The sequence below is a fragment of the Rhinatrema bivittatum genome, chromosome 7 (assembly GCF_901001135.1).
Source record: "Rhinatrema bivittatum chromosome 7, aRhiBiv1.1, whole genome shotgun sequence".
Classification (NCBI taxonomy): Eukaryota; Metazoa; Chordata; class Amphibia; order Gymnophiona; family Rhinatrematidae; genus Rhinatrema; species Rhinatrema bivittatum.
In genome coordinates this window covers 182058958-182347315 of record NC_042621.1, presented here as the reverse complement: position 1 = coordinate 182347315, position 288358 = coordinate 182058958, and the positions used below count along the sequence as shown (strand labels likewise).

General features: G+C 43.7%; 1 protein-coding gene and 1 long non-coding RNA gene across 2 annotated transcripts; one reads left to right on the top strand and one right to left on the bottom strand.

Moving 5' to 3' along the window:
* The first annotated feature begins 55692 nt into the window (after window positions 1–55692).
* CALY (calcyon neuron specific vesicular protein) lies at window positions 55693–235820 on the top strand. The gene is made up of 5 exons (XM_029609595.1): window positions 55693–55758; window positions 168122–168265; window positions 184566–184685; window positions 198757–198870; window positions 235358–235820. The coding sequence occupies exons 2-5, from the start codon at window positions 168137–168139 to the stop codon at window positions 235559–235561; spliced, it is 567 nt and encodes a 188-aa protein (XP_029465455.1). The 5' UTR covers window positions 55693–55758; window positions 168122–168136; the 3' UTR covers window positions 235562–235820.
* Window positions 235821–253141: 17321 nt separating this feature from the next.
* On the bottom strand, window positions 253142–253742 carry LOC115095616. Its single transcript, XR_003857828.1, has 3 exons — window positions 253584–253742; window positions 253405–253485; window positions 253142–253245 (listed from the first exon to the last, which is right to left on the bottom strand). It is a non-coding gene; the product is annotated as an uncharacterized LOC115095616 (long non-coding RNA).
* Window positions 253743–288358: the final 34616 nt, after the last annotated feature.

Here is a 288358-nt window from a genome sequence, read left to right as displayed (position 1 = left end):
GGTCATCCATATCCTCCATTTAATGTAAGATAACAACATCTGAGCCTCAGATGCAGAATTGTTGGTTTATTGATTATTTTATATTTTCTGCTCCATATAGGGGTTTACTAATTCTTCTTTGATAATAGCAGCATTTAAGACTTGAAAAGCCTGGATCTTTTTCTCATTATCCAAAATTTTATTTGAGGCAACACTAACCATTTCTTGAACCTCCAAAATTTTTTGATGGAAATTAAATGAAAGAGAGTTGGAGATCACGTGATGCCCTAGCAGGGTGAGGACGTGCTCCCTTCCCTCTCTGCTCTCTGGCTCTTCATCTTGGCATAATTAAGGCCCCCAACTGGAAACTAAAATTTCTCATGCAGAGCTAAATTCCTCCAAGGACCTGCGGGTGTTTATTCAGCGCATTTCCACTGTGTGCGATGGCAGCCCGCGGTGCGAAACGGGAGAGAGAGAAGGAGAAGGCAATGCCGTTGGATGCCGGGATGGGGGAGGAGGAGCAGGGACCGGCTGACTTACCACCACTCGCTGCACTTGCGGACATCAAGGCAGCTGTTCAAGACACTCTGCGGCCCGGCTTGCAGTCCATCCTGGCACAACTTTCAGATCTCTCCACTAAGCTGGAAGGCTTTGAGCTGCGATTTGCAGCCCTGGAACAACTGGTGTCAGACCAACAAGATGGTCACCGCACCCTCGAGGCAGAGATTGCTGGCTTAAAGACACAGCTCACTAAGCAGGAGGAACGCATTGAGGACCTGGAAAATAGGTCCCGGCGATCGAATCTTCGCTTCGTTGGCCTCCCGGAATCCATTTCAGGCTGGGACCTGGAACCCTTTTTGGAAACATGGCTCACCAAGGAGCTTCAGCTACCCACAGACCTGGGCCTGTTGTGTGTGGAGTGAGCGCACCGCTTGGGGGCCCGGCGGGAGGACGGCAGCAGGCCATGGGTGGCTATTGCAAAAATTCTCAACTTTTCCCATAAAAGTGAAATCATGCGAGTGTTGCTGTCTGGCAAGTCCCTCCTGCATGACAACAGAAAGTTTTAGTGTTCCAGGACTTTTCCACCGCCATTTCTGCTAAGCGTCGGGCTTTTGCCCCCATCTGTTCACAGCTCTATGTGCTGGGCCTCAAACCTGCACTGATGTACCCAGCATGCTTGCAAGTGACCACATCTCAGGGAATCCAGTGGCTGACCACGGTGGAGGCTGCTCAGCAATTCTTACAGCACTACGAAAATCAGCGACCGGAGCGTGCACTGATACAGCGTTGACACCTCCCATGCGCTGGTACAGTACAGAGGTCTGGTAATCTGGTGACCACTAATTCCATTTCAAAGCTGGTGGTATGGCCAAACTTCAGCACCCTGGCAGGTGGGTGATGCCAGACTGTTTGTTCTTTTTATTCTTTACAAACACTCTTGGCGGTCCTGCACAGATATGTTACTTGATCTGATCAGAGCCAGCTGAGGCTGGTGAAATCTAAATAGTTGCAGAGTTTCCTTGTTGGTTCAAAAGCTGGTGCACTATGTAGCACCTATGTTTGGGGGTCACGCATATTTTTTCTCTATTTTTCTGTCATGCCCTGTTCACTCCCTTTCTAGTTGAGATTTATACTCATGAGATGGAGATGGAAGGAGGGTGGGGTGGGGGGGGGGAGCAATTGGCATACATGGTCTTCATTTTTGCTCCTATGTTTGGAGAAGATGGGGAAGGGGTGGAGGGATGGCTTAGTGGGTGGAGATGGGGGGGTGGAGGGACAGTTCTCCGAGCTATGCACCAAAACCAAACCTTTACATTACTTTGTATGGTTATGGTTTTGGGTTTTTACTCTTACTCTTCAGGCGGAGTCGGACTGTTTAGAATGATGGGTACCCTAGCTGGGGAGGGGCTCCCACTGAGATTTTCTTCCTTTTGTTTTATTTCATAATCAAGATAGTGCATTCATGATGTTAAATGGCTAACAAAGGTCTGACATTATACACACCTGGAATGTCTGTGGTATAAACTCCCCAATCAAAAATCCAAAATCCTGACTGCATTGCAAAGAAAAAATACTGATATTGCATTTCTACAGGAAACGCACTTAGATGATAGAGAGCACATGAAATTATGCAGAACCTGGGTAGGGGAGGTCCACTATGCTTCGGCAACGACAAAGTCTGCTCGTGTGGTGAAACATCGATAAGCATACTCCTGTCATTGTTAAACATGAGATCAAGGACCCAGAGGAGCAATACCTTATCCTAATTACAGAAGTCCGACAACAAATGTTTATATATTCTGCAATATATTGCTCCCAATAACCCTGGTCTGAACTTCTTCTTCTATTAGCAGCTTATACAGACCAGGCCATCATTCTGGGAGGCGACCTTAATACCCTTTGAGATGGTCATCATGAAAGAGAACAGCACCCCGGGGGCCGCTTGCCGTCAGATAATGGGGTTCTTTTCCTTGAAAGGTCTATGTTCTTAACCATTGCCTGGCGCACGTTACACCCCACCGAATGGGAATATACCCATATTTCCCGGGCTCATACTACGCAAACATGCTTAGATTATCTTCTAGTCAGTAGGCACCGTTTCTTTGAGTTCCTAGAAGTGCATATATATGACCTCATTATATTGGACCATGCGCCGGTTGGGATGACTCTTTCCGGCTTTTATACTTGCCCTTCCACAGCTATATGGCGGTTCCCTTACTTCCTGGCCGATAATTGCCATTTCAAAGATTATCTCCGTGAGCAATGGGCGGACTATTCCATCTTTAATAGTGTGCATAGGGAGGACCCTGAACTATTCTGGTATACTGCTAAAGCTGTTATCAGAGTGGACATCATTTCCTATCTGGCTCGACGTAGGAAACTGAGAGATAAACAAATTCTGGCTTTCCAGTCTCAGCTCTGCCGAGCGAGAAACACCCTCTCACGTGTCAACTCCCAAGTTAATCGTGATACTTTCAGGTTCTTACAGGGTGCCCTTAACACTTTGCTTCACCAACGTGCGAAAAAAAGCCTAGCACCCTACCAACATAAGCTGTTTAACTATGGTAATAAGCCGGCTAACCTTATGGCTAATCTTATCAAGACCCATCAGAGATCACACTGCATACCAACGATACGGAATGGGGCAGGTCAGCCTACCTCGGATGCCGCCGAAATTCAATGAACCTTTTAAACTTTTTACACCGATCTTTACAAAGCTGGGCATTGGGATTCTGAGGGCTGTGACCAGTTCCTTTCTACACTTCCATTGTCCAGCTTAATGAGGGACCAGGTCAAAGGGCTAAATAGACCCATTACAGAAGATGAAGTACGGCAGACCATACGGGCACTCAAGCGCTTTAAAGCCCCCGGCCCGGATGGCTATATGGCCGAGTTTTACAAATCCCTAATTGACTTAGTAGTTATGCCATTAACCAAGACGTTCAATGCCCTCATTGTGAAAGGCTCTTACCCCCCACACTCTAATATGGCACACATCAACCTTCTCCCAAAACCTGGGAAGGACCCCATGGAAGCCACATCTTATAGGCCCATCTCCCTTTTGAATCAGGATTAAAAATTATTAGCTAAAATACTGGCTGAATGCTTGGCCCCTTTACTCCCCACTTTGATACAGCCTGGACAAGTGGGGTTTGTCTGGCGATTTGCACTTACCAATATCCGGAAAACCCTGGTTGCAATGGCACTATGCATCAGACAGATACGCCCTATCTACCTATCAGCTTCAATACGGAAAAGGCTTTTGATAGGGTGGACTGGGCATATCTGTCCTGTATACTTGAACATATGGGGCTTGATGGTTATTTTCACGCTGCCATAAAACTTCTATATACAGACCCTGTAGCGAAAATTGTGGCTAATGGCGGAACATCAGAGGCATTTTCGGTGGGCAGAGGCACTAGGCTAATCGACATTACTCTGAACGTTTTTGGACTCTTGGAGAGAAGTGGGTGGGATGGGAGGGGGAAGCACTGGGGGGGAGGGGAGATGCTAGTACCCTATGCTTGTAATTTGTGTGTCTTTTGCCCGGTGGGCACAGCAGAATCCCTGTGCCCATTGTGGAAGTTGTACATGTGTTATTTGAAACCAATAAAAAACACTTCTACTAAATGAGAGAGAGTCCATTTTTTGCTCCAAATGCTTTAGAGAAGACCCAAAGCCTGCGACCAGGTCCCAAATTGCTTCTAAAGTGACCTCCTCCGGATGTGATAACACAACCAGGGACTCATCCTCTACGCTGGCTGGATTTTCCCCATGCTGACCAAAGGGGAGATTCTCTGTCGGCAGTCCTGATGGCAACACTATGGCCCGAGCCACCTCCAAGCTTCCAGTTCTCGAGCTCGTCTCCGTTTCGGGGCCAGACGGCATTCCTGCATTCAGCGTCGGGCGAGGAAACATCCCCTCCTCCTCGGGCGCTCTAGTCGCATCATTGGTGAGCACCTGAGAGGAACCTCACTGGGGTCACACTGTGCTGGAGGAGGGCGAAGATCTGGGCTGAGGGATGCCTCACTTGCTGGAGAACACAGCTCTCCCCGACCATGTCTCACATCAACTTCCTCGGCAACCTGCTCAGCTGGCTGGCTCATAAAGCGTACAATGTCCAGCTGCCCCGAAGAAGGTAAGGATTCAGGAGGGAGAACTCTCATCTTCCCCTTATGCTTAGAGACATGGTAGATCCAGGAATCAAACAAAGAGAAAGAAAATATGGCTAGCAAATGCTCAGCAGCCTGGCTCTGCCGCCATCTTGCTTCCCCCTCCCTCCTTGTTAGTTTTAATTATTGGGTGTAATTTAATGTTTCAACTGTTTTGAAATATGTTATTTTTTTGGGAAAAATTAGAACATTTTTTAATTATTGGATTTTTAAAAAATAATTTATTGGTATTTGTTAACTGGTTTGAAATATTTATTCTTTTTATGACTATGATTTTACTTTTATGATTGATGTTTTATATTTCTTGATTTTATTATTTAATGTTTTATGAAGAATGGTAATGTTTCTGTTTTTCCATTGTTGCTCTGCATATAGAGGCTGGCTTGTTGAGGGTTCCAGTTCAGTTCTTCTCAGCATGTTTCTATTTATACTTTCTGGTCTCTGTATCTGGTCTGGGTCTGTCTGTGTTCTCCATGTGTGACCGAGGTGAGGCATTGTCGGATTTACAGTCTAAAAAGACCACAGCTGGTTAATAGCAGCTGTCAGAGGACCCTGGATTTATTTCTTATCTCCTTTGAGCAACTAGTTGTGGCTAACTTATTTAGCAATAAAAGTAATTCTACTTAAAAGAAAACAACACTTCAACTTAATGGATTTTATTCAAAGAAAAATTAAGCAAGCTAAAGGGCGATGGCAAGTTGTTCTCTCTCTCGCTCTCCATTTTTTGTTTTTCTTTTTAGACAGGGGCTAATATATTTCTAATTTCTCATTAAAGGATTATACAACCAATCAAATGCATTATTATTTGATGACAAGCTTCTTTTCATCACGTCCTTATTTTTTCTATCATATAATTTGTTCATTCACAGACCTAATCCAAGATCTGCACCCAATCACTTATTGCCCCTAGCACCTAAGTCCAAAAATACTGAAATACCTTTCTTCCATTCTAGATTTCATCACTCAATTCATACCGGGTATCTGTTGCAATACTGATGCAATACTTTGTAATACTTTATCATGTTTTTCACAATAAAAAACAGCTTACACTGTGTTTTACTATGTGTCTAGGAGCAGATCTAAAAATAAGCTTACTTCTAAGATAACAGTAACTTAGTAAATAGCAGACTTGTTAAGTTTTGCAAAAAATATAAAATGTAAGGAAGTTCCACTATTTTGCTCTAAATAGCTGACCTATAAAATGGAGACCTCAAGACATACAAATAAAAGGGGTTTCCTACTTTACATTCTACAGTTCCTCCCTTTTCTTAGGTCTCCATAACTTAGGACAGCTATATCCCACAATGAGCATAAGGATCATATCAGATATTGGCATACCACAATTTGAACAATGTTCCTCTTCATTTTACTTTTCCCCATGTTCTCTGATTTCGCCCATGATGGGAGATACAGAGGTCAAAGTATTTCTACATATTGGCAGAACACAATGGCAATCCACACAGATCAACAGGACTCCAACTAATCCCACCACAATAATCAATATCCGCCATTATCTTCTGGAATCATCAGTGTGCCAGCTACTATCCTGGGCAGGAGAGCCAGAGCAAACAGGAAGAACATTCACATTTTCCCTTCCCTTCTTTGAAACAGCCACAAATATAGACCTTACTTAATTTCAGATAAATTAAAATCTGGAAGACACTTCACTCTTCTAAGTTTCTGACGAAATAGCACCTGACTCCAGGGGACACAAGTGAGGACTAGACTATGCACTAGCTTGTTTAACTCTCAGCAAAGCCGGGTGTGCCTCACTGTCATTGATAATGTTCTTTAATGACTCTGCTGGGCTACAAACAGTGCACAGGTCTTACTTGTTTTACACAAGAGTGTCTAGGACAAGCACTGTCCCAAAAGCATATCTCTCTACCAATCCACTGGTCTGTGGCCTATACGGTGTATGAAAATGTAATTTTATACCCAGGGCAGTCCCCAAATCTTACATTATCTGTCCAATGAAATGGGGGCCTTTGTCAATTTCAATCATCTTTGGAATTTCAAAACTTGGAATTAATTCTTTTAACATTTTTTTTTTTTTTTTGCTACAGTCTGAGTCCACCTTAGCAGTAGGAAACTCTTCTAGTCATCCACTAAAAGACAGACTACTATTAAAATGTACCTTAAATTCCATTTATTCATGGCTTTTTGAGGGCCAAGCCCACACTCAGTACATATTAAAAAAATATAATTCTATAGGAGTTCCAAGTGTCTTTTTTGCAGGATTTTCTGATTGGTACCACAGCAGTGCATACAAATATAATGGGCCGGATTTTAAAAGGGTTACGCGTGCCGGACCTATTTTAAAAAGGCCTGGTGGCGCGCATAAAGTCCTAGGACACGTGAAAGTCACCCAGGGCTGAAGTAAGTTTTTAAACAACAATGAAAAAAAGGAAAAGGTGGGGGGAAAGGGTGGGGGAGGTAGGGGAAGAGAAGGGAAGGTGAGGTGGGGGGGTAGGGAATGGGGAAGGCAGTGCGGCTCAGACCGGGCTCGGCGCACACAAGGTGCACAATTGTGCACCCCCTTGCATGCGCCAACCCCGGATTTTATAACATGCGCGTGCATGTAGAGCCTTGCAATAGTCTAACTGAGATAAAATTAATGATTATGTCACCTTTTTCAAGGCATTTATAGCTTGTATCAATTTCAATTGTCTTTTTAACTTAAAATTCAAATACACTTTTTTTTTTTTTACCACTGTAGCTACCTGCTTTCCATATTCATCATCGAATCCAGGGATCTTACACCCAGGGACCTTACTTCTTCTGATACTGTCAATAGATGACTATCAGTTCATGGAGCTAGTTAGGGAAAGCCCAATCCAATCTGTAATCACTTTCATGCCAATTCAGTAAAGTCCACGGGAGAGCGGGCGAACGCCCACTCTCCCGGCGTGCGCACAGGCCACTCGTCTGTACGCGCGATACAGTATTCTAATGAGGCCCGGCAGTAGAAACGGGCAAAAGGAGCGGCGGCTGTCAGCGGGTTTGACAGCCGATGCTCAATTTTGCCGGCATCGGTTCTTAAGCCCGCTGACAGCCACGGGCTCGGAAACCAGACGCCGTCAAAATTGAGCGTCCGGTTTTCGACCCAACAGCCGCCGGCCGACTTCAGATTTGTTTTTTCTTTTGTTTTAAACTTTTTTTACTCTTTGGGACCTCTGACTTAATATCGCCATGATATTAAGTCGGAGGGTGCACAGAAAAGCAGTTTTTTACTGCTTTTCTGTGCACTTTCCCGGTGCCGGTAGAAATTAGCGCCTACCTTTGGGTAGGCGCTAATTTCTGAAAGTAAAATGTGTGGCTTGGCTGCACATTTTATTTTCTGAATCGTGCACGAATACCTAATAGGGCCATCAACATGCATTTGCATGTTGAGGGCCCTATTAGGTTCGGCGGGTTGGACGTGCGTTTTCCGCCCCTTACTGAATAAGGGATAAGGGAAATGCGTGTCCAATGACAGGTTAACAGTGCACTCCGTCGGAGTGCAATGTAGTGTATCGGCCTGTTTGTTTTCTTAGAATTCAAAATGAAACCATTTTTCTTCAACCAACTTCCTACTGCTGCCAAACACTCATTAACCTGGCTAACAATTTTTATGGGGTCCTTCCTCAGACGTACCATCAATTGTATGTCATCTGCATAAATATAGTGGGAAAACCCAAAAGACCAAATAAACCTTTCCAAAAGCACCAAAAAGATGTTAAAAAGGAAACAGCGATACTAAGGAACCTTGAGGAACACCTAAATTCACAAAACAAACCGTGATTTTGGAAAGGATTAGGTCTTTTCTGAGTGAGAGAAGACAATTTATAAGCCTTCAATTGTCTTCTCTCACAGAAAAAAATACCTAATCCTATCCTACACTTGACCTCCCAAACCTAATTCTCCACAATGTGAAATCAGAATAGAATGCTCTACTAGATCAAATGCATTGGAAAGATCTAATAAAAACAAATACAGTTTCCCCAACTATTTTATCCTAGGGATCACCTTCTCTAACAAAGCAACCAACACAGTCTCTGTCGTACATCCACTCTGAAAGTCCACTTGGGCTATATCCAAAATCACATTATTATCAGAAAAATCCAATATCTATATAGTCACCATTTTCTTAATTTATTTTGCTACCAATGGTAGATTAGAGACTGGTCTATAATTATTACAATTGGCTAATCCAAACTAATACACTTCAAAATAGGAGTTACCATTGCCTTCTTCAAAATAGCTGGTATTACCCCCTCTACTAGAGATAAATTAATTATCTCCAACAACCAAAATAACATATTGTCAGGCAATTCCCTAACAGCATATAGGAAGCACTAAAATAGCACACAGTGCGGTAAGTCCAAAATTATCCTAACCACACCCTTTTTCCGTATCGCGGGCGTTATCCATGCAAAATGTATAGCATTTTGATGAATCTAGACCAAAGATAGCACAAGTTTAAACATCTTGTGGATTATTATCAGACTTTCTAATTATTTCTGAATAATGTTTTCTTCATCTCCATAATCTTCTAAAATAATCATTTGGCACATTGTGCCAAAGCATTCTATCCTTTACTTTTCCTGCTTTTCTTCAACATCTCTCAAGAAGACAGAACATACATTTACAATCTGCAAGTTCCAGTGTAAACCATGTCGAAATTAATTTCTTTTTATTACCCTTCCCCCCTCAACTCACACAGTCCATAGGCGTTAGATAGCATACTATATCAACTCCAAAAATAAACTCCTGAGGGACCATTAAGGCTTGCAACTTTTCCTGAAATAGTTCTTCAGCAATTTTCTTACCAGATGCCTTTTTATTCTCCAGAACTCGCCATACATAGTCCTTATCTTCTTTCAATATGTTATGATTTAACTGTTTAGTGGACCCTTGGGCCGGCCTGCTGGAGACTAGGGTAAGGTGGACTATTGTCTCCGTATGAGAGGGAGCAGGCCGGGAGGCGGACACCAGGCCGGGTGAAGGAGCTGGCCTTCACACAGGGAAGTACTCCCCAGGAGGAGCCTGTGGGAGTCGAGGGATTAGGGCTAGGAGAACAGAAGAGGTGTCTTCACCCTGGAAGCCAAGACTCCCCGGGAGGAGCCCGGCCGCTGGGACTTAGGAGATCGGTGGTGATGTCTTCACCCTGGAAGCCGAGACTCCCCCAGGAGGAGCCTGTAGGAGCCCGGCCGCTGGGACTTAGGCGAGTGAGGACGCTGTGAAGATGAACCAGGATCAAGCAGGTATCTTGGCTGGAACTGAGGCAAGGCACAGAAGCAGGAACCAGGCTGGGACTGAAGCAGGGTACTGAGGCAGGAACCTGGCTGGAACTGAAGCAAGACACAGAAGCAGGAACCAGGCTGGGAGTGAAGCAGGTTACTGAGGCAGGAACCTAGCTGGAACTGAAGCAAGACACAGAAGCAGGAACCAGGCTGGAACTGAAGCAAGACACAGAAGCAGGAACCAGGCTGGAACTGAAGCAGGCTACAAGCGAGAAGTAGCGAACTCTGAGGCACCCAGCAACTAGGAACCGCAAGGTAACCTCGTTGCAAGGCATCTGATAGAGGCAGGCGCCGACCTTACATACTCGCTGGCGTCTGACGTCATGGGAGCGGGTGGAGCATTGAGTGGCGGGAAAGGGCCTATATCTTCGGCCTCTTTGCGTGCGCACGCGCCTAGGAGGAGGGCGTCTGGCTTGGGCGTCTGGATGGCGTCGCCCCCGCGGGGACGCCTCCGAACAGGCCCGGAACCCAGCGAAGCCCTCCAGCGAGACTGGACCTGATGCCAGGAGCCAAGAGGTAAGGCCCTGGTCGCGAGTGCCGTGACCGGGACCGCAACACAATATTAATACAATTACTCTTAACAATTTTTCCTTTTCTGTTCAGAACCACATCAGAATTCTCGGGTTAATCTAAGACAGTATTCTTTCCTTTCACCCTCAAATCAAATATATCATTTCTCAGGGTTTCTATAGGCTGCGTGCCCTTGCTGGTCTCAAAAAGCTTCTCCAGTTACCTGAATTTCATACTGTCTTACAGGCCTCTATTTTTCCTGTTGTAGACTACTGTAATTTTTTGTATACGGGGTTATCCAATACTTCTTTACGTCCACTACAGTTACTATTAAACTCAGCTGCACATTTGCTCTCTGGCTTAAGACGAATCAACCACATTACATTTACATTAATTGATCTACATTGGCTTCAGATTCATAAATGAATTTAATACAAGCTTGGCATGTTAATTTTTAAATTGCTACATGATCAAACATGCCACTGGGTCAATACTGTTCTGAGATTCTATCAACCCACGAGATAGTTGCGCTCTTCCCAACATGGTCTCCTTGAGATTCCATCTCCGAGAGTTGCTAGACTCAGCGAGAGTGTGCCTTTTCTGTTGTGGGGCCCACCCTCTGGAACTCTTTTCCCATTGACATTTGGCAGTGTGATTCTGTTAAGAGTTTCAGAAAACTAGTTAAAACTTTTCTGTTTAACCTTGCATATTTTTAAGTCTATGTTATATTACTGATGTTTATCATATATTTTTTGTAGTTATTAGTTTTTAAGTTGTTTATTGCTTATTTTTTTATTCTTTGTTCTTTGTTGTATAATTTTAATATTATGATTGTTCTCTTGTTCCTTACCTAGTACTTTTAGTGTTAGGTGATACATAAATAAAAATAAATGTATATGTAAAGAACCCGGGTACCCTCCCATGAATTAAAAAACATAAAACTAAAATATACCAATAAATGATGAGACCAGGAGGAAAAGGTCTGTCCCTAAAAATGTCAATTTTCCCCTCTTCCTAGCCTCCTTAGAACCAAATATTAAATCAAGGGTATGTCCCTTCTCATGCAATGGTCCTTGAACAATTTGTACTAAATCACTATCTACCAACACAGAAGTGAAATGTTTAGCCTTTAAATTGCAATCCCAATCCACCCAAAAGTTAAAATCATCCAAATAAAAATATTAAAATTATCCATAATATCAGCTGATCTGTCTAGAAGGTAGTACCACAATAATATAACCATAGGGCACATCACATCTAATTTGACTAAAACTGTTACGATTCTTCCCATAGCTGTGCCACGGGAGGCCTCTCTGGAGGCCGCTCCGAAGCCAGGGCCTCACCTGAGTAATCCTTCGGATCTTGCTCCACAGCCTGGGAGGCCTTCGTTGTCAGCAGGGCCTACCAAAGGCCTACTCCACTGCAGCCTGGATGCTCTGGTGTAGGCCACGCCCTTCTACTAAGGGGCGGGCCCACGGCTCCTCTCCACTCTTGTAGGGCCAGAGAGGTGTGGCCCATCTGGACTCCTCCCAGGCAGTTGCCTGTTCCTGGGGTATAAAAGCTCTTCTCCAGCACTCATGGATTGCCTTGCATTGGAGTTACTCATCTCTGGATGTCTCCTCTTCCAGTGCTCCGTCAGACCTTCAGTTCTTTGTTCCAGCTGGGTTTCCGGTGTCTTGCATGTTCCCGATGTTTCCTGATGTTCCTTGATGTTGGTTCCTGTTCTGGTCCCAGTCCTCGCTTCTGACTGCCGGTGTGCAGTACCTTTCTCCTGACTGCCGGAGTGCAGTACCTTGTTTTGGACTGCTGGTGTGCGGCATTTTGTTCCTGATTCCTTGTCTTTAGTACCTCGTTCCCTTCCTGCGCTGGTCCCACTCCCGCGGATGTAGGACAGGGTGGTCCGTGACCAGACCAGTGGTACTGACTGTGTAGGGTGCCCTGAGGGACCGTGCCAATGTCTGAACCTTCCAAGTTCCCGAGTCTACGTCTACAGTCTACAGTTCCCGAGTCTTCGTCTTCCGTGCCTGAATCTCCGTCTGCCCATGCCCTGTGTCCGGCCTGCTGCCTTTTGCCATCCGAGCGGCAGGTCCGAAAGGGCCGGGAACGGTCGGAGGAATGTTCATTACCAACATTCCATAGTTGGTTCCAGAGGCATGCAGGTCCGGCTGGGGGTCGGACCGTATCTCGCCACCCACGCTGACACACGCTACACCTACCCTTGGCGCAGTCCTGATCCATCTGGGATTGTGCCAGGGGCCCAAGGGCAAACTCCCTCTAAGGGGGACTGCTCTCCCAGCACTCCCCATAACAAAAACACATTTACAGCCCTTCACATATTCTAAAAATAATCTCTTAAAAGAAAGGGTCTCTCTTAAAATAAATGCTACCCCACCCCCCCGCTTACACACTCTATTCTGCAGCATAATCTTATATTTGAGAGGGCAAACTTGTGAAATACATAATGCCCAAGTATTGTTTAACCAAGTTTTTTGTAATGCAGCCACAATTCATATTACCCTCTAAAATTACATCATATGTATGCAAACAGTGTTTTTGCAATAAGAGCACCTTAATCAGTAAGCATTTCAACTCCCTAATTACCTGCTTTATATCCCCCAGTCATCTTCCCTCCCCTAACACATTCTGATATTATTTATTTTTATATACCGACATTCAATCTGAGATATCACATTGGCTTACATTCAGGTACTGTAGGTATTTCTCTATCCCCAGAGGGCTTACAATCTAAGTTTGTACCTGAGGCAATGTAGGGTAAAGTGACTTGCCCAAGGTCACAAGGAGCAACTGCAGGACTTGAACCCTGGTCTCTAGCCCATGGCTCTAACCACTAGGCTATTTCTCCTATATTACCACCTAGCCACTAGGCTAATTACCAACTAACCACTAGGCTATTTCTCCTATATTACCACCTAGCCACTAGGCTAGTTACCAACTAACCACTAGGCTATTTCTCCTATATTACCAACTAGCACCCCTCCCGTTTAACCCTGCTATCCATAATCTTTCTATATACATACGCATATCTCCCATAACCCACCACTGGTAAAATCGATGAGATCATACACACCATAAACCCAATAAGAATTATTAAAACCTTCAACATAATCTCCACAAGATCTTCTAAAGAGGCTCCCTAAGAGGCAACCCTCTTAGGCTTACCATTTTGGCTCAGCTCAGCAGAGGCTCAGCAGCACATTGGTTATCAGAAGCCTGGGTGATGATATTCCAGGTAGCAGGTCACAGTTCAGCACTACCAAATGAGGGGGGGGGGGGGGGGCAAGGCTGCAAAGCTTGATGGACGCAGGGCACACCAGGCACACTGAAATGGCTCAGGAGATTAGTCTCAGCCCTGACATCACTTCCCTACAAAGCAGCAGATATTAACACAACAACCACTCATAGGTTGATTTAGATTATCAGACCCCTGGGTGATGATATTTCAGGTTGGCAGATCACAGTTCACCCTATACAAATTAGGAGTGCAGGGATGCAAAGCCTGATGGATCAGGGCTCATCTGACATGCTAAAAGAGCATGATGTTTCTCCAATGGTTAATCTATGATTTTAATTTGTGTACCTATGATTTCTAATAGACCAATTTTTTTTATTTTTGGTCAAAGTTAATTTTGAACTTATTTGTCTAAGGTCACTAACAGAGACTATTATATACAATTATTATCCCAAAACCTCTTTTAGTTTATAAAATGTGTTTTTGTATTTATCTGGTATGTACTCTAGTAAAACAAATCCTATAACCTTGGCTACTAAAGATCAGACCAATTAAACATAATTACCTGAAGGATTTACAATTATATTACTAATTGAGCTCTCCGTGAACTTTACCTATGCGCGTAGTTTTAGTTGGAAAGGCGTGGGTACTTTTTCATGGGCAATTTTCAAACTAAGGGGGTCATTTATCAAAATGCGCTAAGGCGTTTTTGCATGCGTTAAGGGCTTATCGCATGCAAAAAACCCCGTTAATGCATGTGATAAGCCCTTAACGCATGCGAAAATGCCTTTAACACGTGTGATAGCACCATATCGTATAGTGCGATGCAAATCTGAAAAAGAGGAAGAGTGGGCTGGGTTTGCGAAGTCCTATTGCATGGACGTAATGCCAATTTTACCTAAAACTTTGGAGAGATAGAGAGAGAGAGAGAGAGTGAGCACCTAGCCATAATGCCCTCTCCCTAGATAGGTATTTATATCCCTATGGGAGGCCCAGCTAGTAACTCGAGGTGAGGTTTAGGTATTAGTGTAGGGGGTTAGGGGCCACTTTGACATTCAACGTGAGATGTACGAATAGAACAGTGGTCTCTTGTAGAGATGTGAATCGTGTGCCCGATCGTCTTAACGATCGGGTTCGGCTGGAGGGAGAAAAAAATGTGATCGCTGGAGATGTGAATCGGAATCGGTTCCGATTCACATCGTAAATTTTTTTTTAGTGAGGCCCGACCCTTTAAAATTGACCCCTTACCTTCCCCCACCCCCCAAACCCCCCCAAAACTTTATACGAGTACCTGGTGGTCCAGTGGGGGCGCGAGGACAAAATGGCACCGATGGCCCGATTAAAAAAAAAACCACCTGACCATTTAAAGATGATCCCTTAACTTCTCCCACCCTCCCGATCCCCCCAAAACATTTTTAAATTACCTGGTGCTCTAGTGGTGGTCCCGGGAGCGATCTCCCGTTCTCGGGCCGTCGGCTGCCAATCATAAAGATGGTGCCGATGGCCCTTTGCCCTTACCGTGTGACAGGGTATCCGTGCCATTGGCCGGCCCCTGTCACATGGTAGGAGCACTGGCTGGCCAGCGCCATCTTTAAAGATGGCCGCTGCCATCGGTCTCGGTCCGGGGGTGGGACCGAGGCGGTCCCACCCCCGGACCGGCACCACGCCCCCGCCCCTTTTTCAAAGCCCCGAGACATACGTGTGTCCCGGGGCTTGCGCGCGCCGCCAAACCTATGCAAAATAGGCTCGGCGCACACAGGAGCAGGTTTTCAGGGTTACGTGCATAACCCTTTGAAAATCTACCCCACAGCTTGAAAGTTAACCCCTAGGTTGATGTTAGCTTTCATTTGTTGGTTTTCTTTTTTAAAATGTAGATAATAAAGAATGAAATTGTATTTTACAGTATTTTTCAGAAAAAAATTCTAAATGATCTGAGAGTACAGAGATCAATACTTTTGTAGGCAGCAGAAATGTAATTTGTGCTAATAAAATATATAGGAAAAGAGTAATAGACACCAAATCAAATGACATTTACAGCGTAATCTCAGTTTCAACCTTAATATACTGAAGCAGTGGTATTGACATTTTTTTTTAAAATAATTCAGTGATCCAGAGAAATAAGACTTTTTGAAAGCTCTGCCTTTTGGCCATGTCTATCATTGTAGATCTAAGTAAATCAGGAAACTAGTATGCTAATCAGAAACTCTTTCTGATAGATCTAATTTATGACTAGATTAGAAATTGCAAAGCATGGTACCAAGGGATGAAATATTTAAAACATGGTTTTAGCAGTAACAAAGGATATATACCTTTTGTTAAAAGTATGTGAAATAATGTAAGAAATAATGTGAATAAAAAAAGGAGACCTTGGAACAGGATCAACTGATAAGAGTAATAGAAACAACTTTCCTTGGTCCCCATCCCACATCAACCTATCCCCTTTGAAGGAAGGAATCCACCAGCACTCATCAGAATCACATCCACCTGTTGGACCTTGTACTGCTAAAAGGTTCCCAATACATTCAATTCAACTTATAGTTGGGTCTAAGCTGCCATATACATGCATACATTTTTATTTTAATGGGTGTAATTTTATATCCATCCACATATATTTTTAGGCTGTTATGCACCCTAGTTACACTAATTTTCATAGTAAACTTATGCATGTAAGTTGCTTTGAAAATGACACCTGCTTTTTGGTGTGTAGTACAAGTCCCTTGAAACACCTCTCCCCTATGCATATTAAAATCTATGTATTTATAGAAACATAGGCATAGAAACATAGACATAGAAACATAGAAATGACGGCAGAAGACCAAACGGCCCATCCTGTCTGCCCAGCAAGCTTTCACACTTATTTTTTTTTCTCATACTTATCTGTTACTCTTGGCCCTTATTAGTAACTTTTTGGTTTGTTACCTTCCATCCCTGCCATTGATGTAGAGAGCAGTGCTGGAGCTGCATCTAAGTGAAGTATCTAGCATAATTGGTTAGGGGTAGTAACTGCCGCAATAAGCAAGCTACGCCCATGCTTATTTGTTTACCCAGCCTGTGCAATTCAGTCCTTGTTGGTTGTTGTCTGAATATAAATCCTCTTTTCTTTATTCCCCCTGCCGTTGAAGCAGTGAGCTGCGCTGGATATGTATTCCAAGTGAAGTATCAGGCTTAATTGATTTGGGATAGTAACCCCCATAACAAGCAAGCTACACCCATGCTTATTTGTTTACCCAGACTATGTAATTCAGTCCTTGTTGGTTGTTGACTGAATATAAATCCTCTTTTCTCCCCCCCCCACTGCTGAAACAGAGCTATGCTGGATATGCATTGAAAGTGAAGTATCAGTCTTTCCCCCCTGCCATTGAAGCAGAGAGCTATGCTGGATATGTATTGAAAATGAAGAATCAGTCTTATTTGGTTTGGGGTAGTAACAGCCGCAACAAGCAAGCTACTCCCCTGCTTTTTTGTGAATGCAAATCCTTTTTTCCATATTTTCTCTTGCTGTTGAAGCATAGAGCAATGTTGGAGTCGCATTAACAGTGAGTATGTTTATTGAATAAGGGTATTAATCTCCAGGTAGTAGCTGTCATTCCCGCAAGCCACCACCATACCTCTTCTCTTCATTCACATCCTCTAGACTTTATGGATCCATAGTATTTATCCCACGCCCCTTTGAAATCCTTCACAGTTTTGGTCTTTACCACTTCCTCCGGAAGGGCGTTCCAGGCATACCTTTGCATGGATATTGATCATGGATATTTGGATGGATACTGATATTGGAAAAAGCCATTTTTGCAGGTAAAGCCTTACTTATCCACAGACATCCCTTTGAAAATGATCTTAAATTGATATGTGCATAACTTCTCTCTGAAAAAATACATGCACCAAATAGCAGGTATAATTGCTTGCGCATGGTTTTGTGACTAAGTCCACTTTGAAAACTGGTGTAAATTATGTGCATATTTGCTGGCTAATTTATGTGTTATGTTACAAAATTACCATCTTGATCCTGCTTGTGGGCTTATTATAGTGTGGCTGTTTAGATACCCTGTAAATATAGGGACGAAAAGTAATCATATGTTTTACAGGAACCTTATGGTATAGTGCCATAAAAAAAGCACTAATGTTTGATTTTAACCTTATTAGGGTAAATGTGTCTGTTTCAAATGGCTTCTTGCCTTTGAAGTTGCAGTGAATTCTGAGCTCATAGCACAAACACCTCTGAGGTATGATCTCTTCGCTTGGAATGTATACACTAATAGTATACAGTATGTTATTGGGTCACAGTACACATGAGCATGTATTTTGGAGAATTTCAAGAGGGCATGGGGATGATATGTAATTGGTATGACTTTTTAAAATGCATATACTTACTATAATGTCTATGGCAACATTACTGAATATGATTTTGCTATCTGGAAAACTTACTCATGTTGTGGTTGAGGACCCAGCCAGGCAGGGCCAGTGCTAGCTTTTTTGCTGCCCTGTGCGAACAATTACTGTGCTGCACTCTCCCCCCCCGCCATTCATTCATTCTCTGTCCTGAGCCCACCAAAAAGACACCCAGCTCCCTTCAGTGATACCAGCTTTAAAAACTGACACCATCTCCCTCTCCCTGAATGCATGTATGGTGCAAGGGTATTAGGTGCTCTAGGCGAACCTTATAGCCTTGTACAGTGCCCCTACCCCATTCCACACACAGAGTTAAGTTATGCATTTATATTTTACGTGAAAAATATCAAAGTACAGCATTCTGAAGTAAAAATATCACTTATATTATATTTACATGCACTGCTGTGATGCCAACCAGAAATCCTTGCAAAAAAAGACATCTGGAACCTATATGGTATTAGGTCTATTATGACGTGTGTTGGGTATAGGCTTGACCCTCTGAAAGCCCGAATACACTAATATACTTTCTATTAGGAAAATGCCTCACCTCAGTCAGTAAGGCAGTGAATAAACAAGTTAGACTGTATTCTTAAATAGTCAGTCAATAAGGCAGCTAGTAAGCAGTAGGTAATGTGTTTATTTTTAAAAGTCTGTAAGGCAGCTAGTAAGCAGAACTGAGTGTTTGTATTTAAAAAACAAAAAAACAAAAACAAAAACAAACCCCCCCCCCAAAAAGTAGCCAGAAGATAGAAATAAGCTAAGACCAGTGTATACCTACATAAAAAGGTTGAAAAGTTCAGTTCAGTTACTCACCTTGGAAAGGTGTTGAGGTAGTGTGATTTGGTTTGAATAGGTACCAACATTTGTTAATCAAGAGAGCAGTGAGTCACTCTGGCTGACTAACTGAAGTTAGACTGTATTTTTCAGCCCACCCACCCATAGCTCATCCTTTAATTTATAGGCAGGTGGCACTTTCACAAAAAAAACAAAAAACAACAAAAACTTTATTGAGAGTTTGATCAGACCCCTGTAGGCCACTACCAGACATATAGTGAATTCACTAATACATTTAAGGACGTTAATTGGACACGTTCCTACTCCCATAGCAACCTAAAACTTAACTAGGAACTAATAAAAAATTGAGATGAAGGCAGCAGTCCAGCAGCAAGAGGGGGGCTTCCCAGTCTTTTGCATAGAGTGTCACATGTATGATTTTTTACCCACCAGTGAGAAGTTGTACATGTGCATGCGATGCAAACAGCTCCTGGCTCTCAGAGAACGAGTCCGATCTCTGGAGGCTAGAGGGTAGACCTGGAGGAGCTGAGGCAGACAGAGAGGTATATAGATGAGACCTTCAGGGACATAGTAGCCAAGCCAACTTCAAACTGGCAGCCCTGGTGCTGCCTTGGAGGAAGAAGACATCATGATTGGAGAGCATCAACCTGGTATAGCAGGAAAGGATCCGTAGCAAGGACCTGCTCTCCAGGTGATGCACTGCCCTTTCATACCGAGGATATCTTCCCAAGGCCTACTGCCCAGGAGGGAAGAGTTAGGTTGGCCGTCATAGTTGGTGATTCGATTATTAGGATTGTAGACAGCTGGGTGGCTGGTGGTCATGAGGATCGCCTGGTAACATGCCTACCTGGTGCGAAGGTGGCGGACCTTACGCGTCACCTAGATAGGATTTTAGACAGTGCTGGGGAGGAGCCGGCTGTCATGATACATGTGGGCACCAACGACATAGGAAAATGTGGGAGGGAGGTTCTGGAAGCCAAATTTAGGCTCTTAGGTAGAAAACTTAAATCCAGAACCTCCAGGGTAGCATTCTCTGAAATGCTCCCTGTTCCACGCGCAGGTCAGCAGAGGCAGGCAGAGCTCCGGAGTCTCAATGCGTGGATGAGACGATGGTGCAAGGAAGAGGGATTCAGTTTTGTTAGGAACTGGGGAACCTTTTGGGGAAGGGGGAGTCTCTTCTGAAGGGATGGGCTCCACCTTAACCAGAGTGGAACCAGACTGCTGGTGCTAACCTTTAAAAAGGAAATAGAGCAGCTTTTAAACTAGAACAAAAGGGAAAGCCGACAGTCGCTCAGCAGCACATGGTTCGGAGAGAGGTATCTTCAAAGGATACTAATGATGCATTAGAATTAGGGCATCCTGACAGTGAGGTTCCAATAATAAGAAAAGTAGTCCAAGTGCCTATAACTAAAAACTCACCTTAGATAACAAATTCTAACTTATCCCTATCAATTAAAAAGCAGAAGGAGAGAGGCGGAGAAGGCAAGCAGAGACTAACAACCTGAGGCTGGCCCGAGTTATCCGGAGGGAGCGGGAGCACCTGCAGACCCGACCCGACCATCAGCGCGACTGCCGACGTCAGGGGGCGGACCCGGCGAGAGGAAGCAGGAAGCAGTGAAAAGCTGGCTGCGGTGAGAGAACGCTGAGAGAGCCGGAGAAGGCAAGCAGAGACTAACAACCTGAGGCTGGCCCGAGTTATCCGGAGGGAGCGGGAGCACCTGCAGACCCGACCCGACCATCAGCGCGACTGCCGACGTCAGGGGGCGGACCCGGCGAGAGGAAGCAGGAAGCAGTGAAAAGCTGGCTGCGGTGAGAGAACGCTGAGAGAGCCGGAGAAGGCAAGCAGAGACTAACAACCTGAGGCTGGCCCGAGTTATCCGGAGGGAGCGGGAGCACCTGCAGACCCGACCCGACCATCAGCGCGACTGCCGACGTCAGGGGGCGGACCCGGCGAGAGGAAGCAGGAAGCAGTGAAAAGCTGGCTGCGGTGAGAGAACGCTGAGAGAGCCGGAGAAGGCAAGCAGAGACTAACAACCTGAGGCTGGCCCGAGTTATCCGGAGGGAGCGGGAGCACCTGCAGACCCGACCCGACCATCAGCGCGACTGCCGACGTCAGGGGGCGGACCCGGCGAGAGGAAGCAGGAAGCAGTGAAAAGCTAACTGCGTACGGCGCGCAGCAGAGCCGGCGCGCTGCCCAAGCCGCGCGTGCCTAAGGGGCGCGCGTAAGATCGGCTTTGCCCGGCTTCGCCCGGATTGCCTGGACGCCTGGGACTTTCTGTAATTGAAGCTGAGGTAAAAAGTTTCTTTTTCTCTCCTAAATTCTCCTACGGAACATCTGCTGGGAAATATAGGCAATATAAATTGCAGAAACGACTAAAAATATTTCCTTTACTACTTTTGTTTAGTAATGCCTCCGAAAAGGAAAGGGAGGGTGAGAGTCTTTCCATCTCTCCCCTTACCCTCTCCAATTCAATTGGACATTAGTCGCTTCATGCTTACTACTGGGTTAAATAGGTCAGGTAGCGAAGAATCTGGTGTGCCTGCTAATCAGGGAGGATTAGCAGTGCCTGCAGAGGAGGCCTCCCTCAGTCCAAATGCTGGACTGCCACCGGCACGGAGAGAAGGGAACGGGACATTTGGAGAAGCCCTTGAAGGAGCTGTGGGTGTTGAGATGAATGTAGAGAGTAAATCAAATTCCTCCCCCCAAGTTGAGGGAGGTGTAGAGCTGACCAACAGGACACCCCCTGTCCTAGTGACCCGCCCTCCGGTGGTTACTTTAGATATGCTCTGGGACATGATGGCTGGAACTTTAAATAATATCCAAAGGTTGGAAAACAAAGTTGATGCAATGAATGCAGGATATCAAACAGATCTCCTTCAAATCCACAAACAGCTAAAAGATTCAACAGAAAAAATAAAGTCATTGGAGACAGATGGAAAGAAAAATGCAGACTTTCAAATAGCGGTGGTCAAAGACCGAGAAAATATATCTAAAAGACTGGAGAATCTTGAAAATAACGCCAAACGGCTAAATTTAAGATTCTTAAACTTCCCCAGGGTGGTGGGGGAAGTACTATTAATTTCCTTAAAAAAATTTTTGATTGAAGGTTTGGGGTTTTTATTAGAGAATTCTCCAGTGATTATTAACTGCTTTTTCCTACCAAAATCTAGAAACCAGATTCCTATAGAAGATCAAATGTTTCAAGGAGACCTTACACATTTTTTAGAAGACTCTTTGGCTCAGGTAATTGATAGGGGAACATTAATGGCAACATTCTCATCTATAGAAGACGTAAATTTAATTATGAAAAAATTTTTCATTAAATTCCCAATCAATTACCTTGGCAAAGAAATGAAAGTGTTTCCTGACTTAGCTGCAACAACCCAACAAAGGCGTAAAGCCTTTCTTGCTTTTCGAACAGAAGTCATTGCTTTAGGTTATAAATTTGTTTTAAGATTTCCATGCAAGTGTTTAATTTCAAAGCAAGACGAAGCGTTTATTTTCTTTTTACCCGACCAATTGAAGATTTTCATAGAACAGCGAAAATTAACAACCTCATCCCCACTGCCATAACTTAAGTAATAGAAAACAGGTATACCCAGTTAATATTGCCCTTTTTGTTAACTGTAGTGGAAATAATTATTCTCCCTTAATTTCTATTTCCCATGTTGCTCTCTCAACTTTGATCTATATAGAGACTGGTTTATGGACATGATGGAAATCATATTTGTTAATTGTTTGTTTATATAATTACTGTTATTAAGTAATTATTTGCTTTTGTCCAACCAATAGTTTGAAAAATTCGACATATGTTTAATATTGAAGTTATATTATGTTAACTTTAAATTGATAAATAAAGTATTAAAAAAAAAAAAAAAAAAAGCAGAATGAAAATACAAACAAAAAACAAACTTTGAAATGTTTGTATGCTAATGCCAGAAGTCTAAGAAGTAAGATGGGAGAATTAGAATGTATAGCAGTGAATGATGACATAGACTTAATTGGCATCTCAGAGACATGATGGAAGGAGGACAACCAATGGGACAGTGCTATACCGGGGTACAAACTATATCGCAATGACAGAGAGGAGCACCCGGGAGGCGGTGTGGTGCTTTATGTCCGGGATGGCATAGAGTCCAACAGGATAAACATCCTACAAGAGACTAAATGCACAATTGAATCTTTATGGGTAGAAATCCCTTGTGTGTCGGGGAAGACTATAGTGATAGGAGTATACTACCATCCACCTGGTCAAGATGGTGAGACTGACAGTGAAATGCTAAGAGAAATTAAGGAAGCTAACCAAATTGGTAGTGCGGTAATAATGGGAGACTTCAATTACCGGAAATATACAGAAGCAACCTTGCACATAAGCAAATCCACAAAGTCAATAGTGCAAGTAAGAGAGTGAAGTCCCATTCACTGATATACGAATTTTATTAAACAGAAGTTCATGCTTCATAAATCATTCATGCAATACGGCAACTCCATGCGGGTAACAGCAGAAAATTTAAAGTCCCCCGACATGGTCCCATGTTTCGTGGAGGCTGCATCGGGAGGGACCAGAGAACCGTGTTATTCACATCTGCAATACAATGTACAGTAGTAAGGAGTGGAACAAGCACTGCCATAAGATTTATACAAGTAGAGTACACATACCTAGATGTGAATCGGTTATTTACTCTTTCGGATAGTAGAAAGACTAGGGGACACTCCATGAAGTTAGCATGGGGCACATTTAAAACTAATCGGAGAAAATTCTTTTTCACTCAATGCACAATAAAGCTCTGGAATTTGTTGCCAGAGATGTGATTAGTGCAGTTAGGGTAGCTGGGTTCATAAGAACATAAGAAAATGCCATACTGGGTCAGACCAAGGGTCCATCAAGCCCAGCATCCTGTTTCCAACAGTGGCCAATCCAGGCCATAAGAACATGGCAAGTACCCAAAAACTAAGTCTATTCCATGTAACCATTGCTAATGGCAGTGGCTATTCTCTAAGGGGTAGATTTTAAAAGAAGCGCGATCAGCCTACTTTTGCTTGCGCATCAGACTCAAGCAAAAGTATGCTGGATTTTAGTAGATACGCGCGGAGCCGCGCGTATCCACTAAAATCCTGGATCGGCGCGCGCAAGGCTATCGATTTTGTATAGCCTGCGCGCGCCGAGCCGCGCTGCCTCCCCCCGTTCCCTCCAAGGCCGCTCCGAAATCGGAGCAGCCTCGGAGGGAACTTTCCTTTGCCCTCCCCTCACCTTACCCTCCCTTCCCCTACCTAACCCACCCACCCGGCCCTGTCTACACCCCCCCCTTACCTTTGTCGGGGGATTTACGCCTCCCGGAGGGAGACGTAAATCCCCGCGTGCCAGCGGGCCTGCTGCGCGCCGGGCCGTGACCTGGGGGCGGGTACGGAGGGCGCGGCCACGCCCCCGGGCCGTAGCCACGCCCCCGTACCCGCCCCCAAAACGCTGCCGACACGCCCCGGAACACCGCGACGACCGGGCCCGCCCCCCCGACGCGCCCCCGACACGCCCCCCTCCGAGAACCCCGGGACTTACGCGAGTCCCGGGGCTCTGCGCGCGCCGGGAGGCCTATGTAAAATAGGCTTCCCGGCGCGCAGGGCCCTGCTCGCGTAAATCCGCCCGGTTTTGGGCGGATTTACGCGAGCAGGGCTCTGAAAATCCGCCCCTAAGTGAACTTAATAGCAGGTAATGGACTTCTCCTCCAAGAACTTATCCAATCCTTTTTTAAACACAGCTATACTAACTGCACGAACCACATTCTCTGGCAACAAATTCCAGAGTTTAATTGTGCGTTGAGTAAAAAAGAACTTTCTCCGATTAGTTTTAAATGTGCCCCATGCTAACTTCATGGAGTGTCCCCTAGTCTTTCTACTATCCGAAAGAGTAAATAACCGATTCACATCCACCCGTTCTAGACCTCTCATGAATTTAAACACCTCTATCATATCCCCCCCTCAGTCGTCTCTTCTCCAAGCTGAAAAGTCCTAACCTCTTTAGTCTTTCCTCATAGGGGAGTTGTTCCATTCCCCTTATCATTTTGGTAGCCCTTCTCTGTACCTTCTCCATCGCAATTATATCTTTTTTGAGATGCGGCGACCAGAATTGTACACAGTATTCAAGGTGCGGTCTCACCATGGAGCGATACAGAGGCATTATGACATTTTCCGTTTTATTCATCATTTCTTTTCTAATAATTCCCAACATTCTGTTTGCTTTTTTGACTGCCGCAGCACACTGAACCGACGATTTCAATGTGTTATCCACTGTGACACCTAGATCTCTTTCTTGGGTTGTAGCACCTAATATGGAACCCAACATCGTGTAATTATAGCATGGGTTATTTTTCCCTATATGCATCACCTTGCACTTATCCACATTAAATTTCATCTGCCATTTGGATGCCCAATTTTCCAGTCTCACAAGGTCTTCCTGCAATTTATCACAATCTGCTTGTGATTTAACTACTCTGAACAATTTTGTGTCATCTGCAAATTTGATTATCTCACTCGTCGTATTTCTTTCCAGATCATTTATAAATATATTGAACAGTAAGGGTCCCAATACAGATCCCTGAGGCACTCCACTGTCCACTCCCTTCCCTTCCCTTCAAAAAAGGATTGGATAAGATCTTGGAGGAGAAGTCCATTAATGGCTATTAATCAATTATACTTAGGGGCAGATTTTAAAAAGAGGCGCGAACAAAAGTATGCCTGATTTTATAAGATACGCACGTAGCCGTGCGTATCTTATAAAATCTGGGGTCGGCGCGCGCAAGGCTGCGCAAAATCGGCAGCCTGCGCACGCCGAGCCGCGCAACCTGCCTCCGTTCCCTCCAAGGCTGCTCCGATTTCGGAGCGGCCTCGGAGGGAACTTTCCTTCGCCCTCCCCGCACCTTCCCCTCCCTTCCCCTACCTAACCCACCCCCCGGCCCTATCTAACCCCCCCCTTACCTTTGTCGGCAAAGTTACGCCTGCTGGAAGCAGGCGTAACTTTGCGCGCGTTGGCCGGCAGCCCCGCTCCGTCCTCCGGTCCCGGGGGCTGGTCCGGAGGCCTCGACCACGCCCCCGGGCCCACCCCCGAAACGCCACGGCCTGCCCCCGAAACACCGCGTCAGTAGGCCCCGCCCCTGACACGCCCCCAACACGCCCCCTTACAAAAACCCCGGGACTTACGCGCGTCCCGGGGCTTTACGCGCGCCGGCGGCCTATGCAAAATAGGCGCGCCTTTGAAAATCTGCCCCTTAGGGAATAGCCACTGCTATTAATTGCATCAGTGGCATGGGATCTTCTTAGTGTTTGGGTAATAGCCAGGTTCTTGTGGCCTGGTTTTGGCCTCTGTTGGAAACAGGATGCTGGGCTTGATGGACCCTTGGTCTGACCCAGCATGGCAATTTCTTATGTTCTTATGGTTGAAGACAGTGTTCTAGGAACTGGGGTCTGTGGGAGAGCTGGTATTTTAACAGAACCAGATTTAGACATAGGACATCTAAAACAAGTCTCTTGATACATAGCATTCAGAAATTTGCACCTCTTGCACTCCCATATGCCAGAACTGACAGATTTACCTGTGTAGGAGTTAGGAAAGCCTGTGGGTTCTAACAAGTCAGAAAAATTTTCTCTGGACTTATCAGATAGACCATGGGGGCATTATGGCTTTGTCATCCTGTTGTGGTTGAGGACCCAGCCAAGCTGGAGAACCCCCATGGAAATAGTCCAGGGCTATATGGAAAGATAGAACTGAGCTAGGGAATCTTCGGCCTATACCAGCCACCTCCCCCGCAGGTTGAGCCCTTGTGTTCTAGCAGCTGGCAGGACTTAGACTGGGGCTGGGGTTGAGAGTAGTGCTGGACTAGAACCCAGACTGGACTGGAACTGGTTCTGGTGAAGCTGAGCAAGACTGGAGGTGCAGGCTGCAGGGCTGGAGTGGATACTAAGGCTGGGCAGAACTTGAGATGTAGGCTGCAGGACTGGAGGCTGAGGCCAGACAGAGCTGAAAGTTGTAACAATGCCGACATTGAGACAATGGCTAGGTATAGGAACAAGACAGGACCAGATAGAAAAATACACAGACAAGATAGAGACTAGACCAGACAGATAACAGTGAAGGCCCAGAGGCCATACACAGAAGAGGCGAGGGTCACTTAGGCAAAAGTCCTGAGAAGGCCACTAAGCTAGGCTGAAAGCCAAAGAGGCTTCAGGGCAGGTCTACAGCAGAAGGCTTGGGAAGCCACAGAACAAAACTAGAGAGGAAGGCTTGGGAAAGCCACAGAGCAAAACAGGAGCAGAAGACTTGGGAAAGCCCCAGAGCAGTCAGAGATATGGGGCCAAGCAGGGAGCCCAGTAGACTTGATGACAAAGCCCTGAGCATAATCAGGGACAGGGTTAAATAGTCTGGACCCTGCTGAGTCATCATATCACAGTGGCTATGACTGGAGAGAGGGTAAGGGTAGCTCCCCAAGGGCATCTGGTGGTTTGGAGGCTGCATAACAGGCAGAATCACAACAACTTAGTTGGGGTATCTTTGCTTACCATTAAAGACATATATATATATATAATCATTATATAACATTATTAGTGGGAAAACTTCTATCTTTATGTCAGAATAATATCTCATGATGATTTTGGAAAGCTTTTTAGTTTTAAGTTTGGAGGCTATACTAACAGAGGTCATAAAGGGAAGATCCCTATTTTTTAAAATCTAGTTTCTTTCATCCCATTCTTTTTGATATTTTAGATTTCTACACCTTTCAGAAATATTTAATTTCCAAATGAAATTACTGTAGCTGAAGCCCTGAAATGCTGCTCCTAGAAATGCTGCCTCTTCAGCCTAAAGAGATAAGTATAACAAATAGATCTGCTTATTTTCAAATATTTACGCCTTTTGACTTGTACAGATGTGGCATCTGGCTGGCTGAAAAACAGTCTTGATGACAGGCGTTAATTACATTAAAATGCAGAGCACATGGTTCTACAGAAAACCATGTTTTCTAAAAATGGCCTGCTTAATCCAGGTTTGCTATAGGGTCAAACCATTGGAAACTGGCAAACTGCCCAACCTCATTGCCTATAACTATGACAGGTAATAAAAGCATAAAATATCTCAGCATGCTGTAAGTGATTAGGGAAATGAAACCATTTCTGCATGATGCTTTTTAACCTTTCCTAGAGTTAGGCAGTATGACATTAGGAGATGGGTTGGAGTGAAAATATTTATTTAAAGAAGCAAATTCTCTGCAGCATAGCGCTCTTTTGAACAATTGGCCTGACCAATTTGGTTGCTTTTACAATCAAATTTGGAAATGTGTGTTTAAATTGTTGTATTATATTATCTATGATATTTCAGTACCTGAACCTGTTGCTTAGAGCTTTGTCTATGAGAAACTGTTCAATTTTTTCCAGACAACAGGAATTCTACCTCTTATTTGATTTCATATAGATAGATGCTTAATTATCTGATTCTCTGATCTGAGAGACAAAAGAAGCATCTGCAAGAAGTATCTCTTGTACTCCTACTTCATTCATGTAAACTGATGGAAATGGATGACAACTATCTTCCCGCACTTCCTAAAGATGTGAGATACTTGCAAAGTGTTAGAATGGAATCATTAGAGATTGATTTTATTGGTCGATCTAAAGCAAGAGTTCAGAGTGTGAAGCTGAAAGGGAACATAAAGAAATACTTCTTCACAGAAAGTGTGGTGGATGCAAGTGTAAAGGGATATACAGGAGTAAAGTAAATAAATAAATAAAATAATAGTTAGAAGACTTACCTGTCCTGTAGTTCCACAAGTTGAGTCCAGAAGGTTCAGATTTTCTGGTAGCCAAAGTTGTGACAGTAGCAGGACAGAGGCTGAATACAGCGCCCAGTCCTGCTATGAGGGATTGCCAGAGGCAAAGGCCAGATGGAACTGAAGAAAGAAAAAGAACCCGTGAGAGAAGACAAGGACTACCCAGAAGCAGGTTGTGTTGCAGGTGATCAGCTGCTGTTAGTGCTTGTGGCAATGAGCAGGAAGTGCACCCAGAACGCAAAGGCCTCCGGACCAAGGTGGGTCACAGCTAATGATAGAAAACATTTCAGGAGTGACAACAAGCACTGGAGAGAACAAGGCAGAGGATCGTAGGAAAGGAATAAACAGATGAAAAGATAAACCGGGAGTTACCATCAATGGCCAGCTTAAATAATTAAGAAAGATTGACACTGCTGACAGAGATGAAAGCTGCATAAAAAAAGAAGAAATTGCTGACCTCCTGCTGCTGTCACTGTTGAGGCTGATGAAGACATCGTTTGGTAAGTGTCTTAAGGTGATTTAGGTGTTTTTATTTTTGAGTTTGTTGTGGAAACTGAGGTGGAGCTGCTGGATAAGGGAAAGCATGTTAAAAAAGATAGTGCAGGAACTTCAGTGACATCATCACTGAAACCAATATTGCAAGTAGTGTTAGGGGGGGAAGGTTAGCAAGTTTAAGTAAAAGTGAGAAAAATAGAAGCTAATAAGCACAAACAGGAAATAATATTCAGGATAAAAAAAAGGATACCTATATAATTAAATCCAATGAAACTTCTCAGGAAGGAATTTTAGGTTCCTCATTAAAAAATACTATTTTAAAACATAAGAAAATTGATTGGAATCACCCATCGCATCATCAACAAGGGTGCATGAGCACTGGATAATCAGGTTAGACAGAGATATCCTAGGAGATGCATCACTGGCTTCCCTGGTTACCAGTGAATAGGCTAGCAAAAGTGTACAGAAGTTAAGCAAAGCACAGTGTAGAAATTTAAATTTCACAGAGATTTAAAAGACATTAAGATGACACAAAAATCAGTTGAAGTCAGATACTACAGGGAAAAATAAAAAGAGAAAGAATAAGCATAGTATAAGGACAAAAATAATCAGCTCTGAGGATTATCTGGCGCTATGATGTCATCAAGTATTGAGACAAAGCAGACAGAAAAGAAAAAGTTACGGAATCAGAGCACTTGGTGCCTGATCATTGATGGGGAAGGACCTGTTAAATCAGTCCACTCAAATCAAGGCCTAACTAATACAGATAAGTGCAGTTACACTGAAGAACAGTGAATATATGACTGAAGAATGATAGTAAGATATGTGTGAGCTAATTTCCTTGGTAATTAAAAAAAAATGTATGCATGTTTGATTAAGTGACTCCGCATTCTAATGTCACATATCAAAGAGTGTAAAGGTGTGTATGATATGCATTGGCTGTTCTGAAACAGTAGTGCTAGGGTTATGAGTTTTATTTGTTTTTATTAGTTAGAATATATGAAGTTGCAGTTAAACAAGTGACACACTTGTTGTAGTATGCGGAATCCTGGAGCAGTGAAGGGAGTTTTATTTCCTTTTGAGATGTTTAAGATTAAGTTTAGGAGGAAGATTTCAAGATTAAAAAAAAAACAAAAAACTGGTCAGCAACAAAAAAGCAGAGACAAAGATAAAAGAAAAGCAGGAAGAAAGACAGATGAGTGACTGTTGCATTGATGAACTCTCAAATTTAATTTCATACTTGAGTTAATTAAAAGAACTATATAAGTAAAGTGATAAATATATATATATAGAGAGAGTAACAATAAGACAATTCTCATTTATGATTGTATTTCAATAATTTGTTTTTACTTGAAATTATTTCATTGAATTTTAATATTATAAGAAAAGGGAACAGTGATGAGAGACAGAGTCCCGATCGGAAGCCCTGCCCCCTTGACATCACCAAGGGCGGCACCGACCGTTGAAAGGCACCTTGCCACCGGCGCCCTCGAATTGAGTGCCCCCCCCCCCCCCCCACCATCTTTGGGCACCTGGCAGCACCTCTCCACCGCCATGAGAAAGAAACGAGAAAAACATCAAGAAAAGGGAACAGTGATGAGAGACAGAGTCCCGATCGGAAGCCCTGCCCCCCTGACATCACCAAGGGCGGCACCGACCGTTGAAAGGCACCTTGCCACCGGCGCCCTCGAATTGAGTGCCCCCCCCCCCCCACCATTTTTGGGCACCTGGCAGCACCTCTCCACCGCCATGAGAAAGAAACGAGAAAAACATCAAGAAAAGGGAACAGTGATGAGAGACAGAGTCCCGATCGGAAGTCCCGCCCCCCTGATGTCACCAAGGGCGGCACCAACTGTTGAAAGGCACCTTGCCACCAGGCGTCACGTGCTGAAGAGGCGCGACAAAGGGGCACTCCCCTTTGTGCACCCCTTCGTGCAATCCGTAGTGCAAGTTCCAGTTAATATCTTTGGAATTGATTGTCTCTCTTTCTTATTTAGTATGCTTCCTGTTATAGCTTTTGTTCAATTGTTAAAATTCTTGCATTTTGAACTTTTGTAAACCGTTATGATGGCTTTACCGAATGATGGTATATAAAACTCAAAAATAGATAAATAAATAAATAAATAAGGAGTAACATATATTAATAGAAATATAAATAAAAATGAGAGTTTGAATTGATTTGAATTGGTTATTCCAATGATTTTTAAGTGGTAAATAGTATTTCTGTTTTTAACATCTGACTACCTTGCTGCCACATGACTACACTACTCGGCCACAGGAGTCTTCTAACAGAAGTACATTTACCCAGCTTACACTTGGACCAGCCTGCCAACCAAAGTAAACAGAGGCTAAAACAGTACCACAGTTCTAAAAAGCAAGAACAGATGACCCCCTAGAGCAGTGATTCTCAACAGGTGTGTTGGGACACACTAGTGTGTTGCGAAGTCCCAGAAAATGTGTCCTAGAGCCAGCAGAAGACCAATCGTTTCTCATCAGTCTGGGCAGAAATTGGCTGACTTCTCTCTTCTTGGGTATGACAGGAAGCGGCTCTTGCTTCCTTATCCTCTTCCTGGCCAGTGGGAAGTTGTTCCCTCCTCCTTCATCCAGATCAGAGCGCGATATCACTAACTCCTGTTAATATGGGCCTGGCAGGACACCAACTTTATCTTCCTCTGCCTGGCCTAGCAGTGAGGCTGCTGATGCTCTCTTCACCCCATGAAGCCTGGATGTGAAAGCAAGAGCATAAGGGGCATGACCTGTAGATCTGCTGCCTCCTCATCTTTCTCTCCTCAATACTTCTTGCCCTCATCTACTGCTGATAAAGATGGAATGAGACTCTTTAATGGACTAAAGGCTTTTCTGCTGGCTGGGAGCTAGGAGGAGGGGGAAATGTACTGGGCATGAAGGTGTGAGAAGTTAGGAATTCAAGAGTCTGCTGGGCAGGAAGGCATGGGGAGGTAGGAAATCATGGATGGGGGAAAGGAGGGTTGCTGGGTAGGGAGAGGTGGGGGAGGGAGGGGTTGGGGTTGCTGGGCAGGGAAGAGAGATGGAAGTGGAGAGATGGAGTGTGGGGCTGCTGGGTTGGGGAGAGGGGAGCAGGGAGTGGGGGATGTTGAGCAGAATGGGGTAGGAAAGAGGTAGTTGGAGGTATTCTGGGTAGGGGAGGAGAAAGAGAATAAAGTTGAACAGGGGAGAGAGGGAGCACGTGTTACACTTGCCAACCTCAGAGGGCCATGGTCGGCTTCACTGACCCCCTGACGCTGGCTCACTTAAGCAGCCCCGGGCTCCCTGGTCACAGTGGAAAGCAACCACTATAGTTGTACTGCCCCGTGCTCCAGCGCTCCTGTTGATGCGGCCATATCCCCGGGGCGGAGCTCTCCCCTGCACGATGCCACACTGCTGATGCCACCACCTCCGTCCCTCCTGCCTGGGTGTTCCCCTAGGCATGCACGCGGCTCTCTCCCAGCTTTAAAGGGCCAGTGGTGGGAAACCTCCTGCGGCCACTCCTGATGATGTCTCTCTCCTTCCTATATAAGGCAAGCTCTAACAGTCAGAGCTTGCCCTGGCAACAGGTCTCCTCGCTCTACCTGAGCTGCTTTCCTGTTCTGCAGCATTCCTGTTCTCCAGCACCTTTGCCTGCCTCATTCCTGCCTCCCTGCTCAACTCTTCCTTGGATGGACTCCTGGCTTCTGACCTTCAGCTTGAACCTGCCTACAAGTATCGCTGCCTGCCTCTGACCCTCTGATTGGACCTGACTATGAGTATCGCCGCCTGCCTCTGAGCCTCCACTTGGACCTGACAATGAGTTTCCACCTGGCTGCCTTCCCACAGGATCATCCATGCAGAGGCCCACTTAAGACCAGCCAGCCCTGGTATGCAGGAGCTCAACCTGCGGGGAACGTGGGCTGGTATTGGCGAATCTCCAGCTGGCCTCTGCTTCCCATCCAGCCTCGCCTGCCAATGGTGTGGGCCCTTCGGCTTATACAATGCCCTGGTGTTTTTCAGTGAATGATGAAAAGATCTTCCACGATCTTACCTGGATGACATCCTTATCTTCTCAAAGGATTCACCTACTTACCGCCTGTATGTCCGTCAGGTTCGCCAACGCCTGAGAGAAAACCAGCTGTACGCTAAGTTGGATAAATGCTTATTTGAGCAAGAGAGTCTTCTCTTCTTGGGATACATTGTTTCCAAACATGGCTTCACCATGGACCCGAGCAAGCTCCAAAGCATCCCTGATTTGCCCCAGTCATCTGGCCTCCTTGCCCTCCAAACATTTCTAGGGTTCACAAATTATTATTGCCACTTTATTATGAATTACTCTTTATTTGTGACCCCTCTCACTGAGCTTACGCAGAAAGGGGACGAGTGCGGAATTGGAGTCCTGCAGCGATAACAACCTTCAACACCTTAAAAGATGCCTTTCTTCAAGCACACTGCCTGCAACACCCAGATCCGAACCATCCATTCATCCTGGAGGTGGCCGAATCCCCCATTGAAGTCAGGGCCGTCCTGATCCAGCACTCTCCCAATGGCACCTTACATCCTTGTTCATTCTTCTCTTGAAAATTTTCCCTGGAGGAATGTAATTACAGTATTGGGGACCAGGAACTCCTCGCCATGAAATTAGAACTGGAAGAATGAGGGACTCAGCATAAATTCACCACCTCAGGCATGCACAACACCTTAACGCTTGGCAAGCCCCTTGGTCTCTCTTCTTTGCCCGTTTTAACTTCAAGGAAATACCGTTCAGCTGATAAGAACACCTGAGCTGACGCCCTGTTATGCTCATTCCAGCCTGAGGACACCATCGAAGAACCACAGCACATTATTGATCCAGTGTGCATTCATCTGTTGATGGTCATGACCATTCCTGCCGGGAAAACGATGGTTCCCCGCAGGTCACGAAGAGAGTACTAACTTGGGCACATGACTCCAGGATTGCTGGTCATCCCAGCCACGCTCGTACTCTGGTACTTTTCCAGTGCAACTACTGGTGGCCTAACATGCCACAGGACATCTGTGCATACGTGGATTCCTATCCTACCTGCCCACAAAAAAAAGCCATTGGTGGGATGCCCCTGGGGGCTTTTACAGCCATTGCCAGCCCCCAGGGAGCTCTGGACTCACCTGTCCACTGACTTCATGGTAGATCTTCCCAGTTCCAATGGCAACACCTTAATCTGGGTAATCATCGACAGATTCTCCAAGATGGCCCACTTTGTGCCACTACCCTGGCTTCACTCAGCTTCAGATTTAGCCAGGCTATTCATTTTACATGTACTCCGCCTCCATGGCCTCCCCAAACACGTCATCTCTGATAGAGGACGAAAATTCACTGCCTGGTATTGGCAATCACTTTGCAAGAAATTCAACATAAAGTTGGATCTGACCACCGCCTACCACCCACAAGCCAGTGGGCAAGCTGAGTGAACAAACCGGTCACTAAAGACCTTCCTTCAGGCCTACATTAATGAACAACAGAACAATTGGTCCCAACACCTACAGTGGGGTGGAATTTTCCCACAACTCCCACATCAGCACTTCCATCGGTTCATCACCGTTCCTTTTCATCTACAGGAGACAACCCTTACCCCCGTTGCCCATACCTGTCTGTTCCATCTCCAGCTGCTCAGGCGACAGCAGATGAGTTATGCAACATCTGTTCCCGTACCACTGCACTGTTACAGAAAGTGGCTGAAAAAATCCGTGGATGCCCATCGGAGGCCTGCACCCCAATTCAAGCCTGGCATCAAGGTGTGGCTCAGTACCCGCCACATCCAGCTCAGACTTCCTTCCCAGCACCTGGCACCTGGCACCTCGGTACATCGGCCCATTCTCTATCATCAGACAGATAGGACTAGTGACATATCAACTTTGCCTTCCCCTATCACTGGGAATCCATAACGTATTCCACATGGTCCTCCTCAAGCCTCTGATCCTTTCCTAGCCCTCCCTTGGCAACAGGTCTCCTCGCTCTACCTGAGCTGCATTCCTGTTCTCCAGTGTTTGTGTTCTCCAGCACCCTCGTCTGCCTCGCTCCTGCCTCCCTGCTCGCCTCTTCCTTAGATGGACTTCCAGCTTTTGACCTTTGGCTTGAACCTGACTACGAGTATCGCTGCCTGCCTCTGACCCTCCACCCGGACCTGACTATATCACTGCCTGCCTCTGACCCTTGGCCCATACCTGACTCCGAGTATCACCACTTGCCTCTGACCTTCCACTCGGACTTGATTACGAGTTTCCACCTGGCTGCCTTCCCACGGGATCATCCACACAGAGGTCCACCTAAGATCAGCTGGCCCTGATACTCAAGGGCTCAACCTGTGGAGAATGTGGGCTGGTATTGGCCTAGTTCCAGCTGGCCTCTGCTTCCCATCCGGCCTTGCTTGCCAATGGTGGGGGTCTGAAGAGTTTTCCCCCTCAAGCATCGTCAATTCCCCCTCGGTCCAAGGGTCCAGTCCTCCAACAGCATGGAGAAGGGGATGTGAGGTATGGGGTGTCGAAAATGTTGAAAAGGGATATGCGGATATGAAGGGATTGTTGTCAATCTCCTCCAGGAGAGGGAGGAGTTAGCAATCTGTTATCAATCTGCTGCTAGGAGTTAGCAATCTGTAATAAATCACCCCACCAAGGGAAGGAGTTGGCAATCTGTTATAAGTCCGCTAGAGAGTTGGCATCCAGTTATGGATCACTCCGCCAAAGGAGAGGAGCTTACAATTGTAATATTCCGAAGGTGGAGTTAATGATCTGTGGTGGGTTGGCCTCCCACAGAGTGGCAGTCTGTATAATACTGCTCTAGTAGTGTAAGGATGACAGCGCCCCCAGGAGGATGTCCTGAGAGGGACCACCAGCTAGGCTGGAGTATGGAGACAAACACAGATAGTTCTTTATTAGACAGGAAGTAGAACCACCAGAGGTGGCAGTAGTGAGCTGATGTGCCCAGCATGGCTGAAGTGCCTCAGATACTGGAATTGCGGTCTCTGGGTTGCAGAGCTGTAGAGAGAGACTATAGGTAGTGAGTAGACAGGGTATGCTGGATACATAACCAGTAATAGATGATACACTCACAATTGTAGATATCTGTCATAGCTTCTATGCAACAGAGTCTTCAGTATATTCAGGAACAGGAGCCGTAGGCGTGTACTGGTTCCTATATGCAGTCTGGAATGAGAACTCACAATATCTGTGTATGAGATGGCTTCTGGAATAGAAAAGATTCTTTGGAGAGTTTTAGGAACATAGGCCCACGTGGAGCTAGTACCGGTTCCTATCTTCAATCTGAAATAGTAGTGTACCAGATATAGGTATGTGATAGCTTCTGAAATAGAAGAGAGTTGAGAAGGGTTTTAGAAACATGGGCCCTCGTGGAGCGAGTACTTGTTCCTATCTGCAATCTGCAATAATGATCTCGGTACCTGCGATAACGTCTTAGACAGAAGGGAGTCTTTGGAGATTAGGAACATAGGCCCTCGTGGAGAGAGTACCGGCTCCTATCTGTAATAGAACTCACAGTGTTCACATCTGCGATCACTTCCAGGTAGTAAGGAGTCTTCTGAGCATTCAGGTACATAGGCCCTCGACGAGCGAGTACCGGATCTCATCTTAGCAATCTGAAATCAAGAAGAGAGAGCGGTGCCCCCGAGGAGCGGGTACCCCTTGGTAAGTTTGTGGAGGCAGAGCAGCAGAGAAAGAATTTCCCTTGCTAACTCGATTCGTAGTTGCAAGCAAAGACCTTTTAAGTTGGAAGCGGATGACGTCACTACGGGGGGACGCCCCCGAGGTTCGCGCCCTTGCCGGTACAAACTCTGGAGCGCACGCGCATGCCCTTACGTCATCAGGAACATGGCGGATCCACAGCATCAGGCCAGCCCGGGGATTCCAGGAAGAATGGCGAGGAGAAACAGAGACAGCATCTGCCCTTCAGACCCAAAGGGAGTCACCACTAAGGTAGAGAGGGTGGAGCGAGGGCAAGAACAGGCATGGGGGGTGAGTGACTGGGTATAAGTGCCATACTATGTCAGTTTTGAGAATATGCATTTCTTCTCTCTTTGAACTTTGCTTAGTGTAGGAGGAAATATATTTTTGTTTTTAGTCTCCAGTTTTGCACTGCGTGCAGAAGGTGGTCTCGGTGTTTCCATTCCAGGTTTTGTTTCCACATTTGTAATTTGTGGTCTTTTATTCTATATTTGGTGAAGACAGGTCTGTCTGTGTTCTGTGTGGGTATGTGACTGAGATGAGGTACTTTACCAGAGGTTTGTATCAGCCTTATTTGCTGTATTTTCTCAATATTATATTGCACTGGTGGGCACTGGGTAGGGCTATTCCTGTTTCATTTCTTGGAGTTAGTGCTGCTGAGGAATGGCAGGTTTGATAGACATGTACAGAGTGGGGTTTGTTTGTATTATTTTACAATGCATCTCATAGTAGAGGGAGTTTGCGATGCTCTTATTAAGATGACACCAGAATCAGAATATCTTTTTTGTATGGTGAGTTGTACAGGGAAATGTCTTAGTTTTGTTCTGCATCCATTGTTAAGGAAGTGGGAGACTCCCGTGGATGCAGAGCATATGCTTATATTTAGTCCCATGATGGTCATGTGTTCAGTGTGTCATGCATGTGAGCATCATCTCTCAGGTGTGTCCCGACAGAAAAAAGGTTGAGAACCACTGCCCTAGAGTTGCAGTGATCAAGCAGTAGCTTCAATATTACAACAAAAAGGGAAAATAGCCAGATGAGCTGTGCTTTGAAGTCATTATCTGCTATGTTTCCATGTTCTTCTTAGAGGTGCTAGTTTGAACAGAATTTTCAGTCAGTAAAATTATTTATATCTCTTCTTCTGTAGCCTGCTCTAAGGACATCTCTTCACAATTAATTTTAAGACATCCTGCCAGAAGGGTATGCGGAAGAGCCCAGTCCAAAAAGTTAGTAAGAAATGAAATGATCTTGCTCTGACAGGCAGGGATCTGCTAAATTTTTAATATCTTTATGGCAGGAGATAGCAGGTAATTAAAATATGCATTTTTTCTTATTAAGTGGTGAATTGGGAGTGCTTAGAAAGAACTGCATGATGCTAAGTGATTAGTTTGTGCTGCATTTTTAATTTTTTGTTTTGCATAAGGATATTATTTTTACTTTTCAGCATCAAGAAGCTAGACATTTTGAGACTGTGTTAGTGTAACCTGCTCTTGAGTTCACTGGTTTTAATGCAGGGGTTACAGCAAAGTCCGTGGGCCTAAGTTATCCATCCCGGATCACTTATCTTTATCTCACTCATCAGACTTCCATCCCTGGGTGCTGGGAGGAAGTCTTACTTTCAAGGCCCCTGGGTGCCATGCGGAGATTCAGAATATTGTCATTCACTCCCAAATCCCCTTTTAATCTCAGTTCGGTAGGTACTCACATAAGAGAAGGGTTTCAGTGAGTTGAATCACTTGGAAAAACACAGCAAACAGTCTAACAGTGTGGTTCAACAAAAATAATTCTACTTCAACTTGAAGAACAGAATCTATGCCACAATGGAAAAAAAATCACTAACAAAAAAATAAAGACTCCTAGGACTGTGCTTCCTATTAACTCTTCTTCTCTGATCTGAATCGATGTCCAATATGTGCTCCCCTTGAAGGGTGAGAAAATTCTCCTTTCTCAAACTCATATAAGCAGGAGGCTAGAATGGGAAAAAAAACCCCCCTCCTTTGCAATTGGATACTATAACTTCTTCTAAGCCAGTAATCTCTGTTCCCACTTAACTGGTTGCAGAGGTGATATATCATATTTTTTAATTTTTGAGTCGCTGCTCAGTATAGTTCGCATTTGTCAAAAAATGGCAAAAATCTTGTAAAGTTAATAAATAAGTTGCTGCTTACTATGCGTCACACTTCAGCCATGAGCACACAAACCCAATATCATTAATGAAAAAACATTTATCAGCCTCGCTTCCCCGATACCACCAAAGATTTATGAGCCTCGATCCCCTGATACTGCCAAACTATTGTAAACACCCTTGGGAACCAAACTATCCTGAGCACTGTCACGTGTGTAGCCAGATGTTAAGGCTATTGGGGGTTTCAGCTTTTAAAGATGGTATGGAATTAAGGGGGTCATTTATCAAAATGTGATAAGGCGTTTTTGCATGTGTTAAGGGCTTATCGCATGCGAAAAGCCCTGTTTCATTGCCCTTTGCGATGTCTCCCGTAAGGCCTATTTCAGGTGAATTGACAGGTAGGTTAGTTGAGAGAGAGAGAGAGAGAGAGAGAGAGAGAGAGAGAGAGAGAGAGAGAGAGAGAGAGAGAGAGAGAGAGAGACTGGCCATAATATCATGGCCCATAGGTAGGTATTTGTATCCCTATGGTAGGCCCACCTAGTAACTCGAGGTGGGGTTTAGGTAAGAGTGTAGGGGGTTAGGGGCCACTTTGACATTCTACGTGACACCTACGAACAGAACAGTGGTCTCATGAAGTTTTGATGACCTTTGGAGTGAGGAAACTCACTCCAAGTTGAGATTTGGGCAATGTTCTCTCTCAATGGGGGGGTCGGGAGGGTGGGGTCGATTTAAAGGGTCGGGTGGTTTGTTTTTTTTAGCGGCGCGGGCCTCCCTAAAAAAAAAAATTAGCGATGTGAATTGGAATCGGAAACAATTCCAATTCACATATCTTAACGATCAGATTCCCCCCCCCCCCCCCCAGCCGAATCTGATCGTTAAGACGATCTGGCACACGATTCACATCTCTAATGTTTATCCCAGGACAAGCAGGATGCTAGTCCTCACATATGGGTGACATCGGTAATGGAGCCCTATCACGGAAAACTTTCTGTCAAAGTTTCTAAAAAGCTTTGACTGACACCGGCACACTGAGTGCACTGAGCATGCTCAGCATGCATTGATCCCTGCGTCCACAGGGGTCTCCATTCAGTCTTCTTTTTTCCGCTCTGCTGTAAGCATAGGGGCGGATTTTCAGAGCCCTGCTCGCGTAAATCCACCCAAAACTGGGCGGATTTACGCGAGCAGGGCCCTGCGCGCCGGTAAGCCTATTTTACATAGGCCTACCGGCGCGCGCAGAGCCCCGGGACTCGCGTAAGTCCCGGGGTTTTCGGAGGGGGCGTGTCGGGGGGCGGGCCCGAACGCGCGGCGTTTTCGGGGCGTTCCGGGGGCGGGCCCGGGGGCGTGGCTACGGCCTGGGGCGGCCCGGGGGCGTGGCCGCGCCCTCCGGACCCACCCCCAGGTCGCGTCCCGGCGCGCAGGAGGCCCGCTGACGCGCTGGGATTTAAGCCTCCCTCTGGGAGGCGAAATCCCCCGACAAAGGTAAGGGGGGGTTTAGACAGGGCCGGGCGGGTGGGTTAGGTAGGGGAAGGGAGGGGAAGGTGAGGGGAGGGCAAAGGAAAGTTCCCTCCGAGGCCGCTCCGATTTCGGAGCGGCCTTGGAGGGAACGGGGGTAGGCTGCGCGGCTCGGCGTGCGCCGGCTATACAAAATCCATAGCCTTGCGCGCGCCGATCCAGAATTTTAGTGGATACGCGCGGCTCCGCACGTATCTACTAAAATCCTGCCTGGAGCGCAAACAAATCCTGCCTGGAGCGCAAACAAAAGTAGGCTATTCGCGCTCCTTTTAAAATCCGCCCCATAGTGGTTAGGAGCTCTGTGAGAAATTCTAACACTTTTTTCCTCACGGAAAGATTTACATTTTTACTTCACAAACACTTTTCCCTGCACGGGTCTCCCTCCGTGTTGGTTTAATCGACGTTCGGTGAGTACTAAACATATTTTTTCGGTCGGTTCCTGTCACCTTTCTGGCTGCCAACCGACTGCGGCCTTCCCTCTCCCTATTTTGTCAGTCACACACAGCCTGCAAGTGTCCCTCTGTGACACTCTGCTTGGCTATTAGCGCTAGTGGGACAGGGACTTCCACGATTACCGGTGCCGCCACTGCCCCGGTAGATTCAGGTCCTTTATTTTCCTCAGTACCTTCACGCAGTAGATACCCCATCACTACCATCGGTACCCCCCTTCAGACCACCCTGCATTTTTAGATGCCACAGGTACCCCTCCCCCTGCGGTACCCTGATGCCATCCTCTCTACATAATTTCTATCAGTGCCATCTATGTTTTATCCATGGCACTGATTTATTTCCTTAACTTTTATCGGTGCTATTGTTGCCCAGGTGGATGCCATCGACGGACACCTTGTCTCGTCGCTGACATCCATAATCTGGTCGATGCCACCGCTACCCAAGACACTTCCATCGCTGTTGGGGTCATTTCCATCAATGCCATCCTTTTGTTATGGATGCCATCGATGCCAGGCTGTTTTCCGTCGATGGCCATCGATGCCAGGCTGTTTCCATCGATGCCAGGCTGTTTTCCATGCATGGCATCGATGCCAGGCTGTTTCCATCGATGCCAAGCTGTTTTCCATGCATGGCATCGATGGCAGACTGTTTCCATCGATGCCAGGCTGTTTTCCATCGATGGGCATCGATGCCAATTCCATTTCCATGCACGGCATCGATGCCAATGCCAATTCCATCGATGAAATCCATGTCAACATTGACTCCATCGCTGCCCATGTTGTGGCGTAAATGCCATGGACGTCATTGTTGCCCGAGTCGATCCACTCGATACCGTTGATACCCATGGCCATACCACAGATATTGTTGGCGCCCGCCTCCATACATCGATGATCTCAACACCCACGTCATTCCCATTGGCATCTTCTACATTTTTATGGATGCGGTCATTGACTCCGTCAATGCCCATATCATTTTTTCTGAAATCAGCGATGTTTTCGATTACCGTCAATGCTGACATAACACCGCCACATAATGCCCTCACCTGAACACAGTGCTCCATGCTTTGGGTCCTTATTAAAGCCCTGTATCAGGAGCAGAGCAGGCATGCTGACAGTCCATCATTGATCACCATCCAGGACAGCGAGGGCTTCCATCTGGGCACTGGGGAATGACCAGGTCGAGCACCGTGGCATTCATTGTCACCGACACGATGACCGTCTGCCACCGACGCCATCCAACACATTGCTGCTATCCTTCTCGATGCTGGACGATGCTCGGGCCGAGCAACATCACCACTGCCATCGGCACTGTTCTGCACAGTTTGGCAGTCCTTCCTGCTCCAGAAACACCGGATCGAGATCCGCAGAATTCTGCACTGGCGTCAAGAGACATCGAGCCGCTGCGACAATGATTGGGTTCATGAGTTCGTTAATCGGCTCCCCTGTTCCCAGGCGTGCCCCACCGACATCGGTGTGGAATTCTGGCCCTCTGCTCATTCCGGTCTAAACGCCAGCCATGCCCAGCCTTGTGTCCTCTATACCTGTGCCACCATACCAGGTATCAGAGTTGAGATGGACATTGACGTCCACAGGCTACCCCTCGAGGACTCTGGAAATCCATGGAGCCAGCAATCTTCACCGGCTCGTCCTTCGGCGGTTTACGTCGGATGGTAAGTACCCGCTTCTGCGGTATTCCCATTGAGATGTGTTCTCTAATTCTGGCCACATGGTTAGAAAAGTTCTAGGTCATGTACTTTCCAAGAACTGTATTAGTGTCACATATCGCTAGGCCAGCTATGTCAGCCACAATACCAGGAGAACCTCTCTTGCTTTTCTTTGGGATTGCATCAGGGCTTCCTACCTTTTCAGCAACGTGGCTCTGTACTGATTAATGCTCTAGCTTTTGGTTCCTGTTTCAGTACCAAAGTTCCAGGTGCATTCGCTGTTCTGCTAAACACGAGCTCCAGAACATGCTGCCTCAACTACAAGTCCATCTCGAAGCCTGATACAGGTCTCGATGTCTCCTTGTACAGCACTCAGAAATGCGGGTAAGACTTTACCACTCTCACTCCGTGGGAGGTTACCTGATATCCAAATTACATCAACCCCTCCAGTTGGACACCTCCCAGTTTTCCAACTGGCCGGATATCAGAGCAGCCACCCCCACCTTGTACCAAGGTTCCCAGTACACTCCCCTACACGCTTCAAAGAGCACAGGGGGGAAGAGGGGGGGTTGGGGAGTTTTAATTACATTATTCTTTCTTTCAACAGAAAGTAGTTACTCTCCGCCCATCCTGGACCTCATAAATACCAACTTTCTTTAGAAGGCACAGGTAAAATGGTATCTCTCGTTACCATGTTTCCAAAATGCAGTAAGTACATTACCTCTATTCTTTCTATGTGCGTCATGGCGAGTCAACTATATTACAATTCCAAGCTCTGCCGGTGGCACCAGCTTTGACAACTGGGGTACTTCATTGAATCAATATCAGTGACTGCTGTTTCTCTACAGAGTCCAACATCATTCATGCTTTCCTTGCATGGACAGCTGCATAACCACAGGCAGTCCACTATCTGGGATTACTGTCACTGCTATAATTCCTCTATACACTTCTGGACACCATAGTCACAATGACCTTCCTGTCCAGCATCCGCGCAGACATTTTAATACATTCCTACATGTCCCTGTGCGCATATTCCATAACCTTAGCCCCCAAAACATTTTACATTATTGGGCTCTGAGGTTTTTTCACTATGCACTTTCCTCATAGACCAAAACTGCTATGAGTTAGATTCAGTGAAATTCCATTATCAGTGGGTCTAAGCTATTCAACAGCTTTTGTCTCTCTCTTTATCATGGATTTAGAACCAAAATCCTAGTCTGATCCTGCTCATGCTTGCATTTACTTCAGGTTGTAAGTTTGACCACAAATCTTCCCAACCCAATATGCGTCTATTCCACTCCAAGCAGTCCCACATAAACTTCCTGGATCTTGTACCATGAGTTATACCCTTATGCCTTCTGATACTGCCTCTGCAACAATTCCTTGTGCATACAGAGAGACAGCATAGGGACAATGTGCTTTCCAACATACAAGCATGCACAACATCTTAGCTGCTCTGCAATGAAGCTGCACAGCTTTATCCTTAGCCCTTGCTCACTTTATGTATCCTCGGGCCACTGATCCCAGACACTTACTGAATGCACTAGCAGACCATCTCCAGATAGGTCCATCCTCTCAAATGGTCTTGGACATGTGTAGCGAGAGAAATCTTCTAGCGCGGAGGTCAACCAAACTTGCCCTCTGCTTCCGAATTGAACCATACGGTGCACAGATTCTACTACCTACACTTGGTTCCACTGCATTCCCATAGTCACCTTTCTTCCATCAAGGGCCTCCTAAATGTGTATCTTCCGCTACTTCTCATAGCCAGCACTCTTATAATGCTCAACCGGGACGGAGTTCACTGTTCCTCAGGCCCAAGTCCTGCCCGAGACCAGTATGCTTCCCATACTTCATACCCAAAACTCTCGTGAACCTACAACAGGACAGAGGAACAATAGTCCTCTTAGCCCTATACTGGTCTCGACAAGTATGCTTTCCCATATTCTTCGACCTCTCAATCCGAGACCAATTCGCCTGGGCACAGTGCCCACTCTCGTAACTCGGAATCAGGACAAGTTGCGTCATCCCAACCTAACAACTCTTGCCCTGACAGCTTGAATGTTGCAATTCTCCAACCACTTAATCTTTCAACACAAGTCTCTAAAGTTCTCATAGCTTCATGAAAGACTTCCACGCGTAAACCTTACCACTTTTAGTGGACTAGATTTACCAAGTGGTGCACTCAAACAGGTTTTCACCTTTTTTCTTGCCACACTCCTTCAGGACTAGATTACCTATATCACCTTTCGGATTCTGGTCTCTAGTCATCCTCTGTAAGGGTACACTTAAATGCCATAGCGGCATATCACAAGGAAAAAGGGTATACACCAATAACAGCGTAACCCCTAGTATGTCGGATTATCAGAGGCTTACTTCACCTTAAGGCTCCCTTTCGACCATTGATCATTAAATGGGACCTAATTGTAATACATTCCTGTGACAAGAAATTTCTTACATAACAAGTATTTTTCTTAGTAACCATTACATCGGCTAGGAGGGTCAGTGAGTTGCAACCTCTCGTCACATACTCACCCTACATAAGGTTCCTGCATGACAGAGTAGTCCTTTGCACTCACCCCAAATTCCTACCAAAAGTAGTAACATATTTTCACTTAATCAGTCAATACTCTTGCCTACTTTCTTTTCAAGACCTCTCTCTATCCAAGGAGAGAGAGTCTTACACACCTTAGACTGGGAGCGTGCACTAGCTTTTTACCTGAACCGCCCAGCGGTCCATAGGACATCCAACCAACTCTTTGTTTCTTTTCACAAAAAATGAACCAAGAGTTGTGGTATTAAAATGGGCTCTCTCCGACTGACTAACAGACTGTATCGAAATCTGTTGTGAAAAAGCAAAAGTTCCTCTCCAAGGGCAAGTAACAGCACACGAAGTAACCGCTATGTCTACATCAGTAGCACACTATCGTTCAGTGCCCATTATTACCATATGTAAAGCTGCAACATGGAGTTCCCTTCACATCTTTGCAGCTCATTATTGCTTGGGCAAAGAAAACGACAAGATTCGGCCTTTAGACAATCTGTCTTACAGAACTTGTTTCCAATATATTCCCAACTCCTGTTATGAAGAGAGTAAACAGTGAACCCTTGGGCCGGCTGAATAGAGGCAAAGTCTATTGGTTGTTAAAGAGCCGGGAGGCGGACTCAAGCTGCAGCGAGTCGGATAAGCCTTCACCCTGGAAACCCGAGATCCCCCCAGGAGGAGCCCATAGGGATCCGGGTCGCTGGGACTTAGGAGATCTAGTGGTGTCCGTAGGTCGAGGCTGCAGAAGGTAGAAGAATGGTGAAGAAGTCCGTTGGTCGTGGCTGGCTGAAGACAAGGAGAATCGTGAGGAAGTCCGTAGGTCGTGGCTGGCTGAAGAGAAGGAGAATCGTGAGGAAGTCCGTAGGTCGTGGCTGGCTGAAGACAAGGAAAACCTGGAACCTGTACTGGAGTCAAGGCACAGCTGAAACTAGCAGGAGCCAGAGCTGGAAGCAAGGTACGGTTGGAACAAGCAGGAACCGGAGCTGGAAACAAGGCACGGCTGGGACTAGCAGGATCCAGAGCTGGAAACAAGGCACGGCTGGGACTAGCAGGAACCAGAGCTGGAAGCAAGGCACAGCTGGAACAAGTTGGAACCAAAGCTGGAAGCAAGGCACGGCTGGAACAAGCTGGAACCAAAGCTGGAAGCAACTAAGCACTCAGGAGAGCGACCTCGTTGCAAAGGCAAAGCAGGAGAGTCAGACGCCGGTTTAAATAGGCCGCCGGCATCTGACGTCAGGAACGGGGCGGTTCAGCACTTCCGGGTGCTAGACCTTTAAGAGGCATCACCTCGCGCGCGCGCGTTCCCTGGCAGGGGGAGGAGTCTGATTCAGCCTTCGGCGGCGTCTCCACGTGGGGAGAGCTGCTGCCATGCGGCCGGGTAGGCCTCAGGACTGGCGGCTCGCGGCGGTCCCGAAGGAGCCGGTGGAGAGGTAAGGACCCGGTCGCTAGCCTAGCGACCGGGACCGCAACAACTCCTTCTCCATCCAACCTGCTATGATTTTGGCTTCCTCATTTTTACTAACAATACTGCAATGTTGATTCACTACAAAATGACTCAGCCTCTAGCTTGCTAATCACCCATATGTGAGGACTAGCATCCTGCTTGTCCTGGGATAAAGCAAAATTGCTTACCTTGTAATAGGTTTTATCCCAGGATAGCAGGATGTAGTCCTCACAGAACCCACCCACCACCTCGTGGAGTTGGGTCTGATACGTTTTATTATTTTCTTTTATATTTTTGCTTACGCATAATGCTACAAACGAGACTGAAGGGAGACCCCTGTGGATATAGAAATGAAATGAAACATATAGAAATGACGGCAGAAGAAGACCGAATGGCCCATCCAGTCTGCCCAGCAAGCCTCACACATTTTTTCTCTCATTCTTATCTGTTACTCTTAGCTCCTTGTTCTATTCCCCTTCCACCCCCACCATTAATGTAGAGAGCAGTGATGGAGCTGCATGCAAGTGAAATATCTAGCTTGATTAGTTAGGGGTAGTAGGGGCAGTAACCGCCGCGATAAGCAAGCTACACCCATGCTTATTTGTTTTACCTAGACTATGTTGTACAGCTCTTGTTGGTTTTTTTTTTTTTTTTTTTTTCTTCTCCCCTGCTGTAGAAGCAGAGAGCCATGCTGGATATGCATTGAAAGTGAAGTATCAGGCACATTTGGTTGGGGTAGTAACCGCCGTAACAAGCCAGCTACTCCTCGCTTTGTGATTGCGAATCCTTTTTTTTCTTCACCCCTGTCGTTGAAGCTATGCAGGATATGCGTGAAGCATCAGGTTTTTTGTTTTTTTTTTTCCCCCTGCCCTTGAAGCAGAGAGCTATGCTGGAAATGCGTGATGTATCAGTCTTTCTCCCATGCCGATGCAGGAGAGAACCATGCTGGATATGCATGGAAAGTGAAGTATCAGGCACATTTGGTTTGGGGTAGTAACCGCCGTAACAAGCCAGCTACTCCCCGCGTTTTGAGTGCGAACCCTTTTTCTTCTCCTTTGCCGTTGTAGCAGAGAGCTTTTTCTTCTCCTTTGCCGTTGTAGCAGAGAGCTCTGCTGGATGTGTGAAGTATCAGTTATTCTTCTCCCCTGTCATTGAAGCAGAGAGCTATGCTGTATATGCATTGAAAGTGAAGTATCAGGCATATTTGGTTTGGGGTAGTAACCGCCGTAACAAGCCAGCTACTCCCCTCTTTATGAGTGCAAATCCTTTTTTCCATTACCTCTTGCTGTTGAAGCTTAGAGCGATGTAGGAGTCACAGTAAGCATGTGTATGTTTATTTAGTAAGGGTATTGTGTCAATAGCCATCATTCTGGCAGGGATCATAGCATGCTGAGCATGCTCAGTGCACTCAGTGTGCCGGTGTCAGTCAAAGCTTTTTAGAAACTTTGACAGAAAGTTTTCCGTGATAGGGCTCCATTACCGATGTCACCCATATGTGAGGACTACATCCTGCTGTCCTGGGATAACACCTTATTACAAGGTAAGCAATTTTGCTTACTATGATGGTAGTGGGAGGTTGAGAGAGAGAGAGAGACAAAGAGAAAAAGATTGGTGGAGACAAGATGGTGGTTTGAGAGAGAGACTGGTACGGATGTGATGTGTGTGGGAGAGGCTACAGAGGATGAGGTTGGTGTGTTGAGAGAGAGTTATTCTGGGAGAGTCTTAGAGTGAGAGACAGATTAGGGCTAGATTGATTGAAAGAGAGAATAGGGGGATGAGAAAGGGTTTGAGAGAGAGAGAGACTGATAGGGACCTGATGTTTAGATGGGGATGGGTTAGTTGAGAGAGAGTGCCTGGTGGGAGAGAGAGAGAGAGAGAGAGAGAGTGAGAGAGAGATTGACATGCTTAGAGAGAAAGAAATTGGAGGGAATGAAATTTCTGGTGAATGACCAACTTATGGAGTCAGGTTCAGTTCTAGGGCAAATGGCACCTTGGATGAAAATTGTCAATGGTTCCTCCCCCCCCCCTCCCCCTCTCCATGAAACATTCACTCCTTCTTCTCAAACCTTCTTCCAGGTATTCTTTCTCTTCTCCCTATTCCTTTCATGGCATTGTCCCCCTTTCTTCTCCATCCCTCTATTCTCTCCCCACTCTCCCCACTCTTCCTCTCTGTAGACACTCTATCCCCCTTTTCCTTCTCCTTCTAGATATTCTCTTTCTTCTTTCCCTCTTTTCAGACATGACCTCACTCTTCTCCCCCCCTCCATCCAGACATTCCATCCTCTACTCTCTCACTTCTCCATCTCCCGGAATTCTCTCCCCCCTGTCTCCAGGCATTCTCTCCCTCTCCTTCTTTCCCTGGCTACCCCCTTTCCTCCTCATTTGCAGCCAGTGATCCTCCTGTCCTGGATCCAGACCAGAGCGGTTTTAACCACTTATGGGGCTTTGGGCAAACTTTTGTGGATGGACACTCTTTTTATTTTTCCAGATTGACCTCTCCTGTTGCCCCATCTCACATCACTCACTCAAACTCCCAGCCAATCTAACACTCCCCATCTAATTGCTCAGTCCCTCTCAATCCCTGCTCATTAACTGCTGTACCCCAAAATTCTGAATCTCCACCCTCTCCTTATTCCCCCACAATCCAAGTGCTATTCTCCCTGTCACCCAGTCTCCCACACCCTGCTGCCCCTTAGCATCATCTCCATGCTCTTCTTCCCTCCCCTCTCCGTGAATTTCAAGTAAAAACAAAAACAACAAAAAAAGTCTCTCCAAAAATATCCCCACAACAGTATGTTAACAGGTTTTTCACTTAAATGTGGAGATTGTTTAAAGAAATTATCTCACTTGGAAAATCTGAATTACTCTAAGGTCATTATTTAAATAATTTGTCCACTTAACTTTAGAAAGCCTGAAAAAATGTGTTCCCCTGCTTCCTGGCTACATTTTGTCCAGGCAGGGAGACATAGGGCCTCATTTTCTAAAGTATCGCAGGCCTGCGATACTTTAGGTAATGAGGGGCGGGGGGCCGAAACAGGGGGCGGGCCTGCGCTAGCCGGCAGCGATCGCACCGTCGCGGTGCGATCGCTGCCGGTTTCACACCCAATAGCGCCACCATAGAAGGTGTAGCTATTGGGCGCGAACTCGGATGCGAAAAGGGCCTTACCTTTTTGTCGTCTGCGGCATCTTCGCGGAGTCGGCCCCAGTGACGCACCGACTCCTCCTCTTCCGGGGCCGACTTCGCCCCCGATTAGAAAATGAGGGCCATAGACCTGCAATGATTTCAAATCTGGTCACCCAGAAACAACTGTGCCTCTAAGGGAGCAGATTCTCTGCAGCTAGCTCTTGCCTGAGTTGCATTTCCTGTACCAGGTCCAGCCAGCATTGCCCCTGCCCAGCCAGCCCAACACTTGGCTTCAGGCTCTAAGGAACAGCTGAACCAGTACAGGTTTTTCAAGGTCTGTTTCAATGCAATCTGTGCAAAACTCAGAAAGTGGAGTCAATAGGGCAGAGCTCATTGTTAAGGATCTGGAGCCACAAGTTTAGACCAGTTCTGTTTTTTGAACTTGCATCTTAATGCATTCTGGTATTTACTTCTACTATTTGAAATCAGCGCTGCCGGTATCAGAATGCATCAGGATGGAGTTTATCAAAACCAGGGCTAACCTTGAAAGTTCCTCTGAAAATTGGGGTGACTTAGAAGCTATGAACATTTTCTTTTTTGTGCATACATTATCCAACTGTAAATAGATCTGGAAGTACTAATCCTAAGTGATAGAATTTGAATGACAGGTACTATGCAAATTCATTTTTTTTTGGAGTAGCACAGTGAATGATATAAAGTAGTATGGCTGCCATGTTAGTACACTTGAATAAACAGAAATAAAGATTATCAAATTAAAAAAATATATAAGGTGATAACTTTTTATTGGACTAACAATACATTTCCTGATTAGCTTTCAGAAGCTAATACACTCTTCCTTGATATAGAATGGAATCTATAAAAAGGTATCACCTCACATTTTTTATTTGTTTATTCCAATATAGTAAATTATGGCAGGTACTGTAAAAGTCAATTGTCCCATCCAGTCTTCCCAGGGAGGCAGAATCAGTAAAGTACCGGTAAGAATTAACTTTTACTTGCACCTCAGATGTTGTGTCATATCAGATTTGCAATGAGTCTTTGCATTTAACTTTCAGATTTTTTTTTTTTAATGTTCTGTATTGACTCTTGAGACTGCCTCTGGGATAATTGTAACATTATCAGCTCAGTGCATATAATAAACTGTTCAAGAATTCAGTTGATCAGTTGTGGTAGCTTCATACCAGTTACATTCTTTGGTTACAAGAATCTCACAGATCACGGAAATATAAACATTCTTACATGCGTACTTGGCAGAATCAATATTTCTAGCTCCTTAGGTAGAGCGGATATCTTATTGTGGTTCTTTTCCCTGCATACTTCCACTATATTTTTTTCAGGCAATGATGAATTTTTTTTCTTTGAAAAATAGCTCCTGAATATCTGTTCTTACAATAGTTTCTATTTAGATTTTCTTCCACTATTTACACTCCAGAAACCAAAAGAATTTTGGTGAATAAAAATCCAGTATGAATATGATTTTTGTATTCATTCCAAACAACAACAAACCCCCCCCCCCCCAACCTATTTGGGTCTTGATTTTTGATCATGAAGAAGTTGAATCAGATTACCTCTGTTATGATTAATTAATCAATTACTGTTTGTTAATATAAAAGTAGAAGTAGTCTCGTTGTTGGAGCATAGTTAGGATCCAGAGTGAATGCGGATTCTATAATGCTGGTTCTAGCACTGGTTTTCTCCCTGTCCTAGTGAAGATCTCCCTACCTTCATGTGCCTCAGTTTATTAGAGAAGTGTTTCTCAGCCTTTTTATTTTCCAGAGACCAGCTAGCTGCCTTTCTTAAATTACATAGAGGCTGATGCAATACAGTATGCAATAAGGGGATTAGCACCTCTACAATGCACATCCAGTGTGGAGTGAATCTAATGGCGCTCATCACTGGGGGAGGGCCGACACACTCGGGCTCTCCTTAGCAAGGAGGTGCTAGGGGCGCGCAAGCGACCCTAGCTACTGCTTGCTAACGTGACCCCCTAATTTAAAATATTGCATGGCACCCCCGGGTGCCTGGGGGCAAGTTAAGAAAGTGGGCGCTGACTGTTCAGCACCCGCTTTCTGAGCCAAAATATTGCATCAACCCCATAGACTGGTTACAGTGCTGATGAATGGGGGACGGAGATAGACATACTCCCTCCCCTGCCCAAACTTCAATCTCATGTGTCGGCCCTGCAGTTGTCATTTTAAGAAGGTAACTAGCCAGATTAAGAAAACTTTTCAAAAAAAAAAAAGTTGATCTTATTAAAAAAAGCCATTTTCCTCCTCTTTTCCCTCTCCCAGCCAGCCAGTCACCAGTTAAGATCATTGAAAAAAAAATCCTTCCCTTTTTCATTCTCTTCCCATCGAGTCAGTAATCAATTGGTCATTAAAAAAAAAAAAGATATGAAATCCTTCTCCCCCTGCCCCACAAGCCAGCAACACTACTATAATTAAAACCCTTGCCCCATGGACTTTTCTCCAGTTGGGGCTGGTCCTAAGGCCCAGTCTCTGTGAGGGGAGCAACTGCAGCTGGATGGTAATGAGCCTGCATGAGTCTGAGTCAGCATTTGCTCAGCTCTCGGGCCCCACAGTGGCCCTGTCTTCTGTTAATGGGAGGCGGGGCTTGACAGCAGAGCAGACTCTGCCTCGTCTCAGACTGGCTCATTAAAATTCAACTGCAGCTGCTTTCCTCACAGAGATGGGGCCTTAGGGAAAATAGAAGCAGTGGGTAGGAGGGCTAGGAAAGGTCTTTGCTGGCTGTCGAGCAGGGTGCAGTGCACCATATGTGGATACAGAGCAGATCCTGCTTCCTCTTCATCCTCCTGAAATCAGTGTTGCTCTGCAGACCATCAGAAACCATTGCCAGTTTTTGACCAGTGGCTGAGAAACATTGTACTTGGGTACAATTTAGTAGTTTAGCAAATTAGGGAGACCAGTCCAGTAATGGCCATTGCAGTCTGTTCTGAATGTGCTCTAAGTTAGGTCATTCAAAGGCCAGATGACTCGAACATTCAGGAAATGTTTTAGTAGTGGCCTAAACTACTGTAATAAATATGACAAAAACAGCCGAAATCAATCATATTGCAACTGTGTACAGAATATATCTGATGCAGTGTAGTAGTAATAACAATCCTCTGTTTATTATTTCCTGTTGGAATTTGTTACACAAAAGGTTTAAATCAAAATATATATATCTACCTCAGAGGCAGCTACAGTTTGCTTCTGAAGAGTCATAAATGTAGTGGGTTCCTCAGCTGGCAGTTTTGCTGGAACAAGGGAGCTACATAAAAGACGGAGGGACAGATAACCTCCTGGTCCCTAGGTGCTCTTAAAGGGATATCTTGCTTCTCTCTACTCACGCAACATACTGGTAGCATTGGTCACGCTGGCACTTAGGTTCACTAGGGGATTCCAAGTACCAGAAAGAACCACAGACTCTGAGGATGGTGTTCAAATTAAAAGTTTACTTAAAGTTTGAAAAGGCAAGAACCAAACCCATGCAGAAAAATCAAAACAGCATCAGAAAAATCATAATCAGACAAACCAAAATCTCTTTGACATGGTACATCCCCTGGGTGTTCTTTTCCCAACTGAACTAATGTCCATTCAAATAGTCTTTCCCTGTGAAGGATAGGGTAACTCTTCAAGCGCCAACATAAAGTAAGGGCTGGAGAGGTGAAAATCCTTTTGTCCAAAAGAATTTTCCCAAAACAGTTAACTCCAACAGTCTTTGCAAAAATTCTCAAAGTCCAAAACGTTCAATAATTCTCAGAAAATCTCTAGCCTCTGTTATTAACTGGTCTCAAAGGCAATCCAGCATTTAGCCTGGTCCACCTTAAATCCCAAAGAAGGCGAGACTTCAAAGGGTGGGACCCTGCTGGGCAGGAAGAACTCTGTGGGCAGGACCCAGCTGGGATCTGGAGGCCCGCAATTCTAGGAGCACCTCTACGTCCTGCCTGAACATCTGCCTCCCGGCCTGCGGTGTACCAGAGACATTGAACCCCTTTCCCAGACTTCAGCAGGTCGGCCCAAGGGTCCACTAAACTGAGACTCCATAACAGCTAGCTATATGAGGTTCCAAATGTTTGCAACTACATCTTGCCCTGTACAGTAATTTCATGTTAGAGTGTTCTAAATAAGGATTCAGGGATGATAACTTTCAAACGGGTGCATGGGTGCACATATACACTTCTGCATATTATAAAATAGCCTAGGTGCGCGTATTTGTGTGCCTGATTTTAAGCTTGTGCATGCCCAGCAGTGTAAGTTGGCTTACAGATGCACAACTGCTTGTATTTTAAAACAGATACGCGTCTAGCCGAGGACTAGTTTCACTAGTTCATCCACCAGTTCACCAAGTGTTCTCCTAGATCCTCCCAAACCCTCTGGTTGTTTAGCCTGCATTCCTCCCAGTTACCTCAAACCATTTAAACCCCTCAGAGATTCCTATATTTTTTTAACTTACACCTCCGCAGCAGCAGAAATTAACTTATGTGGCACTGGACCTGGGTATGCACCCAGGCATGTAGGTACTTGTGCGCATTTGGCCATGCCCTAGAACACCCATGCCCCACCTACACAATGCTCAAACCATGCCCCTTTTTTCTCCGATGTGAGATGTTTTCTCATTGGCCTTGTGTGCGCAACTGTCCGCTTCATAAAATCAAGTGAAACGCTTGCATGTGCTAGATGTGCATCCATCTCCCTATTTTGGCATGTGTTCAGCTTTTAAACTTCACCTCTATATGTCTTTGATAGAAATTCCGTGAAAGAAATGGAATAGAATAGTCTGATGAGGATGGGCTGTGGAGATGAGGAGGTGGGGAGCAAGTCATGGGCATAGTCTGAGGATCCCTGAAATTTCTGGAAGTTGATAAAGGGTCCACACACCCAAAAAGGTTGTGAGCCCTTGGTGTAACTAATCCTGGAAATGAAGGTATTGTTTATGAAAACAGTGTGAATGAAATAAGGTCTTACATACTGTACAATATGATGAAGGGATCTGACTGACCTTTGACTTCATCATGATCAATAACATTTTATTGGAAACTTGTTGGGAACCACACAGCTCCCTGATTGGTTGCAGTAAATGCCATTAATGGCTACTTCTGCTTTCCTTATAATTCCAAGGTGCCAAAAACACATTTGAATGTGTATTCTTTATCTTTTTATTTAGTTAGACTCATTAAAGTAACTCTTCAGATTGGATATTTCTCTGTTAGGGGCCAGAAAATGCTGCCTGTGTCAGTTAAGCAGTGCCATTGGCTGTTTAATGAGTACACTGTGGATTTGGCTTAGAAGAAGATATCTTGAAAAAACATGAGTGTGATTGCAGACTTGCAGCATATTTCTTCCTATGTGCTTTATATCAACGATTGGAACCTCAATCAAAGAAAATAATAGGAAGTCCAAGCTATCATCTTTGTAAAGCACAGAAACATGACTTTAAATGATAAAAACAGTTGAGAAATGAATTATAACTCCTCTTTCAGGTGATGCTGTATATCAGTAACATTTTACTTATGCATCAAAACCTTACAGACATCCGGTACTTGATAATCCCACAAACAGTTTGCACCTCAAATGACAGTACGATGGACTTGAAAATAAATATGCAAATAGAGGTAGATATAACAGGAAAATAATTCTGTAATCTCAAAGCTTCAAATACTTCAAATGCATATGTAAAGGATCTGCATTCATTAGCACATCCTTGTAATTGAGAACACATCGAAGGTTATAATTTATAGCCAGAAATTGAGCGGGACTCTTCAATGGCTTCTGCCTTCAGGTTGTGAATGGGCTGCGAGCCAGTCGCTGTGAGTGGCTCTCTTTGAAAGGGATAGGCTCTTTCTGACTCCCAGCTTCCTAATTCTTCTCACAGCACAGAAATACATTGCCTAGGTAACCAGTCTCAACCAGCCTGCTCCTCTTCACACAGCTACCGCATCCCAAGTGAGCATCCCTGCACGCAGGATACCAGGAGCTTATTTCTTGAAGACAGTAAGTTATTTCACATTTTTGCTTGTGTGTGGGGTCTGTGATAACATAAAAAAAAAAAAAATACTGCAAAATCCCATTGTGTCTGTGAAATGTGTTGCATGGTCATTTATAATAAAATGGAGCGAGAGGGCAAATTCTGAAATTTAAATGCAGGGCTTTGTGTGAGGCTTCTGCATCCTTCCTCAGACTGGAGCATTTTTTTTTTACCATCACTCGAATTTACATTTAACATGAGAAATTTGACCTAGAATTGAAATATAGCTGCAGTTGTTTAAAGGGATTATTTGTTTGACTTCATATCTGGATTTCAGTAGCATGAACCGTATTATAGGAATAGAGTTTACGATATGGGGTAGGAATAGGAAGACATGCAGCAAAGCCATGGTTTCTAAGGGTGAAGTTTGCATAAACTATGTCACTATAAATGTATAAGAACATCATTTAGTATTTTATCATACGAAACAACAGGCAACATGATGTTATAAAAAAAAGAACAGTTAGAATGAATATTTGTTTTCGCAAGGGGCTTGTTATATAATAATGTACAGGTTATTAATGTTAATTATTCTTAGGGTTGCTATTGGATTTATTTGCTGTTTTATCTGTGAACTAAAAAAGTTGTTAAGGCTCCGTATAAACCCTTTCATTAAGAAATGTATCAATCAAACTTGTAGATGCATGTGTGCCCTGCTCCTAGCCTCCGCCCATGCAGATCTCACTGAGACAAAGAGCTGGGAATGGGGATCGTGGAGACTGAGGAAAATGGTTCTTGCTTACTTTACCAACATAATCATTTCTATTAGATGCATACACATTACAATTGTTGCAGGAATGACAAATATTGAGTTCCTTGTTAGCATCAGATCTGGTTCATAAAATATAATATATCATTCCCCTCCCCCCTCCCTTTTTTTGCTTAAAGCCTTTCTTTTTTTATAGTTTGGTGCCTAGCATTGTAAACTGAAGTTGAATACCGATTTTCTTCTGTATCTGTACATATGTAATATAAAATGGAGACATGTCAGTTGTAGCTAAGATATATTTCTATTACCTATGCTTGGAAAAACAGAAATATTTTGATTTGTTTCATCTAATGCCCAGGACATAGAACATGTACTTGTTCACAGTGGTAAATATTTTTGTATACTATTGCACTGCAGTATATGAATATTATTGTCGTAAACTGTGCATTCAAAATGTGCACAAATCTTCCCCTCCCCCAATAAATATACTTCTGTTGGAAAACAGCCAATTGGAGCCAGGGAGTGTGGGAGAAGTGATGAGAAATGGAAAGAGAAATAATTTTATAATATATTGGAAGTATTTTCTTTCATTTCTTTTTGCCGAAAGTAATTTTATTTAAAACATTTCTAATGCATCATTCTGGTCACTACAGATTGCTCAAGGTCATATACAAAAGATAAAAAACTGACCACTCAAAATGGTATACAATACAATAATCCTAAAACAATGAAACATAAACCAAATTCATAATATAAAATCACACAAAATAAAACAGCCAACTTAACACATGACAAAAAAAAGCAAAGGTCTGCAAATACCCAAATACCATTTTAAGGGAATAGCCAGGCTTTCACCTTATGAAATCTCAAATAATTCAGTTTGCGCCTGGTATTCTGTGTAAGTTTATTCTAACATCGATGCCATCACAGAAAAAGCCCTAGCTGTTAACTTCATCACAATAATTCCAGCTTGTGATTGTCTTCTAAATGATACAGGTACTAGTAGGTGTTTCTTTTCTTTAACTGAGGGTGCAAGATGACTCACTAAATGCAGTGGTTGGTAATTGTCTAAGTGATGGAGTTAGGGTAGCTGAAAATGGTCTTTAAGTGATTGACTATCTCTTTAGTTCTTTGTTAATGGCTCTTTCACTAATGAATTATGCTTGGATGTTTCTCTAAAAGACATGTCCAATCTATGTAACTTTCCTACCAGCTCATATTAGTTCCATCACTGTGCTTTTTTCTCTGCATAGCCAAGATAGTTCACTAGAGACATAAGGGTGGCTTGGCATGGAGACAAAACCAGGTTATTAAGGAAAAAATAAACATGTGACAAGAGTTTAACAACTGAATTATGGTTTGACAGAAGGGACAAATTCCAGGCTGATTGATTAGGTGAACTGGACTGGCATTTCAGGTAAATGCAATGATGAAGGCTGGATCTTGCATAGAGTATATGCAGTGTTCTGAAGTGAAGGTCCTCATTGATCTGTCAAAGACGTATACACAAAGATATGTAAGGCAACAGTCTCACCTAGTGGTTAGAGCAGTGGACTATGAACCAAGAAAGCCAAGGTTCAAATCCTACTTCTGCTCCTTGCGACCTTGGACAGACCACTTTACTCTCCATTGCCTCTTGTACAAACTTAAAGGTGAATTTTCAAAATGTTATACATGTATAAATTAGCATATATGTGCACAAGTAGCCTATACTTGCATGTTCCATATTTTCTAAAAGTCCAAAATACTTGCTTAATTTCAGTTGTGTGCACAGATATATGCATGTAAAAAAGGGGCGGTCTAGATGATTCCCAGGTGGGGCCAACAGTTGTGCATGTAAGTTGCTATTTTAAAAGGCACTTACATACCTGCAGTTTCCAGCTTACTTGCAGAGTTTTACATCTGCTAATTATCTGGCATAAGTGATATTAAATGTGTTTACTGTGAGGTACGGTCTAGGTGGGAGGTCTGGGTGAATGAGGGGAATGTCAAGCTGAAGAACCAGGAGGGACTTGATGAGCTGCCAAAGGACTGGGTGAACTGGTGGACTAATTGGTAAAAGTGGTAATTTCATCAATGCGCACATTTTATAAAATACACCAAGTTACGTGCATAAATCGGGACTTACGTGGGTGACGCCTACTTTATTTTCACATGTAAAATATATGCCTTGTTACATGTAAACCGATTTGATATGAATTTATTCATGAATGTCGGTATAGAAAAGTGTCAAATAAATAAATAAATAAATAAGCACATATATTTTTTAAATAGGTGGGTAATGTATGTATATACATTCAAAGCATCGATATATGTGGTTTCACCACTGTATGCATTCACGCATAAGTCCATATACACACATATGTTACAGGGTAGAGATACACAAAGGGGTAGATTTTCTAAAATTGCGCGATTGCATACTTTTGTTTGCGCACCACGCGCGAACAAAAGTATGCTGGATTTTATAAGATACGCGCGGCTCTTATAAAATCCGGGGTCGGTGCGCGCAAGGGGGTGCACATTTGTGCAACCTGCGCGCGCCGAGCCCAGCGCGCGCTGCCTGTTCCCTCCGAGGCCGCTCCGATTTCGGAGCGGCCTCGGAGGGAACTATCCTTCGCCCTCCCCCCACCTTCCCCTCCCTTCCCCTACCTAACCCACCCCCCCGGCCCTATCTAAACCCCCCCCTTACCTTTGTTTCATGATTTATGCCTGCTAAAAGCAGATGTAAATCTGCGCGCGCCGGCCGGCTGCCCCGCTCTGTGTTCCGGTCCCGGGGGCTGGTCCGGAGGCCGCAGCCACGCCTCCGGGCCGAAACCACGCCCGCGTCGCTGCCCCCAAAACGCCGTGTCACGCTCCCAAAATGCCGCGTCATGCCCCGAAACGCCGCGTCATTCTGCCACGCCCCGACACGCCCCCTCCCGCCCCTTTTAAAAAACCCGGGGACATATGCACGTCCTGGGGCTCTGCGCGCGCCGGCGGCCTATGCAAAATAGGCGCGTCGGTGCGCAAGGGCCCTGCGGGCGTAAATCCGGCTGGATTTACGCGCGCAGGGCATTTAAAATCCGCCCCATATTTTATAATACATGCTTGCATATATCATACGCACGCGCTATAAAATATTATAGTAAATCTTCACACAGCCACAGATGCCTGCTAATGGACTCGCACAATTGAAATCAGATTTAGCTTTTGTCTGTAGATTTTGGGTGGGAGGTCTGGGTAAACTGATATAGATTCAATATGAATTGCTAGAGACTCTAGGGTAAACTAGAGAAGGATTGGGTGAACAGGTGCAGGTATCAGCAAACTGGTGTGTCCAAGTATGTAGGCAAGTATGTTCAGAATGGCCTAGAGGTAATTTTCAAAGTAGTTATGTATGTATCATGCAGCAATTTTCAAAAGCCCATTTACATACATAATATGCATTTACACATGTAAACCCTTTTGACAGTTTAACCCTATAGAGTTGAATTTTCAAAGTAGCAATTTTCAAAAGTCCATTTACAGGCAAAAAATTACCTCCATTACACTAATACTTTATAAAATACTCGTCTCCATGCTTAAATCAGGGTTATTAGGTAAACGTTGCATATTTTAACACAACTAGAAATGTATGTTTATTAAATAGATAAAGTAAGGGGCAGATTTTAAAAGACCTATGCACGAATTTTGCATAGGCCCGGCGCATTTTGCATAGGCCCGGAGACGCGAGCAAGCCCCGGGAAGCGCGTATGTCCCGGGGCTTTGTGAAAGGGGCGGGGGCGGGACCGAGGTCTCCAGCACAGGCGCAACTTATGAATTAGGGGAGTTTAGGTAGGGCTGGGGGGCGGAAGGAAAGTTCCCTCTGAGGCCGCTTTGATTTCGGAGCGGCCTCGGAGGGAACAGGGAAAGCCACCAGGGCTGTGCGCGCATGTTATAAAATCAGACGTACCTCTTAAAATCTGGCCCTTTTATGTTTTCTGGCATTGGAAATATTCATGTTTACTACAACATACTTGTGTTGTGGTAGAAATACACAGTATTTAAAAACTGCAGCACTAACCGCATGGTTTATAAAATATTTGTATAAATCTCTGCTCATTCATTTACATGTACAAATTGTGTATTACGAACAGTTTTGAAAGTTGGGTTCCTCATGGACGCATGTTTAGCACTATTTTCTAAGCTAGCAGTCCAAAATCGGAACTGAAATCCGAACCGATTCTGGTTCCGATTCACATCTATAGAGATGTGTATCGGAACTGAAATCCGAACCAATTCTGGTTCCGATTCACATCTCTAGCAGTGACTATTTTCCATTATTTTGAATTTTTCTGTTTTGTTATTGTATGGTTGTTCTACTTTTTATTGAATTATTGTGTAGTTGTCATGTATTTGTTTAATTTATTAAAATTATACAAATTTTATTTATTTTTAATATTGTTATATGAATTGTATTTATTTGTTTGGGCCTTCTGGAAGAGGTGATATATTTAAAATAAGAATAAATATAGGGTAAAAAAAAACTGCAATGTGAACAAATAGTTTGGGCACAGAAAAAAAATCTTTTTTTCCCCATGATTTTACAGAATAATTTATCAGATTTCCTTTACATGGCCTGAAAACAAATGAAACACAGCTCATCTTGTGCCTCATTCAAATACAAGAAAAGGTGTTTTGTTTTTTTTAATCAACATATTCTTACAAAGCCAATGTTTAGCATTAAAAATAAAATTGATTATAAAGAGATAATGCACATAGGCATGGGGCAAATTTGCATGCCAACTTTTTAGCCTATACAAATCCAGCCACTATTCAAACACAAGGTATCCGTATACATTGTCTTTGACTATTGATTTGTTTTGTGATTAATAATATGCATGTACATTTGCATCATCTAAAATGGTATAAAATATACACATTAGCCTACCTACCCGCATATAGGGGTAGATTTTCAAAAAGTGCGCCTTCGCATACTTTTGTTGGCGCATCAGGCGCAAACAAAAGTATGCTGGATTTTAGTAGATACGCGCGTAGCCGTGCAAATCCTGGATCGGCGCGTGCAAGGCTGCCGATTTCGTGTAGCCAGCGCACGCCGAGCCGCGCAGCCTGCCGCCGTTCCCTCCGAGGCCGCTCCGAAATCGGAGCGGCCTCGGAGGGAACTCGCTTTCGCCCTCCCCTCACCTTCCCCTCCCTTCCTCTATCTAACCCACCCCCCCGGCCCTATCTAGACCCCCCCCCTACCTTTGTCGGGGGATTTACGCCTCCTGGAGGGAGAAGTAAATCCCCGCGCGCCAGCGGGCCGCTAGCGCGCCGAGACACGACCTGGGGGCGGTTCTGGAGGGCGCGGCCACGCCCCCGGACCGCCCTGGGCCGAAAACATGCCCCCGGCCCGCCCCCGAAATGCCGCGTCCCGCCCCCAAAACGCCGCACCGATCCGACACGCCCCCGACACGCCCCCCTCGAAAAACCCCGGGACTTACGCGAGTCCCGGGGCTCTGCGCGCGCCGGTAGGCCTATGGAACATAGGCGCACCGGCGCGCAAGGCCCTGCTCACGTAAATCCGGGCGGATTTACGTGAGCAGGGCTCTTAAAATCCGCCCCATATTTTTTAAAATTTGTGTGTGGTTTTTAATTATGCCTCTGAAATACTTCACTAAAAATGCATCTTTTCTATGTGGCTAAAAGTATGCTTATTCTGAAAGTACAGTATGTGTGTACTTTCTGCTGGCTAAAGATCCACTTCGCCACATAGGACTGATTTAGGCCAGGTCTGGATTTAAGATTTTGTCGCTCATAGGCAGAGTACCATGGCAGCGCTCCTTGAAGCACATGGCCCTAAAACAAGCAGAAGCAAGATCCTCTTTGGCCCAGATATTTGGTGCTCTGGGCAGTTGTCTATTCCTAGATCTGGGCCTGATTTAGTTGAGTTAACCTTTGTTGTATGTGCATAACAGGCATAAAATTTTTTGAAAATTCACCCTGTAATGATTACATTTCAGTGCTTAAAAATAGGCCTTAGACATAGGCACAGCCTCTCAAAAAATTTTGAGGAACTATGTGCTAGGAAATTTAGCTCCTTTTAGTCTATTTTTTTGTAACAAAAAATGTATGAAAATCACTCCCATGGGAAATAATTTGAGCTCTATAGATAAAGTTATGTTCCATCCTTGTCTTATGCCAGCCTTGAATATAAATAAACATTTGTGTCAGAGAACTGCTGGAAGCAAATAAAAGGCTCATTTAATTTGAATGAATGAATGAATGAATGAATGGATGTTTGTGGACTGAGTTAAAGCAGGGCCATCCTTGAGGATGGGCTAGGTGACTGGGAGTGACAGCCCCGTGCCACGTGCTGCTACTGTACCTCCATCTTTGGTTCCATAATTTCCAGTCAGCTTGGGGGTGGAGCCTCACACCTCATCATTCAGAGCCCCACTGTGGCTGACTTGTTCTGGGCCTTGCAGCTCCCTTAGGTCATCCCTGGTTGAAGGTGTTAATCTATTGTGGCTCCTCCTCCTGCAAGCTCCAAATATTTTTCAAGTCATGACAACTATTTCATTTTGTTTCTGAAAATGTTTAAATATTTATTTTTACAACAGTTGCTATTTAGTTTGCTTTTTTATATCAATATTTCAGTGTAAGCAATTACAAAAGCTCCCTGGTTTTCAAAGGAGAACTTTTCAGAAAAGCTGATTTAGCAAGCTTTAGGGATTTGTATTTCCAAATTAGTTAAATGATTCCTTTTATTGTTGGAAAAAACTTAGCCTCTGTTCTTAAACTCAGGCTTATTTCTTGGTTCTTTGAATGCCAACCACCGTATCATAAAATTAATATATTTCTCTACATTACAGATGAAGAATCGGTGAACCTTATGAAATCACTGAATACACTGACTTCAGCACAGTCACTGTATTCAGCATTGTACAAAATATAGTCTTAATTTACATATATGAAAGGCTTTTAGCCAAAGTGTTTTTCAGGACATTAATTATGTGGATAAAAGCATACATTCTGAGGACATAGAGGTTAGGGGCATTGAAGGTTGCCAACCGAATAGTGAATGAAGGAATGGCTTTTGGTCTTTAGTTTTCAGAGCTCCGTGCCCTAAGCTACATTGCCTATTCACAAACAAGTGGGGTATTCTACTGGTTCGATATACCCTTCATTGCTATTTAATGACTGCTTTGCTTAGTTAGAATACTTCCTAGCAGAAAATATGCTTAACTGACTAACTGGAAAAGGTAAATGATGTGAATGTGTTTGAATGTTAACCATGGTTAAACAATGGTCCCCCATCTCTACCCCAGGCAATTTGTTTTAGGATTCAATTTATTTATTTATTTATTTATTTATTTACTTACTTATTTATTTGTTGAGTTTTATATACCGTCATTCGGTAGAGCCATCATAATGGTTTACAAAAATATACATTTTTCTTAGCAGTTGTGTAACAGAAAAAACAATGTGAACGTTATACATTTTCTTAACAGTATTAATAGGAACTAGGGTTGTGAATCGGGTGATCGATCATCTTAACGATCGATTTTGGCTGGGGGAGAGGGAAATCTGATCGTCATGGTTTTTGTTTTTTTTAAATCGTTAAAAATCGTAAATCGGGGGAGGGCGGGAAAACCGGCACCCTAAAACCCACCCCGACCCTTTAAAATAAATCCCCCACCCTCCCGAAGCCCCCCAAAATGTTTTAAATTACCTGGGGTCCAGTGGGGGGGTCCCAGCGCGATCTCCCGCTCTCGGGAAACCCGACAGCTACGGGATAAGTAACCCCGATAACTCAGAAACAAGGGAAGTTGCCTTTTTTAATATATATAGCAAAAAATTCATAAAAAGTACACAAAATTGAACTTTGATGCCTTCCATCTGGACCAATTGATTTAATGTGACCCCGGGAAGGTGCATGAGATGCAAGTCTGACTTGTGAGCACTGTGGGTGGTATGATGGTCCTTAAACATATAAGATAAAATTTCATAGCGTTGTGATTGTTTAATTTCTCAATACCACGTGTTTCTATATAGCTCATTTTAATCGTGGGATTTTTCATTAAGAGAATTTGTGTGTTTGGCAACCCTATGTTCCCCAGCGGCTTGATGGGACCGGTGTTCCAAAGGTGGTGTACAAAAGGGGTACAGAATATCTATCAGCTCTTTGCGCCTGGCACAGGGATTATGTGGTCCTTTCAGGAGTTGCAGGCCGCGTATGAGCTCCCGAAACAAGACTTCTTTGCTTTTTTGCAAGTTAGGCATTATGTGCATGCACTTCTGGGAGCTTACAAGCTGGACGCCAGGTGGGATACTTTGAGAGCTTTCTTTGGGCCGAGAGCCAAGACAAGACATTCCTGCTCTTCGCTATCCCACGCCTTACGGGAAATTCCGGTTCTGACGGCCAAATTGGAGATACAAAATAAATGGGTGAGAATGGCGAATGTGTATCTGGCTCTCAAAGACATAGGGGAAATTTTAGAAAAAAGTGCTAAGGTGTCAGAAAATGTTCTTCTTCAAGAGATTGGTTTTAAGGTCCTGCACGGCATGTATGTATCACAGGCTCAAAGATATGCCGCAAGATTATGTGACTCTGCTGTATGTATTAAATGCCAGGGGGAACGGAGCACCTTTGTACATGGTATGTGGGAATGCCCTCAAATTATGATGTTTTGGAAGGAAGTGCTGCAGAATCTAGAGATGATTCTTCACATTTCCATTCCTAGGGATATTAGGGTATGTCTGTTTCGTCTTCCTAACACACTTACCTTACAGGACTTGCCGGATGGGGATTGGACATTCGTGGAAAAAGCCCTACTAATTGCAATCCAGACCATTCTTTCACAGTGGATTTCGCCGGATCGACCCACATGGGGACATTGGCATTCGCGCCTGATAGCGTTACTGCAACACAAATTCTGGACAGCGCAGTATCAATCACCTGCTAAGCAAGCTAACTGTATGGCAATTTGGAACAGACTGTGGTGGACTCTCACAGATGCCAGACGTGACCTTATCCTAACCGTCACGGGCTATAAGTACAGGAGTTCCGGAGAGGGTCGAAAGCCGCAGGCTGTGAATCTAGGGATGAACTAATGTTTAGGATACTGGATGTGATTTTGTGCTATTGGGGAGCCGTATGAGCTTATTGACAGAGAGAAATTGGACAGCGACATGCCTATGTTTATGTACGGCTATTTCCATGCCTACTGGACACACTATATCAGTTGTCTCGCGTATGATGTGTCTGGGATTGGGGAGTGAGTGGGGGGGGGGGGCTGGGGGGTAAGGGGGGTGGATATGGTTTCAGTGTGAAGTGTTAGGTACGATGAAGTATTGTTAAGTTGGAAACTGTTTAAAAAATTTAATAAAGAAAGTTTCAAAAAAAAAATAAAATATCGGACGATAATTTAAATTGTTAAAAAACGATTCACATCCCTAGTATGCAGTGCATGACATGTTGCCTCAGCATTCCCATCTCCATGCCCTGCCTTGTCATTTCCAGACTGCCTTGCTTCATCTGTCCAGCATGCCCTGTCTCTTCTCTCTAGCCTGTCTCATCTCATCCAAACTCCCTTGTCTCATCAGTCCTTCTTTCCTTTTCCTATCTTTACTTCAGACTGACTACCTGGATCTGACCTCTGCCTGAACTATGACTATGTTCTGCTTGCTGCTTCCCACTGACCCTTGCCTGGACCTCAACTACTCTTGCTTGCCACCTGCCACTGACCCTTGCCTAGACCTGGACTCTCCCTCTCCTGATACCCTGCGGGACTTTTGCCTAAGTCCTTCCGGGCCCTGGATCCTAAGAGCTCAACCTGCAGGGAAAGGGGCTGGTAAAGGTGAAGCTCCTGATCAGCTTCATTCCAGGTTACATCCACCAGCTGTGAGTGTGGGGCTAGGGGGCTTGCTCTCTAGGCTGAGCCAACCACACCACAGCACCAAGGGTCCACTTCCATTACATATCACACATTAGACTGCGGTAGTGGTGATGGACTGCAGCTCTCCCCCTCCTGTAAGTTTTAAATCCTTCTTCTATCTCAATTCCACTCTTTCTTTCTTTGAATCCCAATTCATCTGCCTATTCATCTCACTACCTCTTCGGGTAACTGTCATTGATCAATACCCTGATAAATCCCTCTTTTCTTTTCTCACCAACTTTGATTTCAGGCTTTCTTTCTTCTTTGAACCATTTTCTTCTTCCTTTCTTCTTGGTGATTTTAACTTCCATGTCGATGATCCCTCTCAATCTTATGCCTCAAAACTGCTTTCCTTAACTTCCTTATTTGATCTCCAACTCTGATCTCCAACCCTTACACACATGCATGGCCACTGCCTTGACCTAGTCCTGTCCTCCATCTACTGTTTCTCAGATTTCTCCATCTCAGTTCTCTCAGACCATCATCTGATAACTTTCACACTACACCACCCTACCTCACAGCTTCATCCAGTCACCACCTACACCTTGTAGCCTCTCCATTACTGTTTGATCTCTCCTTTCCTCTATTACATTGTTTGTGCCAATTGATGAAGCAATTTCTTCTTATAAAACTATGCTATTTTCTGCTTTAGACCCTTTGCCCCTTCCCTTATTCATCCTGCAAGGCATACCAACTTCCAACCTTGGCTCAACCCTAGAATTTGCTTCCTGCATTTCTGTACCCACTCTGCAGAATGCATCTGGCTAAAATCCTGTGCCCTTGCTGTTTTCATATTCAGTGTGCTATTGCACTTGCCAAGTAAGATTACTGCTTCCATCTGACAAACTCTCTTGCATTCAACCCTTGCCATCTCTTTGCCACACTCAATTCCCTCCTTAAACTTCCCTTCCCATCCTTCACTCTCTGCCCTGTCTGTCTACTTCCATGACAAGCTTTACAAAATTAGTCTTAAGTTCTCAACCAAGCCACCTCTACCTCCCTCTCCCCCACTTCATTCATCTACTCTTTCCCTGGCCTCTGCCACTCTCTCTTCCTTTTCTGAGGGCACAATGGAGGAAAATGGCTCCTCCTCCCAACTCACTGCTTGTTCCTCTGATCCCATTCCCACTCAGTTCCTCAGCTCTGTTTCCACTGCAGTCTTCCCTTCAATCGGTCACATCCTCAATCTATCACTTTCCATGTCTACTTTTCACACCTCTTTCAAACATACTGTTATCACACCACTCCTCAAAAAAACTCTGATGACTTCATCTGCTCTACCAACTATTGTACTATTTCCTTCCTCCCCTTTGCTTCCAAACTACTTAAATGTGCTGTTCACTGCTGCTGACTTGACTTTCTTTCATCTCAGGTCATTCTTGATCCACTCCAGTTTGGTTTTCACCCTCTACATTTCACAGAAACAACCTTTGACAAAGTCTCCAATGACCTGTTTATAGCTAAAACCAAAGGCCTTTGCTCTTAGAAACATAGAATCATGACAGCAGAAAAAGACTGTATGGCCCATCCAGTCTGCCTATCCATATTATTAATTTAGTATTATAAATCTCATCACTTTCTTAGACATCCCCTGTATTTTCCTCATGATTTCTTGAATTCATATACTATTTTTGTCTCCACAAATTTCACTGGGAGGCTGTTCCACACATCCACCACCCTCTCTGTAAAGAAATAGTTCCTAAGATTACTCCTTTCAGCCTCATCTCATGACCCCTCATTCTAGATCCTTCTTTCCATTTAAAAAGGCTCATCTCCTGTGCATGGAAACCTTTGAGATATTTGAATGTCTCAATTTTATCTCCTCTGTCTCACTTTTCCTCAAGGGTATGCATGTTTAGATCTTTAAGTCTAATTGCATATACTTTAGGACAAAGATTACTGACCATTTTAGTAGCCAAACTCTGGACCAGCTCCATCCTATTTATATCCTTTTGAAGGTGCAGTCTCTAGAATTGCACAGATTATTCCAATTGAGGTTTTACCGGGGACCTATACAGGGGCATTATTACCTCCCTTTTTCTGCTGACCATTCCTCTCCCTATACAGCCAAGCATTTTTCTGGCTTTTACTACCATTTTAACCACCTGTTTGGCCACCTTAAAATCATCAGATACAATTATCTTCAGCTCCTGCTTTTCCTTTTGCTTAGAAGAATTTTACCTCCAATACTATACCTTTTTCTTTTGATTTTGCATCCTAAATGCATTACACTGCACTTTTTATTTTATCAAATCTATTTTTATTATCCCCAATAAGAATTTCCAACAACACTCCAACAAAGCAGAAATAACAAATAGCAATCATGAGATCCCCATCCCTATAACTCCCCCCCAACCCTTCTGCCTTACACAGTAACATTTACAAACAGGGATTCAAATATACCGGCCTACCGAGTGCATTTGTTCCTGATGCACTCCGCAAGCCGGAAAATAACAAAAAAATTTTTAGAAAAAAAAGCATCCCAGCTTTCAAACCCAGAGTCCTGCCCCATCCCTATATACCCCAGAATATCCACCAAAAGGAATAGCTAGAACAATATCATTGAGCAGATGACAATAAATCCAGGACAGTAGAAAAAGGAAAAGAAGAGAAAAAAGTCAATTAGAGCTGTTGACTACTAAACTCCTTGCTCTAGGAGATAAAGATTGGATGCAGTAGTCCCAGATCATAAAAAAATGCTGTCGATGTTTAAATGTCGATGCTCTGCTGTCCATTTGTAACAGTCATGCAGAAGATTGTGCCACTGCTAATAGGTAGGGCCACCAGCATCTCTCCAGGTTGCTAAGAAAGTTTTCTTGCCCAGCAACTGCAATTAGCTGCCAGACCTTAGACCATTCCTTGAGCTTTGCTAGATCCCTCCTCATGTTTTCCACTCCTTCCTGGCTGTCCACCCTGTTACAGATTTTGGTATCATCGGCAAAAAGAGAAATCTTTCCCGACATCCCTTCCTTTGAAAACGTTGAAAAGAACCAGTCCAAGGACCGATCCCTGAGGCACACCGCAAGTAACAACCCCCTCCTCAGAGAAAACTCCATTTACCACTATCCTTTGTCACCTTCCACTCAGTCAGTTTCCAACCCAGTTGGTCATGCTAGGATCCATACCAAGGGTGCATAATTTTTTATAAGTCTTTTGTATGGAATTGTGTCAAAGGCCTTGCTGAGATCCAAGTACACTACATTTAGCGCTCTCCCTTGATCCAACTCTCTGGTCACCCAATCAAAGAAATTGATCAGATTCGTCTGACAGCAGAGTTGCTTACCTGTAACAGGTGTTCTCCCAGGACAGCAGGATGTAGTCCTCACATACGGAACACGTTGGTCAAAGTTTCTTGACTGGCATACTGAGCACACTGAGCACGCCCAGCATGCCATGATCCCTCTGTCCACTGGGGTCTCTCTTCAGTCTCGTTTGTAGCAAAAAGCGTGAGCGAAAAAATAAAATAATAAACGTAGCGGACCCAACTCTGAGGGGTAGCGGGTGGGTTTCGTGAGGACTACATCCTGTTGTCCTGGGAGAACATCTGTTACAGGTAAGCACCTCTGTTTTTTCCCAGGACAAGCAGGATGGTAGTCCTCACATATGGGTGATTAGCAAGCTACAGGCTGACTCATATTACAACAGGTCAATAGTAGACAACTCGTGCGACAGGAACAATAATTGGGGTGCTATTGGCAATGATGATGAGGCAGCCTAAAATCACAGCAGGTGGTTGTGGAAGGAGTTGGGCATTATAATGGAAAAACAAATTTCAAGACAGATTGCCCAAGGCAGAGTCTTGACGGCCTTCCTTATTTAAGCAGTAGTGGGCTGCGAATGTGGGAAGAGAGCTCCATGTCACAGCCTAGCAGGTGTCAGCAATTGGTACTGAATGATAGTGTGCTACCGATGTTGCCATGGCCCTTACAAAATGTGCCTGCACTCACCCCTGCAGGAGAAGGCCTGCTTTCTCATAGCAGAATTTGATTATAGTCTGCTAGCTAGTTGGAGAGAGTTTGTTTGCCAACTGGAACTCGCAGCTTGTCTTTGTCAAAGAAGCAAAGAGTTGGGTGGATTTCCTATGGAGTGCAGTGCGGACTAGATAGAACGCAAGTGCATGCTCACAGTTCAAGGTGTGCAAAACCTTCTCGCCCTGGTGAAAGTGAGGCCTTGGGAAGAGTGGGCAGACTATAGACGGAGAAAGGTGAGAGGCTGTATCCACCTTAAGAAGAAATTTAGGGTGAGTACGGAGGACAAGTCAGTCACGGAAGAACCTAGTGTTGGGTGAATATGCAACAAAGGCTTGTAACTCATTGACCCTTTTAGCAGAGGTGATGGCTTCGAGGAAAATAATTTTCCATGTTAGAATTTTAATGTTATAGGAATGCAAAGACTTGAACGGGGAATGTATGAGCCTTGTAAGCACTACATTTAGGCCCCATTCCGTAACCAGTGATCATAGAGGAGGCTTAATTTGTAGAAAAGCCATGATAAGCCGACTCATAAGGGGTTGAGCCGTTAACAGGGCATCCCCTACTCCCTGGTGGTACTCTGAGATGGAACTGAGATGTACCCATGTGGAGGATGTCTGGGGACCAGAATCCGAAAGGTATCCTAGATAGCCTAATAGAGATGGAGTGGGGCAAGAAAAAGGGGCCAATACCTTTTTGTGCACGCCATTTGGTAAATCTTGCCAATTTTGAATGGTAAGATTTACGTGTGGAAGGTTTTCATGAAGCTACAAGTAGCTGAGAATATCAGTGAGTCTGTGTTATGAGGTTGACCTGTGGGCAGGCAAATTGGAGTGATAGGTTGAGAAGTATGGGGAAGCATACTTGTCAAGGCCAGTATGGGGTTATGAGAATCATTGAAAACCTGTCCTGCTGTAGGTTCACGAGAGTTTTGGCTATGAGTGGTATCAGAAGAGACGCATATAGGAGGCCTTTGTTGCAGGGGTGAGCAAAGGTGTCCATGGCTAATGCATTTCAAAGCCTGTGTAGGGAGCAGAATCTGTCTACTCTGTGGTTCGATTCGGATGCAAGAGGTCGATAGTTGGTTGACCTCAGCACCAGAAGATTTTACTCGCTACACATGGATTCAGAGACCACTTGTGGGGATAGAGACATCGATTGAGATGGACTGCTAGTATGTTCGGTATGCCTGTTAGATAAGTGGCCCAGAGATGCATGGAGTGTGCAAAGGCCCAGGCCCAGAACAGCGCGGCTTCCTGGCAGAGCAGAGCGTCCCTGTTTGTTCGAGTGCCACATTGCCACTATGTTGTGTCTATATCCACAAACGTTTGTGTGAGAGGCAGTATTTGAAGGCATAAAGGGCATAATGCATGGCTCAAAGCTCCAGGAAGTTGAACTGAGACTTTTCATGGAGCGACGTCGACGCATTTTGGGTTTTTAGGGTGTTGATACGAGCTCTCCAACCCAAGTTGAATGCGACCGTGGCCAAGATCATCTGGTTACTGGATCGGTGGTATGAATCAGGGATGAAAGTGGTTGAATGGTGTAGAGTCACTGAAATCTTAAAATCCACTGAGTTTTTCTCATGGCTAGTCTAGCCATAGGAGTGATCTGGATTATGGAAACCATGTGGCTCAGCAATGGAAGAATTTATGGGCTGAGGCTATGTTTCTTGCGCACAGAGTTGTGGACAATTTGATAGGATGTCTACACGGTTGTTGGACAGGAAGGCTGTTGCGACTGTAGTGCCCAAATCTGCTCCATATGGGATTTATGGTAGTTGATCAGAATTCCCAGCCAAATGTATTAGATTTATAGTGAGAGAATTTAGAGCTCCTTGTTTGGATTGACTCCTTGTTGGGCAGTCGTCCAAGTAAGGAAAACACGTGAAAGCTGTTGTTCTTTGTAGATGAGCGGCAGTCACTGCTAGGCATTTGGTGAAATACACACGTTGTCGAAGCTAGTTCGAATAGCAGAACTTGGTATTGAAAATGTTGACTCACTATGAAGCGTATAGAAAGTCCAGAGAATATAGGCAACCCACTTGTTGTAGTAAGGAAAGCATGGTGCCAAGAGACACCATTTTGAACTATTTTTTCTGAAGAAATTTGTTGAGTTTTCTGAGGTCCAGGATGGGCGGAGGTCGCCTGATTTCTTTGAAAGTAGGAAATAGCGGGATTAAAATCCTCTGCCTTGCTGCGTCCGGGGAATGGTATCCCAAGCCCTGGTCCTCAGTGGGATGGACCGTTCTGTTCTCTGGCAAGGTTGAAAAATCCAGGAGCCTGCCCGACTGGCGGAGCTGGTGTGATCTGGATATCAGTTGGTCTTATGCGTGAGCGGTAAAAAGTCCTTCTAGCATCCCTCTTTGCTGTGCAAAAAACGTAGAGCGCTGTCGCAGGGTCTCGCGGTGGTCTTGCAATTGAGCCACTGTCTGCTGGACCTTGTGCACGAAGAGATTATCTGCGGTGCATGGCAGATCAGCTAGTTTATCTTGGACTTCGGGCCATAAATCAGGGGCCGTAAGCCATGTTCACATTCTAGCACTGAGTCCTGTTTCTGGCAATGGGAGGACATTTTGAAGCAATCACATGTTGCTTGAATTTCATGTGCAGGGCAGAGAGATTCCCTTGGTGTTGTGTCAAATATAGCTGATAAATAGCAATATATTACACCAATATAATTCTTGGAAGAAGTTACGACCTAGACCCTCCTGAAAACTTCTGGTCCTTTTTAGTGACCAGGTCAAAAGGGATGGTTTCAGACACGTCCTTTACTTAGGTCTTGATGGGATCAGTGCCGAAGCAGAATTAGAGTGCCCATCGCCCTTTGAGGATCCCGGGATAGGTATAGGGGCCCGTGGAGGCTCAGAAGGATGAGTCGGCGTCAATGACTTAGGCTGTCATTGGTAGGTGCCACAATGAGGCGGAGCCACAATGGTGCAACTATCGATGGCTCCGGTGTTAGTAGATTCCAGAAAGCATCGAGGACAGTCTGACGGATGAGGACATCCAGCTGCTCCTTGGAAGTTGGTATCGGTAGTTCAGCTACAGTGGGAGACAGGCTAGATGTTACTGGCACTTCCACATGAATCTGTGGTGGCTCAGTACCCAGCACCAGTGTTGGTGGGGAACGCTTTGGTGCCTCGGGTGCAGAGGAGCATGAAGACTCTTGTGGCTGGGCTCACTTCGCAACCAGCTCAATGGACATTGATGCTGGTGTGGTATCAGTGTCAGCACTGAATGTGGAACCGCATCGGTGCTGGCAACGATGTTTCCCTCGGTGCTTGGCCCAGTCATTCTCCAGCCACGAGGAAACTGCCACCAATGTCCAGAATGGCATCGGCGACGGATGGCTACCATAGCAGTAACAAAGTTTCCCTCAGTGCTCGGCCTGGTCATTCGCCAGCACCGAGGAAGATGCCACCGATGTCATGGATGGTGTAGATGACGGACGGTCACCGTGCCGGTGACGATGATTCCCACAGGGCTCAGCCCGGTCATTCTCCAGCATCAAGGAAGATGCCCTCGCTGTCCCGGATGGCATTGGTGACGGATAGTCATCGTGCCTGAACTGCTCCTGGCATTGTTTCTCACCCAAGGATTACATGGGGGCTCTGGTTTAGAACCCGAAGTATGAAAGATTTTCTTTAGTCAAGGGCATTGATGGAGGTATCGATGGCAGCCCTGGCAGCAACGGGAACCGTGGACGTCCCAATCCCTTTAGCCCCGATGGACCCGGTGGAAGATCGCAGGAAGGACACTTGCGGGCATCGTGGGGCGGACCGAGGGTGATAGACATAGGGAGAAAAGAGGGCTGCAATTTGGTTGGTAACCCGGAGGAACCAATAGTGAGATGACAGGAACTGACCGGAAAACAGGGCATAGTACTCCCCGAACGTCGATGAAATGTACGCGAAGGGAGACCTGTGTAGGAAATTATTTGTGAAGTAAAACTTCAAGTGTTTCCGTGCGAAAAATCTCACAGAGCTCCTAAATGCAAGGCAAACTGCAGCGCAGAAAAAAAGAGACTGAAGTGAGACCCCTGTGGACACAGGGATCATGGCATGCTGGACATGCTCAGTGTGCTCAGTGTGCCAGTAATAGTGTGCCGTAATAGGGCTCCGCCTGATGATGTCACCCATATGTGAGGACTACCATCCTGCTTGTCTTGGGAGAAAAGATTTACCTCTGGTAAAACCATGTTGTCTCGGATCTTGCAATCCATTGGATTCATGGATTGAAATTGTAGTAACCTTCTGTTTTAGCAGCAATTCCATTAGTTTGCTCACTACAGAGGTCAAACTATCTGGCCTGTAGTTTCCAGCCTCCTCCTTATTTCCACTTTTATGAATAGGAACCACATCTGCCCTTTTCCAGTCCTCTGGAACTACTCCAGACTCTAAAGAAGCTTCCAGACCGTCTCTAAGTACCCTCAGATGTATCCCATCTGGCCCCATTGCCTTATCTATTTTAAGTTTAGTTAGCTCCTCACAAACACACTGTTCTGAAAATCAGTTGAGGTTTATCTCACTTCCAATTGTATTTGTGTTTGTTTTATGTGGTCCTGCTCCAGGCCCTTCCACAATGAACACCGGACAGAAATATTTGTTAAGCAATTTTGCTTTTTCCTCATCAGCCTCTACATATTTCTCCCCTTCACTTTGAGTCTAACAATGCCAGTTTTGCATTTTCTTCTATCACAAACATATCTAAAAATGTGTTCTCATTTGGATTTCAGGATTCTGTCCTGTTTTGGTTCTCTTCCCATCACACTTTGTGTTTCCTCTGGTTGATCCTCCCCTACTGCCCTTCCGCTATCAGTTGGTGTGCCTCAGGGTTCTGTCTTGGGCTCTCTTCTTTTCTCGCTGTTTACTAATTCCTTTGGTGCTCAATTTTCATTCATGGCTTTCAATATCATCTTTATACTGATGATTCCTTCTCTACACCAGAAATGTCTTCGGGAATCCAGTCCCAGATCTCAGTCTGCTTGTTGGAAATTGTTGCCTGGATGTCCCACTGCCACCTTAAACTCAACATGGCCAAGACAGAACTCCTTATCATTCCCCACAAGCCCACTTCCTACTTTCTCCATTTCTGTGGATAACACTTTAATCCTCCCAGCCTGTAACTTTGGAGTTATTTTTGACTCATCTCTGCCATTCTCTACACACATCCAAAACACTGCTAAAATGTGCCGTTCTTTCTCTATAACATTGCCAAAATCCACCCCTTCCTTTCTGAACATACTACCAGAACCCTTATCTACTCTCTCATCATCTCCCACTTAGACTATTGCAATCTGCTCTTTACAGGTCTAGTGAATAATCTCTCTCCACTACAATCCATCCAAAATTCAGCTGCATGATTTATCTTTCACCAAAGTTGCTGCACCCATATTACCCTTCTTTTCAAATCACTACATTGGCTCCCTCTCCGTTCCAGAATACAATTCAAGCTTTTCTTACTCATCCACGAGAGCTTTCTCTCTGCAGCTCCTCACTATCTCTCATCTCTCTACACCCCTGCTTGTGTGCTCCACTTATCAGGCAAGTGATTCCTACCTATGCTCTTCTCCTCTTCCTCAAATTCCAGACTTGGTACTTTCCAGCTGGCTGCACCATATGCTTGGAATAGACTTCCTGATCTGGTCTGTCATGCTCCCTCTCTTGCCTTATTTAAATCCCACCTTTTTGAGCCAATTTTTAAATCTTAATCCCTTATTAATTTTCAACCATTTTTTTTTAAATAAATAAAATTCCCAAAGTTTCTTTTGCAATATATGTTCCTCTTGATTAGATTGTAAGTTCTACGGAGCAGGGACTGTCTCTTATATATTTTTGCACAGCGCTGTTGTAGAAGTATTCAGTAGTAGTAATAGCATTAGTAAGAACAGTATTACTGGGCATATGGATAGGCATGGCATAATGGGAAAAAGCTAACATTTTTAGCAAAGGTTTGCCTTAATCTATTATCATTCTTTGAAGATGTAAATAAACATGTGGGTAAGGGTGAACCAGTCAATAGTGTACCTAGATTTTCAGAAGGCGTTTGATATAATCCAACATATGACTCCTCAAGAAATTACAAAGTCATAGGATAGAAGGCAATGTCCGTCCTATTGTGGATTGGTAACTGATTGAAAGATAGGAAACTGAAAAGGTCTGAATGATTATTTTTTCCAATAGAGAGAAATCAATAGTGGAGTGCTCCAGGGATCTGTACTGGGACTAATGTTTAAAATATTCATAAATGATCTAGAAAAAGAAGAAATGAGCAAGAAGATCACATTTGCAGATGACACAAAATTATTCAAAGTGGTTAAAATGTAAGCTGATTCTAAGGAATTGCAGGAGTACAGTATATGACCGGGGAACATCTAAATGGCACATGAAATGTAATGCGGACAAGTGCAAAATGATGCACATAGGGAATATTAATTCTAGCTATGTGTAAGAACCTTGTGTTAATTGTGAACAACACATTGAAAGTTTTCAGTGCATTGTGTGTTGGTAGCCAGAAAAGCAAATAGAATGTTAGGAATCTTTTTTTTTTTTTTTTAGAAAGGAATAGAAAACAAAACTGGAAATATAATATGTTTGAATAGGTCCATGATGCAACCGCACCTGGAGTACTGTGTATAATACAATTTTGGTCATCATACTTCAAAAAAGATATTGGAGAAATAGATTAAATCTGCTAGCCCTTCTCAACCCAACTATAGGCTTCAGTCTATTTAATGTTTGGGTACTTGCCAGGTACTTGCCCTTTTGGAAACAGGATGCTGGGCTTGATGGACCCTCAGTCTGACCCAGAATGGCATTTCTTATGTTCTTAATCAAGCTGCAGTTAGAGAAGAAGATTTATCAGAAAAGACTGCAATAGATGCTGCAAAAAATGATCTGTTAGATTAAAGGGAACAGTATTAGCAATAATGATCCAAAGCTGTTATTTTTGTTGCAAAAGTAGTTGTGATTTGTAGCAGAAACCCATCACCTCAGAAACCAAGTGCAAATTAATCCATCAAATTACTGGACTCATTTTCAAGGCCATTTATACACCATGTACTCTTAAAAAAGGATAAAATAAGCTCAGACAAAGGAGTTACTCTTGCCCTCTCATGGTTAATTCTCTATTGGCTCCGTGACCAAGCCATCTGCTGCAGAGGGAGGAAAATAAAAATGCCTGACTGCTTTTATCCTTTACAGAATGATTTTCTGACTATTTTTATCACTACGTTGAGGTGACCTGCTTAAAGATGATGTAGAAATTAGGGATGAGTAAATCTTAAATTTGGTTTGGTGTAATACCTTTGGATTTTTTAAAAGCCTTGAAAAATCTGCCAGAATTAAAAAAAAGGTCTGAAAATCTGATGGCATTCTTATTCAGCTGTGTTTGCTGGTCATGGTGTGGAAAAGAGCTGGAAGGTAGGGTCTGTGTGGAAGAAAGCCAGTGGGTGGTGACAGAGGTGAAGAGAGAGCCAGAGATGGTGTTGATGTTTGGGTGGCGCAGAGATGGTGCTAGACGATAATTTTGAGAGCCAGACGTGGTGATGGGGGGAAGAAAGCCAGATGGGGGGGGAAGAAAGTGTGATGAGGTAGGAGGCAAGAAATCCAGATCCAGAGATTAGGAGGAGGAAGGGTTTGAGAGCGAGAGAGAGAGAGAGAGAGACAGAGGGATGATGGGGTGGGAGCTGGTGTGTGAGAGCCAAAAGAGAACATACAGGGGTGGTCCTATCATGAGGCAGGGTAAGGCGGTGGCCTCACGCAGTAGAATTTTGGAACGGCAAAAAATGCCCCTCCAAAACACCTTACCGCAGTCGCTGCCTCACCCTGCCTCCAAAGGTAAACATCGGATAAGGCAGGGATAAATCAAACCCCTGCCCTATCCATTCATTGGCAACACACGTCCATAACCCTAGGCAGCAGGAGATGATGTCGGGATAAACGTGACTCCTGCTGCTGTCCACCTCTCAACTGGAGACCTAAGAGAGGAGGAGAACACGGTGACTGACAGTGGACTCCATTCAAGGCCCTATGGGTGTGGGTGTGTGTACATGTATGCCTGTCTGTATGTGCGCATGTGTGACTGCCTGCTGAGTAGATGGCTGACTGCTTGTGTGTGTGTTTGAGGGGGGTGAGAGCCCGTGTGTGTAGGTGAGAGGCTATGTGGGTGTGGGAGACCTTGTGTGTGTGTCGGTGGGAGGGTGAGAGCCTGTTTGTGTTGGTGGGGGGGGGGGTGGTGGTGGTGAAAGCCTGTGTGTGGGTGTGTATGTATATCTGCTTTGGTGTGGGTGGGTGAGATCCTGTGTATGTGTGGGTGAAAGGCTCTTTGGGGGTGGGTGTGAGAAACTCTGTGTATGGGGGTGGGTGGGTAGCAGCCAGTGTGTGTGTGTGTATATGGGTGGGTGGCTGAGGCAGAGCCTGAGTATCGGTGTGTGTATGTGTGTGTGGTGGGGGAGGGTGTGTGTGTGTGTGTGTGTATATGACTCCATGGGTAGGTGGGTGAGATCCTTTGTATGTTTTGGTGTATGTGTGTGAGAGAGACTCTGTGGGGGGTGGAGAGAGGCTGTTTGCATGGTTGGGAGAGGGCTGAGAGTCTTTGTGTGCACGGGTGGGTGGGTAAGAGTCTGTGTGTGAGGAGGTCTGTGTATGTGACAGCCAGTGTGGATAGGTGGGTGAGAGCCAATAGGTGGTGTGGAGGAGAACATGTGTGTGAGGGAGTGAGAGCTTGTGTGTGTATGAGAGATAGAGGATAAAGTTTTTATAGCTCCCCCCCCCCCCCCACCCCAATCAACAACAATCTCAGAGCGGCTGGAAATAGAAACATCCCAAGAATGAAGAGCGGGAGATTAAAAAAATCCTTATTAGCTTTATTATTGGATATGTCTGCTGTTTTGAAATATATTTTGGGAGATTTTATAAACATTTTTTGAGGTTTTAATTATTGGGTTTTCTACTCAGTTTTTAAATATTTATTCTTTTTATTAGTATGGTTTTTACTTTTATGATTGATGTATTATATTTCTTTTTTTGGTGTTTGTTGGTCTCTTATTTTGCCTTTGGTAAGGGTCTGTGTTCTGTATGTGTGATCAAGGTGAGGGATTTTGCTGTGTATAGTTTGTGTAAGTCTATAGCATTCTGTCTTGTTCTGTTTTCAATAGGAGGTGTATTGGTCTTCTAAGGCCTGATGTAATATTTGCAGTGTTGCACTCGGGAGTGGACCCTTGTCTTGGGACAATGAAGGAACGCCTCGTGAATGGGAACAGGAGGTAACTGCCCCAGGGGGCGGAGCACTCAAGGAGACAGAGGCTGTGAAGAGCTTCACCACTGGAAGCCCGAGGTCCCCCAGGGAGGAGCCCGTAGGGACCCGGGCCGCTTGGGCTTAGGTGGGCCTCGCAGGGTCTCCTGGGAGAGTGGAAGTCCGGCATGCCCACAGACAAAAGATGAGCTTGATCAGGTTCGAGACCGGGGGTCAGATGAAGAACGAAGGACCAGAACAGCGTAGGCGTTGACAAGGCTAGGAACAGGGCCAGAATCTGAAGACATGGCCAGGCAGGCAGAGGTCCAAATCCAGGAGTCAGGCTGAGGAGTGGTCAACAAAGTAGAAGTCTGGTTCCAGAGGTCAGACAAGGTCAACGACAAGCCTAGGTCATAAGACAGGCAGCAGGCAGACGAGTCCAGGATCAGGCTGAAGTCAGATACGAGAACCAAGAGAGCACCTACGGAAAAAGAGAGCAGGCAAACCTTGTTGCAAAGGCAAGCTCTGATTGCCAGAGCTTGCCTTAAATAGGCCTGTCGTGATGATGCCATCCAAGGGGACCGGCAGACCTTGAGTGCCGCGGCCCTTTAAAAATGAGAGGAACGTGCGCCAGTGCGCCTGGGAAACCCCAGGCAGGAGGAGATCTTGGCGGCAGCGTCTTCGCCACAAGGAAGACCCATGAGTAGGGTGACGGCGGCTCTCCTGCGCCGCGGAGTCCCCGGACACCGGCAGGCCCACGGGGGAAGAGGGAGTGCTGGCCGCCCTCCCTTCGCACCGTGGCGGTGGAAGGTAGGAGGGGCTGAGTTGTGGGCCCTGGGGTGGCCAAGGCTCGCAACATGCAAAGCTGCTCTTTCCTGAGTAGGGTTGTTGCTGTTTGAATTCTGGGAGTTAGTATTGTTTTGATATGGCAGATTTGTTTTTTGGGGTAAACTGTATGCTTGACAGGCTGTGATATTTTATTGATTATGTAAGTATTATCCAAAACTACTGTGCATGAGTTATTGAGAGAGTATAGAATTCGTCTTTAGATATGATTGTCTCTGATCTGACATCTGTAGAAGGGACTTATGTAGTTTAATGTAGTTTTTGTACAGTATTTTTTAGGTACATGAATTTTTTTATTTTACAGATATTTTAGGCAGCCCGGCTTGTTCTGTTTTCTAAATAGGAGGTATGTTGGTGTTAGCGTGAGGTAATATTTGCAGTGTTACCTTTTCATAGGTAGGGTTGTAGTTTGAGTGCTGGCAGTTAGTGCTGTTTTTGGTATGGGAAGTTTACTAAATTGTAATTGTTTATTCACGGCTTTCTGAGGGCCAAGCCCACACCCATTACAAATTACAGCAGGCCTAATTCCATATGGGTTCCATGTGTCTTTTGTCTCTAGGAGAGAGAGAGGGTTAAGGGAGAGAGACTGCTGTAGACTGGAGAGGGCGGGCAGGTAGTACATGTGGGAGGGGGAGAGGGGACTGAGGGAGCGATACTGAATCCCCTGCTATAAATGTCACTGCATGTTGAGAAGGAACGTGGCGGTGGTGTTTGTGGCCTGCCCATGGAGTTTTCACCCCTGACAGGCTGAAGAGAAAAAAGGAGGCGGCGGTATTTATGGCCTGCCCACAGGGTTCCCCCCCTCCCCCCATCACAATTAGGCAGGAAAAAGCAGTAAGGTCAGGCATTAAAAGAGCAAGGTGAGCAAGAGATAATGTTTTCCCTCTTCCATTAATCCACTTCTCTCCCTTTTTACTGAGAAGAGAAGGGAAGAGGAGAGTGAGTGAGTGAGAACTTATCTATCCCCTAGGTCAGCCCTCTTCCCTTCCTAGAGGGAAGGGGTGGCTGAGCTGACTGATGGGGAAGTTCTCACTCAGCCTCATCTTCACTCTCCTTCATATAGCTCTGCTCCCCTTCCCTTCTCTTCTCACTATGAATGAAGGGAATGAATGGTAAGCAGGAGGAGAAGGGAGTGAAGTAGGGAGAGAGAGAGGGAAGGGGAAGGGAGGAGTTGTGAGTGAGGAGAGAGAAGAAGAAGGGTGAAAGTGTGGGGAGATGGAGGGGAAAGGAAATGGAAGGGAGGAAGTGTGGGAGAGGGAAGAAAAAGGGAGGGGGTGTGGGGGATATGAAGGGGAAAGGAAGACGTGTGGGGGAGAAAGGGCGGGAGGAGAAGGAGATGTGAGGGGAAGGAAGGGGTTGCATTAGAAGGAAGTGGGTGAGTCAGCTGTTTTGAAATTTTTTTTAGCATGTTTTTACTATTATAATTGATATTTTATATTTCTTGATTGTATTGTTTGTTTTATGAGGAATGGTGATATTTCCATTTTTCCACTGTTGCACTGCATACAGAGCTGGCTTCTTGCGGTTTCCAGTACAGATTTTGTCTGCATTCTATTTGTATTTTATGGTCTTTTTATTCTATATTTGTTGAGGGTCTGTGTGTTCTGCATGTGTGACCAAGATGAGGTATTCCGCTACTTTGTAATTTCGGTGAAGGGGTCTATAGCAGCCTGGCTTGTTCTGTTTTCCTAATATTAGTGTATGGGTGTTTAGGGCCTGATGTAATAGTTACAGTATTGCTTTTTCATAGGCAGGGTTGTTACTGTTTTGAGTGCTGGCAGTTAGAGCTGTTTTGGTATGGGAGGTTTACTATATTGTAATTCAATTTACTCATGGCTTTCTGAGGGCCAACTTCGCACCTAACTCACTTCACAATAGGCCTACCACATAGATTCCAAGTGTCTTTTTTTGCAGGGTTTTCTGGTTGGCACCACGACAGTGCATGTAAATATGTATATGTTATAAGTAATGTTTTTATTTATTTATTTATTTATTTATTTATTTGTTTGTTTTTATATACCGACATTCGTTGGGGTACATCACATCGGTTCACATTATAACAGGATAATAGCATGATGGGAGTCGTACCATTTTTACATTGTAACATTAAAAAAAGCGTAGGAACAGTATAACAGTGGAACACAGGTTAACAATTTAACAGTGAAACATAGTGGAGCGCAAGGACAGTATTTGTACATAGTAACAATTGGGGAGAACTTTATACAAGGTGGGTTGTTTTTTTTTTTTTTATGTCTTACTTATTATTACAGCGAGGCTTTCTTGAGGGTTAGGGAGGACAGAGGAGGGGGGAGGGAGGAGAGGGGGGGTTAGGTCGCTAGTTTTTACCTCAGAGATAGTATTTTGTCCTGTTTCATGTAAAGTCTGTTCTTATAAATGCATAATTTTTAATTGTGTATAGGGAGGGCCGGGGACAGGGGTTCTGTGCAAGGCTGTAAAGTTCACTTAGGGCACCTAATACCCTTGTACTAGCCCTGAGAGTTACATATACAGAGCCACATCTTTCAGTCACCTCCAACTTCCTTAGGGGTCAAATGCTGGGGAAGGTTGGGAGGGCAGGGTTCCTGCCAACTTCCTAGAAATATCACTAGCACTCTATCTACCACTCCTTTGGGAATCCTGACCCCGCATCCTCCCTTTCCCTAGCATTTCAAATAGCCAAAAGAACCATATGCCAAGGGGGATCCCTCCTTTTTTGCTCTCTCGCTGATTTGACCTGTGCTGGGTTGCACCGGTCGGGGGCGCACTCTCCTTCCTTGCCTCAGGCAGCAGATCATCTTGAACCACCCCTGAGAACATGTATGATAGAGGGGAGGGGAGGATATTGTGGGGGAGGGGAAGGAGAGAACATGCAAAGGGATAACTGGGAGTGAGAATAAATCATAAACAGAGTGACAGAGAAAAGAATGAGAGGGAAACATTGGGGGTGAAGATCTCAGAATGGGATATTAGGGTGAGAGAGACAAACTGGATGGGATGGAAGAATGTAAGAGGAGGTGAGTAAAATGGTGAGAAATTCAATGTGGGTATGATGGGGCGTATATGTGCATGTGTGTCGGGTGGGGGTGGCTGTTGGGAGAGAAGGGCACCAGACAGAAGATTGATGGGGGGAACAGGCCAATGCAGGAGATATATATATGGGGTAAGAGGGAGCAATGGAGAGTTGGGGGAGTGAAATGTTGGAACAGGGAGAACTGAAGGGTGAGAATTGAAGGATAGGAGTGAGGGAGAAGGAGGGACGAGATTCAGGTGTGAGAGGATAGAGAGAGAGGTGATGCTGATGTAAAGAAAATATGTAGAAGCAGAGGAGAGGGGTGTTACTAGTGGTGGGCGAAGAAGATTGGTCCTTGGACTGGTTCTTTTCAACATTTTCTGCAGTGATATTACAGAAGGAATGTCGGGAAAGGTTGGTCTTCTATTAATCAAGCAATCAATTAATTAATTTCAATTTAGATTCCGCCTTTCAGCCATTTCAAACCTGCTACAGGATAGACAGCCAGGAGAGTATGGAAAATATGAGGAGGGATCTACAGTCTGACAGTTACAATTTAATGCTAAAAAATGCAGAGTCATGCATTTGGACTGAAAAAATCCAAGGGAGCAGTACAGTATAGGGAGTGAAATCTTTTCTAGGCATGAAACAAGAGTGGGATTTGGGGGTGATCTTATCTGATCTAAGGTGGCCAAAGAGGTGAATAAGGCAATGGTTAAAGCCAGAAGGATGCTTGGCTGCATAGGGAGAGACCTTGGTGAGACCTCACTTGGAATCCTGTGTACAGTTCTGGACACCGCACTTTCAAAAGGATATAAACCGGTTGGAGTCAGTCCAGAGACTGGCCACTAAAATGGTTAGTTGTCTTCTTTCTAATACATATGAGGCAAACTTAAAGATCAAAACATGTATACCCTAGAGAAAAGGCAGGATAAGAGAGATATGATAGAGACATTTAAATATCTCCAAGGTTTCCATGCACAGGAGACAGGCTTCTTTCAATGGAAAGGAAGCTCTAGAATGAGGGGTCATGGGAAGAGGGTGACAAGGGGTTTACTGAGGAGTAATCTAAGGAAATATTTCTTTACAGAGCAGGTGGTAAATGCATGGGACAGCTACCCCATGGAGGTGGAGGAGACAAGGACAGTATAAGAATTCAAGAAAGCATAGGATAAGCACAGAGGATCTCTAATGGGGGTGATAGGGACTGTGGAAGCTCATTAGTTGGTGTGGATAGGCAGATTAGAGATTCCATATAATCTATTCCTGCCATCATGTTTGCTTCTATAAAAAAAAATTAGATGATAGGAAAAAATGTCAAGGGTAGGGAGGAAGTGATGAAAACAGGATAATGAAAAAAAGTGAAATGGAAAGGAGATCCTGGAAAAGGAGTTAGAAGACAGATAAGGAAATCAGGAAAAACATACAGAGGCCAATGGAAAGAAACCCCACCCAGATAAAGGCAAAACCCCACATTTTGTTATCAGTTTAGTGACTGGAATATGTAACATAGTGATCTGGTAGCTCAATGGCTACTAGTGTAAACTGGATTCTCTGCAGGCTGTGATAGTTTTTATTGGATCAAGATAAGTATTATCCAAAAATGTTACACATGAGCTACTGAGACCACAGAGGTCCCTTCTTCAGATGTGAATGCCATCTCCATGTGACATTTGAAGAAGGGATATCTGTGGTTTCAAAAACTCATGTATAATTTTAAATAATTAGTATGCTGATTCAGTACACAGTTTCAGAATCTGCCCAGATCTTCAGAGGGATAGCTGTGTTAGTCTGATGTAGCAAAAATGTCAAGAAGAGGGTGGCATCTTATAAACTAACCAATTTATTGAGGAATGAGCTTTTGAGGACAAAGTCCTCGAATATGTCATTCCAATCCCATGACTGGAATGCAATTTTCAATTTTAAGTTATTGTACATTCTATGTACATTATTTTGTTTATATGAGAGGGATGATGGAGGATTAAATAATTTTGTGAAAAGGAGTGCCTCACCAAGTAGAACAGAACTGGTGAAAGACCTTGATAAGAAACTAGCAGCATATTGCTGATTATGTAAGAATCAGTCAGTGCACTGTATCCCCTTGGCTCCTCCAGTTTCGTGCTGATTTCTTAAATCATCAGCATTAGGCCAGCAGGATTTCAGTAACTCTAGTATTTGTGTTTTTACAAGATCATTCTGGGGGACGAAAACAGGGGGACAAGGTTGATTGTGATTATTGAGTTTAATTTTCAACATCTCAGGGGGAGATCATATGGGCCTGCATGAAATATTTTAAGTAGCTAGCAATGCCTCTGATGTGTGAGTTCATATATGATGTGCTTTTATATTTTGGAATTGTATTTATTTTTACATTTTTTATTAGAAAGATGAGCAGGGTTAAAGGATGAAATAGTACCAGTGGTGGTGAGAAGCAAGTAGGCTGAGGGTAATTTTTCTCCAATCACTGTGGCTTTGTTACCACCCAATAAGCACCACCACCACCATTACATGTGGACACTGCGGCTGCTGCTGTTGCGTCTGCTAAGGAGGAAGTAGATATTGGTAGGGTAGCTGGTGGACAAAATGGTGCAACGGGCAAAGGTTGTATTCAGTACCTCCCTTTCCTTTTGAGCTCATGTGATCACAGCCTCACAGAATGACTCACAAGAGCAGCGTGGAGTCCCTACCCCCAGCTTGGTGACCTGGATAGTCTTCCTGTTGATCCACCCCTTGTGACAGCCCTGATCACTGGGTCAAGTTTGCATGCCCAACCAGTTGATCTGGAGAAGGTAGCAGAGGGATGAGGAGGCAGAGCATGCAACAGAGGAGGAGAGGGAAAAGGATACAGATGGAAGGAGTTGAAAGAACTGTGAACTGATGAAAGACCCCTGCATGGGACTATTTTAAGCTGTGTCTAGACCCCTGTTGCATTTTGTGGCAGAGAGTGATGTGTCCATTAGGAGGAAGGTAGACATGAGCCTAAGGACATTCATGTTGATTTTCCACATTAGGTAGCATTACCTTAAGTTTCTGTAACCCCCTTCTCTGGTTTAGAGACCAGGAAGGCAGGGGCACACCAGAGCTGAAGGGCAAATTCTCAGCTTTCTCTGCTCTGAAACAATCTGGGGCCCCGGGACAGGGTTCTTTAGGGGGAGGACTAAAACCTCCAAGGTCCAAGATGGCAAGGGTGAAGCTTTAGTTGTTGCCCTGAGGGGAGGGGTGCAACAGTTCTCTTTCAAATTTAAAGAATGTGAGTGCCGACAAAATACATTGGAGGCTCAGGATGAGTGTCCAAATTAAATCTTTACTGTGAAAGTTGTTGAAGAGCAAATTAGCCCTGTTTAATATCAGTTCTTGGCAAAATGATGGAAATTACAGGCCCCACATTCTATCTGTGCAAGTGTCCCTCAGCCCTGGGCAGGAAAACTCCCACACTCCAGAGCTTGGAAGAGCAAGGTTCCTAGCTGGGCAGGATATTCTTAGGTGAGTGGAAAAGCCTTCTAAAAATAATGATGAACAAAAGGATTGCAGGCTTTGCATAGTCTCACCAGAGAATCGTTTTCCCAGGGTGAAGATGCCAGATGGGTGTCCTCAAGGTAGAATTTTAGTTCTTACTCATAGCTCTCCTCTTCAGTTGTCAAAATCAGGTCTTTCTTAGGAAAAGTCCAGTAACAGGGAAGACAGCATCTCTCTTCAGGAAGGAAGGGTGGCCACAAACTTAAACTAGGAACTGAAGAACGTTCTTCACAAAAATGGCAAAAGTCTCAGGAATCCTCCTGCAGTGAATCACCTATGGTCCAGCCCCTTCTATGAGAACTGGAAAGCAGTGGAGTCTAACTCACCCCCTAATCTAATCTAACTGCTGGACTCCCCGAAATCCTCCAGCCAGGGGTATGAGGCCTCTCACAAGAAGGAAATCCTAAAAAAGGGCAAAAACATCCAAAAGTCTCCAACCAAAATATGAAACTAGTACCAAGAAAGGCACAAAACCCCTTCCCACTAGGGTATTGGCCTAGGCTGTGAAGCCCAATACCCAAGCAGGGAAACAACTCAAGAAGCCTATTCCTAGACTCTCTAATTCCTAACCAAAATACCATACTTAGCTATACTGCAACCTTCTTTTATAAGCACCAGGGGGCTGACCATCCCAGCAACACAAATGGAGTAGCTGTTCAAAAATGGAGCCCCCATCCCTCTGCTACCTAACTCTGTCCTAGCTGCCAAAGAGTTAGAACTAAGGCCAAGTCTCGTAATGAATCCCAGAGAGTCATTACACTTCTGTCAGGCCTACAAGTAGCAGCTCAAGTTTTGGGTTAGATACCAGTGGAGACAGAGTTAGTGGCACTGACTGCTCCACTCTCCTTACTACAGCATCCTCCTCCTCTGCTGTACCAAGAGTTAGAACCAATGGGAGTGGCAAGCAGCAACACTACAACATGCAACAGCAAATGTAGCTGAAATCTGGCGTGCTCTGCAATTTGTACAGTGTGGTGAATAGAGACAGGGGGTAGAAGAATGCCTTTTAGGTTGGAGGGGGCCAAACCAGTTAATTTCTATCTCCTTCTTCTGTCTTCATGCCCCTCCACTGGTCTCTCTCTCTCTCTTTTCCCTGCCCCCATATCCCCTCCTTCTCTCCCACCCGTCTCTCTCTTCTCCTGTCCCCCCCCCCCAATCACTGTCTTCTCTTATCCTCTCCCTCTTGCTCTCTTTTTCTCTCCCCTCTTAAGATCCCCTTCCCCGCTGATCAATAGTAGTAGGAGGAGAAGGGTGGTGCCTCTGCCATATCCTTCTCCTCTGCCACTTGGTCCAGCTTCTGTTTTTAACTATGTATCTGTACAGAGTCCCATGCGATTCAAAGCAGCATTCAGGCCCACGGCTGCAGAGGTGGAGGATACAGCTGATGCATAGCTGGTCTGCTTCTCCTGCAGCAGAATAGCTGCTTCTGCCTGACCTGGCCCCTGATCTCCATCAGTGACTCTTAAGGAAAGGCTTTGTCTCCAGCCCAGTCAGTACCTGGTTCCAGCTTACCATTTCCTGAACCCAACTCCTAGCCTGTACCGGGACTCAGCTCTCAGCCTTTGCCTGACTCCAGCTATGATGTTCATCAAATCTTAAAGCCCCAGAACCCAAGGGCTCCACCTGTGGGGGAGGAGGCTGGTTAGGCAGAAGACCAGTTCCAGTCCTGCCCTGCAGTCCTGTATCACTTCTGCAGGGGTTTTCCCTAACTCCAGCCTGCCAGCCTGTGACAACAGTGGGTCTGCAATTTTATTTTTAAGTTCTTTGAACATTCTGGGATATATACCATCTGGTTCTGATAATTTGCTACTCTTTACTTTGTGAATTTGTCTTTTTATTATTTATTGTTTTTGTTATACCGAGTTTCATGATAGGCATCACATCAACCCGGTTTACAAATAACAAGGAGTGTAAAGCATAATGTTACGTAAAAAACAATATTTTCAATAAGAACCTTGAACTTTAAATAAAGAGAATCAGATAAAGGGAGAGAGAAAGTTACAATAAAACAAGGAAAATAAACTTGGAACTGGATGGGGATAAATTGAACAGCATAATATTTACATTTCAGCCTATTGATACATTAGAATAGCAAGTGAAAAAATAAGACTATGAAACGGTACATAGGTAACCAAATGAATAAATATGACACAGATGTGAATGGTAATGGTATGATATATATTCAGCAGGAATTAATGAGAGGGTGTTTGAGGTTGGTTGATTCGTGTTTAAATTCAGTTATTGCATACGAGTTAGTGCTATTGAAAGGAGGTTTTATTCAAAGCTTGGAAATGCTTTTTTGAAAAGCCAAGTTTTTAGTCTTTTCCTAAATGTTAAAGCGCATGGCTCTTGTCTCAAATCAGGTGGGACAGAGTTCCAAAGAGCTGGACCTGCTGATGAGAAGGCTCTGAGACTCAAGGATTTATGTTGGTAGGTTTTGGCCTTTGGTATTTGGAGTGACTCTTTGTAGTATTCCCTGATAGGCCTGGCGGAAGTGAATTTTTTAAGTGGTATTTGTAGCGACCCCCCCGCTGAACGACCTCCTGCAGTCGATCTCCTGCCGGCGCCATTTTCCGTATGGAAAACGATTCGCGGCAGGAAATCGCTCCCAGACCCCCGCTGGACCCCCAGGAACTTTTGGCCAGCTTGGGGGGGCCTCCTGACCCCCACAAGACTTGCCAAAAGTCCAGCGGGGGTCCGGAACGACCTCCTGCGTCGAATCATTTTGGTCTATGGCCGCCGCCATTTTGCGGCGGCCATTTTGCAAAATGGCGCCGGCTGAAGACTACACGATTTAGTGTGCCGCTTTTCCTGCTCTCCCCCTTTCCCCGATTTAGCTACGGACCGCCGCTACGGAGGAAATTTAAGGCTACGGACTCCCAGGTAATTTAAGGCATTTGGGGGGGGGGGATTTAATTTAAAGAGTCGGGGTGGGGGGTTTTAGTGTGCCGTGTTTTAGTGTGCCGCTGGACCCCCAGGTAATTTAAGGCATTTGGGGGGGGGTTCGGGAGGGTGGGGGATTTAATTTAAAGGGTCGGGGGTGGGTTTTAGGGTGTTTTAGTGTGCCGGTTTTCCTGCCCTCCCCCTTCCCCCGATTTACGATTTTTTGACGATAAATCGGGGGAATTGGTATTGTATCGTGGCCCTAACGATTTTTGACGATTTAAAATATATCGGACAATATTTTAAATCGTCAAAAAACGATTCACATCCCTAAAATATACTATAATGGACAGGGATATGTTGGAAGATTGACAAGGGCTGTAGTTGTGGATCACAAAAAGTATGCCAGATGTTGCTGTCCATCAGATAAAGATGCAGCCATTGACTGACTTGTTTACAAATACTGCAAATGGACATTTGCTGCAGAGTGGTACAAAATAGCCTTGCTTATAGCCATGACCATTGCTTGTAGCTTGGCTATTCATATGAGTAAAGGACTGAAATATACATCCAATCAGGAAAAGACACTTGTTCCCAATTACGTTTTCAATGGGGTGAGAACATTAAAAAAGAGTGCTATTTATAAGGCAATCCTTAAGGAGAAGAAGAAGATCAAAGAGAAGACATTGTTGCTGCATTGTGTCTCCCCGCTTACTGCATTGTGTCTCCCTGCTTACTGACTTGGCCCATCAGTTTGATTTGGAGTAAGTGTCAATGCAGAAATGAAAGACAGGAATTTAAAATTACACCATATTATTAATATTAATACACCCTGTTATAGTTTTTTTTCCCAGTTGCAGTCCAACATTTACAGCAGGAGGGAGTGACTCGAGGAGTGAGGGCGCGCTGCCCGATTGGCCGGTGCTGGGCAAAAGGGGCTTGCTTTGGCAAGCCCCTTTTGCCCAGCACCGGCCAATTGGGGAGCGAGGGAGCACAGAATGAACTTTTTTACTGCATCCGGTGAGGGGAGAGAGTGACTCGAGGAGCGACAAAAAACCCATATTTCCGATGGTTTCTTCTTAGGCGACCCCTAGCAAATCGTCATTCGACCCCCAAAGGGGTCGCGACCCACAGGTTGAGAACCTCTGCTCTAGAGGGTGGAGTTGTAAGGGCAATGTCAGTAATCAGATTTCGGGCCTGTTTCTGGCAGGTTTCTGGAGGGAATCCTAGGGCACGGCCCTTGACCCTGTACTATCAGTACAATGTCCAGGGTAGGTATGCAGAGAGGATATAAAACAGAGGAAAAAATCCCCAGGTAGTTGTGAATGAAGACTCATGGTACCAGGTACCAGCTCTGGTTCCAATAGAGCTGGAGGTCCAAGCAGCTGGAGAAGGAAGCTGCTGGGTCAAAACACTCATGATATGGGGAGAATTGGATTGTTAGATATAATATCACACAATGAACTTGAGAAAATCACTTAATGCAGCTAATTGGTCAGGGATTTCTTAGAAAAAATAGAGCCTAACATTTACAAAATTAGGCTTTTCAATCACAAAAAAATACAAAACTAAAAAAAACCAAACTATTTTTATAGACTTTTAAAAAAATAGTTCTATAATTGTATTTATTTCCATACAGGTAGATTTTAAAAGCGTCGCTCGTGCAAAAACTGCCCCATACGCATGTATGTGGTCTGTACGCGAGCAATGCGAAATTTAAGAAGCCAGGAAATAACGCATGTACATAAGGGGCAGGGAAAATGCTGATCATGACGTGCGTTGGCATGTTACCCGCGTAACCTTATTGCTGGTCCTGATGAGGAGCAAGTCTGAGCCACAGGGGTCCTGAACATGGGGGGGAGGACAATCCGACGCTCTATATCTCTCCCACTGTAAGAATGACATTCTCAGCTCAGTGGGGGCGGGGGGGGGGGGTGTTACATTGGTCTGCCTAGGGGGCAAGGGTCTGTAGACCCTTGTAACACTGCCCCTCCCTCCCAAAACCCACTCTGAGTTGAAAGTGCCCCTCTTACATTGGGAGATATATTGAGGGTCAGATTGTCTCTCTCTCTCTCTGACTTTCTCCCCGGTCACTTGTGTGAACATGTTATTTAAAATATGCACAGAAAGGATGCACTAAGGCGCGCGGCAGTGATAGTTTAAATGATATGTGTTTGTATTTGCAAGATATAAAATGAAGCATATCTCTGCTCATGTGTCAATACGCATGTTCCTTTTCAAATTTGCCTGAAAGTTTCTAAAACATAAACTAGACATAGACACAGAATGGGAAAAACACCTTAGTGAATGAGGTCTATTGTTTCAATTATTTAAATAGCTTTGGGTGTAGGGATATATTAACAACAAAATGAATATCTGAAACATTCAGAAGAGAGCCACACACCAAGACCATAAATCTAAATAAACAATGTAAAGGGAACAAATCCTTTTGCAATGAATTTATGTATTGTTAACTTTTGGGCAGAGGCATACCAGGCTCGTCGCAACTGGGTGTACATACCGTGCATTTGCACGGGGTGGCACACCCAGCGGGCGGCAGTCCTACAGCAGCGGGAGAGGCCACTGGGCTTCTCACTCCTCCCCACACCTCTCTGGAACAATCATCCCTTTCCTTCCCCCCCACCATGGCAGCATCAGTCCCTTACCAGATGAGAGATTTCAGCAGCTAAAGCAGTAGCAGTAATAGAAAAGAAATCCAGCCCGAGGCCAGAACTGGTGTGTGCTGTTCCAGCAGGCCCTGCAGCGCCCTTCCCCCTTTTCCTGCACCAAAGTGTAGAGAACCCTATGAGTTCCTCCCCTTGTAGGAGGGGGAATAAAAGTAGTATTATTGTGGGTTTTAGTTTCCCCCTGTGGGAGACTATCTGGTAGTACACTGTCTATAAACCCCATGCCACCATTTAGGGTGTGGACTCTTTGTTTATCCTTGGTAGGGGCCGCATGTCCTTATGCTGGCTTTTGATTGGTTTTTCTTCTTTTAGGAGAGGACGTGCGAGCCTGTAAGAATGAGGTCTGGGTATGGAAAAGTAGAAAGGGTGCCTTAGCCCCCCCCCCCCCTTTTTTTTTTGTGAGAAGTCCCTTTTTTTGTCCTTTTGCTTTGGGGTAAAAGAAGTGTTATCCCCTTTTCTCTCTTCCCTTTTGAAATTATTTTTCTTTTAAGATTTGCCTGAGTTCCCTAGGACCCAGGAAATTAGGGAGGAGCATATCATGGGAGAAATCTAGTGGAAGTCCTGCAGGGGAATGAATCTCTACTCATTCCTGGGGCGAAGAAGAAATAAGGAATACAGAGGAGACTAATGGCACCCATCCGGTGTTAACCTTGAGCAGATCATCAGGATGTTGAAGCAAGGAGTTGTAAGTAACTTTAGGGGTGCAGGGACCTGGCTGAAATAGGACATTTTTCCAGTTTCCCTCCCACTTCACTTCATGATCCTAAGTTCAGGAAAAGACATGTTCTCTTCAGAATTAGACCTTTATTTATCAGATTTGGCAGGATTTAGCATTTAGAAGGTAACAACAATTCCTATCTCTAACACCCTGGCATCTAGGCACCAGGTTACCCTAAAGAAAGTTCTGTACCATGGGTAATTTCAAATATGCCATAAACCTTAGCCTGCCTAATATATTAATACTTATGGATAACTTACTTACCCCTGGTCCCAACGTCAGGCGATTTCACTGTTTACCTCTGAAGCAGGCTCTGGCTGGAGGTCTGGAGAATGTGGACAGGGTAAGAGGCTTGCTTCCAGGTCTGATACTGGCAGAACTGCAGGGTGGTCTGGGAAAGAGGCTTGCTTCGGGTCTGGTACTGGCGAGCTGCTGGCTGCTCTCAGATCCTCACCCATCTCAGACTGCATGCCACCATCTGACCCTAGGCAGGGTTTCTCCTCTTTCTGGTCTCCTGACCAGACCTAGTCTTCTCCCTCCTTGATAGTAGGGGGTACTGGGCACCTTCGGGTACTGGGCACCTTCGGGTCTGTTTTTCTCTCTTTCTTTGACATCCCCGTCTTATACTTTCCAGCATAAGCTCGTTCATAAGCATGTAATGTAGTGGGTGGAGGGTCTTTGCTGCATTGCAGGTCTTTTCCCCCTCCCCTTTTCTTCAGGGGGTCCTACCACGTCTGTATGCCAAGCTGTTTGCCAGTGTCAGTGTTTTCTCAGTTTCAGAATGTTCCCCCTTCATCCAAGGGTGGGGGGTCCCTCTGATCTCTCAACTTCCCTTGGCTGCTCCATGACTTCTGCTTATGAGCTTAAGTTGCTGCATTGTCCCTCTACCTTGGTTTTATTTATGCAGTTGCTGCATTGTCCCTCTATCTTGGTTTTATTTACGCAGGAGCTTACAAACAGGTAGATCTTGATAAATCGCTTTACCTTCTCCCCTATACAACCAATGTTCCATTATCTCTCTGTTCTATGTAACTTTCCTTTTCTTCCCAATGTTAATTTTATACCCATTCTATGTAAACCGATGTGATGTGCAAACAAATGTCGGCATAGAAAAGTTTTAAAATAAATAAATAAATAAATAAATAAATACATACATACATAATTCTTCAGGTCTGGTTTAAAGTTCTCATCTGGACAAAGTTTTTTTCTTTAGCTGTGACAGTGTTTTTGGGCCTGTCAGCATATTTGTCTGCAACCCTCTTTGGCTATTATGATTCATATTTGGTGCTTTCAGTGGTTAAACATGGGATATCTCCCTACAGAGTATGAACTTACCCTCCAGGTACCAATAAAGAGAAAGAAAGGAATCAGAATTTTGTGCTTAACAACTGCACTAAAGGTGTGAGATATGGGACTTTATTGTAGTGCATCTAAATTGGGAGAACTCATCCACCAGATTCTAGGATGAAGCTTCAAAACTGCCCCTTAATTGGACAGGATCAGGAGCAAGAGAAATCAGTTGGCTTCAGTAATAACATATATTAATTGGAAGTGTAAAGTCACAGACTTATTGAAAGAACTAAAGCTGTAAATGAACCTTTTTATCAACTTTCCATCTTTAATTAGTAAAAGTTAAGTTGGAAGCCATCAGTTGCTTCCAGCGTTATTACTAATGCTAAATTATATTCAGAGTCCAAGAAGCAATCTTCCCCCCTCCCACCCCCACCCCCCTTAGAGGGAATCTTGGACTTTCAGAGAGATTTAACATCAAAAGAGGAACATTACACATCTAAGCCCATAACGTTGGGGTACTGTTAAGGGATACTAGCCCTGTTAAGGGCCTGCTGGAGCATACAACACCAATGTTTGCCCTGCACTGCATATCTTTTCTATTAAAACAATGCTGTCAGCCTGTCTTACCTAAATCCTTTTTGTTCCGGGGCTGGGTTGCCCAGTACCTCCATAGTTCTTTCCTGGGGGCTTTGGCCCTCCCTGCCCATTCCTTTTGATATGCCACTGCTTTCTGACCCCTCTAGTTACTGGTGCCACAACAGTCTCTTTTGTGCAAACTCCTGCAAATTTGACCAAATCACCTCAATCCTAAAAACCCTATACTTGCTCTCAACATTCCATCGCTCCATTTCCAAAATCCTTGTCTAAGCTTTCAAGGCACTCGAGGGCTTTGCACCACCCTATCTTAATAACCACCTCAGCCTGTGTACATCCTTTCAACCATTGTGATTATTGCCTTACTCTTACCTGATAGTGCCAGTCCCCAAGGAAATGTGGATCTCCAGCACAACAAAAAGAAGCTTTTCAGGATCAGTCCCTCTCTGGAACTCTTTACCTTTGGACCTCAGGCTCACACCTGACCTCCTCACTTTTTGAAAGACTCACCTATCCCTCATTAGAACTGATCTGATATTTAATTTATTGATACACTACACCTATTTAGATATGCTAGATATTATTATTGATATTCTCTTTGCTTATTGCAACCCCCACATTATATGGCTCCCTATTACTGATGCACACAATGACTTGACTATTGTAAACCTTGTTTCATGTTGTAACGCACTCCGAACTCTTCTGCAGGAATAGCATAAGATATATAAATGGTGATGGTGATGAGAATAGGTGTGGCATGAAGGTGAATTTTTAAAGCTTCTATGCGCATAAAATGCAAAAAAAAAGCATTTACTCGAGTAAAAACCAGGTTTACTGGAGTAAATTCACTTTACTTGAGTAAGTGGGTTTTTGAAAATTGCTACAATATATGCCATTGACTTGTCTATAGGATTTACTCACATAAGTGCACTTTACTTGAGTAAATGGCTTTTGAAAATTGCTACAATAGTAGCTACATTTACGCATGTAACTCCTTTTGAAAATTACCCCCTATGTGAATAAGTAGCTTGCACTTGTGTAATCCCTATTTTATAAACATCGAAAGTACCCGTACTTTAGGTTTCGCACGCACATATATAGGAGAAAAAAAAGAGATGTCTAGGGGCGTTCTGGGTTGGGGCCAATAGTTCTGTGCATGTTGCTATTTTATAAGAGACTTGTGCACATACATTTGGCAGCTTACTCATGTATCTTTACATCTGCTAATTATCTTACATAATTGATATCAAACTTTTATATTGCATACTGTTAGCTGGGTGGGAGGTCTAGGTGAACTGGGAGGGGGGGGGGGGGGGGGTTTCAATGACCTGGAAAAGGTGGAGGAATCGGAAAATTGGTAATTCAATTACATGTGCATATTTTAAAATATACTGACTTACGTGCCTAAATCAGGTTTAATGCGAGCAAGTCCTACTTTATTTTCATGCGTAAAATATGTTTTCATTTTGAATGTTTTACTATTTGTACAACGCTTAGGCCGAATGTGTTAAGCGATAAATACATTTTTATACATGAAATGAAATAAGCGAGTATTTTTTTTAATTTTATTGCATTGAAATACTCGCTTTCAATGCATTGCATGTATTCACGTATAAACATACACATGCACATATGTTGTGGGGTTGACATAAGTGCATTTTATAATATGTGTGTATCTGATATGCATGGGCTATAAAATACTATCATAGGTCTCTGTGTGGCCATTTACGAGTATATATGCAGCCGTGCAAAGCTGTTTGAAAGTTACCCTCATAGGATGTTAGTGTGGGTTGGATGCTGGGGGAAAAGAGAGTTTGCCTGAGATCCCCCTTTACTGTTTTTTTATCCTGTTTTCTTGTACAAAATGATAAAATGTAGTTAATGCAGCGTTGGACTATTATTCCAAGGAAAGAAATATTGGAGAGGGCATTTCCGCTTTCTTTTGAATTTCAGAATGTGCTAAGAGACCGCCAGATCTCCAGCAGTGTTTAAACCCTTTCTGGACTTTGAACTCTTTCTTACCCACAGAGAACCAGAATGAAAAAGACAAGATTAGTTTTATGTTCTGTGTATGGCCTGGAGGCTTCAGCTGGGAAATTAGTGCAGCTTCTGTTGTCTGACATTAAGCACTTACTGTTGTGCATGTTAGTCAATTGCAAGCAGATAAAAATGAACTGAAGGAACTGAGTAATTGAATGAATGAATGAATATTTTGCTCCATTTTACTGTACTGAGTATAATTATGACTGTTCAATAAATATGGTAGTATGCTAATATTCTCTTTGCATTTTTCCTAGCACTGACTTAAAACTGAATTATTGTTTAATTGACCTATGGTTCATAAATTATTTTTTTTTTTTGAGAATGTTATTACTCAGGAAGGCAAAGGCCCAAACTCTGTCAGGTAGCCACTAATGGGTTTCCTCACCATGGTCAGTTAGTCATTCCAGGCTTGTAACACTTATAATACATTAATGAGGCCCACACAGCTGTTCCTCATGCCCAACATGCAATATCCCTTCAAGTTTTAGTAATGGGGCTTCAGACAGCTCTGCAAATCCATTTCAATCCCAGATATTTCAGTTCTGACTTTTTCCTGGAGAGCGATGGCAAGATGTGAAATGTTTATAGGCAGGGCTGGCTCTAACCAGAGACCTATATTAAAACTGAAATTGGTGCCCACTCCCAGGCCTGGATTTTTCAATAGGCACAGTAGGCCTGTGCCTATTGACAACAGGTGAGCCTGTAGCAGACAGAACAAAAAGGGATCATTCTGGGGAGATAAGGAGGGGCTAAGCAGAGATCATTGGAGGGTGGGATCAGAGGGATACCAGCTGGGAGTGTGGGGCATATATCTGTGTGTGTGAAAGAGAGGGGATCAAGGGTAGGAGGACAGTGATGTGTGTGTGAGAGAGAGAGGAACAAGGGTAGAAGGACAGTGTTTGTGTGTGTGTGAGAGAGAGGATTGGAGCCAAATGTGTGTGTATGCCATATTGGGTGGGATGTGAGAGAGGGGAGGCAAGGAGGAGCAGGACACGAGCATGGTAGGGACTAGGGATGTGAATCGGGCTTTGGACGATTGAAAATATCGGACGATATTTTCAAAATCGTCAGAAATCGGGGACTCCCCATAAGATAACCCCACGATTTTGTTCCTGGGGTTCTCTTATCGTTTTGGGGGAGGGCGGGAAAAACGGCACACCAAAACAATCCCTAAACCCACCCGACCCTTTAAAACTGTTCCCTTAGCTTCCCCCACCCTCCTGAACCCCCCCCAAAACTTTTTACAAGTACCTGGTGGTCCAGTGGGAGTCCCGGAAGCCATCTCCCGCTCTCGAGCCGTCGGCTGCCACTAATCAAAATGGCGCCGATGGCCCTTTGCCCTTACCATGTGACAGGGTATCCATGCCATTGGCCGGCCCCTGTCACATGGTAGGAGCACTGGATGGCCCGCACCATTTTTAAAGATGGCGCCAGCCGTCCATTACTCCTACCATGTGACAGGGCCTGGCCAATGGCACGGATACCCTGTCACATGGTAAGGGCAAAGGGCCATCGGCGCCATTTTTATTAATGGCAGCCGATGGCCCCGAGAGCGGGAGATCGCTCCCGGGACTTCCACTGGACCACCAGGTACTTGTAAAAAGTTTTGGGGGGGTTCGGGAGGGTGGGGAAAGCTAAGGGAACAGTTTTAAAGGGTAGGGTGAGATTTTTGTTTATCGGCTCAGGCGCAGCCGATAAACAAAACCGCGATCGGGCCGCACAAAAAAAAATTAACGATGTGAATTGGAACCGGAATCGGAACCGATTCCGGTTCCGATTCACATCTCTAGTTATCAGAGATAATAAAATGTCCTGACTCTCCTGAGGCAGGGGCTGCTTCAGACTTACAATGAAAGGAATTGGTTGGCGCCGTGATCCTCTCTCAGGATTGACAGAAGGGAGCAGTCAGGAGAGAGGCAAGGCACCCCGAGACTGGGAAAGTGGCCCCCGTGCAAGGAGGGGTTACATCCCCATCCCTGGTTCTTTCTCTCTCATACTTTCTCTTCACCCCATTCCTAATCCTCCTCCCTTCCTCTCCCCGTCCCTGAGATCTCCTCCCTGTACTGAAAGCTGAGATCACTTTTCTTCACCTAATAAAAATAAAATAAATGATACTAGTAATTATAGCGTAAAATGACTGATTTTTATAATGCAATATAAAAGATGGAAATGTTTCCAATTTCCTTCAGAATTTTTAAATTTTTGCCACAGGATCTAGCCCTGAGCTGCCATGGGAAACTTGGGGACTTGGACCTTCTGCTCCCTGTTGTCCAACTTTGGTGAGTGGGGGGAGGGAGGGAAGTAGAAAAGGAGGAAACAGGGGGGTGAGAGCACCAACATTGCCTAGGGGTGCCAAAATCCTAAATCTGTCACTTCCCCGCCCCCCCCCCCCCCAGCAGCAGTTCTAACCCAGTGCTCCCTCCTTTGGTGATTGGTGGTTGTGGCAGAGCATCATCCCTCTTCCTCCCACCTGCTCAGCTTCATGCATCTCTCTCTCTCTCTGTTTCTCTTCAACCCTCTGTCCAACACCATTATCCCCAGACCACTCCTTTTCTTCCCTCTGGCCACATCACCTTGCATCCCTCGTCTCCCTGTTGAGTAGCGTGCCCCTTTTCTGTCTCTCACCCCCTCCCTCTTCCTCTGCCCAGCAAGGTGATCTTTTACCCATCAATAGAGACAGAAGCCTCCCTCCTTCCACCGGTGGCAGTTCAGCAGAGCACTCCTGATTCACCCTTCTTTGGTGGTGGTTTAGAACAGTGATTAGGCTCAGGCATGGCACTTTTCCTTCTTCAGTTGTGGTATATTCCTTGGTGGCTTGGTACCTGCGCAGCTCCACTTCCTGAATACGTGTGTCTCCTGCATTCTTCAGCAGGGGCCATGTTCTGCCATCTGCACCTCTCAACGGTGTTCCTGATGCATGGCATTCTGTGCAGTCTCATAGGTCACACATCCCAAAAGCTGGGGCTGATCGTAGGGATTTCTGATGTGAAAGAGGATATAATAGAGGTCTGATGTGAAAGAGGATCTGATGTGAAAGAGGATATAATAGAGGTCTGATGTGAAAGAGGTCTGATGTGAAAGAGGATATAATAGAGGTCTTTAAGATCATGAGAGGTCTTGAACGAGTAGATGTGACTCGGATTTTTACACTTTCGAATAATATGTATGGCTTCTCAGTATGGCTTCCGCAAGTCTTCCAGCACCGAAACCCTCCTCATCTCACTAACAGACCTCATCCTCTTGGGCCTAGACAAAGGGATTTCATTCCTGCTAGTTCTCTTAGACATCTCCGCGGCGTTTGATACCGTGAACCATAGCATCCTCCTCAATCGTCTCTCAGACATTGGTTTATCTGGACACACCCTCCAATGGTTCAGCTCATTCCTCAAAAACAGATGCTCCAAGATCACCATCAACAATAAAGAATCTCCCATCTTCAAATCTACCCTAGGTGTTCCCCAAGGCTCCTCTCTATCCCCCACTCTCTTTAATATCTACCTACTACCTCTCTGCCAGCTACTCACAAACCTCAACCTAACTCACTATTTATATGCTGACGACGTTCAGATCCTGATCCCTATAAAAGAATCCCTTCCAAAGACGCTCTCCTTCTGGGAAAACTGCCTCAAGTCCATCAACCACCTACTCACCAGCCTGAACCTGGTCCTCAATGCAACCAAAACAGAAATTCTGCTCATCTCCCCCGACCATTCTACCAGCCACGATCAGTCAACCTCTATTCCTCAGACCACTCAAGTTAGAGATTTAGGAGTCACCATTGACAACCATTTAAACCTAAAAAAATCAATCAACAATATTACGAAGGATTGTTTCTTTAAGCTACAAGTTATGAAAAGACTCAAACCCCTCCTCCACCTCCAGGATTTCAGAACAGTACTTCAGTCAACGATATTCTCCAAAACCGACTACTGTAATACCCTCCTTCTAGGACTCCCGATCTCTGCCATTAGACCACTACAGATGCTCCAGAACTCAGCAGCCAGGATATTAGCCAACACTAACCGGAGAACTCACATCACCCCGATACTTAGAAACCTACACTGGTTACCTATTAAATACAGAATCTTGCACAAAGCACTCACTATCATCCACAAATCCATACACAACCAACTTCCTTTAGACCTTCAGTTACCACTCAAATTATACACTTCTGCAAGACCCATCAGATCGGCACACAAAGGAACCCTTCAAGCTCCCCCAACTAAATCCACTCGTCTAACCTCCACGAGAGAACGGGCACTTTCCACAGCTGGCCCCTTCATCTGGAACAACCTGCCGACTGATCTAAGACTGGAACCCTGCCTGATTACCTTCCGGAAAAAACTCAAGACTTGGCTTTTTGTCCAAGCCTTCCCTCAAGCATAACATCGCAACAGTGCTTTGATTTAGCTCAACAGACTAATGAACAAATTCAGTAATTGCTAATTCTTCCATGTTCATTCTCCAGTTTTATTCTGTCCTTTATTTCCTGGCTACTCTAGCCTCCAAGTTCATTCTCCCTGTTATTTGTATCTGCGCTTCGGCCTTCTTGTTATACGTTTTTTTTGACTAAGTTAACCCCTAAGTTTGATGTAAACCGGCCTGATATGACGCCTGTCATGAAGCTCGGTATAGAAAAATGTTAAATAAATAAAATAAATAAATAGAAGGACTAGGGGGCATTCCATGAAGTTAGCAAGTAGCACATTTAAGACTAATCGGAGAAAATTTTTTTTCACTCAACGCACAATAAATCTCTGGATTTTGTTGCCAGAGGATGTGGTTAGAGCAGTTAGTGTAGCTGGGTTCAAAAAAGGTTTGGATAAGTTCTTGGAAGAGAAGTCCATTAACTGCTATTAATCAAGTTTACTTAGGGAATAGCCACTGCTATTAATTGCATCAGTGCATCAGTAGCATGGGATCTTCTAGGTGTTTGGGTAATTGCCAGGTTCTTGTGGCCTGGTTTGGCCTCTGTTGGAAACAGGATGCTGGGCTTGATGGACCCTTGGTCTGACCCAGCATGGCAATTTCTTATGTTCTTATGTTCTTAAGAGTGCCCAGTTAAATCTTGTAATGAGACCTTTAAACTCCCCATGTGGATTTTGAAAAGGAGAAATTACTTATCTGATAATTTCCTTTTCCTTAGTGTAGACATATGGACTCAGGATTAGTGGGTTTATGCTCCCTTGCCAGCAGATGGAGACAGAGCAAGCTGACATCACAGTTTATATAGCCATGCAGTGACCCCAGCCTGCCAGTATTCACTTCAAAAGCAACTGTGGACAGACTAGCAAAAAACTTGATTAAAAAAGATGTTTAATAAGGTAACCAGAACTGTACTCAACCAACCATAAACACTGAACTCACACATATTTCTAAGTACCCCAAGTTAGGGACTGGATGAACACTTACTAGTAATCCCGTGGGACCCAGAGCCCCATAGGAGAACTACTGACACACTCATGTGGCAACTGAGGACGGAAAGCTAAGTCTATCTATCTACACTAAGGAAAACAAAATTATCAGTTAAGTAATTTCTCCATTTCTTAGTGTGTAGACAGATGGACTCAGAATCAGTGAAATGTACTAAAGCTACTCCCCCAACAGGATGGGAGGCTACCCACAGTCCAGTTAACACTGCATGTAGAAAAGGCTGCATCCTCCCGAGCCTGCACATCCAGATGATAAAACTTGGAAAGGTATGTAAGGAGGACCACATCACAGCTCCGCAGATATTGTTGGGAGATAACAATCTAACCTTCGCCCATGACACTGCCTGAGCCTTAGTGGAATGAGTCCGAACCTGAGTATGCAAGGGCTTTTCAGCCTCCACATACGCGGCCATTACTACCTCCTTAATCCAGCGAGCTATGGTAGTCTGCGAAGCCGGATTGCCCTGCTTACTCCCGCCATGTAGAACAAACAGGCGATCCATCTTTCAGAAAGGTTCAGAGACCTCCGGATACCACATGGCAAGTCACTTGACATCCAAGGAGCGCAAAAGTCGATACTTCTCCACATCCCTGACCTTATCCAGGAATGGCAAGGAGATGGACTGATTCAAATGAAAGTTCGAGACTACATTGGGCAAGAAGGATGGAACAGTACACATCTGTAACACCCCCAGCATCAACCGAAGGAATGGATCCTGGTAAGACAAGGCCTGCAGCTCAGAAATACGACGCATAGAACATATAGCCACCAGGAACACAGTCTTCAAGGTCAACAACCGTAAGGAAAGGCTTCCCAGTGGTCGGAACGTAGGGCCAGCCAAAAAAATCCAGCACCAAATTAAGACTCCACAATGGAACCAGTAACCTCAAAGGAGCCCTAAGATGCTTCACTCCCTCCAAAAAAAGTACCACATCAGGATGAGACGATAATGAAACACCATTCACCAGGTCTCTGAAACAAGCAAGAGCCACAACCTGCACCTTTAAGGAATTAAGGGCCAGTCCTTTATTCAACCCATCCTGAAAAAAATCCAGAATAAGAGGGATCTTAACTGAATGAGGAAGAACACCCCGCTCCTCATCCCAGGCCTCAAAAACACTCCAAACCCACACATAAGCCATTATCCAAATGTTCGAAAGCATCATTTAAATGTCTTAAAAAAGAACTTGTTCCCTTCTTGCAAGATCTTTTCAGGAAGGCTGTATTTCTAGAATTCTAAAAAAACCCAATTATTAAACCTATGTTAAAGAAACCGACACGGGATCCAAATATCCTTATAGGGTAAATAGAGTATAGACCTAATAGTAAGCTCTTAGAAATAGAGGTATTAAAGCAACTTCAAGAATTTTTAGATACTCATCACATTTTAGATGACCATCAATACGGCTTTCAATCAAATTTTAATACTGAAACTTTACTAATGTCACTTTTTGATATTTTCAGATGAGGTGTCGACAACGGTGCAAGAATTTTCTTGGTCCTTTTGGATTTAAGCGCAGCTTTCGACACCATTGATCATGCCATATTACTTAACCATTTATCAAACTTTGGAATTGGAAATACTGTTTTAAAATGATTTTCTTCTTTCTTACATGAAAGATCACAATCTGTTTACTTTGCTGGGCAATATGCTGAAGATTTCAAACTCACTATGGGCATACCACAGGGGTAGGCTCTCTCTGCTTGAGAGCATTTGAATTTTTTAGGCACGATTTCCAGGTAGATTGTTATTGTTTATATATTATTATATCATAAATGTTGTCTTAATATTGTTTTCTGTATTATGTTTGTATTAATTGGATTTTTAAGTATGTTTTCTGTAAAATGCCTAAAAATGTTTGATATGCGGTATATACATTTTTTAAAAATAAATTAAAAAAAAACAAAACACTTTAACAGGCGTGAAGAACTGGTCCCTGCTAAAAGAGGTCCCATGTGCAATGGAAGACGAAGGGGGGCCTCTACCTGGAGTCATTGCAAATCTGCATACCACAGATGCCTGGGCCAATCTGGTGCCGCCAGGAGCTCTAGCCCCCTGTGGCCTTTGGTCTTGCAAATTATCCTGCCTAGCAAGGGCCACGGAGGAAAGGCATAAAGCAATCTGTCTTCCAGCCAGAGCTGTACGAGAGCATCTATTCCCAGGGTCCACGGATCTCTCCTACGAATGTAGAATAAAGGAACCTCCACATTTTGAGAAGTCGCTAGCAGGTCTAGGAACAGAAGGCCCCAGCAATCCACAATCAGTTGAAACATCTCAGCTGACAATACCACTCTCCTGGGTCCAGACACTCCCTGCTGAGAAAGTGCGCTCTTACGTTGTTTTCCTGCAATGTGAGAGGCCATCTGCAGATGACCTTCAACCCATTCCATAAGCTGATCTATTTCTTGTGACACTTGCTGGCTCTTGGTTCCTCCCTGGTGATTGATATAGGCCACCGTTACTGCGTTGTCCGACATTATACAAAATGCTTGATCCTGCAGCCTATGGTTGAACTGCAAGCATGCCAGCCATACCGCCAGGGCCTCCAGGTGATTAATGTTCTAGTGGGGCTCTTTGGCATTCCAACGCCCTTGGGCCATTAACTCCAGACAGTGAGTCCCCCCAATCCTGCAGACTCATATCTGTCAGTACCAACCAGGTCGGAGAGGACAAGAGAATTCCCTTTCTCGGATGATCATTCTGAAAACACCACAGGAGGTGGGAGCAGATTTTCATTGGCAAGTGAAGACAAACTGCATAGTCCTGAGACTACGGGTTCCAACAAGATAGCAGAGAGCGCAGAAGAGGACACATATGTGCCCTTGCCCACGCACCACTTCCAGGGTAGCTGCTATCACGCCGAGCACCTGTAGGTAGGACCACACCGTCAGGCATACAGTGTTCATCAACTGACGCACTTGAAACATTAATTTCTGGATCCAGGCTTCTAGTAGGAAAACTGTCTTGTCCTGTGTCGTACTGGACCCCCAGATATTACAATGACTGGAATGGCTGAAGATGGTCCTTGAGCAGGTTCACCACCTAACCAAGCTCCTGCAATAAGGAGATCATCTTGTGTGTCACCAGGCAGCTTTCTTCCTGAGACTTGGCTCGAATCAGCCAGTTGTCCAAATACAGGTGCACCAGGATTCCTTCTTTTGGCAAGGCCATCGCTACTACCACCATAACCTTGGAAAATGTTCTGGGAGCGGTAGCTAGACCAAAAGGCAGTGCCCAAAACTGATAATGGTGCCCCAACACTCCTAAGCGTAGAAAGCGTTTGGTATTCCAATCAGATGGGAATATGAAGGTAAGCCTCTGACAGAAGCAAGAAGGTCAGAAATTCCCCTGACTGCACCACCATTATCACAGAGCATAAGGTTTCCATATGAAAATGAGTCACCTTCAAATGATGGTTGACCCTCTTGAGATCCAGGATGGGAGAAAAGGAGCACTCCTTCTTAGACACAACAAAATAAATGGAATATTACCCCATACTTTCTTGAGACATGGGCACCAGAACTACAGCCCTCAGTCTGAGGAGCCTTTGAAGAGTAATCTCCACTGCCTGCTTCTTCTGTGGGGAGTGGCAAAGGGACACCATGAACACCATATCCCGAGGAATACTGTGAAATTCCAGTGCATTCCCTTCTCGTATCATCTCCAGGACCCACTGGTCCGACGTGATCTCGACCCACCTCCGATAAAAGAGAGAGAGAGTTGTTCCCCTATTTCCTGTTGCGGAAGGTGGGTCAGCAAATCTTCATTGGGAAGCTCAGGAAGGTCCACCACCCAAGCCTGCTCTTCTCTTGGGCTGTCGGGGACAAAAGGACTGAGACCTACTGAAAAGCTAAGTCTGCTGAAAGGTCGTCCCTCTGTAGGGACGAAAATGCCTGCAAACCTGGAGATGACCCCTCATACCAAAGGGGCACTGTAACTGCTTCTTATCCTCTGACAACCAAAGCACTGGAGACTCACCCCACTTACTGGCCAGTTTCTCCAACTCGCTCCCAAACAAGTGCAAGCCTTTAAAGGGAACTTGGTAAGACTGGCTTTGGAGGCTTTATCAGCCAACCAACTTTGCAACCAGAGTTGATGCCTGGCCACTATCATCAAAGCCACTCCTCTGGCCGAGGTCCAGACCAAATCACAGCCTGCATCTGCTAAAAAGGTGGCAGCAGGTTCCATAACTGCTCTGGAATTCCCTACGGAGTCATCAACCTCCTGTGAGAGAAGTAGACAAGATCTTGCCACTAGAGTGCAACAGGAGGCAATCTGTAAATTTACTGCCACCGCCTCAAAAATTTGCTTAAGAATAGTCTCAATCCTTCTATCATTTACATCCTTCAAGGCCGCTCCTCCCTCTAGGGGACTAGTCGTCTGCTTAGAAACTGCACATATCAGAGCATCCACTTTGGGAAAATGTAAATGTTCTCTTACAGCTGGATACAGGGGGTATAGGTCTTCCAGTATCTGACCTTCAAAATTTGCCTCTGGGGTGTTCCATGCCAGATGAATCCATTCCTGAATGGCATCCATCACATGGAAAAAACAAAAGGCTTTACATAAGGAAACCAAAATGGGATTCTTCTTTGGCTCTGACATAGCATCCGAACCAGGGATACCCAGCTGTTTCAAGGTCTTGGAAATTGGGGCCAGCAGTTCATCTCTATGATAGAACCACAACATGGTTTCATATGGTTCCAGCCCTGGAGGAATTTCCCCATCTTCCAGAGAATCAGGATCAACCTCATCATCAGTGCCATACGTGTTCCTGTTGGGAAGACCCGCAGGGAGCCAAGGCGAGTCATGGAGCTTAAGCATAGGACTGGGCTTGATCTAATATTAGTTGGGTTCCAAGTGTCTTTTTTGTAGGATTTTCTGGTTGATACCACAGCAATGCACTTTTATCTTTCCTAGAAAAGTCTTTCTCACTTTTTATTCCTTACATCTTTGAGTACATCTAACTAGCCATACTTTCTCACATTATTACTGCCTCTCTCCTCCTCCACTGTCTGGATTCACTGGATAGATAGCTGACATTACTGAACATTGACAAGCAGCCAATTCTAAAGAAGGCCGCAAGGCAAATCAAGAGGCCAAATTATATCCTGCTATGTGCTGGGATGAATGGGAAAATAAACTCTAACTGTGGAAAACAGTGGTATAAAAAGCAACCAGTCAAAAAGTAGGAAGATCCTGGCACCAACATTTTCACTTTCATAATATAAAGTAAAAAAGAGGACAGCTTGTTATTTTTTATGCCACTGAGTTGTTTTTTTATGTGGGGTTTTTTGCTGCTCGGCCAATTTGGGGCTAGATTTTTTGAGACTTTTTCCCATTCTGTGGCTATGAGAAAAAAATCTTAGTAAATTATGCTTTCCATCATGTCCTAGAAAGTTTCAGCTAGGACTCTGCTATTCTCAGCAGACAAATAGCAAATCGCTTTTTTGCATTCTTTCTTCCTTACAGAGAAACTCTTTAAAAGACTTTTCTGTAGCAGCCAGGGCTTGCACATATCTTTTTTGACTTTTGGCAGAAAAGGAATAATCAGAACGTTTATGTGCCTAAGAATTTTTAGATCAGTAAGTCATTTAAATTATTGATTGATTGATTGATTCATTTTGGAAATGCCACTGCTAACTAAAGTGACTAGAGAAAGGTACAGTCCAAAAACCTGGCTTTATTAAGTAGTTTACTGAGTGTGGGGAGATGCTTATTTCTTTTCATAAATAACTATTTCAAAGTATTCAGTTTAAATCTGATTAGTCAAATATTAAAAAAACTTAAACACTATTCCTCTGGAATAAATTGTTTGTAGGAATTCTTTTTTCTTCTATGCTTAAGAAAATGCATATTAAAGGATTAAGACTGCTTTAATGAAAACTAATTTCATGGGAAAAGCTGATATTATAGCTTTGCAGATCTGGAGATCACTTTATATCTACCGTAGTGTAGATAAAAAATGGAATGAGTTTAAAGTCATATTTCCTAGTGTGTAGACAGATGGACTCAGCACCAGTGGGTTTATGCTCCCCTGCCAGCAGATGGAGATGGAGTAAGCTGACGTCACAGCATATATAGCTCTTCAGTGACCCCAGCATTCCAGTATTCTCCGTCTCTAGCAGATGGCGGATGTGCATCTCCCTATGGTGATTGCTTCGAGCTTTTTGGAAGGAGAAATTTGGAATTCTAAATTAAGGAAAAGAAAGCCCTGCTCTCCGGCGGTGAAACCTAAAGGTCCCTCTCTCAGTTGAGAATTCTTGAGGTGATTTCTGGGGTCCCTAAGAGGTGTGCCTTGGTCCAGTAGCTGGGTTTCCCGGGCCTGGCATGGACTTAGCTGCTAGTTCAGCTGAAAGGCAGCGGGTGCAGGAGGCAGAGTATGGTGCTGACAGCAGATGCCCTTCCCCCCGCAGCCGGAGACCATCTCTGTACTCAGCCAGTAAGTGCTGAGCTCAGGTACAATTTAAAAAAACGAGAAAGTATTAACCTGATCAGAGACACTTAGAGGGGTTTCAGGACTTCCTCCGGTCTCTGTTCTCAGCACGCCATACCGACATTCGTTCCCACTCCCATTGGGGTTGGGGAACTGGGCAGCCAGGTGGGTTGAGCGGCCCCCAATGGGCTAGGCCCCACACTTAGGCTTTGTTCTTGCACGCTGCGTGGTAGGCCATGGCAGTCATTTTCACGCACTCATGTGCATGTGCTGCTGCTCTCTATAGGCCATTGGTGTGTACAGTGTGTCAGCTCCTCCACTGGTGACGGCAGTTCTGTGGGACCTGCTCCATTTCCTTCTAGGTTTGGTCTAGATCTGGCTGCTTTTTCTTGGGTGGAATTTTTTCAAGGCTTACAAGCCTTTCTTCAGGTATAGTCCTCTGCTTCCCCCATTTCTGTCTAGTCAGACCCTCAACTTTATAAAAAGGCAACACTGCAAAATTTATACCAGACCTTAAAACATCAATATACTTATTTGGAAAAAGAACAAGCCAGTCTGCTATTAGATCCCATATAAGCTACACACTAGCGGAATATTTCACCTCAGTCACAGGAGCAGAATACAAAAAGACTCTCATCAAATACAGAGTAAAGGACCATAAAATATAAATAGAAATGTGCAGAAATGTGCAGAAAAAAACTGAACTAGAAACTGCAAGAAGCCAGACTTTGTATTTAGTGCAACAATAGAAAACCAGAAACATCACCATTCCTCATAAATCAAACAACAAAATCAAGAAATATAAAACAATTATAAAACAATAAAACAATTATTATAGTAAAATCATACTAATAAAGAATGAATATTTCAAAACAGCTGAGAAATAGAATACAAATTTGAAAAGCTCCCAAACACCAATAAAATATTTCAAAATGCAGCAGACACATCAAATAAAAACCAACAATTAAAATTAATATGGAATACAAAATCTCCCACTTTCCATATTTGGGAGCTTTTGATTCCAGACATCCTGAAATTGTCATGGATTAGTCAAGGGAGGGGGATACACACAGATATTCTCCCCTCTCTCTCATATACATACATTTGTGCATGCTCGTTGATACATACACATACTCACATGCACTCTTGCTGACACATGCGCACACTCTCACACATATACATATGCTCACTGACTCACTCACATAAGTTACTAAAAATATATTTACTTACCTTGGTAATTAGGTGAGATCCAGGCAGGGCCCCAGGAGAATAGGGTCTAAGGCGGCTGTTTATGCTCTGGGAGGATGAGGTGTTTCTAGATTTATTTATTTATTTGTTTTTTATATACCGACATTCAACTTAAGTTGATGTGGTAAGGGGAGAAATACAAGGCCCTGTTACTGGTTATTTTCTTTCCTTTTTTTGTCACAGTATGAGGATGAGGAGCTGGTGGTATAGAACAGTGGAAGGCTTCAAGGTAGCAGCAGGAAATCTGTTGGCTGTCTCCTGCCCAGAGAGGTAGTGCAAGTGTGAGGGGAAGCGGCTGCAGGAGTATTATATACCGCTGAGGTTGAAGGGTGTGGAGGGTTCAGAGAGCAGCAGAAACAGGCCGAGGGAGCTGTTACCATGGAGACTAAACATAGTCAGAGCGTCTGAGAGAGGAACAGGACTAGTAAGCCACAACCACCACTTGGCGACTGAATATAATGAGGGGGGGGTCGGGGGACGGGACCGTGAGAAGAGCAGGCCAGAGAGCCACTACTATGGGAAAAGGAGTCTCCTGCTCTATAAGAAGAGATGTTGTGGAGCCTCGTGTTGGTCACAGCATGTCTGCAGACATGGGGCCACCGTGATCAACACAAGACGTGACTGACCCGACCAGCACACTGGAGCAAACCTGAAGCCCTGGTAAGCCAATCCACTCCTGGTGATATGGATCTTAAAGAAATAAATTATACATATATAACTGCTATTATAGATTTTAAGCATACTTAATATCAACAGATCCTAATACTCAAAAAGTGCCGGGTAAGAAAGTAAACAGATAAAAATCGGTCTCCATCCTAAAGCTCATACAATCATTTCAGCAAGTGAAAGGAAAGAGTAAGAATATGCGAGCACATGATGGGAAAGAGGAAATGGAATTTACAAGCGAGATGAAAAAAACTTCAGAGAATCTGACCAACAGACAAGGAAAATCAATTGGCAAAAGCATAAATAGAGTGGGAAATACAGGGAGTTGCTTTGGAAACCCCATGTGGATCAAAATCGGACTCAGGAATAGCTAAGAAGAGATGAGCTCAGACCTGAAGATGAGAGATTGATAATTGCAGCATAGGATAGTGGATTACGGACAAGTTAGTTCACAGCCGGCACAGAAAACTGGTAAAACAGATAAATGCGGATTCTGTAAAACAGAACTAGAAACAGCCACTTCATTGCAGGATGTCAAATATTAACGTCAGAAGGCCTGTATACACACATGCGTAATAAGATGGCATTGCTCATTCACTGGAAATTGTGTAAACATAACATCACTGTACAGAAAATCACTGGGATCACAATCCTGAGGGAACTGAAGAGAATTAAGAAGTTGTCATCATCTGGGGCATTCCCATTCCAACAGATAGAAAGGTTGATGTGAAAACCAGATATTGTGGTAAAGGAGAAAAGTACAAGAACAGCATTGCTGATGGAAGTGTTAGTATCAAGCAACTCTCTGAGGATCATACAGAGAGAGAGGGAAGATCTTTAAGTTTCAAATGATGCAGTCTATTCTGTATGCATGTTTTTTGGTTATAGTATCATCTAGTGAGTGAACTGTGGTTGTATTGATTAACTTGGTTACACTAGAAGGGATGTAACTCTTGATTCAGCAGGTAAGGAATGTTACATTATGGGGGATTCCTCACTGGACATTACCTGCTTTCCATTTCTTGACTCAGAATGTAATCTTTTTTCCAATTGGTCACCCCTCTAGACCCCAGGAAACCCTGGAGAAACTGTTTTTCATGGAGAAAAAATAAATCTCCATTTTAGAACAAAAGCACTGTAAGCCGAGCTTGTAATCAACCTCTGTCTCAAATCTCAAAACACATTTCCTTTTCACCTCTTGAATTCAACTAAAGTATTCCAGAAAAAATTCATACCAGCTGAGGCAATTCAATAAATCTACACAGTTATTCCTGATTTAATTTCATCTTACAGTAATGTGCCCCCACCGCCAGCCAGGACTATGAATTACTCCTGTGCTTGGGGTGGGGAGTACCCCATGAGAAATTATATTTACTAATATGAATTATCTTTGGGTTCGTAGGCTGAGTGGGGGATAAGACAGGGTCCTGGTCATCCTAATACTACAATTCTGTGCCCTTCCCAAATAGACCAGATAAAATCATCACATAGAATAAAACAGTAATTAACCCTTTTACCAGTATTGTGTAAGCAGACAGTAAATCCAACCAGAACATTAAATGGGGAAAGTGCAGTAGTGAAGTATAATATAAGAACATAAGAACATAAGAAAATGCCATACTGGGTCAGACCAAGGGTCCATCAAGCCCAGCATCCTGTTTCCAACAGTGGCCAATCCAGGCCATAAGAACCTGGCAAGTACCCAAAAACTAAGTCTATTCCATGTAACCATTGCTAATGGCAGTGGCTATTCTCTAAGTGAACTTAATAGCAGGTAATGGACTTCTCCTCCAAGAACTTATCCAATCCTTTTTTAAACTCAGCTATATTAACTGCACTAACCACATCCTCTGGCAACAAATTCCAGAGTTTAATTGTGCATTGAGTAAAAAAGAACTTTCTCCGATTAGTTTTAAATGTGCCCCATGCTAACTTCATGGAGTGCCCCCTAGTCTTTCTACTATCCGAAAGAGTAAATAACCGATTCTAGACCTCTCATGATTTTAAACACCTCTATCATATCCCCCCTCAGCCGTCTCTTCTCCAAGCTGAAAAGTCCTAACCTCTTTAGTCTTTCCTCATAGGGGAGTTGTTCCATTCCCCTTATCATTTTGGTAGCCCTTCTCTGTACCTTCTCCATCGCAATTATATCTTTTTTGAGATGCGGCGACTCAAATTTGATTATCTCAGATTTGATTATCTCAAATTTGATGTTCTCACATAAGAACATAAGAAATTGCCATGCTGGGTCAGACCAAGGGTCCATCAAGCCCAGCATCCTGTTTCCAACAGAGGCCAAACCAGGCCACAAGAACCTGGAAATTACCCAAACACCTAGAAGATCCCATGCTACTGATGCACTGATGCAATTAATAGCAGTGGCTATTCCCTAAGTAAACTTGATTAATAGCAGTTAATGGACTTCTCTTCCAAGAACTTATCCAAACCTTTTTTGAACCCAGCTACACTAACTGCACTAACCACATCCTCTGGCAACAAATTCCAGAGATTTATTGTGCGTTGAGTGAAAGAATTTTCTCCGATTAGTCTTAAATGTGCTACTTGTAACTTCATGGAATGCCCCCTAGTCCTTCTATTATTCGAAAGTGTAAATAATCGAGTCACATCTACTCATTCAAGACCTCTCATGATCTTAAAGACCTCTATTATATCCCCCCTCAGCCGTCTCTTCTCCAAGCTGAAAAGCCCTAACCTCTTCAGCCTTTCCTCATAGGGGAGCTGTTCCATCCCCTTTATCATTTTGGTTGCCCTTCTCTGTACCTTCTCCATTGCAACTATATCTTTTTTGAGATACGGCGACCAGAATTGTACACAGTATTCAAGGTGTGGTCTCACCACGGAGCGATATAGAGGCATTATGACATTTTCCGTTTTATTAACCATTCCCTTCCTAATAATTCCTAACATTCTATTTGCTTTTTTGACTGTTGCAGCACACTGAGCCGACGATTTCAATGTATTATCTACTATGATGCCTAGATCTCTTTCTTGGGTGGTAGCTCCTAATATGGAACCTAACATCATGTAACTACAGCAAGGGTTATTTTTCCCTATATGCAACACCTTGCACTTGTCCACATTAAATTTCATCTGCCATTTGGATACCCAATCTTCCAGTCTTGCAAGGTCCTCCTGTAATGTATCAGTCTGCTTGTGATTTATCTACTCTGAATAATTTTGTATCATCCGCAAATTTGATAACGTCACTCGTCGTATTCCTTTCCAGATCATTGATATATATATTGAAAAGCACCGGTCCAAATACAGATCCCTGAGGCACTCCACTGTTTACCCTTTTCCACTGAGAAAATTGACCATTTAGTCCTACTCTCTGTTTCCTGTCTTTTAACCAGTTTGTAATCCACGAAAGGACATTGCCTCCTATCCCATGGCTTTTTAGTTTTCGTAGAAGCCTCTCATGAAGGACTTTGTCAAAAGCCTTCTCAAAATTCAAATACACTACATCTACCGGTTCACCTTTATCCACATGTTTATTAACCCCTTCAAAAAAATGAAGCAGGTTTGTTAGGCAAGACTTCCCTTGGGTAAATCCATGTTGACTGTGTCCCATTAAATCATGTCTTTCTATATGCTCTACAATTTTGATCTTGAGGATAGTTTCCACTATTTTTCCCGGCACTGAAGTTAGGCTCACTGGTCTATAGTTACCCGGATCACCCCTGGAGCCTTTTTTAAATATTGGGGTTACATTGGCCACCCTCCAGTCTTCAGGTACAATGGATGATTTTAATGATAGGTTACAAATTTTAACTAATAGGTTAACCTGCAGTTTTTTTAATTTTAAATCAAGCAATGGAAAATTAACACTGGGTAGAGCCTGTTAACCAGGACAACCAATGTACCTAAATGGTTAGTAAAAAAAAAAAAAAAGGAACTCTAATAGAGAAAGATTGGGGGGAACAGCAGTGAAATACACAATTTCAAAAATTATCTTTACCCCTGAGTACTCAAAAAAGCAGGAGGGTGGGGGGAACAGATCCGCCCCAATGTCACCAGTCTGTAAAGGGTGCTCCCTGTTCCAAACACAAAATTGTGTGGAAAAAAAAAAAACAATCAGGAAAACGAAGAAGTCCCTCTTGATGGTGGAGCTGGCTAGATGACAAACCAAATAGATGAGCTTTGCAGTGTGTGGAAGGTTTCTCTGTCCTGGGGAGATTCCCCAAATGGTTTACTTGGTACTAACCAGAAAGTGGGCCTAATTTCAATCACTCACAGAAAGACCTCGGACCATCAGCTTCTCTGTCCCATTCCTATCTCATGTGGATGGACTGTACTTGCCAGCAAAATTCTGTGCTTGACTTTGGCTAAAAAGCTGAAACAATTAAGATGAGCTATTGAATGTGTGACAAAAGGCAAGGAAATAAACTTTCTCCCTCCTCTGCTAAGATACTCTTTGTTCAAAGTTTAGATTATTTAACTCAGTCTGTAAGGAGAGTGATCCAGCCATGTGCTCAGGCCTGGATATCTCCGGAAAGGAAGTTTCTCAGTCTCTCAGCTCCTGGCTCCTCTGTCCCTTGTTGGTATTTTACATGTAGCTTGGCTATGAAGCAAGAACAGCTGTCTGTTTCCTCAGAGCACAAAGTTTTGTCTCTTCCTGTCGATAATTAGCTCTTCAGAAGAAGAACTGATTGCAGGGCTGCCAGATGCACTCCTCTTCCTGGCTCCAATTCCTGGCTATCCCCTCCCCCCCCCACACACACAGACACAGCCAGACAAATTGTGCCTTTTCTATGTTAAATGCTCTCCCAGCAATTCTTTGGCTTCCTCCTCTGTTGGCAATGTAGTGCTGTTCTCTGGACAGGCTAAACAGTACAGTCCTTTTCCCAACTTGTTAATACTATAAGTGTTGGATGCTGTTTCTTGCTGAACATTTGTCATTCACATGAGAGCACACAGGGGTTTTTGATGTATTTTTATTTTCGTTCACCTTGTCTGCAGCAGCTTGAAAACCCCCCCTTTTGATTTCCAGTCACCCTGAGATTGTCATGGATTAGGGGGAAAGGGATGAACAAACGTTTTCCTTTCTCTCGGGATGAACAAATGTTTTCCTTTCTCTCTCATAGATATATATCTATACATATACACACATGCTCCTTCTCCCTCACACACACACACACACACACACACACATAGTGTTATGATTCATGGCTTGTGGGCAAGTCCTGTGAAATCGGCACTCACCCTCAATGCCATATGGCATGAGCAGGCCCTGGCTCAGTTGCTCTCTTTTCCAATGCTCCTCCATGCCATGCTCCAGCCCCTCCCGACAACCTTCCTAGGCATGTGCACACAGCACGTGTCACACCTTAAGGGCCAAAGGACAAAGGCCTCTAATGACATCACCCATTCTATGTATAAAAGACAACCTCAGACTACCAGCAGACACCTCAGCAATGGGTCATTCTGCTTATTAGGAGTGTGTGTTGCTCTTCTTGCCTTGACCAACCCTTGTCGAAGCTTGCCTTCCAGCTTTCCCTTGTCCAACCTTGCCTTATCTAACCTCACTTTGCCCCATCCAGCTTTGCCCAAATCCTGTTTTTGCTCTGTCTCTGTTGCCTCTCCCTTTCTTCCTGGCTTGTCCTTGTCTTCTTGTCTTGTTTGTTTGTTCCTTCATCTCTTGTCTGTCTTGGCCTGTCTCTCCAGTTCTGACCTTAACTATGGGCTTAGACTTATGCCTTGCTTGCCGCTTAGATCTGACCTTAGCCTTGAACCTTGACTGCCACCAACCCTGACTCTGGATTTTGTCTACTCTTTGAATCACCTGGCTGCCGCTGGAACCCAAGGAATCAACCCACAGGGGAGGCAGCTGGTACAGGTGAAGCTGTAGCCTGGCCCGTGTCAAAGCATGTTCTCCAGATGCCAGCATAGGCCTCACAACATGGCCCCAAGGCACATCAACTGCACTGCAGCACGAAGGGCTCATGCTCACTCTGCTCCTTACATATACATATTATTTTCTCTCATATACACACTTACATGCTCCCTTTCTCACACACACACACTCCCTCTTACATACACATGCTCAGAAACACACACATACTCACATATACTCCCTCCTCCATACACATGTTCACACATTCACATACGTTCCCTCTTACATATACATACTCACACAATAACCCTCTCTCTCTCTCACACATACATGCTTAGACACACACACATGCTCCTTCTCTCACATGGACATGCTCAGACACACACACACTCACAAACACACATAAATGCTCAGACTCATACACATACTGAGATATACAGAGAAGATCAAATGTATCAGTACTACTAACTTTCCTGATACTAACTGCAGCATTTACTGCTCAGAAAGAACTTACTACTATTTAGACCTCTTACTCCATCATCCCTAGAGGTTGGTCTCTGCATTTGTCTCAGTGCTCCCTCTCACACACACATGCTCAGACATATACACACATGCTCCCTCTCAACATACACACACACACACACACACACACACAAGCTCCCTCTCACAGACACAAACATGCTCAGACACACACAAACAGGCTCCCTCTCTTGCACACACCAAGGCCTCTCGTGCCAGCATTGGCTCTCCATTTCTGTTGCGGGGCAGATAAAGAACTGTCTCACAGCTTTTTTTTCTTCTGGCTGCTTTGTGGGTTGGGATCCACTGGGCAGTTCTGTAGCTCCCTCATCTGAGCTGTGCAGCAGATTGAGAACCACTGTGTGGTCCAACAGCTCCCTCAAATCGGGCATGAGGCGCCAGCAGCACCCTCATTTAAGCTCTGTGTGGATTGGAAACCTCCAGGCAGCAGTGCTAGCAGCTCTCTCATCTCGGCCGTGACCCTGCAGGCTTTGCTTGAGTTAGGCCCCCAGGCCACAACACCCTCCAGACCACTGCCCTGTGCAAGTGCACAGCTTGCACAGTGGGTTGCACCAGCCCTGACGTGATGGGGCCCTAAGCTTGGCCATTTGTTACCTGAGTATTACTCTTGGAGAAGTTTGGGGGGGATGGGGAAGCCCTTTAACTTCTATTTGGGGTTTGATGATGGTGCTCAGACAGACTAAGAAATGTTTATTGTCTCATGGAAACCTTGAAACAATCAAAGTAATCCCAAATAATTGGAAACTGAACTAGACATGTTTAATGGATAGCATTCAAAGTAACTTCAAATGTCTTGGTGTATGAAACCATATTGTTTGGAAGGTCGCTAAACATTTGCTTTATGTTAATCAATAGGAAGGTCATATTTGGAATGAGTGTTGTGTGTCATGTTTTGTGTCCCATTTAATTGGAAATAGGAATTGTATCCACTGGAGGGAGTATATCTGAAGTTCTTATAAATCCATGCTCAAGCTTTTGGTGGATTGGAAATCCAGGGTAGCAACCAGCAGACTACGGTGCCCAGAGGACTCTGTAGTGGCTTTTTTCTGTAAGGTAAAAGGCCTACATAAGAACATAAGATATGCCATACTGGGTCAGACCAAGGATCCATCAAGTCGAGCATCCTGTGTCTAACAGGGGCCAATCCAAGTCACAAGCACCTGGCAAGTCCCCAAACATTAAATAGATCCCAAGCTACTATTCCTTATTGATTAATATAAGTTTATGGACTTCTCCTTTAGGAACTTATCCAAACCTTTTCTAAATCCAATTACACTAAAACTGCTGTAACCATATCCTCTGGCAATGAATTTCAGAACTTAACTATGTACTGAGTGAAAGACTTTTCTCTGATTCATTTTAAATGAGCTACTTGCTAACTTCATGGAGAACCCCCAGTCCATCTATTATCTGAGAGAGTAAATAACTGATTTACATTAACCTGTTCAAGTCCTTTCATGATTTTGTAGACCTCTATCATATCCCCCTCAGTCATCTTTTCTCCAAGCTGAACAGTCCTAACCTCTCTAGCCTTTCCTCATAAAGGAGCTGTTCCATGACCCTTATCATTTTGGTTGCCCTTCTCTGCACTTTCTGCAGTGCAACTTTATCTTTTTTGAGATGCGGTGACCAGAATTGTATACAGTATTTAAGGTGTGGTCTCACCATGGAGTGATAGAGAGGCATTATGACATTCTTCATTTTATTTGCCATTCCCTTCCTAATAATTCCTAACATTCTGTTTGCTTTTTAGACTGCCACAGCCCATTGAGCTGACAATTTCAATGATTTATCCACTATGACACCTAGATCTCTTTCCTGGGTGGTATTGCCGAAGATGGAATCTACATCGTGTTAAATACAGCAAGGGTTATTTTTCCCTGTATGCATCACCTTGCACTTGTACACATGAAATTTCATCTGCCATTTGGAAGCCTAATCTTCCAGGCTCAAAAGGTCCTCCTGCAATTTATCACAATCCACTTGAGATTTAACTACTTAGAATAATTTTGTGTCATCCTCAATTTGATCACCTCACTCATCTTACCTCTTTCCAGATCATTTATAAATATGTTTAAAAGCACCGGCCCATACACATCCCTGAAGCACTCCACTGTTTACAGTTTTCAACTGTGAAAACAGACCATGCAATCCTATTCTCTGTTTCCTGTCTTTTAACCAGTTTGCAATCCACAAAAGGACACCGCCTCCTATGCAATGAATTTTTAGTTTCCTTAGAAGCCTCTCATGAGGTCTTTCTCGAAAGCCTTTTGAAAATCCAAATATAATACATGTACTGGTTCACCTTTATCCACATGTTGATTTACCCATTCAAAAAAATGTAGGAGGTATGTGAGGCAAGACTTCCCTTGGGTAAATCCATGCTGGCTATGTCCCATTAAACCATGTCTATCTAAATGTTTTGTGATTTTATTCTTTATAATAGTTTCCACAATTTTTCTCAGCACTGAAGTCAGGCTCAACGGTCTATAATTTCCTGAATCACCCTGGAGCCCTTTTTAAATATTGGGTTTACATTGGCCACCTTCCAGTCTTCCGGTACAATGGATTATTTTAATAATAGGTTACAAATTAATTGTAATAGGCTAAAATTTCATTTTTGAGTTCTTTCAGAACCCTGGGATGTATACTATCTGGTCCAGGTGATTTATTACTCTTCAGTTTGTCAATCTGGCCTACTACATCTTCCAGGTTCACTGTGATTTGGTTTAGTTCATCTGAATCGTCACCATTGAAAACTGTCTCTGGAACGGGTATCTCCCCAACATCCTCTTTAGTAAACACCAAAGCAAAGAATTTGTTTAGTCTTTCTGTGATGGCCTTATCTTCCATAACTACCCCTTTAACCCCTCATTCATCTAAAGTCCAACTGACTCCCTCAGATATATTTTAAAAGGTTTTTATTATGAGTTTTTGCCTCTATGGCCAACTTCTTTTCAAATTCTTTCTTAGCCTGTCTTATCAATGTCTTACATTTAACTTGCCAATGTTTATGCTTTATCCTATTTTCTTCTGGTGGATCCTTCTTCGTATTTTTGAATGAAGATCTTTTGGCTAAAATAGCCAGCCTGAGGCTGGAATGAAGATTTCTAGGAGACCAGGAAGTGAATTGGGTTTCCATACTCCAAAGAGGGCCCCAAAGAGTTGCAATCCAGAAAGGCTGAAATTTGGGAAGTTGGAGAAGTCCCTTGCTTATGGTCTCAAAGAATTCCTGAGACATCTCTTGATGATACTGAGTAGCTTCAGAGAAGTAAGAGGAGATATGCTGTATTTAAGAGAGAGGTAATGATGTGGCTATGTGCTTCAATCTATTTCATGGAAGAAAGGAGATAGGGGAAGTAAATTTAGTATTTTCCTTAGAGATTTCTTAATGTATAAATTTGGAAGAAAGTATTTGTTTTGCTGTTGCTGATGCTCTTACAAATATGCTGTGAGATCCTGTGAACTCTGATCAAATCAATGCCTTTTAGTGGTTATTTCTTATGGCTGTAAATTCTGACTTCTGGAACCCCAGAAATAAAAGTTCTGTTGGTTGAAGATATCTTTGGTATGACTCCCTTCCTTTACTTTAAGGTGTGGGTTAAAAGTGTGTGTGTGTGTGTGGGGGGGGGGGGGGGGGGGGGAGAATCACAGAGGGGAAAGAGGCAGGGCCGGTGCTTCCATTAGGTAAACTAGGCAGTCGCCTAGAGCACCAAAGTTTTTAGGGCAGCAAAATCCAGTCAGCATGAGATCCAGAGGTTTCAGACAAGTTCCAGGAGGAAAACTCCACAAACCATTATTAGCCATGAAGACATGGGGAAAGCCACTGCTTATCACCCTGGTTATGAGCAAGAAGGACTGGATTTATTCTTTGGGATCCTGCTGGGTACTTGTAAGAGAAAGGATGCTGGGCTTGATGGACCTTTCATCTGACCCAGTAAGGCATTTCTGTTTTTTATCATTCATATTAAAATATTCTATAATACTTTATTGTTAAAATCACAGATAATATAAAATAAAACTTTATTTTGGGGAACTGGGAGAAGAGAGAAAAATAAAAATGGGAGGAGAAGGGTACCTTAAATACCATCAGAAAGCATCAGTGGTAATCAGCTAATCAAATTGCTGAATTGCCGTTACATCCTCTACCTCGAATCACTGTACTATTCTCACTATGGGTAATGAAATTGCAGTTGAATCACCTTATTTTACAAGGAAGCTTTTTGTAATACCCTCCCCCAAAATCAAATATAAAACATTCTTGACTGTGAAAGTCATTGATGCTTTATAATAAGTTATTGTCCTTTAAGGGAGGTACTCTTTCTTGACATAAAACTGCTACCTCTTGCAGGTTTGGGCTGACAGAACCATTTACTCTCCATGCTGTTCTCATATTCTGATCCTTTCACTACGACTTGCACAAAGTAGCACACGTGAATGTGGAGAACTGAATCACAGGTGCACGGGTTGGCGTGTGTAAGGGAGTATGCCTCCAGGGACAGGCTGAGTCAGTTTTGGTTTTAGCCCCATTCCATTCCATGGGGGTAAAACCAGGACTGACTCAGCCTGTTTCTGATCACCGGGAGCATTCTAGAAACCCTAACATGATTTGAAGTGCCTTGTGCTGTGTGGTTTATAGCAGTAATCCTCCACCAGGGTGTCATAAGAAGACTGTGAAAATGGAGGGTGGACCACGTGTTGCGGTGAGCAGGAGAGGACATGCTCAGGAGGGCTCTAGGTGCTGTGCTCCGATTTTTACAATTGTTTTCCCTGATTCTGCCTAATTTTACCTGGAAATTGTGAGGGAATCTGAGAGTATATGTCGATCACCTCTTATATGCAGCGCTCACCCACCGGAATGCCCATAAGGACCGGCAAAAAAGAGAAGGAAAAAACTAAGGCGGCTGAGCCCAAGATGGTGGCTACTCCGGATCCGCAAAGTGCTCAAGATATTTCCTTTGCCATGATGGAACAATTTAAAACAATCTTAGTGGATGCTTTGGATGTCAAACTAGCGACTACATCGGCGCAGATTACCGAGGTTCATACGGCCCTCACAGAGATTAACCTACGCTTCGAGCAGATCGAGGGGAGGGTCAGGGTCCTCGAAGATGACAATCTGGCCATCACCACCAAACTCCAGGTGCTGGAAAAGACAGTGGAGGCGCAATCCTCAAAGCTGGAGGACCGGGGGTAGATGCATATGGCCTAAACTTTATTCAAAGAGTTAGCCTTGCGGGGAAAAAGGTCATACTCGCCTGTTGGGTTTCGGAGTTGGTACCCCACCATGATTTCTGGTTCAGGCTCTTAATCAAGTTATACACTGTGGAATATCTCAGTGCACGGTCAGTATCAGTGAAGTGCTGATCAGAAATGAAAAAAGTCTGGAAACCCCTAGATGACTACTTGAAACCCACAATGTATTAGTCGGTTGTACAGATACAAGGAGGTACTGACACACAGGGAGGGGGATATGGGGATAGGGTAGGGGAGGAAAAGGAGGGGAGGGGAGGGGAGAGGGATGGGGAGGGGAGGGGGTAACACATGAAAGACTGACCCCGACTGGTACTGGTTTTGTATAAGTTGCATTTCAGAGAGACAGTCGGCTTGCATGTACTGTTGTGCTTTCATTGGCAATTGGACCTGCACATAATGTGACAGTCATCAAGATGTCTTGGTTGTTTATCCCACTGTTTGTAATGTTTCAGTATTTGAAAACTAATAAACATAAGTTACAAAAAAAAAAAATGGCACTTAAACAGAAGGCCAGAACTGCTCTTCAGATGATGCTTGTAGGGGAAAGACAGTTGTTGTGGCCTCATCCTGACCTATGATGTCTGAATCAGTTCCTGTTATAAACTGTTAGATTGGGATCCTCATTCACATACCTGGGATCTCATGAATTCTGGCACCCAGACACTGGTGTAGATTAGCAAGGAAGAAAGAAGGAGGTGCATGGACACTATGTCCCGCACCCAGACTCAGAGTGGCATAGATTAGGGAAGGATATATTTTCTATCCTTTTCCCTCCCCATGCATGCATGCACATACACTTATTCCCTGAGTCCCTGCTCTATCACCCACAGGCATCTCTTTCTCTCCCCATCCATCTCTCCTTCCCAATTCCCTCAGTCCCTGCTCTCCCCTCCCCACTCAGGACTGCTCTCTCACTTCCACCCATTCTCCAAGTTCCCTCTTTCCTATTCTTTCTTTCTCCCAATCACGTCTTATCCTCCAGCTAGTCTAAGTCCCCATGCTCCCCTCTCTACCTGGAGCAGCTCCCCCCCCCCCAACCCCAAGTTCCTATTCTCTCACTCAATCCACCCCACCACTCAGACCCTGAGTTTCAGTTTTCTTCTCCCTAGGCTTCTTATTTTATCCCCTCTCCCACCCAAATTCCCACTCAGTTCACTAGATAATACTGTCCCCACCCTTGGTGGTCTTGCATCTAGTCAAGAGAAGAGAAGTATTTCTTTTTTGCACTTTGTGATTAATACAGCAGGGTATGGAGACTGGGGTCTTACCTGTGGCTAGGGCTGCCTCTGAGTCCACCTGATCCTGATCCTGATCCAGAAAACACGATGTAGGACAGGAGACCAGCCATGCTGCAGCTATGCTTCGACAGACTCTGGACCCAGTAGCTGAGCTGATGCCGTTCCATAATGGAGCCAGTCAATGAGAGTACCTTTGTTCGATGCAGCAGTCAGGGAAGGGAGGGCCAGATGCCACTGGCTTCTCTGCAGCTGCCGGGGAAGAACTAAAGTAGCAACAGAGTAGAAGCACCAGTTCAAGTACAGATCACTAAGGCACTCCTCTGATTACCTTTCTCCACTGAGAAAACTGACCTACTCGCTGTTTCTAATCTTTTAGTAAGTTTGCAATCCAGAAAAGGACATTGCCTCTTATCTCATGGCTTTTTAATTTTCCTAGGAGTTTCTCATAGGGAACTTTATCAAATGCATTCTGAAAATCTATATACACTAAATCTACTGGCTCACTTTTATCCACATTATAAATAGGGTACAGAAGAATATATATAAAAATTAGATTACCTGATATGGGACCGTCTCTGTTGTTACCCTGAGTGATGAGTGGAAGAGGGATGTGGGCCACAGGAGAGAAGGGGGATGCCTGAGACAGGTATGGGGCTGCATTGGTGAGGCCCGATACGAGGTTTCCCTTTTGTGTCAATGGCATGCCTGTTGGAGCGCAGTGAGACTGTGGAAACAGGAGGGGCCCGAATCAGTACTGCGACATTGGATTGCTGTTGCTGCTGGGTCCTCCCACTGCTCACTGCGCCACAAAGAACAGAGGAGGGACAGCGTGGTGAGGGGAAATGCAGCAACAGCTGAATGCGTGGTTGAGAGGAGGCCGCATAGAGGTGCCAAAGCAAGAATCAGCTGACCAGCAGTGTTCAGCTGTGAGTGTGATCACTGCCACGGCCGACTGCCTCCTCCTGCTTTTGACCCAGACTGAGAGGTTGAGTGCTGGGATTAGCACTGACATGGAAAATTAAAAAATTGGTAGCAATTGGTGTTATGGCCTTGAGGAAGCCCTCTACACAGTGAGCACGGCTAGACTGAGACCGCTGACATTGTTGGTGATGTCAGTGGGACTCACGGAGCCCAGGGGGCCTCCAAAAACATAGAAAATAAAGAAAAATAGGACAAATTTAAATTAAACAAAAGTAATGGCCAGGTAACTAGACCCCAGCTCCTGACTGACCCCACCTCCTGGCCTCTGGAGACATATTTATAAATGGAATTTGCCTCATTAGAGCCATGCAGGATATGGGGGTTAAAATCTCCCAAAATAAATAAAAAATCTGAGGAATCAGGTCATGGGCGCCAGTAAGGGAGCTGAGGACCCCTGCCCAGACATTGCTTACCCCATAAAAATAACAGTACAAAAGAAATAAATGTTAGCATGAATAGAAAGAAGGGAGAGGATATTTAAAGATATGAGGTGACAGCAATGAACATAAATATGACAGAGAAAAGTTTCTGATGGCAAAAACAATTATTTCAGAGACAGGTTTAAAAAGCACAATTTAAATGATTAGGATAATGGTAGCATCCAAACACCCCTAAATGCAATAATCAGCCCCAAGGCTAATAGGTGAAACTAGTACCATCACGGCAACCATCTCAGAGACCAAAACTGTAACCTGGCAATGGCGTAGCAACAGTAAGCCTAGTCAAAGCACAGATCTGATTAAAATTATTAAACATTGTAAAGAAAACAAAAATGCATTGAAAATTTTCCAAAGACCTGAGTAGTTGTCCCAAGGGGTCGGGAAGGCTGTCATTTGTCTAACAAGGGAATGTCATCTCTAGAAAAACCGAGACCCGATGACATCACCAAGTAGGGATATGGAGAAGCTAGGAAAGACAGACAGTGTAGAATTTGGGGAAGAGCTGAGCTGAAGTGTCATGGAGCAGGAGCGCTGCACTAGTACTCCTTCGCAGAAGTGTAAATGTTGCTCAAAACATTGTAAAATCCTGCAGGAAGAATCGTAAATACTCTGGAATGAGTGAGAGTGTGAATGAGACGTGTGTAATTATATAAAAAGCTACCAATGTAAGGCTTAGGTTAGTTAAATGTAATTGTAAAGACAGTTGACTGCGGTTGAGTAATGCCAGCTTTGATAACCAGAGTGAGTGATAAGAAAAATTATTGCTAATCCAAAACTATTTGAGACAGTGAGTGAGGCAAAGACACAAAACCCCCTGAGGCTTCCCAAAGAGGAGAAAGTACAAAGCTGAAGTTAATATTCTGAGTCTTGCGTATGTAAGTTTGGAAATACTTCCCGCTGGTTGTAGAAAAGAAAAAAAAAACAAAAAGGGAAACTTTTCTGGAACAGGGTTCAGAAAAGGAAATTGCTAGCTTAGCATTGCCTTGAAAATTCCAAATCTCAGAACCAAGGAAGAATAATCGTAGTCTGGGAAAAATACAACCTTCACTTTCCTCAACAAGCAAAATGGAAGAAAACTCCAAAGAAAAAGAAAGAAGGAAGTTTGTAAGGGAAGATATTAGCAAGAATAAATGTACTAATCATCCCTATTGTTCCTGACCAGCATAGTTATCCTTTGTTGTTTGTAGTTAGCGCCAAAGTTCAAAAAGCCATTGAAGACACAAAACCTTAGGAAATACGTTTAGTTTTCAGAAGATCTGTGGGTACAGGGAGATTGTCTTCCTTACAGATATTGTTAAGATAGGCTAGTAGGGAACTACAAAGCTACATGTCAAGAATTCCAGCCAGCACACTCTAGCTGTGTCCTCAAGGAACAGCTGCTAAACATACAGACCTGTTCATTAAAGACAACAAAGAACACAACAGGAAAGCAAGGACAGAGAAAGAAAAGTAGAAGGAATAGCAAGATAAAAGTCACAAGAGACAGACAACAGAAAAATGTATAAAAGAAACATATTCTTACCTAGGAATGCTCCTGAAGACAAAAATACGCACTCCCTTGTAACCTAGCAAGACATAAGTGAGACACAAAGAATCAGTTCCTAGAGTTACGTTAATGAGGCAGATATAACTGAAACAAATTACTACTGCAAAAATGTATACTTACTGTATCTGATTGAATTGCTTGATAGAATCATGAAACTCCGGAGTCCATTGCCGTGTGTTCTTGGAATATTACGTTCTGAAACAGATAAAGGAAAAGTTAAGGGGTAGATTTGAAACAGGTGCGTGCGGGCGTACATGTGCACGCGCTACCCGGTGCGTGCACATGTACACCTAATTTTATAACTTGCATGCACAGGCGTGCGCAAGTTATAAAATCAGGGGTCGGCGAGCGCAAGGGGATGCACAATTGTGCACCTTGCGTGAGCCGAGCCACGCTGCCTTCCACCGTTCCCCCTAACCTGACCTTCCCACCCCTTCTCCTAACCTTTCCTCCCCCTAGCCCTACTCTAAACCCCCCCCCCCCCAAATTTTTATTTTACCTTTTGCGCCTGCCTCTGGGCAGGCACAAGTTGCGCGTGCCAGCAGGCTGCCGGCACGTGATCCTTTGACACGGCGGCAATGGCCGCTGTGTTGCAGGCTTCTGGCCCTGCCCCCACCCCATACCACCCCGCCCCATCCCTGCCCCACCTCGGACCACCCCTTTAGTAAAGCCCCAGGACTTACACGCATCCTGGGGCTTTACGTGCGTCCCTGGGTCTTTTTAAAATAGGCCCGGCGTGCAAAAGACTGGTTACACGCGTAAATCCTCTGGATTTACATGTGTAACCTTTTTAAAATCCGGCCCTTAGTGTAGAAATTAGTCTAAGCTGCACAATAAAAATGTTTATTGCTTGACAGAATATCTGGTATTAGAAATATGTTTGGGTTTTGCAAGTGACACCCATAAATCCCTTCCCTTTCTTTATCCCTGTTCTCCCTCCCTACCATTGAAAGACTTGATCTGCTGGATTTCAGGCCCCTTTTTATATAAATCTGATAGGAGAGTGGACTTCTGGCAGTGGCCCCTTTTAGGATAACACCAATCTCCTACATTTCACTCTCGGCCAAGGACACCATAGCAGGAGGAGGTCCTGCTTAAGAGGGCAATTTATACCCATGTTTATTAACTCCCTTCAAAAAAATGTAGCAGATATGTAAAGGAAGACTTCCCTTAGGTAAATCCATGATGGCTGCATCTCATTAAACCATATTTATTAATATGTTTCATGATTTTATTCTTTAGAATATTTTCCATGATTTTTCCCGGCACTGAAGTCAGGCTCACTAGTTTAAAGTTTCCCGGCTCACCCTTGGAGCCCTTTTTAAATATCAGGGATTTTACTGATAGGTTACAAATTACTAGTAATAGATCTGAAATTTCATTTTTGAGTTCTATCAGAATGCTGGAGTGTATACCATCTGGTCCAGGCAATTTGCTAATCTTGTTTGTCAATCTGGCCTACTGTATCTTCCAGGTTCACTATGATTTGGTTCAATACTTCACCCATGAAAACCATTTCCAGAATGGGTATCTCCCCAACATTTTCATTAGTAAATACCAAAGGAAAGAATTTGTTAAGTCTTCTGCAATAGCTTTATCTTTCCTAAGTGTCCCTTTAATCCCTCAGTCATCTAACGATCCAACTGTCTCCCTCGCAGGCTTCCTGCTTCAGATGTAATAAAACTTTTATAAATATAAGTTTTTGCCTCTATGGCCAGCTTCTTTTCAAATTCTCTCTTAGCCTGTCTTATCAATGTGTCACACTTAATTTGCCAATGCTTTTGTTTTTTCCTATTTTCTTCAGATGGATCCTTCTTCCAGTTTTTGAAGAAAGTTCTTTTAGCTGTAATAGCTTCTTTAACTCACCTTTTAACCATGCCTGCAGTCATTTGTCCTTCCTTATAACTTTTTTAAAGTGAGGAATACATCTGGACTGCGCTTCTTGTATGGTATTTTTAAAAATGGCCACATCTGTTGTACATTCTTAACTTTGTAGGTGCATCACCTTTCAATTTTTTTCTGTTTTCCTCATTTTATCAAAGTCTCCCTTTTGAAAGTTTAGTGCTAGAACTTATTGCCCCCCCCCTTTCAGTCATTAAGTCTAATTTGATCATGATATGATCACTATTGCCAAGTGGCTTCACCACTGTTACCTCTTGCATCAAATCCTGAGTTCCACTAAAAATTAGATTTAAAATTGTTCCCTTTCTTGGCAGTTCCTAAACCAGTTGTTCCTTAAAGCAGCTAAGCTATCTATTCCATCCAGGAATTTTACCTCTCTAGCATGTCCTGATGTTACATTTACCCAGGCAATACTGGGCTAATTGAAATCTCCCATTATTACTGTTCTGCCAAATTTGTTAGCTTCCTTAATTTCTTTTAGTATTTCATTAACTGTCTTATCATTTTGGCCAGGTGGATGGTAGTATGCCCTACACACATTGGATTTCTACCCATAAAGATTTTACTGTGTGTTTAGTGTCTGTAAAATCTTTATCCTGTTGGATTCTATGCAATTCTGAACACAAAGTGCCATCTCCTCACCAACTTGATCCACCCTATTATTGTGATATAATTTTTACCCTGGTATATAGCACTGTCCCATTAATTATCCTTCTTCTATCAGGTCTCTGCGATGCCAATTATATCTGCCTCTTCATTCAGAGTCGATTTTAAAAGGAGCGCGCGCATGTCCATGTGAACGCAGTTCCCAGTGACGCATGTTATAAAATCCAATGGCCACGCGTAAATGCATGCTGGATATTAAAATCCGCGTGCATATGTGCGGGTGGCCCATGACTCACATGCGAGGGGGGAATGTTCAAATTATGCACGGTGATGCGATCAGCCTTTATTCTAGTTCCCTATTCCCCCACCTAAGTTTTCTCCCTTTTCCCCTCTCCACCCCGACCCCTAACCGCTACCTACCTGCCCTATTTTTTTTTGTTCTTTAAATTACCTGCTCTGATGAGCAGAAGTAAGTTATGCATGCCGGCCTGCTGCCAGCGTGCATTCTTCCCCGGGACAGTGTTGAATGGCGCCCCCCTGGCCCGCCCCCCTGGCCTGTCCCTTTGGAGAGGCCCAGCACTACGGCACGTAACAGGGGTTACACACGTGGCTGGGCCATGTGTGCAGCATGCACAAGGCCCAGCCACGTGTGTAACCCCCATTATTTACGCATGTGGCCCTTTTAAAGTCGGGCCCTCTATCTCTGCCATCTTACTACTTAGACATCTGGCATTGGCACACAGACATTTCAAAGTATTTCATGCATAGTTTTATTTTGTGCTAATATTTAAGGATCTGCTTTACATAATTTTGTATCAATCACTTATTAACTATTTAAATACAATTTCACAACTACATGCAAAATTTTACTATTTATGAAGACAGAAAATTTTGTCTTTTTTTATGTGCTAAAATGGCAAATAGTGTGTACTATTTGCCATTTTTTACTTGCAAATTGTATTTTGCAAAATTTTCCACAATTTAGTACATCGGCCTCTCAGATTGTAAACCCTCTGTGACAGGGAAACCTTTATTGTATCTGAGCACACATTCACCTTGAGCTCAGATTTGGAAAGGCAATTAATGAAATGCAAATTCCAAATACAAAAAAGGTTTCAACATGAATTCCTTATCAGATCAGATCCTCTAGAAGCATGTTTGCCCCAACAGTGATCTAACTGCATTGTTTTATAACTGGGATTGGTTCCATTGTTTCTTAAATTTATTATAATTTTTACTTTGTTGGTTTTGGCACTCTGACTAGGGTGCCTTACAGTAATGAGTACAAAGTGCAAGGTTCTTGCCCAATTGTACCTTCAGACCTGTAAACTGCAAACTATTGTTGATATTCTCATAAGTTGTTTTTTAATTTCCTGCTGGGCTACAATTGCAAAACCTTTTAATATATGCTGTATTTTATATTTGCAGCCAAGCATATAATGCTTGGCTGCAAATATAAAATTGCTGTAAACTGCTATCCATGGAAAAAATGGTCAATAAACAACTAAATAAAAATGCGATACTGCACATTATATGATGCTATCAGCAGGTCACTATAGAATGAACAGGGGGAGTTCTGCTCTCTGTGCCAAGTGGAAGAAAATCAATGTTAATGCCCAATAGAACAATATTAAACACGATTAATTGCATTATAGCATAAATGTCTAGATGTTAAATGTCAATAATATAGGCTTTGATTTGGGTAAGAGTTTTGAACTGTTTGGAATACAATATGAAATAAATTCAGGAGGCATTATTTCTATTTACAGGCTAAACTAGTTAAGAAACAGATTGCCCATGCACCTACTAAACACACACTTACATCCAGTGCAATATTTGGTATTCCACTTGTGCTCATAAGTTTCTGGAGGGAAGGGTGACCTTCTGCCTGTATACTATGTAAAATGAAGCACTGGAGAGAGAGTACTTCCAAGAATTTCAGATTCCTGTGATCTGTAAACTCTGCTCTTCTTTAACAAAACAAAGAGGGTTAATTTATTCATAATACCTCCTCAATATGTTTTGCAAACCATGATGTTCATGGGCTCCATAAATTGATCACTTCTTCTTGTGGTCAAGCAGGATTTTAGCTGTGCTTTTCAACTTCAAAATAAAGGCATATACCATGGGGAAAATGGCATCAATTTAAATGTATCAGTTAAACATAAGGCATGTGAAGCAAACAAGCTCTGCTATGAGCTTCAGTTATAATTTGTGGGGTGTGCAAGAGATACTGCAAAACTTCCAGTAGTACATGCAAACCTCAGAATGCAATAACTTATATTACAACTTCTAATGCTCTATACATTACAATGGTTCACAGTCAAAAATGTCAACATGTAGACCAGGGGAAAGCAACCTTGGTCCTCATGTGTTGCAAACTGGTTGGGTTTTTAGGATATCCATAATGAATATCTATGAGATGCATTTGCATGCACTCATGTATATTCAGTATGGATACCTTGAAAACCCAACTGGCTTGCAGCATTTGAGGAACGGAGTTGCCTACCCCTGATGTCATCAATTGCATTGATAATTAGCACATAAAATATCTGTATATTTATTACATTATTTATTACAAAGTTTAAAACTTGGTGTGCGCAATACAAATTATGTCCTATAAAATCAACTATAATCTGACAACATTTTAATCACATTAGAAATATACATTATTCACTTTACAAAACATATTAAGACAACATACTAATTACAAAAACATATGCTTAAGCTTGATATCTATCCAATAATTGTTAACTGCAATTCTGTTCCTACTTATAAGTTTTTACTGCAATGTCCGAATCTACTTAAGCTTCTACCTATAATTAGCTGCAAGTCTACTTCTACCCATAACTATCAACTGCAAGCTTTGAATCTACCTAAGCCTGATACCTAAGCTTGATACCTATTCAAATAATTGTTAGCCGCATTTCTGTTTCTATTTATAACTATTAACTGCAATATCTGAATTTGCTTAAGTTTCAAATCTATCTTGCAATTAATAACAGCAATTTTTTTTTTTTTATTTAGAGAGTTTTATATACCGTTATTCGAAATGTCAGAATAACACCATCATAATGGTTTACAAAATAAGGTTACAGGGATAAAAGGTTAAAACAAGGGTTGCAAAGTACAACTGTTATTAAACATTAGAGATGTGAATCGTTTTCCATATCGTCTTAACGATAGAAATCGTGTGGCAGGAGAAGAAAATCGTGTTTGGCACGATTATTTCGTTGAAAAATCGTTAAAAATCGTTTTTTCCGATTAGTGCGCACTAACTCGAGTTAGTGCGCACTAACTCCCCGTTAGTGCGCACTAACTCGAGTTAGTGCGCACTAACTCAAAATGATACAAATAGACACTTTCCAGGTCACTGAAGGTCAGTTAGGAATGAATATGTGTTCCTATTGGCTGGCAGCCCTCTTATCTATTGATGTTACCAAGGTTTCCACTGAGGTGATGGTTGGGGGGATGGGAAATGGAACTGGAAACTCATGAACACCAACAGAAAATGAAACAAAGTGTTCACACTTCCCAGGTCAGTAAAGGTCACTTAGGAATGAATATGTATTCCTATTGGCTGGCTGTGCTCTTATCTATTGATGTTACCAAGGTTACCACTGAGGTAATGGTTGGGGGGATGTGAAATGGAAACAGTTGGAAGCTTGACATGTGATGATCAGCACTCACGTGACTAGAACTTCTTTGTTTATTATTTTTGTTAGCAGACACGTGCATGTTGAATTTGCCAATCACTGTGCATTTTAGAAAGGTGGTCCTGGCTAGAACTGTACACAGTTCAAATATATGTAATTGATTGTTGGTAAGTGTATTTTTTAAGTAACCACACTGGCACAAGTATGTTTACTTTTCCTCCTACTTAACTCACTAGCTCAGCTTTGTAAGAAGGGCTTCTCTGCTTGAGTGAGGGTCAGGCAGCTCCCCCCTGTCTGTGAAGCCAGCCTCTCACTAGTAATGCAGGGAGGGAGCTGTCTCAGACTTCACCATCCTCCCCCCCCCCCATCACCCACACACCATTCACTAGCTGGGACATGGGGGAAGTCAGGAGTGAGGGTCAGGCAGCTCCCCCCTGTCTGCGAAGCCAGCCTCTCACTAGTAATGCAGGGAGGGAGCTGTCTCAGACCTCACCATCCTCCCCCCCCCCCTCACCCACACACCATTCACTAGCTGGGACATGGGGGAAGTCAGGAGTGAGGGTCAGGCAGCTCTCCCCTGTCTGTGAAGCCAGCCTCTCACTAGTAATGCAGGGAGGGAGCTGTCTCAGACTTCACCATCCTCCCCCCCCCCCTCACCCACACAACATTCACTAGCTGGGACATGGGGGAAGTCAGGAGTGAGGGTCAGGCAGCTCCCCCCTGTGAAGCCAGCCTCTCACTAGTAATGCAGGGAGGGAGCTGTCTCAGACTTCACCATCCTCCCCCCCCCCCCTCACCCACACACCATTCACTAGCTGGGACATGGGGGAAGTCAGGAGTGAGGGTCAGGCAGCTCCCCCCTGTCTGTGAAGCCAGCCTCTCACTAGTAATGCAGGGAGGGAGCTGTCTCAGACTTCACCATCCTCCCCCCCCCCCTCACCCACACACCATTCACTAGCTGGGACATGGGGGAAGTCAGGAGTGAGGGTCAGGCAGCTCCCCCCTGTCTGTGAAGCCAGCCTCTCACTAGTAATGCAGGGAGGGAGCTGTCTCAGACTTCACCATCCTCCCCCCCTCCCTCACCCACACACCATTCACTAGCTGGGACATGGGGGAAGTCAGGAGTGAGGGTCAGGCAGCTCCCCCCTGTCTGTGAAGCCAGCCTCTCACTAGTAATGCAGGGAGGAAGCTGTCTCAGACTTCACCATCCTCCCCCCCCCCTCACCCACACACCATTCACTAGCTGGGACATAGGGGAAGTCAGGAGTGAGGGTCAGGCAGCTCCCCCCTGTCTGTGAAGCCAGCCTCTCACTAGTAATGCAGGGAGGGAGCTGTCTCAGACTTCACCATCCTCCTCCCCCCCCCCTCACCCACACACCATTCACTAGCTGGGACATGGGGGAAGTCAGGAGTGAGGGTCAGGCAGCTCCCCCCTGTCTGTGAAGCCAGCCTCTCACTAGTAATGCAGGGAGGAAGCTGTCTCAGACTTCACCATCCTCCACCCCCCCTCACCCACACACCATTCACTAGCTGGGACATGGGGGAAGTCAGGAGTGAGGGTCAGGCAGCTCCCCCCTGTCTGTGAAGCCAGCCTCTCACTAGTAATGCAGGGAGGGAGCTGTCTCAGACTTCACCATCCTCCCCCCCCCCCCCCTCACCCACACACCATTCACTAGCTGGGACATGGGGGAAGTCAGGAGTGAGGGTCAGGCAGCTCCCCCCTGTCTGTGAAGCCAGCCTCTCACTAGTAATGCAGGGAGGGAGCTGTCTCAGACTTCACCATCCTCCCCCCCTCCCTCACCCACACACCATTCACTAGCTGGGACATGGGGGAAGTCAGGAGTGAGGGTCAGGCATCTCCCCCCTGTCTGTGAAGCCAGCCTCTCACTAGTAATGCAGGGAGGAAGCTGTCTCAGACTTCACCATCCTCCCCCCCCCCCTCACCCACACACCATTCACTAGCTGGGACATGGGGGAAGTCAGGAGTGAGGGTCAGGCAGCTCCCCCCTGTCTGTGAAGCCAGCCTCTCACTAGTAATGCAGGGAGGGAGCTGTCTCAGACTTCACCATCCTCCTCCCCCCCCCCCTCACCCACACACCATTCACTAGCTGGGACATGGGGGAAGTCAGGAGTGAGGGTCAGGCAGCTCCCCCTGTCTGTGAAGCCAGCCTCTCACTAGTAATGCAGGGAGGGAGCTGTCTCAGACTGGTATCAGGGTTAGGGCACTGTGTGCAGGAAGATCACAACACTCCTGGTATTAATAGGGATAGGGCACTGTAAGAGATGACTGTAGTAGATTGAATAAAGATCTGATGTTTCTGCTCTCCTCACACCAAACAAAAACAACACACAAGCAGAGAAGCCCTTCTTACAAAGCTGAGCTAGTGAGTTAAGTAGGAGGAAAAGTAAACATACTTGTGCCAGTGTGGCTACTTAAAAAATACACTTACCAACAATCAATTACATATATTTGAACTGTGTACAGTTCCAGCCAGGACCACCTTTCTAAAATGCACAGTGATTGGCAAATTCAACATGCACTAGCATTTCAGGTGCCTGCTAACAAAAATAATAAACAAACAAGTTCTAGTCACGTGAGTGCTGATCATTACATTACTTTTTTTGTCAAGCTTCCAACTGTTTCCATTTCACATCCCCCCAACCATTACCTCAGTGTTAGCCTTGGTAACATCAATAGATAAGAGCACAGCCAGCCAATAGGAATACATACATACATATTCATTCCTAAGTGACCTTTACTGACCTGGGAAGTGTGAACACTTTGTTTCATTTTCTGTTGGTGTTCGTTAGTTTCCAGTTCCATTTCCCATCCCCCCAACCATCACCTCAGTGGTAACCTTGGTAACATCAATAGATAAGAGGGCAGCCAGCCAATAGGAACACATATTCTTTCCTAACTGACCTTCAGTGACCTGGAAAGTGTTTATTTGTATCATTTTCAGTTAGTGCGCACTAAATCGAGTTAGTGCGCACTAACGGGGAGTTAGTGCGCACTAACTCCCGTTAGTGCGCACTAACACGATTTAACGATTTTTAACGATAAATCGTTAGAATTTCTATTGTATCGTGTTCTATAACGATTTAAGACGATATAAACATTATCGGACGATAATTTTAATCGTTGAAAAACGATTCACATCCCTATTAAACATGAGAGATAACATGAGTGATGATAGGATCAGTTTATGTATTATTTCTTATATATGAAAGCATAGATGTGTTGAGGTTGGATTGGAGGGCGAAGATGAATTTGTTGTTCATTGAGAGAGTTGGTATACTTTGCTGAACAACCAAGTTTTTAATTCCTTTTTGAAGGTTTTAGGTTTTCTTGAATTCTGAACTTCGTTGGAAGGGAGTTCCAAAGTTTTTGGCTACCAAGAGAGATTGCTCTTTTTTGGGTTGAGTTGATTTGAGTGCGTTGGTGATGTTTTTAGGTGTCCCTTATTTGCTGATCTAAGGTTTCTGCTTGGGGTATGTAGTTGTATGTAGGGGCTTAGCCAATTTTTTTGTTCTTCATATATAATGTTTGAATCTACCTAAGACTGATATCTTTCCTCTATATACACCTTCGAGTTCAGTCCACCCGTGTTATAATGTAATTTCCTGTCCTGTTATAATTTACTTGTAAACCGATATGATGTTACGACAAATACCGGTATATAAAAACATTAAATAAATAAATAAATGTATCAAAACAATGTTTCATTCAGGAGACATTGGCCTGGATTCTCTAAGGTCACAGACCTTAGAGAAACCGGCGGTAACGGGGGGCAGGGGGGTGAAGTGGGGGGGCGGTCCTGCGATAACCGGCAGCGATCGCACCTCCTCGGTGCGATCGCTGCCGGCTTTCGTGCCGAATAACTAACCATAAAAGGTGTAGTTATTCGGCGCGAAACTGGCGGCGATAAGGAATCTTACCTTTCGCCGCCAGCGATGTGTCCGCAGCATCGGCCCCCGGTGCCACCCCGACTCTTCCTCTTCTGGTGCCGACTCTGCCCCAACTCCATCCCTTTTTGCGTGCAATAGCATTAGAGAATGACCCCCATTGTTTCCCTCAAATAATCATGTGTCATTCAGGAAACCACAAACATATTTGAAATAATATATTAATTAATAATTATAAGGGTATATTGAAACAATACCACAATCCCAAAATGATGATATTCTTCCCCTATCTTCTTCCTTCTTCTATAATGGCTTCATCAGGGGATATCAATTCACTGTCCAGAGGTTCACTACACTTTTACTCCAAACCTTATAACTTCGTTGCGCTTTACTATAATACCTGTTTTACCCTTATTGTTGTATATGAATAATTGCATTGAACCAAAATGAACATTCTCACTGTCACGTCACCAATATTACAAAACTGACCTAACAACTTAGTTAACTTTCAGTAGTAGAGTGCTTTGAAAGTAGCTGCCTTTATGAATGCTACCATTCATTGAACATGATATGTGTGATTTTAGATAGTTTAAAACAGTGGTTGACACTGTTCAGGTTTTCAGGAAAGCCACAATGAGTATGCATGAGAGATATTTGCGTGCACTGCCTCCATTGCATGCAAATTAATCTCTTGCATATTCATTGTGGATATTCTGAAAATCAGACTGGCTGGGGGGGGGGGGGGGGGGGGTCCTCCAGATCAGGTTTGGGAATCACTGGTTTAAAGTGGATGAAAACATTCCCAGAGTGAAAGGTGACTGCTGTGACCATCATTTTGCTTTTCTGATCTGTGATAATATTTTCTAAACTCTTAATTTTCTACCACAGGGAAGGCAGGAAAGATAATTACATTCAGGTGAGAGAAAGCTGTGAGGATTATTCTTGAGGCTACTAGAAGGCACAAGATGCTTCACAACTCCACTTGTATAATTTAAAATACACTGAAAGAAATCTTTAAGTGTACATAAGAGAGCTTAAGGATGGCAATGAGTGTAATAAATAGTACACCATCTCCCAAATTGTATTGCTACTTGAGCTGATTACATATATCAAATAAGATTCCCACACTGAGATTACTTTGCCATAAGAGATGGCTCAGCATGGCTTGAACATCTGGATTATACAGTAATGTAAAGGGGAGTCAAATATCTTCTTATCCTGAGCAGTCTGAAAAAGAGTCTCATATTTTATCCTGCTGGGCTGTATACATTCACATTAATTTAAAACAGATCAAAGTCAAGAGATTATATTTGTGCTATTTTCTTGCTCCACTTTCTTTCATTTTCTCGATTTTAGGTTATACTTCCATACAAAGTATTACCCAGTGGATGTAAGACACGGAATCTCCAGTAATCATCAAATCTTTTTTTTTTTTTAGAATTATTTTTGCTGAAGAGCAGTAATTTTATTTCTCCCAGCCAATAATAAATAGTCCTCATTTGACAATAAGACTGAATTGAAACTGGTAAAACAGCTGTGAAATACACAGGATCACAGTGCTAATCCTCTCAAATATCTAGTCCAGGTCCTCTCAAATATCTAGTCCAGGGGTAGCCAACTACTATCCTCAAAAGTTACAACAGGTCTGATGGTCAGGATATCCACCATGAATAGGCATGATATTGATTTGCATGCACTGCCTCCATTGTATGAAAATCTATCTCATGCCTATTCATGGTGGATATCCGGAAAAGCTGGCCTGGTTTGTGGCTCTTGAGGAGCCGAGTTGCTATCCCGAAATAGTCCTTCTATATGCTTTATCTCACCTCTATATTTATTCCTCAGTACTTAGAGCCTAACACAAGGGGTGATGTAATAAGGTGCGTTCAGCAGAGGCAAAATCTAATCTGCAGCTGTAAGCATATTATTTGTGCGCAAACTTTACTGCCAATGCAGCAAAGAGTTTTGCACACAATAATTGTGCACACAAAAATGTGCATACAGATTAGTGTTCTCTCATGGCATTAGGTATGAGCCAGCAATACAGAGAGGTGCATTGACTTAAAAGACTTTCTCATTCTCTGTAATTAGCAATTTCTATTTTTGGAAACAGAACCCTATATCTAAAAGGTAATTTAGTAAATTTATAACACTGGAACTGCGAACTTGTATTTGTATTTATTAAAATTTATTAATCACTTATGTCTAGGGCCCAAGCAATGTACATAGTAACATACACAATAATTACAAAACTTCAAACTAAGAGGGACATTTATCATATCATGTTAGGGCATTACTGCGGGTGTTAGGGACCTAACGCCTGCGATAAATACCGCATTGCAAATTGTATATGCAAATTTGTTATTTGTATTCAAGTGGGATTTGTACAATGTTCTCTGAACCTAGCTTGATGGCCTCTCTACCTGGGTAACATCACGCTAGGTTCAGAGAACATTGTACAAATCTCATTTTTGTGTGAGTTTTCTCACTCCGAAGGACATCAAATCTTCACAAGAATGTACTGTTCTGTTCTTAAGTCTATCTCCTTGCATCAAACTGTGACCCCTAATTCTTCAGCTTTCGTACCATAGGAAAAGGTTTGTGCATTAATGTCTTTTAGGTATTTACATCTCTGATCATGTCTCCTTCTTTCTCCTCTACCCTAGGGTATACATGTTCAGGTCCTCAAATATCATCTCATATGTCTTTTGGTGCAGATGCCACACCATTTTGGTTGCCTTTTTCTAGATTACTGTAGCCTATCTCTATCCTTTCTGAAACAAATTATTCTCCAGAATTAAACACAGTATTCAAAGTGAGCCTCACCAATGACCTGTACAGGGGTATTAGCACCTCCTTTCTCCTCTGGTTATGCCTCTCTCTATGCAGCTTAGAATGTTTCTGGTCCGGCCACTGCCTTATCATACCAGATTATCAGACAGTATCGGATCAGGTTTTTATTTTTGTGATCAGTACACATCAACATCTCCTGTCCCCTTCTCCCATCATGTACAAATCCTTTGGATTTCTGTACCCCAAATGCATGAATCTGTACTTTTTTTGTATTTAATCTTAACTGTCAAGCAATTGACCACTCCTCAAGCTTTCTTAGGTCACTTCACATTCTGTCTATTCCCTCAGGCATGTTCATTCAGGGCCGTATTTTAAGACGTACGTGCGGGTGTACATTTGTGTGCGCAACCCGGCGCGCACAAATGGAAGCCCGATTTTATAACATGTGTTCGCAGCCGCGCGCATGCTATACAATCCAGGGTCGGCGCGCGCAAGGGGGTGCACACTAGTGCACCTTGCGCGCGCCGAGCCCTAGGGGAGCCCCGATGGCTTTCTCTGTTCCCTCCGAGGCCGCTCTGAAATCGGAGTGGCCTCAGAGGGAACTTTCCTTCCATCTCCCACCTTCCCCTCCCATCCCCTACCTAACCCGCCCCCCAGCCCTACCTAAAACCCCCTAACCTTTGTTTTACAAGTTGTGTGCACTGGCCTAGCGGCACTACGGAGGCCTCTGGCCCCGCCCCCACCCCACCCCGGACCGTCCCGCCCCTTTTTTCAAGCCCCGGGACATACGCATGCCCCGGGGCTTTGCGCTTGTCACCTGACCTATGCAAAATAGGCTTGGCGCGCGTAGGGCTTTTAAAATCTGCCCCTCAGTTGCAGATCTTTGTGTCATCAGTAAAAAGACAAACTTTTCCTTCTAACCCGTCTGCAATATTGCTCACAAAATTATTGAACAGAACAAGCCCCAGGATCGATTCTTGAGGCACTCTATTAATCACTACTCTCTCTTCAGAGTGAATTCCACGTACTACCACCCTTTGTTGTTTATCACTCAATGAATTCAAATCTAGCTCACCACCTTGAAACCTACCCAAAGCTGCTCGGTTTATTCATGAGCCTCCTTTGTTGGACATTATCAAAAGCTTACCCTTCTCTCTCCATCCTCCCTTCTGAAGCTAACCCTTCACCCTTCTCCAATCCCATGGAACCACTCCCATCTCCAATGATCAACTGAAGAAGTCCTTCATCAGTTCTGCCAAAACCTCCCTTAGGGGCCAATGCAATATAGTGCGCTGAGCCCAGCGCACTGTATAACCCGCAGTTGGACGCGGTTATAGAGGCACTAACTACAACACACGTCCAACGTGGGGTGAAACTAATAGCGCTCACCACATGCAAATGCACATGAATGAGGCTATTAGTTATTTACTCCCTATGCAAAAAAAAAAGTGCGTCTAGGGTGCATTTTTTAGCGATCAGAAATTAATGCCTGCCCGGAGCAGACGTTAATTGCTGAACGCTACTAAAACTAGTACAGAAAAGCGAAAATAACTGCTTTTCTATACTGCCTCCCACTTAATATCTTTGGGATATTAACTGGGAGGAACAACTCTTTAAAAAAATAATGAAAAAAAAAGTTTAAAAAAAGCAGTGGCAGGGATTTGGAAAATGGATACTGGTTAATTCATCAATTGGCCCCTACATTGTCACATGTCAGTGAAAGGACCAATCCCCTTTCAGGACAGCCTTCTGAAAGGAGATTGTTACTTTCACAGACATGTGACAGTAAAGGGACCAATCCGCAATAAGTGACGGAGTGAATAAATTAATATTAAGTGCCCGATACTTTAATATTGATTTTATACATTCCTGGTGCCGGTAGTCAGGTTGGGAGAATGGATGCTGAATTTATCAGCGTCCATTTTCCTAATCCCTGCATGTGTGCTGGTTTGGAAAATGGGAAGCTGATAAATTCAGCGTCCGTTTTCTTAACCGGCAGACAGCCACCGACAGCGGACCTCTCTCCGGCTTGCGCTGTCAAGGAGGCACTAGGGGCGCACAATCACCCCTAGCGCCTCCTCGACAACGCAATCCCTAATTTAAATATTGCATCGCGCCCCTAGGAGAGGTGCCTGGGGACGCGTTATGAAAGCGGGCGCTGAATACACAGCGCCCGCTTTCAGCGCAAGTTTTTTGCATCGGCCCCTTAGTATCCTTGGATGTACCTCTTCCAGCACTATGGCTTTGTCCACCTTCAGTTTCACAAGTTCCATACAAACACCCTGTTTGTACCCCACTCTTATCTGTACCCTGGGCAACCATCAGCAGTGCTTCTCCAAGTTTGTCTTCAGTGAATACCGAACAGAGGTATTTGTTAAGCGTTTCTGTTTTCTTATTGTCTCTTTCCACACATTGTTCCCCGTCACCTTTTAATCTTACAATTCCACCGCTGGCTTTCCTCCTTTGTCTGATATACTGTACCTTACTTTGTCTCTTTAGCAATGTTTTCTTCCGCTCGTGCTTTTGCCATCCTGATTTCTTTCTTCATCTCTTTCAGTTTTGCCATATATTCTTCCCTGTGTTCCTTTTTTGAGATCTTTTGTATTCTTTGAATGTTAATTTATTGGCCTATATTTTTCATTTAGTTCATTGGAGAACCATATTGGTTTCCTTTTCTTCTTGCTTTTATTTACCTTCTTTGCATAAAGATGTGTTGCCCTTATAACTCCCTTCAGTTTAACTCACTGTTCTTCCATTTCACTTACATCCTTTCCCATTTAACCCAAAGTCAGTATTTTTTTTAAATCAGGACATTGAAATTTCTGTGACTCCTCTCTTCCTTAACCACTATATCAAAATTGTACTGTCTGATCACTTGGATATTAGAGACATTATCGCTGTTTATGAGTACCAAGTTCAATATCAACCCTTCCCTTATGGGCTTAATTTATGTATTTAAAAGCTCTTCTATACCACCTTCCTCGCTAAAATCAATCCAAGCTGTGTACAACCAATAAGAAAATAAAAATAAGAAAATAAAATATCAACTTAAAATACAGCAATAAAATAAACTTACCCATCCTCAAAAAATTAAAAAAAGATAACTAATCACAAAAAAACAGTATTAAACCTGTCAAGCCAAGCCTTCAGCCCCCACACCAGAGTTTCCAGACTTAAGAAGTTTTCACCTCAGGAAAAAGCCAGGTTTTTAACTTTTTCTGAAATGCAAGACAATTCTTTTCCTGCCTGATTTCCACTGGAAGCTTATTCCACCAGGATGACATGACAGAAAAAGCCCTTGCCCCAGCCTGAGCACCTCGCCTCTATCTAAAATGAAGAAACTTTAAATAATGCCACCTGACTGGATCACAAACTCCAGATAAATAGAGCAGACCATTAGCTTTCAACAGTTTAAATACCAGTGGCAAAATTTTAAATTGGGCCGCAATTGAAAGCCAGTGTAATACATTAGGCATCTTCTTTGTAAATATTCACTTTAATATCTCAACACCACCCTGTTCATGAGCTACTGGGTTCCATCACCAATTGTTTGAGTAAAGCCACTTGATGAGAATCTACAATCTCTCTACTTCTAACTAGGGATGTGAATCGGGCTTCGGACGATTGAAAATATCGGACGATATTTTCAAAATCGTCAGAAATTGGGGGCTCCCCCAAAACAATAGGAAAACCCCACAATATTGATCATGGGGGTTCTCTTATCGTTTTGGGGGAGGGCGAGAAAAATGGCACACAAAAATAACCCCTAAACCCACCCCGACTCTTTAAAAATAATCCCTTAGCTTCCCCCACCCTCCCGACCCCCCCCAAAAAACGTTTTACAGGTACCTGGTGGTCCAGTGGGGGTCCCTGGAGTGATCTCCCGCTCCCGGGCCGTCGGCTGCCACTAATCAAAATGGCGCCGATGGCCCTTTGCCCTTACCATGTGACAGGGTATCTGTGCCATTGGCCGGACCCTGTCACATGGTAGGAGCACTGGATGGCCGGCGCCATCTTGTGCTCCTACCATGTGACAGAGGCTGACCCAATGGCACTGGTAGCCCCTGTGACATAGTAAGGGCAAAGTCTATCGGCGCCATTTTGAATACTGGCAGCCGACGGTCCGCGTGCAGGAGGTTGCTCCTGGACCCCCGCAGGACTTTTGGTCCCCCAAGACTTGCCAAAAGCCCCTGGTGGTCCAGCAGGGGTCCAGCGGGCCATCCTGTGCTCCTACCATGTGACAGGGTCCGGCCAATGGCACGGATACCCTGTCACATGGTAAGGGCAAAGGGCCATCGGCGCCATTTTGATTAGTGGCAGCCGACGGCCCGGGAGCAGGAGATCGATCCAGGGACTCCCACTGGACCACAAGGTACCTTTAAAAAGTTTTTGGGGGGGTCGGGAGGGTGGGGGAAGCTAAGGTATTAGTTTTAAAGGGTCGGGGTGGGTTTTTTGTTTATCGGCTCGGGTGCAGCCGATAAACAAAACTGCTATCAGGCCCGATGAAAAAAACCCCACATGTGAATCGGAACTGATTCCGGTTCCGATTCACATCTCTAAAAACTGCTGCCGTGGGGTGAGAGAAGGAGTATGTTTTCTTTGCCTACAGTCTATCTTCCTTTTCCTGCCCTCTGTTGGACTCAGGCATGAAAACGGCCAGTATGATGTTCTAGCAGATACCATCCCAGCTTAAGTCCTGTGCATTGAACAATGCATTGAATAATGGGCAAAGCAGTTTTTAAAAAGTGAGTACCATGCCTCCTACTGGGAAAAAAAATGATATCGACCCTTGAAAAGCAACTTTCACAGGTCAAACCTTTGCCAATATTAACAGTAGGGTAAGGTTGTTAAATCTTTTTTATGGGTGCTATCTGAAAGAATAAAAGAGGGTTAAATGAAACTAGATTTCTAATTTTGAACAATTTGTAAAAAAAAATGTGTTTAAAAGTGTAATGGGAGCTGTGCATCTGTGGCATAGCCCAAGTCCAAATGAATTCTTTCCTCAGGCAAGAGTGGGGCTTGAGAGGTTCTGGAGGTGAATGAAGGTGCATATGCTTCGGATGAATCATATTTATAGGTAAGTCTGTGGGTGGTGCAGAAGGGTAATGCAGCAGCTATGTTATTTCTTCTTCATTCATTCTCTCAATACGATGTCATCAAACTGTGGTGATTCTTTTCAAGGTTTGCTCTTGCGAACATTGCTGTTTTGATTTATGACTCTAACCTTTAGAGGCCATAATACATTGGGTGAATTGGGCCCTTAGTGGGTAGGGCTTCAGTTCATTAATTTATTTCGTACATACCTAATGTAACTTTGGCCTTAGCCAGAAGGGAAAAGCAAACCAGGAGAAATTGAATCCAGCCCAGTAATACCTTGGGAGACAGCTGATGATATTAACCCTTTGTTTTCCTGGAGGATTATACAATCAAACTGTAAAGCCTCAGGTCAATGAACTGCCATGATAGGGATGAAAGGACTTACTAATTAGAATTAATGGAAGTGAAAGAATCCTGGAGTGCTGGGATTTGTCATGGTAACTCTGGAATTGACTATAAGCAAATGCATGATAAAAGCACTTGATTTTCTACATGTGCACCCTGTTGCTTTTATATGAGCCTTTTATCAGCAGCAAATACCCTCTTTAATCTTTGGAATCCTCGAGTTCAGCAAAAATCCTACAGCCCATAATTTAAGAATTAAAATAGGTATAGCAGGAAGACATTTTGAAGTATTTAAAATCCACGGATTCCATTAACATGGTCTATTGTAGGTTAGGATGGAAATATGTTTTGCAATTTTTTAAATGTTTCATATTGGGGACTAGGAATGGGGGCATTAACATCAGAGAGATATTGTATATAAATTAAATCCAGGCTCGACAAATAGGGCAAACCCTGAGTAGAAACAGCAAAAGAGGTCGGAGATCAAATATGAAAAATGGAATTATTTTCAGTAGGTCTACCTTTTCCCCTCAGGTTTATACCTTTGCACAACTCCATAATTGAACACAGAGCTCAGATGAATGTTGGAAATTTATGTGTCCAGTTTGTAAGTGTCAAAAAGGCACCAACATATCATTTGAAATGCAAAAAAAAAAAAAAGTTGTGTATAAAGTCACCGTGTGCTCCTTGACACAGGTTTGTGTAAGGATTTGTGGTGCTGAGAGCTTCTTATATCTGAGAGAAAGAGTTTGAATGACAGTTCATTGCTGATATTTCCTCCTTCATGTAGCCAAATTATTAAAATATGGGTTGACCAGGTTACGGCATGGGAATGAAAGGGATCAACAGAGGTGGCTGGAAGATTTGCAAGTGAAGGTTTTGGTTTGTTAGGTTTCCTTTTACATGAAAACTTAGAATACGCTTTTTTTTTTTTAATTATGACTGCTCCGTGGGCTTAAACCATTATTGAGCTTTTCAAACTTTCACTCAGTGGTCCAGCCTATGCTCCTTCCTTTCCTTGACTATTTTAATTCCATCTACATCGGGCTGCCCATTTGATTATGGGGAAAAAGATGAGAGATCCTAAATGGAACATATTTGACATAGTCACTAAAGTGGAAATAAATCAAATCATTGTGAAAATTAAGCCAGCTACCCTAATCCAGTGAGTTCCCTGAGAACAGTAAACAACGTAATCACTCCAACAATCGCAACCATAATCAACCACTCACTCTCAGAAGGATTGGTCCCTTATAGGGCGAAACAAGCTGTGATCAAACCAACCCTAAAAAATAAAACTGGTAGAATAGACGACTGGGACAACTACAGACCAATATCCAACCTACCTTTTATTGCAAAAGTTCTAGAATAAACAGTGTTATATCAATTGGAAAACCAGCTAGAAGACAATGATATTCTATACCCAAATCAATTTGGATTTAGAAAATATTGCTCAACAGAAACTCTACTCATGTCTTTAATAGACCCTGTACTACAGGAGTTTGACAATGATGAATCTTATATTCTGGTTCTAATAGACTTAAAAGCAGCCTTTGACATTGTGGACCATACCCTGCTATGCCATCAGATGAGAAAAATTGGAATAGAAAGAAGTATTCTCAAATGGTTCTCTTCTTTCCTAGAAGACAGGACATTCCAAGTAAAAGTAGGCAATCACATCTCTGACACATTCCCGATCGATACAGGGGTCTCTCAGGGTTCAGCACTTTCGGCAATACTTTTCAACATGTACATGTTTCCTCCTGTGTCACTACTGGCAAAACTAGGAATCAACTTCTTCTTATACGCAGATGACATACAGTTCTACATTCCTTTCACCAAAACAATTGAAAATACAGCGTCAACACTCTCAACATACATGAAGGCAATACAGCAAGAACTGATGCAGCTTAAACTAACACTAAACACAGATAAAACTGAAATCGTATGGCTAAAGAGAAACCCTCAACAGTTAAACCACCACCCCTAGTACCTGTGTAATTTTCAGATTACACCCTCTGAATAAGTACGAGACCTAGGAATACAGATCAATGAGAACATCACAATGAAAAGGCACATAAACTAATTAAAACTGGATACTCCAAGCTGAGAATATTACATCAGTTGAAACCATTACTAACATTCTAGGACTTCCACACTGTTTTACAAACACTAATTTTCTAAAATTTAGATTACTGCAACTCCCTATTACTGGGCCTTTCTTCAGGACTTCAAAAACCAGTACAGTTACAACAAAATGCCTCTGCAAGGCTTCTGTTAGGTGCAAGGATATTCGATCATACCAGCTACCAGTTCAAACCAGAATCCATTATAAAGTACCAACACTAATTTTTAATATCATCAATGATGGAAACCCCTGCTTAATAGGTGTGAAGCTCCAACCATGCACCCCATAGTGAACACTAACATTGCAATATAAAGGTCTGTTATCTGTGCCTACAATGCAAATAAGAGACATAATGTTTTCAATAGCAGGCTCCAAGCTGTGAAGTTCTCTGCTATAGACGCTACGTCTGCTAACAGAAAGAAAGAGGTTCAGATGTGAGCTGAAAACCTGGCTCTTCATAAATTCATACCATTTAACATAATATATCAATATGCAGAGAAGTACAATATCAAAAAACATAGGGGCTGTATTGATGTCTTAGGTCTGGTGTAATATATGCAGTGTTAACTTTCATATGTAGAGTTATTGCTGCTTGAGTGCTGGCAATTAGTGTTGTTTTGATATAGAAAGTTTATTTCATTGTAATTCTGTTTTCTTGTCATTCTCTGAGGATCATGCCCATGCCGAAGATGCATTATAGTAGGCCTAATACTATATGAGTTCCAAGTGTCTCTTGCTTCTTTGTGCAAAGGCAGGATGTTTTTGTTGGCACCACAGCAGTGTATATAAATATAATATACATATTGTAAATTATATCTTTACCTGAGAGGACTATGCTTTGAATGCCATTTTTCATGTAAAATCTGTGTTATGGTTTTGAGGTGTTTTGTGGATTCTTAGGTGCTGCAGTGATGGCCACTCCCATGGGGAGGAGCCCCGCGGGGAACTGCAGTACCGAGCTAGACACAGATGCACAAACACAGAGATAGTCTTTATTGTACAGCTTGTAGAGTTCACCAGAGGTGGCAGTAGTGAGTAGATTCCTGCAGCAGTCTTGGGTTCTCGGCTAAGGAGGCCCGTCCCACAATGGTGGTATAGGGAGCCCCGATGCAGGTTTCCAATGAGGAGCTGTAGGTGAGACAGATTGGTAGATGTTAGATTACTCACACTCTTGTAGCTGTAATGGTGGAGTTCCCAGCAGGTAGAAGTAATAGTAGCAGGCACCATGATAGACACCTCAGGCCTTCGAGGATCGAGTACCTGGATACTGGATAGGCATCTGGAAAGAAGCATAGGGCCCCCGAGGAGCTGGTACCCAAGTTAGTAGAACCCCAGAGGGTAGAGAGAGCTTCCTGTAGCAGCAAGAAGCGGCAGAGCAGCTTAGACCGGATGAATGCAATCCTTGCTAACTCAAAGTCAGTCAGCAAATGGGCAACCTAAATACCCAGATGTTGTGACTTCACTCGAGGGGGCCGCCCCCGAGGTTCGCGCCAATGTCAGAATAAAGACACGGGTAGCACACACGCGCGCATCCTAGGAGGCCCTCAGGTGAATCATGGCGGAATGCCTTGCCATAGCTGCTCCAGGGACGCCGGGGAGAACGGCAAGCAGATGTTGTCATGAGCTGTTTTTCACTTGGTCCATAGGTGCCACATTGCCTGGCTTCGGCTCTGTGAATGTGATTTGATTATAACAAATGGGTAAAATGCAATGAATGAGTAAAACAAATGGGTAAAATGCAATAAATAAATACCAGATGGTTTTAAAAAAATACTTTTGTGAAATTTACATATAACTGGATGATCACACAAAATGTTGAGAGGGTCTAACCCCTGTATAGGTTGCGTGCCAGTCTCTTATATATAGGGTTCAGCAATATGAGTCAATTTTTGTTTGAACCCTCAAAACAAATTTAAATGAAAATGTTTGTCTCATTAGTTTGTTACTCATTCAGATCTATGGCCCATTGAAGTCTATGGCTATGCTGAGAGCAGTGAGCACTAAACAAGCAGACGTGCAGGTATCTTAGCAACCAACTCTTGCCGGTGTGACATCATAGTCTCTTGAGAGCTGAGGCAGGGCAAGTTGGTAAGAAGACCAGGCAGAAGACAAATCAATGAAGCATCATTTTAACTAACTATACCTCTATCTGGTGACACTGATGTCCTCCCACTGAAAGATCTGAGCATGTCTAAGAAACTCTATTTCCTCTCTAGCAGTTGGCAAAGAAGAATCTCTTGTGAAAAGCTCTCTCACAGTTAAAAAAAAAAAAAAAAAAGCTTTGAAAAAATTAACTTTGGCACTGGTAAAGGGGCTTTTTCTGATCTTCCCTGCAGCAGTGGTCTCATTGTGACAAATAGAAAAATAAAGGCAATGGCACTGCCTTTTTGTTAAGGGTTCACTGAAGGAGGGGAGAGGAGTGTTACTAGAGACTGAAGCATAGTACTAGTAGTTTGTTTTGTCTCTGTCTGGGCATCTGAAGCACAGTGAGGTTAGCACACTGTCAGATTGACGTGAAGAAAAGTTTTGGTCTTGCCAGGCTGTCAGCTTTCACATTCTTGGTTCAGTTTAACTTTGGTACTTTTTAACAGGTTTTTGTGTGTAGAAAGGAGTCAGTCAGTCAGCACTCAGGAGTGCACAGCTATATGTGTTATGTGTGTGTATATGACAGACATTTTTCCACACAGTGGAGTGGTAATGTGTGTGGTACAGTATCAATATTAAATTATTTTGTGATATCAAGACTAGAGATGAGCTTCGTTTTTCTGGCTCGGGTCAGGTTTCGGTTCGGGCACTTCGTGGGAAAACTCGTTTCCCACAGATCGTTTTTCACCAAAAATGAAACTGGAACCCGAACCCGAAACCGGAAAAACGAATAAAAAAAAACACGAATCGGAAAAAACCCCCACACCAACCCTTCACATTTACTTTCTTATAACCGCCCCCCCCCCCACCATCCCGATCCCTCCCCAAGACTTACTAAAAGTCCCTGGTGGTCTAGCGGGGTCCCGCGAGCGATCTCTCTCTCCATGCCGTCAGGCTGTCGGGCCTGCTATGACTCAAAATGGGGCCGATAGCCTTGCCCTTACGATGTCACAGGGGCTACTGATGCCATTGGTCAGCTCCTGTCACATGCTCCTACCATGCTCCTACCATGTGACAGGGGCTGACCTGTCACATGGTAGGAGTACGATATTTCAATTCGTTAGAAAAACGATTCACATCCCTAGACTTCCATATGTTTCATTAAAACTGATGAGAAAAGCCTAATTTTGAAGCCCAAGATAGTTTGCAGTTCTTTCCCCATTGACTTTAATGATAAAAAAATGAAAGAATAAAAATGAATAAACAATTTTTTTTAAATATACCAAATGAATGGAGGTGACCTAGAAAATGTATTAATGAATGAAACAAATATTTTGCCTCTGCACATTTCTGTATTACCGTATTTCTGCATTATTTCACTAAAATCCCAAATGGACAACATCTTACCCTTAAACTATAGCACACCTCAACTTCCTCGTATTTCTTTAGAATTAGCTTCCAGTTTAGTCAAGTACTCACATCATGGCATGAGGGCACCCCATACTTTGACTTCCCAACTGTGTTCCAGGACATCACCAGCATCCTTAGCACACTCAATTACCTATGTGCCTCTCCTTCCCTTGGTCCTCCATTGACTATGGGGCAAAAAGGTTTCTCCAAATTCATCCTTACAACCCAGAGTGATTTCTTGTGAAAGGAAACAGCCCGTATGCCTCAAGCCTTTCCCCTTGAGAGGGAAAGTCCCTGCATGGCCCTGTCCTAGAGGAGAGGGTCTCCAGGCTCACCAGCCTTGCTGGCAGGTCTCTCCAACCAAGTCCTAAACCATTTTGGAATCTTCTCCCATCAGACCTTGAACAAAGGTTATGTAATCTCTTAAACACTTTCCCCAGAGGATCTTCTTTACAGCCCTCTTAAAAGAACCAACATACTACACAGCCCACCATTAACTTCATATAGAAACTTTGCATTGAGCAATATACCACAAAATCTGTTACTATTTCTTTGCCACTAGTGGTGATTTACTGGCACTGCACATATAACATTTTTTTTCCAACTTTCTCCTGTTAGTAACTTTGGGGCTCCTCCACCTAAAATCTCATCCAGGGCCACACTCCAAGATGTGGACCCAACCTGAGAGCTCTGTTTCATAAAAAAAACTGTTTGACCAGCAGAAATCAACTTTTTTTTGTTGTTAGTTTATATGTTTGGATTTAAACTGCCTTATCCATTTATCAATATTTATTTATCAATATTTTATCTGTCTATCTTTGGGAGAACTAAAGCTCATGCGGTGATGATTATCATTTTATGTCTACCATACCAAGTACCAACAGACACCACTGTAGCTGGTGAAGTATCATCTGCTTTTTGTTATAAATGCAATCTAGGTTCTGGGCTGGCTAAGATACCTTCACTTTTGGAGATTCGTTCTGTAGCAGTCAATAACTATATAGAGCTGGTTTAACCATTACCAGTTTGCCTGTGGTCCTTCTGACTCTGATGAAAGTGTGTGCATCATTTTCAGTCTCATCAGCTGCTGATATTTGCTTATATGCAGGTCGATGCAGTAAAGCGCGGCCGCAGTTACCCCGTTTCTAACCCGCTGTGTTCTCACAATTTGGCCGCGTAAGTCTAACCCGCGATTCACTATCTGTTTTTACCGATCCTTACTGCTTCTTTTACTCGACGCGTATCCCTTTCCGCCCGCGGCATCTATATGTATGTAAACAATCTGATTAGCTATTCCCTCCCATACAGTAACGTGCGCCCCGACTATCTCCTTTTTAACCTGCTATCTTGCCGCATCTTTTACCTGCTAATTTACCGCCTACCCTGACCATGAGATGAAATTTCACAGTCCCGGGCAAACTTTCCCCCAGCCCCCGCTCACCTGCCCTGACCGCGGCCACATAAGCCCCCAGTAGCAGCAGTAGAAGGGCGGCGAGAGAGAGCGGCTTCAGCGGATCGGGCGCTCCCCATGCGAGGCGGCTTCCAGCAGCCCCGCCGGCAAAGGTGAATACGTGCACGCTGTGACCTCCGACGTCCAGCCGGGTGCTCAGGTCACGGCATGTGCACATGCACCTACGCTGCCTTGAGCGCCCATATTGGACGTACAGGCGTGCACGTATTCACCTTCGCCGGCAGGGCTGCTGGAAGCCGCCTCACATGGGGAGCGCCCGATCTGCCCCGGGCTGCTGAAGCCGCTTTCTCTCGACGCCCTTCTACTGCTGCTGCTGGGGGCTTGCGTGGCCGCGGCCAGGGCAGGTGAGTGAGGGCTGGGGGAAAGTTTGCCCGGGACTGTGAAATTTCATCTCTCTCTGCTGGGGCTTGGATTGGGTTGGTTTGGTTTGGTTTGGGACTGTGAAATTTCGTCTCTCTTGCCCGTCCGAAGGAGGGTGCTTTGTTGCACTCCCTGCCTCCGATCGCTGGCTGCTGGGGCTTGCTGGCGCTGGGCGCTCAAGGCAGCGGAGTCTGTAGGAGAGCCATCCACTTCCTGGTACCTGTCATTTCAAACGTCATTTGAAATGACATTTGAAATGACAGGTTCCAGCGCACCCAGGATACTGTATAGGCGCTGTATAGCGCCTATACAGTAAAATGGATTGCGCTTCATGGATGCTTCTTGGATGCGCTTTGGACGCGGCTTGCATTTGCATGCCATTTAAATACTGTATCGAGCGGTATGTGATCCGGACTGTGCGCGCTGCAAACGAGCGGACGCCCGGCACTGCCGCACTTTTTCTACCGCGTCCTTACTGTATCGGCCTGATTGTGTGATCTCCAGCAAAGAGCTAAGTAGTTCTATAGTGGTAATAAAAGTCATACGGGATTTGATTAGGCTGATATCAGGTATATGCCTTGGAACTGCACAGCGGCCATTGTTCTGATGCCCTGGAGTATGATGTTGGCCTAAATGTAGAGACTGTCTACATTAGTTGGTTTAAGATAGCGAGTGAGAATAACTTTATTTATACTTTATTTATTTCCCCTGTTCATTGTATTTTCCATGCTATTGTTCCACTGTAAACCGATATGATGTTTCGACTAATACCGGTATAAAAAAATTCTTAAATACATTTATTTATTTATTTATTTATTTATTTATTTAAAAGAATATATATAGTCTGCCAATCCAAAAATTAGTTCTAGGCAGTGTAATAAAAACAGTAATGCATAGATAATCAAACAATTAACATACAAGTAATAATGCAAGCTGTAATAAATTAAAAAAAAAAAGTGTGATGAGAAAACAGACAGAACAGTCTCAGGAAATTCCCATTCAACAATATTAGGAAAAGCCTAGCCTCACAAAACTTTACAGTTTTAAAATGAACTCTTCAAAATACAGGAAGCCACTGTAAGGCCTCTAGGCTGAACTCTCGTAATTAACCAAGTGGCTGCATCCTATACAAATTCCAGCATCTAAAGATGTGACGATGGAAGGTCCATATAAATAGAATTGCAATACTCCAGATGGGAAAGTACTAAAGCCTGCACAAATGTTCTAAAATCATCAATAAAAAAGAAGGATTTAAACCACTGGACCAATTTACATTTATGGAAAGCAGTCTTGGCTATTGCTTTTATTTGAGCTTTCATAGACAAATTAGAATAAAGAATAACACCCAGATAAAGAGTTTAGAATATACTGGGAGAGCAACATCTCACAAATTAAAACTAGTCAGGCAGGATGGGGGAGGAATGGGGCTGATGACCGACAAATCTACAGCAATTCTGTCTTGTATAAATTAAGTAACACTTTATTCTTCAACATCTAGGATGTTACTGCTTGCAGGCAGTGAATTAAAAGAGGAGGAAAAGTCGAAGCAGCAGGGTTAATGGGAAATTGAAGCTATATATTATCGGCATAAAGCTGATAATGACTTTTCAAACGTTGAAAGTAGTCTTGCAAAAGGAAGCACATAGTTGTGAAAAAGGACAGCAGAGTGAGAACTTCTAACTAGTAGAAAAGGCCTAGTATATGAGGGTAATCAGGTATAACAGGGAGAAAAAGAAAAAAGAGAGAGTCCATCCAAATAAATCTGTATCAATCAGAAAAGAAAATGTGTGCCATGCACCAACCAACTGAGCCATCTATATAAATAAAAAAGTTAAATAGTTTGGACAAAATCGCTAATCTCAGAAACCACTGAACCGATTGCTTTCAAATTTGGACACAACCTTCATTTTGCATACAGGAAGGTTCTTCTGTACTTACATTACAGATATGTCACATCTGTGACAGGTAAAATAGGTTTAAAAATTGTTTCGAGAAAACAGCGACATCTGCTGGACGTAAGCGCCATCTGTTACACCTTACACTAACACATGCTACACTAATCATTTCGCCAGTCCACGTTTCACTTCCATTTTAACACCTTCGCTCACTTTTTTCACCAGAAGATAACTATTTCCTTCACAGATAAAATACACCCACCACCCTCCTCACACCCCTCACACACATGCCAAATTGATTTACTTCCCACAGCCTCCCAACACACACAAAACCACTCTCCTCACACCCCCCACACACGTGCCAAATTTATTTACTTCCCAGGCCCTCACAACACACACAAAACCTGACAGAAGTACGGGAGGCTCCAGCGGGGGGCCAGGACCGGTCCGGGACACATCTCCTGCACTACGGCCATTGGCTGCCAGCAATCAACATGGTGCCAACGGCCCTTCCCTTTACTATGCCACTCGGGGACACCAATGGCGGCAGTAGCCCAAGTGTCATAGTAAGGGCGAGGGCCCCTCGGCGCCATTTTCAGGATTGGCAGCCGGCGGCCCTTTGCCCTTACTATGTCAGAGGACCTACCACTGCCATTGCTCCACCCCACTGACAAAGTAAGGGTAAAGGGCCGTCGGAACCCGTTTCAGTGCTCGCAGCCGACGGACCAACGCCAATACATCGCTCCCGGACCGCTCCTGAAAGCCTGCTCCACCGGCTGACATTTTTAATCAGGTCTCGGGGGGTCTGGAGGGTGGGGGGTGGTAATGAATTTATTGCGAACATCTTGGGGAGGGGTCACGAGGGGGGGCAGGTTTCATTCATTCAGCAACTCTGGGGGGGCAGGGGGGTGGGCTACTGTTTTTCGCAGGGCTGGGGGGAGGGGCAGGAGAGTGTGGGGTGGTTAGTTTAAGAGAACTTTTCTCATAGGGTTGTTTTTTGGGGGAAGGGGGAGGTTCACACACAAATACATACACTAAACTTGCACGATCTCGGGAACACACCAAAATAGCCCTCCCCAGACCACAAAACAAATTTGGAAGTGCAAATTTGGTTAGACACTCCCCTATTTGGCTACATAACGCGCACAGAAGCCCAGGGACAGACCACATGTAGCACCAACAATTTTAATTTCACAGGTCTTGGGAGGGGGCAGGAGGGTGGGGGGTTATTATTTGATTTAAAGGGTTGGGATTGGGGGGGGGTGTTGGGTGGGGGGTTCCCACAGAAATAGAAAGACAAAGGTTTTTTGATCTGAAGGGTAGGCAGTAGGCGGGGGGAGGTGACAGTGAGGGGAGGGAGAATGGGAGGTGAGTGTCAGGGGAGGGAGAATAAGGGGAGAGGTGAGTGTGAGGGGAGAGAGTTAGAGTGGGGACAGGGGAGGGAAGGGGGGGTGAGTGACCAAGGGGGAGGAGGGGGAGTGACTCAGGTAAATGAGCAAGGGGAAGGGGGAGGGAGGGTAAAGAACCTGACTCTGCCACTGCAACGCGTGGCCGGGTACCGCTAGTATGATATAAAATCAAAGAAATATCCTTGCTTCAGAATTGCTTTGCATCTATCATGTCTGAAAATAAATAGATGAACCAGGTACTGCTTTTCACTATGGCTTTGTTGATTTTTGCATTTTATGTTGTATGGGTCGATATTCAAAGGGACCCAGCTTTCTTAGCTAACTAGATCAAAGCCTTTGAAAATTGGCCAGCCTAGCCTTCTAAATTTAGCCACCAAACTTTCACTAGATGGCTAAATTTAGAAGGACAAATTCTGGGCAGGTCTGGGGATGGGGTTAGGGAAGGGTCAGAAAGAAAGGCGGCTAGTGCTGACTTTTAACACTAGTCCACAAACTTCGCCAGACAAATTAGGTGCTACAATAGCAGACCTAAGATTGTCTGGCCATTCTCTGGCTATTTTAAGAAAAAAATGCCCCACAGAGCCCAAGCTGTTTCTTCCCTTCCTCCAGCTCTTTAAAATATATTTAAAAATGGTTACTGGGGCATCCAACCCCCTCCTGTTGTGAATCTGTAGGAGGGAGCGCAAGAGGGCGCCCCCGATCCCGGAGAGAAGTGTGCCCTTGGATCTTGGCGAACCTGGAGAGGAGCTCCAGGGAAGCACCGAGGCAGGTGAGACGATGTCCCCTCTGGGCTGAGACCGGAAGCCCAGGCCCCTGCCGGCCTGCAAAGCCTTGGTGAGGCCAACCATGCAAGGTTGATCTCTGAGTAGTCCTCCGACCACTCCAAGCCCTTTCAGACCTGCCGCAGGGTAACGGCAGAGGCGGCAGGCCAGACTGGAGGCAAGGGTGGACGAAGGCCATTGGCACTGGGATGCAGGTGCTGACAAAGATGAAGACACTGGGCCGAAGGAGACAAAGACATGGAACTTGGCACTCAGGAGACAAGATGTGGAACTTGGCACTCAGGAGACAAGACGTGGAACTTGGAACTCAAGAGACAAGACGTGGAACTTGGAACTCAGGAGACAAGACGTGGAACTTGGAACTTGGATGGGATGAGAACGAGGATAAAGTTCGAGGTCAGGAAGACATCTGGGCAGCGCTTGTAGACAATCCTGCCGGAAGGATAAGTGCAAGGTGATGCATATAGGGAAAAATAACCCGTGCTATAATTACACAATGTTGGGTTCCATATTAGGTGCTACAACCCAAGAAAGAGATCTAGGTGTCATAGTGGATAACACACTGAAATCGTCGGTGCAGTGTGCTGCGGCAGTCAAAAAAGCAAACAGAATGTTGGGAATTATTAGAAAAGGAATGGTGAATAAAACGGAAAATGTCATAATGCCTCTGTATCGCTCCATGGTGAGACCGCACCTTGAATACTGTGTACAATTCTGGTCGCCGCATCTCAAAAAAGATATAATTGCGATGGAGAAGGTACAGAGAAGGGCTACCAAAATGATAAGGGGAATGGAACAACTCCCCTATGAAGAAAGACTAAAAAGGTTAGGACTTTTCAGCTTGGAGAAGAGACGACTGAGGGGGGATATGATAGAGGTGTTTAAAATCATGAGAGGTCTAGATCGGGTAGATGTGGATCGGTTATTTACTCTTTCGGATAGTAGAAAGACTAGGGGGCACTCCATGAAGTTAGCATGGGGCACATTTAAAACTAATCGGAGAAAGTTCTTTTTTACTCAACGCACAATTAAACTCTGGAATTTGTTGCCAGCGAATGTGGTTAGTGCAGTTAGTTTAAAAAAGTTTAAAAAAGTGAGTGCAGTGAGTTTAAAAAAGGATTGGATAAGTTCTTGGAGGAGAAGTCCATTACCTGCTATTAAGTTCACTTAGAGAATAGCCACTGCCATTAGCAATGGTTACATGGAATGGACTTAGTTTTTGGGTACTTGCCAGGTTCTTATGGCCTGGATTGGCCACTGTTGGAAACAGGATGCTGGGCTTCATGGACCCTTGGTCTGACCCAGTATGGCATTTTCTTATGTTCTTATGTTCCAGCCACAAAGGGAATGGATACCGGATAGGGCAGCTTTACTCCAGGAGCTGATCAGCTGGAGACAAGGTCCGGGGCAAGTGAGCTGAACATGGAGCAGGGATGAAAGGTTCATCAGGGTCAGGACAACTTGGAAGACAAGGACATCTGGAGCTCTAAGAAGATGTGGAGATCTGGACTACTTGGAAGACGTGGAAGAATCCATCAAGAGACCAGGATCAAGGCGAAGACATCAGGTCTGGAACATGGAACATCAGGGCAAGACAAGGACAACCAGTAAAAGATCAGGTACAAAGATGCCGAGCAGGACGCAGAGAAGTCCTAAGGAGGAGAAGCTTCCAGGAGGACTGGCTCCTTGCCAAGGTGAGGAGTGAATGCAAGCTGAGCCCTTTTGTAGGGCTCTGCAGGAAAACACCCAGGGAGGAGTCCACAGGTGGGGCCCGGGGCATATCTGGCCACGGGCTCTTTAAATCTTGCAGGAAGACGCGGCCTCACTTCATGGGGAAGTGGGCAGGACCCTGGACAGTGGCGTCCTGCCAGCTCAGCACAGGAGCAGAGCTGAAGCAGGCCCCAACGTCAGAGCGGCAGCGTTCAAGCCGCAAAGGAGAGCTGGGAGCACCTCCCAGCCACAGGAGAGGGCAGACCCAAGCTGTGAAGTAGACAGGCTTCCGGGTGGCCTCCAGGCCTCGACCAGGCCCAGCAACTTTGGCAGCTCCCTGCTGCCACGGAAGAAGAAAGATGGTGGCTCCTGCCACAGGGCATGGGGCGGAGGCCCTTTTCCCTGAAGGGCAGCAGGAAACGTGGGCGGTCTTCGGACCGTGTGGGACGGAGAACAGCAACATTGGGGAGTTGGGCCAGCACAAGGAGAGATGTAAGAGGCCTCCCTTGGCTCCAGCCGCGGGAGGAATCGCAACACCTCCCTTCCTCCCACTACACTTAAAAATATTTTAAAAATCCTCACAAAGTGGTCCCTTTCCTTTCTTCTTGCCACCCTTACAAAATAGAAAATATGTCCCTGCAAGTCTATCTCCTCTTGTTTCCCTCCCTCCACCCATTTAAAAATGAAAAAAATGGTACCCAGTGCGATATGGACCTCTTCCCCCTGCCATCCCTTAATACGATCAAAACTGGCTGCTGGCAGGGATCCCATCTCCTTCCAAAAAGAACAGTGATGACAGACAGTATTCTATTCCCTCCCCTCCTGGCCAAAAAAATGAAGCTCTCCAGAGCCAGTTAACCTACAAGGCCACCAACAGGAGAGAAGAGTAGGCAGGAAGAGCAGCCATAAGACTCTCTCCCCTATCCACCTTCTCTCTTGTTTCCTCTGACTCTGGTCTGCAGTGAGAGATGAAGGCCTGCTGAGCTATTGCCTTCCTCTGACAATCCCAGACATATTTGGGGTTTTGCTGCCCACCAGGCACTATTTGTGCTCTCCCTCCCCCTATCCACCCTCGACAGTAGGGAGTAGAAGATCTGACGCACAGCCCCACGGTTTTCTGCTGCAGCTCAGGAGTAGCTTCTGTAGCAAAAAATTGAATTTTCCATATCGCACTGACAAATATTTCCATCTTTTATTTTGCATTATAAAATTAAAATAGTACATCTCTATGTAGGAAATACTTGATCATATATTTTGCTTCGAGTTGATTGATCATAAATAGGGACCTTCATTTTCAGTTTTTATTTTATTTTTCTTGGGAATTTCAATTTCATAACAAAGTGAAAATCAGTGGGAAAAATGACTTTTCTGCTGATTTTTCATCTGTGTGTTATAACAAAGTCTTTTTTTCCCCACTGATTTTTTTGTTATAATATTGAAGTTCTGGGGAAAAATTAAAACTGAAAATGAAGGCCCCTAATTATAAATTGGAGATTATGCCACTTTCTTTGCCCTTGGTAAACATATGATAAATTTAAATTCAAATTGATGCCCAATTTCATAAAATATTTTGACTGTATGACTTAAAGAATTGCTTATACTCACCTAAAATTGTGGGAGCATTCAGCAATCTCCCTTATAATACTTGTTTATATAAACCCAGCCTTTCTCCTGTCCAAGAAAGGGAACTTCAGTTTAGAATCGAATGTGGAGGAATCAGGTTGCAACTAATTAGGGTCAAGCATGACATTGGACAGACCTTTGCTTTGCATAAAGGCAAATAACAAAGTATGTGTCTGGACAACACAATGCGGCAAATGTCTTATGACATCTTACAACAGAGGAAGTGCTTATTGCACAGCAAACTGAAGAGGATACTCAAGGGTAGCAAAGGCTTGCTTCAAAATGTGAAAAGAAAGAATATAAACAGAGATCTGCTCAGAGACGGCAGACTGAACATTTCTCAGGTGCTGTTGCATGCTATGTGGCAAGAATACAAGGCATATTGTACTGTGCAAAAAAATACAAAGCATGCAATATTATTTAATGCAATACATAAGGATAAGGACGATTCATAATATAAGCGAAAGGGAACATCAGGCCATATTCTTGGACACATTCAGTAATTCACGGGTTCTTGGAAAAATTTAAATCAAGATTATCAAAGTACCCAATATAGAAAGAATCTAATGACCTGGTATGAAGAATGCATAGCCTCAAGTTTTCAGGAAACAATATGGTGCTAGTGCTCTGCCTAGTATTCACTATTCACAGGCCCTTTTCTCCAAACTGGGATAAGCCACCAAATATTCATTTATAGTTCTAAGGGCTTTACTCTTCATATTCTATACATACTGATGAATTTAACAGTGTTGAACAGGATAAGATGAAATTTTATATTTATTGGTTAATGGATTTATTTATACATTTTCTTATCAGGCATTTATATACAGGGATGGTAACTTTCAAAGTGGTGCGCATGCATTGGCATACACCCGGGAATGTGGTGATTTTATAACTTGTGTGCATGTTATAAAATAGCCTGAGCACATGCATAATTGCATATGTGCTCTTAATTTTTTTTTTTTTTAAATTTATGAATTTTCAAAAAAAAATGAAGTTAGAAACATAATGTTGTCTGAAATCACAGAACAGGAAGTTTGAAAATACAATCAATAGGAAATCAAATATTCTTTTACTCATATTAATCTACTTTTCCCTTGTTCCTCAACTTCAAGAAAATAAAGTGTAAACTCTATAAGGGATAAATGTGTACTCTTAATTTTAAGTCGGCGAGCTCCTAGGTCTTCCTAAAAGCTGCCTCACTTATCCCCGACACTGACAGATCTCACATGTGGCAGGAATGCCACTCTTCACTACCAAGGCTGCGCTATACGGTTCACGTGCTATTGTGGCGGCCAGGCTCCATCATTGTCATGCTTCTTTTGGTTCCCTCTAGCCATGTGCATGGGGTGCATCTGCATTTATAAGAACCATGGCGGGAATCCCATCCTGGGCACCCAGTGATAATGTCAGCTGTTGCCAGTATTTAAAGCTGCCAAAGATGCTCCACAGATGCCTCAGCAATAGGTTTCCTGCCTTAGCAGTGTGTGTTGGTTGCGTGATCCTGGTTCTTGTTATCCTGCATTCCTGAACCCAGTCTTGTCTTCTAGTCTTGCCTCGTCCAGCCTTGACTTCTCCAATCTTCCTTGTCCAGCCTTGCCTTGTCTCATCCATCTTGACCAGTGTCTTCTGTGTTTTTTCATCCTCCCTTGGCTTGACTCTGAATCTTGAACTCCTGCTTGGACCTGACCATGATTGCCTACTGCCTGGACTTGACCTCTTGCCTGGACCTGACTTCTCTTGTTAGTCACTTGCATTGTCCTTGGCCTGTCTTTGCTGCCTGTCCTGACCTTTGTGTGCCATTAGACTCTAGTTCTCTTCAGTGCCCTAGGAATCCACCTGAGTCCTGCCAGCTGCCAGAACCCAAGGGCTGGAAGGAGGCTGCTATAAGTAAAGCTCCAGACTGTCCTGCTACAGGGCGTCCTCTCCAGCTGCTGGCATAAGCCTCGTGGGTTCGCCCACAAGGCTGTATCAACTATGCCGCAGCACAAAGGACTCACATCCTCGCTACCCTTCACACCTGTTTCTACCATGTACGTCAGGGTACTCTAAAATGAGGCGTGCGTCCATGCTATAACCAGTTTAACCAGTCAATCCAGTGCTGAGCTAGGTCCTTCAAATCCCCCCTGGTTTAATAGACTGCAGTCCCCTCAGTTGCCCCAAACCCTTTAAATCTCTTCAAAATGGCTGTTTTTTTGTTTTGTTTTTACATCTTAAACCTCCTTCATAGCAGAAAGAACTTACACAGTAGATGTCCTGGGCGCGCGCTGGGGTGCATAAGTATTTACACGCACATCTCTTGGCCATACCCCCAAAATGCCCACACCTCACTCAGACCATGCCCACAGCATGCCCCGTTTTGAAATCGAGTGAGATATGTGTGCAGCGGGAGATAGGCGTGCATCTGGGCAACTTTTAAAATTAGGTGGGTGTGCACACATCTCTCGATTTGGGTACACATCCGGGTTTTACAATTTACCTTATACTTGAGTTCAATATTCAGAGGCATAAAAGCCAACTTTTGAATATCTCATGCACTTATCTGGTTCAGTTTTATCTGATAATTCATTATCTTGGTAATATTTAGTTGGAAAACTTAGGGCTGTTTTGGGAGTGTTCCGGGGTGGAGATGAGTTAAGCTGAATAACTTATTGAACTAACTCTGATATTAGGAGCTAGCCAAATAAGTTATTCACCTATCTCTAGATGTCTGCAGCAGGATGGGTTAAAGTTATCCTCCCTACCCCCCCCCCCCACCGAGCCCCTCCCCAAAATGTAAGTATTGTTGCGGAACTATAGGCCTGAAAAACCCTCCCTTGCTGCTTCCCTTGACATCCAAAGTCGATATATAGATTTTGCCAAAATTCCCATCAGAAGGGCACCTTTCCCTACCCACCGCCCTCCATTATCCGCACCCTAGCTAACCTTCCTGTTCAACCTTGATCCATCCAAACCTCTTATTACAACTGGAAGATCAGAACATGTGTCCGGCTACCAGCATTGCTGTCAAAGTAATACTCTTATCACAGCAATGCTGGATGGGCAGGGAGCTGGATGCATATTCTAGTCATGGTGAAGGGTTTGTGGAGACCTGGATGGGGCAGGAGGGTGAGAGAGGTGGTGACGAAATGGGGAAGGAAGAGGGAGCGTGCCTCCTTCATAGGGACTTTAGCTGAACTTATGCATTGACTTTTGGCATAAGGGAAAGGGTGCAAGGAGAAATACAGGTCAACAAGGATGCTTTCATTTTGTTTTGGGAGGGAGAGATGAGATGGATTGTCTGGCTGGGCCAGCCTTACTTTCACTGGGGTGGGGGTGGGAAATCAGGGCAGGAGGCTTCATCAGCTGAATTATTTTTCTACTAGTGCTGCTGTTCAATATAGCTGGTTAAGTTAAAGTTATCTGGAAATTTCTTCCCAAATAACTTTGAAACCTAACGTGATATTCAAAGATTGCTGGTTAGCTTTGAAAGTTATTTGGCTATGTCTACTCAGATAACTTTATTTGTCAATATTCAATGGGATTTTTATCCTACTGAGTATCCTAGATAACTTTTCTGCATAATTTCTGCAGGATAAATTATGTGTTTTGGGATTTTATTTTAATAATATTCTCCTAAATGTAATTTGATCCTAACTACAAATGAGTATGAGTGCAGTTTTTCAAAGCAGTGAATTTAATAAATGTCAATCTTTCAACAAGGTGCTTTTCAAATAGCGATTTTAATGTACAACAAGCCTTAAACAGAGTTTTTCAAAACAGGTTCATGGAATCCAGGCAGGTGTAATCACACTTTTTTTATGATTCAAAATCCAGAACTCAGCACTATGCGATAGTTTCAAACAATTTGGAAAATTAAAAAAAAAAAAAAGTTAGCACTGAACATACAGCACCAAAGTGTTACACTGCAGTACATTGTCCTACAAGGATGACCTCTTTGTAAAAAAAAAAGTAGAACTTTATTTTCTAAAGGCTTTCATCAGATTTACAATTATTATGGAAAAACAGCAAAAATATATATATGCATATTGGACACATGTCAACACATGCTCACAGGCTTCAAACTTGTGCTAATTCAAACATTTTTCTTTGTGTGTAAATATGAGAAAAAATTAATCATGTGTCTGACCCAATAGATGTAGTATTAGTAGATGTAGTATGTAGTAACAATGTAGTATGATACTGAGGTATAAAGAGTAGAAATATATTGTACTGCATGGTATTCTAGTATATTGTTGTATACGGAATTTCATTATTACTTCACTGTGTGGTGAAATAATATTGTGCACTCTGTTATATCATGCTGCAGTATTATTGCTCAGTGCTGTAAGGCACTGAACTTTATCATAATTCTGTGTAGCTACACCCTATTTCTGATTGTATCACACTGCATTGATTTTGCTGTTTGCTTTAGATTAAATGAATATATTTCATTTTTTGTACTTATAGGATTAAAAGGTTTCTGTGGATATATGATCATCCCATTGTTTCTTTCCAGTATCCCATCATGTATAGTAGAGCATTGTAATCCTTTAATCATTTGAAATTAAAGTTCTGACCTATGTAAATAGATCTGTGGAAAAAGTGCATAATCCTTTGAATTTTCTCACATGACTTTAACTTCATTTATTTACATTGCCAAAAGAAGGACATCATCTTATTTTTTTCCAAAGTGGCCCTCTACTTGAAGTGTTTTCTGAAGACTGCTTCCCATTCCTTCTTATAATCAGCCCAAATACAGTGAAATTTGATTACAACTGCTGGGAACTGTTCAAAACATCTGTCTTGTTTTCTCCTGGATTTTGAAATGTTTCTGAGAAGGAAAAATCACTCTGAGGTTACAATGAAATCCAATGTATTATTTAGCCTTGTGAGGTCTCCTATAGAGGAGAACACTGGAAAAAAAATGAAGGGGGTATTCTTTTACAATCTTAAAATGTAGTTTAAAATTAAAGAGCACAAAATAAACAGAACAAATTAAACTTAGGGGATAATCCTCAGGCATATTGTAGCATGCTGTGTGACATTCTTGCTATAACCTAAGCAGTTATTACATGTTTTTGTATCCAGTATAAACCACTTTCCCACTATAGACTTTTACCCAGTTATATTGTATTTGCATTTGATGTTACCCAGGTAGAGAGTCCATCCAGCTAGGTTGAGAGAACCTTGCACAAATCTCATCTTGGAGTGAGTTTCCTCACTCCGTAGGTCATCAAATCTTCACAAGAGACCACTGTTCTATTCGTACGTCTCACGTTGAATGTGAAAGTGGCCCCTAACCCCCTACACTAATACCTAATCCCCACCTCGAGTTACTAGGTGGGCCTCTCATAGGGATACAAATACCTGTCTAGGGAAGAGGCACTATAGCAAGGTTCTTTCTCTCTCTCTCTCTCTCTCTCTCTCTCTCTCTCTCTCTCTCTCTCTCTCTCTCTCTCTCTCTCTCTCTCTCTCTCTCTCCCCACATCATGAACCACGATAACAGCCTTTCACATAGCTGATAGTGCACCCCTTTTGGTATCCAATACAATATTGGATAATGAGGCCCTAAGTGAGCCACCAGGTGCAGTTTAATACAAATAAATCTATGGAAACATTTCAGAGAATAATCTTTCCTATGCTTTTGCCTTTATGTGTTTGAAATGGAGAGGTTTGACTCATTTAGAGATATTTGTCTAAAGAACATGTTAAATCATGAGATAAAATATTACAGTAAATATTCTTATTAAGTTGGCTATGCTTTTAGAGATTATGGTATTACTGGATATTGGAGATTTTTCAAGTGCTGCTCATCCTTTTCTGTTAGATTTTTTTCTCTGATCAGCTATTTGGGACTAAGGAGAATTTATTTTTTTTTTTGCTGGGGGGGGGGGGGGGGCGGGTGGATGATTTAATTGCCCATGTTTTTATGACTTCCTTTGGATTAGAACAGAGGAAGTCATAAAATTGCCTCTGATTATCTGAACAAGTTTCATGGTCTTTGATTTTCTGGCTAAGTAGTTAGCCATCTAAAAATTTAGCCAGATAGGTTTAGGGGCATTCTGGGTGTTCCAAGATGAAGCCAATATCAATGTTTAGCTAGAGAACTTTAGGGCTGTCTCGGAGCAGAATTAAGTTAGCCGAATAAACTTATCCGGTTAACTTATACTGGATACTCAAAGGCATGAGTGTGTGCTGAATGTACTCACCTATCTCAAAGTTAGCCAGATACGCTTATCTGGCTAACTGTAGTCCTGCTCTGAGGCAAACCTAAAGTTATTTAGCTAAATAACAACATTGGCTCCAACTTGGACACCCCAGAATGCTCCTGACTTATCAGGCTACATTTTTAGCTGGCTTATTACTTAGCCAGATAATCAGAGGCAGTGAAACTAGCGGCATTTTCAAATCCTGTGATTTTTGGCCAGTAAGTCCAGAACTAAGCCGGACAAACCATTTAAAAATTGACCCCTCTAATTTCTGTTTAGAATGCCTTAGTGTAGATGGGGAACTTATCATCCTTATTCTTTTATAAACCTCTGTGCTATGCTTTTAATTTTCTTCATTATCTTTTCTACTATACACATTGGCAATTGTCTTCTTATAGTCAACATGTAGAGAAACATGTCACTCAAAGTCCACATCTGTAGTAGGGGTGTGCATTCGTTTTGAACACATATGTAAAATGCAACTTTTTTTTTTTTAACTTAAAAAAGTGATGAGGCGCAACGATCGCAATTTCCAACTTATTCAACATAGCTGTGTTGAATAAGTTGGAAATCGCGATCGTTGATCCTAAATAAACACTTAAACTCCCCACCCTCCTGACCCCCCCAAGACTTACCAAAACTCCCTGGTGGTCCAACGGGGGGTCCGGGAGAGGAGGCAGGGTGAATCACGTGACGTCGGCGTCACGTCGGAGTGACGCGGACGTCGCGTGGTCCACCGCGCCTCCACGAACCACGTGACGTCCGCGTCACTCCGACGTGACGCCGACGTCACGTGCTCCTCGCAAAGGAATACAGGAATGGCTTCCTGACTCCCCGCTGGACCACCAGGGAGTTTTGGTAAGTCTTGGGGGGGGATTAAGGAGGCCTCCTGATCCCCTCCTGACCCCCCCCCAAGTTGGCCAAAAGTTCCGGTTCGGTCCAACGAGGGGTCCGGGAGCGGAGGCGCGGTGGACCTCGTGACGTCCGCGTCACTCCGACGTGACGCCGACGTCACGTGATTCACCCTGCCTCTGCTCCCGGACCCCCCGTTGGACCACCAGGGAGTTTTGGTAAGTCTTGGGGGGGTCAGGAGGGTGGGGGGTTTAAGTGTTTATTTAGGATCAACGATCGCGATTTCCAACTTATTCAACATAGCTATGTTGAATAAGTTGGAAATTGCGATCGTTGCGCCTCATCACTTTTTTAAGTTAAAAAAAAAAAAGTTGCGTTTTACATATGCGTTCAAAACGAATGCACACCCCTACTACAGATGTGGACTTTGAGTGACAAGTTTCTCTACATGTTGACTTTTGGCCAGCTTGGGGGGGTCAGGAGGCCCCCCCAAGCTGGCCAAAAGTTCCGGTTGGGTCCAATGAGGGGTCCGGGAGCGGAGGCGCGGTGAATCACGTGACGTCCGCGTCACTCCGACGTGACGCCGACGTCACGTGCTCCTCGCAAAGGAATACAGGAATGGCTTCCTGACTCCCCGCTGGACCACCAGGGAGTTTTGGTAAGTCTTGTGGGGGGGGGGGGGATTAAGGAGGGTGAGGGGTTTAAATTTTTATTTAGGGAACCAGTACACGTATGGACATAGCCTCAACTTATGGAATTCTACATATGTCCATATTGACCGAAATTGACCCTCACCTTCGACTTATGGACTTATGAACATAAACTTTTTGTCTGCACATCCCTAATCTGTAGTTCTTTCTGTACCTTTCAATTTAAACATCCCCCAGCATTATTTGCATTATACCTATTTCTTGGTGATGTCATCCTTATTGGGGTATTCATCTTTGTCTTTTACCAGCTAAGCTGATACTATATCAGCACCCTCTACATTTTGTAATTAGTATAAAGGATAAATAGCATAAGCCAAGGCATTGACCAATATTTGTAATAAAATTATCTTCTAGTACTCTCTATCAACTATGGTAAAACTGGGAAGTAATCTGGCTGACAAGTTAGAGAAGGACCATGGGGTTGAAGATGACTTTGATAACATCCCTTTGATAACACCACTAGATGTGAACCAGCTACAGCAACCGTTCCCTGACAAGGTAAGTTTGTACATTTTTTTGGTATTATTGAATATTTACTATATATAAAAATTTTAAATTCTTCATGAACTAGAGGCCATAGTTTTGGAATGCATGAAAGTGATGCTCTGGTGAAAAAAAAAATCATTTTGAAAACATGAGTAATTATGAAACAATATATAGATTGTCTATGTGTTTCTGTTTTTATATTTTCATATTATGTCTTCTTAGGCCTGGATTCTCTAATACCACCGGGCTCTTTGAATCACGCTGTACAGGGGGGCGGGGGGGGGGCAAAGCAGGGGGTGGGCCTGAGAAAGCCGGCAGCGATCGCACTTCTGCGGTATGATCGCAGCCGGCTTTCGCACCCAATAGCGCCATCATAAAAGGTGGTGCTATTGGGCATGAAATTGGCAGTGAAAAGGGTTCTTACCTTTTCACTGTCCTCGATGTCTTCGCGGCGTCCACCTCGGTGCCGCCCCCAACTCCTCCTGTTCCGGTTTTGATGCCGCCCAGACTCCGCCCCCATTTAGTGATCACACACGAAAAGGGACTTTTTGCATGTGAAAAGTCCCTTTTCACGTGCGATCGATTTAGAAAATGACCCCCATAGTTACTTATTAAAATAGTTAATATGCAGTAAAAATGAATTGGGAAGCCCAGGATGGTTCCCTCTTGAGCTGGCATCAGTATTGCATTTGACAGCCGAGCTGGATCAGTTGTCCTCTCCTCCTAACACTGCACCAACTTTCAGGGATGTGGCTGACTGCCATGCATGCCTCCCAGCTCCTGTCTGCTCCTTGGTGTCGGTCCCTCTTCAGAGCACAGCGGGAGGCACGCTGCAAGTGCTCTCCTCTCCATGGCAGGATGCCAACGGATCCCCAAGGCACACTTCCCCTCTCATAGGGTACGTGAGCGATGACTGCCCCAGACTTAAAGGGCCAGTGGCAGGAATTACCTGGAGGTTTATCAGGCCCTCTACCTCCTCAGCTGGGGCTGGGTTCTTCTTTGTCTCGAAGAAGGATGGCTCTCTACATCCCTGCATTGACTACAGAGGACTGAATGCCATAACTAAGGACAGGTAACCCTTACCATTCACTGCTGAGTTGTTCTGCCGTCTCCAGGGATAACGGGTATTTATGAAGCTGGATCGCTGCTGGGCCTACAATCTAATTTGGATCGAGCATGGAGATGACTGGAAGATGACATTCAATACTTGAAAGGGGCACTACGAGTACCTAGTAATGCACTTTGGGTTATGTTATTCCCTTGCCGTATTTCAGAAGCTGATGAATGAAATCTTTAGAGACCTCCTTTATGTCTGTGTTGTCATGTATCTTGACAATATTCTCATCTTCTCTAAGGATCTCAACTCCCACCACCAGCATGTCTGCCTAGTCCTCCAGAGAGAACGATATAACAAACTATACGCAAAGTTGGAGAAATGCCACTTCAAGAACGAAAGTCTTCCTTTCCTAGGATACATCATATCTAGCAACTGCTACCATATGGATCCATATAAGGTCAAGTGTATCCAAGACCAGCTGCAACCCTCCAGTCTCCACACCTTGCAAAGTTTCCTAGGCTTTGCTAACTATTACCGACATTTCATCCCTGACTACTCCTGGATTGTGACTCCACTCACAGCACTCACCCGAAAAGGAACCAACACCAAAACTGGCTATCGGAGGCGGTAACTGCTTTCCAAGAATTGAAGGATACATTCCTTCAAAAACCTTGCCTCCATCACCCTGATCCCAAGCATCCCTTTATCCTCGAAGTTGACGCCTCATCACTGGGAGTAGGAACAGTACTGATTCAGTATTCCGATAAGGGAGTCTTTCATCCATTCTCTTTCTTTTCACAAAAATTCTCCTCCACAGAACGTAACTGTGGGATCGGAGACAGAGATTTTCTGGCCATCAAGCTTGCCCTTGAGGAATACTGCCATTGGCTCAAAGCTGATCAACATCACACTACCAACTACACCGATCACAAAAACTTAGAACATTTCCATCAGGCCCAATGGCTGAATGCTTGCCAGGCCCTCTGGTCTCTGTTCTTTGCACTTTTTGATTTCAAGTTGAGATACCAGCCAGCTGTCAAGAACCTTAGAGCTGACACTCTTTCCCAGTCTTTCCTGCCGGAGGATACCCTGGAACCCTCCCAGGCATATTATTGATCCCGCCCAGATCGTCCTGGGTGTTTGCATAGTACAACCAGGGAAGATGGTTGCACTATGCAAACTCCTGGAAAAAGTGTTAAAATGGTCCCACGACTCCTGTGTTGCTTGTCACTCTTGATGAACTCAGACTCTCGTGAAGCTCCAGTAGTACTACTGGTGGCCCCAAATGCACAGAGATGTCCAGGCCTATGTAGACTCCTGTTCCACCTGTGCACAGCAGAAGTGTTTGACGGGCTGACCCTGGGGGCTGTTACAGCCATTGCCAGCCCCCAGGAAACCCTGGGCCCGCCTGTCCACCGATTTTGTGGTGGACCTCCCTCTCTTGAACAGCTGCACAATCATTTGGGTCATAATCAACCATTTCTCAAAGATGACCCATTTCATTCTACTCCTTGGACTTCCCACAGCCCCAGAGATGGCCCGCCTATTCAGACAACACATCTTTCGCCTGCATGGTCTGCCCAAGCATATCATCTCCGATTATGAAACCTAGTTCACTGCCAAATACTGGTAGTCCTATATAAAAAAGTATAACACCTCCCTGGACTACAAGATAGCATACCACCCCCAAGCAAATGGCCAATGAGAATGAACCAACCACACTCAGAAAAGTGTCCTCAGAGCTTATACCAATGACCGCCAAGATGACTGGGCTTATCTTCTCCCATGGGAGGAGATTTTTCATAACTTCTAAATCAGCATGGCCATGGGGTCTTTGCTCTTCCAGGTCATATATGGGAGGCAAAGGTTACTGCCATTGCCTATTCTATTGACCATCCCTTCACCTGCAGTCCAGCTGAGAGCACATGAGCTCCAAGAACTCTGGGCACACACCACAGAGATGCTGAATAAAGTGGTCAAAAGGAAGAATACTGACTTGCACTGAAGGCCTGCATCACAATTCAAAACAGGGGATAAGGTCTGGCTCAGCACTTGCCATATTCAGCTATGGATGCCTTCCTTGCGACTGGTTTCCCGATACATCAGCCCATTCCCCATCCTTTGTCAGTTGAGACCAGTAATCTATCAGATATGGCTACTTACCTCCCTCAGAATCCAAAACATGTACCATGTCTCTCTTCTAAAACCCTTAATCCTCTTGTGGCCCTCCAGTAGACTCCTGGAACACCAAGAAGTTTCCTTGGAGGAGGACATTACCTACAAGGTAAAAGAGGTTCTGAATGTCAGGTGACATGGCAAGAGATGAGAGTGCCTTATATACTGGGAAGGATATGGCCCAGAGGAGAATACATGGGAACTTTCTTGAACATACTGGACAAGAATCTTCTGAAGGAGTTTCATCCACGCATCCCCAGAAACCCAAACCCTTGGGGATGGGGTACTGTTGCGTTCATTGGACTGCGGGTCTGTCCCATGGCCTGCCATCCTTACCTCCAGGCCAGGCCAGCTCTCCTTCCCTCCCAATGCCATATCGACTTTCAGGGACACGGCTGACTGGCGAACCTGCCTCCCAATTCTCGTCTGCTCCCTGGCATCAGTCCCTCTTTAGAGCACAGTCGGAGGCCACTCTGTGAGTGCTCTCCTCTCCATGGCAAGACAACACTGGTTCCCCATGGTGCACCCCCTCCTGTAGGGCATGTGAGTGATGACTACCCCAGACTTAAAAGGACCAGCGACAGGAATTACCCAGAGGCATCCCCTGATAATGTCTTCCAGCCAGCCCTATAAAGGGTTCAAATGGAATACCCTCCAGTGTCTCAGCAATAGGTCATCTCCTTGGAGAAGTGCATTGCCTCAGCATTCCTGGTTTCTGATTTCTGTTCCTGGTTCCTGATCCCTGCTGCGTTCCTGAGTTCCTTTGCTCCTATGTCTTGTTCCTGGTTCCATTGGCAGCCTGATTCATCTTTAGTTATTGTCTTCCTGTTCAGTCTTCCTTGTGTGTCTTCAGCATCCCTTCCTGCTCCTGCAGTCCCTTGTCCTCTTCTTTGTTCCTTGCCTCTTCCATTTGGACTTCTGGCTTTGACTTTAGATAGGACTTCTGCCTTGACCTTGGATTAGACCTTGATGCTGATTGATCTCCGCCTGCCACTGACTAATGCTGGTTTACTGTTACTGACTGAACTCCACTTGTCTTGATCTTTGACTGACCCTCAACCCTGAGAGAACTCTGCCCATCTTGGCCATAGCTTGAACCTGACTCTGATTACCTGCCACCTACCCTGACCCGTGCTTGACCAGACTCCGCTCTCCCTCACTGTACTGGCCCGCAAGTACTTCCATGTGACGGATCTTCACCTCCACAGAGGCCTGCACCTAAATCCAGCTTGCCCCAGCACACAAGGACTCAAAAAAGGGGAACCAGGGCTTGTATTGGTGAAGCTCCAGTTGGGCCTCTGCTTCAGCCAGCTCTGCCTGCTGATGGTAGGGACCTGCAGGGCTCCTCCCTGCAACATCAGTATAGTGTAACCAAACTATCATCAAATGATAGTTCCTGAAATAATTTTTCTAAGGTTTCCATTATATTACTAGAATATTTGCCACTGGAGAATCACATTAAAAGAAAGTTGTTACACGTGCCGCCAGTGGCAGACCCGCGGCACGGCCCTCTCACCTTCTCATGTGGACTCCAGCTCTTGGTTCCTCTTCGCTGGTGGCGGTGGGCCGCCAGCTCTGACCTTGGGTCGTCTCCAGTGCCTCCAGCTTTTCCATGGTCCCCAGTGTCTCCAGCCAAGTTGTCCTTGCTCGTCAGGCCTCTGCGTGGCTCATGGAGAGACGCTGCCATCGGCGCCGCACCCCTCCCTAGGCACGCGCGCGCACATCACTAGTTCTTTTAAAGGACCTGCAGTGGGAACCTGGCCACTCCCCGGATGCTGACGTCAGACTCTTCAGCATATAAAAACTCAGGACTCACTCCATAGCGTTGCCTTTGCAACAGGTCTCCTTGTCCTCCTTGTCCTCCTCGTACTCATTGGTGATAGAGATTCCTCTCTCTTCATGTTCCTGATTCCTGTTGTTCCCAGTTCCTGTCTTCCTCGTTTCTGTCTCATCTATGTGTTGGACTGACTCTTTGGATTTCGACTCTGCTACGCTTGACTACTCTTCAGCCTATCTCCAGCCCCGGACCTTCACTACGCCTGACTACTCTTCAGCCTATCTCCAGCCCCGGACCTTTGCTACACCTGACTATTCTCCAGCCTATCTCCAGCCCTGGACCTTCGCTCGCCTGACTACTCTGCAGCCTATCTCTAGTCCTGGATCTTCGCTACACCTGACTACTCTTCAGCTCATCCCCAGCCTTGGATCTTTGCTACACCTGACTACTCTTCAGCTTATCTCCAACCCCAGACCTCAGGTACGCTTGACTATGCCTGCCTTCTCTGTGTCCTGACCATTACCTTGATTGACTATGCCTGCCTTCTCCGTGCCCTGACCATTGCCTTGATCGACTATGCTACAGACCTATCCGTGTCCAGAGCTCTACGTTGCTTTCCACGACTTCCACTTGCCGCCGGCTCTGATCCTAGCCTGTCAGTGAAGCCTCCCCTCGCCTATCCTCTGGACGTGGGCTTACAAGGCTTTGGCCTTCCTTTTCTTGAGCGCCTCCAGTTACTTGTTGCTCCTCTGACGCCTGAGTTCCTGTACCGAATCCAGTCCAGGGTAGGGCTACGCCATCTACCGACTGCTGACTCTGGGCTGACCCACTTCTCATTACTAACTAACCTTGAGGCCCACCTAAGTCCTGCTGGCCCCGGCACCCTAAGGCTCAATCCGAGGGGAACGAGGGCTGGCATAGGTGAAGCTCCAGTGGCCTCTAGCTTCAGCCCACTCCACCTGCTGATGGTGGGGACCCATAGGTCCTTACCTACGGGTTGCATCAACCCCACCTCTGCCCAAGGGTCCACCTCCGACGCAACAAAAATTATAGCCTAGCAATATTTGCTAAATGACAAAGAAAGCCTAAACTAGGAAAATTTATGTCCTGATTCCAGATAACAAATGAAATGGTTTTGTTTGCTTCATTAAATGATGTGGGAGATTTTTCTTTTAACCTTTCAAATGTCTCGTGAAGATAGTGAAGGATCTGTTACTTTAAAAGTTAGACAATGGATTTAATGGATAGAAAATATTGTGACCTGTGATCACAAATATAAATGCCATCCATATATAATCTGGATATTTATCAAGTTTCTACATTAAAGTTCCTGAGCTTCACAGAAAGCTCCTAGAACCTCTTCTCTCTTCTGTGGAAATTGACTGTATTGGGAAGCTCCATGGAGCAGGGACTGCCTCATATCTGTTTGTATAGAGCGACACACATCTGATAGCACAATATAAATGTATAATATTATTATTAATAATATACTGATTTAAGATTTTAAAAATCCTAAAAAAATGGGGAACTATCAAAGTGTTAAGAGTCAAATAAAGACTATCTCGAGGGAACCACCTGGATTATGGGTGGTTTTATGACTGTGATCACAGATGGCAAATTTCCAGCCTATCTTTATTAATTAATTTTTTGGTACTGCATTGGTAGATGTCATGCATTGAAAATGTTTCAAACAAAGCAGCAAGTTATTTGGCAAGAGATAGGCAATAAGTTGTACTCTGCTAGTGAATAGCTAATGCACTGCTGTTATGTTATAAGAAAGGATAATGAAGCACTATATGTTGACAGTCTGTGAATATCTAATCTTCTGTATGGAAGAAAACGTTCTCAAGGGTTTTTGTATAACCTTCTAGCTTGTTCATGCTTTTTATTTTTCAATTTTGTTACTATTACAAAGTGGCTATATTGGAACACCTGATAATAGCTGATGGTCTCTGCAAGGTCGTAAGTATTCTCCTTAAATAAAAATAAATAAAAAGTTCAAATAGATATTGAAAATAACTCCTTACTATACATTATTATGGTGGTGTCTGTGTATATAATTGGAGCTTGGTCAGTTAAAGAGAACTCAGTTTCTATTTAAGAGATAAGATAATTTATTCTCAGAATGTCACATCCACTTAAAATGGTGGGAAACCAAGGGCACTATTAATTTGTAGACAAGAGACAAGGTATTCCAATTGATTACAGTGGTAATCTCATAAACTACTGCACAATAGAAACGGTTTGCTAAAGGGTCGGAACCAAATCTGGCCAGGGATCAGAGAGAACATAGCACTGCCTAAGATTGCAAGCTTTTAAGAGTAACGAGCAACAGTTCTACTCAAAATTCTGTAGAAAAGTACAAGCACAGGCAAAATGATACAAGTATATCAGGAAAAGCTTTAATCTTTGGGTAAAAGATGAGCTGCTAGAAAAGTATGATTTTAAGTATTGTTGTACGTTGATTTTACATTCTCTTTTTTCTTTAGTTATGGATGCAAAGTTGTAACCCACTTAGAATTGTAGATAAGCGGGCTAATCAGTATTTCACATTAATAAATAAATAATCAGAGGCGAGTTCCTTGATGTAATTATAAATGGACATGGCTGAAATGATAAACAAGGCAGTACGGACAGTAAGGTGACAGGGGAGGTACTGCACATAGATAAAAGGTGCTGCCTTTTCTGGTTTCACTCATTCATTATCACATTCTCCAAGGCATAAGGTCAAGATGCCATGCAGGGAGGGTGGAACATAATCTTCAGCATCCTGAAGTGGTTGTAAGCTACAGTTAGAAACAGAAAAATAATGATGACATCTTTGTTAGACTAATTGATTCAAACAGAAAAATCTATATGAAATCAGGAAGCAATATATGTTTTATTATACTAAAAAGGATTATGAATTGTCACGTCCATTTTGAGATGTTGTATGCACTTTCAAAGGATTTTTTACAAACTCCCTACAAATAAAGTTATGTCCTCTATGAAAAAGCTGCATAAATTATTTCAATGGGATTCTGATGTAGTGATCACTGTTTATGATAAGAGTCAGTAGTACTGATGCACAGGCAAAAAATGTTGGTTTTGATTCATTTTGTGTGGGGTTATTCAGGCTTCAGTTTATTTAATGTTCATTTTGGTTTTGTTTGTTTGCCAAAATGGAATAAAAATAGGGACGGTAACTTTCAAGCCGGCGCGTGAGGGTAGGGGGATGGAGGGGCCCAGGGATGTAGCTATTTTATAACTTGCATGCGTATATGCGCGCATCAAATTTAAGTGGGCACACGCATGTATGTGCGAATCCCGCTTCTACTGCGTAAATCAGGGGATTTTAAAAGAGGCGCATGCCGACGCCATTCCCAGTTTTCCCAGTTCATCCCCAGTTCTCCCAGTTAAAAGATAGGTCCTCCAGCCTCCCCCTCCCTAGTTTGACAGCCTTCACTCCCCCCAGTTAGCTCCAACCCTTAAAACCTTGCAGATCTGCCCAGTTTTCTTTAAAGTTTAACTTACATGACATCCAGGGCAGAATTAAAGTTACATGGCAAGGGCCTCAGCGCAGGCCTGATCTCTCAAATATTTATGCACACACCTGAGATTCACGCCCCAAAATGTTCATGTCCTGCCCAGACCATGCCCACACCCCGCCCCTTTTTGAAAACTTTCTAGATACACACGCTGTGGTGGATACATGTGTATCTCACCAATTTTTAAAATCCACTCAGCACACAGGAGCCCGACCTATTCGTGTATCCCCCGATTGATGCATGCATCGGCTTTTCAAATTCACCTTTAAATGACCCTCCTCTCCAAACAAAATAATGAATCAAAACGGGGCCTTCCTGGGCTCCCAAACTGCTACTGGAGTCTCACCGTACCCTTCTGCTCCCCCCCAGCCCCGCAAATAACCCATGGCCTTGGCTGGAACCAGGTCCTCACCTGGCCCTTCTGTTTCCTGCCCCCCTGCAAATAAACCAGGGCTGGGGCCTCCCCAGCCTCCACTTTCCCCTTTCATAGGGGTTTCCTTTGTAGAAAGCGACAGGATGCTCCCCAGTTGCTACTGCCCTGCCAGCTTCCTTTCCAAAATGGCATCAGTTGTCTCTGAGACCAGCACCGATGTTTTGATGTTTCAGATTGGCACTGGTCTCACGCTGGCCACATCAGGCTTGCCAGTTCCATTTTTAAGGGGCACCAGTGTGACAAGAACAACTGGGGGGTCACTCCTGCCCCTTTCTATGATGAAGACCTCCTTGGAAAGGATAAGTGAGTGCAGGAGAGACCCTATCCTCATCTTAATTGTGGGGGCAGGGGGAGGGAGGGGCCCAATATCTCATGCATAATTCATTATGAATATCCTGAAAACCAGACTGGTTTGTAACTCTTGAGGAATGGAGTTGGCCAACCCTGCTCCAAGGGTTCCCCTGATATCCAGTGATCCATTCTGCTATGCCGCAGGACTGTCTCCTCTCCTTACTCCTCCGGTTATGCACTGTGTGGGACTCTCTCCTTTCTCTCTCCTCCTTAGCTGTCCCGGATGGACACACTCTCCTTTCTGTTTGATGGCTGTTTTTTTTTAATGACTATGCCTGACAAATGCAGAAAATACAGGAAGGTATAGATGTGGAAAGTATCTAATTTGAAAGGGAAGCAAGAGGCTGAATTATTATGGAGCATACAATATTAAACATAAAACAGCTAGATTAATTACATATTACTTACATTATACCATTGCTACTGATATACATGCAACCCCGATTTGGGAAAAGTCCAAAGACAGTGCTCTTAACAGTCACAGTTGATCAGATGATATAGCGGACCTCAAATAATCTACTGGTAGGGCTGATTAGATCCTTTGTGGACCAGGGAACTCTTCTCTGAATGATTTTTAGGTAGTTATGGCTTTACGATGCCACTTCATCACTTCATAAAGGAACTAAGAATTGAAGAAATTAACTCATACCATTCCAAACCTTGTGGTTCTAAAATCATAACAATTTATTTACAAGAAAAATATATATTTATAAGTCCCATCCACAGATAAAACACATAGATGTAGTTATTAGGGATGTGCATTCATTTGAAATGAATGAGTAAAATGCAATGAATGAGCCCATTTTCGTTTCAGTCATGGGCCCCTGAAACAAATGGAAGGTGCCACAAATTTAAAGAAACTTTTTTTATCTCATTTGTGTTTCCCATTCAAGTCTATGGCTGCACTGAGCAAACAGCAGGTGCTGGCAGGAAATTCTTGCCTATGTGACATAGTAGCCTCCTGGGAGCCAAGGTGGGATAAGTTGTCAAGGAGACTGGACAAAGGCCAAATTTCATCGAAACATCTTTTTAACTGGCCTACAACTGCCATCTGGATCAAGGAAATCGGGGTAGTGTTCTGTATCACTGTCCAGGGGCAAGAGGCAGGCAACATCAAAAGTGGTAACAAGGAGCATTGGGGGAATGATTTCCCTGGATGACTAGCCCCGCAGATAGTGGAGAACCTGGATTGAGTGTCTGCTGCATCTGTTAGCCTCTCATTACAAAGTGCTGTCCAGGACTATATTTAGTAGGCAGGTTATTCCATCCTATACTACCAGTGCCATAGTTTCATACAGGCTCAGCTGGGGAGTAATGTGCATTTCACCAGTGATATCTGGACCAGCATGAACACTATGCATGCTTACCTCTCTCTGACAGCACACTGATGAGAGCTGGCTGACACAGGGGCAAGCAACAACTCTAGCACTGATTGAGCATCAGGGTGCGGGTGGGCTGTGCTCCTCACCCAGGTGATGGATCGCCCTCATACCTCATGCATTATCTTATCAGCCATAAGAAAGATGTTGGAGGGTTGGCAGCTAGATCGGAGAAGCTGGAGTCTTCAGGCAGGTTTATTTGTGACAGACAATGAGGCAAATGTGATACGAGTAGTGAAAGAAGGGGGCTTTCAGGGGATCCGTTGTTTTTTATATGTACTGCACCTGACAGGGAGGGGTGTTCTGAGTCTGGAATTCAAGAACCATATAATTCCAGCCCTAAAGACCTGATAGAGAGCTGCAGGAAAATAGTAGGGTATTTTCATTGAAGTGTGGATGGATAGCACCTCTGTGAAAAGCAAGAAGAATTAAGGAAGCCTTTCAAGTATCTGATTCCAGATGTTGGCACCCTCTGGAATTCCACCTATCTGACTCTGCAGAGGTTGATGAAACAGTCTACACCCCTTCATGGTTTGTCTTTGGAACAGAGATAAGTGTGGATTGCCCCTTGGGGTATAATAATTGAATAGTGATGAGACAGCTGATACAAATCCTGAAGCAATTCAAGGATGCCAAAAAGGATCCGAGTTCCAGAAGTGCCACCCTGGGTGGGGTCATTCCCATATTAAATATTTTGGAGAAAAAGATTGAGGGTTTCTGTGAACAAGAGGTAATAGAAGCAGAGATGTTGCAGTTTGTGCATTCCTTACAGCAGCAGATGCAAGTGAGACTGAATCCTCCGTCAGAAAACATTACTTACATGATTGTCACATATGATCCAAGGTGAAACAGAGTCTTTCCCTCTAGTCCTGGCATCTCATGTGCATGAAGGAGCTACTGATAACTAGGGTGTGTGAAGAGGGGCATCAGAACCAGAAGCATAGTAGGGATGTAGCACAGGAGAGAGTGGCCACCACAGAGAGTAGTGCAAGCTCGAGCAGCACCTTGTCAGCTAGCCCTTCTTCACCTCAGTATGCCAAAGCCATAATAAAGCAGCTGGCAAGAGAGACCCATGATTCTCCCCAGCAAAAGAGAACTCAGCAGAAATTTCTATGACATGCTAACAGAGCCCATCAAGGACATGGACATAGACGAACTGGCATATTGGGTACACAAGTTCATGGTCTGGCCAGACTTGACCAAGGTGGTTCAGCATTATCTCTCCTGCACACCAACAACTATTTCCAGAAAAAGTGTCTTTTCAATGGCAGGGGACATTGTAAGCCCTCATCATTCAAGGCTGGTGCTAGAGATGATGGAAAAGCTGGTCTATTTGAAAATTAATCTGCCTTTGCTAGGCTTTCCAGAATTTTTATGCAAGTGGCAACGTGATGGAAAGCACCTTGTAGGTCTTGATGCCAATATGCCTAGCTGCCGTGCCTCAGATATACCACTTCAGGGGTCTTTCTGCCACTCTGCCTAGCTGCCATGCCCCTAATGTACCACCTGCCACTCTGCCTACCTGCCATGCCCCTAATGTACCACCTGCCACTCTGCCTAGCTGCCATGTCCCAGAAGTAATACCTTGGAAGTCTTTCTGACACTCTACCTAGCTGCCATGCCACAGAGGTACCACCCCAGATGTATCACCTTGAGAGTTTTTATGCCTGTGTGTTGTTTACTGCTTGGATCCCAGCCTATTTTTCTTACCCTATTTTTCCTTTGTTATACTGAGGTGTTTTGTCCCCAAAATAAAAATGTGAACAGGAAAGAAAATCCAAGTTTCTTCTCCCACCCCATCTCTTTTCTGGTTCAGTCTCCACCTTAATGTTTTGTTGTATTCATCTATAATGGTACATATTTATCCCACATTGCTTATTTCTTACTTATACTTTGGTGTTTTCCTGTTTTACACCTTGCTGCCATTATTACTGCCCAACCTGTTCCTGCCTCTTTCATGGTGCCTTGGAGCAAATCTGCTACTTCAGGTACTCTTTTGCCTCTTTGCAATTTAGGGATATTCATGCTATTACTGCCTTACATAAGAACATAAGAGAACATAAGAAATTTCCATACTGGGTCAGATCAAGGGTCCATCAAGCCCAGCATCCTGTTTCCAACAGTGGCCAATCCAGGCTACAAGTACCTGGCAAGTAGATCCCATGCTACTGATATCAGTAATAGCAGTGGCTATTCCCTAAGGGGTAGATTTTAAAAAAGTACGCCTTCGCGTACTTTTGTTGGCGCACCAGGCGCAAACAAAAGTACGCTGGATTTTAGTAGATATGCGCGTAGCCGCGCGTATCTGCTAAAATCCAGGATCGGCGCGCGCAAGGCTGCCGATTTTGCGCAGCCGGCGTGCGCCAAGCCGCGCAGCCTGCCTCCGTTCCCTCCAAGGCCGCTCCGAAATCGGAGCGGCCTCGGAGGGAACTCACTTTCGCCCTCCCCTCACCTCCCCCTCCCTTCCTCTATCTAACCCACCCCCCCAGCCCTATCTAAACCCCCCCTACCTTTGTCGGGGGATTTACGCCTCCCGGAAGGAGAAGTAAATCCCCGCGCGCCAGTGGGCTGCTAGCGCGCCGAGACGCGAACTGGGGGCGGTTCCGGAGGGCGCGGCCATGCCCCCGGACCGCCCCGGGCCGAAACCATGCCCCCGGGCCCGCCCCCGAAACGCTGCGTCCCGCCCCCAAAACACCGCGCCGATCGGCCCCGCCCCGACACGCCCCCCTCGAAAAACCCCGGGACTTACGCGAGTCCCAGGGCTCTGCGCGCGCCGGCAGGCCTATGGAAAATAGGCGCGCCGGCGCACAAGGCCCTGCTCGCGTAAATCCGGGCAGATTTACGCGAGCAGGGCTCTTAAAATCCGCCCCTAAGTCAACATGATAAATAACAGTTAATGGACTTCTCCTCCAAGAACTTATCCAAACCTTTTTTAGATCCTGCTACACTAACTGCACTAACCACACCCTCTGGCAACAAATTCCAGAGCTTTATTGTGCACTGAGTGAAAAATAATTTTCTCTGATTAGTTTTAAATGTGCTACTTGCTAACTTCATGGAGTGCCTCCTAGTTCTTCTATTATCTGAAAGAGAAAATAACAGATTCACTTTTACCCATTCTAGCCCTCTCATGATTTTAAAGACCTCTTCATATCCCCCCTCAGCTGTCTCTTCTCCAAGCTGAATAGCCCTATCCTATTAAGCCTTTCCTCATAGCAAGCTGTTCCATCCCCTTTATCATTTTGGTCACCCTTCTCTATACCTTCTCCAGTGCAACTATATCTTTTTTTGAGATGCGGAGACCAGAATTGTACACAGGACTCAAGGTGCGGTCTCACCATGAGCGATTCATAGGCATTATGACATTTTACGTTTTTTTTCACTATTCCCTTCCTAATAATTCCTAACATTCTGTTTGCTTTTTTGACTGCCACAGTACTCTGAGCTGACAATTTAAATGTATTATGATGCCTAGATCTTTTTCCTGGAATGTAGCTCCTAGTATGGAACCTAACATCATGTAACTACAGCATGGATTATTTTTCCCTGTATGCATCACCTTACACTTGTCCACATTAAATTTCATCTGCCATTTAGATGCCCAATCTTCTAGTTTCACAAGGTCTTCCTGTAATTTATCTCAATCTGCTTGTGATTTAACTACTTGGAATAATTTTGTATCATCTGCAAATTTGATTATCTTACTCATCGTATTCCTTTACAGATCATTTATAAATATAATGAAAAGCACCAGTCCAAATACAGATCCCTGTGGCACTCCACTGTTTACGCTTTTCTACTGAGAAAATTGACCATTTAATCCTACTCTCTGTTTCTGGTCTTTTAACCAGTTTGTAATCCACGAAAGGACATCCCCTCCTTTGCCATGACTTTTTAGTTTTCTTTGAAGCCTCTCATGAGGCTTGGCCTGTTCATATAAGTATTGATGGTTCCCTTTGCCTTTCTCATGTTTTCATGGGGGTTTTAATGTCTGCTTGCTGTTTGGAATTTCATTGCCCTGTACGCCTTGGGGGTTTTCATGCTATTCTTACTCTTGCCTGAACTCTCTTGATATGTCTTGGGACCTCACTGCTACTCTTCCTGCTCCATAGCTCTGTTTCTTTCTAATTTTAATCACCAATACCACTGCTGTTACTGCCCTTCAACCAGCTCTTGGTAAGTTAGGGTACTTCCTCCTCTGCTCCAGCTGTCATTGAGGTTCTTTCTAAATCCTCATCCCTTATGCTATTTGCTGATTCTTGCTCTTGCCCAAGTAATACAATGCTTTGCATGGGCCTTATCCAGTTGTCTTTATGTTAAAACTGTTTATTTAGAGATTTATATTTACTTGCTGTATGGCTTGGCTAGTTATCCAGATAAACATATCTGACTAACTTATAAACATGGCGGTAAGTTGCTGGTACAGCTGCTAGTACCCTTAGCCAATAAGTGTGATACTTTTGATGCAACTCCAGCATTGCTCTCTGCTTTAACAGTAGTGGGGAAAGGGGACTTGGATTCAGACAGCAACAAATGAAGGTCTCAACTTTTACAGTCTGAGGACTGATAAGAATGGAGGTAACCTGCACTGAGCAGCAGTTACTACCCTCAATAAAAGGAATGGGATTATTACCCTTAGCCAATAAACCTTGATGCTTTTCAATTACAACTGCAACATTGATCTCTGCTTCAACAGGGGGAGAGAGGGGTTGGCGGGAAAGAGGAATTGGATTCAGAGGCAATCAAGACCTGACTTTTTACAGTCTTAGGTACTGATGTGCAGACATAAGAGAAAAAACACAGGACTGCTTCTATGGCCAAATCTATAAGCCAAGCACGTCAAGCAGCACGGTCTGAATTTTCAAGAATGCTCATCACCCAGTAAAAAATGTTGCTAGCAGTAAATATTTTATGAGTTATCATAAGGCTTGGGGATAACTACACGGAGCATCAGTTGCTACCCTTATGAGAAACATGGGGGTAACATGCATGGCCTGGCAGATACTACTATAAGAAACTTGCTGGGCAGACTGGATGGACCATTTGGTCCTTTAAAAATCATCATTTCTTTGCTAGTATACATTCAGTGGTGCGGCTATGTCACTGAATATATCCAGCTCTCTTAAAGTTAGCCAGATATGTTTATCTGGCTAACATTAGGGCAGGTCTACAGGCTGACCAGAGTTTGCCAGATAAGTTATCCAGCTAACTCTGAATATTAGAGGCCTGTACATATTTGGATGAATAGTTGTTTGTGAGCATGCTTGTGGGTAGAGTGGAGAGCATTAGTGGAGTATCCATGGATGCTCCAAATAAATACCTTTCCTCAAGCCGTAACAAATATTGTTTTTTCTAAATATCTCTTGAATATCTGCTTTTATGATAGCTGGATTTTTCTTGAGGCCAAAAACATTTGGGGGTGAATCAAGACCATAGTGAGCAATGGGAAAGCTGGAAAACCTCTAAACCAGAACTGATCAGTTAGACAATATACTAGCCTTATTTTAAATCCCTAGCAATTCAGAAAATCATCTGTTTTAGAAATTCATTTTAGTTATTTTGTGCTGTTTCGCTTTATAGAACAGACCTTACTTGTGGTTTCCTTATTTACAGGTGATTGTAAAGACCAGAACGGAATACCAGATCCAACAGAAGAAGAAGAGAAAACTACATGTCCCTGGGATTAAAAAACTGAACATAAATCTATATGATGAAATGTCAGAAAAAGTCAAGGTATTTTCCAACCCTTCCTGCCAACAGCTGGCATTATCATGATACAATTACTTTCATATTGTATTTCAGAATGCAAATAGTTTTAAAGGGAAAATCATGTTAATCTTTCTCCCTCTTTCTTTCTTTCTCTCTCTCTCTCTCTTTCCATATATATGTTAAATATGAAATATTTAGAAGGATAATAGTGGAAAATAACTCCAAGTGAAGAAATAATTAGAGATGTGAATCGTGTCCTCGATCGTCTTAACGATCGATTTCAGCTGGGAGGGGGAGGGAATCGTATCGTTGCCGTTTGGGTGTTTAAACTATCGTGAAAATCGTTAAAATCGTGAGCCGGCACACTAAAACACCCTAAAACCCACCCCGACCCTTTAAATTAAATCCCCCACCCTCCCGAACCCCCCAAAATGCCTTAAATTACCTGGGGGGTCCAGCGGGGGTCCGGAATGGCCTCCTGAAATCGAATCGTGTTGTCTTCAGCCGGCGCCATTTTGCGCTGCCATTTTCCGTACGGAAAAACGATTTGCGGCAGGAGATTGCTCCCGGACCCCCGCTGGACCCCCAGGGACTTTTGGCCAGCTTGGGGGGGGCCTCCTGACCCCCACAAGACTTGCCAAAAGTCCAGCGGGGGTCCGGAACGACCTCCTGCAGTCGAATCGTGTTGGTCTATGGCCGGCGCCATTTTGCGCCGCCATTTTGCAAAATGGCGGCGCAAAATGGTGCCGGCTGAAGACAACACGATTCGATTTCAGGAGGCCGTTCTGGACCCCCGCTGGACCCCCAGGTAATTTAAGGCATTTTGGGGGGGTTCGGGAGGGTGGGGGATTTAATTTAAAGGGTCGGGGGTGGGTTTTAGGGTGTTTTAGAGTGCCGGTTTTCCCCGCCCTCCCCCTTCCCCTGATTTACGATTTTTTAACGATAAATCGGGGGAATTGTTATTGTATCGTGGCCCTAACGATTTTTGACGATTTAAAATATATCGGACGATATTTTAAATCGTCAAAAAACGATTCACATCCCTAGAAATAATAAATGAGAGGATTACAATTTCAGACAATATTACCTCCCTCAGGGGGTATTCTATCCTTTGGATCCATAGATTTTTTAAATTACAATTGCTTGAAAGGCTGATTTATGATATCATTTTAAAAATGCAGGAAAATTATATTTGATGATATCTTGTTGATTATTGTTTGTTATGTGAACAATGGACTGATTAATAATTCATACTATAGTGATAGTTAGTCAAAAGCAAATTTTATGTGGTATATGTGGTTAATAATTTACATCATATTATAGATATATATATATATATATATATATATATATATATATATATATATATATATAATGAGGGAGAAGGGGAAAAAAGGGGTACAATTTGGTATAATTTTCAACCAGTATTTTCAATAATGTATTACAAAGTCATGGGATAGAAAGCAAAACTCTAGTACGGATGGTAACTGGTTAAAAGACTGGAAACAGGGTAGGACTAAATGGTCAGGTTTCCAAATTGAGAAAGGGCATTAGCAGAGTACCATAGGGATCGGTACTGGGACCGGTGCTGTTTAAGATATTCATAAATGATCTGGAATAGAGAACAATGAGTGAGGTGATCAAATTTGCAGATGTCACAAATTATTCAAATTTGTTAAAACAGCAGCGGATTATGTGTAATTGCAAAAGGACCTTGTGAGACTAACAGAGTGGGTAACTGAATGGCAGATGAAATTTGACTTAAGCTGCACTGGACCTCCCTGGGATGTTTAGGCTTCAAGGGGAGGTTGGGGGGGGGGGGGGGGTGCAGTATGCTACAAACCAAGGTTCAAATCCCACTGCCACACCTTATGACCTTGGGCAAGTTACTTTACCCTCCATTGCCTCAGGTACAAACTTAGGGCCTGATTTTAAAATGTATTTACATGCTTAAAATTGGGTTTTCCACTTGCAAATGTATTTTACCCATGTAAGTGGGCTTTTGAAAATTGATACAATATATGCCATTGGATTGTCCATAGGATATTCATGTGCAAGTGAACTTTACAATCATAAATGTCTTTTTAAAATTGCTATGATAGCATGTTACATTTACAAATGTAAATCCTTTCAAAATTATCTCCATGGAGTGTAAGCTCTCTGGAAATAGGGAAATACCTACTGTACCTGAATGTAATGCACTTTGAAGTGACAAAAAAGCAGAATATAAATCAAATGAATAAATAACAAATAAATACATTTACTTTGAAGGGGAGGACCTGGCCTCCATAATACATTATAATCTGAGGAAGGGGTTGGAGGGGAGAGAGACATGACCAGCAGCGATCCTGGAATATTTTTTACAATTAGACGATGTGGGGTGGAGAGATTGCAGGCCTGATAGGCCACAGAAGGCCAGATGACTTAAAAACCTACCCAGCTATATTCAAATATAGCCAGTTAGATTTTAAGTTATCTGGCTATATGTGCCCGGATAACTAAGCAAGTATGTTCAGTGGGACATTTTCCTGCTGAATATACGGGATAAGTTATCTGTCTAACTTTAGTTGGATAACTTGTCCATTACCTGACCTACTGAATATGGACCTCTTCTGGAGTAGTTTTTCTTAGTAATTGCTCTCCAGTGATTATGTCAAATGTTATTACATTGTGATCAGTGTTGCCAAGCAGATCCACCAATTTTATCTTTTGCACAAGGTCCTGCATTCCACTAAGAACTAGATTTAATATAGTTCCTTCTTTCATTGGTTTCATGACAAACTGCTGCATGAAGCAGTCATTGATGGCATCTAGGAACTTTACCTCCCTTGCATGCCTTGATGTGACATTTACCCAATCAATACTTTGATAACCAAATTCTCCAATTATTATTATGTTGGCCATTTTACGAGCTAGTCTAATCTCTTTCAGCATTTTACAGTCTGTGAAATGTATCGTCATTACGATAATTTCCCTTTTACCCTTGGAATTTCTATCCATAAGGATTTCAGGTTTTTTCCTGCAAAACTATTTCCTTGTTTGAATCTATCCTTAACATATACAGCCACTCCTCCATCAATTTTATCTGCCCTTTCATCTTCATAGAATTTGAACCCTAGTATCACAGTGTCCCATTAGTTAAGTTATCCTCTTTCCACGAGGTTTTTGAGATGCCTATTATGTCTATGGGCCTCATTTTCTAAAGTATCGCAGGCCTGCAATACTTTAGGGAATGAGGGGCGGGGGGCTGAAACGGGGGGGGGCGGGTCTGCGCTAGCCGGCAGCGATCGCACCGTCGCAGTGCGATCCGGATGGAAATGAGGCCTTATATCTTCTTTTGGTGCCATACATTATAACTCTCCTGTCTTATTTTTCAGAATTCTGGCTTTACATGCAGACATTTTAAAGTAGATTTATTTATTAGAGATGTGCATTTGTTTTTCACGAATTAGACAGGTAGTGCGCACTAACATGAAAATCGGGGACCCATGAAAAAAAAACCCCCGACCTGCGGGGAAAACAAAATTTCCCATGGGGTCCCGAAAACAAAGCCTAAACTGATAGAGGTAAAGAATGCACATCTCTATTATTTATATTTCTTTTATTATATGTATCCACTACCTGCTCATTATCAAATGATTCGGGCAGTTTTGAGTCATTTTTATCTGTGTGCTCTGTAATTAAATTGACCTGGGCTTTTTCAGCTTTTTCAACCACCTCTCTATCAGGACATTCTAACTTATTTGATTTGCAAGTATCTTTGGAAGATATATCCCTCTGAAGCATGCACTTCTGAATGACTGCCAACTTTCCACCATGGTCTAGTTTACTCTGTCTTATTTTTAAATGTTAGTGCCAGCAGTCTGATTCCTCTCTGGTTAAGGTAGAGCCCTTCTCATCAGAATAGGCTCCCCCTTCCCCAGAATGTTACCCAGTTCTTAACAAAGCTAAAATCTTCTTCCCTGCACCACCATCTCATCCATGCATAGAAAGGAAAACTTTCAAACAACTCCACACAGTTCCATGTGCACACATATCAGGTAGGCGCAGATTATAAAATACATGTATATCTATCCCCCAACATACGTGTGTACCTGCAACGTATTAAAAGTGCGTACTTTCTCTATCTATTGTACAAACAAATGCACCATTATTTTATGTGTGAAAAAATAGAACTTGCTCATATAAAACCCTGATTGACAATCAGAAGTCGGTATATTTCAAAACATGTGCATGTAATTGAAATCACCAGTTTGCTGATGCCTCCACCAGTTCACCCATTCCTTCTCCAGGTCATTGAGACCCTCCTAGTTCTTGATTCTGAACTCTTCTCAGTTCACCCAACTAATAGCAGGCAACAGACGACTTTGATATTGTTGCGACCGTCGCTGCTCGACGTCCTCACTCCACCCTCTTTACCTCTGTGGCGACTGCCTCCGGGTCTGATGGATGGCTGGCTGCCGCAGTGTCTCCATGCCGTCTCCCTCCGGCATCCCCGGACTGGCTCGACGTTGCAGATCCGCCATGTTGCCTGAAGACCTAGGGCGCACACGCTCGAGCACTCTGATTGAAGTCCCAGCAAGAGCGCGAACCTCAGGGGCGTCCCCCTGAGATGATGTCATACGCTTCCAATATTTAAAGGTCTCTATATTGCTAACAATCTGAGTTAGCAAGGACTCGCTTCGGCTATCCAAGCTACTTTGCCTCCTCGGACTTACCAGGCGTACCCGCTCCTCGGGGGCCTCGCTCTTTTTCTTTACTTTCAGATTACAGATAGGAACCGGTACTCGCTTCTCGAGGGCCCATGTTCCTAGACACTCTGAAGATTCTCTACTGCCTGGAATCTATCGCTGCTACAAACATTTGTGAGTTACCATCGCTCTCTCAGAGCTTTCACTGGAACCAGGTACTCGCTCCTCGAGGGCCTAAACCTTTCCAGCTCCTGAGCTTCCTTGAGACTTTATGTGAGCTTTGTCATCTAGTTCTGTTCATGAACTCTGCCTACTCTGCCTACTCACTTTCTACAGTTTCTCAACAGCTCAGCCATCCTGGATCACTGTTCCAGTACCTGAGGGACTACAGCCCTGCCGGGCATAGCAGCTCACTACTGCCACCTCTGGTGGTTTCAAAACCCTGTTTAATAAAAGAACAAATGTGTGTCTGTCTCCATACTCAAGCCTAGCTGGTGGTCCCTCTCGGGATATCCTCCCGGGGGCATGGTCATCTGCCACCGGCCCAGGGATCCACCCACAACTATATCAGATTCATTACAGATTGCTACTCCTTAGCAAGACGATATCTGAGACACTACAAGATTGCTGACTCCTCCTTCTTTAGGAGCCAATAATAACAGATTGCTACTCCGCAGTCTAACTAACAGCAGATTTATTACAGAATTACAGATCGCTAACTCCCAGCTCTAACACAGAGCTTTCCTAACAGATTTCTAACTCCTATCTGATTGCTCCTTCCATCAGATAGCGGAACACTACAGAATATAACAGATATCAACTGTGCGAGTTAATTAGCAGGTGTAAAATTATGCAAATACGTTTCCAAATATTCTCACATAAGTCTCTTATAAAATAGCAAATTATGCACGTAATTCTTAGCCTTACCCTGGAACTCCTAGGACCACCTTTTTTTTGCACAGGTAAATGTGTGCTTGAAAGTGAAAATACACATATATTTCTGATGTTTATAAAATAGCATGTACAGGAGTACAAGCTACTTACATGCATGTATGCTGATTTTATGCACATAACGCCTTTGAAAATTCACCCCAAGACTCTGTGGCTAAGCCTGCCTCTGGGCTCCAGGAGTATTTTTGAGAATGCAATGCTGGAGGTTATGGATTTCAGTTTCTTACTTATGAACCTAAATTTAGCATCCAGACACTCCCTTCTGCACCTTCCTATATCATTGGTAACCACATGTACTATTACAGCTGAATCCTTCTCAGCACTCTCTTAAATCTTATCTGGGTGATTATGAGGTCCATTACCTTTCCACTAGGCAGGCAAGTTACCAAGTGATCCTCACTCCCACCAGCCACCAAACTCTCTATTTTCCTAATGATTGAATCACCCACTACAATGGCCATCCTAAGTCTTCCTTCCTGGCATGGATCCCTGGAGACTTCCAGCTGCTGTACTACCTCTGTTAAATCCCTTCAATCACGTTACTGTTCTAGTTCATTCCATGTTCAACACATGGAAGAGGTTGATGGGGCCAGCACTGTATATCAGCAAGGAGTGAGAATTGATTTCTGCTGGGAGTTTCCTGAAGTCCTATGAAGAGTGGGATGTAAGAGAGCTACTGTTTTGTTTGGTCATTGAAGGTATTTTCATTGGATAGAGATTATCAGCATGGAGATAGTTCAGCTGGCTGAAAGCTAGAAATGTGGGAGCCTTTTTTTAGGCAGGTAACTACTGTACCACTTTTATAAGTGACATATTGCATGTACCGTATGTTCTGTAATATCCGAAGTCCATGGGATAAAAATTAATTTGTTTCTAAAGCTTGTATCCTAATACTTTCTTCACACTCTGTATATACTTGATGAGCACAGGTAGCTAAAGGACAATTGAAGGCTGGGATTGCAGGATCAAAGTGGCAATTAGTAGATGACTGATCGTGACTATGGGGTTTTCTCACTCCAACCCCTCCTCCTCTTTGTCCTGGTGATGCAGAACCGACATCCCCAGCCCATTCCTTAATTACAGTGTGTTCCTGCTTACTCTCTTGAAGTATCTTCTCCCTTCATCCTGTGGTGACAAGGCCCCTATGTGTATTCCCCCTATCCCTGGAGAGTATGGAGTAGTTCTTCTCCCAGCCACATAACTCTGTACATCTGCTTCAATACATCTGCCTTGGGTAACAACCCAGAGTAGCAATCTGGCTCCTTTTTTCTGGGACCCAAGCAAGTGGAGTAGAGACAGCAGTGTACATTAGTTCTGCCTCTTCCCTAGAAACAGAGAAGAGCTGGGGGTGTCAACATGCTCCAGCTCTCATACGCTAACAGAGCAGAATACTGATCATTTCTGGCCAGCCAGGACTCAGAGGAGGCACAGCAGAGCTGAGCATGTTGGAGACAGGATAGCCACATGACCCTGATTTGGTACAATATGTAGTCATAATTGAGAAGGCCTTGAAGTTTAATGGCTAGGACTGAAGGTGAATGACTGTTAGTCCCACTACTTCTGGCACTACTAGGTGTGTCAGCTTCCTGGCTAAGTTGCTGCTTAGCACACTCCCCCCACAACTTCTGGTGACCATACTAGAGTAGGGGCAGGTACAAGAGAGTAAATGAGGGGTCAGGGGAAGCAGGGCCACATTAAAGAAATTGGTGGACATAGGTAGAATACTGGGGGTGAGGGATTTCACTCCCGGAGATGAAAGAGCAGTGGGGCAGTCCCATTTTGTAGATGCCTTCAGGTACTTGCCTGTGTTGCCTAGGGCCACATCTGGCCTAGGGGGGGAAGTCAATGAAGAGATTGGAGGGAAGCTGAGTGAGGGTGGTGAGAAGGCCAAGAAATGTGGGGAGGGGGAAGAGTGAATGAAGGGAGGAAAAAAAAGAGAGGAGAGCATGTGGTGGTGGGGGAGGGTAGGAAAGAGTGAGCCAGAAGAGCATATAGTGCTGTTCCCTGACTTTCTCCCGCCTGGCTATACTGTGGACAGCAGATGGTGCATACCAGTCTGTCCCCAACCCCAAGGAAAAGAACAGAATGCAGATTTGGGCTAGAAGAGGAGATTTGGTGGCAGGACCTGGTGGCCAAGGTGCATGAGGAGGAGAACAGAAAGGGAGGGGAAAATATTGACCTTTGGTGGGGGGGGGGGGCTCAAAGATGAATAGGGATAGGGATGAAATGTAGGGACTCTAGTATTACTGGAAGGAGATGATGGTCATTGGAGATTTCAGGAAGTGGGGTGGGGGTGGGGGCTTAGCATGGAGAGCCAGGACCACCAGAGCAGAAAGGAGGAGGGAGGTTAGAGAGAGGGAGCCCCATTTTGTCTACCTTCCTTCTTACCTCAGTGTAGGAATGTGCAGAAGGGACGGACTTGTTCAATTCGGTATTCGTATTGGTTGGGACCCAAATACGTTGCATTTGTTTTCATAGGGGAAACCCAATTTGTCCATTAGTTGAATTTGGTATTCGTTTTCCATTAAAGTTGGAAAACAAAAAAAAAACCCCTTCCCAACCCTTTAAATTTAATTAACTACAACCCCCACTCTCCTGACCTTCCCCCCCCCCCAAGACTTGCCAAAAGTCCCTGGTGGTTCAGCGGGGGTCCTGGAGTGATCTCCTGCACTCGGGCCATCAGCTGCCAGTATTCAAAATGGCGCCGATAGCCTTTGCCCTTGCTATGTCACAGGGGCTACCGGTGCCATTGGTAGAAGCAATGGACGGCCAGCGCCATCTTGTGCTCCTACTATGTGACAGAGGCCGACCAATGGCACTGGTAGCCCCTGTGACATCGTAAGGGCAAAGGCTATCGGCGCCATTTTGAATACTGGCAGCTGACGGCCCGAGGGCAGGAGATCGCTCGAGGACCCCGCTGGGCCACCAGGGACATTTGGCAAGTCTTGGGGGGGGGGGGCGGGGGGGTTATTCATTAATGATACGTTGCATTCGTGGGGGATCGCCATACATTTCGGGAACCCACGAATGCAACGAATAGGGACCTATACATTACGGATTGCATATTATTCAAAACGAATGCACATCCCTACCTCCATCTGCAGCCTCCAACAACTCTCAGTTAGCCTTTGCCCTCCAGTGCTTTTTGAGCTCGGGCAGAAGAAGAATGACTGAGGGTTGATCACTGCAGGGGGCTGGAGGTAAAGGATCACTGGGATAAGTAGGAAGAGGAATGTTTTTGCATCTATGTGTATATGAGTGTGTGTATTTAGGAGAGTGTTCTTACCCAGCCCTGGCCCCTTCCCCTCACCCAGGTCACACCTGGGCCACAACCCACCTCCTCTTTCTTTCCCTGCCCTTTCCCCAGCTCCACAGTTCCATTTCCTTATGGTTTACAAATTAAGCCCACATCTCATTTCCTTCTCTCCGTCATATGGCATTCAAGAACAGGTCTCCTCAGCAATTAATGTCCCTCTGCTTAGAGGGGCAGAAACCTACTGGTATGCTTGGTGTCTTCATCGGTCTCCTTGGACATGGATATGTTGCCTAGTATTGTACTGCATGATTTTCTCTTTTCCTCCTTTGGTGTGGAATGAAGGGATCTACATCAAATGTTATATGTCTCTCTCTACCCACCACACCCAAACCTCTTAGCTGCCCTCCTTTTTCCCTTTAAACAATTAGCTCAAAGACTGCTACACTACCCTTGGACTCAGGTCACTTTCATTCCCCACAATTAGAGCTACTGAAAATTCCATCTTCTAGGGAAATTCATGGAGAACACCTGCTGAAAATTAGCTTCTCCTCTCTGGCTCTGAAATTATGGAATTACCTTTCACTTTCCCTATGTCTTGAAAGAAACTTCTGTACATTTAGAAAAGGTCTCAAAGCTTGATTTTTTTCCACAGGTTTTTGACATTTGATTGTTTTCCTTTGGTTGGTATCTTTCTTAATGTACTTTATAGTATTTAACACTTTCTGTTGTTATTGCTTTCTTCTGTCACACATTGACCTTCAGTGATTTAATGCTGTTTTAGATATACTTGTTAAGAATTTATTTTACTGTTTATTTATTGATTTGTACATTTTATTTATCTTGTTTATTTTGAATTTGTGACTTTTTCTGTTTTAATCTTTTTTTTTTTTATTGTACCATCATTTTGATTTATTGTAAGAAAGGCGATTAATCAGAACTAACAATAAAGTTAACTAAACTGAGAATGGACAATTGAAGCTGTGGAAAGTGGAGTGGAATATGAGAGTGGGCCATAGGACTAGGGAAGAGGAGTTAAAGTGGTCAGTGTGAGAGAGTAGGAAATGGTGGCTGGGGCCTACAGGGGGTGGGAGTGGGTAATGGCACTAGGGGAGAAGTGAGCATTGTGGAGTGAGAATGTTTTCTTCTGCTGAATCCCAAGAAAAAAAATTTGACAGACAATGAACTAGTTCATGCTTCTGTTGTCTCTTCAGATTGAAATAAAAAATAATGCTAAAAATGACAGAATAAAAAGATACATATTCTGTCTGAACAGAAATTGCATAAATAGTAAACATCCCACAACAAAACAGCACCAATTTCCAGCACTTAAACAATAATCACCTTACCTAAGAAAAGGCAACACTGAAAATATTACACCAGGTCTTAAGACACCAATACATCTCCTATTAGGAAAACGGACCAAGTCAGGCTGCTATAGAGCCCTACACAGAAACTACACGCCAGCAGAAAACCTCACCTGACCCTCACCTACAAAGAATAAAGAGACCAAAATGCATAACTAGAAGCATGCAGACAAAAACTGAATTGGAAACTGCAACAAGCCAGGGTCTCTGTATGCAGTGTAACAAAGGAAAAAGAGAAACATCACCAGTCCTTCTAAAACAAATCAAGAAATATAAAATCAGTAGCAGTAAAACCATACTAACAAAAAGAACAGAATATTTCAAAACAGCTGATGAATGAAATATCCAATAATTAAAAACTCATAGCAAACATTTCTAGATACCAATAAAATATTTAAAAATAGCAGACACAAAGACCCAGTAATGAAAAATAATAAGGATACAAAATATTTTTTGCTTTGCATACCTAGGAACGTTTGATATCCAGGTGCCCTGAGATTGTTTTGAATTAGCAGGAGGAGGGATGGTTTGCTTGCAACTTTCTCCTCTCTCTCTCTCTCTCTCACACTGGCTCTCAATCGCTCACATATACACATGCTTTTTCTCTCTCACTTATATAGGCTCTTAATTACACATTTTCATACATGCTGTCTGTCTTTTCACACTCACACAAACAGGCTTTCAATCACACACATATATGCTGTCTTTTTCTCTCACACACAGACTCTCATTCACATGCTTACAAACATGCTCTCTCACCTAAACCAGCTCTCATTCACACACAGACACACATGCTCTCTCTCTTTCTCTCATTTACATACAGGCTCTCAATCACATACTCACATGCTCCCTCACCTAAACCAGCTCTCAATCACATACATACTCTTTCACATATACAGGCTCTCAGTCATTTTCATACATGCTATCTCATACACACACACACACACACACACACACACAGGATCTCAAACACATATGCTTGCTCATTCACTCACTCTTCTCCCTCTCCCCCCCCCCCCCCCAAACTAGTGGGAGCAGCAGCCTCCTCCCAACCCTAAAGGCAGCAGCAACCTCCTTCATTTTCAGCCCTTGTGGAGAAAGGAGTCCCATCAGCCACGAGAGTTGACATTGTTCCTCATTTTACTCCAAGCTGTGCTGCTCATCCTTCAGGCCGCACCTCTCTTCTTTTCTTTGGGCTGATGCTGCCCACACTAGCATGGTCTCTTCTTCCCGCACATGCACCTGCTGCTCACCACTTCCTCTTCCGGGGCGCGGGAAGAAGAGAGCATGCCAGTGCCGCTGACTCCAGCTCTCCTGCCGCATTCTGCCCGGGCTATCAGCATTTTAAGCCCCGGCGGAGGACCTATTTCGCTCAGGTAGGGGGAGCAGCTGGGTCAGCAGGAGACCGGGAAGTGTCACGACACACCTGTGTGTGCTTGGCGACACACTGGTGTGTGGCGACACACCGGTTGAGAACTGCTGTCCTAAACAACAAAAACTGGAAACTCCTAAATAGTATCAGTAGCACAGATAATGCTCTGCAGACAAGAATAGTAACAATAATAACAGTAACAATAATAACAACAAGGATTTTGTTTTGTTAGAGAAATACATGCCATAGAACTGTAGCAGCGAAGTTCCATCAAAACCCATGAAGAAGGATTATTGAACTAACAAAGTCAACTTTTGTCTGCTAGGAGTTCCAGGAACTCTAATTTTTTTAGAACGTTTTAGAGTGGCCAGTCACTTTTAACTTTCTTTGGAATCTTTTCTCTTGTTTAAAAAGAAAAGATATGGATGTCTAATAGGGATGTGAATCGTTTTTCAACGATTAAAATTATCGTCCGATAATTTTAAAATCGTCATAAATCGTTAAAGAACGCGATACAATAGGAATTCTAATGATTTATCGTTAAAAAAACGTTAATCGGGTTAGTGTGCACTAACAGACCGGGAGTTAATGCGCACTAACAGAAAATGATACAAATTGACACTTTTCAGGTCAGTTAGGAATGAATATGTATTCCTACTGGCTGGCTGCCCTCTTATTTATTGATGTTACCAAGGTTCCCACTGAGGTGATGGTTGGGGGGATGGGAAATGGAAACAGTTGGTAGCTTGACAAAAAAAGTAATGTGATCAGTCAATGTGACTAGAACTTGTGCCCTATCCTTGATACCGGGAGTGTTGTGATCTTCCTGCATGCAGTGCCGTATCTCTGATACCGGGAGTGTTGTGATCTTCCTGCACGCAGTGCCCTATCCCTGATACCAGGGGTGTTGTGATCTTCCTGCACTCAGTGCCATATCCCTGATACTGGGAGTGTTGTGATCTTCCTGCACACAGTGCCCTAACCCTGATACTGGGAGTGTTGTGATCTTCCTGCACTCAGTGCCCTATCCCTGATACCGGGAGTGTTGTGATCGTCCTGCACTCAGTGCCCTATCCCTGATACCGGGAGTGTTGTGATCTTCCTGCACGCAGTGCCATATCCCTGATACCGGGGGTGTTGTGATCTTCCTGCACGCAGTGCCATATCCCTGATACTGGGAGTGTTGTGATCTTCCTGCACTCAGTGCCCTATCCCTGATACCGGGAGTGTTGTGATCGTCCTGCACTCAGTGCCCTATCCCTGATACCGGGAGTGTTGTGATCTTCCTGCACACAGTGCCCTATCCCTGATACTGGGATGTGTGCAGGAAGATCACAACACCCCCGGTATCAGGGATCGGGCACTGCGTGCAGGAAGATCACAACACTCCCGGTATCAGAGATACGGCACTGCATGCAGGAAGATCACAACACTCCCGGTATCAGGGATCGGGCACTGCGTGCAGGAAGATCACAACACTCCCGGTATCAGGGATAGGGCACAAGTTCTAGTCACATTGACTGATCACATTACTTTTTTTGTCAAGCTACCAACCGTTTCCATTTCCCATCCCCCTTATATTGTCAGTGGGAACCTTGGTAACATGAATAAATAAGAGGGCAGACAATAGGAATACATATTCATTCCTAAACTGACCTTAACTGACCTGCACACAGTGCCCTAACATTGATACCGGGAGTGTTGTGATCTTCCTGCATGCAGTGCCCTAACATTGATACCGGGAGTGTTGTGATCTTCCTGCATGCAGTGCCCTAACATTGATACCGGGAGAGTTGTGATCTTCCTGCACGCAGTGCCCTAACATTGATACCGGGAGTGTTGTGATCTTCCTGCATGCAGTGCCCTAACTCCCGTTAGTGCGCGCTAACTCCTGTTAGCGCGCACTAATCAGAAAAACTATTTTTTTACTAAAAAATCGTGCCAAACACGATTTTCTTCTCCTGCCAGACGATTTTGATCGTTAAGACGATCGGGCACACGATTCACATCCCTAATGTCTAATTCCACATTCACTGGAATAATTTGAAAAGGCGGATTCGGGGGAGTGGGGTATTTGCTACCAATGTAAGATCAACACTTCATATATATATAATTGCCAAATATAGATTGTTTAGATTACTGCATACTTGGGTGATTATTTGGCACTAAAAAGTATTTCTGGTAATTCATCTTTGAGTCTTAAATCCATTAATGATGAGTTATATTCCCTATCCCACAATATGATCATTATGTGATGCTGTATGGTACTGTTGTCAGAACTTGGCCCAATATGGCAAACAAAGAACAGAAATAGTTGCAACAGTCCTCTTGGAGTGTTTGATGGGTTCAGCTGGAATCCCTTTATACATGATGCACAGTCTGTTGGTTATGAAAGCTTGCTATGTTTTATTCAGAAGGCTTCATGCATATTTTATTCTGTTATTCTTTTTCATTCTTTTAGCTGACTGGTCTCATTCTTATCACCATGGCATTCCTGGCCTGCCTTCTCATGTTGGTCATGTACAAGGCACTCTGGTATGACCAGTTAAGCTGCCCAGAGGGTTTTGTGTTTAAGGTAAGATGACAGCTAATATTTTCAATGGCACTGAACTGCAAACGAGACTGTAATATTTAAAGTACTGCCTGCCTACTATTTTTCTAATGGCTCTAAAGGAAAAATCTAATCAGTCACTCACTGTAAAATGATGACGTTTTACTTTCCACATTTTCTTTGGTGATGTAGAGTGAACCATGACTAAATACAAAAAAACCCCAAAGTATCCCAGGCTGCAGCAGACTGGTATTGTCATTTAAAGAAGGAGTATCCGTAGCCATGTGAGATATTGGAGGCAATTCAAGTAGCCTGCATAGCTGCTGGCACTTTTAGCATACAGACTTTGAAACTAATTTCTAAAGAGTAACCACCCAGCATTTCTATTTTCTTCTACATCACTTCCATGTTGTTGGGTCTCTGTATGTGATAGCTGGGGTGCTGTGCCTCTCTGTTGTGGTTTTAGAGCACTGTACTTGCCACTGAGTCTTTGAGCTGATCTAGTCACATTCCAGAGGGTTGCCAGGGGGGGCAGTGTTTGTCAGATGCAGGAAGAGAAGGGCTAATGACAATGGGAGGGTTTCCTTTACTGGAGAAGGAGGTTGATGACTTGAGCAGGGGTGTTTTCTTCTACTGGCAGGGGGATGGGGAATGTGATGACTCAGAGTAGAGTGGGGAGGGCTCCTCAGCCATAGGGGCCGATGTAATAAAATTTGCGGAAAGCGGGCGCTGACTTTTCAGGGCCCGCTTTCTTAGCGCATGCAATAAACAAATTAGGGGGTCGTGCTAGCAAGAAGGCGCTAGGGTCGCTAGCGCGACCTTAGTGCCTCCTTGCTAACCCGACCCCGCGGTGACTGGCGGTCTGCCGGTTATGAATACCAATGCCGATAAACTCGGCGTCGGTTTTCATTACTACAGCCGGCCTGTTATGAAAACTGTTGCCGAGCATATCTGTGTGCCCTTTCTTCCCCCCCCCCCCCCCAAAACGATAAAAAAGCCGGAAAAAAAAGCATTCAGAACTGTGGGAAATGAAGATTTCCTGCGATTCTACGAACCCGATACTGGAAATGAGTCCGGTACCGATTCACATCTCTATTGCATTAGGGGGTGGATTAGCGCCTATTTAACCCGCGTCCGACAGCGGGTTAAACAGTGCGCTCGGCTGAGTGCACTGTATTGCATCGGCCCCATAGAGTGTTATTGATGAGGCTGAGAGGGTAGGCTGCTGTTTGTGATTGCTGCAGGGGGAGGAATTGTTATCCTAGGAAGGATAGGGATGCCCTATTGGGGGTTTGATCTTGCCATTGGAGAAGGGAGGGAATCCACACTAACCGTCCTATTCACTTAGGGTCAGTTAGCATAGGGAATTTCAGGCCTTTCCATGCATGGTAGTTACTTATTGCCAGTTCCTAGGCATGTATTAACTAGCAGCCATTTACCAAGCACTCAGTAAGTAGTATACTGGGTGAGTATTCCATGTTATTACTGAGCACTCGGTAAACCCTTAGCTACATATGACATTCTTTCATTTGCATGTTTGTGGGCTTAACAATTTTACCATGCTGATCCTAATTTCTTCTTAGACCACTTTAGCACAAAAGTTGCATTGCACACTGCTTTTAGCATGTCCCTGAAAGCCTTAACATGCACATTAATGTTTAATGTTTAGGCCCATTAATAAAAGTTCTGCAGACATTTAATAAGTCTTAAAATTTAAAAAGTCACTTTCAGCAGCAAGGTAGCCATGTGTTCGTGAACATGACTCCTACCTCTCTGGTGGAGAGCTCCATACAGGCTTATTTTCTCATTTTTTTCTTGTATTTGTTGGAACAACTATGCCCAAAGATAAATGGAAACTAAGGATCTTTCCATCTGAAATGCCAACATGCTCATGGGTATAATGGATAACTTTAGGCATCGTTGCTACCAGACAATAAACTTACTCCAGGAGTATGGTAAGTGCCAGATCTGGGAAGGAAGGCTTCTATTTCAGTGAGTGCCATGGAACCATTGGTTTCCCCAAACTCTCCCCTGGCAAAGATCCTGTCAACCCTGGTTGACTTCTTGGAGAGGATCTGTACTGCAGAAGACCTGATGACCCACTGTGGAACTTCTCAGATTGGAAAGCTTGGAACTTTTACATCGTCTCCCCTTCTCTTCCATCATGCAGTTTTAGTGGAAGAGTAACTGAATGTTGGCAATGTATATTTAGGTAAAACTTCAATTGATGAAGTGACTGGATTGAACGTTTGTGTGGGTTCTACTAATATTAATGTATAGACTCTCCAGTATGCTATCTTAGATCTAAAGAAAATACTAGTTCCTAACACAATATTTTCTTATAGAAAAGGTTCTGAGGCTGGAGAACAAGTCAAACTCTCAACAGAAATTTATAGAGCCTATTGTTAATGTTTCTGAGTTAGATGAGCAAATGGGGATGTTCAAAATTTTAAAGCTGTGGTAGCCAAAGATAATTTGGTCACCACCAGGAAGCTGGAAGTTGCACAAAACACTTTAAGAATTAAAAATATATTTGAGCCATTAATTTTCCTAAAGTTCTAATGATCGTAGGTATTCATCATTTTAAGAACTGTATGATGGAGTGTCTACAAACCCCAGGGAAAACCTGCCAAGGCTTGCCATTTGTTGTCTCAGTCTATTTCATGTATGGAAAACCATGATTAACTTGGAATTTTCAGCATAGACAGCTACCCAGAGTGAGACCATAGGGATTTCTTTAATTTTGGAGTCAGACAAGGATTGGGCTGTACTAAAACCTTCATGGAAGTAGCAGGTTGTTTCCTGATGCTTCATTTTCACCACAAATAAAGAGGAAGAAATTATTGGATTTGGACTTTGAAGTCTGTAAAAGACAGGACTATCTTTCCTCTTAAATACCCATCTACAATATCGTCCGAATTTTTAATCAACCACGTGCATAAATAACAGGGGTTACGTGTGTGGCTGGTCTTGTGCGCGCTGCATGCATTTTCAAAGGGGCCCAGCCACACGCGTAACTCCTGTTATGCACAGAAGTGCCGGGCCGAAGGAAAGGGGCAGTCCGGGGAGGGCTGGAGGCGGCCAGTACTGCCACCATTTGCCACTGTGCCGGGGAAGGGACTGCAGGCATGCGTAAGTTGCTACTGCTCCAATTGAGCAGTAAGCAACAAAATTAAAAAATAAAAGGTAGGAGAAAGGGTTTAGGGGTGGAGAGGAGAGGAGAGGAGAGGGGAAAAGGAAGGGAGTTAGGTAGGGGGTAGGGAACTGGGAGAGGCCTGATCTCGTTGCCGCACGTATGTTTCTAAGATTAGGCCCCCCTGCGCCTGCCGCCCGCACATGGCACATGAATTATAAAATCCAGCGCGCATGTGTGCATGGTCCACGGATTTTATAACATGTGCGTGCCGGCGCACACTTGTTATAAAATCGGCGCGTCCATGTGCGCGTGCTGGGAAGCGTGCGCACATGGATGCGCATGCGCTTCTTTTAAAATCTACCCCTATATGCATAGTTATTCACTGCGATGTTCAATTTGTATTTTGGACAGCACAGCAGCTTTCTTAGGCCTAGATTTATCATTTTGCTATAAATTTCACATGAATAGCACCTGTGATAAAAGAGGGATGTGTGATTAAAATAATTTTTGAGTGTTAACTCTATCACACCTGAGAGGGAGAGAGAGAGCAAGAGAAAGAGAGTGAGAGAAAGAGCCCCTTTATAAGGAGCTCATATAAGTCAACTATTTATATCACTGTAGGAAGTTCAACTAGTAACTTGAGGTAAGGTTTTGGTGGTGGTCTAGGGTTTTGGGCCCAGTTTTACATGCACAGTCAAACATTTGAACAGCACAGTATTTTTTTTATTTATTTATTTAAAAACTTTTCTATACTGTCGTTTAGTAATGTACCATCACAACGGTTTACAATTAGGCACGTAAATAAGTTTGGTTTGGTTTATGAATTATCTAGAGGGTGCCAATATATTTTTCGGTTACATATTTCAATAATATACTCTATATGGAAAGTGGATTGGAATTTCCATTTATATGATTAATAGGATAATCATATATGTCTTATACTGTTCTTCTCTTACATTAATACTTAATTATGATAAAAAATAAAAAAGTAAGCAATTACACTTTTAGGTGACTTTCTGCTGTGTATAGTGTTCTTACTCATCGACCTCACTATGAAAGGCTTTTTTGAAGAGCCAAGTTTTTAAGCTTTTTTTGAAGAGTTTTAAATCTTTCATTAATCTTATTTCGAGTGGCATTGTGTTCCATAATATTGGGCCAGCTAGAGATAGTGCTCTCTCTCTAACTTGGGTCAGTTTTGCTGTTTTGACCGAGGGTATGATTAGTAGAGCTTTATTGGCTGATCTGGATTTCTTTGGGGGACATGCAATCATAGTGCAGTTTAGCCAATCAGCATTTTTGTCATTGATTAGTTTATGAATTGTGCAAAGCGTTTTAAATTGCACTCTTTGTTCTATTGGCAGCCAGTGTAAATCGGCAAGTGTTTGAGTGATACGATCCCTTCTGCTTTTTCCAGTAAGTATTCTGGCAGCCGAGTTCTGTAGTATTTGTAGTGGTCTTAGTGTTGTATATGGTAATCCTAGGAAAAGTGTGTTACAATAGTCTGTGCTAGCGAATATTAGTGCTTGCAGAACTGTTTGAAGTTGTGCTTGAGTTAATAAGGGTTTTAGTCTCCTAAGGACCATTAATTTGGCGTAGCCTTCTCTAACTTTCAGTGATATGTGTTGCTTAAGGCTGAATTCCGTGTCGATTATTACTCCTAGGTTTCGAGATTTCTCAGTTAGTTCCACTGTTTTATCATTTTTAAGTTTGATGGGATTCTGAATTATTTCAATGTTTTTTCGTTGAAGATGTATAAATTCTGTTTTTTCAATATTAATTACTAGTTCCATTTGGTTTAGTAGTTGTTTTATTATATCTAGGTATAACATTGCAAAGTTCAGTGTCTTTTCAATTGTTTCTTCTACCGGTAGAATTAGCTGAATGTCATCGGCATATATGTAATGTATGAAACCTAGTCCTGCCAGTAGGTGGCAAAGGGGCAGCATGTAAATGTTACATAGAGTACACATCAGTGAAGATTTGATGTGATTTGGAGTGAGGAAAGGTACACAAAGATGAGATTTCTACAATGTACTCTCACCCTAGCTTGATCAAGCTAGGGTGAGAGTACATTGTAGAAATCTCATCTTTGTGTACCTTTCCTCACTCCAAATCACATCAAATATGTGGGCAAACCCAGAGGCTCTCTCTTTCTCACTCCACGCCCCCTCTGCCTCCCCCCTCCCCCCCTGCCCAAAATGGGATTTGCTATATTTATCACAAATCCCATTTCAAGCATATCACACAGCTTAACACCACAAAAAAAGGTGTAGTTATTTCTAGCAATAATGTGCATTATGCTATCACACATAATGTTAAACATTCCTCATTTTCATAAACCCCACCCAAACTCCTCCTCTGACTACATTTCCATAATTTGCATACACATTATGCAATGTGTAAAATAATACATGCGTTATTGCATCATCACAGGTGAACGCCCACGATAACGCTCTAACATGATTGAAAAATGACCTAGCAATTTTCTTAAAAATGAAACCCTCTATTAATCTTGCTAGATTCACTCTCTAAGCAAAATCAGCTCACTAACAGGCCGATACAGTAAAAATCGCGGGAGAGCGGGCAAGCACCCGGTGCACACACAGGCCACTCTTCTGAGAGCGCGATTCAGTAAATAAAAATATTCAAATTAGGGCCCACAGTAAAAAGAGGTGCTAGGGACACTAGCGCGTCCCTAGCGCCTCTTTTCTGACAGGAGCGGTGGTTGTCAGCGGGTTTGACAGCCGACGCTCAATTTTGCCGGCATCGGTTCTCAAACCCGCTGACAGCCACAGGTTCGGAAACCAGACACCGGCAAAATTGAGCGTCCGGTTTTTAACCCGCGAGCCAATTAAAAAAATATATTTTTAAAATTTTTTTATTATTTTTAACTTTTGGGACCTCCGACATAATGTCGCCATGATATTAAGTCAGAGGGTGCACAGAAAAGCAGTTTATACTAGGGATGTGAATCGTGTGCCCGATCTTCACGATCGAAATCGTCTAGCAGGAGAAGAAAATCGTGTTTGGCACGATTTTTTAGTTAAAAAATCGGTTTTTCCGATTAGTGCGCGCTAACAGGAAGTTAGCGCGCACTAACCATTGTTAGTGCGCACTAACAGATAATGATACAATTTGACACTTTTCAGGTCAGTTAAGGTCAGTTTAGGAATGAATATGTATTCCTATTGGCTGCCCTCTTATTTATTCATGTTACCAAGGTTCCCACTGACAATATATGGGGGATTGGAAATGGAAACAGTTGGTAGCTTTACAAAAAAAGTAATGTGATCAGTCAATGTGAGTAGAACTTGTGCCCTATCCCTGATACCGGGAGTGTTGTGATCTTCCTGCACTCAGTGCCATATCCCTGATACTGGGAGTGTTGTGATCTTCCTGCACACAGTGCCCTAACCCTGATACCAGGGGTGTTGTGATCTTCCTGCATGCAGTGCCCTATCCCTAATACCAGGAGTGTTGTGATCTTCCTGCACACAGTGCCCTATCCCTAATACCAGGAGTGTTGTGATCTTCCTGCACACAGTGCCCTAACCCTGATACCGGGAGTGTTGTGATCTTCTTGCACGCAGTGCCCTATCCCTGATACCAGGGGTGTTGTGATCTTCCTGCACTCAGTGCCATATCCCTGATACTGGGAGTGTTGTGATCTTCCTGCACACAGTGCCCTAACCCTGATACCAGGGGTGTTGTGATTTTCCTGCACACAGTGCCCTAACCCTGATACTGGGAGTGTTGTGATCTTCGTGCACGCAGTGCCCTATCCCTGATACCAGGGGTGTTGTGATCTTCCTGCACTCAGTGCCATATCCCTGATACTGGGAGTGTTGTGATCTTCCTGCACACAGTGCCCTAACCCTGATACCAGGGGTATTGTGATCTTCCTGCACTCAGTGCCATATCCCTGATACCAGGGGTGTTGTGATCTTCCTGCACACAGTGCCCTATCCCTGATACTGGGAGTGTTGTGATCTTCCTGCACACACTAGTGCCCTAACCCTGATACAGGGAGTGTTGTGATCTTCCTGCACGCAGTGCCCTATCCCAGATACCAGGGGTGTTGTGACCTTCCTGCACTCAGTGCCCTATCCCTGATACCGGGGGTTTTGTGATCTTCCTGCACTCAGTGCCGTATCCCTGATACCGGGAGTGTTGTGATCTTTCTGCACACAGTGCCCTAACCCTGATACCGGGAGTGTTGTGATCTTCCTGCATGCAGTGCCGTATCCCTGATACTGGGAGTGTTGTGATCTTCCTGCATGCAGTGCCCTATCCCTAATACCAGGAGTGTTGTGATCTTCCTGCACACAGTGCCCTAACCCTGATACCAGGGGTGTTGTGATCTTCCTGCGCTCAGTGCCATATCCCTGATACTGGGAGTGTTGTGATCTTCCTGCACACAGTGCCCTAACCCTGATACCAGGGGTGTTGTGATCTTCCTGCACACAATGCCCTAACCCTGATACCGGGAGTGTTGTGATCTTCCTGCACGCAGTGCCCTATCCCTGATACCAGGGGTGTTGTGATCTTCCTGCACACAGTGCCCTATCCCTGATACTGGGAGTGTTGTGATCTTCCTGCACACACTAGTGCCCTAACCCTGATACAGGGAGTGTTGTGATCTTCCTGCACGCAGTGCCCTATCCCAGATACCAGGGGTGTTGTGACCTTCCTGCACTCAGTGCCCTATCCCTGATACCGGGGGTTTTGTGATCTTCCTGCACTCAGTGCCGTATCCCTGATACCGGGAGTGTTGTGATCTTTCTGCACACAGTGCCCTAACCCTGATACCGGGAGTGTTGTGATCTTCCTGCATGCAGTGCCGTATCCCTGATACTGGGAGTGTTGTGATCTTCCTGCATGCAGTGCCCTATCCCTAATACCAGGAGTGTTGTGATCTTCCTGCACACAGTGCCCTAACCCTGATACCAGGGGTGTTGTGATCTTCCTGCGCTCAGTGCCATATCCCTGATACTGGGAGTGTTGTGATCTTCCTGCACACAGTGCCCTAACCCTGATACCAGGGGTGTTGTGATCTTCCTGCACACAGTGCCCTAACCCTGATACTGGGAGTGTTGTGATCTTCCTGCACGCAGTGCCCTATCCCTGATACCAGAGGTGTTGTGATCTTCCTGCAAATCACCTACCCACTGCTAGAATACATACATGGGATCATATTGGTGACAGGCAAGTCCTGCCATAGTATCTTAAACACTGTCCATGTCTCAGTCGGCATTGATACTTATCTTCTACTTGTAGAACATGTAACCACATCATCCATGCCTTGTGTGATTCTATTGAGGACTGTCTTTGGGGGAAGTCAAAGCCAGGACGTCTGCTGTAAGGTCAATAATGATATGTTTATTTGCTATGTTGCATGCATCCCAGAATTCCATTCAGCTGAATAATGAGTTTCTTCCAGCAACACATATATTGGCTACTGATTCCCAAAATGGCTGATGTGGCTTTAAGTGCTCTTGTGATGCAGTTGATAAGTCACTAGGAATGGAAAGGTTGGTATAATCAATTATTCCATGTCATAAAGGGCAATGACATTGAAATGAAGAGCAAGCAGGATAATGTGAGCCAGCATTGGAAGCCACTCAGCTGAGGTGGATTTGATGGTGCCTGTCACCATCCATATAACAATGTCAAGCTACATTTCTACAATCTTTTTGTGGTGGCTGCAGAGCCATGAGGCAGAATAGATTTCTACAACAGAGTATACAAGAGCCAGTGTTGCAGTATGGAAGTTCTGTATGAAGGTCTGTGTGCAGTGCATGCCTCTCACCAGTAGGGGCCTTCAGTGGGCTATGTTATCTGCTGCTCAGTCCTCCAGGCTGTATGGCTTAGAAGTCCTGCTGGCTGTCATGTTTTTTGCAATGCAACAGTTTAAAAGCTGTCCTCACAATTAGTATTCTGCCTCATCTTGGAGTTTCCTACATTCTGCTTTGTGGCCATCTTAGTCCTAGTTCTTGCCTTAGTTGTGTACTTGGCCCTGTTATTGTGGCCTTCTGTTTTTGTTTTAGTGTCAGTCTTAGCTGTTCCTACTCTTTGTTCCTGTGTTCTGTTTGGCCCCAGTGGCCTTCTGTTTCTCTTGTTTTGTATCTTGTTTGTTTTGGGTCTTCTAGTGCTCTTCTCTGTTCTGTCTTGTTTTGTGGGCACCCTTTTGTTCTGTCTTAGCTTTAGTCCTGCCTTGCCTTTGTGGGTGCTTTTCAGTCCTGTGAGAACTTCAAGTTTAAGTCCTGCCAGCTACCAGAACCTGAGGGCTCAATCGAAGGAGGAGGTAACTGATCAGGTGGAAGATTCCTGATGCTAGGCCAGACCTGTACCTGAGTTCAGCCTGCTACTACCCTGCTCCTGGGGTGAGTTTGCTACTGCCTTAGGGGTTACCCATGACTGGCAGTTGTCCCCTAACATTCTGGCTATGCTCCCCTATGATGTTCTGGTGAGTTTCTAGAACAGGTTCACCCTTGCTTTTATTTTCTGGTTGGTGTTTAATTGAGTTGGACATATACTGGTTCTGGCTAGGGTAAGGCCCGAGCAAAGCTAGTTTAATCACTAGGTAAATTAGGAAGTTTCCTAAAGTGGCAAAATTTGGGATTTGCAAAACACTGAATGAACTATTCATGAAATTAGGCTTCAGCGGTGGGAAATGAAAAGTCTAGCTCTACTGAAATTCATCACTGCTATTAACTTATCATGGTCTCTGCATTTCTGTCAATTCAGTATGCCAGTGTTTAGAAGTGTCTATGGGGTTGGGGATGAGAAAGAGAGATGGGGATTCCATGTAGTAATATATCTCACAAAATCAGCAATGGGGGGGGGGAGGGAGACTCCCATGTTACAAGGTGCTCCACAGACCTGGTGCTGGCCTAAAGCTGAAAGAAATAGGGGCCCAATTCCAGCCCTCCATTGGAAATCTTCAGGCAGCAGAACAATTAAAAAAATACTAGTGTGGGTGGGGCTTGTGACTGGCATGCCCTCACCAGGCCTTGTGGCAGCTCTGCCTCCTTCAGAAGGGTTTCCTGTTACCAAGGATACCTGTACAAAGGGCAAGGTTACTTGCAAGGTCTGTCAGCACACACTGCCTCACAGGCCCCATACTGAATTTTCTTCCTGTTACTGCCACCACATGAAGATTTCTGCCTGGTCCAGGACTGGCCAAATGAGACGAGAGGAGTGAAGAATGGGTTGAAGATAGGGGATGAAGGTGGGTGGGAGAAGATCTTGGAAGACTGAAGGTTCACTAGAGCATCTAATACTCTTGCACCAGCTTTGGCTTCCAAGTAGTTTGGATGGGTAAGATACTTTCCACTAAAGGAAACCTTAAGTTGTTTTCTAGCTTGTTTGATCAGGTGGAATGTTGACATAATTGCCTTGTTTGACTAGGGGCAAGGCCACCAGATCTGAAAATAATTCCAGTAAGCACAGGTTGCTTGGGAGCATTCTGCTTGTTTCCTGTAGCATAAATACTTGTGTTAACGGTGCAATGTATTCGGGCATAAATGAACTGTTGGTATTTTGTGCACAGCATGCTCACAGTGCTTATACTGAAGAGGGTGATTGCAAGAACTGACCTCCTGTTCCAGACCACTATTGAGCATTCAAATGTTGTTGTTCTCATGACAAGGTAGATGAGGATATTGCAGTTTCTCATCAGGTAACTAATGAGTCTAACAGGTTTATGACACTGAATAATTCTTGAACATTTCATTGTCAAGCTTTCCTGCCTGACAGTATTGCTTGCTTATGATAGATATGTGAAAGTAGTTTCAAGTTTTCCCTGAAATTTTTCTTCAATATGGATAGTGAATGAATAGATCTGGTCAGAATAACTTCTTCCCTTTCTGAAACCCACTTGCTCATATTTAATTTAAGGTAAGACATTGAAACACCTTGTAGGTAGCAGAAAAAAGGGCAATGGGGCAGTACCTTTTGGGATCAGAATTTGGAAGACTGATGACTTTGGAATAATGCCAAATTTCTGGGATTTTTTCAGCACCAAGAATTTTGAAGATGAATTTGACAAGACTCTATTGTCTTTAGATGTAAGATTCTTGAGGAATTCTGGGTAGATCCCATCAGCACTAATGACCTTCCCTGACTTAGTAGTCAACTTTACTGCATTCAGCTCTTCAAAAAGCAAATACAATATTAATAATTATTTGTAAAAAAATGGAAAACAAAACTGGAAATATAATAACAATGTTACACTCTCCTCCTCCAGAGGGGGAGGAGTAGTAATCTGTTATACTCTCCTCCTCCAGAGGGGAGGAGTTAGCAATCTACTGTTGCTCACCCCGCCAGGAGGGCTGAGTTGGCAAGCTGTTCTGCTGTTCCCCTGAAAGGGAAAGGAGTAGCGATATAACATGACCTGCTCCTCCAGAGGGGAGGAGTTAGCTATCTGTAGATCTGTTAGCAAACTGCTGTTAGGTGTTCCTGTAAGGAAAGGAAGTAGCACTCTGTTACCAATCTGTTAAGGAGTAGCAATCTGTTAAGGATCAACTCTCCAAGGAAGAGGAGTTGGCAAACATGTATAATGATACTCTTCTGAGGAGAGGAACTAACAATAGGTATAATGTACTTCGCTACTGAGATAGAAATCTTGTCATGCCCCCGCTACGGAGTAGCAATCTGTATATATATATAAGCTGCTGCAGGTCTTAGAGAAAGAGGAGTAGCTATCTATATAATACTTCCGTGAGCGGAGTCAGTGGTCTGTAGTGGTTGGCTCCCACAAGGTGACAGTAGTGAAAGGAATGACCACTTGGAGGAAATGGTGAATCCCTGGGCCGATGGCAGATGACAGCACCCTCAGGAGGAGATCCTGAGAGGAACCACCGGCTAGGCTAGAATATGAGATAAACACAATAGTTCTTTATTAGACTGGAAGCTGGACCACCAGGGGTGGCAGTAGTGAGTTGTTGTGTCCGGCAAGGCTGAAGTCCTTCTGATACTGGAATATAATCTCTGGGTCATTGAGCTGTAGAGAGAGACTAGAGGTAGTGAGTAGACAGGGTATACTGGATACAAGATGGTACCCTCACAATAGTAGATGTCTGCAATGGTCTCTATGCCACAGAGAGTCTTCAGTACATTCAGGAACAGGAGCCGTAGGTGAGCATTGGTTCCCACAAACAGTCTATAATAAGAACTCACAATTGCTGTATATGAAATGGCAAAGGGCCATCGGTGCCATTTTGATTAGTGGCAGCCAACGGCCCAGGAGCGGGAGATCACTCCCGGGACCCCCACTGGACCACCAGGTACCTGTAAAAAGTTTTGGGAGAGGTCGGGAGGGTGGGGGAAGCTAAGGGATTCGTTTTAAAGGGTCGGGGTGGGTTTAGGGGTTATTTTTGTGTGCCGTTTTTCCCGCCCTCCCCCAAAACGATAAGAGAACCCCCACGATCAATATTGTGGGGTTTTCCTATCGTTTTGGGGGAGCCCCCAATTTCTGATGATTTTGAAAATATCGTATGATATTTTCAATCGTCCGAAGCCCGATTCACATCCCTATTTAATTTACACCAAGATGGCGCCAGCCATCCAGTGCTCCCTCCATGTGACAGGGGCCGGCCAATGGCACGGATACTCTATCACATGGTAAGGGCAAAGGCCATTGGCGCCATTTTTATTAGTGGCAGTCGACAGCCCGAGAGCGAGAGATCGCTCCCGGGACCCCCACTGGACCACCAGGTACCTGTAAAAAGTTTTTTGGGGGGTCGGGAGGGTGGGGGAAGCTAAGGGATTAGTTTTAAAGGGTCGGGGTGGGTTTTTTGTTTATCGGCTCAGGCGCAGCTGACAAACAAAACCGTGATTGGGCCGGACGAAAAAAAACCACGATGTGATTCAGAACCAGAATCCTAACCGATTCCGGTTCCGATTCACATCTCTAAAATTAAATACTTGATCTTTAACAGGAGTCTTATGCTGCTGATCCTATGGCTATCACCAAGGCTGCTAGTATTAGCCACAGCCTTTGCTGGCATAGTCTTCCTTTCAGCAAGCTTCTGTATTCTCCCATTCCCACATCTGCTTCTCCATATCACTGACATGATGGACTTTCTTAAGAAACAGATCACTAGTGGGTAGGGTGTTTTATAGTGTTACAGAGTGCACGCAGTAGGATGAACACAGACAGTCACTTTTGCCAGAAATAGTAGTGCACTGCTGACTATGTCATCACTAATTTAGATTCTGTCAACTGCTTTTATGTGTGTCACACAATATACGATCACCTATAGACAGCAAGCTGTAGTCTCTGCACAGCACACACTGAAAGCATGGGGGCAATCTCTGTAAGCTAAGAGCAGGCACACTGTGTCTGTTCTTAGCCCTGGTGATATACTATGTCACTCCAACAATAAGAACTTACAACTTCCTTCTACTAGGAACACTGCAGAGTACACTGCACACAAGCAGTAGCACAGGAATGTACTGAACCAGTGACTGATAGAACACTTTCTTTCTCAGAATTCTTTTTGACATCTTTTCCTGGAACTCTCAATTCTGAAGCAAGGAACTTCACAACTTGTGTTGCCTCTCTGAAATCAATCACAGAACTGACTGGACAATGGTGCCTGTTCAAACATAACCTTTTTTTTTTTCACTTTCAACTAAAAAAAGAAAGAAAGAAGGGGAAAAACTGGGATAGACTGATTGAAAATTGTTTGCAAGTGATTGGTCTACTCCTTGCCCCATCCCCAACTGGCTCCAGGCTGAGACTAATTTAAAAAAGCATGTATCGCATAATGCTTTCCCTGTAGACTTTAATAGGAACAAAACAAAATAAATGAAGATGAAACTAATGTTTAATATTCAGTACTATTTCCATTTGTTGCCAACAAAATGAAACAAAATCATTTTCATTGCATTTTTTCAATTTGTTTTGAAATGAAGGCACATAGAAACAGAAATCTGGCAGCAGAAAAAAGCCATATGGCCTATCTTGTCTGCCCAGCTACACAAGTACTCAGTTCTATAATCCCTAACACTCCCTGAGAGATCTCCTGTGCTTGTCTCATGTTTTATTTAATTCAGATACTGTCCTTGTCTCCACCACCATTAATTGGATGCTGTTCCATGCATCATCACCCTTTCTGTAAAGAAATACTTCCTTAGATTACTCCTGAATCTATTCCCTTTTACCCTCATCCCATGACCCTCTTTCCAGAGTCTCTATTCCACTGAAAGAGATCCACCTCCTGTGCATTGATATCTGTGAGGTATTTAAATGTCTCTATCATATCTCCCCTCTCTCGCCTTTCCTCTAAAGTATACAGATTTAGATCTTTAAATCTGTCCTGATATGCTTTAGAACGAAGTCCACTGACCATTTTACTAACCACCCTCTGGACCGACTCCAACTGGTTTATATTCTTTTGAAGGTGCAGTCTCCAGCAATGCACAGCGTATTCCAAATGAGACCCCACCAGAGACTTATTCAGGGGTAATATCGCTTCCATTTTCTGCTGACCATTCCTCTTCGTATGCACCCAATCATCTTTCTGGCTTTTGCCATTGCCTTATCTACCTGTTTGGCCACTTTGAGATCATCAGATGTGATCATCATCCCTAGATCCCACTCTTGTTTGATGCATAGAATAATGTTATCCTCAAGACTATACCACTCTTTTGGCCTTTTGCAGCCCATACGCATGACTCTGCGTTTTTTGGCATTAAATCCTAGCTGCCAGATTCTAAACCATTCTTCAAACTTCGCTAGAACTTTCCTTGTTTTCCCCACCTTCCTAGGTATCTACCCTGTTGCAGATTTTAGCATGCTTGGTGATAGTTAACTATGACTCCGGTGGTTTGTATACATACACAATTAGTTTTCCCATTTTGACTTGATGGAGAACTGGGAGCTGTCTACTTGCATGATTTCTTTTGATACCATTCCTAGGTCAGAGTGGACATATGTGGATATCATATGAAGTCCCTGGATCTGCATCCAATATGGATTTGGTCCAGGAATATTGATTTCCTGAATGGCAATAATACCAAACTTCTTTGTTTCTAGTTTTTTTTAGACTGAACTTTAAGCTGGAAAAGCCCTTAATATTAAATTGGTAGTCATGGTGCACTAGACTGATTATCTTGGCTAACATTTCTGATGATTTCTTGCTTTTCAGACTAGGAGGCTCTTTTCAGGCATTCAGTCATCTTCTTGTTGACATTAGCTGACAAGTTCCCATTGAATAAGCAAGCACAGGGAAAGCACGTGAGGTTGTCATCACCTCCCTATTGGCTGCATGTACATTATTATAATAATGGTTGTTCTTCCTTGAGACTATGAGTTTAAAGTAGTTGTGAAAGAATGTTGGCTACTAAAAGATCCTACAAACTTTTTATATGCCCTTTGCAGCTTTGCTGAATCAAATTGATTCTAACAGCTCACTGAGAATTTACCTTGATTATCATGCAGGGTGTTTGAACATATGTTTTGAATGAGCAAGACCTGGTCAAGCCTGTACTGTGTTTATAATGTGAGCCTGGAGCCTGATATTAAAGACTGCGGATTTGTAGGTTTACATTTACTGCTGACTTTGAACTTATTATTAAGTGTTTGTAGATGGCACAATTCTCACAAATTAAACATAGCAATCAAATCTGTTACTGAAGATCTAGTGGCATCATGTTAATTTATATTTGTAAGAATTATAAATTGTAAGGATTGGCATGTTGGCAGGTTATTGGCATTTCAAAGAGCTTTAGAAGTGAGCAGGATTCAAGTACTGCACTGGACTAGTTTTAATTTTCATATTGCAATACTTTCCATAATCATTCATTCTGTAACAATAAACACATATAATATCTTAAGCAAAACCAGAATATATTTTTTTAAATAAGTGATCCTTTTCCTAGCTCTCTTCTTTCTTTAGGGGACACTTTGCTTAAAGTTCATAGAGATTAAGTTTCTGAAAAGTGAGGACCAGAAAGAAAATGCAAAATGAAAGTGGAGTTTCAAAAATGTGTATAGCTTCTCAACTTTTCAGTAATATTTACAGTAGTACTGAAACTTTCTAATTTAGGGAAGTACATCTACAGAGTGACCGATGCATATTATCTTTTAGGAAAAGATAGCAGTTGACTGCTTTAAAAAAAAAAAAAAAAGAGAGAGATCATTACTGTGCACCATGGTGCTGCAAAATTATAACTTGCAAATTAGTTGAAATTATCTCTTTTAAACGAATTTGTCAACTAAAATCCTGTGTACCTTTGTGGCTGCCTAGTTTCCAAACACGGAGGTGGCCCTGCCCAGGTTTCCAGTTTCTCCTGGTGCTGGTTGGACAGGAGAGAATAGGACTTAGACCTCTGGTGTACAATTCCAGTCCCTGAAGGCTGCAAATGGCTCTGATTTTTTCAGAATATCTGCAATGAATTGAATATATTGCATGCAATTGGTCTAAGACAGTGGTTCTCAACCTCAAGCTTCATCTAACTGATCTGATTTTAGTTGAGGATTAGGAGGGAATTTTCAAACTGTCTGTATAAGGACAAAGTCTGTAGGTACTGTTTACCCATGGACTTGCCCAAATTTAAAAAAAAAAAAATGTACACATGCTTTCACTTTCAAACTTGCTATAGATACAAAGTAGCATTTGCACCTGCTTTTTGTGAGGGCGGATTTTCTCTGCAAATAAATCCACATGAATTGCTTTCTGTTCAAAATACACCCTCCAATAACCCCTCCTCTAAAATATGCATTGAAACTTTTAGCCATATTGATCGAGGGCAATTTTTAAACAGCCACTTGTAAACTGCTATTTTCCCATGTTAAGGTTATTTATTTTATTTATTTCATGGTCTTATATTCCGCCTCTTCCAAAACTGGTTCTGTTCAGTGCAGATTACAAGTAGACATTCATAATAAACATCAGAAACAAAACATGCATTAACGTGCCCTGGAATTAAAATATTTAAAACATTTAAACACAGTAACATTGAAAATCACAAAACAGCCAAAAGCCTCGCTAAATAACATGGCTTTTAACTGCCATCCAAATTCCTTCACATCATGCTCCATTCTGAGCTGCATATTCCACACTGTTGGAGCCATAAAAAGGAAGGCCCTCGTCCTAGCCTGCTCACAAGCATAATGCTGTAATGAGGGGACCTCGAATAAATAGGTGCCCAACAACTGCAATGGAAGGCCCTTTTTTTTAAAATGAATATGAATGTTGGCCATACAAACATTTATGCACAGTAACTAGCAAACCAAATTTACATCTACTTTTCATGGGGAGCCAAAATAAGTCCCTTCTTGCAGGGGTAATATGATTCCATCATGATAATCCCAGTAACAACAGGGCATGTTGCACTAACTGCAGTACCATAGGGTACCACAGTAGTCAACATGCCCAAGTACAAGGATTGGAGCACAGTTCTAAACATAGCAGCTGGCAAAAATGGTTTTACTGGATGTAATCATTTCAATTTGTAGAATTCCCATGTAAATGTGGTTTTGAAAAAATTGTCTCCCCTCAAGGTCTAGCAGCCAGTTTGTTTTATATATTTTCGTTACCTTGAAAGCCAGATCTGTTTGCAGCACTCAAAGAGTGGGATTGTAAATTCTTGACATACAAAATTGATGCTGGAAGCCTGTGTTAGCTATGAGTGTGAATGACAGATTCTGAACCCTATGGGCCCTTCATCAGCTTATTTAAGAAATATGAAGTGCCATTACATCAGATGGCTTATCTTTATTCACATGCTTTTCTACACCTTCAAAAAATTATAATGGATTAGTGTTATGCTTTTCTTTGTTTTATTCTATTTTAATTGATTTTACATGTGTTAACTGTAAACCGCCTAGATCTACTTCTGTGTGTATATGCAGTATATAAGAAATTTTAAATAAAAATAAATAAATATTATTATAATGTGTTGAATATTTTATGTGCATAAAAAACATTTCTAAAAGAGACATTGGACCAATAATTATCATTTTTTTCCAGGAAGAATCATGCTTAATGAAAGCATCATTCTAGTTATATGAAGGGCCTTAAATAATATATTTTGGGTTATGCTGCATTGTAATCATTAAATTTAAGTGAATGGTGAATGCTTTTTCTCTAAGGCTTTTCTATGAAGACATATTTATCATTTGATCTATAATTTTGTTCTTAGAAATAGCTTCCACCATTTTACTTGGCACCAATGTCAGACTCATTAATCTGCATCATCCCTGGAACCTTTTTTAAAAGTTGCCATTACATTGGCTACCCTCCAATGTCTTCGTATACAATGGCAGATTTTAATGATAGGTTACTAATTATCAGTAAGAAGTCTGCAATTTCATACTTGAGTTCCTTCAGAACTTTGGAATGAATACCCTCAGATACTGGTGATTTGATACTTTTGAGTTTGTTAGCTTGCTCTTATGGATTAGGCAGACTGGGCTGGGATTTCCCCCAGCAGGAGTAGAGGCAGATTTGGGGGCAGGGCCAGACTGGGTATTCTCCCTATACCAGCCACCTCCCCTGCAGGTTGAACCCTTGAGTTCTGGTGGCCAGCAGGACCTAAGCTGGAACCAGATAGGCTGAGCCTAGGAATATAGCTAGAGCTAGAACATGGCACAGGCTGAAAGCTGGAATGAAGCACAGGCTAGGAGCTGGAACATGGGTCCAGCTGGGAGCTTGAATATAGTACAGACTGGGACTGAGAGCATGCAGGAGCTGGAAACAGGCAGGGCTGAAGACATGGACTGGAACGAAGGGCAAGGCTGGAGCAGGAAAAAAGGAATGAAACAGGAAACAATGCAGGGACTGAAGACAGGCAAACATGGGCTCAAAGTGAGGGCATGGCCTGGACTGGAAACAAGGACTGGACATGAAAAGGACTAGACAGGACAGGACAGAACAAGGACTAGACAAGCAAACACTAACAAGAAGGCCAAAACAGGGTACAAGGCTAGGCTAGTTGAACCTAGAAGGCTCAACTAGCCTAGCCTGAGGTGAGGAGCTGAGGTGACTTGATGAAGAGGCAAGGAGGGAATAGACAGGTTGGGTTAGGTACAGCTGGAACTACTGCATCATGTGATTAGCAAGGAGGTGGCTAGAGCAGCTGTGAGCAAGGCTCACTGATGACCTCTGCTGGTGGGGAGGCTGCATAGCAGGGGGAACTGTGACACTTGCTCTAGGATGCTTTCCATATTCACAATGATTTACTGCAGTTTCTCTGAAATGTCACTTACAAAGATTGTTCTAGTATGGGTATCTCTCTGACCTCCTCTGTAGTAAAGATGGAAGCAAAGAATTAATTTAGTTGTTCTGCTATTGCCTTATCTTCTCTGAGTGTCCCTTTTAACTTTATAATTTAATATTCCAACGGACTCCCTCTCAGGTTTTTTGCTTTGGGTGTAATTTCATAGCAGCCACCTAAATTAATGGCAAAAATGCATCTAAGTTAAAACAATTTTCAAAGATGTGTATGTAATCTATTTTGAAAATTATCCCACCAAATTTACCTGTACACAGTTTCACTTGCTATTATGTACAAGAACATTTTTTTGAGGAAATTTACATGCATACTTTTGAATACATAAATGTATGCATGCAGCTCTGCCTCCTGGGAACATCTTCTCTCAGTTTTGGTAAAGTTACTTGCAAACAGGCAATATGCAGGCAGGCAATTTTGTAAAAAGGCCATTATTGCAGGTAAAACACTTCTGACCCTTTTCTGGGAAGTTTACTATTTCCTGAGGGTACACAGAAGAATTTGTGTCTGGGGCTACTTTTTCCATCACTTCCCTGTTTCCCTTTATCCCAAGGCATGGATTGTTTGGTCGTGGGGAAGAGGAAAAGGATAACCTTCTAGGCTCAGGCAGTGAAGTGAAACATTTATGGTTCTGTGTTACAGAGGTTCTGTGTTACAGTCCCTTTTACTGTTATTATGGCTGCAAGAACAGGCAGGACACCAGGTGGGTGTTCAAAATAAATTTTACTTGGATTTGTCAAAATTCATAAATGTCCAATCAGTATAAAATTATTTCCACTCTGCATCTGTGTTCCAATGGTTTATTTACAAGGTGTACATTCCCATTGTCCTCGGGGTAGATGTCCTGGGTATTACTGCCTGGGAGGTAGGTTATCCCTTCCTTCTGAATTCGGCAATAGTAGCTAGATAGAGAGAAGATAGTACAAATTTACTCTTCTTTTACCTTTCATCACTCCAATTCAGATTAAATCTTCGCTGACGGTAAGTGTGCTGTTCGTACATATGACTGTGCATGTAAAACTGCCCCCCAAATCCACCCCACCCCCCAAACCTCAGCCTGAGTTATTAGTGCCCCCTTTTACAGTGGTATAAATAGTTGTTTTTTTGTGCGTTTCTGCAGAGGTGCTCTCTCTCTCTCTTTGCCCAAATTGTGATTAAAAAAAAAACCTTTTTGGCTGGTAACGGGGTGCTATTTTCACTATATTTATAGCAAAATGATGAATCTAGGTTTATGTTAGGGAGGGATATAGTATATTGGCTCCTCATGTTTGCCATACCAGGAAGTACCAGAGGAACAGATTGCATGCAATTTCACTTACTGTCTGTGCTCTAGCCAACAGCCTGAGCAGCTTAGCTGCTGAAGAACTCTATATATAGTTGTAATAAAGGGTTTCTGTGTTCAGCAGCTTGTCTGTTTTCTGCTTTATACTAAATAATGTGCCCATTACATTTTTTTTTTATTTATTCAGTCAAAAATTCCCAATTTAGATTTGCTTGCTGTTCTTGAATTTGTAGAATAACTTAATCCTTAGTAGATTAAAGATGTGTTCCATGAAAATCCCATGGCGGCGTCATCTTCTAACAAGTTAAAATATCTCTTTAGAACAAAAATACACCAGTTTTTAAATGTTTCCATTCCTAGAAATACCAGACCACAGGAAGCTTGGTGTCATTACACTCAAAAAATATAATTACAATTGAAACATTTAAGGACATTTAATTAAAGGAGAGACATTTAATTATTCTCTTCATAACCTTCATCCTTGGATACTATGATAGGAAAATTAAGTCAATTAAATAGAAAAAGCTTGAAAAATCTGGAGAGGAAAGATTTTCCAGTCCTGATATTTGTAAACCATATTATGGAATTTGGTCTTACACCTTTCCAGCTTCTTCCTGAACTTAAAAAAATTGGGTACAGCGCAGATCACTGTAGAAATCTTCAGACAATGTGTGTGGTATTCCATATAAATAATAAGTAAATACATTTCTTATGGATGCCCACAAATTGCCTGTAGAAAATGGGACTTTTTAGTGATCTATGCTGTATATAAAACCAGAATGAGCTCATTAGAAAACTTAGAAATGATGTAAGTTATCATTTCTATAAGAACATAAAAAATGCCATACTAGGTCAGACCAAAGGTCCATCAAGCCCAGCATCCCATCTCTGATAGTGGCCAATACAGGTCACAAATACCCAGTAGGATCCCAAAGAATAGATCCCATTTTTCTGGCTCACAACCAGGGTTAAGCAGTAGCTTTCCCAAGTCTACATGGTTAATAATGATTTATGGACTTTTCCTTCAGGAACTTCTCTAAACTCTTTTTAAACACAACTATGCTAATGGCTTTAACCACATCCTCTGGCAACAAGTTCCATAGTTTATTTGGCTGCTGTGCAAAAAAATATTTTCTCCAATTTGTTTTGAATGTGCTATTAGCTTCATGGAATGTCCTCTTGCTCTAGTACTACTGTATTTTCTGGTGTAGAAGTTGCACTGGTGTACATATCGCACCGCCCTATAAATTACCATTTTGAGAAAAAAGTTGGTAGATAAGTCGTACCTTTGTATAAGGTGCACCTGTCTATACAGCGAGGTTAACAGCACAGGCTGAGAGAGAGAGATTGTGACAGTGCATAAGTCACAGTCACTGAAATTGCTGAAAAAAAAGTGACTTATACACCGGAAAATACAATATTTAAAAGCGTAAATAACTTCCCTATTTACCTGATTTTAATGACCTTTATCATATCTCCCTTCAGCTGTTTCTTCTCCAAGCTGAAGAGCTCTAACCTCTTTAGCCTTTCCTCATAGAGGAATCATTCCACCCCCTTTATCATTTTGGTCACCCTTGGTATTTGGTAGGAGGTTTGTTGGCATAGATGTGCCTCATTTCTGGCAAATAACCTGGTATTTCAGCGCTTCACATGAACCTTTTGATGTGTGAAAGAGTGACAATGGTAGTGGTTGTTGAGGTGGCTCTGCCCTGGATTTCATCCCTTTACCTGGTAAATGATACTGTAGTATTATATGATTAAAAGAGGGAAGCTGAGGAAGTAGGGCCTACAGTTATGGCTGAAAAGGCAGACTGCATCAAAAAGAGTATGAATGTCTAAATATTAAGGTTTATGCATGCAAAAGTATGTGCAAAATACTATTGTTTACATATTTGTATCCTCATGAAACAGAAGTATTCTGGTGGGGGGAGTCTGAGAGGGGTTTAGTGTTCACACATATACTATTCTGTTTCTCTGAAAAACTGCCTGCACAAATTAGCAGGTGTAATTTGTGCAAGCAGTTTTGCTGGGATACTTTTCAAAGTCAACTTAAGCGTGAAAAGTTCACTTTGAAACTGATGTCTGTGCCTAACCGTCCACAACATTCTGTGAGCTGTTAGAAAATGACCCTCTTTTGGGGTAATTTTGAAACATCTTGCATCAGTTAGCCGGCAAATTGTGCATAAGTTATATCAGTCATCAAAGCAGAATTATATGCATAAATCTGCTTGGATAAATATTCTGGCAAAGCTATACCCGCACAATTACATCTGCTATTTAGTGCATGTAGTTTTGCTAAGAGAATTTACAGGCATAACTTTTAAAATCAAAAAGTATGCGCTTAAGTTCCAAATCTGCACAGACTCCATCCCTTGGAAAGTCTCTCCCCTATGCCAGTAAAGGTATGGGCATTAGAGATGTGCAATCGTTTATCACGAATTAGGCAATTACAAAGAAATTGCCTAATTCGTCCTGGTTCGGGGGCCCCAAAACCCGAAAAGGATTTTCACCGAACTTCGGGGAAAATCCATTTTTCGGGTTTGTATGGGGAGAGAGGCACTTTTTTTTTTTTAAATTAAAAACCACCCCAAACATTAACATTAACTATAATAACACCCCCCGCCCCATCCCGATCCCTCCCCAAGACTTACCAACATCCCTGGTGGTCCAGCGGGGTCCCGGGTGCCATTTGTCCCTCCGTGGCGTGCCCAGTGTGCTAGTGCTAGCCACACTCAAAATGGTGCCGAATAGCCTCTGAACTACTATGTCACAGGGGCTACCGGTGCCATTGGTCAGCCCCTGTCACATGGTAGGAGAACCGACCAATGGCGCCGAAAGCCCCTGTGACATAGTATGGGCAAAGGCTATTGGCGCCATTTTGATTATTGACAGCCGACAACGACATCACTCCAGGACCCCCGCTGGACCCCCAGGGATTATTGGCAAGCTTTTTGGCCAGCTTGGGGGGGCCTCCTGACCCCCCCAAGGCTTGCCAATAATCCCTGGGGGTCCAGCGGGGGTCCTGGAGCGATGTCATCGTCGGCTGCCAATAATCAAAATGGCGCCGATAGCCTTTGCCCATACTATGTCACAGGGGCTTTCGGCGCCATTTATTCGGTTCTCCTACCATGTGACAGGGGCTGACCAATGGCGCCGGTAGCCCCTGTGACATAGTAGTTCAGAGGCTATTCGGCACCATTTTGAGTGTGGCTAGCACTAGCACACTGGGCACGGCACGGAGGGACAAATGGCACCCGGGACCCCGCTGGACCACCAGGGTTGTTGGTAAGTCTTGGGGAGGGATCGGGATTGGGGGGGGGGGTGTATGTAATGTATTAAAATTAATTTAAATGCGTGGGGTGGGGTTTTTTTTAGCTTTGTTTTCCTGCGTCGTTTTTTGGCCCGGTTTCGGTTTTCCCCGTTTAATTTTTTTTTTTTTTTTCAAAAAAACTAAATTATAAAAACCGAACTTTACCACGAAGTATCCGAGTCAAAAAATGACCCGGTAGCAAAACACGAAGCACAACTCTAATGGGCATACGGCATGTATTCGTATAAATATTTATACATCCATTTGTAGGGAGAAGAACGCTCTGATTTCTAATGCCATCTCCCTTTATGTATGTACCTACTATTTACCAGTGACCCTCCTGTTCGTTTGTTAGAAAATTAGCCAAACTGCCGAACAAAACAAATCTCCTTTATTCCAAAATTGCACAGGGCTAAGCTTAGCACTTTGCATCAGGAAATACACAGGCAACTGGGCACACAGGCAATAGGAAAAACAATAGTTACAAAAGCATATTTAATGTCCAGTGCTTATCCAATTACCATTAATTTCTGCTGGCCTCACCTCTCTTTAGCCGAGACTTACTTTTGAATGCTAATAAGCTCTACCTTATATTAACCCACGGGGTAGGAAATGGAGCCCAGGGTCTTAACATGCGGCTGGCAGTAGCTTATATTTTGGGGCTGGTTGGGAGGTCCCAGCACAAATGCATAGGGGTCAGTTGGGGCCACTAAAGCGACAGACTGTTCAACTCTCAAGTCTCTTAGACCTTGTTTCCGCAAGTCACCTCAGCCCAGGATGCACAGGGGCAAAGTAGGGGTGGAAAGCCACAGCACTCAGACGGATTGCCTCCTTTTCTTCAGATGGGTAATGAATGATGGGCTGATGACGGTCGGCCCCTTTTCAAGGGCTCACCTATTCATAATTCAGCAGCTCATGCATAGTCAGGTGAATGCATAATTTATTTATTTTTATTTATTTAAGTTTTTTATATGCCAACATTCAAGACGGTAGTCCCATCATGCTGGTTCACAAGAAACAGGGGTGCAATTATAATAAACTTTACAATTTGAACAATAGTGCAGAAAAGCAGTTACATATAACAGGGAAATCAATAACTTGGAGTGAGAAGGAAATGAAGATCAGATAATTATATATATGTATAAATAACATTGTAAGAGGTGGCTATTAACGCTATTACTAGCGAAGCGTGTTGATTGATGGGAGTTAAATAATGTTGGAGTTAGGAAAGGCCTGCGTGAACAGCCACGTCTTGAGTCTTTTCTTGAATGTTGAGATGCTGGGTTCCATTCTAAGATCCGGGGGAATGGAGTTCCATAAAGTTGGACCGGCTGTGGAGAATGCCCGATCTCTAAGCGTGATGTGTCTGGTAGTTTTGGCTGGAGGTACTTGAAGTGATCCTTTGTAAGCATCTCTTGTCGGTCTTGTTGAATGGTGTAATCGGAGGGGGATATGGAGATCGATTGGAGCTAATTGATGGATGTTTTTGAAAATGGTGAGAATGGCCTTGTAGATTATTCTGAAGTAGATGGGCAGCCAATGGAGGTCCATCAGGATAGGGGTTATGTGTTCTCTTCTCCTGGTGTTAGTGAGTATACGGGCGGAGGCATTTTGGACCATTTGCAATGGTTTGGTGTGTGATGAAGGGAGACCAAGCATGATGGTGTTTCAATAGTCCAGCTTTGCGAAAATGATTGATTGTAGAATTGTTCTAAAGTCATGTGTGTGGAAGAGACGTCGTATTCTTTTCAGCACTTGGAGCTTATAAAAGCAGTCTCTGGTGGTTTTGTTGATGTTAGCTTTCAGGTTTAGGTGATTGTCAATTAGAACTCCTAGGTCTCTCACTTGTGTAGTATTTGGTACGGTTGGATGAGTGTGTGTGAGGGAGCTGTGATGAGTAGAAGTTCCGTTTTTGATGAATTTAGTATCAGGTTGAGACTTGTGAGAAGCTGTTTGATATTTTGGAGGCAGGTTTCCCAGTGAGACAGTGTTTTTGCGAGCGACTCTTCGATGGGGATCAGGACCTGAATATCGTCAGCGTAGAGGAAGTGTTTGAGATTGAGGTCAGTGAGAAGTTTACATAAGGGTAACAGATAAATGTTAAACAAGGTAGGAGACAGGGATGAGCCCTGAGGGACTCCTACTGACGCGGGGTGAAGAGAGGATTCTTTATTATGAATCTTAACCTTATATCCTCTGTTGCTGAGGAAGGTTCTGAACCATGATAGGGCAGTGCCTGAGATACCTATGGCTGTTAGTTGGTTGATGAGAAGGGAGTGATTGACCGTATCAAATGCAGACGAAAGGTCGAGTAGTATCAGAAGGAAGGCTTGTCCTTTGTCTAAGCCTAGGATGATGTGGTCAGTCATAGAGATGAGGAGGGCTTCCGAGCTTAAGGTTTTGCGGAATCCGTATTGTGATGGGAATAGAAGGTTATTGTCTTCAATGTAGTTTGAGAGTCGTGAGTTTACCAATTTTTCCATTATCTTGGCTATGAATGGGAGGTTAGCTATCGGTCTAAAGTTGTTAGGATCGTTTGGGTCGAGATTTGGTTTTTTGAGAAGGGGTTTGAGTGAGGCAAGTTTGAGGTTGTCAGGGTAGAATCCTTGTGTAAGGGAGCAATTTATGATATCTGCCAGGGTTTTGGAGATAGATTCTGGAATTGATAGTAGTAGTTTGGCTGGGATGTGATCCGAAGGGTGAGAGGAAGGTTTCATTTTCCTTAGAATTCCTTGGATCTCAGTGGATGAAGTTGTGTCAAGTTCTTCTAACCGAGTGTAGTTGATTGAGGGTTGAGGAGTGGTTAGTGGAACAGTGGGGTTAGTGGGGAGCTGCGATAGAAGAGTATTGATTTTGTTGCTGAAGAATAGAGCTAATTCTTCCGCTTTCGATTGAGCTTGGTCATGTGCAATCTCTGGTTGGTTTAATTGTGTGAGGTTGGCTACATAGCTGAAGAGGGCTTTGGCATCGAATACAAGGTCGTGTATCTTCGAGGCGTAGTAGTCCCTCTTGGATCTTAAGGTGCTTGATTTGTATTGATGCAGAGATGATTTGTAGATTGAAAGGGTGTTGGTTCCTGGGTTTTTGCGCCATTTAGCCTCATTTTGTCTTAGTTGGAGTTTGAGCTTTCTTAGTTCTGAGGAGAACCATGGCTGTCTTTTGGAGGAATTCTGGTGTGGTTTTTTTGTAATGGGAGGGCATAGCTTGTTAGCTATAGTTTCGGTGATTGTATTCCATGATCGAAGTGCTGCGTTCGGATCAGTAAGGTCCAGTTGGTGGAGTAGTGGTGATAGGTGATTATTAAGGTCTTCTGGGGAGCAAGTTTTCCTGTATTTGAAGGAGGGCGAAGGAATGCAAGCCGGGTTGATATCTTTTATAGAGAATGAAGTTGTTATGAGGTAGTGATCTGACCACGGGACCTTTGTGCAATTTGGGATAGATACGGGCTTGATTGCAGCGTTAACGAAGATCAGGTCTAACGTGTGGCCGGCTTTATGGGTAGGTTTGTTAACTAATTGAGTGAAGCCTAGCGCTGTGAAGGCTGTGAGTAGGCATGGTCTTCGTTTGCTGTGGAGTTCAACAAGTGGTCAGTTCTGATGAATGACAGTTACACAGGTTTGGCAGGTTCTGATAAACTATGTTCCTGGATGGACATTTACAACCATAAAAAGAGGCCTTAATATTATTGCAGGTCCTATTATCACACCGGACCATCTGTGCTGATGTTTCTTTTGGCCCCATTTTGGTGCCAGCTTGGCTAGCAAGACTATTAAATTCTTCAGGCTTCTCACGTACACAGTACTGCATTTGGCTGCCCATGGCAGAACAGGGCCTGTCTATTTTCTCTGCGTTTAGCTGTGCATATACCAAATAGGCCAATGTCCATTTTTACTGACGTCAGAGGCTCTATCTTAGTTGCTTGCCCTTGTTATTAAGAATTAGGATACTTCCTACACATTGGTTGTGCAATTTTCTATAGGACCATTTCTCAGGTAAAGTAGTACTTTATCCAGAGTCCTTTTGAAAATTAGTCTCCCTTTGTCTATAGGAGAAAATCTTAAGTTTGAGAGGTGTCAGGCAGATCAAACAGAAAAAAGGCTCTGGCATCAAAAAATAAAGATAGACTCATCCCATAAATATTCATAAGGGGGAAAATCTTCTTCCACGTTGGTATAATTATATTGGGTACAAACAAGGTCTTCCTTGAATATCAAGGAATGACAAATTCAGGTGAATGTAAAGATTAGGGATGTGAATCATTTTTATGACGAATTAAAATATTGTACAATATTTCTTAATTCGTCATATATTGGTAAAATCAATAAATGATCACATTTCCCCCGAATTTTCGTGAAAAATCGTTTTTCGGCTTAGTACGCGCTAACAAAAAACCGTTCATTTTTGTTACTTTTTGTTAGTGTGCGCTCTCGTTAGCGCACACTAAGCCGAAAAACGATTTTTTACTAAAAAAAAAAAAAAGCCAATCCACATGAACCCAAAAGCGCAACCGATTGGGCACCTGATGCACATCCCTAGTAAAGATATGCTTGATTTTTTTTTTTGTAACTTCAGCTTTTATTGAATTGACATGTTCCTACATAAAGGGCCAGATTTTAAAAAGGTTACGCGCGCTGAGCCTATTTTCAAAAGGCCCTATGACGTGTGTAAAGCCCCGGGATGCGTGTAAATCCCGGGGCTTTACGAAAGGGGAAGGAAAGGGGCAGGGCGGTCCGGGGTCGGAGCGGGGTCGGGGTCAGAGGCTCCAGGCACAGCGGCCATTTGCTGAAGTAAGTTTGGAAACAAAACCAACAAATCAAAAAAGGTAGGGGGAAAATCACGGGGGAGGTAGGGGAAGGGAAGGTGGGGTGGGGGGAAGGGAAGTTTCCTTCAAGACTTCAGAGGGAATGGGGGGAAGGCAGCACGGCTCGGCACGAGCAAGGTGCACAATTGTGCATCCCTTTGCGTGCGCTGACCCCGGTAGGCGCTAATTTCTTCGGGCACTGGGAAAGTGCACAGAAAAGCAGTAAAAATTGCTTAATATCATGGCGATATTAAGTCGGAGGTCCCGAAAGTTACCAAAAATAAAAAAAAAAAATTGAAGTCGGCCTGCAGCTCCCGGGTCGAAAACCGGACGCTCAGTTTTGCCGGCGTCCGGTTTCCGAACCCATGGCTGTCAGCGGGCTCGAGAACCGACGCCGGCAAAATTGAGCATCGGCTGTCAAACCCACTGACAGCCGCCGCTCCGGTCCAAAAGGAGGTGCTAGGGACGTGCTAGTGTCCCTAACGTCTCCTTTTACCTGTTTTTACCGCCGGGCCTAATTTGCATACTGAATCGTGCACACAGGAGAGCAGGCGTTCACCCGCTCTCCCGCGGACTTTACTGTATTGGCCCGATAGAGAGAACCTTTGGCATCCTGGAATCCTGCTTCCGCTGTCTCGAAAGATCTGGAGGATGCCTTCTGTACAGCCCCCCTAAAATGTGTGAGATCTTTTTAGCCTGCTGTATGCTATATAACCTTGCACTTAACAGACACATCCCTTTGCAGAAGGAGGCCCTTGAAGAGAATGAGGAGGCAGAGCATCTGACTCAGGAGGAATTGGCAGAATTCCATCGCTTGAGTCAAAGGCAGGCTATACAACAAAGGAACACTCTCATAGAAAGCCATTTCATAAGGTGATAGTGCATTTATTTACAAGTGTGTATTAAAAGTGAATGTATGCACAAAAAGTGCACAGAAATAAAAAAGTAAAAGAAAATCAAATAGATAAATACAGTAAACGTTCACTTCCTTGGCCGTCCTCTCTTTCGGCCCTCAGGAAGCTTCGGCTGCCCCAACCTGGAGCTCCTGCGCAGTGGACTCCTCCCACTGCTGACACTACCCTCAGAGGGCACAGGAGGTTGGGGCAGTTCATGGCTGCAGGAAGATACAGCCAGTGGCAGCAGCAGCTCTGGTGGTGGTGGTGGAAGCATGACAGATGATGCAGGTGGGGGTGGTGGTGCCATCCATGGATAGCCTAGGGCAGGCTGAGGCGCAGGTGGCTGTCCCACGGTGGGCTCTTCTGCACGGGCAGGTGTCATCCATGGGAAGGGTGTCCCATAAGGTGGAGGGTAATGCATCCAGAGCCCTATGAAAGCCCATGGGGCCGCTGGTGGCTGCAGTTGCACAGGAGGTAACCGCTGCAGCATCTCCCTCCACACCTCAGTTTGTTCAACAGTAGCCCGACAAAGGTCCTGGATCGCCTCCTGAAGCCCATGTCCTTCCTCCCTGATGGTATCACAGAGGGCATGTGATTCCTCCCTGATGGTATCACGGAGGGACTCTGCTTCCTGCCGCACCACATCTGGCAGGCTAGAGATAGCGTCCAAGATCCTGGCGCTCTGCTGTAATATTTAATTAATTAATTAATTAATTAGATTTCTATACCGATATTAGTGGGGACATCATATCGGTTTACATCAAACAAGGTGACATATAGAATGGAAAATACAATAAAACAGGGAAGAGGGGAGGGAGAGATAGGAACTATAAGAACGTAGCTTGGAAATAGCAGTCTCTCAGCCTGACTGGCAACCAGTTCAGGTTCGGGCTGGTCCAATGCACTGCTGTCCTGCGGACGATCATGAAGCAGATCAGCCAGTGTGTCCTCCGGCTCCTCTCCCTGCCGCTGCTGCTCCTTTTCCTCCGCAGGCTGTTTCGGCTGTTCACGGCCTCCCATTCCTCCTCTTCCAATGAGTCAGGGATCACCCGCAGACAGCAGTACAGCCTTTGGAGTCATCTAGGTGCAGGTCCAGGTTGCTCATCATCTGGCTCCCCTAAACCCCTCCCCCCCCCCCAAATAACCACACAGCCAATAGGTGTCTTATGTACATTCCACCATATGGGGTGCATGGTTCACTATATGACCTCAGTAATACCCATGTGGTATTGAGTCATGGATTGACCATGCATTCTAAGTAGGCCATAACCCAGCTGTAGAGTCCTGGGGGTATTCCATGTGGCACAGGGGGACCTTATGGGACATCACAGAGTGCTTGTCCAATAGGACCTTCAGAGGATACCGAGCATTGTCAGTTTGCTGCATGGAATAGGGACATATTCCACCACATCTACTCACAGAAGGCCCTGTCCTTGGAATACTCCAGAAGGGGAGCCATACTCAACAGAAATTGGTCAGGACATCAATGTTATATGCCTGCATGGACACATGACTTGTGCTACTTGCTAGAAACCTTGTGAGGTGTGAAGTGGGCAAGGATGGTGGGGGAAGGGGGGGGGATGGCCCAGAATAGGGGAAGGTGATTAACGGGGAAGGGGGAATGGGCTAGAATAGGGGAAGGTGATTAATGGGGAAGGGGGGCTGGGCTAGAATAAGGGGAAGGGGGATAGGCTCAAATAAGGGATAGGGAGATGAGCATACAGATCTTTGTTAAGGGGGACAACCCAATACAGTGCTGGTTACAGTCAGTACACTACCAACAGCTTTCATGGCCAACCTGGTGTTATTTCTGTACTCATGTCCATTACATCAACAGTGCAGTATATCATTGCATACATTGTGTAAAGCCAGGAGTGTGTTGCAGGTGTAGCATGTTCAGCAGCTGGTAGTCAGCCATCCCACATTATCCCAAACAAATACCCTCCCCCAGTGATTGTTATATACTGCCTTTGCAGGAACACCTTAATAACTGAGCTGTATTCCCACATATTATTCAGAGCATTGGTGCATATACACATTAAAGAGCACTGCACACTTTCAATGAGCTTATATGACCAAAGCAGTGGCACTTGGGACCTGTGTGCTGGCTTGGTACATACATGTGTAGATCTGCCCTTCCTGTGATCCTAGGATAATGAAAGTTCACAATACAATGGCCCCTGTGTGTCTTATATGGTGTAACACACACCACTGTACTCTACTTACAGATAGAGATGGCACCTATGGTAGCTTCCATACAGTACATGAAAACAGGTAATAGCTGCATATCTTGAGAAAAGCAGGGGTATGTACAAGTGCATTCGAATCGTGTTGCCGTACGGCAATATGGCCATATGGCCGGCGCCATTTTCAAAATGGCGCCGGCCGTACGGCAACACGATTCGAGTGCAGGAGGTCGTTCCCGGACCCCCGCTGGACTTTTGGCAAGCCTTGTGGGGGTCAGGAGGCCCCCCCAAGCTTGCCAAAAGTCCCTGGGGGTCCAGTGGGGGTCCGGGAGCAATCTCCTACGCTGGGGACAGGAACCAAAATGGCGCCGGCGCTACCTTTGACCTGTCATATGACAGGGCAAAGGTAGCGCCGGCGCCATTTCTATCAAATGCACCCGTGGCCCGAGAGTGGAACATCACACCGGGACCCCCCCACTGGACCCCAGGTAATTTAAGACATTTTGGGGGGTTCGGGAGGGTGGGGGATTTATTTTAAAGGGTCGGGGTGGGTTTTAGGGTTTTTTTTAGTGTGCCCGAGAGTGGAAGATCACACCGGGACCCCCCCACTGGACCTCAGGTAATTTAAGACATTTTGGGGGGGTTCGGGAGGGTGGGGGATTTATTTTAAAGGGTCGGGGTGGGTTTTAGGGTTGTTTTAGTGTGCCGGTTTTCCCGCCCTCCCCCGATTTACGATTTATACAATATTTAACAAAACAAAACTGCGACGATCCGATTCCCTCCCCTCCCCAGCCGAAATCGATCATTAAGATGATCGATCACACGATTCACATCTCTATTTCAAACCCTTTATTAAATCTATCCTCAGTGACTGCTACTTCAAGCTGCAAACGATTAAAAAACTCTGACCACTGCTATACTTCTCCGATTTTCACACCGTGTTACAGTCTATTATTTTTTCTAAAATTGACTATTGTAACGCCCTACTCCTTGGCCTCCCTGCCACCTATACCAAACCCTTACAACTATTACAGAATGCTTCAGCACGCATCCTTACAAATACCAAAAAGAGAGACCATATTACGCCAACACTTAAAGAGCTACATTGGCTACCATTTAAATCGAGAATCCTTTACAAAACCTTATCCCTCATTCATAAATGCATCATAAATGAAAACACTCACTGGATCAACCCTCCACTCATACCACGTACCTCCACAAGACCTACTCGTTCCACCCATCAAGGTATGCTCCGCCCCCCTTCGATCAAATCCATCAAACTCACATCCACAACAAAAAGAGCCTTTTCACTGACTGGCCCCACCCTATGGAACTCCATGCCCCCAGACTTACGCACTGAAACCTCCACCCCCAAATTCAAGAAAAACCTAAAAACTTGGCTATTTCCACAGGCCTTTCCCTCAAATACCCCTCATTATTGAACCTTCCAAAAATGTGAAGGTTTGCATAATGTCTTTCAACACTTTATTGACGCCAAATTTTTATGAACCTTTATTGTAAATATCTACCTGTATATATTTTTTCTCTTACCCTGGCCTTCTTCTACCTTTTAATATCTTATTATCTTAGCCTCTCCCTTTATTTTCTCTTATCTTCTTTTCTGAGATTTCTTGTCATAAACATTATAACTAGTTATTCTAAACTTCAAAACATATTGTTAATCTGTACTTTAAAACATATTGTACCTAGTTAATCTATACTCAGCCTCTGGCTTCAGTTTTTGTTCCCTGTAAAGGCTATGCCTGCTGTTATGTTCTATGTAAACCGATATGATGTGCAAATGGCTGTCGGTATATAAAAATGCTAAATAAATAAATAAAACTGGCATTATGTATTTTTGGCCTGATTAACTTGTGTTTGGAGTTAATTTCTCAGAGTAGCAGACGTATGTGTTTGCTCCCAAAGGGGATCCCTCCAAGACTTTCTATTTCAACCATGTCTTCTCTGCTTCCCACCTGCCTATGAGAGTTTCACCATCAACGGTTTGGTTGCAGTAAACTTGTCTCTTCCCAGTGTAGGAGCTCTGCAGAATATCTGCGATCTGGATGGCAGCTTCCTGTGTGGTATGTGGAAAGGTATTAAAAGGTAGAGATAACCTATGTGGAACGTGAAGCTGTATAACGGACATGAGTGGCTTTTTGCTGCTCATAGCTGTGAATAAATTAGTAAACAGCGTGGTGTTTGCTCATCAGCTCTATTGCTATATGTGTAGCATGTATGTGTAGCTGGAGATGTTGTTTGTCTTCCTCCTGGATGTGCCAGAGGACCTTGGGTTCCACGTGTGTTGTTGCTTCTTCACCGTTGGACAATATCTTGCATTGTTCATGTAACTCCACACCCCCTTCCTCCCAACACTCCTCCCCCCTTCCTCCTAACACCCCTCCCCCCTTCCTCCCAACACCACTCACCCCCTTCCTCCCAACACCAGACCCTCATTTCAAATGAACACACAGGTATGGTAAAAAAAATAACTTTTTACTGTAACTGTAACTTTAAAATATGTACAAACATATACAATATACAAAATAAAAAGGGATGGGATGGGAAGAACTAGGAAGCAAAACTATTCACAGAAAAAAAACCCGGGAAGTTAGGGAGGCAGGGACCAGAGAGGATGCTCAGGACCGCCGGAGCTGATCCCCCAGGACTCTTACAGCTACGCCAAGCAGCTGCAGAACCTGGAGGATCTTCCCGTTGGTCCTGGTCGTCCTCTCTTCATAGGCAGAGATATCCCTCAGTGTCCCACACACCCCTCTCACAAATGCCCAGAATTCGCCTCTGTGTTGCTGCTGTGAGGGGGGCCATCGAGGCACGAGAGGGCCCTCTCTGCCTAACTGGGCCAGCAAAGGCTGGCCCCTGGGTGCCCCCCGCGTTCCTAACTCCCCGGGCAAAACAGGGAGGAGACCCTACGGGGGGGGGGGGGGGGGTAGGGGGAGGCCCAGGCTGTGCCTCATCGCGGGGAGGTGGCCTCTGTCTATGGTGTCTCCTCACGAGGCGGGGGGGGGGGGAGAATCCACCTTCCCCCCCCCCCCCGGAGCGGCTGCTGGTGCTCTCGGTGCTGGAGCTGGTCCTTGCCTCTCTTCTTCAGGTCCTGTAAAATAAACCAACAGATCAGACTAACCTGTACATGAATGTGCAAACTCATGATTAAACATTTCTTTATGGCAGGATCTTCAATGGGTGTTGCTTGCCCGGGCGATTGTAAAAAGGTGCTGAGATGCACCTATCTCCCTGCCCCTTGAAAAAGGAGTGGGGACTGGGTGGGGTAGGAGCCAGATAAGGCTGAAAGAGTCCTTCCAGGGCTGTGGCAGGGATCGCATGCTCACTGGGAGCCTGCAGACACAACAGGTATTAACAATTGTTTGTGGGATTACTTTAGTAATGGGAAGTTGGTGGGGGGGGGGGGGGGTAGGGAAGATCCCTTCCAGGCCGCCTGCCACCTCCTATGCGCACTACTGCGCGCGCCCTTAGCCAACGGCGTGCGCAAGTTTGAAAATCTACCCCAATGTGCATACTTTTAGCTTCATTGAAGAGGGGCATATCTGGGATCGTGTTTAAGTTGGGAATGGAATTTTCAAATCTGGATGCACAGTTTTCCCTCCTTCGCCAGAAAAGATACAGGCACTTTTGTCACCTTAAGCAAATTTCCAAAAGAAAAATTGTGTGTAGTTTTCTTACAGAATTGCCTATCAGGTCCCTGGGCACAAAACTACTCATGGACTACAGGTCCATTATAAAACCAATACTTAAAGATACAGCTAAGAAACAGTGGCTATACTCCTCTGTAATGGGAAAATGTTAGCTTAGAGGTTAAGAGGTTAAGTAACAACAATATAGTTAAGGGACTATGCATTTCTAGTGGCATAGGACCAGGTTTAGGGCCTGGGCCACATATGTAGTGATATGGACTCATTTCATTTAGATGACTTTCAAATGAAAGTGACTTTGTGTCAAAATAAACTGGATTTCATCTGACAATCTAGTGATAAAATATTCTGTATCACTGCATCAAGCATAACCATCTAAGCCATCAAGAAAATACTTTGGTAGGGAGCCTGTATCATGCAGTCACATATATGTAATTTAACTGTATTTAAAGTGTGAAAATTAAGCAATATAAAACATACAATATATCTTCTCAGCATCCAGTACTACAGCATTATGCTCTCAAGGCTGTACTCTTATGTTTTGGTATTAGCATAGATTGCAATAGTTAGGGTGTAGATTAAGGGTTTTACATCAGTGTTGACTATTCTAATATCTAAAATTAGAGCTTGAGTCCACATCTGGAGTGAAAGAAACCAGTGAAACAGCAGAGTAGATTGACCAATTGTCCCTGGCAGAGGTTTTATATAACTCTTGTTTGTATCCATCTGAGAAGTGATTGAGATTTTTCTGTGCTGAGACTGCTTTGGGGTACAGTTTGCATAAAGTACATTATGCTGCATGGAATGTATCTATTTCCAAATTGTATTCCTCTCTTTTGTCTCTCAAGACTTCTGTGGGGCAAAAATTCCTGTTGAAGTCATTCTTCTTTTTTTTTTTTGTAGTTAAACGGAGCTCTAAGTTTGACATGCCTTGGCTCTCACTTTGTAAACCATTATTGTCATTCCTTGTATTTTTGGTTTTTCCTTCAGCACAAGCACTGCACCCCTGCTGCTTTGGAGATGTACTATTCAGAGCAAGAAGCAGGACCTCAAGGAAGCATCTACACAGCCATTAACCACCTAAATCAGGCTAAGAAGACCATTCCAGAGTTACCTTCACCTTGGTTACCAGTTATTAATGCTCTGAAGGAGGCAGAAAAAGCAAAAGAAGAATCAGCTGGCTCCCAGCTGTAAGAGGCTGACTGTGGCATCAAAACGGGATTGTAAATTTAATGAAATAACGTAAGAATATGTAAGCGTTAAACACTAATTTTGATTTTGCAAAACAAAATTCTGAACTCATGCCGATGTTCAGCAAATAATTTTCAGAAATTAAGACAAATTGGAAATTATCCAAGAAACCATTCACCAGTTATGTATGAAAATATTGTTAAAATTGTTATTACTATGATTGCAATAGTGAGATTATGGTTTCTTTGGGAAAAATGTTAAAAATGGGATACAAATTATATATATGTATAAGATATATATATATATATATATATATATATATATATATATATATATATATATATATAGTTGAGATCTCCTGCAGGACAGTCACAGGTTTCAGTAGGAAGTTCATACTGTACCAATAAGAAAACATTTGCAATACAATAAAGTTTTCAAATTGTCCTTAGATTAATGTAAATTGACCTAAAGCAAATACCTTTTTTTTTTTTTTTCGAGATACAGGGTTTGATTTTTGTCTGCACATATATATTTGAAAACTTAATGTTGAACTTACTTTTTTTTAGGATAATGTTTGTTTTCAACACAGTGGTTGCTTGCTGTTCATCTCTTGAGGCAGATCTGGCAGTGATTAAGAGTTGACCAGAGCAATAGCAACACTCTTCGAAGCTTAAGTGCTTAGACATTGCTATCAGTGCTGTTTGGAGAATAAAGTCAACATGCGTTGCACTTTAATTTCTGTAAAGCTTTTGAATGTAATTTGTGCTTTGATCAGTTTTGATTGCAAATTTGGTTGCTAATTACAGTGCTAAATTTGACATCCTTTGATTACACTACCGCAGGCTGTGGCACTGTTTCTTTCTCATTAGCACTCTTCCAGTGTGCATTTTCAATAGTGTAAAAAAATTATTTGGTGCCACTCTTATTTGCACCTTGTGTTTGTACTACTTTTGCTTCTAGGCCTTTTTCGCAGTGGAATACATTGGCAATTTTACAACACTTTGTACATTTTTATAGAAATTGCGATCTGTCACATTGCAGCAAAGCACTTTCAAGTGTCTCAAGTGCCAAAATGAAAGTGGTGATCATTGGCTTTTCTGTAAGTAAAAATAAATGTACACCCTCTCTGGTCTTTGCTTTTTATTTCTTGTTCTTACTTTTCTGTTCATTGATCCCAATTAAATATCAGTTGAAGAAATGAGAAGTAGTCTAACCCATGGTAGGCCGACCTGTTTCTGAGGGGGCAATATTGAAATGGTTGCATGCTGCATAGGTGCTTTTCACACAATTATCGTACCCATTGTTTTTCTCTTGGAAAATTAGAAAGTGCAAAGTGTGAGCTCTAAAGGCATCCATGCACTTTGCACCTGCTACCTGTGCAGGTAGCAGAAGTGGGTAAAATATCACACACGCATCTGAAAATTGAATACAGTCATGCTGTTTTCCTCCTCTGACTCAAACACCCCACAAGAATGCTTCTTTTTCCATGGTAAAAATTACACACGCTCTGGAACCTGCACAAACGTTTGGCTGCAATTGAAGAGTGAAATTTTCAGTCAGGCCATTCTAGCCAGATAAATACATATTTACTCAGGTACGTGCCTTTGAAAACTGCCTGTTCAGGATGTCTGCATCGAGTACTCATGAGAGGATCATTTGCATGCAATGATTCTCATTAAAAAAAATTATGGGGTAGATATTCAAAGATGTAAGACTTATCTGCCTAACTTACAAAGGCTATTCAGCAGCACAGCTATGCTGCTAAATATCCCCGAATACGTTTCTAGCTGGATAAGTTAACCTAAGCTAGCTGGATAAGTAGCTTCTCCCCAGAACACCCATTTCCTGTCTGCAGCTTATCCGGATGAGTACTTACCTGATAGGTGGCAGCCGCTGAAAGGGACTGGAAATTTAGCTGCTGCCATGTAAGCCAGATATGGCCATACTTACCTGGTTAAGTAGCACTGAACATTGGCCTCCCCATGTCTAGTTTTCACATTTTCATATCACATTCAACTAGACCTGTTTGCAGTCCTCAGACACCAAAATTGGCCATAACGAGTTAAGGATGAGATGTTGATTTCAACTGCTGTTTAGTCCTTCTAACTCTTTATTTGACCTTTGCTAAGTTAGTTTGCCTAATTGCCTACAAATGTAGCAGTTTAATTATCTGCAGTTGAATACCACATTCTACTGTACCACATCACATCACATGTAGCATAATATTCTTGTCCTTTTTTTAATCCATCATACAGAGTTCACCTCATTCATCATAACTGTGGCTGCATATATGTTTCTGATATGGTACAATGTCCTGTAAAATGAATCATTTTGAATAAGGGATGTCATAAAAAGAGGATGAGTTTGTTGATTTATGAATAATGAAAACAGTGTTGGCATTCAATTTTCTGCTTTGCAAACCACAGTGCTATGGCAACCTTCTTTACAAGACTCCAGCGAAGAGCTGTGGTAACACAGTAGATAACAGCAGAAAAAAAAGGCCAATTGGTCCATCCAGTCTATCCAGTTATATCTGTCCACACCAAGAACATATCCAGGCTGCAAGTCAGGAAATAACTTTGTAAGCTACCTCCATCGCATTTAAAAAGATGCCTATGAATGAGGCTTAATCAGGGCCAGTGCTAGACTTTTTGCTGCCCTGCGTGAATAATTATTGTGCTGTCCTCCTCCCCCGCTTTTATTCAGTCTCTATCTCGGACCACCAAAAAAGCCCAGCTCCTTCCAATGACCTAAACTTTAAAAACTGTCACCCCCCCCCTCCATGTCTTCACCCCCTCCCCTGGAACCCATGACCAGTGCAAGAGTTTAAGGAACCCTAGGCAAAACTTATACCCTTGGCACTGTCCTCCCCTCCAGATTTTACAAGAAAAAGTCATCCAAACTACAGTCTTCTGAGATAAAAATATCACAACATGTATGTTATATTTACATGCACTACTATGGTGGCAACCAGAAAAGCCTGCAAAAAAGACACTTGGAACCAATATGGCATTAGGGTTATTGTAATGCGTGATAGGCGTGGGCACCCTTAGAAAGCCAAGAGTAAATTACAATTAAAATATAACAAACCTACCACACCAAAACAGCACTAACTTCCAACACTTAAAAAGTAACAAGCTTACCTGCAGTGCAACAGTAGGAAACAGAGCTATCATCAATCCTCAGCTATTAAACAATGAAATCAAGGAATATAATAAATACATAAATAATAATAGTATAATAATAATAATAATAATAACAGTATAAACATACTAATAAAAATAATATTTCAAAACAGCTGATGAATGGAAGATCCAATAATTAAAATATACAATTTGTTTTAAATTTCCCAAACACCTTTAAAATATTTCAATCAGCATATAACACCCAAATATTAAAACTAATAAGGATAAAATAATTAATGATCTCTATACCTGGGAACTTTTGATTTCCAGCCACTCTGAGACTATCGTTGATTAGTGGGAGAGGGATATACAAATTTTCTCTTCCCTCTCTCATAGATATAGATATATATCTATACATTCACACATACACTCCTTCTCCCACACACATACATATATATGCTCTCTCATACACATACATGTTCCCACTTACATGTTCACATGCACAGGCTGCTTCTTACATACACATGCTCACACACACACACACTCATCTCTCTCACACACACATGCTCAGAAACACACATGCTCAGACATGCTCCCTCTTACATGCACATACTCACCTACACCCAAAGGATCCCTCTCTGTCTTACCCATACATGCTCAGACACACACAAACACACACACACACACACACTCTCTCACATACACATGTCAGACACATACACGCATATTTACACACACACATGCTCAGACACACACATGAAGAGAAGTGACAGGCCTGGAATCCCACCCACAGAGAACTCCCTATGCTTCAATATCACAACCTTTCCTGATATAAACTGCAAAATTTACTACTGAAAAGAACTTTCTACTTCCCATTTAGACATCTTACTCCATCTTCCTAGAGCTTGGTCTATGCACTTGTTTCAGTGCTCCCTCTCACACATGTGCTCAGACACACACAAACACACTCCCAACCATACATACATACATACTATGACACTCAGACACACATACACGCACATACACATAATGTCCTCTCACATATACTAAGGTTTCTCTCGGCAGCCCGGAGCCCTCCTCTTCCTCATTTCCACCGAGGGACAGGTTAGGAACTGTCTCATGGTCTTTATTCTTCTGGTTGCGCGGCTGACTGGGAATCGCCCACGGCCCCACAGCTCTATCATCTCGGCTGCGCTGTGGGTTGGGAACTTCCAGGCAGTCATGTAGCTCTTTCATCTCGGCCATGTGGTGGGTTGACAACCACCAGGTGGCTCTGTAGCTCTCTCATCTCAGATGCACAGTGGATTGGGAACTGCCAGGCAGCCCCAGAACCACTGGACAACTTCTCAGCATTAGCTTCTTCGGGCCGCCTGTTGGGTTCCTGCCAGGTGGGCTTTGGCCTCTTTCTTGGTGTTTTGCAGTCCAGTGGTAGAGGCATTCTTTCATTTTGGCTGCTGGCCCAGCAGCTTCCTCTTGACTTTGGGCCCCGGAACCTCCCAGGCTGCTGTCCCCTTCAGGTCACCACCCTATGCAAGTGCACGGCTTGCACAGTGGGTTGTGCCGGCCCTGGGCTTAATAAATAAAAACAGTGTAACTGCTTTCAAGATATTACTTCTTTTTTTTTTTTTTTTTAAATCTTTATTTCTCAATTTTTCAAAATAATACAATAAATCACTTATTGCATATGAAATACAATAGTATAGTTTGAAACTTTTCAATTTAAGCAATATATATCTAATGCCAACTTAAAACTAATTCTATTTTAATTATCAATCAACATGGAGGAGGGTTTTAGTTTCATCAGATACTGGGAGAGTATTATAAGACAAGAATAATCAAGAAAAATCTAGCTTTCCTGTACTTCTTTCCATTCTAAGTTAACACTGGGGTTGATGAAGGTACTCTCAATGGTTCTAAGAAATTATTTAACTGGTCTGGGGTGAAAAATATATATATATCTTCCTGTCTCTTTATTATACATTTACAGGGGAAACGTAATGCAAATGAGAAACCCCTAGAAAGAACTTCTTGGCGGTAAACTAGGAAGGCTTTACGCCGTTGTTGGGTTGAGATTGCCAAATCCGGGAAGATTTTTATTTGTTTTCCAAGAAAATTTGTTGGGTATCTATTAAAGTATTTTTTCATAATTGAATTTATATCAGAAATGTTATAGAAATTAACCAATAAAGTTCCCCAGTCAATTACATTGGCTGAGGAATCCTCCAGAAAATTTGTTAAATCCCCTTGAAACATTTCTAATCTATCATTTTCGTTTTTAAATTTTGGGAGGAAATAACAATTGTTGATAGTTGGAGAATTTTCAAGAGAAAAACCAAGAATTTCAACTAAGAATTTCTTTAACGTTATTAGGGGTTCCTCCCCAACTACTCGAGGGAAATTCAAAACTCTTAAATTTAACCGCTTAGTGTTATTTTCTAGTATTTCTATCCTCCTGGACATCGCTTCCCTATCCTTAGCCACCATAGCCTTAAAGTCCAAAGATTTTTTTTCTTGTGTTTCCAAATGTTTTATCCTCTCTTCAGAGTCTTTTATTTGTTTCTGCGTTGTTAAATACTCCTGTTGACTTTTTTCATATAATAAATCAACCTTCCCTTCCAGTTTCTTTATATTTGACATAGTTCCTGCCAACATGTCCCATAGTGTGTCCATCGTAACAAGAGCTGGACGGGTGAGAATACCTGGTATATTACTGGTAGACAAAATATCTTCCTGTCTACCAGAGGGATTTTCCTGGGGTTTTCCTACTGTCTCCCTTGTTAAATTCAGGGTTTCAGTGGAAAGATCCCCAACCAAAGGGCAACTCACCCGATTTCTTTGTTCCGGTGGGGGCCCGATGTTGGGGCTCAAGGATGCCTCATCTGCAGGCACGGTGGAACCTCCCTGGTCCTCCGGCGCACCAGAGTCTTCGGTACCTTTACTTTTTAATATAGGTGAGGCCATGAAACTCGTTATTTCCTGTTGCTGGAGGGATGATGGTATTGGGAGGGCGGGGAAAACCCGTACTCTCCCCTTCCGCTTTGGGGGCATTGTGCCCTTATCCAACACAAGAAATGAGTTCCACCTCAAAAGCTAGTATACAATGATGATACTAACAACCCAGAACAAGCAGGAGAGAAAGGGGGATCTTACTTGAGTTGGTGGCGAAGTCCTGCGAATCCGGCGAAGCCCGGCAAAGTCCGCTTATGTGTGCGCCCCTTTAGCGCGCGCGGTTTCAGTGGCGCGCCGGCTCTGCTGCGCGCCGCACGCTGGCTGATTTTAAGTGCCGCTTCCGGTCCCGCCTCCTGCCTCACCCTCCGACGCTGCAAAGACGCTGACAATTGGGGCAGATCCTTTCCCCGGGTCCAAGGTGGAAATCGCGTCTCTCCCTCTCTCCTGCTCGCTCGTCCTCAGGTTAGGGAGTGCTGGGTGGCCGATTTTAAGGGCCACTTCCGGTCCCGCCTCCTGCCTCACCCTCCGACGCTGCAAAGACGCTGACAATCGGGGCAGATCCTTTCCCCGGGTCCAAGGTGGAAATCGCGTCTCTCCCTCTCTCCTGCTCGCTCGTCCTCAGGTTAGGGAGTGCTGGGCGGCCGATTTTAAGGGCCACTTCCGGTCCCGCCTCCTGCCTCACCCTCCGACGCTGCAAAGATGCTGACAATCGGGGCAGATCCTTTCCCCGGGTCCAAGGTGGAAATCGCGTCTCTCCCTCTCTCCTGCTCGCTCATCCTCCTCAAGATATTACTTCTTATTCAAGACAGTTTTGTCATCTTTCTCCTTTGTATCCCACTATGTTGGGTAAATGAGCATACATGATACCCTATTTAGTTTATGTCAAGCACCCCTCAATGTCCATCTATAATCACAAATCATTTTGTGATAATCTGAATGCCTAAACATCCAGTCTTTCAGGTTTCTATGCTTTTCCAAATGGTACCCAACCACTAACAATCTACAGCACTGAGCTAGCCAGTCTCCAGGGAGCTGCAGCTTTGGCTACACAGTTGTACATTTAACAATCAGAAATAATAATCATGTCATATATGTCATATTACATTTCTATACACACACACATATAGTAATAAATACTTGGTACTGGAAAAAATACAACAAAAGAGTTCCTCACTATTCAATTCATAAAGCAAAAAGGGAAGAGTACACCTAGATATTTAGCACAAAAAAAAAAACGTTTTAGAAAAATATCACAAAGCTTTATTACAAGATAATCACATATTAGTATGGTGCTATTAGTGTGGTGCATAGTACATATCACAAATTTGTGATATGTAATTTTTGTGGGTGGTATTTTTTGTAACAGATAGTGATTTTTATGTGATTAATTCATAATAAACCTTTGTGATATTTTTCAAAAAAGTTTTTTTTGTGTTAAATATTTGATATATCATACATACAGCAAGCTGATCAGGGCGGTTTACAACATAAGTTTAAAACACAATGAAAACAGCACAAATACTTTTTAAAATAAACATTATACCAGAACTAACCTTCATTAACATTATACCAGAACTAACCTTCATTAATTATAATGTAGAAACAACCATGCCTTCACTTTCTCCCCAAAGATGCGACATAACTGCCCTTCTGACACTCACCCTCTCTATTCTCCCTCCCTACCTCCCACCCACTGTGGGTATACTCCCCACTTCCTTCCCCCCCGTCCCCTTCCCTTCATTACTTCACCCTCCTAATTATCCTGACTGCTTTGTTTAACTATCTTGTTAAATCTAACTTGTACATATGTATATAATTCTCGTTTTATCATCTCCTGCCCTTGTTAACCCTCTCCCTGTTAATGTTTTTATTGTAAAGCTAGTTGCTAAGTTATGTTACATTGTGAACCGAGGTGATGTTTTGCAAACGTGCCTCGGTATATAAAAAACCCTTAAATAAAAAATAATAATAATAGCCTCCAATCTAATATACAAAGGAGCTGAATTCCAAAGCACCAGGCGTTGTACTGAAAATATTCTCTTTCAAAACCTCTCTCTTTTAACCCTCCTCGCCAGGTATCACAAACAGCGGTCCTTCAGTCAAACTCAAATCCTATCGCGGTCTATACCGCTGAACTTGGTTTATGGTTTGTCATTGTTGACTGCTACTAGTTTTACACAGCATTCTAGACAGAACCAGTTGAACTCCTAATTTGTACCCAGCTAGACCACCTTGGCCCCCCTCCTTTTTTCTTTTTAACCTTGCTGTCATGTTTTTGTGTGCTAGTATTAACTTGCCTGCCCCCATGGCCCACAGTACTTCTATCTCATTCACTTCTTTTTGCAGCTAAGAATCCTCTGTGCTTATCATATATATTTTTGAAGTCTGCCACTGTTTCAGTTTCCTCCACCTGCTCCAGGACATCATTCCACACATACTGTTGTGCTCCGCGGCCATGGCGCCCCACGACCGCGGCCCCCTACCTGATTTGCGGCGCCGCGGGAGCCCGGGGGAGGGCTCTGACTCGGGCCATTGCGCCCACGCGGCCTCCGACGCTGCCCGTTGCAGGGGAAGCCATCCTGCTTCCCCCCAGCAGCGTCTCCCCTCCGCGGGAGAAATCCAAAATGGCCACCGCCATGCTTAAGCACTAGGCCATGCCCCCTCCACAGAATTAAAGGGACCCATCCCTTTAAATGGCCTCACCTGTTCTCTATCAGCCAGGGCAGAGGAAGTATAAAAGGCAGCTTCCTCTGCTCATCCAGTGACTTGGCAACGTCCTCCAGCGCTGTCCAGTCTGCTTGCTTCGGTGAGTCCTTGAGCTTTGGATCCTGTTCCGTCTTGGTGTTCCTGGTTCCTGACTTCGGATTGGCAAGCAGTGATTCTATGGTACACGACTTCGGACTGGTGAGCGACGATCCTCTGGCACTCGACCTAGGACTCCTTCAAGACCCTGTCTCCAAGGGCCCACCTAAATCCCAGCAGCCTTGGTCCCTACAGGCTCCTCCTGGGGGGACCGTGGGCTTCCAGGGCGAAGCTCCAGTTGGCCTTTGCACCGTTACCCTGACCTCCCTAGGTCCACCTAAGTCCCAGCGGTCGGGTCCCTACGGGCTCCTCCCAGGGGGACCGCAGACCACCAGTGGTGAAGACACAGCGCCTTATCTCCTCTCTTCATCGTCTCCATGTTTGCCTCAGTCTCCAGTGCCAATGGTCAGCTGGTCCTGCCTCCTGTTCTGTCTCGCCACCCGACGAGAGAGCCTACGGACCCTCCGAAAGGTATACCATCCTCCTGTCGGCCAAGGGTCCACAAGCCTGAGCATAACACATACACCACCCTTTCCATGAAAATATATTTTTGATGTTGCTCCTGAGACTACCCTCTTGGAGCCTCATATCATAACCTCTTGTAATAGAACTTCCTTTGTATTGGAAAGGTTTATGTTTTGTACATTTTTAATACCTTACAGGTAGCTGAATGTCTCCCCATCTCTCCTGTCCTCTAGGATATACACAGTGACTTTAGGAGGTCCTAAAGTCATATCTCATAGTGCCTATGGTCACTGGCTTGCTAAATAGTTTCTCAGAAATAATTACATAGCAGCCAGCATTATCTTTAAAGGTAGCCATATGTTCAAAGACTATTCCCTTACCCAATAGAATAGCAACTCTGCCTTTTTAATTAACTGCTGAAGAAAAGATTGCTGGTCTACCCAATCTTTAGTTAGCTTTAAATACTCTTTACTATCTAAGTGTCTCTTGCAGACATACTATGTGAGCCTTATGTCTTTTAAGTGAAGCCAACAATTTGGACCTCTTTACCGGGGATCCCATTCCAGTTATATTCCAAGATAATATTCTTAAGGTGTCATCCATATGATAGAGGCTCAGCCATATAGATTAAAGCCCTCATGTGATATATTTCCAAATTTATCCTGAGCCCCCCCCACCTCACCTCAGCCTAGGGGCCCAGTGTTATGAATAACAATTCCCAACCAGGCAGTGCCTCTGCATGCCCTCCATGTCAGCCATTTGTCTCTATCTTGGTCCGTGTCTGTTATTAAAACTTCCCTTCCCCCTCTCCCTCAGCCCTCCCCCCCAATCCCCCCCCCCCTCTAGATTTTACTCCTTTGCCTCCAATGATTCCCAGTGTAACTGGAGATATCGAGACTCACTTTAATCCCATTCTGGTGCTCCTCCCAATGCAGATGTAAACTCATACATTTCTAGAATAAGGCTAAACACACCATACAAACATTCAAATACGTCGGAACAATACTAGTCTCCCAGGTTAACCAATTTCTGCTGATCCTTTTAGACCAAAGTCTTTTATTTGGTCTGTGCTATATTCCAACACTTCTCTTTCAGAATCTGAGACCCTTCTGGTATGCCGAGGCCTCCTCATGGAGCAGGTAGAGATGCTAAGAAGGACCGTGTCAATAGCCTTCCAGACTCCATTATGTTCCACTCTCAATTGAACTGGATATTGTAGATTGAATTTAAAGTGACGGTTATGGAGCTCTGCACATATTTGTGAAAATTCTCTCCTGAGTTACAACAGTAGAATAATCCTGGAAGATTAAAATCTTTTTCCCTTCAAATTGTAGTGACAGCTTTTTCCTGTAAGCCTGTAAAATATCTGATTTATGTGCAAATTGAGAAATCTTGCAATTATGACTCTCGGTCTTGTGGAGTCTTGGCTCCGTGCCCCCAAGCGGTGTGCGCTCTCCAAATGGCAGCTACCCTGTAAGTGACTCAGGCCCAGTTCTGATAGCAACCAGACTTCCAGCATGTGGACCTCTCTGACCCTATAAGATTCTTCAAAGCCCACAAAGCGTAGATTTTTTTGTCTAGACCTGTTTTCCAGGTCATCTACCTTTTGTTCCAGAGCTTGTACTTGCTTCTCCATTGCTGTTTGTTTTTGCTGCTTGGACTGTGTCTCTTCCTCTACTTCAGACACTCTTTTTTGGATGTCTTTGACCTATTGTTTATAATGTTTAATAATCTGCAGTGTTTCATTTCCAGAGGCAATTTGCTGGAACAATTCCAAGAACCTCTCATCGAGTGCCTGCACTACCGCTGCAGAGACTTCTTCAGCGAAGCCTCCTTGGTTGTTGTTTACCTCGGTGGATTGCAAGCTTGAGGGGGGAGGGGGTGGGCCGTCAGCCATTTTAGGTTCCACTGGCTTGCAGTGGAACCTTTTTCACTCATTGCTGCTTCGCTGCCATATCCCCTGCGCCTCGGAGCAGAAAGCCCTCGATGGATCTGGGAAGCCACAGATAAAGATTGGTGTCGGCAGAAGCCCAAAACGGGGGATATAAATGATTTTGTTTGAAGGGAGCACTGGGAGCGAGCGGGCTGCGCTGCTCATTCACTCATCGGGTCACGTGGTCTCTACAATGGAATATATTTTAATAAGTATTTTTGCTAATTAGTATTGTTGGTTTCTACATTAGTTTTAGTATTAAGTATTGTAGTTTCTACAATAGTATTAGTATTGTTTGTTTCTATAATAAGTTACATAGAACATAAGGTCCATTAAGCACAATATCCTGTTTCCAACAGTGGCCAATTCAGGTCACAGGTACCTAGCAGGATCTCAAAAGATTGATAGATTCAATGTTGCTTATTCCAAGGATAAGCAGTGGATTTCCTCAAGTCCTACTTAATATTGGATTATGGACTTTTCTTCCAGGAACTTATCCAAACCTTTTTTAAATCGATCTACACTAACAGCTTTTACCACATTTTTGGCAACACATTCCAAAGTATAATTAGCATTAAGTAAAAAAAATATTCTTGTATTTGTCTTAAATTTTATTTATTTAATTATGTATTCGCTTTTATATACCAACATTCGTGGGTACATCATGCCGGTTTACAATATAACTGAAGGAGGAAATTACAAAAAATCAGGGTGGGGGGGAAGAGGGAGCAGATAGGAAGAGAGAAGGGGTGAGAGAAGAGAGGTAAAAACATAAGAGGAGAAAAGGAACAGTACCTATTGTAAACCAACAGAGGAAACATAATAAGTAGCATTGCAAATTATATACTCAGTCAGGGACAGTGTGTAACCTTATCTACTGTGGATAACCTTATATAAATTATACCCTCCAAAAAGTATTATATACAATAATATACATTATCTTTAACTAGTACATACAGGAGACATTATATATGACATTACAAATTATACATTCAGAAAGGCAACTATGTATAGACTAGCAGGGTTGCTTTAGGGAAAAGTAAGGGTTAAAGGAAAGCGGAGGGGGGGGTAAATAAAATGGGGTATAAATGGTTGCTATAGGGAAAAAGAAGGGTTTGAGGACAGGGGAAGGGGTAAAGGGGAAATAAGGGGGTATATAAGGAGGTGCAGCGAAATGGGAGACAAAACAGAGGATAATTAAAAGGAATAAAGGAGAAGGCTATGAGTACGTTAATGACAAGGGCTCTTTCTCTGAAGGAGTAGAGGGAGCAGGGGGACTTCGTGGGATCCGGATCAGGGTAGGCCATTTTAAAGAGCCATGTTTTAACACCTGTTTTGAATTTCTGAATGCATGGTTCTAGTCGGAGCTCAAGTGGCATAGTGTTCCAGAGGGAGGGGCCTGCAATGGATAGGGCTCTTTCTCTGGTGGAAGTGTGGTGAGCACATTTAAGGGAAGGGGTGTGGAGGGTTCCTGAGAGTGCAGTTCTAGTAGGACGATTGGAGGAGCGGAATCGAAGAGCATCCTCAAGCCAGGAGTGATTGTGGTTGTGCAGGGAGTTGTGAATAATGGTGAGGGTTTTGTATCTGATGCGGGAGGAGATGGGAAGCCAATGGAGTTCCTTGAGAATAAGGGTAATGTGGTCTGCTTTACCTGTATTTGTAAGGATTCTTGCCATAGGATTCTGTAACATTTGCAGGGGTCTAATAGTAGAGTAGGGAAGGCCTAGAAGTAAGGAATTGCAGTAATCCATTTTTTATAGCATTGTTGCTTGCAGGACTGTGTGGAAGTCTTGAGAATGGAGTAGGGGTTTAAGATTTTTGAGGATATGGAGCTTGAAGAATCCTCCCTTTATGATTGTGTTAATGTGGTTTTTGAAGTTTAGTTGGTGGTCTAGGGAGACACCGAGATCTCTCACGAAGTAGGGAAAAGCATTAGAGGGGAGAGTGAGGTCACAAGCAGATGGTGGCGTGCGGTCAGTGTGATTTGAAATGATGAGGAGTTCAGTTTTGGAGGAGTTTAAAGCAAGGTGGAGGTTAGAGAGTAGGGAGTTAATGGAGACGAGGCATGTTTCACAAAACTTAAGAGATTTCGTGAGGGATTCTTGGATAGGGATGAGGATTTGGACATCATCTGCATATAAGAAAAATTTAAGACCAAAGTTGGAGAGGAGGTGGCAGAGTGGTAACAGGTATATATTAAAGAGTGTGGAGGATAGTGAAGAGCCCTGTGGGACGCCTTGGGTAAGGGGGATGTGTGATGATTCGGAATTTGCAATTTTTACAGCATAGCCTCTGTTATTGAGGTAGGAAGGCCAGCAGCCTGCCAGCGCTCGATCCCCTGGCACAGCGGCAAATGGTCACTGTACCGGCCGCCTTCAGTTCCTCCCCACCCTGCCCCCCAGACTGCCCCTTTTGCAAGGCCCGGATCTTGTGCACATAACAAGGGTTATGCATGTGGCTGGGCCCCTTGTAAAATGCACGCGGCACACACAAGGCTCAACCACGCACGTAACCCCCGGAATTTACGTGCGGAGGAGTTTTAAAATTCATCCTTACTTGTGAAATTATACCCTACCCCAAACTATTCAGAGGGCGGAGGAAATAAATACTTTTTAAAAGAAATAACATATATACATCTTTTTTGGTATTTTTTAAACAATGTCCATGCCTGATATAAACTCTTAACTTTTACAGTTGCCCCTTTCAGTTTTTCCTATCCATTTTCCTCATTTTATCATAGTTTCCCCTTTGAAAGTTAAATATTATACTAGATTTCTTTAGTATCCTAACCCCAGTTATCAAGTCAAATTTGATCAAAAGGCCTCAAAACCATTACCTCTTGCACCAAATCCTGTGCCCTACTAACGACTAGGTCTAAAATAGCTCCCCACTGTTGTTGGTTCTTGTGCCAGTTGTTCCATGAAGCAGATGTTTATTTCATCTAGAAACTTTACCTCCTTAGCATGTAGTGATGTGACCTTTACACAGTCAAAGCTGGGGCAATTGAAGTCACCTGTTATTACTGTGTTGCTAATTTTGTTAGCTTCCCTAATTTCTGTTACCATTTCATGGAGTTTTCTCTCAACGGACTAAATTCATCAAACTATTGCACATTTGATAGGAAGAGGGGTGTGTTTTATGGTAATAGGCTATAAGGCCCTTCTAGTAGTTATGTATTTATACCTCTCCAGGAGGCCCACCTAGCAACTCGAGGTGAGGTTTAGGTAGTAGTGTAGGGGATAGGGGCCACTTTGACATGCAGAGTGACACGTACTAACAGAACAGTACAGTCTTGTGAAGATTTGATGACCTTCGGAATGAGGAAACTCACACAAAGATGAGATTTGTACAATGTTCTCTCAACCTAGCTTGATGTTACTCAGGTTGAGAGTCCATCAAGCTATTTGCAAAAAGATTGCACAGTGCGATATATGGCACAACTTAACACCAATGAAAAAGGTGTAGTTACATCCGGCGTTAAAACTGTGTGATATGGCTTCCCAAACTGCGAAACCAGCCCACTTTGACAGATATCCCGCTCCAAACTCCTCCCTCTTTTCCAAATTACCATCACACCATGTGTTATGGTGCTTTTTGCATGTGTCAAGTCGTTTTTCGCATGCAAAAACACCTTAATGTGTGTGAAAAGGCATACGTGCGGGCGTACATGTGCACGCTACCCAGCGCATGTTATAAAATCGGGGTCGGCACACGCAAGGGGGTGCACACTAGTGCATCTTGCACGCGCCGATGCCCACAGCCTTCCCCCGTTCCCTTCCCGCTATTCTAACCTTCCCACCCCTTCCCCTATCCTTTCCCCCCCAGCCCTATTCTAACCCCCCGACCTCTGTCTTACCGTTTGCACCTGCCTCTGGGCAGCCGCAAGTTGCGTGCGCCAGCAGCCTGCTGGCTCGCGATCCTCCAACACAGCAGCAAATAGCTGCTGTGCCGGAGGTCTCTGGCCCCGCCCTGCCCCGGACTGCCCCTTTTGTAAAGCCCCGGGACTTAGACACGTCCCGGGGCTTAGATGCATGTTGCCGGGACTTTATAAAATAGGCCCATACAGTATAATGCAGGGTGGCCAACTCCGGTCATCGAGAGCCACAAACAGGCCAGGTTTTCAGGATATGCACAATGAATATGCATGAGATAGATTTGAATGCACTCCCTCAATTTTATGCAATGCTCATGCATATTTATTCTGGATATTCTGAAAACCAGGCCTGTTTGAGGCTCTCTAATATCGGAGTTGGGCACCCATGATATAATTAGTGACGTCGATATTCAGCCATGGAGTGGCTAGTTAAGTTAGCTGGATATAGCTATCCTGCAATCTAAATCACAAGTACCTGACAAGTACCCAAACATCAAATAGATCCCATGCTACTAATGCTGGCAACAAGCTGTGGCTATACACTATTGATTAATAGCATTTTATGGACTTCTCCTGGAACTTATCCATACCTTTTTTAAACCCAGCTATACTGTCTTAACCATATCCTGTGGCAATGAATTCCAGAGCTTAATTTTGCATTGAGTGTTTAAATGTGCTACTTGCTAATTTCATGGAGTGCTCCCTATCCTTGTAATTTCCGAAAGAGTAAATAACCGATTCACATTTACCCATTGAAATCTTTTCATGATTTTGTAGACCACTATCATATCTTCCTCGGCTGTCTCTTCACATGTTCATTCTCTAAAAATATTCCTCATATGCTCTCTCTCACACACACATACATTCAGGCAGGCACACACATACACACACACATGTAGATAGACACACACATAAGCAGTGAGGCATTCTCTCTTTCACACACACACACATGTAGGCAGACAGGAAGGCACCCTCTCATACACACACATTGCAGGCAGGAAAACACTCTCACACACACACACATGCAGTAAGGAAGGCACACAGACACACACACACACATATGCAGAGACATACACATAAGCAGGCAGACCTTCTCTCACATATGCACCCCACAGGCGGACAGGAAAGCAGTCTTTCACATACACGCAGGCAAGCAGGAAGCATGCTTGCATACATGCAGGCAGACAGGCAGGCATTCTCTCTCTCTCTCTCTCACACACACACACACACACACACACACACACACACATACAAGCAGGTATTCTCTCTCTCACACACACAGGCAGGTAGGCACGCTCTCTCTCACAGACATGCATGCAGGCAGGCCAGGGCCTCATTTTCAGCCACCATGGGATGGGCTCCATGGTAGCCTGAGCAGATTCTTCTGCTGCCATAAGGCACACTTATATTAGCAAAAATATTGCATAGCACACCAATCTCCATGGAGCAGTCACTGCTAACATGGAGAAGATTCATATGGCCTAAAGGAGAGCTTGGGAAGAATGGAAAGCCCCACTAGTCTTTTCCAAAGTTTAAAACAAAGGGAGAGAGGGGCTGGGTGGAGACACACATGGATCTTTTGTAAAGGAGCAATGTTAAAGTGGCTTTTAAAATTAATTTATCTGTGGCATGGCAGGATGTTCTGGCAGCTACTCCACACCGCCAACTTCAAGCAGATGTGGTTTTATGTGTATGTATGTATGTATATATATATATATATATATATATATATATATATATATACCAACAAATTTCCCAACAAATTCTTGTTAGGATATAAAGCACTGTTGTAACATGTAATAAAATATTTCAAAGGATATGGCTATTTTTAATCCTATAAAAATTTATTTATGATTACAAACAAATGTATGTTTTACAAATTATGAGATACAATTTACTAAAAACCTCACCACAAACCTTAATATTTATAAACCCTCCATCCTATTCTAGTATAACCCTCAAGCTGACCCTGATTAGTTAAATAATCCCCCCTCTGTCATTGACGTTAAAGCAGATCAATGGAAAAGATACACCACTTAGTATTTCAACTATCTTCAATGTTGTATCTTCAATCACATTCCTTAATAAACAGTTTAATCGACTACTAGTGGTGTATGTCCTTTAGATGTCATTACATCCCATCCCGACAAGGTCCTCGTTTCGCCAAGATTGGCTTCTTCAGGGGAATACTTTAATTATGGCCAAAACGTCAATGGAAACACATGACTTTCATCATTTATATCTGAAACATAAAACTCATATAAGGTCAAAACTACACTTACCCTCTAATCCCTAAATACTTATTAATTAATCACATACATCCCCATAATAATACCCATCCCACCTATCAACCTTTCCATACATAATAAAACTTCAATTAAATAAATTTTACCATTAAGAATTCAAGAAAGCATTACCCTAATACCCCCTCCTACCTGCACTCTAAACGGAGAGGATACAGGAAAATACACATCCCATTCACTCTGGCTCAATGGCTCCTATGTTTTATGTGTGAATTCTCCCGAATGTGAATGTGAACCTATATAACGATTTCAGAAGAATGAACATTTATTCAAATTTCAATATGTCATTTAAAGAAATAAAATTCATATATTAATATTTCAAAATATGTAAATCCAATGTTTTTTGTCTGGTATAATCTTATGAATCAACCACTGAGACACCCCTATGTTATTACCTCTATGCCGCCTCTTCGTTCCCTCCACACATGCTCCTAATCATGAACGCTCCGTTCCCGGTTTCAAACGTATCACCACATCTGCAAAAACCACAGAACGTCAACCCTCACTCCTCCTAAAAACATATTAAGCTTACCCCAACTACTCTGCTTACCAACAAATAAACTTCATAAAGTACCTTATGTGAGGATGAAGCCGCTGTCTTCAAAATGGAGTCACCACTCCCTCAATCTTAACAAACTTTCAACCAGTGCAGCGTTCAACCACACCGGAATCTGTTTCTTATCCTCTCAAACTAATTCAAACGGCTACTCCTCGGTCACTTTGCCTCACATATATTTTCCTAAACACAAAGGAAACAAGAAGCCTCAACTATATCTTCAGTATGATACTCTTTTCATGAAGAAAAAGAAAAGGACTACAGCTCTTACCTCACTCTTCAATGACCATGTATATCCTCCAGGAACTCTATTTGTAAGCTCCAATCCCCTGCCACCTTTTATATATTGTGCCCTAATGTGCACGTCCACCAATGACATATCACGTTATTACCACCAACCAATAACTTCACTGCCCCTATAATCCTTCTTGCAAGAATCCCGTCCTTGTATTTCTCAATGTACCATTCTCAACACCTCTGTTACTACCTCTGCCAACACCTCGTTACAACAAGTCCTCATCTCTACCAAATTATGCAAGATGTTCGGCAACTGCCGTGTACTAAATGACATTCACTAGGTAGAATATATCACTCCTACATCGCACTGGACCGCTAATATATAATGTAACGATAACCTCTACTCCCTTCCACCTTACAAAAACGCTTCCCACTCTATTCCCTTCCACCTTACAAAAACGCTTCCCACTCAATTGTCGCATTAAGTCCCTTAGGAGCCATTGTTTGCCAATAATAAATAAGCCTTTGTTCTGTTTGCCGCAGATCCTGAGAGATGTTCCCACCCCTTCTATTCGATCGTTGTTGTAAAATGCAAAATTTAAGTTGATCTTCAGTATGTCCACAGTCTTGCCAATGCTTAACCAAAGGTGACTCTAATTTACCTGTATGTATACAACTTCTGTGTTGTATAATACGAGTACGAATTGGTAATTTAGTTTGACCAATATATAATTTTTGGCACGGGCATATGATCACGTAAATGACCCTTTCTGTACTGCAGTCAAAGTGCCGGCTTAACACCTGCTTACATGGCAAAGTTGGATGCTGAAACATTTTTGTTAGTATTACATGTTTACAAACAGAACATCCCTGGCATCTGAATTGTCCAGGCACCAGTTCCAACTGCTCCTGACGTGAATCCGAATGCACTAATAAATCCCTTAAATTGCGTCCTCTAGTACGTGCAAATAAAGGTCTATCCTGTAATGATTCGTGAAACGTCAAGACGTGCCAATGTTGAAGAATAATCTCCTGAACCCTCTGTGTTCTTGGTGTGTACGGAAGTACACACACTAATCTATTTTCTTCTGTTCGCTGTTTAATCTGGAGAAGAGATGTTCGATCCGCATATAGCCCTCTCTTATATGCTGATTTAATGACTTTACCCGGATATCCTCTTACCAGAAACTTTTCCCGCATCTTACCTGCCTGTTTCTTATATTCATCTTGACTGCCACACAGCCGTCTTAATCGAAGAAATTGACCCACTGGGATATTGGTCCGAAGATTCTGCGGGTGAAAGCTATTATAATGCAACAAATTGTTGCGATCTGTGTGTTTCACATGGATAGATGTGACCAAGCGTTTTCCTTGTTTATATATCTGGAGGTCCAAAAATGAAATCTCCCTGTTGTTCGCGGTAAACGTGAATTTTAGATTGGAATCGATGGTATTCATCCAGAGTTTAAACTCCGTGAAGTTTTGTACAGACCCCTTCCACACCAAAAATATGTCATCGATAAATCGCACCCAACACAAGATGTTTGACCAGTAAGGTGAAACATAGATATACCTTTCCTCGAACTCCGCCACATATAGGCAGGCTACCGAGGGCGCCATAGTGGCGCCCATGGCCGTTCCCTGAATTTGTTGATAGTATTGTTCCTTATACCTGAAAAAATTTTCAGTCAGGGCTATTCTAGCAACCTGTGTGATGAACTTACTCTTTTTTTCTGAGAAGTCATTAATATTCAACACCTTCTGTATAGCATGCAAAGAATCCTCTTGGGGAATATTGGTGTATAGCGATACTACGTCCGCTGTCACCAATAACCACTCATCCTCCACATCAGTTAAAGTCTCTAAACGTAAAATGAAATCTGAGGAGTCTCGTATGTATGAGCGTATGTATATATATATATATTATACATACATATTGTACAGATATATAATGTGTATGTATGTATGTGTGTATATATATATATATATATATATATATATATAAATAATACATACATATTGTACAGATATATATATATATATATCTATGTACAAACACACACTCACATATGTTTTATAAAGAGAAAGAGAAAGATAGACATGCATGCACACAGTGTGCAGGTTACTGCTGCTGGGGGTTTTTTTGCCTCCAAAAAATTTCCCGTGTCATGGCTCCTCTAGCACTAGAAGATGATGTCCAAGTTACATTTGTGGAGCATCCACAATTTCAGTACGTTTTTCAGTTACACTTCCTTGGCTTCAAATACAGTTTGGCAGAATTATTGTTCACAAAAGAATCTCTCCTTTGGCCCTCTCCTCCCCTCCCCTCTCCTCTCCTCCCCTCTCCTCCCCTCCCTTTTCTACTATCTGCTTCAATCTCAGTTGTCTTTTAACAGGAATACATTGCCCATCTGCCCCAGCTCCTCACCATGCATGGATTCCTTTTTCTCGCTATCCCTCAGTTCCTTGCTGTGAACAGACCTCCTCAATTTTGGACACCAGCTCCCTCTAGGAGAAAGCAGAAATCTATGCAGTGCAAGCACCTGCCTTGCGAGCCGATTCAGTAAAGTCCGCGGGAGAGCAGACGAACGCCCTCTCTCCCGGCGCGCGCACAGGCCACTCGCCTGTGCGCGCGATTCTGTATTTAAATTAGGTGGTGCGGTAGAAACGGCAAAAGGAGGCGCTAGGGACACTAGCTCGTCCCTAGCGCCTCCTTTTGACCCGGAGTGGCGGCTGTCAGCGGGTTTGACAGCCGACGCTCAATTTTGCCGGTGTCGGTTCTCGAGCCCGCTGACAGCCACTGGCTCGGAAACCGGACGCCAGCAAAATTGAGCGTCCGGTTTTCGGCCCGACAGCCGCCGGCCCATTTAACATTTTTTTTTACCCTTCGGGACCTCCGACTTAATATCGCCATGATATTAAGTCAGAGGGTGCACAAAAGAGCAGTTTTTACTGCTTTTCTGTGCACTTTCCAGATGCCGGCAGAAACTAGCGCCTACCTTTGGGTAGGCGCTAATTTCTTAAAGTAAAATGTGCGGCTTGGCTGCACATTTTACTTTCTGTATCGCGTGGGCATACCTAATAGGGCCATCAACATGCATTTGCATGTTGAGAGTGCTATTAGGTGCCGCGGGTTGGACGCGCGTTTCCGCCCCTTACTGAATGAGGGGTAAGGGAAAACGCGCGTCCAAGGGCAGTTTAACAGTGCACTCTGTTGGAGCGCACTGTACTGTATCGGACTGTTGGTTAGTTAACTTGGCTGCAGTACATGGATGCCATAAATTCTCCACTGTTTCTATTGTCAACACTCACAATGAGTAACATCCAGTGTTCAGTGCAGTCTCTCCCTGTCCCACTCAGCCTGGAGATAAGGCAAAAGCTGAAAGGACTCAAAGGAAAAGAAGAGGAGAAGGTGTAGTGTACAATGCGCATGCCTCACAGAACAAGGCTTGGCTATCCAAGCTGCCTATTAATTCCTGAGCTTATTGGTTCATGATTTAGCTAGAAAGGAGAGACATGCATGACAACGCAGGTGCTCAGATAGGAGCTCCTGCATGTTTAAGAGCTACTACTGTCAAAAAGAGGAGGGTGAACGAAAACAAAAAAGCTATCTAAAGTGAAATTTGCCTGGTAAGCTTTCCAAAGACCTACTAGCATGTGAAGATAACAATGCTGGCAATATTTCTTTCTGGCTGCAAACTGTACACTTTTAATCCTCTTCCTATTTAGCAGTTCACGACTACTATATTGAAATTTTGTAAGATTTTCTTGATTAACGAAGTTGAAGCAGCAAAAGCATCAGATGTAACTTCCTTAATCTTGTTCTCAGCACCTTTACATCTGAAATAGAGTTGTACCATCTATGCTTTCTATAATATTGCAGATGGAAATTCCCCTCATAAAGACCTTTGTAAACTCATGGAACAAATGCTTTGCTCCCAGTAGCAAAGCAAAATATCTTATAGATGAAGTCAGTGGACCATGCTATTGTCTGGGCAAAGGATTCCCGATCACCTGAACTTTGGAGAGTGTTGGCTTGAAGATGCTGCCATCCAAATCCACCTCCCAGCCTCCAACTCCTGCTCCCTGTAGACCTCCAAACCCCGGCAGACCTATCATTTCCCTCTACACCTCCCCCACTCAAGACGTCTGAACTTCTATTCCCCTCATAAACCTTCAATTCACCTTCCCACCCTCCATGGACATCTGATTCCCCTGATGACCCTGGAACTCCAATCACACTATACCTCATAGACATCCAATTCTATTCCCACCCACCTGCAGCCCAGATCTGCAATCCATTCCCAGTCCTCAGAGCTCTGACTCTAGCAGTGCTGTTATTACAAGGCAGCATGTGGAAGTACTGAGTCAGCCCACAGCCTTGTGCTTCAGGCACTGCAGGGTCTCTGTCCCCTCCAGACTTCCATGCAGGGGCATGGGGCTTTGAGCTGACTCCATCCCACCCTTCACTACCTTCTTTTAGTATTTTTTTGACCCAGAAATGTCCTCCTGTTCCACTGTACTTCCAGCTCAATCAGAACCAGGGCTGCCATCCGGTGCCATAACCCTTCATGCACAATTCTCTGGGGATTTATTCCCCTGTTTTATAACTCCTCCCAACTTATGTTTAGTCCAGTCATAGCAACGATGTTTCTGGGCTGGGGGGAGGGGGAAATTGAGCAGTACCAGGGCTTCTTCTGGAACCCTACAATCACAGGTCTTGAATCTGGCCAAGCAATGACCATGATTCCTTCTCTTCTGTCGTCTGTGAATGCTTCCTCCTGCGCATCCCCAGATGCTCACTGCCTTCTAAGGATAGTGGAGTTGGAGCCTAATCCTCTGAGGTCTGCTGGGGAGAAAGGATTGCTGGTTCAGTCTGAAGAAGGATGGAAGGAATAAAATGATTCTGAGGGTTGAGGGGAGGAGAGAGGCAGCAAAATTGAAGGTCCACAGGATGGTAGGATACAGAAATATTGCTGCTGCCAAATTTAGTTGTGCTAGGCACAGGCTCTATTTAGAGGCAAATCTTTTAAGCTGCAGAATGTAAAAAATTGGAGGAAGTGGGGGAAGTAAGGGACTCTGCTAGCTTACTGCTGCTGCCTGCTGACCCATAGCTGTTTGGGTCCAAAGAAGATAATGGTTGAGAATAGAATCATAGAAATGATGGCAGAAAAAGACCAATCGGCCCATCCAGTCTGCCCAGCAAGCTCCCACACATTTTCCCATACTTATCTATTTCACTGACCACCAAGTTCAGGGCCCTTGTTGGTAATTGTTTGATTCAAATTTCCTGCCAGCCCCTGCCATTGATGGAGAGAGTAATGTTGGAGTTGCATCAAAGGTGAGGATAAGGCTTAATGGTTAAGGGTAGTAACTGCCGCATCAAGCAAATTACCCCGATGCTTGTTTACCCAGACTGCACGATCAGTGCCTTATTGGATGTTGTCTGAATGTAAATCCTCTTTTCCACATTTCCCCCTGCTGTTGAAGCAGATAACATCGCTGTACATGCATTCAAAGTGATGTATCAGGCTTAATTGGTTTAGGGTAGTAACCGCCGCAATAAGCAAGCTACCCCCATGCTTATTTGTTTACCCAGACTGTGTAGTTCAGTTCTTGTTGGTTGTTGTCTGAATGCAAATCCTACTTTCCACATTTCCCCTTGCCATTGAAGCAGAGAGCAATGTTGGAGTTGCATTAACTGTGTGAAGGCTTATTGAATAAGGGTAGTAATCACCAGGTAGTAGCCTCCATTCCAGCAAGCCACCCCCATGGCTCTTCTCTTCATTCCCATCCTCTAGCCTTTATGGATCCACAGTATTTATCCCATGCCCTTTTGAAATCCTTCTCAGTTTTAGTCTTCACCACTTCCTCCGGAAGGGCATTCCAGGCATCCACCTGGATTGGTTCTAAGTCTCCCTCCCTGGCATTTCAAATTGTGACGCCTAGTTCTACTGATTTTTTTCCAACAAAAAAAGTTTGTTGTTGACCATGGATCATTAAAACCTTTCAAGTATCTGAAAGTCTGTATTATATCACCCCTGCTCCTCCTCTCCTCCAGGGTATACATATTTAGGTTCTTCAATCTCTCCTCATAAGTCATTTTATGAAGACCATCCACTCTTTTTGGTCACCCTTCTCTGGACCGCCTCCATCCTGTCTCTGTCCCTTTGGAGAACTGAACATAGTACTCCAGGTGAGGCCTCACTAAGGCCCTATACAAGGGGATCATCACTTCCTTTCTCTTACTAGATATTCCTCTCTCTATGCAGCCCAGCATTCTGGCTTTAGTTATCGCCTTGTCACATTGTTTCACCAACTTCAGATCGTTAGACACTATCACCCCAAGGTCTCTCTCTTGCTCCATGCACATCAGCCCTTCACCCCCCATCAAATACAGTTCTTTCAGATTTCCACACCCCATATGCATGGCTCTGTACTGCTTGGCATTGAATCTCAGCTGCCATATCTTCGACCAGAACCCAATTTTTCTGACAGGGTTGATTCAGTCCTGGGTTACTGCATTGCCTGCAGGGGCTTGTACTTGATTTCCCTATTGCAGTCCCTAAGAAAGAAGAGACTACAATTCCCTGCAAGCAGTGGGGTAAATCCAGGACTGAATCAACCTTGTCAGGTGAATCTGGAGGCAGTTAGCAACCCTAGAAGATAAAACCACTTTTCTTGTGAGATCACATGATTCATCTGCAACACAAAACAGTAGAGAAGAGGGAATAGGAAACACCTCAAAAAGGCTCCTTGCATTCTCCTGGAGTCTGAGCTTCTTGTGTTGGAAGTTGCCATTTAAAGAAGCAGAGATTGTGGGAAAGAAGGGTTGAGTGTGGAACCACTGAGAACTAACTCCCCCTTTCAAACTGTTAAAGAGTCTCCCCTTCTTTTTCTTCTCGCCACTCTGTGATATTGAAATCAGGACTAAATATGCCCTCCCTCGCCATCCTGTTCAACATCCAAGCAGTTAATTATACAGCACAATCAGTAGAATTGGGACAAATTCTATTTGCATTTCACACTTTATTACTCTCATGCCTCCTAGACTCTTTTTAATCATAGGAACATATCTCATTCTCATACTAAATCTACACTGTTATAACACATAGGAAACAATCTGCACATTGATAACAGAGTTATGGAAGACCAGCTTAACGAGGCATCTATCTGGCTATTCTTTGCCTCTTCCCTCATGCTTTGATCAAGGTGAACCATTTTAAGAGTGGTAACTAGGATGTGAATCGTTTTTCAACGATTAAAATTATCGTCCGATAATGTTTATATCGTCTTAAATCGTTATAGAACACGATACAATAGAAATTCTAACGATTTATCGTTAAAAAATCGTTAAATCGTGTTAGTGCGCACTAACTCGAGTTAGTGCGCACTAACTCGATTTAGTGCGCACTAACTGAAAATGATACAAATAAACACTTTCCAGGTCACTGAAGGTCAGTTAGGAATAAATATGTGTTCCTATTGGCTGGCTGCCCTCTTATCTATTGATGTTACCAAGGTTACCACTGAGGTGATGGTTGGGGGGGGTGGAAATGGAACTGGAAACTAACGAACACCAACAGAAAATGAAACAAAGTGTTCACACTTCCCAGGTCAGTAAAGGTCACTTAGGAATGAATATGTATGTATGTATTCCTATTGGCTGGCTGTGCTCTTATCTATTGATGTTACCAAGGCTAATACTGAGGTAATGGTTGGGGGGATGTGAAATGGAAACAGTTGGAAGCTTGACAAAAAAGTAATGTAATGATCAGCACTCACGTGACTAGAACTTGTTTTGTTTATTATTTTTGTTAGCAGGCACCTGAAATGCTAGTGCATGTTGAATTTGCCAATCACTGTGCATTTTAGAAAGGTGGTCCTGGCTGGAACTGTACACAGTTCAAATATATGTAATTGATTGTTGGTAAGTGTATTTTTTAAGTAGCCACACTGGCACAAGTATGTTTACTTTTCCTCCTACTTAACTCACTAGCTCAGCTTTGTAAGAAGGGCTTCTCTGCTTGTGTGTTGTTTTTGTTTGGTGTGAGGAGAGCAGAAACATCAGATTTTTATTCAATCTACTACAGTCATCTCTTACAGTGCCCTATCCCTATTAATACCAGGAGTGTTGTGATCTTCCTGCACACAGTGCCCTAACCCTGATACCAGTCTGAGACAGCTCCCTCCCTGCATTACTAGTGAGAGGCTGGCTTCACAGACAGGGGGGGAGCTGCCTGACCCTCACTCCTGACTTCCCCCATGTCCCAGCTAGTGAATGGTGTGTGGGTGAGGGGGGGGGGAGGATGGTGAAGTCTGAGACAGCTCCCTCCCTGCATTACTAGTGAGAGGCTGGCTTCACAGACAGGGGGGAGCTGCCTGACCCTCACTCCTGACTTCCCCCATGTCCCAGCTAGTGAATGGTGTGTGGGTGAGGGGGGGGGGGGGAGGATGGTGAAGTCTGAGACAGCTCCCTCCCTGCATTACTAGTGAGAGGCTGGCTTCACAGACAGGGGGGAGCTGCCTGACCCTCACTCCTGACTTCCCCCATGTCCCAGCTAGTGAATGGTGTGTGGGTGAGGGGGGGGGGAGGATGGTGAAGTCTGAGACAGCTCCCTCCCTGCATTACTAGTGAGAGGCTGGCTTCACAGACAGGGGGGAGCTGCCTGACCCTCACTCCTGACTTCCCCCATGTCCCAGCTAGTGAATGGTGTGTGGGTGAGGGGGGGGGAGGATGGTGAAGTCTGAGACAGCTCCCTCCCTGCATTACTAGTGAGAGGCTGGCTTCACAGACAGGGGGGGAGCTGCCTGACCCTCACTCCTCCGGGGTATTGTGATCTTCCTGCACACAGTGCCCTATCCCTGATACCAGGGGTGTTGTGATCTTCCTGCATGCAGTGCCCTATCCCTATTAATACCAGGAGTGTTGTGATCTTCCTGCATGCAGTGCCCTATCCCTATTAATACCAGGAGTGTTGTGATCTTCCTGCATGCAGTGCCCTATCCCTGATACCGGGATGTGTGCAAGAAGATCACAACACCCCAGGTATCAGGAATAGGGCACTGTGTGCAGGAAGATCACAACACCCCCAGTATCAGGAATAGGGCACTGTGTGCAGGAAGATCACAACACCCCTGGTATTAGGGATAGGGCACTGTGTGCAGGAAGATCACAACACTCCTGGTATTAATAGGGATAGGGCACTGTGTGCAGGAAGATCACAATACCCCTGGTATCAGGGTTAGGGCACAAGTTCTAGTCACATTGACTGATCACATTACTTGTTTTGTCAAGCTACCAACTGTTTCCATTTCCCATCCCCCATATACTGTCAGTAGGAAACTTGGTAACATGAATAAATAAGAGGGCAGCCAATAGGAATACATATTCATTCCTAAACTGACCTTAACTGACCTGAAAAGTGTCAAATTGTATCATTTTCAGTTAGTGCGCACTAACTCCCAGTTAGTGCGCACTAACTCGAGTTAGTGCGCACTAATCGGAAAAAACGATTTTTAACGATTTTTTAACTAAAAAATCGTGCCTAAGACGATTTTCTTGCCCTGCCACACGATTTCTATCGTTAAGACGATATGGAAAACGATTCACATCCCTTAGTGGTAACATTACTTCAGTGGTAGTCTACCAGCAGAAGGATTTACGGTAAGGGGAGAAGCTAGGTGTCCTCCTATTACAAGCATTCATGCTGTTTAAATTACTTCATAATTACTAGAACTATTTGTTCCAGTTTGCTTGCCTGCATAACCAGTAAGCCATTTGGTTTTAATCTTTTAAAAGATGGTTGGGGTTTTCTTAAGCAAGCCTTTTGCATTTGTATTTTTCACTTGATGAAAGGGTGCTGAAATCTGTAACACAAATTAACTACAGAATTGCATTTTGTTTGATCAATCAGGGCTTCCTGTGGCGCTTTTTGTGGCTTTTGGCTAATAAGGTACGTGAGAACCAGACACAAGCAATGGGAAGTTAGAGTACAGGAAAGACACAGCCTTCCTAACATACAAAGCATTCCATTGTTGATAAAAATCAAATAAAAATGAGAACTTTTGTATGAGTTGCTCTGTGATTTCCAGTTCATCTCAGCAGTTATTATTGATTGTAATTCACTGTATATTGAAAGGGGTATCTAAAGCTCATTGTCTCTTTAGGTGACTCCTTACTGAAGTAATTTATGGAAGAACTGTTTTTATTTATTTTTAAAATTTATATACCACTGATCATACTTCTACGTGGTTTACAATAAAACATTCATAATATATATAAGCATTAACAATAAAATCATAATACATTAAATAACTAAAAATTAGAATCAATACAATAAAACAAATTAAATAACAAGACAAAAATCTGGCACCTGCTCATATAATTCATCACATTATGATCAAGCCATTTGTACTGCACTTGTCATTACCATCAAGATGTCAATACGTGCCTGGTTAAACAAAAAGCTTTTAATCAGTTTTCTAAAACCTACCAATGATGTTTCCTTTTTAATTTCAACTGGCAAAGAATTCCATTGTAGAGTACCATGAATAAAAAATAATCATTCACAAGATTCATCCAGTCTGATTAACCTGAACGAGGGAACTTCTAACAACAATTTGGATATTGAACGCAAAGTTCTTTAAGGTCGTAACAATTTCAGACCTGCATTGAAACTTGGAGATACCAATCCATTAATACCCTTAAAAACAAAAACTAAAATTCTAAATTTGATGCACCAAGTGATTAGAAGCCATTGTATTTGCTTTATCTTTCATTTCTACTGTGCAATAACTTAGGTGTTTAGAAAAGGGGATTTAATATGTTCTGTAAACTGAAGAGTAAGTCCAATCTAAAGAAGACGCATCTAAGAATTTGGGAACTCAGCTTTTACAACTGAACTTTATTTTAGAGGGATTTGGTTTGTGGGAATAAAACATTATTCCCTACAAATTATTCACATGGTCTGAAAAAACAGTACTCTGTGAGAAATACTGTATATCAAACATTAGCATAATATAATTTGTAATACATAACAATATGTGATAAGCTGATGAATCCACCTGGATGCAGTTCTGATGAGGACTTTCTCCCATCTCAGTCCGATTTTCCCCAGGCCTTTGTGAATTTATTTTGTAATAACATCGCTATCTTGTGTGGTAGTTTTCACTCCAACTTGTCCATACATAGGCCATTTAGTGATGAGAACGTGCTCTGGGAATCCTTCTCACCTATAGTCACTACATATACCGTTCAGATTATTTCCAAATGGAATTTGCCTAATTGTTTTCTGAATTCCTGTCCAATTGTGCTTTTTTGTGCTCTGAAAGAAGATCTTGGCTCATTAATGATTGTGAATGCCTCTTTATCTTGGGCAGGTCCCAAGTTTGCTCAAAAAGCTGCAGTTCGACCACTATAAAAAAAAAAATCCTGGTTTGGATCCAACTATTCTTGCCCATTACCAGTCTATCTCTTCTGTTCCCTTCTTTTCAAAAATAATAGAATTTGCTGTTCTAAAACAACTGAATTTACAGATAATCATTCCATCTTGGATTGCCATCAATATGGTTTTAGATCAGTACAGCAGCTTTATTTATTTATTTATTTATTTATTTATGGATTTTATATACCGGGAGTTCCTGTATACAATACATATCACTCCGGTTCACAGTTAAACGGTAATAACTACTGCCGTGTAGCAGTTTACATGGAACAAATCAGAAACTTGATCTAATAAGCATAAGCGAAACTAACTAGTTACCCCTATCCAGTCTGGATACCATACAGGGAGGGTTTGATTTTGGGAAGAGTTATATGCTAGTGTTGTTAGATCTTTCCACTGCTTTTGACACTGTTAATCATAACATCTTGATTTCATGTTTGGTGGAGGTTATGTGGGTGGATCAGCACTATCTTGATTTGTTTCTTTTCTCAGTAATCATACTCCAGTATAGGAGATATCTTTTCCTCTTTGCAGAAGATAGATATAGGTGTACCGCAGGGCTCAGTGCTCTCCACAGCCCTTTTCAATATCCATCTAACCCCCAAATTATTAGCTACCCTCGGTATCTCATACAAATTATATGCAGATGATATTCAGTTTTTCTTCCCTGTAACATCATCTTGGTGGCCATTAACATTTGAATTTCTATCTCTTTGTTTATCTTTCATTTAAAATCGCTTTTTCATAACGGATTGATTTTGAATTTAGAAAAAACTGAGTTGGTCTATCTGTGTAGATTCCCCAGGGCTAATGTTCCTTCTGATTTTATGTTCGATGGTATCTCATTTCCCATATAAACCTAGGCCAGGAATAGTTCCTTCTCCATGTGTCCACATATTAGAGGAGTGTTATCAGCAGCATTCATGAAACTGAGGATGTTGCACAGGTTGAAACTTTTGTTAAGATCTCATGATTTTTGTTCTGTGCTTCTGGCACTAGTATTTCCATCTATCAGCTGTTGTAACTCCCTTTTTCTTGGCCTGTCAGCAAGTGTTTTGTGGGCTCTCTAGTTGATACAGAACGCAGCTGCATGTATCCTCACAGGGACTCCCATGCATGAGCACCTCACACCTATTCTAGGTGTTCTGCATTAGTTTCCGATAAGTTGGAGAATTAAATTTAAAGTCCTGACTTTAATATACAAGCTAGTCAATAATCCAGACATTCCCTGGATTCATTCAGCTTTAAGAATTTATAGGCCATCCCATTCCCTTTGTTCTGCCAACAAAGGTTTACTTGAGGTAAGATCATCCAAGCTCACTTATTTAACTGAAACAAGAGATTGGGCATTCTCGGTGAAGGGCCCAATATTGTGGAACGCTCTTTCTGAACTTCATCATTTACACACAGATTTAAAACAGTTCAAAAGAGTTAAAAATCTATTTTTTTCATGAGGATTTTAGATATTTATTTATTTATTTATATTCTGCCTTTCAGCCACTTCACATATATGTTAGTTGTATTTGCTGCTTTTTGTTGATATACAGTTCTGAATGTTTTTGTTTTAATTTACTTGTTAGTCTTGTTTTAACAAATTGTTGATATTTGTTTTTGTTTTATGGATGTTTTTATTTTCATAACCCACCTCAATTGATGGAAATAAATCTCTTCCACTTGGATCCCTAGCACATATAAGGATAAATTAACAATAGGGTGCCTTATCAGGGAGTTATTCATATAGCTGAAGACAGCTAAATCCATTCTGTTCAAGCCATGTAACTTAAAATCTGCCTATGTGGGAAGGCAAAATGGCAACCACTGATGCACACTGATCAAGGATTGTCTGACCGACATTAAAAACGTTGCTCACGCAAAAATGCCCACATACGCGCATTTGTGGACTGCGTGTGAGCAACGTGGATTTTAAGAAGCTGTGTATTATACGAATGCATACCCATGCACGCATCAAGAATAAGGGGGTGGAAAGAGATGGGACATAGGCATTATGAAGAATGGCCAAGATTTTGTGTGTAAGTCCATATTTTAAAAAGGCTGACCATGGAGCGCATTGGCTTGTTACACGCGTAACTTTACTGCTGGTCCTGATGAGGAACAAGTCTGGAGATCTTCAGTTTTAGGGATTTTAGCACAGCGTGAAGGTGCGGGGTCAAGTGGGGGGCTTGCAGGATGAAGAACTAGAGGAGTCTTGAACAGTTCAATATGAATTGGACAAACTGGTGGACTGTTTGGAAAAACTATTTTTTCCTTGTGTGAGTATGTGTTAAAATCTGCTTGCATACGAGCTTAAAAGCCACTAAAGCCCTAGCTGAAATTTATTTATTTATTTATTTTTAACTTTTATATTCCGACATTCTTGCATTAAATGCAAATCATGCCGGTTTACAGTGAAACAGAAAAAGCAGGAAAAAATTCCTTAGTCGAATACAATGAAACAGCTTAGTTAACAAAGGAAACATAAAAATAAATTTTTACATATACACAAAGGTTTGCACGAAGGGGTGCACAAAGGGGAGAGCCTGGTGTTGAGGCTGTCTTAACTGTCCGATGTTAGTGACGTCATAGGGGGGCAGGTCTAATGATCGCAGCACTTACATCGCTGCTTCTTTCCAGTTCCAGGTGAAGATCAAGCTGTTTCCTTCACTTCCCCTCCCATGACTGTGGGGTGAGAAGCGCTGCAGGGTGCCCCTTGATGTAATCTGGCTTCCCACACGCGACGCCTGGTGTTGAGGCTGTCTTAACTGTCCGAAGTTAGTGATGTCATGAAATACATGCAGGACATTTACTCAAGCCACCTCTTAAGATCATGTGCACAAATACGCACTGAAGGGGTATTTAAATGATATGTGTGTCCTTGTGTGTATGATTTAAAATTGCAGCGTATCTCCGCTCACATGCCAATGCATGTGTTTATGGGTGAACACATTCCTTTTAAAATTACCCTGTGAGAGTTTAAAACTCTTAAGTAATAATTTGCCTCTGTCTTTTTTCTTTTAATTGGTATGGGCAGGAAAAGGAAGGGGGAAGAACTGTAGTTTCCTTCAGAGCCCCTGAGCACATTTGGAGCCCAATGGATGATAATGTACTTAATTGCTGTACATCAGCTTCTGCCCATGAGGAACAGATAGTGAAGGTTCTTTTGATGTAGGGCTATCCTTAAGTTTTGGTGGCAGATTCCCTCTGCTACCACCAGTCAATTGCGGCTTTGGCCCAGCCACATTTGGAAGCTCCTTGGAGGTAACCCTAGAGGAGGGTCCAGCAGAGGCCCTGGAGATGATAGCTCCCAACTATTGTGAGGACTTAGAGGAGTCTCCAGAAACAGATTGCTGGGACTTCTAGGGCCATAGCGGCATTAGGAAGAGAGCAGAAATCCTGACAGAGGAGCAAGAGAACAGTGCACTCTGTTTGATGGCTCTCTAGTGAACAGTACCAGATCTGGAGATAATAGCAAGGAACAGAATTTTGAGGTCTTTATAGCATCTCTGTCCCTCTTCAGAGCACCTGTACCAGTTGTAATTGCTCCTCCACAGGGAATTGATAGAGTTGGAAAAGGAACTTTTTCATCTGTTCCTTCTAACATCACTCTTTTGGACATATGAAAGGTAGAGACTCATATCAAGACTACCTTGACTTGTTTTGTTGTTCAGCTTTGTACATTTTCCCAGGTGACAACTTCCAAGTTGAAAGTCCATGATAGGAAGCTTGATGAGGTTAAAGATCTGGTATATTTCTTGGGTACACAGGTCCCTGCTCTACAGGCCTCAGCCTGGTCTTAAACAAGAAACTCGAGCCTATGAAGAATGCAGCCAAGGTGAAAAATCTATGGCTGCTGAATTTTCCAAGAACTGTCTGCACAAGAATTGTTTAAGAAATATCTTAAAGATAACTTGATAATCTCCCCATATGGAAGGGTATTATTTTTTCAAATATCCCAGTGGTGAAGTGAGGGGTGAATGAAATGGAAGGAGATATGGATACTATCATTACACTTATAGTTTAATCTATTGGCCTTTTTGGAAACATCCCAAGATGATATTTCTACAATGGCTACATTATTGGTCTCCATTTGTTCAGAAATGGATAAAGACATGGTGCTTAAACAATATTTCAAGCATAAAAAGATTTCCTTTTGTGGTCAAGAAGTGCAAGCATTCCCAGATGCTGCCTGCTCGATTCAATTTGAGAGTAAATGTTTTCTTCAGCTGAGACAGTGGTTTCTTGCTTTGGAGATTTCTTTTTTCTTGAAGTTCCCATCTAAATCAAAGTTCCCATCTAAATCAAAGGAACAAATTCATTTTTTTGTGAACCTTCTCACATACAGACCTTTTTGTTGGATAACTTTTTATTTTGAATTCATCCTTGCTTAGTATGTGGTGGGATATATGAGGTTTATCTATGTTTTGGGGACTATCTGGTTTATTTTTTAATTTTTGCCTGATATTTTATTTTCTGTTTCTTGCATTTTCACCATTAATATGCACTGATCACATATTATTACCTTAGATTATATCTCTTGCCTTTTTTGTGTACCCTTTGTACAATTTGTGTTTTCATTGTGCATTGCTTTATGGGCAATACTGTTTAAATGGTTACAATTTTAAAAACTCTGCACTGTCCATATAAAAATTAATCATGGCAATATTCAAAGCTAATTAGAGAATAACTCACAAGTTGAGAAAAAGAACAACTAATTTTTCTCAAGGTGACCTGACACTCTTAGCAGAGCTCCTCTTATGCTGAGAGGACATGATATTCTGCGAGATTGCATCTCTTGTAGTAGGAGAACCTAAGGACATAAGAAGTTGCCATACTGGGTCATACCGAGGGTCCATCAAACCCAGTAAATAAATCCCATGCTACTAATACCAGTAATAAGCAGCGGCTATTACTTAAATCACCTTGATTAATAGCGGCGGTCCAGAACCCCCGCTGAATGACCTCCTGCAGTCGATCTCCTGCCAGCGCCATTTTCCGTACGAAAACGATTCGCGGCAAGAAATCGCTCCCGGAACCCCGCTGGACTCCCAGGAAAATTTTGGCCAGCTTGGGGGGGCCTCCTGACCCCCACAAGACTTGCCAAAAGTCCAGCGGGGGTCCGGAACGACCTCCTGCGTCGAATCATTTTTGTCTATGGCCGCCGCCATTTTGCGGCGGCCATTTTGAAAAATGGCGCCGGCTGAAGACAACACGATTCTATTGAGGGGGCTGTTCCGGACCGCCGCCGTTCTGGACCACCGCCGGATCCCCAGGTAATTTAAAGCATTGGGGGGGGGGGGGTTCGGGAGGGTGGGGGATTTAATTTAAAGGGTCGGGGTGGGTTTTAGGGGGGTTTAGTGTGCCGGCTCACGATTTTAACGATTTTTCACGATAGTTTACACACCCAAACGGCAACAATACGATTCCCTCCCCCTCCCAGCCGAAATCGATCGTTAAGACGATCGAGGACACGATTCACATCTCTATTGGCCATTGTTGGAAACAGGATGCTGGGCTTGATGGACCCTTGGTCTGACCCAGTATGGCATGTTCTTATGTTCTTATGTTCTTATATATATATGTCTCTCTCTCACACACACACACTCACACAAACTATTCTGCAGCATACATCCATTACCATAAAGACACACTTACAATCTAGACATGTTGCTATATGCATTTATTAGTAATTCTGTCATTACATCTTTTTAATATTTCAATGTACACTTGAATAATCCTGTGTAATGACAATCTTTTTTATGAGGGACTAAAAAAGCAGCAAGGAAGGTTGCTTAATAAAGCCGTGAGAGCAACAGTACAGAATAAGCAACCAAATGTCCGATCTTCTGAAAATTGTTTATTAAGTGGAATCAAATATATGCAAATATGGGCTTATTTGCATATATGGGCTTATTTGCATATATGCATATATGGGCGTATTTGCATATATATGCATATATGCGCTTATTTGCATATATATGCAAATATGGGCTTATTTGCATATATGGGCTTATTTGCATATATTTGATTCCACTTAATAAACAATTTTCAGAAGATCGGACATTTGGTTGCTTATTCTGTACTGTTGCTCTCACAATCTTTTTTATGAGTTATATGCTTCTTTATTGTATAATATTACTAGGCAATGTACTAAACTGCCCTGAAGTTTGCACTAACAATAACATATGTTAAAAGCATTGTTAATGCGGGGTACATTGATAACATGCATTATCAATGCTTTAATGCACCTTATTTAGCTAGTGCACTCAGTGCAAAAATCTATGCAGAATAAATAATGAAGTGCATAATTATGCAAATTAGCTCATTACTTTTGAATTCATAGTAAGATAACATGTGTTAAAATATGTAAACATTAATCCAGACCCATTTCTTCAAGAAACTTAACTACTACTTGGGAAGCATAGTTAATTTATTTTTCCTTCATTTTTATTGGGTCAAAAGAACAAGAGAGACATCCAAGCGAACTAGTAATAACCATGAGATAAATACAAGGAAAATAGTTTTCAAAATAACCCCTCCCAAATCACGGGTTTCAACCACATACACTCTTGCATTCTCACACAGTCACACACCCACCGAAGACAGCACTCACCAGCAACCGAGCTGAGCAAGCGAGTACAATGAAAATAAAAAGAACAAGTAGAGAATTATGTAGGTTCTTGAAGCACCTTTGTGCCAACAGAGAAAATATCCTTTTAACACTAAATGCTTTAGGAGAGGTCAACTCCCTTCTCCGAAATGCTTCCATGTGCGCAGTGTGGGACATTAATACTTTCCATTGTGTGAAAGAGGGTGCCTCACCCGACTTCCAATTGGCGAGGATGGCCTTTTTGGCCAAGAGGATAGCTACCTCAAGAAACGTTCTGCCCCCTGAGGGATGAGGTCCTACTTCTCCCATAGATTGAAGAAGAAGGACTTCTCTGACCAAATTATAAAACACCCAAGTAACCTGTCAAGATAGGTGGTGACAAGGCACCAAAAAGGCTGTAATTTAGAGCAACCAGTAAAAAGGCAGTATCAATGTTTTATTGTGCTCTGTCCTGAATGTAGGTAGATTCGTGGAATATAAGATGTACAATATAATAAATAGATACATAAAATTATATTATGAGAGGTTTCTATCCTATGATTTCAGTGCCAGGAAAAATAGTGGAAAGTGCTCTAAACATCAGAACATATAGAAAGACATGGTTTAATGGAACAAAGTCAGCATGGCTTTATCCAAGGCAAGTCTTGCCTCACAAATCTGCTTCACTTTTTTGAAGGAGTTAATAAACATATGGATAAAGGTGAACCAGTAGACATAGTGTACTTGGATTTTCAGAAGGCGTTTGACAAAGTTCCTCAAGAGAGGCTTCTAGGAAAAGTAAAAAGTCATGGGATAGGTGGTGATGTCCTTTTGTGGATTACAAACTGGCTAAAAGACAGGAAACAGAGAGTAGGATTAAATGGACAATTTTCTCAGTGGAAGGGAGTGGGCAGTGGAGTGCCTCAGGGATCTGTATTGGGACCCTTACTTTTCAATATATTTATAAATGATCTGGAAAGAAATACGACGAGTGAGGTAATCAAATTTGCAGATGATAAAAAAATTTTCAGAGTAGTTAAATCACAAGCAGATTGTGATGAATTGCAGGAAGATCTTGTGAGACAGGAAAATTGTGTATCAAAATGGCAGATGAAATTTAATGTGGATAAGTGCAAGGTGATGCATATAGGGAAAAATAACCCATGCTATAGTTACACAATGTTAGGTTCCATATTAGGTGTTACCACCCAAGAAAGAGATCTAGGCGTCATAGTGGATAACACATTGAAATTGTCGGTTCAGTGTGCTGCAGCAGACAAAAAAGCAAACAGAATGTTGGGAATTATTAAAAAGGGAATGGTGAATAAAACGGAAAATGTCATAATGCCTCTGTATCGCTCTATGGTGAGACCGCACCTTGAATACTGTGTACAATTCTGGTTGCCACATCTCAAAAAAGATATAATTGCGATGGAGAAGGTACAGAGAAGGGCTACCAAAATGATAAGGGGAATGGAACAGCCCCCCTATGAGGAAAGACTAAAGAGGTTAGGACTTTTCAGCTTGGAGAAGAGACGGCTGAAGGGGGATATGATAGAGGTGTTTAAAATCATGAGAGGTCTAGAACGGGTAGATGTGAATTGGTTATTTACTCTTTCAGATAATAGAAAGACTAGGGGGCACTCCATGAAGTTAGCATATGGCCCTAAATCTGTATTAGCTTTCCTTTTTTTACTAGGTATTACATCTTTTGGAACCTTTATTTCTTTTTTTGGATGTATGCTTCTGACAGCATTACATATCTAAAACTATGCGTGTAGTTGCCTCCGCTGACCTAACCCCACACCAGAAATGCCTAAGAAATATGTGGGTAGAAGTACATCTGCTATTGACAATGATGTGTACTTTTACCCAAGTAGGGGGTAGGCAATAATCAATCATACAACCCATTACCACAGGTAAAACAGTGTTATTGCCATCTCTATGTTGCCAATAGTTGTTGGTAAATGTTAGAAATTCTTTGGAAAACATGTGTATGGTATTTATTTTTAGATAAGTGCAATGAATAGGAGTGATGTACAGAAGCAGTGCACCATCAGTAGTCACATTTGTACAACCCAGTTCATTAGAAACAAAGTAGAGATGTAGCATCATCTAGATCTTGACCATTCTGAAGGGTTTTCACAAGAATCAGGAGACCAGGATTGAAGTGGACACTCTGGAAGATCATTGTCCCAGAGGAGCAGGAGAACCTAAAGCAATGAGGGTATATAGTCAGAAAGCTTGAGAGATAATTTCACAACATCTCACTATTATTGGTAAAGCATACAGGGGGCAATTTTCAGTAGTGGCAAAGTAAGTGGATACTTTTGTATCTGCACAATTTTAGTCAAATTTCAGAGAAACTATGCATAGTGAAGGAAATGAAGTACACAGGTTGTTTCTTCTTGAAAATTGGCTAAAGTTACTTGGTTTCACGATTAGCCATGTATTTCGTCCCCAGGGCCGGTGCTAGCTTTTTTGCTGCCCTGTGCAAACAATTACTGTGCTGCCCTCCCCCCCCCCCCCGTTCATTCATTGTTTGTCCCGGGCCCACCCCAAAAAATCCCAGCTCCCTTCAGTGATACAAAGTTTGAAAACTGATACCATCCCCCCCCCCCCCCCAATTATTAGGTGCCCTAAGTGAACCTTATAGCCTTGTGCAATGTCAGTCCTCAACCTCCTCCCTTGGCCCGCTCTACACACAGTTAAGATTTATGCATTTATAATAACATTTTACATGAAAAATAGCAAAGTACCATATTCTGAGGTAAAAATATCACTTACATTATATTTACATGCACTGCTGTGATGCCAACAAGAAATCCTTTAAAAACACACTTGGAACCGATATGGTGTTAGGCCTATTGTAACCTGTGTTGTGTGTGAGCTCAGTGCGTGCAGGCTGCCGATTTTGGGCAGCCTTGCGCGCGCCGACCCTGGATTTTAATGGATACACGTGGCTACGCGCGTATCTATTAAAATCCCGCGTACTCTTGTTTGCGCCTGGTGCGCGAACAAAAGTACACGCGGTGCAGATTTATAAAATCTACCCCCTAATCCCTATTTTTACGTATATACATGCTGACTAAGCTTTTAAAATTTTGCCCCAAAATTGGAAAACTGCACATTCTGCTAGTCTACTCAATTACCTGACCCTCTGCATTTTCAGAATAGAGGCCAAACATTTCACAGAGGTCAATAAACACAGCAGCCTTCACTTAATAATGATTTCATTACTTGTGATCTGAATTGGCGCGAGATCAGGAACCAGCTCTAGAGGCTTTGGGGTAGATTTTTAAACATACGTGCATGCGTCTATGTGAGTGCACTACCCGGCGTGTGCACATGGATGCGCGATTTTATAACATGCTCACACTGGCTCATGCATGTTATAAAATCCAGGGCGGCACACACAAAGGGGATGAAATACTGCAATTTTCGTGTGGCGACGCATCGCGGCCTTTCCCAGTTCCCTCCCAGTCCACTCCTGGGGAAGGAGAAGACTGGGAAGGAACTTCCTTACCCCCTACCCTAACCTCCCTTCCCCTTCCCCTCTCCTTCCCGTCCCCTATCCCTATCCTAGCTACCCCTATTTTTTTTATTTTACCTTTTTCTTCTCCAAAGGAGCAGTAGCACGTTGCGCGAGCCAGTACCCTGCTGGCTTGTGATCCCCTGGCACGGCAGCAAATGGCCGCTGTACCGGCTGCCTCCAACCCTGCCCTGCCCCCTGTACCACCCCTCCACGCCCCTTTGCCGATGCCCGGCTCTAGTGTGCATAACGTGGGTTACGCGCGCGGCTGGACCCCTTCTAAAATATGCGCAGCGTGCGCAAGGCCCGGCCACACGCATAATCCCAGGATTTTATGTGCGGGGGGGGGGTGTTAAAATTTGGCCGTTTATGGGCAGAGAACATGCTTTGTGCTTTGTGATCCAGGACCTTGGGTTTAGGCCATCCATTTACATGGATGACATCTAGATCACTGCCTTTATTAACACTAAATCTTCTTTCTCTTTAAAGTGAATTTAACAACTATCTAGATCAAGTGTCAAATTGGTTTAGTAATCACAGGCTGATGGTTAATCCTTCAAAATCTGAAGCTCTCTGGATTAGTCATTGGGGCATTGATCCGACAGTTGCTCTAATTATATTTTGTACCTGTAAAGGAGCATATGTTAGATCTACCTTAAAAGTCCAGAACCAGGAATTTGGCCTGGCCCATCTTAAGACTGCCCACAAGGGAATTCTGGTTGCAGAGCATTTCCCCTGGGGAGAGGGATAAGAAGGTAGACCCCAGGGATATAAGGCTCCACATTTGAGGAGAAGGGAGCTTTGCTAAAGCTAATTATCTGAAGATTACTGCATTTTTATTTCCTGCACTACTGAGGTAAGTAGGCTCTTTGTTGTTAAATTTGCCTGTAAATAATAAAAGTCTGTAGAAGAATAGCTGGAGTCCAGTCTGCTCATGCTGTGTTACAGTTCCCCTATTCCCCATAAAAATGTTTTCACTACACTTGGTGTTCATTTTGATTCTAAACTCTCAATGATTCCATACATTTTTAATATAGTTCAGAAATCCTTTTTTTTTTCTCTGTTACATTCGCCGCCTGCACTCATTGCTTGAACCACATGATTTAAAACTACTCGGCCCCGCTTTTGTGATTTCTAGAATTGATTACTGCAATTCACTCTTTCTTGGACTCCCAAACTATGATCTTAAGCACCTCCAGTTACTTCAAAATACTGCTGCAAGGGTGATCTTTGGCCTGAAGAAATGTTATCACATAACCCCAGTATTTCAAGTGCTCTATTGACTCCCCAGCGTGTACTAAATCAGGTATAAGATACTCAGGGGCAGTGGAACACCTTTCTGGTTGCGTGTGTGTATGTGTTTGTGTGTATATGTGTGTGTGTGTGTGTGGGGGGGGGGGGGGGGGCAGCCAAGCTTCGCCTCTAGCTCCATCCCAACCCCACCCCCGGATCTGCCTCCACTGCCAATTTCTTATTTTAGTTTTACAGTTAACATCATTCTTTCTTATGTACATTCTTTACATAAACCAAAGATTAGAATTATTAATTCCCAGACCTACCAATAAAATACTTAATACTAGAAAACTGCTAGGGTCTTCTTACTGCCTATGGGCAGGGATGGCCTGCCCTGGGTGACCCACCGCATTCCGACACCTATACAGTGTTGCCAACTCCTACTTAAAGAAAGTCATTAGATCAACTGTAAAAAGTCTCCAGATTGGGTAAAAAGTAGCTAAAACCATGTTGCTGTGCAGTGGTATCAGCATAACTGGTGAGCCTAAGATTGGTGGGGAAAGGGAGGTGGCTCACACTCATATACATCATCTTTCTGACTCAGAAATCGACACACACATACTTGCATTCTCTCAGTCATATACACTTCCTGAGACACTCTCAGACACTGACACACACTTTTGCACTCTATCAGACATACACACACACACACACACGTTTCTACTGCTGTTTATGTGTTCATGAAAATGGTAACTTTAAAACAAATGTGGACTCTATAACAGGGTATCATCAAGCTAGGGTGAGATAACATAGTAGAAATGTCCTCTTTGTGAGACTTTCCTCACTCCAAATGAGTGTACTGTGCTGTTCATACGTCTCACTATGAATGAAACTGGTTCCTAAACCCTAAACCACCACCAACACGACACCTCGAACTATTAGCTACCCCTCCTATAGACATATAAATACTTGACTACTATGAAGGCCTTATTCATTCTCTCTCTCTCTCAAATGTTTACCAGAATACTACCTATGATGTGGTAACTCTAAAAATTACCATAAACACACCCCTTTCTCTTACCACATGCAATATTATAGCATTTTGATGAATCTAGGGGTAAATATGCTTTACAGAAGCCAAAAAAACAAATACATTTATCAGCAGAACAGAAACAGCTAAAAGTAAAAAATTCTTAAATCTCAAGAATAAAAATACATGCTTCTTGTGTAAATTATTAGCAAACTAGGTCCTCCTTTAATGCCAGTGGGGTAAATTCTCCCTTCACACTCCTCAGAAATTGGAGCATCCTCCTCTCCCTGATTGATAATTTTGGTCTCCCAGACAAGCTATCCTGCCCCTGTGAGTTGGGGATAAACACTTTCCAGAGCACTGCAGACTTTGAGACCCCTCCTTGAATGAATTCTTCCAACCCTTCTTGAGAGAGAACACATCTCAGAATGGAAAGGAAAGGCAACACCCTGTTCCCCCTCCTGAAACTGAGGAAAGCCACAACTTTGCTACCTCTCCTTTTTCTGTTTGTCAATAAGCTCCTCCCAGTCACTCATGGTATCACCTTCATAGATGTGGGCCACTGATCCACCCTTTTAGGAATGGACCTTCAATATCACTCAGAATAAAAATACCTTCCCATGGAACCTCCCACTTCTAGAAGCTTCCTCTTGTAAAACTATAGACAGCTCTGGTCAATCAGTACGTAAGTATATACACGACAAGTGCAGAAAGTCTCTTGTTGGTCACAGTTATCAATTTATTGTACCAATTCATATACGGCAACTCCACTTGTATATAAATCAGTCTTTTAAAGGGTCCCCGACATGGACCCCGTGTTTCGCCAGTCCGGCTGCGTCGTGAGGGACAGAATTTAATAACACCAATCTGTAAAACAGAATAAGTTCTTTTGTTCTTTTGGTCGATGTATACTTATTCTGTTTTACAGATTGGTGTAATTAAATTCTGTCCCTCACGACGCAGCCAGACTGGCGAAACACGGGGTTCATGTCGGGGGACCCTTTAAAAGACTGATTTATATACAAGTGGAGTTGCCGTATATGAATTGATCAATAAATTGATAACTGTGACCAACAAGAGACTTTCTGCACTTGTCGTGTGTATACTAATATTGCTGAGTGCAGCACAAGCTCCAGCAGTGGTATTTTGGATCCATCAGTACATGAGAACATAAGAACATGCCATACTGAGTTAGACCAAGGGTCCATCAAGCCCAGCATCCTGTTTCCAACAGTGGCCAATCCAGGCCATAAGAACCTGGCAAGTACCCAAAAACAGGTCTGGTTTTCAGGATATCTGCAATGAAGATATATGAGATATATTTGCATTCAGTGTAGGCAGTGCATACAAATATATCTCATGCATATTCATTATGGATATCCTGAAAGTCAGACACGATTTTAGCATTCGAGGACTGGAGTTGTTTACCACTGCACTGAAGATTAGCATGCATACTAAGGCTATTTAGTGCAAACTAAAAGTAGCATGCTATGCAAAACGGCTGAGCGTGCATGCTAAATTGGTCTGAAAAAATGTTAGCATGCATATGTTGAAATTAGCATGTACATGCATGCAACATCATATGCAAATTACACTTTAACTCGTTCATGCTAAATAGCATGGTTGTCTCTCCTCAATAGAACTATTTAGTTCTCATTTGCTAAGGCCTAAAATTTAACACATGCATCAGACCAGATGTTAAAGTTTTACTTCATATTCTATTTCAAAGGCCCAGCTAAAAGGATGCATTGGGGTTATTGAGGGAGGAGATGGATTGTTAGAGCAGAAAATGTTGTGGGATTTGTGGAGTAGAGGGGAGGGAGAAAGCAAGATAGAGAGAGGAGGTGGCCAGAAAGAGAGAGGAAATACTCTAACACACACTGGTGCACTTCCCCAAAAATTCCACATTTATTTACACAAGAAAAAGTCAGAAAATCTTTCCTCTTGGACTGGGTCACTCAGAAAAATCAAGGAACATTCTAACAGACATACCTAAAAAGGTTTTAGAAATATTAGGAAAAAAAATTCACATAACAGTGTTTTTATCAATATCTAACATGAAAGTAACCAAAAGTGTTCCCTTCTGAATCACATTAGTCTCTGATTATTTTTGTTCCTATGTAGGAGAAAGTACATCCTGAGAGAGGGCAGATGATCGAAAAATACAGATAGCTTTGGATATGAGTAATAATTCCTTAGTAAATCCATCAATCACTCCACGGAGAACAGGATCTTGAGGAAAATTAACCCAAATATTTCTCTGATGAACATAATTGTGTGGTGTCTCAATCTTCCTAGCAGTAGTAAAGCTATCGTTAACCACAGAAGCTTTAAAACCCTCAAGACATTCAACTTTCTGTTCCACTACTTGGACGGATTGAGTTAAAAGTTTCAACCATAGACTGCTGCAAATCCATTTTATTCTCCAATAACTCCAGCTTAGATTTGGCTATTTCAGAATCTGGAATCAGATTTCTAGATAATTCAGGAGTAGTTGGACATAACATTGCCAAAATTACATTCTCAAGCATACTAGCATCTATCTGGTCTGCGGCTCCCTTAGCTACCTATAAATGCCGAGGCTCGTCTGACTGCTTCTTTAAAGGGAGCTCCAGCATCTCCAACTTCAGCAGCCATGGGAACTGCAGCTGTAGCCAGCTGAGAGATTCCAGAAGCAGGGGCAGAGGTATTGGGCATGGGGGGGGGGGGGGGGGGGGCAGCTGCACCAGGTCCCGGCAATGAAGGGGGCCCCACGCTATATAATAGACTCACATCTCAGCCCGCACCCAGAAAAAGAAAGAAAAAGCCAGGGAAAGGATGCCTCTGGCCTGGACAGTGGCAGCAGCAGCAGGAGTGGCAGGAATGTGTTGGGCTGCTGCCACCAGCTCTTACACTAAATTATCAGCCCTGCGAGCAGAGAAAGTTCAAAGCTCGTGGGCCGCACCTCCTCCCTGCTGATCACCAGAAGCCATGCAGAATATTCCATTTGTGTGGGCAGCGTGCCGTGGCTGCCCCTGGATTTTTCGGTTGCTTAAGTTTTAATGTCTCAGTGGAGCCTCTTATTTTGAATACAGGCGTTTCTTTCTACTCTCCCTGTCCCTTTTGTATTGTTATGCTGGTTCATTTGAGTTCCTATAATACCCAGGAACTAGGGACTCAATTGTTTTCTTCCACGTTCTAGCATCAATGTGAGAGGTTCTCTTCCCTGAGAAGGAACCTGCAGATCGCCAGTGCTGAGAGGAGGGATGACGTACAGTCATCCATAGGAGAAGAAGGAGAGAGGGGAGAAAGGAGTTGGGATGGACCCCCAAAAGGGCCCATGAACATCTACTGAAGATTTTTGGGAAGAGTATCTCTCTGATACTGAAAGGAGACGAAGGAGTGTGAGAAGACAGCAGGGAGAGTTCAGAGATAAATGACTGAATAAAAAGGGATTTCATTTTTTTATTCTAAACAGTGCCTCCCAGTGGCAGAGGCCTTTTCCTGCTATCATGGCTGAGGTTGGTGGGGTACTAATTGTTTCTGTGTTACAGGGCCTCTGTATGGAGCCTTGCAGGGTATACTGTTTGACGCCCTCTTCCCTATTAAGTCTACTGTGCAGAAATGGGGTCCAAAACCCAACCAGCAAAATCTCCCGGGGGGTAGGAAGGGGAAGCAGGGATAAAGTTAGGATAACCATCCTGAGGGAAGATGTTATCTAGAGAACCTCAGTAATGAACAATTCCTGAGATAAAAGGTTTTTTTTTTGTAATGTCTTTCATAGCCAGTTTAAATGCAGGGAGCTGTGTTGTGGAGGTGGGCATGATGTGTAGAAATGACTGTCTGTCACTTAAGCTTAAGAACATAAGAAATTGCCATGCTGGGTCAGACCAAGGGTCCATCAAGCCCAGCATCCTGTTTCCAACAGAGGCCAAACCAGGCCATAAGAACCTGGCAAGTACCCAAACTCTAAGAAGATCCCATGTTACTGATGCAATTAATAGCAGTGGCTATTCCCTAAGTAAACTTAATTAATAGCCGTTAATGGACTTCGCCTCCAAGAACTTATCCAAACCTTTTTTGAACCCAGCTACACTAACTGCACTAACCACATCCTCTGGCAACAAATTCCAGAGCTTTATTGTGCGTTGAGTGAAAAAGAATTTTCTCAGATTAGTCTTAAATGTGCTACTTGCTAACTTCATTGTTCCCTTGCTGCCCACATAAATTCTTATGGCTAGAGATGACACTGGTCAGCAGGCAGGAGGAACTTCTCTTGTCTTCCCTACATCAGATTGGCTAGGGGAGACTGAGAGGACCAGTTACTGAACTGCTGATATGGCTTAACTGGCTCATTCTACTCATAAGAACCAATGGGCTGCAGGAGTGGGAGAAGGAGTTTTGTGTGGTCAGCAGGATTTCTTCCCACTCAGGATGTACAGGTCTGCGGCAGCGTAAGAGCAAGGGGGGAAGTAGGGAGAGGGATGTGTGTATTTGTGTTTTGTGGGGCCCAGAATGAAAACTTGCCCTGATCATTGCTCCACTACTGCCTAGAAGCACAGGGAATGATGCCTGGGGGGAGCTCACAGAGCTGGGATTCTGCTGTAGCTCAACTGAGCTACTAGGTGCAGCTGGTGCCAGCACTGCGAGGGGTAGAGGTTTCCCGTACAGCATTTTCAATTCCCACTTCCTACCCCCCAGATGCCTCAGAAACTATCACTGCCTCTGGCTCAATTTGAGAGCCACTATCTCCCGAGGCCACTAGCAAATTTGTCTATAGGCCATTTCATGGCTTCTACAGAGGGGAAAGATTGTAGAATCTACTTATGTTTGGCATAACCTAGCCAAAATAATTCCCGTGAAGGTAAAAATAAGGTATCATTCCCAATTTCCCAAATAGCTTCAAGTTGCTTCTAAAGCGGCTCATTGGCAACATGTAGTTGGCAACCTACTTCCTGTTTTGGGCCTCTGAAAACGACAGCTCCTAGTAATGTCAGGGTCTGTGGGCAGGAGGGCTGCAGGTCAGCACCAGAGCAGGAAACAGGAGCTGGTCTTTCTCTTTTTCCTTCAGCCCTTACTGGTGAGTGCCGGCTGCTTGCACTCTTCTCTGAAAGCAGTGCTGCCCATAGCAAACTGAGCATCTCCATGTGCACTGGTGAGAAGAAAATATGAGATTATGAGCAGAATATTCATTAAATGGTTGTTCTACAACACAGAATAAAAAAAACAATAATTACTTTTGTGTGTCTCACAAAACATATAGCAGAACTATAAAAAGTACAGAGGAGGGTAACAAAAATAATGAAGGGGATGGAACTGCGCCCCTATGAAGAGAGGCCATGCAGGCTTGGGCTCTTCAGCTTGGAAAAGAGAGGGCTGAGAGGGGACATAATAGAAGTTTATAAAATTATGAGTGGGGTAGAAACAGGTAAAAAAAAAAAAAAAAGGGTTGTTATTTACCCTTTCAAAGAATACTAAAACAAAGGGACACTCCATGAAACTAACAATCAGTAGATTTAAAACCAATCATACAAAAGTACTTTTCCACACCGTACACAATCAGGCTATGGAATCTGTTGTCAGAGGAGATGGTCAAGGCGAATAGCATAGCAGGGTTTAAAAAAGATTGGACAGGTTCCTGGACAAGAAGATGGACTAAAGAAAGCTATTGCTATCCCTGGGAGTGAGAAACAGGAATAGATCTGCTTTATGGGCAGTGCCGGGTACTTGTGACCTGGACTGGCCGAATGCTGGGATCTCTGGACCTTGATCTGACCTAGAATGGCACTTCTTATGTTCTTATGTGCTGAAATGATTATTTCTTCATTTTATTTCTAGTCTCTTAAATTGCCTGTCTTAGATAAAACATAAAAAAGGCTGTGTCAACATCTACAGCATAGTATTTCCTTACAGTACAAATAATTTAGATGATACCAGCAGCTTGAGAAATCAAACAGCTATATTGGATGATAAAGTAAAAGATACCTTAAGCTTTCTCAAAGGTTCAGATTGTTTTTCTTGGTTTATTTCCTGGATCAGGCTGTGAAGATTTTCTTAATCCCCCACAAGCTGCCTTTCTGCAAAATAGCACAGAAAGTCTTTAGGAAAGATGATGACTTTATAAACCGGGAGTGCTAACATTTTTCAAAGAACTGTTGTATAGTAGCTTTGCAGAGTATAATAATCTCTTGCATCATCTGTTGACCCTGGTAAAGAGATGCACACTCTGTTTCACTAGCTCACTTTGTTGCATCCAGATGCATCATTTTGGCAATTTAAAGCAGAAATACCACTAAACTATCTTATTTCTTTTCATAACTTGTCCATTTAGGTGCAATTATTTTCATCAATCGACTTAACTGTAACTTCATCTAGCAAGATTTTACAATATCTAATAAATTCTAAAATATTTTCCATTTTCAAGTTGATGAACTTCTCCCAGGAGCCTCAGCAAAGGAGTTCAAAGGACACTCCGAGTCTTCTAGGACCAGAAGGATCATCTTTATACTTCTCCCATCACCCCCAGCAGCAGGCCTGGATTTATCACTAGGCACACTAGGCCTGTGCCTAGGGTGGCAGAGATTTGGGGGGTGGAGGCAGCAGGCAAAGAGAAAAAGATATTCTGTCTCCAGGTGCGAAATAGCCTCTGCCGCCCCTCTAATATGTCAGACCCCTTGCCTGCAGCTTGTTTCCTATGGCAGCAGCAGCGTCAGTGGTGTGCTGATAGGGGCAGGGGGGGCCAATTTCCCCCGGGCACAGGGCCATAAGGGGGCGCTGATGGCCGACACAAGGAGACCCGTGTGGTAGCCGGTGGACCTTATCCAACCTGCAGCTGAGCAGGGAAGCGTGCTGTTCCGATGCTGTGTGCAGGCCACTGTTCTCTCTAAGCTGCATGTGTGCATGGCTAGCACAGCTATTCTCAGGCTGCGCACAGCAGAAAGATCGGTGGGGCTTTGGTGGAGCTCATCCCATCATGGCCTGAAGAAAACAAATCACCTCCACACTTCCAGGTGCTCCTCCTTCCTGCCAGCGCAGACCAGGAAGAAAAATGTTGCTAGAGCCACATGGGCAGGAAGGAGGAGGAGCATCGTCCCGCATGCAGAAGAGGAGCAGCGTTTGTGGCAGGGTTAATGTGAATCCTAACTCGTGGTGGCCCTAGAAGAGGAAGCCTGCTAGCAGGGTCGCTGCGGATCCCACCTCAGGGTGGCCAAAGAAGATCAGGGCTGCAACGGGCACATCCTGCGGTGACTCGCAAAGAGAAGGCCCAGAATCGAGAGGGAGGCTGAAGTCCTGTAGAGTTTGTGTGTTTATGAGAGTGAGTTTAGAGATTGTGTGTGTGTGTGTATGTATGAGAGAGAGATTGAGTTGAGAGACTGTGTGTGGGAGTGAGAGCCTATATGTTCAGAGAGACAGTATGTGCGAGCCTCTGTATGTGTGTGAGAGACAGCATGTGAAGTTAGAGCCTGTGTGTTTGTGTGAGACAGCATGTGAGAGCGAGAGAGCCTGCAGGTGTGTGTTTGAAAGAGTGAGACAGCATGCGAGAGAGCCAGTGTGTATGTACTAGAGAGACAGCATGTAAGATTGAGAGCCTGTGAGTGTGTGAGTGTGTGTGTGTGTGTGTATGTGTGGGTGTGTGTGTGACTCAGCATGTGAAAGTGAGAGTCTGTGTGTATGTGTGTGAGAAAGAGAGACAGTGGGAGAGATGAGAACCTGTATGTATGTATGTGTGTGTGTGCATGTATGTGTGAGAGAGAGAGAGACATCATGTGAGAATGAGAGCCTGAGGAAGGAAGGGAAGGAAGGGAGGAAGACAGGGAGAGAGTGAAGGAAGGGAAGAAGACAGGTAGAGAGTGAAGAAATAGAAAAAAAAGATACCCTGTAAAAGGAATTGGCAAAAGACCAAGAAAGGGAACATGGAAAAAAAAGCCTGTGACCAACCGATTAGAAAACTAAGAACATTTATTTATTTATTTGTTTATTTATTTATTTTTAATTTTTATATACCGATGTTCCTGTATGACGTACAAATCATATCGGTTTACATTGGAACACTGAAACAGAGAAAAGGAATTTGCCCGGAGGCGGTACATGGAACAAGGGGTACATAAAACTTGGGTATCTAGCTAAGTTATGGAATGGTCCATAAAAACAGTCAAACAGTTAACTGTGTAAAGTAATCTGAACAAAGATAATGGGGAGTAGATGAAAAATACAGCTTGTGTGAGTAACCATCAGAAACCTGTGGCAGTGAAATACTAGTAGGGTACATTGTGCCTAGAAGGACCTTAATTAGTTCATAAAGTGAGAATGAGCAGAGGAACGAGAAAGTTGGTTGCGAACAAAGGGCTTATGATCCAGGAAAAGCTTGGCAGAAAAGCCAAGTTTTGAGTTTTTCTGAAAATCGAGTGGCAAGGTTCTTGTCGGATGTCTGGAGGGAGAGTGTTCCACTGTGTGGGGCCTGCTGTAGATAAGGCGCGTTTCCTAAGGGAAGATTTTGCTGGGGGGGGGGGGGGGGGGGCATAGAGTGTGCCTTTGTATGCTCCCCTGATAGGTCTGGTTGATGTATGAGGATGCAGTTGGGAGCATAGGTGGAGTGCGGAGATGTTGTGTGTAGCTTTATGGATAGTTGTGAGAACTTTAAAGAGGATCCTGTATTTAATGGGCAGCCAGTGGAGGTTCTTAAGGATGGGGGTGATGTGTTCTCTTTTGTTGGTGTTGGTAAGAATTCTGGCTGCGGAGTTCTGCACCATCTGGAGAGGTTTGATGGTGCTGGCCGGGAGCCCAAGCAGGAGAGAGTTGCAATAGTTGATTTTGGATAGGATGATGGATTGTAGTACCATACAGAAGTCGTTGAAGTGAAGTAGTGGTTTCAGCTTTCTAAGGACTTGCAGTTTGTAGAAACAATCCTTAGTGGTGGCGTTTACAATTTTTTTTAAGTTTAGCTGGTTGTCAAGCATGACTCCTAGGTCTCTCACATAAGGAGCTTGATTTAATTTTGGTATGGTTGATAGGAGGGTGCCAGTTGGGTTGAGATCAGACAGCAAAGGCAAAGAAAATGTTTGGATTTTTAGTGATTGGCGAATGTTATCTTTGGGAATGTGCAAGAGTAACACTGTCTCTATGCTAATCTTATGACATACGAGATCAGCATGAAGAAACTAGAAGCCTTGCACATTTTTATACCACGGGGCTCATCTGCATGTTTTTCTCAGCATCCCCAGCCGAGGACACTGCAAGGCAGCAGAGGACTAAAGGGCTTCTCTGCATACTTCTCCAGTAGCCCCAACAGGGTTCTCCAGAGGACACTAGAAGCCTTCTAGGCTTAAGCTTCCATAGCCCCTGCAAGTCTTTCCAGCAGCAGGGGACTGGAAGACTCATCTGCATGCTACTCCCAGAAACTCAGCAGAGGATACTGTGAGCCTTCTCAGCTTTGGCTTCCACATCTCCTGCACTTTTTCTAGCAGCAGAGGACCGGAAAGCTTATCTATATACTTTTCCCAGCAACCCCTGCAGGAGACTCCAGCTGAGTGTTCTAAGCTCAGCTTCCACAGCTGTGTTTGTGTGGGAACACAGGCTCTCACATGCTCTCTCTCACACGCAGGCTCTCACTCTCACAAGCAGGCTCCACTCCCAATCACACAGAGGCTCCCATTATCATGCTCTCTCTCACAAGCAGGTGCATACGCTCCTTCACACACATACAGGGTTTCACTCCCACATGCTCTCTCTCTTTCAAACATACATGCTCTTGCTCTCTCTTACACACTGGCCCTCACACTCACATGTTCTCTCTCTCACATACACACACACTCACACACAAACAGCTTCTCCAATTCTACATGTTCTTTCTCATGCACACATCCCTAGGCAGTCTCCCATTCACACCTTCTCCCCAGGCAACTATCCATTCACACCTCTCTCCAACAGGCAGCCTCCCATTCACACCCCCACCCCACAGCAAGCTCCCATTCACTCTCACCACGAGGCAGGCTCCTATTCGCACCTCCCCCTCTGGCAGCCTCCCATTTACACAAATACCCAGTCAGGCTCCCATTCATACCAACACCCCCCAGGCAGGCTGCCTTCACACCAACACCATTCCAGGCAGGCTCCCATTCACACAAACACACACCCAGGCAAGATCCCATTCACTCACAAATACAAAATCTAGCCACTCTCCCTACTGGGAGCAGAATGGTTCTGCTGCTCCTCCTTGTGTGATGGCCTCTCCGCTAAACAAAACTCTTGTGGCTAGCACTTCCTCTATGCTGATCTCATGCATCAAGAGATCAGCATAGAGCATGCACTAGCTGCAAGAGTTTGGAATTCTGTAAGGCCAGCACATGAACGGGTTCTCTCCTGGTGGGGTTCTCTTTTGACAGCTGGTGGGATGGGGTTCACCAGCAGCCTCTCATGACTCTTCTTTCTTCGACTGCTGGTGGGATGGGGTCCACCAGTGACATCTCAGGCCACATTTTCTTCCTGGCTGCCGGTGGGATGGGAGCCACCAGTGGCCTTCTGGGCCACCCCCCCTCTGGCCACTGCTCCACTGGGTATGCACACTTGGCAGTGCCTGGCCTGATCACGGGGGCCCTGCAATAGGGCCTCTCTTCTCCTTCTGCCAGGCAATGCTAGGTGGGTGGGCCTGAGCTCAAAATGGGTGGACCAGGGCCCATCCGTGGCTATGCCACTGCTACTTCCTATATATTTACAACAGATTTGCTACATTAACAGGTAATTATTTCAAAACAA

Coding starts and splice junctions, on each gene's coding strand:
- CALY (XM_029609595.1), top strand. CDS start 168,137: ATGGTAAAACTGGGAAGTAATCTGGCTGACAAGTTAGAGAAGGACCAT. Junction 168,266..184,565: donor AGCAACCGTTCCCTGACAAG/GTAAGTTTGTAC, acceptor CCTTATTTACAG/GTGATTGTAAAGACCAGAAC. Junction 184,686..198,756: donor AAATGTCAGAAAAAGTCAAG/GTATTTTCCAAC, acceptor TCATTCTTTTAG/CTGACTGGTCTCATTCTTAT.